This window comes from Mauremys mutica, chromosome 2 (genome assembly GCF_020497125.1).
Source record: "Mauremys mutica isolate MM-2020 ecotype Southern chromosome 2, ASM2049712v1, whole genome shotgun sequence".
Classification (NCBI taxonomy): domain Eukaryota; kingdom Metazoa; phylum Chordata; order Testudines; family Geoemydidae; genus Mauremys; species Mauremys mutica.
Window position 1 is genome coordinate 168,838,649 of NC_059073.1, and position 288,358 is coordinate 169,127,006.

At 43.5% G+C, this 288,358-nt stretch overlaps 1 protein-coding gene and 1 long non-coding RNA gene across 7 annotated transcripts; one reads left to right on the plus strand and one right to left on the minus strand.

The window, feature by feature from the left end:
• Window positions 1-15,622: 15,622 nt before the first annotated feature.
• On the plus strand, window positions 15,623-88,762 carry MED10 (mediator complex subunit 10). 6 transcript variants are annotated; one of them, XR_006576951.1, is made up of 7 exons: window positions 15,624-15,830; window positions 16,581-16,664; window positions 17,936-18,038; window positions 20,960-21,066; window positions 87,257-87,471; window positions 87,579-88,004; window positions 88,629-88,762. XR_006576951.1 is itself a non-coding variant. In XM_045005556.1 (5 exons), the coding sequence occupies exons 1-4, from the start codon at window positions 15,709-15,711 to the stop codon at window positions 21,053-21,055; spliced, it is 405 nt and encodes a 134-aa protein (XP_044861491.1). In that variant the 5' UTR covers window positions 15,623-15,708; the 3' UTR covers window positions 21,056-21,066; window positions 76,783-76,797. The 6 variants fall into 6 exon arrangements, 5 of the variants coding, with proteins under 5 accessions (XP_044861491.1, XP_044861489.1, XP_044861490.1 ...); XM_045005556.1 differs by lacking the exons at window positions 87,257-87,471; window positions 87,579-88,004; window positions 88,629-88,762 and adding an exon at window positions 76,783-76,797 and having other exon boundaries at window positions 15,623-15,830; XM_045005554.1 differs by lacking the exons at window positions 87,257-87,471; window positions 87,579-88,004; window positions 88,629-88,762 and adding an exon at window positions 28,406-28,425.
• An 18,283-nt stretch (window positions 88,763-107,045) lies between these two features.
• Window positions 107,046-164,962, minus strand: LOC123365358. The gene is made up of 4 exons (XR_006577538.1): window positions 164,924-164,962; window positions 163,044-163,212; window positions 108,326-108,475; window positions 107,046-107,954 (listed from the first exon to the last, which is right to left on the minus strand). It is a non-coding gene; the product is annotated as an uncharacterized LOC123365358 (long non-coding RNA).
• Between the last annotated feature and the right edge of the window lie 123,396 nt (window positions 164,963-288,358).

Genomic DNA, 288,358 nt, shown 5'->3' on the forward strand with positions numbered 1-288,358 from the left:
AATCCTACCCCAATGCCAGCTAATAGGACCTCAAGGAATGAAAAAAGTCACTCTTGTCCCACTCTCTTTGTCAGCATCCCATTTGAAAGGGTCAGGATGGACATTATTGGGCCCTTAGAAAAAAGTGCAGCTAGGTAAAAGCACGTATTTGTTATAGTTGATTTTTCACTAACTGCTATCCTGAGGCAATCCCATTGTGCAAACCCAATTAAAAGACTATTGTAGTGGAACTGCTAAAAGGCTTTCTCAAAGTAGGAGTACCTAAGAAGATCCTCATTGATCAAGGCACTGTTGACCTGAATTTATGGGCTAGTTTATTACCACTGATCTGATCAGAAGATATTTAAGGTTCTTGTCCCAATTCAGGCTACAGGGATAGAGAACACAGAGAGTACAATGTCATGAGAGGACTCTCGGGATGAATTGCAAGGACACTTGTTAAGGTCTTTATTAAAATGAATGAAAGAAGAATAAATGTTACAAAACACAGAATCACAAAGAAGTATTACAATTCTATGACCTCTGGTGGTAAATATCTATTCTAAAAGACTATTTAATCTAGCATACTCACACTCTTCCCTGAAGACCTGGTAGTAGGATACAGAGGACCAGCCTCATCTCTGGCATGCCTGAGGAACTGATGGTCCAGGCTTCCCAAATTGGTAGGGATTAGGTTCGAGTGTTGAGTAGCTAGGCTGTGTTGCGAAGCTGAGCTGATAGCTTGATAGAAGATAGGAAAAAGCGACCACCCTGCATAGTTGTTTGCCCTCTTATAGGGTCCCAGTGCTGCCCACTGCCAGAATCTAGGCCCAACCTACCATGCCCAAATCTTATTTCCTCACCCACATAAATCTTCGGGTACACTTACTCTATAGGTTAACATATTATGACATATACTCATACATATCAGTATCGATCATCTCATTCCCAAAACCATTACCCGTGGCCTAACTCATGACTTCCATGTCCTGTGGTGTGCCCAGACCTAAGGTAAACAGATTCAGTTCTTTGTTCAGTTCCCCATTCAGTTCCCCAAAGTAAAGGGGGGTGACCGGTAGACCATTTATCTATGCCAAAGGTTGCAAACACTTAGACCAGGGGTAGGCAAACTATGACATGGGTGCCGAAGGTGGCATGGGTCCTGGCCACCGGTCCGGGGGCTCTGCATTTTAATTTAATTTTAAATGAAGCTTCTTAAACATTTTGAAACCTTATTTACTTTACATACAACAATAGTTTAGTTATATATTATAGACTTACAGAAAGAGACCTTCTAAAAAGGTTAAAATGTATTACTAGCACGCAAAACCTTAAATTAGAGTGAATAAATGAAGACTTGGCACACCACTTCTGAAAGGTTGCCAATCCCTGACTTAGACTAACTTCCTCTAGCTAATCATACAGGATACAGGCCTGTAGGTTACTTGCATTACAGCCAACTATTATAGATAAATCTTATGAACAACATAAACTAGCATTCAACATAAATAAAACCCAAGAAAATACTATGATTCACTAATAATAAGATATGATAACAAAATAACATGAATCAAAGCAAAAGAAAACATTGTGCAATATAGCAAGCTAGTAAACTGGCCTTAAGGGCTACAGCGCCATCCTTACATCTTAGGGGCTGAAAGAAGTATACAATCTATTAACAATAAAGTCTTTATGTCCGTCTGTCTATCACCCACAAATGGATGGTCTGGCTGGACAATTCAACCAGACTCTGAAAAGAATGTTAAAAAAAAATTATTGCTCAGGATCCCTGACATTGGGATCAGCTGATCCTTCTTCTGTTATTTGAGAAATTCCCCAGTAATCTACTGGATTCTCCCCGTTTGAACTCTTACATGAGAGACAATGCCAGGAAATTCTTGACCTGGTCCAAGAGATATGGGAGGAACAATCTCCTAGGACGAAGAATGTGCTAAAGTATATTCTGAAACTTTGGGAGATGCTCGAAATCCTATGGTCCTTTGCCACAGAAAACCTCCTTAGTGCACAACCTAAGGTCTTAGGCGCGAACCTATAACAAAAGGGTGTTTAGGCAGTGGTGAGCTGGAGCTGGTTCCCACCGGTTCGCGGGAACCGGTTGTTAAATTTAGAAGCCCTTTTTGAACCGGTTGTCCTGTGAGGGACAACCGGTTCGAAAAGGGCTTTTAAATTTAACAAAAGCCCCAGCAGCTCCCTGCCCTTCCCCCGGCCCCAGCTCACCTCACTCCGCCTCTGCCTCCTCCCCTGAACGCTCCCGAGGCTTCTCCTCCCCCCTCCCCAGCTTCCCGCGAATCAGCTGTTCACGCGGGAAGCCTGGGAGAGCTGAGGCAAAGGGGCGGGGGTGTAAGGAGGGCTCCAGGCGCCGCACGGCTCCAGCCTAGCCCCCGACCCCATCCCCGGGCGGCACGGCTCCGGCCCGGTCCCGACCTCGGCTGGCAGTGCGGTGTGGCTCTGGCCCAGCCCCGGCCAGCTGGGCGCCCCAACTCTGGCCCCGGCTGAGTGTCCCGGCTCCGGTCCCAACCCCGGCCGAGTGGCCCAGCCCGGCCCCGGCCCGGCCCGGCCCCCATCTCCAGGCAGTGCGGTAAGGGGGCAGGGAGCATGGAGGGGATGTTGGATAGAGGGCAGGGGAGTTGGGGGGGTGGATTAGTGTCGGGGCGGTCAGAGGGCAGGGAACAGGGGGATTGAATGGGGGCAAGGGTCCCGGGGGGGCAGTCAGGAAGGAGCAGGGGTTGGATGGGGTGGCAGGGGGCAGTCAGGGGACAGGGAAGGGGGGTGGATGGGGCAGGAGTCTGGGGGGGCGCTGTCAAGGAACGTGGAGGTTTGTATGGGGCAGGATTCCCAGGAGCGGCATGACCCCCTCATGGGGTGAGGTGGAGGGAACCAGTTGTTAATATTTTGGCAGCTCATCACTGTGTATAGGTGCATGTTTAAGCTGGGCAATTGGTTCTTCTTCTATTTCTAAGTATATAGTCTAAGTTACTTGCCCTAAATGGCAAGCCCATACAAAGTAGTACCCCAAGTTGGGTCAGTAAACTACAAAATCAGGCAGCCCAATAAGAGGAAATTAACCTAAGTCTACCATGTTAACCTTCTGAAGCCATGGAAGGAGCATGAGAGGTTATTTATTGCTCCTTATCCCCCTGAGTCAGACCCAGTCCCCAAGTGTCCACTTCATTGGACCCAGACACTATACAGATGAGGAAACACCTCTACAGAACAGAAGGCCTAAGTGAGAAGCCTTGTAAAAGTCTTCTCAACAGTGTTTGTCTCCCAGGTCCATGTGATGTTGGAAACAGAGGCCATTGAAGAATCCCGCAACAAATGGTGAAGTCTGGTTGTAAGCCAGATGGCACTATCCAGTATTTGCATAGACTTTAGAAAAGTCAAGCCATCTCCAAATTCAATGTTCACCCATGCCCCTTCCATATTCGTGGAAGAACTACTAGACCGGCTAAGTGAGGCCTGATATATCACCATGTTAGACCTAACCAAGCAATATGGCAGATCCCATTCACATCAGAATCACAAAAGAAACCTGCCTTTGCCATGTTGTTTGGCCTCTATCATTTTAATACTATGCCCTTTGGCTTCATGGTGCCCCAGAGATATTACATGGCTCATAGATCAAGTTCTTCAACCACATAGCTTATATGCAGCAGCCTATTTAGATAATGTGGTCATCTACAGCTAACATTGGGAGGAACATCTAGTACAAGTTACTGCTGTACTTCAGTCACAGCCCTATCGACAAAGTCCAGGCCCAACCACAAAGAAACACGTTTGAGATTTTTGGGGGTTCATAGGTTACCCCTGCTGATTTCTGCCAGGGTTTTCAACCATAGGAGCCCCCTTCACAGATCTATTTAAGGATAGTAGCCCCAAGAAGGTTCACTGGTCCAAGGCCCATGAAAAGTCATTTCAAAAGTTGAAAGCCCATCTGTGTGAAGAGCCTATCCTGTTCAGTCCTGGCTTCTCAAAAGAGTTCATTTTGCAAAGCCTCAGAAGTGGGACTAGGTGCAGTATTGTCCCAAAAAACAAATAGAGAGGAACACCCTGTACTATATTTGAGCTGCAAACTGTTCCCTCAGGTGTGGGCATATATTCCGTGATAGAGAAGGAAGGATTCACCTGGGAAATCCATTCAAGCTTGCAACTGATCATGCCCCCTTAAGGTGGTTAAATGCCATGAAGGACATGAACCCCCAGGTTATGTGCTTGTAACTGTCCCTCCAGCTGTACACCCTTCAAATTCAGCACAGAGCAAGAAAAGCTCTCCAAAATGCTGATTTATTTCATGGAAAGCACGGGGGGAAGGGGTCAATCGGCTGGCCCCAGTTCCCAGATGGCCTCTCAAGGGGGAGAGTGTGCAATGGGTACACAAACCCCACACTGGAGAACAAGGGTTAAGGAGCTGCTCTGGGCTCAGCCAGCACTTCCCCCGCCATATCTGGAAGGCATATACAGGCCGGAGGAAAAGCTTAAAAGGGGAGAAGAACAGCTCACTTGTGAGCATACCTGGGAAGAGATCAGACCTTCAACCCTTCGCGCTTGAGGAAAGGGCTGCCCGAAGGTCTCTCCCTGAGAGAAGGGAGGGCCAGTTCCTGATACACCCTGAGATGGAGTCATTTCCCACTATCTCTTATTTATTCAGTTTATTTGCATTAATTCCTTCTGCTTTTTGTTCCTGGAGTACCCTGGAAGGGGAGAGACTTAGAAGTGACCTGACCAGAGGGCCAAGTCACAGGAAGAGGCAGGCCACAGCAGAGGTGGTGCAGCCACCAGCAGATCCCCCAGTAGAGAGAGCTACTATGCTATGCCCAGCAACAATGAGGCGCCTGCAGTAAGTTGACCCCTTCACAGTGTCCAATCCTTTTTGAATCTTGCTAAATTCTTGGCCTCAAAACATCCTGTGGCAATCAGTTCCACTGTTTAATGATGCATTGTGTAAAAAAAGTATTTATTTTTATCAGTTGAATTTGCCACCTTTTAATTTAATTGAATTTTCCTCTGTTTTTGTGCTATGAGTGGTGTTGCTAACTCTCGTGACTCAGTTGCAATTTTAGCCCCTGCTAGAGCCAATTTCATGATGCTGTGAGAAGCTCCAGTTTTAACGGGATTTTTCAGCCCTACCCATGCAAAAAACATCCACTGATTGGCTGCCTTCCTGGGAAAGTACAGCCGGTCAGAGCTGCTGGAGGAGACAGGTTTAGGTCTCCTTCCTCTCCTACCCCAAAACTGTGGGCTCCTGAGGAGAGAGGCAGAGAAAGGAAACATTTTCACAGAAAGACTCCAGCAGCTCCAGTGTCTCTTTGCCCTCCTCTCTCCAATCCTCCTGTGAAAAATGTGTTGGGTCCTTTCTGCTTCTCTCCAATTCAACCCTGCAACTCCAGGTCTTAGAAGGGGGTGAAGAACCCATGGAGCTGCCTGCCTCCCTTCAGGCCTGGGAAGGCAGAGAAGAGGAACCCTCTGCAGATGTACTGTCCCGACCTGGCTGAGGGTCAGGATGAAGAACCCCAGGAGCTGCAGGAGGAGCAGATGTGTGGGACAGAAGTGGTGTTGAGGCAGGCAGAATTGATGTGTGTTTGTGGGACAAAGTTGGTAGCTGATGTGGAGTCAGGGGTGAAGGTGCATAATTAAATGTTGGGTTGTGGGGTGGGCTGAGATGGGGCTGGGTGCACACATAATTAATTAATTAGAATGTTTGCTTTTGATGGAAGAATTTGGAGAAAACTGCAGAAGAATAACCCCCTTGAACTTTCACTCCCTCCAGAGCCCATTGTGCGGGTATTTCTGCAAGAGTGGTTGTTGGGGCCATAGCAATTAGCAGTGAGTTTTCACTTCTCATCATTTCAAATGGCAAAATTTTATTGTAGAGAAGCCACTAGCTATATTGTATGCTTCCTACTTTCATTAGTTTCTGTAGAATAGAGAAACAGAGATAAAAAAATATATGAATTACGATAACAAAGGAAAAATAAAAAGGTAAAGTAAAAGTACTGCAAAGAGCTACAGTGTTATCCATAACAAAAGGAAAAAACAGGAATATTGTCAAACTATAATCACCTGGCATTTGTAAATGATGCTAATTATTATATAATATTTATTTTTGTTCAGGAAAAATAAAAGTATTTCTCAATATTAAGTTATTTACTTGATAAATTTAGAATGCTCAAAGCCTGTGCTAATTTACAGAAGGTAAGAATTATACATCTTATTATTGTTCACAACTTTTTGCAGCAAAGGCTACATTCACAAAAGGCCATATGTATCTAACTGTTTCAATTAAAACATTTTTAAATTATTTATTGGAAGTGGAACATCTTCAACTGGAGAGACCGAGGAAGCCCTGCATCCGACTATCCCATTGTCCAGTGGTTAAAGCACTAATCTGTGATGCTATAGATCCTTGTTCAAATCCCTTCTTCCCCCTATGTGGAGGGGGGACTTAAACCAGGGGTCTCCCACATCTCAGGTAAACATACTAAACACTGGGCTAAAAGTTATGATGGAGGGCCCTCCCAGCTTCCTTCTGAAATGGCATAGGCACCAAGAGAAGGAGGTGGTTTCCCTGCAGTACAGACTTAAGGGGCTATCTCCAAGAGAGGGGTTGGACTTGGCACATACCCATCAGCTTGGCACATCCCATTGGCTAGTGTAGGCAAGGAGCCGCCTACAGCACACTGGCTTTTGTGAATCCTATTCTGAGGGGGCTACCTCTTCCAATTAATTGTATAGGGATCCTAGATACTAACTCAGGTTTTGTGAATCCCAGTGATTTTTCTAGGTCCCTAAAAGTTAGGCGTGGCAACTTTTTGGCACCTTAGTGACTGTGGTTGATAATTGTTGACTTGCTTGGAGTAAAGATGGGAGTGTATTACTGAGCGGGTGTGTAGGTCTGAGAAGTTCATATATATGTTAGGATTTACTCTATATTTTCTGGTTTTACTGGTTTACTGTAGGCTATTTCCTTTTTAGCAATCTGAACTAATTTTAACAACTTTGTTTGTATTGTTGAACTATGCTGACATGGTAAAAGTTTGGTAAAGATTATTAAGGTTTATAAAGTTTAAAGTTGTCCACAAGTGCCCCCTGTACTTTGCCCTTCATACCCTCACTGTTCCTGTCACAAGAGAGTCACAACACATTTCTTAACATTTGTGAGATTGAACTCAATTGATAAAAACTCAAATTGACAGTAACTCTAATGCAGTAACAGCTCCCTCTGCTCCCTCCATGGTCACTGTGCTGTTTTGAGGGGGAAGATAAGAAGGTGGAGCTGAGAGGAGCATAGTTCCCACTGTTTCTCTGGCAGCCGTCCCAGCTGAGGTACAATCTGGGGTCTCAGTCTCACAAATCTAGATGGTTCATCAATCTGACTTACAGAGAGGAGAGAGTGGACATGATGGGGAGGCCCATGCGACATTTCTGGAAGTTAGGGGCTATGAAAGGGGCTATGGATGAGGATAGGGGAGAGAGAAAGCAGAGACTGAGGCTGTGGTCTACACTAGAAACTGTGGTGGAAGTGAGTTACATCAGCGTACAGCTGCCAAAGTTTGTATGCCGCTTGAATGGTGTATACTTACCAGCTTGCATTGGAGCTGCACATATTCAACAAGAGTGCTTATGCAATGAGCCCAATGGAGGGGTGTTCTAAATCAGAGCAATAAGGAGAGACAGAGGCAATCTAGAGGCCAAATTATGTTTTAGAATCATAGAATCATAGAATCTCAGGGTTGGAAGGGACCTCAGGAGGTCATCTAGTCCAACTCCCTGCTCAAAGCAGGACCAAACCCAACTAAATCATCCCAGCCAGGGCTTTGTCAAGCCTGATCTTAAAAACCTCTAAGGAAGGAGATTCCACTACCTCCCTAGGTAACCCATTCCAGTTCTTCACCACCCTACTAGTGAAAACGTTTTTCCTAATGTCCAACATAAACCTCCCCCTCTGCAACTTGAGACCATTACTCCTTGTTCTGTCATCTTCTACCACTGAGAACAGTCTAGATCCATCCTCTTTGGAACCCCCTTTCAGGTAGTTGAAAGCAGCTATCAAATCCCGCCTCATTCTTCTCTTCTGCAGACTAAACAATCCCAGTTCCCTCAGCCTCTCCTCATAAGTCATGTGCTCCAGCCCCCTAATCATTTTTGTTGCCCTCCGCTGGACTCTCTCCAATTTATCCACATCCTTCTTGTAGTGTGGGGCCCAAAACTGGACACAGTACTCCAAATGAGGCCTCACCAGTGCTGAATAGAGGGGAATGATCACATCCCTCGATCTGCTGGAAATGCCCCTACTTATACAACCCAAAATGCCATTAGCCTTCTTGGCAACAAGGGCACACTGTTGACTCATATTCAGCTTTTCGTCCACCGTAACCCCTAGGTCCTTTTCTGCAGAATTGCTGCCCAGCCATTCGGTCCCTAGTCTGTAACAGTGCATGGGATTCTTCCGTCCTAAGTGCAGGACTCTGCACTTGTTCTTGTTGAATCTCATCATATTTCTTTTGGCCCAATCCTCTAATTTGTCTAGGTCCCTCTGTATCCTATCCCTACCCTCCAGCGTATCAGCCACTCCTCCCAGTTTAGTGTCATCTGCAAACTTGCTAAGGGTGCAGTCCACACCATCCTCCAGATCGTTAATGAAGATATTGAATAAAACCAGCCCCAGCACCGACCCTTGGGGTACTCCACTTGATACCGGCTGCCAACTAGACATGGAACCATTGATCACTACCCGTTGAGCCCGACCATCTAGCCAGTTTTCTATCCACCTTATCGTCCATTCATCCAGCCCAGACTTCTTTAACTTGCTGGCAAGAATACTGTGGGAGACTGTATCAAAAGCTTTGCTAAAGTCCAGAAATAGTACATCCACTGCTTTCCCCTCATCCACAGAGCCGGTTATCTCATCATAGAAGGCAATTAGGTTAGTCAGGCATGACTTGCCCTTGGTGAATCCATGGTGACTGTTCCTGATCACTTTCCCCTCCTTTAAGTGGTTCAGGATTGATTCCTTGAGGACCTGTTCCATGATTTTTCCAGGGACTGAGGTGAGACTGACTGGCCTGTAGTTCCCTGGATCTTCCTTCTTCCCTTTTTTAAAGATGGGCACTACATTAGCTTTTTTCCAGTCGTCCGGGATCTCCCCCGATCGCCATGATTTTTCAAAGATAATGGCCAATGGCTCTGCAATCTCATCGGCCAACTCCTTTAGCACCCTCGGATGCAGCGCATCCGGCCCCATGGACTTGTGCTCGTCCAGCTTTCCTAAATAGTCCCGAACTACTTCTTTCTCCACAGAGAGCTGGTCACCTCCTCCCCATACCGTGCTGCAGAGTGCAGCTGTCTGGGAGCTGACCTTGTCTGTGAAGACAGAGGCAAAAAAAGCATTGAGTACACTAGCTTTCTCCACATCCTCCGTCACTAGGTTCCCTCCCTCATTCAGCAAGGGGCCCACACTTTCCTTGACTTTCTTCCTGTTGCTAACATACCTAAAGAAACCCTTCTTGTTACTCCTAACATCTCCGGCTAGCTGCAACTCCAAGTGTGATTTGGCCTTCCTAATTTCACACCTGCATGCCTGAGCAATACTTTTATACTCCTCCCTGGTGGTTTGTCCAATCTTCCACTTCTTGTAAGCTGTTTTTTTGTGTTTAAGACAAGCAAGGATTTCACTGTTAAGACAAGCTGGTCGCCTGCCATATTTACTTTTCTTTCTACACATCTTCTTCTTATCTCAATCAGCTGGGGTAAAGTTGAAATCAGTTAAGTGGAGAATAATCAGAAGTAAATCAGAGTTAGTTGTTTTAGCAGGAATTCCCACTTAGACTTATACTGTAAACTATTAGAACTATTACTGTTATCTACTGTATATTAATTATCTTAATTAAACTCACTTTATAGGTAACAATTTACATGTATAAAAACAGAATTTTGAATTAGAAAATACAATGCACTAGAATATAAACCCTGCTGCTATATGTTCACTTTTCAGTTTTCAGCAGCTGTCACCCCAGAGTCCGGAGGAAAGGTTCTTAGGATGTTTTGTTATATCTTCAGCTATCCTTTTGTCCAATATTTGTTTACTCTTTTGAGTTCCAGCATCAATAAAGACATATTCCTTGTGTGTTGGTTTCTTGATTGAACAATTATTCCTTCACTCCTTTCTGGCTTACAGCCTCTTTGTTCTCTGACAATTTCTATATTCCTGTCACTTCTCATATACCTTAATATGCTGTCCAGAAATTTTGTTTTACAGTCCTAATTATTTTCTTACTTTCGCTACAGCTTACTTCTTTTTTCTTAAGTCTGTTTCTCTTTAATTACAGTTTATATTTTATTATGGTTTATTTCTTTCTTGCTTTACTTTTCTTACCATTTTCTGATTTTCTAATAATTTCTTAGCTTACTTAGAGACTCAAGTTGTTTTTCCTCTTGTTTAACTGTATTGTTCTTCCTTTAACTTTTTCCTCTTTTCCCTTTATACCACTGTCTTTCCTCTTTCAAGGATGAGGCTATCCCTACTTTTTCTACTAACTGTCTTTGCTGTCCCTCCTGAACTGGACTTTCTCTCTTTCAGCTCTGACAACGCAACTTGCCCCAGGGGCCCCTATCCATTGGCTCCTCACTTACTGCATCCTTTCTTCTCTGGTGCTGCTTGCTGCCTAGCTCTCTACTGCACCTTCTCTGTCTCCTCCAATGCTGCACAGCCTCTCTCCAGACTTCAGTTTCCTGTTTGGTATGTTCACAGCAGCACTCTGGAGGCTGAGGAGGAAGCTGCCAGCTGTTCTTCCTTGTTTCCCTCTCTCCCCCCCCCCCAATAAAAAACACCTGTCCTGGGTTCGAACTCACCCTATTTCAACTGCCCTGATATCCTTGGAGTTCTCTGGACCACTCCCCCACTCCAGAGCAGCTGTTCTGGGCTCCCCCCTTTAAAAAAAATCTTAACACCACGAGGCTGCTTTTGAGCAGCCAATCTGTGCTGTTCCATTTCTTTTATGATCCAACAGCCTCCAGTACAGGTCGGGCATTACACTTGTGTTGATGTAAGGTCCAAGGGTAGGGATCCCAGGGTGTCATGTTCTGCTGTTCAGTGCAATGCCTTTTGGGACACTTCTGCAATGCATTGTGGGATAGTAATGACTCACCCAGGGCTGTCTGGGAGGTAGGGTCAGGTTCCCAGCATGCAACCTTCTCCATCCCATAATGCCATCCTTATCTCATAATTTTCACTTTTTTTAAAAAAAATCCCACAATCCCACATGGCGCTTCTCAGTGTCTGCCATCTCTGACAGAAGCACTGAGTCTACAGAATTCCACACTATTTTTATGAATGTTGCAAATACAGAGCACACACTTCTCCTGGATTTACAGACTCATAGGTTTACTGCAACACCCATGGTCATGAGAAGGACTTTATTTTGCTAACGGACATAGCAAAAACCAATTCAAGGTTGTTGGTGGTGTTCATGGAGCAGCTGCAGACAGTTCAGTGCCACTTCCGGGCCTGAGAAACAAGCACGGACTGGTGGGATCACATTGTAATGCAGGTTTGGGATGACAAGCAGTGGCTGCAGAACTTTTGGATGCAAAAGTTCACATTTCTGGATCTGAGTGGCTGAGTTTTTGCCAGCACTCTAGAACATGGACACTGGAATGAGAGCTGTATTGACAGTAGAGAAAAAAGTGATGACTGCACTTCAGAAGCTTGTAATGCTAGTGTGTTACCAGTCAGTGGCAATCATTTTGGAGTTGGAAAATCCACAGCGAGGCCACTGCCATGCAAGAGTATAGGGCCATTCATTGTCTCCTGTTATGCAAGACTGTGATTCATGGAAATGTGCAGAAAATAGTGGATGGATTTGCAGCAATAGGGTTGCTGAACTGCAGTAGGTTGATAGATGGGCAAGCATATTCCTATTTTTGCACCAGCCCACTTTGCCAGAGAGTCAGGGCCGGCTCCAGGCACCAGCTTAGCAAGCAGCTGCTTGGGGTGGCCACTCCGGAGAGGGGTGGCACGTCCAGCTATTCGGCAGAGGGTCCCTCACTCCCGCGCGGAGCAAAGGACCTCCAACTGAATTGCTACAGATCGCGATCGCGTTTTTGTTTTTTTTTGGCTGCTTGGGGCAGCAAAACCCCTGGAGCCAGCCCCTGCACAGAGTACATAAATACTTTTACTTTTGCATGGTTATGCAAGCATTGATGGATCACCGAAATGCTTTGCTGATATCAATGTGGCCAGCTCAGTGAAAGTGCATAATGCTTGCATCTTTAGGAACACAACACTGTTCATAAAGCTACAAGGAGGGACATTCTTTCCCAAGTGGCAGATTGTCGTTGGCAATATTGAAATGCCAATAGTGATTCTGGGGCATCCAGTCCATTCCTTGCTCATGAAGCCACACATTGGCCACCTCAAAAACATCAAGAAAAGATTCAACTACTTGGTCAGCAGGTGCAGAATGACAGATGAATATGCTTTTGGTAGATTGAAGGGACACTAGCAGTATTTACTTACAGAATTGGATCTCAATGAGAAAAATAACCCAATGGTTTTAGCTGTCCATTGTGTTTTGCATAATATCTGTGAGGCAAAAGGGGAAAAGCTGCCGCCATGGTGGAGGTGAAGTGGCTATCTGCTGACTTTGAGCAGCCAGACACAAGGACTATTACAAGAGCTCAATATGGATCTATGTGGTTAAGGAAGGATTTGAAGTATTTTAATGGTCAGTCATAATAGTGTTCTATGCTGGAGTGCTATCCTGGCCTGGAGGTTTTGGTGCTGCTGACAGGGGTGGGCAAACTACTGCCCACAGGGCCGGATCCAGCCCATGAGCCGTTTTAATCTGGCCCGTAAACTCCCACTGGGGAGCGGGGTCGGAGGCTGCACCACATGGCTTGGTGCCGGCTCTGGCTGGGGTGCTGGGTCAGGGGCTGCACCACACGGCTCAACCTGCTCCGGCACTCCAGCCAGGGCGCTGGGTCCGAGTCCAGACCAAGTGGCTCAGCCCCACTCCAGCGCTCTGACTGGGGTGCAGGATCGGGGCAGCACCATGTGGCTTGGCCCCGCTTCGGCACTCCAGCCAGTACGCTGGGTCACGGGCTGCACCACGCAGCTTGGCCCCGCTCCGGCCAGGGCACTGGGTTGTGGGCCGCACCATACGGCTTCCAGAAGCTGCAGTATGATCTTGCTGTATATTTATAAATATAAGTGGGTATTTTCCTGAAGTTATGAATTCGTGGTGCTTGATGTGCATTTACAAGTACTGTTTGCTTTGACTACCACCATTCATTCTGAAATATTTGTTGAGAACTAATAAAGATAATTTGATTCTCCAAAAATAGTACTTTGAGTGAGAAAGCCAGTGCAGAAAATCGATGTGCAAAAAGCCCCACCTCAGGCAATCCATACAACTTTTTACTATAATTTATCAGGGTGAAAATTTTAAATTAGCAAGCAAGTAAACATTTATGCCCATTTAAGTAAAAAAAAAAAGCAAAAAAAAAGCTAGGGAACAGGAGTGGCGAACGGGAGTTCTCCAAGGGAGTTTTCCATGTGAAGGAGGAGCAATTACATGACCCTTGGGTTAGTTTGTTGTCTTTAGTGTGTGTTTGTTTTTGTGGTATTGCTTGCTGCTTGACTGAAATATACCATGTGGTCTGTTTGTTTGGGGGGCCATGTGCTGATTGTGTATGTGCTAAGCCTTGTTGCCTGCTAGGCAAGGCTGACAGCTTCTTAACAAGGCTTTGATCACTAAGCCTTTTAGCACCCATCAACCCTTAACCAGGGGGTGGAGCTACTCAGGAAGACCAGGGATTTAAAAAGCCCGCTCCTAAGCGACCAGAGGAGCTTAGGGAACAGGAGCGGCTAACTGGGGAGTTTTGCAAAAGAGTTTACAGGGGGACTGTGAGGGGGGCTAGATACACTTACCATTCTTTAAACTTAAAGCCAAAAACACCCTCTGATAAAAACAAAACAAGAACAAAGGAACAAGCTTCAGGAGTAAAAAGATAATGTAGGCAGAAGTCCAGCAAGAGTAAGGGCTATCCAGTTTATTGCACCCAATGCAGCATATATGATTACCTGCCCTACGGTAATAGCAGATGAATTTCAATGTTGATCAATGCAAAGTAATGCACATTGGAAAAGATAATCCCAACTATATATATAAAATGGTGGGGTCTAAATTAGCAGTTACCACTCAAGAAAGTGATCCTGGAGTCATTGTGGATAGTTCTCTGAAAACATGCATTCAAAGTGCAGCGGCAGTCAAAAAAGGGAACAGAATGTTGGGAATCATTAAGAAAGGGATAGATAAGAAGACAGAAAATACCATATTGCCTCTATATAAATCCATGGTATGCCCACATCTTGAATACTGCATGCCGATGTGGTTGCCCCATCTCAAAAAAGATATACTGGAATTGGAAAAAGTTCAGAAAAGGGCAACAAAAATGATTAGGGGTATGGAACAGCTGCCGTATGAGGCAAGATTAATAAGCATTTATACCCTCCTTGTTTTTCCCCCTTTTTCCCTCCCCCTTGCAACAGTTACTCTTAACACTATAATGTAGTTTGTTAGAACTGTTCTCATTCGCGTATTTATCTTTGGCCTTGTCGGCCCAGGCGCATGTGGACTTTTCTCCCCCGCCTCCCCGCCGCTTCTTGCTATTTGAGCGAAGCTACAGCTGTTAGCTGTTTGCTAGAAAAGCTGACGGTTACACATTTTGCTTGCTGTTTGTTAGCATCTTAGGCTGGTTAAAGTTCACAGCATGGAAGAACTTTGGTTCACTCAGGCCCAAAGTCACAACTTTGGTTTACTTAGGCCTACGGACACCAACAGGTCTATAAAATCATGACTGGTGTGGAGAAAGTAAATAAGGAAGTGTTATTTACTCCTTCTCATAACACAAGAACTAGGGGGTCACTAAATGAAATTAATAGGCAGCAGGTTTAAAACAAAGAAAAGGAAGTATTTTTCACCCAACGCACAGTAAACCTGTGGAACTCCTTGCTAGAGGATGTTATGAAGGGCAAGAGTATAACGGGGTATAAGATAAAAAAGAACTAGATAAACTCATGGCGGATCAATGGCTATTAGCCAGGATGGGTAATGATGGTGTCCTGCTGTTTGCCAGAAGCTGAGACTAGGCGACAGGGGATGGATCACTTGTTCTGTTCATCCCTCTGGGGCATCTGGCATTGGCCACTGTCTGAAGATGATACTGGGCTACATGGACCTTTGGTCTGACCTGCTATGGCTGCTTTTATGTTCTGCCTGTCTCTGTGACGCCTAAGAACTGGCAGCGGCACAGGATGCTACGGGACAGCTGCAGCAGGCCTAGTACTCGACAAAGACCATGCAGTGTCCACACTCCCACCGCATCATCCCCAGCACGGCAACCACGGCGCCACGCCCTCAGGCAGCTGGGTTCCCCGCGGCACATAAGGGGTTTGACGGGACCGCAGCTGCGCCCACACCCGGCAACTCCCGCTGAGCTCGTCCGTCTCCGGCTCCAGGGCCAAGCGGGACCCGCCAGCGGCCCCCGCCCCCGGGGCGCTTCCCCCTGAGGCCGGGGCGGCCGAGCCGAGCCCCGCGTGCCAGGGGGCGAGTCCCCGGGCGCGGGAACCCCGCCCTTGCCCCGCCCCCCCCCCGCTCTCGGGCGCGCGACCGGAAGTGGCGGCTGACCCGGAAGTGGCGGCGCAGGGCGATGGCGGAGAAGTTCGACTCGCTGGAGGAGCAGCTGGAGAAGTTCGTGGAGAACATCCGGCAGCTCGGCATCATCGTCAGCGACTTCCAGCCCAGCAGCCAGGCCGGGCTCAACCAGAAGCTGTGAGACCCCCTCCCCCCGCGCGCCGCGCGGCTGGGTCGGGGCAGCGCCAGCCCCGTGCAGGCGCCCCGGGGGCTTGTGGGGAAGCGGGTGCGGGGGCACTTCCCGGAGCAGCGCTGGCCTGTAACAGCCCGCGGTGCCCCCAGCCTGCGGGCGCTGGCTGGCCGAGGAGTAGTGAGGAGGGGGGGGGTCTGTCCGTGATGGACCAGCGCGCAAATGTCAAGGAACACCTGCCACGTGCCGAGAGCAGCTCTCTAACATGCCGTTGCATTGTTGCGTGAAGAGCAATACGTCTGAATAAACTGTAAACTAAACTTTGAAGAATGGTATATTAGTAGTGATTCAACAGGATGCAGTGGTGCCAAGTGTGCAGCCCCACAGGAAAATATACTGATTTCCAAATTTGTTTGTAGTATGTTCAAATCTGGGACATGTGATTGCAACAATAATCTGTTTTGTGACTGCCCTGGTGGGATTAATGATTCTAATTTACCTGTTTGGAAGGGACTCGTATACTCGGTATGATGTGTTATGTACCCAAGACCTTGATTTAGAAGTGCATTAGGAATCCAGAGTTACACATGGAGAAAGTGCCATGAGAACCTCTTCATTCCCTTGTTTATTCTGCAGCCTCTTGTAGGCAGCAACCCAATAACAGTGAGATCAGTTATACATTGTAGCTGTGAAAATACAGAAGGCTGTCTAACTAATTTGGGTCTGGTTTTATAGCCACATGATTTTTCTCTTCCCAGGAATTTTATGGTTACAGGCTTGCAAGATATTGACAAGTGCCGACAGCAACTTCACGATATAAGCGTACCTTTAGAGGTTTTTGAGTAAGTAACTTTACATCTAGAGATCAACCTCCACACATCATCAAATTGAACGGACAGTTAATTTCGTAGTGTTAGACATTTCCACTGCAGTTTTTATGTTTTGTAAATTTGACTTTAAAAATACTCTTTCCTTCAAATTTTTTTGGAATGATACAAATTATGAATTATCCATCTATTTTCACATCTGTTTATTTTGTCATCTATGTTTGCATATAATTGCATAACCCAAGGCTTATCTAATTCAGTGACTTGGTACTATACATAGCTTTCCATCTCACTCTCGTTCTTTATTCAGGATTCAAATCTTGCTTTAGCTTACAAGTGAAATTTAGTTTGGTTTTTATCAGAGCCCCTGTTTTTGTACACCATAATCACTGCATATATTTACATAATTGGCTGTCAGCTAATTGGCCCAAACTAGATCAGTGAGAGTATAACAGGTGACTGGCAGAGCTACGTGAGTCATCTTGTATTGTTCATTGAGTTAGCACATTAGTCATCCAATTTCATGAATTCTAAATTACCTCAAATATGACAAGCTGAGAGATGTGTATAGTATTGCTAATTGTAGATGGATAAACCAGGTGGTCTCAAAACTTTCTTATAGTTCAGTCCACATTTTAATAGTTTGAGACAATATCTTTCAATTTATTTTTCAATCACACAACATCCTTGTGGCAACTACAGTAATTGTTTCTATGGCATAGTAAAATTAGGGAAATACTTATGCCTTTTTAGCACTTTCTAATAAAGTAAGTGTGACCTTTTTAAAAGAAGTCAATATATATTCTTCTCCCCCCTCCCCATCTCCCTAGTTTGGTCTACTCAGTTCCTCTTGATCTTCTGCTTTATTCCTTTCTCCCTGTATACCACTTTGCTATGGTTGTCACATCATTTTGCTTTACTCTCACTGCTGGTCCATTTGCTGATGGTGAGTCCTGTTTCTTCTCCAACTTTCATGTACTTACTGGTGGTCTGGTCTAGAGTTAGCTAGTCACATTCTACAACCCTCTAGACTCTCCACAAGGAAAAGTCTGGACACTTAGAAGCAGCTGGTCATTGAAAACCAGGCAGGTGCTCCTTGGATCACAGTTTAGGAGCTGCTGGCCTAATCCACATATTAGAATGCATGCTTCAGATGGCGGAATACAAAGCATGCTTGTATATTACTTTTACTCAGTGTAATTGAGCTTCTCATTGCTGTATTTAGTGAAGATGAGGAATATCTTAGCCTACATGATACACTTACATGGCATCTTTCATATTTCCAGATACATAGATCAAGGCCGTAATCCCCAGCTTTACACTAAAGAGTGTTTGGAAAGGGCTTTGGCTAAAAATGAACAAGTAAAAGGCAAAATTGACACAATGAAGGTAAGATGAGTATAATGTATTAAAAGTATAATTGTGTTCTTTATAATAAGAATAGGAACCATATTTGTTAAGTATTTGTAAGCCTTGTCATCAATTTTTTTTTTCTTAAATTTGAGTGATTTTCAGATTTTCTTAAATGGGTTGCACTGAGTCTTATCTCCAATCTATTTGTTTTAACTGATAATGCTGCAGCCTGTCTTGTAGTTATGGTCTCTAATTCTACAGTAAGGTTAAATACAAAATCAAACTTTCATTTCTTTAGCCATAACACACATCTAATCTAATCTTCTTTGTACAGTCTGTTCATAGAGCTGCCACCTCTTGTAAAGTACTTTGATATATAATGATGGAAAGTGTGCTGTGTAAGAGCTAATTGGTTTTGTTACTACTGCTATTCCATAGACACTGAATACGTGTAATTTCCTAAGTATGGCTATGGTGTACACATTCACCATTAAACAGTTCTAGGAATAGAAAAACATGAAAGATACTCTCTAATTATCTCTTTCTAATAAAGTATGATGCTTTACCCTTGTATGACCCAAATAGTTCACAAAAATTCAGGGTTCTGTGGGTTGTATTGGTCAGGAGAAGAAACTGATGATGGAGCTTGGTATCTTCAATGCAGGCCTCTTTATTTACAAAGAATTTAGAGAGTCATGTTTCCCCGAACATAGCAGGAATCAAACAGGAGAGAGTTTCTTTGCTCACAGTTCCAAGCCTCTTTCAACCAGTACTCGCCCAAAAATCTCTCTAGGCTTTTATCATGCTCCCAGGCAAGCCTTTGTCCTTGACTTTCTGCTCTTTCGCTGATTTTGTTGTGTGTTCTTACTGCTTCCCTGTCTCATACACCGCTGCTAAAGCAATACTTAGCGAAGCCTCTCCACCCACATGTGCCTTACATGTGTCCGTGTTTTGGCTGTAGGCTGCTATTCCACCTTTCTGGTTTTGTAAAGGAGTTGTATATTTCTTCCACTTTTCCTGAGTGAAGGGCAGCTTTAACCACATCAGATTCAACAAGGTATATCCCAACCCATAACAGTATTTTCCCCTTGTGTGATTCTAAAGGGATTAAATCAAACTTAAAAAACCCCAAACCACTCTTAAACCCATGAGTGGAGGACAATTAAGTTTTAGCAGTAACAGCAGTCTGCACTTATTCCCCTTTAATAGAAGCATTGTTATGTTTTCAAAATCTTGTTTGACCTCATTGTATTTGGAACACTGGTGTGTAGATAAATTATAGATGTATAACGAAAAATTGTTTTACCTAACAACAAAATTAATAAAAGATGTATTTTACTATCCTCAGTGGGAGATGAGGCACAGAGTAGCAGATGATGTTTGTTTTAAAAAAAGTGTTTGACTTACAGTTCTTGAATTAGCAGTTTCTTTTCAGTAAGAGCATGGGCATCCTGTTACATAATGTTTAATCAGCCGTAGGAATTCATTACTGAAAGATATTGAGACAGTTTAGCAAGATTCAGGAAAAAATCGTCAGCTGAAGAATAGCTAGATTTAAAGAGGCACAGAGGACAGCAACATGCATGCTACAAGACACAAATTGATCTCCAGATTTCAGTGGTCTGTCTTCATCCTCATGATGTGTAGCCTTACGTACTTGTCTAAGTGAATTCTTTTATTCCTTCTGAAGTGCTGGGTGTAAGATGCTCCTTTTGGGTAGAATATCAGACTTGGTGAACCTATTGTGATCTAGCATAATATTTTTATGTTTAACTATACAAGTCGTATTTCTGATGGAGAGGGTGCGACTGGAGCAAGCTGTACGCTGGCTATACCCAGTTATTGGACACCACAGCACAAATTAGAGAAGCTCCTAGGCTGCTCTGTCTGGTTTCAGGGCTGGGGTAAGGATTCAGGAAGCCATAATTGGTTGGGTCTCAGCATCTTTCCCTCCCTTACTAAAGATTCCCTACCTTTGTCCTGGTGATTGTGTGAGGGAAGAAAACCAGCCATGCTTTGCCAGGTGCTTCCCTGGTCTCAAGCAGTATCAATCAAACTTCTATCCTTTTCTCCCTGCAGCTCCCACAGCCTGGTGGGGAAGTCAGACCTATTTTCTCCTTCCCTTGTGGTGTAGCAAGCAACTACTGGATGAGTTGCTGAGCTGCTGCATCAGGGAAGGGACAGCAGTTGGTCAGAGGAACTTGGCTCACATCAGACTTGCTCTTGGGGCTTGAAGAGAAGAGCTAGGTAGCATTAGGGGAAATAGTGGAAAGGGGGCTGATTCAGGCCTCTTAGGGTATGTCTACACTGGAAACTTCAAAACGCTGCTGCGGGAACGTTCCTGCGGTAGTGCTTTGAAGTGCAAGTGTGGTCGTGGAGGTGGATTAACTCCAAGCCCTTGGAGCCTGGCTCCCAGCGCTTGGAGCATGTCTACACTAGCGCTTTAAAGCGCTCAGACTTGCTGGCTCAGGCGGGTGATTTTTCACCCGCTTGAGCCAGCAAGTTAGAGTGCTATAAAATGTAAGTGTAGACAAGCACTTAGTTTACAAGCTTCAGGACATGGTTCATCACATTTTCAATTAATAAGTAAGTTCCAGTTTTCTTCTTTAAAATGATAGACTTGAGGGCCACAAATTGGACACCACTGCGCCAGAGCTTATCAAGAGTCCAGTTTCCTTACGTTTCTTGAATGAATTTGATTGCTAGTTTAGTTTATAGAAAATACAAAATACTTGAGTTTGCCTCAGCAAATAGATTTCAGGCAGTTACTATGAATAAGGGTCTTGTAGGACTTGACTTTCTGACTTGAATACCATTCAGTGGGGTCAAGGAATGGTAGACCTGGTTGACTATTTATTTGCAAATATTTCAGTTAATAACTTATTCTGTTTGACTGGCTCCAATAAATGGCCTTTTTATTTTTTTTTATGTTCTAAAATCATCTTTTTTCATTCTAGAAATTTAAAAGCCTATTGATTCAAGAGCTGACTAAAGTCTTCCCAGAGGACATGGCCAAGTACAAAGCTATTCGAGGAGAAGAACCTCCTCCTTAAGACTGCCTTTGGTATGTTCTAAGATGCCTAATATTTTCATGGAACTGATAATCTCCTGTTGTGAAAATGTTGAGCTCACTGGACCGAGGAAGAACTTAAGTCTTCCTACTTGGTGTGTTCATGTATGTCGTGGTTTTGGGCTGTGAGGGAGCCTGATTACAACTCACTGTTGTTGTTTCTTTTTAATGTATTTATTTTTTTATTTTGGAAGCCATAATGTTTTCCTACAGACTTTTGTGTGTCTAAAGATTGCATTTGCTAATGTGTTCTTTCCACAAAAGTTGTTTGGGGCATAAATGTGACTTGCAAGCTATTATGCATCATTTCCTACAAAGTACACTTCTAGTATGAAATAATATCTATATCTATAGAGAGATCTATATATAGATATAGATATCTCGAATGATCAAGTGCCAGACTGTGGATAAATACACTTTTTTTGGAAGCTACTTATACTTGATTATTAAAATAGGCTACAGTCTATCTCATGGGGGAAGTAAGAATTGACTGCTATTAACTAGCTGTTCCTGACAGTTTATAAAAGCATGACTGGACAGGACTCTTCTCTTTTTACTAAATTTCTGCTGAAATGGAAATCCATTGCCAGGTGCTGTACTTCCATGTAACTTTATCAACCACAACCAAAAAGCCCCCTTCAATCCTGTGAATGGAAGGACAGGCTGAGGATGGGAAAAATTGAATTTTCAAGGATGGCCTCCCAGCAGTGCTTTATATTTTGTACAGCATTTGATGCAGAACAAATCTTTTATTAAGTGTATTGCGTTTTCTTTGGGCAAAATATATAATAAACACTTTGAAGTGAATTTTGTAGCTAGTTCTTCTAGTATGTTTTTGTTCCATACCATCCCAATATATTTTTCAAGAAAATAATAGAGAAAGCTTGTACAAATTAGCACAAGGCTCAGAATAATAGAAATCATGTTAGCATATTTAAGTCTTTTGAGAAGTCATAGATTAATTAGACTGAATTACACCTGAAAATAACTTGTTACTTGGGATAATCTTTGTTTTTAATCAAAAATTTTAAAATGCTCTCATGGTAGGCAACTTTCTTGATTACAGTGGTATGCGTTTTAAGTGGTTCCAACTAGGTTTTGAAACTAATTTCATTTTGAGATTAATAGGTCATGTAGTTATATGTTCACAGCTACTGTTTGTTATAGGTGCTCCTTCTTGCAAGAAAGATTAGTTTAACAGGATCACCATGCAGTGCTGTACTGTACATATTGAAAGGCTAGCTTCACAGTGGAAAAGGCTGAAAATATCCCTACTTTTCCCGTGTTAGGGAGGCATTCCAATAGTAGCAGATATGCCTCTTGTTCTAATACTTAACATTTCACTGATGTTGGTCTGTATATTGAGATTTAATTTCAGTTTGTTTAAAATCTTGCTCAATTATTTGATCACGCCTGTTACTGTAAAGCAGCTCACTTACCAACAGCATAAATAGAGAATACAAATGTTATGTTTGCATTTGTTTCAAGTCACTTATATAACTCATGAATGCCACACTTGCACATGCAGTATCTGCAACTGTTCTAGCTCCTGTTTATATTTAATAAAACTAGAAACAGCAATGTTGGCGGTACAAGTTTTCTTAATTAACAGAAGAGATGGTAGGAATACAGGTGAGTTAAGGCAGTATAAATTCCAGATTGCAATAAGTATACATACTCTTAAATTACATTCATTTATTTTTAGCCAGATTATCTTTCTTGGTTTATCCTTCCTCAAATGGTTCTATTATTAATCTGAAATAAATAAGTTCCCTTCCCGAATTCTTTTCTAATCAACCACAATGATGAGTCTTTGCTTTCTCACTATAGTTAGACTATCTTATTTATAATTATAAATTTTAAACATATCTACTTTGTTTAATTTCAGTCAACGTACACGTTTACATAAAACTAATAATAGACATGTAGGGAATGTCGTTTTGAAATTACACCTGAATCCAGTTTTTAAATCAGAACTGAAATCTTTCAGTTTGAAACTGTTCTCAAAGATGCAATGAATCCAACTCTGTGTCATTACCTCTTGAATTTTGAATCTATTTTGGTTTATAAAACTCTGTGGTGAAGAATATAAACATAAAATAATATAGAATATAAACACAAAATCTTCCACTTACCTCCAAGGGACACTTTTTTGTTGTTGTTGTTCTTCATAGAGACAAGCAGTATATTCTCCCAGTCCTCTGGAAAAGACTTGTTTAATTGTTTTCTTATTCTTGCCTCACATGGTTTAAAAATGTCCTGTAAGAGAAAAATGTGATTATGGTGTATCTCTAGCTAACCATTGATCTGACTATTTTGTCACTTACTCATGATGTTCCCTATTGGGGCCAAAATCTAGTTCTATATATACAATAATAAAAGACTAGGGTTGGGAGGAGCCTCAGGAGGTCATCTAGTTCAACCCCCTGCTCAAAGCAGGAGCAACCTAAATCATCTCAGCCAGGGCTTTGTCAAGCTGGGCCTTAAAAACCTCTAAGGATGGAGATTCCACCACCTCCCTGGGTAACCCATTCCAGTGCTTCACTACTCTCCTAGTGAAATAGTTTTTCCTTATATCCAACCTAGACCTCCCCCATTGCAATTTGAGACCATTGCTCCTTGTTCTGTCATCTGCCGCCACTGAGAACAGCCTAACTCCATCCTCTTTGGAACCCCCCTTCAGGTAGTTGAAGGCTGCTATCAGATCCCCCCCCCCCCACTCTTCTCTTCTGCAGACTCAATAAGCCCAGTTACCTCAGCCTCTCCTAGTGAGTCATGTGCCCAGCCCCCTAATCATTTTCGTTGCCCTCTGCTGGACTCTCTCCAATTTGTCCACATCCCTTTAGTAGTGGGGGGACCAAAACTGAACACAATACTCCAGGTGTGGCCTCACCAGTGCTGAATAGAGGGGAATAATCACTTCCCTTGATCTGCTAGCAGTGCTCCTACTAATGCAGCCCAATATGCTGTTAGCCTTCTTGGCAACAAGCGCATACTGTTGACTCATATCCAACTTCTCATCCACTGTAATCCCCAGGTCCTTTTCTGCAGAACTGCTGCTTAGCCACTTGGTCCCCTGCCTGTAGCAGTGCATGGGATTCTTCTGTCCTAAGTGCAGGACTCTGCACTTTTCATTGTTAGAACATAAGAATGGCTGTACCAGATCAGACCAAAGGTCCATCTAGCCCAGTATCCTGTCTACCGACAGTGGCCAATGCCAGGTACCCCAGAGGGAGTGGACCTAACAGGCAATGATCAAGTGATCTCTCTCCTGCCATCCATCTCCATCCTCTGACAAACAGAGGCTAGGGACACCATTCCTTACCCATCCTGGCTAATAGCCATTAATGGACCTAACCACCATGAATTTATCCAGTTCTCTTTAAAACGCTGTTATAGTCCTAGCCTTCACAACCTCCTCAGGTAAGGAGTTCCACAAGTTGACTGTGTGCTGCGTGAAGAAGAACTTCCTTGTATTTGTTGTAAACCTGCTGCCTATTAATTTCATTTGGTGACCCCTAGTTGTATTATGGGAATAAGTAAATAACTTTTCCTTATCCACTTTCTCCACATCACTCATGATTTTATATTTGTTGAACCTATTCAGATTTCTTTTGGGACAATCCTCCAATTTGTCTAGGTCACTCTGGACCCTATCCCTACCCTCCAGCGTATCTACCTCTCCCACCCAACTTAGTGTCATCCATGAACCTGCTGAGGGTGCAGTCCATCCCATCATCCAGATCATTAATGAAGATGTTGAACAAAACCGGCCCAGGATTGACCCCTCAGCCATTCCACTTGATACCGACAGCCAACCAGACATTCGAGCCGTTGATCACTAGCTGTTGAGCCCGACAATCTAGCCAACTTTCTGTCCACCTTATATCCAATCCATATTTTTTTAACTTGCTGGCAAGAATACTGTGGGAGACAGTATCAAAAGCTTTGCTAAAGTCAAGGTATAGCTCTCATTTCTTATGATTTTTGTAAGCAATATTAACTATAAAAGTAAGAAAATGAGATGGCTTAAGTTTCATTTTTCTTGTAATTGTGTGAAGAATGTCAGCTCACTTTTTCGTATTAAGCATGTTCATACCCTTCTTTCAATTGATCATTTGTTAAAATTGAATGAGGTGGTCACTTTTTAAAAAATATCCCTCATAATTACTGATTTATTTCATATCTTTCTATAATTCCAGCACACTGGAAATCCGGTCATTTCCTATGAATATTTTTGATTTGTTAGATAATCAGTTATTGTTCAAGATTGCATAATGATGGCTGATTGCCATGGTCACCATTTTTCAGTTGATAACCATTTGATCCAATCCAGCAATCTAATTCTAGGTGGAGCTGGCAGTGCTGCCTATACTTAGTTATCTAACACTTTCCATTATAAGACCCTGTTTTCAGTTGCTTATAACTTTAACCAATTGTGCTGAAATTTTCCATGCTGGGTGTTTGCCACAGGCTATATTTTATTTTGAATGTTCAGTTATTTCTGATAAGGAGGACAGAGAAGATTATTTAAGATTGAGCTGTCTTTGCCAATGTTTTTTAAACAATTTTATGCTTGAGTAGGGATTTGGATAATATCTTTGGGGCAGAGACCATCTTTGGGATATATTTGTATATTGCCTAGTACAGTAGGGTCCTACTCCGTGACAGGGGCTCCTAGGTAGGTTATCTTGTGGTCAGAAATGCCTTTTCCTGTCCCTGTGAAAATCTATCCATATGCTGCCAAATTATAAACCTCTGAAAACTGCCATTTGCACACTTGAGTAGAACAGGAGCAGAAGGGACAAGAACAGAAGAAGAGCAGAAATAGTTTGTAACACTACCCTCTGTATTCTGGAGTCCAGTATTCTTGAGTCCCTACACTTTTCTGCTAACAACAAATAGCTGTGAAACTCATAATGTCTGCATTATGGTAGTCATGATTACATGTGATTTTTCTTTGGGATCAGGCCTCATTCAGTGCACAGTTTGGATGGTGGAAAGGAATGAATCAAGAATGTAGTAAATGAGTTGAAAGCTGTGTAATTAAAAGAGGCAGCTAGTGAAAAGATCTTGTAATTAAGCAGAGAGTCCTGTGGCACCTTATAGACTAACAGACGTATTGGAGCATGAGCTTTTGTGGGTGAATACCCACTTCATTGGATGCATGTCTTGTAATTAAGACAGTCAAGTGTGCCCTGGGAGAATAGGATTCAATCCCTGCCTTTGCCAAGAGTCCTCATGTAATACTGGGAAAGTCACAAAACTTCACAGGTAGCTTCTGTGCATTCCTCACTTTCTGAGTGTCCAATTTTGAGATATTTAAGACCTGATTTGCACTCTAACAGAACTCAGTGTAAGTTATTCTTTGAACAGCCCAAGGCATCCCAAACTGGGCACCCCAAAAAAGTGAACTTGATAATTTTGACCTAAATCTCTGTACATCACTTCCCCATTTTACAGCTGGGAATAATTATACCAACTCACAGGTGTGGTTAAGATAAATTAATGTTTGTGAAGCATTCAGATGTTGACAGTGAGCTCTAGAGAAAAGCTTATAAGCAAATACATAATTTATTTGGTGCAGGGTTTGGATGATTTGTGGTAAATAAGGCTGCATATTGAACAGTGAGGGTAAAACAAAATATTGAATAGTTATTAACTGGCCTACATCCATCCTGTACACTGAATGAGGAAGAGGTCCTGTAGAAATCCTGTAATTAAAAGCTGAATCATGATGCATAGGCAGAAGGGGAATGGCACAGGAAATCTTATTCTGGCATTTTCTAAGTTTTTGAGTGGTTGACTTTGCAACCTTAGTCGTCTTTTAATGTAATTTTTAAAAAATTACGATAGACTTAAAAGTAGTATAACCGTAACCTTAGCAAGACTGGGCCTTCATTTTCCTCTGAGCTGTAATGACTTGTGTCTCAGTTTCATGTAAATCTTAACATTGATTCAGTTGATTCTGCCTATTTCTTGGGGATTAATAATGGAAAGAACTGGTACCAAAATACAGGTTGACCCTCTCATTTGGCAGTCCCTGGTCTGGCAACATCCATGGTCCGGCATAGGCGCTGACTCTGTGGGTGTTCTGGGGCTGGAGCACTCACGGGGAAAAATTAGTGAGTGCGGAGCATCCATAGGCACCAAACACCCCCCTCGGCCCCACGCTTACCAACCGCTCCTCCCTCCCAGTGCTTTCAGAGCACTGCGAACAGCTGATTTGTGGTGTTCAAGCTCCAGGAGGGTGTGGGAGGACCTGGGGCCAGCATCGGAGCCCCCAGGTGAGGGGCCAGTGGCTGGGACCTAAGGCCGGCATTGGAGCCTCTGGGCGGGGAGCCACAGTGGGCGCCAAGCCTGTGGGTGCTGCAGCACCCCCCCTGCACTCCTATTTCCCTTGTTTATGGAGACCTGCTGGCACTCTGCCTTGACTTCCTGTGGTTCAGCAAATTCTCTGATTCTGCACCAGTCAGGTCCCATGGGTGCTGGACTAGAGAGGTTCAACCTGTAGTATCTTTTGAGAGTATTCACTTTGTTACTGCCTAGTAATGATAGGAGCCAAATAGCCCATTTATGATCTTTTTATTAAATTAGTTGCTGTGATTATCTTCAGATGAGAATCTTCAGTCTGGCATTTTGTCCTACTTTTACCCAAACTCCTTTTTAATCAATTTTTATTCATGCCAACATCTTGTTTACTGCTGCTTTGCCAAAAATTGAACCACATTCTTTTATGGCGTTGAATAATTCAGGGATTGATTATGAAGTGTTTGGAATACACATCTTTTGCATAAAGGCAAATTTTCTGATACTTCCTATTTTTTTCATTTGTTGGTTACTTATGAGTTTAGTGAAATAATTGACAGGGTGAGAAGTGCGGGTATTGTTGCTGCTGGTCTCAGGAGCTCCTGTGTATTGGCACCAGTAGGGAGTACAGCTTGCTGATTCAGCAGACCTCAATGTTCATAAAGAAAGACCACCAGCTTGGTTTGGTGGCGAAGGTGCTTGGCCAGGTTTATTGTTGACAAAGCACAGTCCTAGTACCCCAGCTCAATGGTTACAGGTATGCTGACACATGTATGCCTGTAACAAGGTACCAGCTCAATCAGCATAGCATGATGCTGTCCCCTAGGCCAGTACAAAGTGGTCCCTCCTATGACTTCTGTTATACATTGATACAAACAAGTCACCTATTACACTCTAGGGGTATGTCTTTGCTACCGGCCGGATCAGCGGGCAGCAATCAATCCAGCGGGGATCAATTATCGCGTCTAGTCTAGATGCGATAAATTGATCCCTGAGCGCTCTCCCGTTGACTCCTGTACTCCAGCTCGGCGAGAGGCGCAGGCAGAGTTGACGGGGGAGCGGCAGCATTCGACTCACCGTAGTGAAGACACCACGGTAAGTTGATCTAAGTACGTCGACTTCAGCTATAATATTCACGTAGCTGAAGTTGCGTAATTTAGATTGATTTCTCTCCCTTCCCCACCCCCCAGTGTAGACCAGGCCTAGATGTTGTTAGTTACCAGCCTTATACCCCCTATTTTGAACAAAACAGGGGTCTGTGTCTTTGTAACATCTCAAGTGTTTGTTTACCTATTTACTGGAGAGGTCTAGGTTTTCTAGTACCATCCTCACTGGTCAGAAATGTGCTTACTTGGTTAGCTAATACCTGGTGTGTTGCTATTCTGCCAAGGCCAAGCCTACTTTGGTTCATACCTCCAAGGCTTACAAGAGTAAATCTGAAAAATGATTTAAAAGTAAATAAAGTACATCTTGAATTCTAGCCATTGACTTGTCTTTCAGCCTTGGCAGAAGGGGAGGGTTGTTTGGCAGTGTTCATACTATGAATTCTACCAAGAAACCTGTTTTGCCTAAGGCAGAATACATTGGAAAAATAAAACAAGCTTTTTAATCAAAATATAAAATATTGCTGTTTGAGGGAGACAGGCTAGCCTACGTTTTTAGACACTTTTAATGTTAAAATCTTGTACAACTTTTATACTTTCAAACATTTAATGATATTGGTCTGTGAAAGGCATGATTCATTTTGTCCACTCCTTCCTTCAGGATCAAATAGTGGAAATCCTCCATGCATTGGGCAGGTTGTTTCTTCCAAAATAAACAAGGATACAGATTTTAGAAGAAATTACATTACACCCATCAGGATGTGGTGCTTTATTTTTCAAGTCATTGTTTGGTAATTCTTTCTGAAAATTTTATATTCTGTGTGTGCTGAGTTAACTTTTTTTTAATGCTTTTGAGCTTATTCAGATAAGAGTAAAAGTTTATTCTTTTCTGACTCTACCTGTCCTTTTCCATGTAAACTTTAGTTGAATGCAATAATGCTTCAGCAACATTCGTCTTTGTGCATTTCAAATGAAAATCACCCCCCCACCCCCAAACAAAAAAAAACCAAACCCCAAAACAAAACATCAATGCTGGAACAGGCATCTATAAGTGATAATAAGTAGGCTAAGTCTTCTGGCTTTGTTTCCATGTTCAAAGTACTCTTGCTTAGCATACAGTGTAGCCAGTTTTATTGGTTAGCATGGTGAGCAACTAGTCTCTAATTTCAAAAACAAAACACTTAATTTGAAAAACAGGCCTGCTTAAATTTTTGCATGTAAGGAAATGAACAATTAAGCTGCCCACACAAATGAGTTAAAGTACAGAAATGCATATATCATCACAACTTTGAAAGCAAGGAGTTTTTGTTTGAAGTTACAAGCTGGGAGGTCAATATGTTTTGAACTATAGAGAAGCGTGTTTTGTTTTGTTTGTTTTTTGTTGTCTGTGGTTTTTTTTTTTTTTTTTTTATAATCGCCTCCAACCAGGGTGGATGGATGGATTGGTTTAATTACCAGTTAAAATCAGCAAGTAGAAAATCTTGATATAAATCAGTTTTAATCATGTTTTCCTTTTGTATTTTGTAGTTATTTTCCTAAGCATTTTTCATTGCTGATTTAATTTAAAACTAAATGCAGTTTTTACACTAGATTTGACACCTCTTTTGTTAACCAGGAGGATACATTAACTATACATTTAACATACATTTGTTCAGATTCTTGATTTCTTCATTTTTATTGTTAAATTTACTAGATAATTAACTTTTTACTTGTGATTTGTATCAAGCTGCATTTGGATGGAAACTGGAATTCAATTAAATTGTACAGACAGCATTTTAAAAGTTTTATTAACTAAAAATATGTACTGGATACATACAACAGATGAAACTAAGTGTTTCTGTACATCAGAGCTGAAAGTACTGACATTTGAAACAGAATATTAGCATTAACTCCATTGTAAAGAGTGAAAATGATGTATGTATTTTGTGCAGTACATGACAAAATGTACCATATTAATAAAGCTTGACCTTAAGTTAGCTGTTTTTTCCCCGGATCTGTGTATAAAAATCCCGTTAACTCATTACTTAAAGTTTGTGAAGAGGTCTCATTGATTCAGTATGTCTTTGTATTTATTTAAATGAATAGATTATACTGTGTTTAGGGCTTAACACCAGCTTGCCATAAATTCAAATTTAACTGTAAAAGGATTACTTTTTAAATTAAAAGTTTTAATTCAAATTTTTGTTATAAATAAAGCAATTTATACAAAACACTGATTTTTATCTGATTTTCAGATACTCTGCGGTCTTTGTGAAAACTTTCTCCTTTTTGCCCAAAGAGTAAATCTGGTAATTTTCACACCAAACCAATTTTCCAAGCCAAAGTTATAGGAAGCTTGCTTTGACATAACTATAAAGGAGAAGCACCTCTCCTTTATAGTAAGTTTACATATTGCAAGACTTCCCCCCCCCCCTCTGTATTTGAATGCTTATGCAGATGTGTCCTGCCTGCTGGATAGGAGCTCCTCTATTAGGGCTTGTCAGTAATAATGTAAATTGCCCCTTCCTCCTCATCTCATAAGACCCTCTCCCTTGGGGTATTGCTTCTGGGGCAGAGATTGGCACATGGCTGGAAGGAAGGGGTGGTATATGACTCCACTAAGACTGCCAATCCCCCCCTTCCCCCACTTGCTACCCTCTACAAATTGGTGTCTGTTCCAGCCCTGTATGGTCACTCCTGGTTTTGAAGAGGTCTATCAGGGCAAGTTTCAGGGTGGGATGACCTGTCTGGAAGTGGTGTGCTCCCTCTAAGAACTCCTCCCACCGCTCTATACCAATCCAAGCAGATTCCAGCCCCATAGGACATTCTGGAAGGGAAATGTGAACCAATCAGAATAGGTATCGCACAAGTAGCTAGGCCAGATACTCCGCTCTCTGGAGTTTAATAATTGGCTGGTCAGCAGCATTACCCCTGGAAGCCTGTTCCACGCAGCAAGGAGCTATCTTGTTTCAAGGGTGTGTATTCAGAAATCATGGAAATGCTGAGAGGAAACATGGCAGCCTTTATCACCCCTGTGAAAACTAGGAGATTAGTTGTGAGCTATTTAGCACCCTTAGAGCTAAAAAGTGCTACATTAGCAACAGTTTTGAGGAGAAGGGAGTGGCCACTGTTGGCTGGGTACACTGGAACCTGACAGCGAGACCCATGCTATTGAGAGTCAGACTGAGTGTGATGCCCGCCCACCATCTGAACCTGTGGAGGAAGGCAACCAAGCCTCCTTGGAGTCACCATTGGACAAAATGAATGAAGATGATGTTGCTCTGGTAAATAACTATACAAGTGGAAGTTAGGGGGGGTTGTAACGGGGTAGGAAATGACCCAGGTTTTTGTAAATCTAAAATAGGACTTAAAGCTATTTCTTTTTTGAAAAAATCTGTGAACAGTTTGCCATCACCTTTCTAGAGGCCTTTGAGAAGCCCCTAGGACAGCCTGGAACAGATTTACTCTCAGTTGGCATATTATCTTGCATCGGCTGTGTGTGTGGTGGCATTTTTTGTTTTGTTTGTTTTATGCCTCCGACAGAGATCAAGAGGCAACCCTGGATAAGAACAAAATGGAAGAATGAGCCAGCTTGGACCCTTGGATGGGGTGGGTTCACAATGTCCATTTTCCACAGCGGTGACTGTAAAAATGTGTTAAATCATGTGATTAAAAGATTTTTGTTTAAATTTGATTGTGACCCCTCCATACTAGTGTTAGTAAAATACTTTGCAACCAACAGCCATGTGTACACAGGAGACTCTGTTAAAGAAAATATTACATCTCCAGGGAAGTTGGCAGCTTCAGAGGCATGAATCTTCTTTTTCAAGCAGCCAACAAACATAGTAATTCTTTGAATAGAAGACAGATAACAGGTTGGATTTCAGAGCAAGATGCTTACACATTACACAAACCAGTACAAGTATGTTTTTAAAGAAATAAGACTGTTACTTCAGATGTGATGCATAATTGCAGGCAGTGGTTTTAAGTGGATATGTAGCAGCTCTCCAAACACAACAGTGCTGTGAAGTACATCTTAACAGTGATATACATTCTATGTAAATATGCTTGGGCCTAAAAGACAGGATGGGTGGTGAAATATCCAAGGTCTTTATAACTATTTTCAGGGACAATTGTTTACCTTGAATTTTTAAACAAACCTTTAAGCAAATTGTTAAAGTAACATGTCCACCAGTTTGTTACTAATGAAGTCAAAGTAGGGGTTGTGGAGTGGTTTAACAAAACTTTAAAATCTAAGACTGGGAGATATATTACAACCAACAATACCTTTCACTACATTGATGATGTGTTACCAGAGTTTATAAAGAGTTATATATAGTTCTTTGAAAACTTTGATTGTATCAGACCTTTATCTGAAAGTATGGACAATGGTTTATGGAGAAGGTTTTAAAATAAATCAGTTTCCTTCCTCGTTTAGAGAAGGCCACTCTATTTAAAAACAAAAGGAGCTTTTGAAAAAGGCTATGAACAAACATTTATCACTGAAATATTCGTAGTGGATGAAGCCTTAACCAAGGGCCAGTGAACTGTATGCCAATTAAAAGATTATGGAGGTGAGACAGTTACTGGATTTTTTTTACGCTGAAGAAGTACAAAAAGTTAACCCCCAACAGGATAGGATTCACAGAATTGAAAAAGTCCTAGCAGAGGAAGAAAGGGTGAGGACAGAAGTGGCTACTGGTGAAATGGTTGGAGTGGCCTGATAAATTTGTTGGGTGGAACACATTTTCAACTCTGACATTTAGTTGTAAAAGAAAACAATTATTTCTGTAAAGAGAAGAAAAAAATGAATTGCTTTGTGTAGCAATTCCAGCTCAGATTTTTCTTCAAAACAGTAGCTTGAACTTTGCAGTACATCAAGTTAAGCCCTTGGATCACGCAGAAGCTTCAGAGGATAATGGAAATACAATACCCCCACAGCTGGAGCAGTGTCAATGAAGCTACCCCTTCTGAAATTGCCTTTGGAGAGAAAAAATGGAGTTTCAACCTGTGATGAGGCTATTACTTGTCTATACCCAAATTACTGGATTATATGAATAATACTGTGGCTAATCATCCAGGGGAACTACCAGAGGTGGTCATAAAGTATGACCCTGCGGGTACAAAAGTTACACTTAAATCCTCTGATGTTGCTTATGCTTTTCTATAGGCAGGGAGCTAGCTAATATATTGGATTTGGCCCCCAACTGCAGTGTCAAAAAAAAAAGCCCCTTCTCAAGAGAGATAGGGAGTTTCAACTTCTTGTATCTATACACAGACAGTGTAGATCACCAGTTTATGGGGGACTTTGTTACGCTGCGTCCTCATCTGAGGAAGGATCAGAGAGTTTGTCACCATCATGTATGATAAACAGCATTATATCACAGCCAGTAAACATCACATCAATACTATCACCATTGAAATAAAGACACACCTGAACAGACATCTCATTATGCTTTTGGCAAAGTGATCATCAAGCTGCACCTACTCCTGGAGAGAGAAGAGTTTTTAAAAAACAAAATGCTATGTGGACCTGAAAAATTACAGGGACCCAACCATCTACAGAAACGTCACAAAGCCTGGGCTGGATAGGCCCTTCCTGGATATCATGGAGGGAATGTTCTGTAACTCATTTAAGAAGGAGGCAGCAATTATTAAACCCGACATAAAAACACACACAAAACATAGCCAAAAATGTAGTAGGCCACGTCTCCTGAGCGTCTCTGGATAGGGCAGGTGGTTACCCACCTGGCCTTACAGGATGGGCAAGATCTAATGTATATTGAAAGGAGACTCAAGAGAAAGAGGTGTGATGCACAGGGTGCCCAAAACTCTTTAAAAAGAAGGGCTTTGACATGCAGGGCCAGCCATAAGTGAAAGACCAAGAGGAAACCTGGGAGAAAGTGAAAACACTATCCACCTGATAATTAACATGGCTTTTTAATCAACATGGCTTTTGTTCACTGTGGATCTGAAGAGTGCATCAAATTCAAACTAAACTTGTTTCAAATAGCCCCCACATAGACCAGCATTAAGAAAAGCATATAAATTGAGGTACCGCCTCTGTTGGCTGTTGTAAAGAATGCCCCACTTATCTGTTCTATAGCTGGGAATGTCTTAGATCAGTGGTTTTCAAACTTTTTTTCTCGTGACCCAGTTGGAGAAAATTGTTGATGCCCGTGATCCAACATAATTATATCTTTTGACTAGAGTTTTCATAAAATCATAATATTGCAATACATTCCAGCTTAACCAACTTTACAGAACTCTATCACCCCTCCTGCTACTCTCCTCTCTTGAGGATGGCACAGTATGTCCCTGAGCTTTCATCATGGCCACTTCTCGGGTCAAATCTCTCAGTGCTGCTGCCACTGATGGGGCATCTTCCATCTCTCCAAGCACTGTGGTGGTGTGACTCCCTGCCGTCTTCGGCTGCAACACTGCATCCGCTTGCAACAATCGCTCCTCCTCCTCACGTATCTCTCGAATGAGCTTGTGGAATGGGGGTGGGTCTTGGGTGCTCCTGGTCGTCTTCGGCGCCAGTGAACTCTCCCCAGCAAACCCCTCCGGTGCCCTCTTCTGCCGCTCTCTGCAAAGCCGCACAGAGCGACCACCTCCCCACTTAACTATCTAACAGCCTCCCTCCTTATTCCCAGTACAGAGTCACAAGCCCCAGTACTCACAGCCCCAGGCAGCTCCGGGCAGCCGTGATACTGGGTCCAGCTCCGGCCTGTCCTCCTCGGGTGATTCCCCCCGGCACAGGGCTCCTCCTGGCTCCTGTCCTGGGCTGTCCCCAATCGGGCCTGTCCTCCTCAGGCCTCAGGCAGGTTCTCTCTGCTTCCTTCTCCAGGGCCAGCCATGCTGCTTCTCCTCTCTCTCCCTCCAGCTCCAGCCCTGCCCCCTGGAGTTTCCCTCCTTTTTCTTACTCTCCCCCTCTCCCTTGGGAAAAAGATTTAAAGGGGCCATGCTCTCTAGACCCCAAAGGGGTTACAGAACTAACACTATACAAAGCCATTGTTTTTAAACAAAACACTATAAGAGTGATCAGGTTGAGTTTCACTTACTTAATGTGACTGGTGAGCCTGTTTGTTCCTCATGATCTCATTCCAGTCAGGATCACAGGATGAAAGGGCTACCTGCATATCAGGTCCATTGATCAGTTGGTTTCTTTCTTTTGTTTTTAATCATGTCATAGTTGAAAATCCCACGTCACACATGTAGGTTGTTGTGAATGGCAGTATCAAGAGCACACTTATTTTATGTAGCAGTGGATATTCTTTGGAAACACTGATCCAAAATGATGACAAGTTTATTGACTTGTGCCGTGTTTTCAGAGTGTTATCACAGGTGAGATGCAGCAGTTCATTCTTTTATTCAAGCATCAGATTTAGCTCCATTGTTGCCTCAGGGTTTTCAAAAGCAAAAAGATCTTTCACCCAGTGTTTTTCATTCAAATATTCAAACTTGTTTATTGAAATAGCAACTAAAAGTGTCAGAGCAGCGAGATGTAACTCTATGATAGTTTTCATTTCATTCACTTTTTTCTCACTGGTGTTTTTCTCCTCAATCTGTTGTAACAGTGTTGGGAATATGTAGTAGCTGGGTCAATTACTGTTCAGACCTGCTTGCCACAGTGCCAGTGACTTTTGAATTACTTGTATCTCTTCATAATGTTGAAACAAATCATTGGATCGTCCTCCTAACTTCATGTTTAGTTCATTTAAAATCGAGAAAATGTCAGCAAGATATGACAACTTTATTAACTGTCATCATCAAACAAAGTTGCCAAGCTAGACCGTTTCACCACCAAAAAACCACGAGTCTTGTTCCTGAGTTAATATACCCTGGTAAGCACTCAGACACCTTACTTCAGTGTGAAACAGTAAATGCATGCGTTCTGCTCCCATGTCTAAGCATAGTGCTTCAAAAAGCCTACTGTTAAGTGCCCTTTAATGAAGTTTACGATTTTGACTGCTTCCTTCAGTACTGTCATAAAATCAGGAGGAATATCCCTGGACGCCAAAGGTTTGCGGTGAATGGAACAGTGGTTCCAAACAATGTCATTGCCAGCTGCCCCTCAGATTTTTTTCACAACTGCACTGTTCTTTATGGTCAGATTTACTGCATCGTCACTTGTTATTCCATTCCAGTTTGTATTTTCCAACTACGCAGTCATTCAGTGCAGCAAATATCTGTACCCCTGCTGTATTCGTTGGGAGAGTCAAACAATACAGCAAATCCTCCTTAAAATCATCTTGGCATATGTACCATAAACTAGCAGCATTGCGCAATCTGAAATATCAGTACTTTCATCAAGTTCTATAGCAAAATCCCTGACTGACTGTAAGCACACTACAATTTGAGCTTCCAAATTCTCTGCAGTATTCGCCGAGCTACTTTGTTATCACTGAGAGGAATACTTTTCAATTTTTCAGAGGACTTTCTCATCAAAAACTGTCTACCCCATATCCACAGATGCTGGAAGAATAACTTTTTCAGCAACTGTATGGGTCATTTTTGCTTTTGCCACATGATTTTCAAATACGATGCCAGTTGTGCTTTATCATTCAAGGGGTTGACCAGCTGAGAACATGACCTCCCATTGCTTCCTTTGAAAATAGACCAACGGTTTATCCACAAGTTCTGTATGTTTTGTTTCTAAATGTCTCCTCAACTTTAATGGCTTTAAACTCTTGTTTGCAAGCAGTTCAGTGCAAATAACATATTGGGGCTTTGGTTCTTGGTTTGCTATAGCACAATTGAATAAGCCATATTTCAAGAAGTCAACACTGTACTGCCTCGACCATGATTTTTTTCTTTTTAGTTGGCTGTTCAGATGAGTCGGAAGCCGCCTGTTCGTTTTTACTGCTAGAATTTTCTGTTGTGCATAGAGTACTTACACTTTCCTTTACAGATGTTTATGGATTTGATGGCTGTGTTTCCGAACTTCTTTTTCTTATTACAAAATGATTCATGTTTTCCAGCTTTTGGGGGGGGTTATCAGAAATCATGCAAAAATCTTAGTCTCCACACAGCAGTGGGTGGATCGGAAAAGCAATTTAGGGGATTATATTCAAACTGCATTGTCCACATGTGTAGTGTGTAACACATAGTAACTGTAAGATGCAACTCTGTGCAAATACCAGAAACACACTGTTATGCATGTATAATTGTAATGTTATTCTAATGGTGTTGTAATCAGTGTTCCCTCTAATTTTCCCCACTCATGTGTGGAATTAATCTTATTTACACCAATATGGAGGTGATGTGTGACAAATTTAATGGGGTGGGGCTGAGGAGTTCGGAGTGTGGGAGATGGCCCAGGGTAGGGCAGAGGGTGGGGTGCAAGGGTGAGGGCTCTGGCTGGGGGTGAGGGCTCTAAGGTGGAACTGGGAATGAGGGGTTCAGGGTGCAGGAGGGAACTCAGGGCTGGGGCAGAGGGTTGGGATGCGGGGGGGGGCGAGGGCTCTGGCTGGGGATGTGGGCTCTGGGGTGGGGCCAGGGATGAGGAGTTTGGGGTGCAGGCGGGGTGCCCCAGGGCTGGCCCGAGCATTCTCCCAGCCCTCTCCCTGCTAGTTCCGGGGGAAGGTGCCCTCTCTCCCCCTGCCAACAGACAGCACAGAGTTCCAGGGGAAGGGCCTCTTTCTCCCTGCCGGCAGCAACAAGCTCTGGGGCCAGGGGAGAGGCCTGCAGCAGCTCTAGAAGCCCCAACTTGCTCCCCTCCCCAGTTCCCACCCACACCCTACCTCTCTCCTCTCCAGGTCCCTGCTGCGCGTGGCAACGATCATTGTAATTTGAATCAGCAAGGCGACCCAGTGCTTCATTCTGTAACCCAGTACTGGGTCACAACCTGTACTCGAGCAGTGTTTGGGTTGCAGGTGGTAGCTGTTGGTGGTGGTGTGGAGGAGGCGGGGGACTGGTGCAGAGCCCTTCCCCCCAGTCCATCTCTCCCTCTTTAGCTACCACTACTGTTGCTGCCCCCTCCCCCACCACAAACATTGCTAGAGGCCATTTTCCACTCTGTGGCCCAGCTGCTTGCCTCCTCCCTCTAATCACCTGGGGTTTTGCAGCAGCAAGCAAGGTTTGCTGTCTGAGCACTCGTGGGCGCACTTTTCTTCTTCCTACTCTTGGTTTTGTCCTCCCTCCCCGGCTGCATTTGGTTGGTGGGCTTCCTTCCTCGCCTCACCCACCGGCCCCCCCTTTGCAGCAGTTTGCCTCCTTTCCCCATGCTGCCTGCCCCGTCCACTCCCTTTTGGCTGCTCTGTTTGTTCCCTTTTGCCCGGCCTGGTTCCCTAGGGACTTCTTTCTTTGTAGTTCCTTTGTTAGTTTGTTTGCCCTGCCCTAATCTCAAGGCGCTAGTTTTGTTGCTAGCCCCACCCCTAGTTTCATAGATTGGTTTTCTTTGAGCCCTCCCTGTTATTGGTTCCCCAGCCTGTGCTTACCCCACCCCTCCCTTCTTTCCTATCCCTGCTGTTCGCCCCACCCTTTTGGCCCTGTTTGCTAGTCCACCTGTGCCCCTTTCTCTAGAGCTTGTGATTCCCTTCCCCTTTAGTTGTCTCCCTCACTGCTTTTCACCCCCTTATGTTAGTTTAGTTTCTTTCCTCCCCAGGGCAACCAGAGGAGCCAGTTCTACTATTTTGTGCTGGAGGTTGTGTCCCTTGGTTTCCTGTGTACTTCTCTGTCGCCCCAACCCCCTTCTGTTTCCAGCCTAGCGGGGAGGAGAAGTGGCCTCCTTTCCCTTTCCCCTCTCCCCTTTTGTTTCATAGAATCAGAATATTAGATGGAAGAGACCTCGGGAGGTCATCTAGTCCAACCCCTGCTCAAAGCAGGACCAACACCAACTAAATCATCCCAGCCAGGGCTTTCTCAAGCCAGGCCTTAAAAACCTCTAAGCAAGGAGATTCCACCACCTCCCTAGGTAACCCATTCCAGTGCTTCACCACCCTCCTAGTGAAATAGTTTTTCCTAATATCCAACCTAGACCTCCCCCACTGCAACTTGAGACCATTGCTCCTTGTTCTGTCATCTGCCACCTCTGAGAACAGCCTTGATCCATCCTCTTTGGAACCCCCCTTCAGGTAGTTGAAGGCTGCTACCAAATCCCCCCTCACTCTTCTCTTCTGCAGACTAAATAAGCCCAGTTACCTCAGCCTCTCCTAGTAAGTCATGTGCTCCAGCCCCCTAATCATTTTCATTGCTCTCTGCTGGCCTCTCTCCAATTTGTCCACATCCCTTCAGTAGTGGGGGGGGGGGGGGGACCAAAATTGAACACAGTACTCCAGGTGTGGCCTCACCAGTGCCGAATAGAGGGGAATAATCACTTCCCTCCATCTGCTGGCAATGCTCCTACTAATACAGCCCAATATGCTGTTAGCCTTTTTGGCATTAAGCACACACAGTTGACTCATATCCAGTTTCTCATCCACTGTAATCCCCAGGTCGTTTTCTGCAGAACTGCTGCTTAGCCAGTTGGTCCCCACCCTGTAGCAGTGCATGGGATTCTTCTGTCCTAAGTGCAGGACTCTGCACTTGTCCTTGTTGAACCTCATCAGATTTCATTTGGCCCAATTCACCAATTTGTCTAGGTCACTCTGGGCCCTATCCCTACCCTCCAGCGTATCTCTCTCTCCTCCAGCTTAGTGTCATCTGCGAACTTGCTGAGGGTGCAATTCATCCCATCATCCAGATCATTAATGAAGATGTTGAACAAAACTGGCACCAGGACCGACCCCTGGAGCACTCTGCTTGATACCAGCTGTCAACTAGACATCAAGCAGTTGATCACTACTGTGATAAACTCAGGACAGACAGTTGCAAGAGGGGGGTAGGAGTCAGTCCCAGAGGGTTAAAAGGCCCTCCTCCTTATCAACTGAGAGACAACTACAGGTCAATCAGGTTCAGCTGAGAAAGGGTTACCAAGGTAGCAAATTAGAATCAGCTGAGGGGGAGCTACCTGAAGGTAATTAGGACCAGGTGATTTCAACTTGGGGCTGCCTGAGACCTTTTTAAACCCCTTCCTGGGAGGAAGGAGGAGGCAGGGAGCAGAGAGAAGGAGCCTGGCTGCCAGGAGTGTTAGAGCAGCAAGCCTCCCCAGAAGGAGTGGCAGTACGCTCTCCCACAAGGCAGGAAAAAGACTTACTTTAAATAAGGCTGGTGGGAAAACAGGGAACAGACTTCCCCTGAGTCCTAAGGGGGACTGCAATTGCCCAAGCCTGTCTCCCCAGGGCTAAAAACAGCAGAGGCTGGGGAGACTGAGAAGGTACTTTGCCACACTACCCATTGAGCCTGACAATCTAGCCAGCTTTCTTTCCACCTTATAGTCCATTCATCCACTCCATACTTCTTTAACTTGCTGGCAAGAATACAGTAGGAGACCGTATCAAAAGCTTTGCTAAAGTCAGGATATATCACATCCACGGCTTTCCCCATACCACAGAGCCCATTATCTCATCATGGAAGGCAATCAGGTTGGTCAGGCATGACTTGCCCTTGGTGAATCCATGTTGACTATTCCTGATCAACTCCCTCTCCTCCAGGTGCTTCAAAATGGATTTCTTGAGGACCTGCTTCATGATTTTGCCGGGGACTGAAGTGAGGCTGAATGGTCTGTGGTTCCTCAGGTTCTCTTTCTTCCCTGTTTTAAATATGGGCACTATATTTGCTTTTTTGCAATTGTCTGGGACCACCCCCGATCGCCATGAATTTTCAAAGATAATGGCCAATGGCTCTGCAATCACATCAGCCAATTCCCTCAGCACCCTTGGATACATTAGATCTGGACTCATGGACTTGTGTATGTCCAGCTTTTCTAAATAGTCCTTAACCTGTTCTTTTACCACTGAGGGTTGCCCACCTCCTCCCCATAGTGTGTTGCCTAGTGCAGCAGTCTGGGAGCTGACCTCGTCTGTGAAGACAGAGGCAAAAAAATCATTTGAGTACTTCAGCTTTTTCCACATCATCTCCCCAGTGGTTGTTCCTGTCCCTCCTCCTGCATGGCAGGTGTTTTTGAGGGTGGGACCTCCCTCAGTCCTCCTATTGTCCTCCCCCAGCCTGTCCCCCATCCACCTCTATGATGGCTGTCTCGACCGCCACTGCCAGGTTACCCACCATCTCTGCCATTGAGGCCCCAGCTGTGACAGGCACAGGTAGGGACTCCAGGGACTCTGCTGCCACTATGACCTCTGCCTCCTCCATCTCTGGGGAAAGACTTTTGGCTGGTAGGAAGGATCGGGGAATGAAGAAGGGTAAGAGCCCCTCCAATGTTGTTTGGCAGCTGCCTGCTTTGTCCACTTCTTGCAGAAAGAGCAGCCCATTAGAGCTAGCTGATGGGGGCTTGGAACTATGGTGGACTGGCAGCCCCCCCCCCCCATCAGCTCCCCTAAGTTCCTTGGTGGGCAGTTCAGCTGTCCCTCCCCACACTGTTTTGTGCTGCTCCTGCCATCTGCCTTGAAGCTGCTCTCAGGAGCCTCCTGCTTGCTGTGCAGAGCAGGGAAGAACAGGGGTGCTAATGTCAGGGTGTCCCCCTTCTCCTGTACTCCATCTCCAAAGAGTGGGGGGCAGGGGGAACGGGACACGACAGGTCTCAGGCTGGAGGGAGCTTGCTGGCAGAAGCTGCTGTCTCAGCTTGCTGATCTATTTAAAAAGGCAGTGTACTTAGAGTGGAGTCAATGTACTTAAAGGGGCAATGCGCATTTCACACACATGGTGTATGTCTCTGTCTCTCCCTCTCTTTGTCTCTCTCTCGCTCACACACATGCACACGGTGTGTGTCTGTGTCTCTCTCTGCCATGCTGTGTCTCCTTTCTCCATTCATGCTGCCTTGTAGAGTGTGAGGCTACATTAACAGCAATATGTTAACCCTTGAGCAATGTGTCAGCTGAGTGCTAGTTCATCATTTAGCAGTAAGGCATTCCCTGGGAAATATCCCACCCTCCTCCACCACCTTAACCAAGCTCCACAATCATCATTGCAGCGAGGAGTTACTATAGTTCTATGTGCACCCCTATGCCTCTAATCAGAGATGTTTGGGAGCAGTGTTGGTTGAGCCCACAAGTGTACTCTCCCTTCCTCGTGGTCTGCCTCAGTGCTACTAGCACTGTGTTGGTGAACTCCTCCTCTCTCCTCCCCGCTCAGTTCCTTCTCTACCGCAGAGCCCTATGGAGAATTCCAAATTAGAGGGGAGAAGGGCAGGTTGTGGAGCACCCACGGGGGGACACATCTTGAAGAATCATCATTACTGCACAAAGTGAGTAACTTCTTCTTCTTTGAGTAGTGTCCCTACGGGTGCTCCACTGTAGGTGACTCCTGAGCAGTATCCACCACCGGAGGCTGGGACTTCAGAGTGGAGTCTGTTACTATAGAGAATACTGTGGAGCCAAAGATGGCGTCGGAGGGTGAATCTCCAGTGATTGCATAATATTCTGTAAAAGTGCGGGCAGAGGCCCAAGTTGCTCCTGAGCCTATTGTACTGCTTGCTGCTCAGCCCCTGCTCCAAAGGGCCTGAGCCTATTGTACTGCTTGCTGCTCAGCCCCTGCTCCAAAGGGCCTGAGCCTATTGTACTGTTTACTGCTCAGCCCCCTGCTCCAAAGGGCCTGAGCTCATTGTCCTGATTACTGCTCAGCCCCTGCTCCAAAGGGCCTGAGCTCATTATACTGTTTGCTGCTCAGCTCCTGCAACCAAGCGCCTGAGCTGTTGTACTGTTTGCTGCTCAGCCCCTGCTCCAAAGGGCCTGAGCCTATTGTACTGTTTACTGCTCAGCCCCTGCTCCAAAGGGCCTGAGCCTATTGTACTGTTTACTGCTCAGCCCCTGCACCTAAGGGCCTGAGCCTATTGTACTGTTTACTGCTTAGCCCTGCCACAAAAGGGCTTGAGCTCATTGAATAAACACTGTTTACTATTGTTCAGACGGTTCCACAGAAGACGGGGAGTGAGTCGGTGTGGCTCCCCTCCTGCCCTCAGGAGGGTCGAGCCCCGGCTCAACCGATTACACCCCTATACTAAGGAAACATGCTGCTGTTTTTGGAGATGATTTGGGAAGTATGAAGGGAATCACTGTGACATTGAACATTAAACCTGACAGTCCACCAAAATATCTGAAAGCCCGAACTGTGCCGTATGCCATCAGGCCAAAAGTTGAAGCAGACCTGGAGCGCCTGGTCACCAATGGAGTCCTAATACCAGTTACCCATAGCTCATGGGCCACTCCTATCGTTCCAATAGTGTAGAAAGATGGCTCTCTCTGGATTTGCGGTGATTTTAAAGTCACTGTCAACCCAGTGTTGTGTGCAGAGCAATACCCACTTCCCCGCATCGATGACCTCTTTGCAGGCCTGGCTGGGGGACAAAAGTTCAGTAAGATTGATCTGAGTCAAGCGTATTTACAGATGCACGTCAATGAAAAGTCCCAAGAGCTGTTGACTATTGTGACTCATAAGGGGCTTTATCGATACTGTCGCCTACTCTTCGGAATAATGTCTGCTCCCGCCCTGTTCCAGAGGGCTATGGACCAGATTTTGTATGGCTTCTCAGGAGTTCAGTGCTATCTGGATGATATCCTGGTCACTGGAAGAAATGAAGAGGATCACTTAAAGAATTTAGAGGCTACCCTACAAAGACTGGAAGAGTATGGCCTACGAGTTCGCAAAGACAAGTGTGAATTCTTCAAGCCCTCTGTTGAATATTTGGGACACATCATTGATTCTGCAGGTCTTCATAAGGCCCCTGCAAAAGTTAAAGCTATTGTGGAGGCTCCCCCACCTCGAAATGTAAGCCAGCTGCGCTCGTTTCTAGGACTACTGAACTATTATGGAAAGTTCATCTCACAGTTAGCCACACTGCTAAAACCACTTCATGAGCTCCTTGGGCAGAACAAGGCCTGGAAGTGGACTGAAGCCTGTGATGTTGTATTTAACAAAGCTAAGGATGCATTGCTAAATTCTGAAGTTCTAACACACTTTGATCCATCCTTACCCCTACAATTGGCCTGCGATGCCTCCCCTTATGGAGTGGGAGCAGTCGTGTCACACATTATGCCTTCGGGAGAAGAGAGACCTATTGCTTTTGCTTCACGCACTCTAAGCAAAGCAGAAACTAACTACACCCAAATCAAACGTGAGGCATTAGGAATTGTTTTTGGAATTCGGAAGTTTCATCAGTACCTGTTTGGGCGAAAGTTTACTCTTCTCACAGACCATCGACCTCTGATGTCAATTTTTGGACCCTACACAGGCATTCCCCCATTAACTGCTAGTCGTATGCAACGTTGGGCATTGTTACTTTCAGCACACACGTATGAAATCAAATAACGGAAATCCACTCTGCATGGCAATGCAGATGGCCTCTCAAGGTTGCCTTTGCCGGTCAAACATCAAGATAGTGCCCAAAAGGAAATCTTCTACTTTGAACAGGTAGAGAATACACCCATCACTGCTACTCAGATAAAGAAGGCAACTCACGTTGACCCAGTATTGTCCCAAGTTATGGACCTGGTGATGCATGGAAAATCTCGACAAACCTCTCCGGTCTCACCCGACCTTGTTACCTACATGTCCAAGAGGACAGAGTTATCGGTCCAATCTGATTGTTTGTTGTGGGGGAGACGTGTCATTATTCCACCACCACTGAGATCACAGATGTTAGAACAGCTACATTCCGGTCACTGTGGAATAGTGCGCATGAAGGAAATTGCACAAAGCTATTTTTGGTGGCCTGGATTGGACAGTGCTATTGAAGAGAAGGCAAAAGCTTGTATGTCATGTCAGGGTGTGAGGAATGCACCCCAGTGGGAACCCCTACATCCATGTGACTGGCCTGAAAACCTGTGGCAATGTATTCACATTGACTTCGCTGGCCCCCTTGAAGGAAGCATGTTCTTGGTGGCAGTAGATGCCCATTCTAAATGGCCAGAAGTCTCTATAATGCAGTCCACTACTGCAGAGAGTACTATCCAAAAACTACGAGGACTCTTTAGTCGTTTTGGTCTGCCAGAACAACTTGTGAGCGACAACGGACCGCAGTTCGTCTCTCAGGAGTTTTAAAATTTTATGAAGGCAAATGGGATACACCACATCACGTCAGCACCATATCATCCATCCACCAACGGATTAGCTGAAAGATTTGTGCAGACAATGAAACACGCTTTGAAATCAGCAAGGGGACAACACTCCATTCAAAAGCGTCTGGATACCTTCTTACTTACCTACAGAAACACACCTTATGCTACGACCCAGGCATCCCCGGCCTTTCTAATGATGAGACGACAGCTGCACACTTGCTTTGATCTGCTGAAACCTTCTGAACCCCAACAAATTGTGCAACATCAGCAGCAATATCAAGTCATCAGACGGGCACTCAGAGCAAAAGACCGAACCTTTAGCCCGGGACAGCCAGTTTTGGCTTGGAAATTATACTTCCAGAGCTAAATGGGTCCTTGCCACAATCATCACTCAAACAGGACCTGTTTCCTACACAGTCCGGACTGCAGAGAATCTTACCTGGCAGCGACATGTAGATCAGCTGTTGCCAGGTCATGCCAGTCCTCAGGACACATCTGCAGTTGAATGGTCTGACTTCACCTCTTCTGGTGAGACATCGAATCACGAATCACCTGTTCTTGACTGTTCTCCTCCATTACTGCCGGCGGCTGAGATACCCCTTTGCCCAGCACGAGCTGATACCACCTCCTCACCTGTTCATGCTGCGGACCCTGAGCCCATGGTACTTTCGGGTGCAACAACACCAGAAGTTCGCCGTAATCCACCTAGAGACAGAAGGCCTCCTCATCGGCTGGATCTTTAGCTAGGGCGAACCCACGGTTATGGGGCAAAATAATCCCCAGGGTTTAGCCGGGAATGGAGGCAGTCTACCCTCCTTCTCTAGTCTAGTGTGTGTTTTATTTAGGGGATGTTCTTATTGGGGGGGAGGAATATGTTGTGTATTTGGTTGTCATGGTTTTTGTTCCTATGACGACTGAGTTAGATTATTAGGGGATAGCCTAGCCAGCTTCGGCCGGTTGGGTGAGCTCTGTGTCTGTAAATAAAATGGTAGTTTTGTTAGCTGTCTGCTGCCTGGCCTCAAGTGATTTCTTCCTAAACCGGCTGCCCCCAAGGATATAACATCTTTCTTACTAAAATGCACACATGCCTATGTATTTGCTTAAAAACAAAATCTGTTAAATGACAAAACAAATAATTTAAATGTATTTACTGGAGTTCAACCTAGTAAGCTGTTGATGCTAGAGCATTTTCCTTTTCAGCTATCTCTTTCTTGTTTCTTTTGAGCTTGTTTACATGATAGTCTAAGGGTCTCTCCTGATAACATTATTACAAAACTATCACATTCTGGGTTGCAACCCAAACCAGTGAGGGGTTGTGTGGCCATCCACCCTGTTACCTTGGGTGCCTCACAATGATTTGCTGTTGTAGTGCTCAACCTGGGCTGCTTAGAACCAGTATGCAGGTCCACACCCTCAGTGTCTGTGTGTTAGCCAGTGCTGGGTCAGCAGCTCTGACCCCAGCAGCCTGTCGACAGCTGCACTCTGGCTTCCACGAGCCTTGGTTATGGCTTGCAGGGTGACTCCAACACACTCCCAGTCCTGAATTTTCCCAAAACTGTGTGCTCTGCAATGTCCAGCCCTCTCCTGGACAGTTCAGAGAAATAACGTGTTCACTTGCTTCTTTAAGGAGACAAAACACAGCAGTTTGACAGATTAACTGGAATTGACATTTGCTTTAGTATGACCACAGCACTGTTGGTTTAGATTAAAATAAAACAAGAAAATAGAATTTTAAATGAGCTCAAGTCTGAGAGAGAAAGTTAGAAATTGTTATAAGCAAATAAAAGTGAAAAAGCATCTAAAAGTATAATACTTAATCGCACAAATTTTGGTTCAACGCTTTGTTCCAGATGCTCTCTCTCAACCACAGTCTTCCACCAAGACAGTGACTGATCCGCTCCTCAGTCAGGATCTCTCCCAGAAGCCCAAAGGTGCAGGTGCCTTTGTCTTCTTAGGTGAAAAGGGTAACTTGGAGTTTTCTGCCACTTTCTTTTGTGGTCCAGTGAACCTTGGAAGTGGATTCTTCTGAAGTTTACCCCTCAAAGTAAAGTTTATTCAAGAAGTGAGGAAGTGAGGAAGGTGACATGGAGTCTGGTGGTGAAGGAGACTCAATGCTCTTTCTTTCCCCACTTGTGTTTGCTGAAATGCCAATTGTGCTGTTTTCCTGCCATCTCCTCCCTCTGCTATTTTGAGGATGCTCTTTACTACTTATGTACAAACTCATACCTTTGTTTAGGACAGGCCTGTTTAACAACTTTTGCCTAGGCAAGGCTGTCTGGTTTTGAACAAGTAATATCACACGGGGGGAATTCATAACTTTAGATATAATGTTGCTACATACTTTCACCATATTATTGACCAGTGAGTTAATAGTTTTCAAATGATACCGCACAAGGCATATTTTGAACAAAGATTATTACAATGGTTTGTAGGGTGTGAATACAAGGATGCTTTGGGTCACAAAACCCTATCACACCATCTTGTGAAATTCTAAAATATTAATTAGGGTGTTTTTTTTCTACAGTTTAAAACCAGATAAAAGACAATACTTTATGAATTCCATTTCAGGCTGTAATTCTTTCCTCTCCCAGCATTTTTGAGGTTTCTTTCTACTATCAGCGTTTCTCCTGACAGGGATTTTTAACATTAGCACATGTTTCACCATGCTCCCTTGTCATAATCATGCTAATAACACCCAAGGGTCGGTGCTGGGGCCGGTTTTATTCAATATCTTCATTAACGATCTGGAGGATGGTGTGGACTGCACCCTTAGCAAGTTTGCAGATGACACTAAACTGGGAGGAGTGGTTGATACGCTGGAGGGTAGGGATAGGATACAGAGGGACCTAAACAAATTAGAGGATTGGGCCAAAAGAAATATGATGAGGTTCAACAAGGACAAGTGCAGAGTCCTGCACTTAGGACGGAAGGATCCCATGCACTGCTACAGACTAGGGACCGAATGGCTAGGCAGCTGTTCTGCAGAAAAGGACCTAGGGGTTACGGTGGACGAAAAGCTGAATATGAGTCAACAGTGTGCCCTTGTTGCCAAGAAGGCTAATGGCATTTTGGGTTGTATAAGTAGGGGCATTTCCAGCAGATCGAGGGATGTGATCATTCCCCTCTACTCAGCACTGGTGAGGCCTCATTTGGAGTACTGTGTCCAGTTTTGGGCCCCACACTACAAGAAGGATGTGGACAAATTGGAGAGAGTCCAGCGGAGGGCAACAAAAATGATTAGGGGGCTGGAACACATGACTTATGAGGAGAGGCTGAGGGAACTGGGATTGTTTAGTCTGCAGAAGAGAAGAATGAGGGGGGATTTGATAGCTGCTTTCAACTACCTGAAAGGGGGTTCCAAAGAGGATGGATCTAGACTGTTCTCAGTGGTAGAAGATGACAGAACAAGGAGTAATGGTCTCAAGTTGCAGAGGGGGAGGTTTAGGTTGGACATTAGGAAAAACTTTTTCACTAGTAGGGTGGTGAAGAACTAGAATGGGTTACCTAGGGAGGTAGTGGAATCTCCTTCCTTAGAGGTTTTTAAGGTCAGGCTTGACAAAGCCCTGGCTGGGATGATTTAGTTGGGTTTGGTCTTGCTTTGAGCAGTGGGTTGGACTAGATGACCTCCTGAGGTCTCTTCCAACCCTGAGATTCTATGATTCTATGAACACCCCGCACACTCTCCACCTTCTGCCAGCATAGCGCTGTGCACACTACCAGATATGCTGGTTAAACAGTTGTCGCTAAGGGCTGGTTTTTTTCCACACCCTTGAGCAACATAAGTTTTGCCGACATAAGTGGTAGTGTAGACATGGGCTAAACTAATAGATGTGTGGAATTTATGCACTCATAAGAATGACCGTACTGGGTCAGACCAATGGTCCATTCACCCCGGAATCCTATCTTCCAACAGTGGCCAATGCCAGGTGTTTCAGAAGGAATGAACAGAACAGGTAATCATCAAATGATCCATCCCCTGTCACCCATTCCCAGCTTCTGGCAAACAGAGGCTAGGGACACTATCCCTGCCCATCCTGGCTAATAGCCATTGATGGACCTATCCTCCATGAACTTATCTAGTTCTTTTTAACCCTTTTATAGTCTTGGCTTTCACAACATCCTCTGGCAAAGAGTTCCACAGGTTGACTGTGCACTGTGTGAAGAAATACTTCCTTTTCTTTGTTTTAAACCTGTTGTCTATTAATTTCATTTGGTGACCCCTAGTTTGTGTTATGAGACAGAGTAAATAACACTTCCTTATTTACTTTCTCCACACCAGTCGTGATTTTATAGACCTCTATCATATCCCCCCTTTAGTCGTCTCTGTCCCAAGCTGAAAAATCTTATTAATCTCTCCTCATATAGAAGCTGTTCAATAACCCTAATAATTTGTTGCACTTTTCTGAACCTTTTCCAATTCCAATTTATCTTTTTTGAGTTGGGATGACCACATTTGCATGCAGTATTCAAGATGTGGGCGTACCATGGATTTATATAGGGGCAATATGATATTTTCTGTCTCGTTATCTATCCCTTTAATGATTCCCAACATTCTGTTAGCTTTGACTGACTGGTCTACACTGGAAGGGGGCGGGGGGGGGTTGATCTAAATTACACAACTTCAGCTACGTGAATAATGTAGCTGAAGTCAACGTACTTCGATCTACTTACCGTGGTGTCTTCACTGCGGTAAGCCGACGGCTGACGCTCTCCCATCGACTCCACCTGCGCTGCAGGTAATGTAGACAAGCCCTGAGTGGATGTTTTCAGAGAACTATCCACAATGACTTCAAGATCTCTTTCTTGAGTGGTAATAGTTAATTTAGACCCCATCATTGTATATGTGTAATTGGGATTATGTTTTCCAATGTGCATTACTTTGCACTTATCTACATTGAATTTCATCTGCCATTTTGTTGCCCAGTCACTCAGATCCATTTTTAACTCTTCAGTCTGCTGTGGACTTAACTATCTTGAGTAGTTTTGTATCATTTGCAAATTCTGCCACCTCACTGTTTACCCCTGTCAAGGCATTTCGCTGGCCACTCCAGGCTTGTATTAAACTCCCAAGATTACAGCTTCTCTCTGACCTTGGCTTGGAATGCTGCCACTACGCAAATGCAAAACCCCTTAGGACTCAGGAAGGCGCACTTGGGAATTCCTTCCTGTGGGGTACCCTCAAGCCCTCCGGGGAAGAGTTGAGAAAGAAAACAAAGGAAATTAGCTGTTGCTCCAGCTAATTAAACATATGCACAAACCTCTTAGGACACCAAAAATCCAATCCTGTTCTTTAAAAAGGTAAATTTTATTAAAAACAAAAAAGAAAATACATCTGGAACTTAGGCTTTTTGCTAGATCTTAAAAGAAACAGTTACAAAAATTAAGCATCGAGATAGCTCTCTTGAGGTTCAGCTTAAAGGTTACAAGCAAAATAAAAGTATCTGGGGTTAGCACAGAGGAGTCCACAAGCCACTAAGAAATAAACAGAAATAAACCTTATCACGTCTTCCTAGACATTCCCTAATTTACTTACATATCTGGGGTTTCAGATAAGCAATCTCTAGGTATGATCTGATGGGTTTTCATACCTGGCTTAAAGCTTCTCACAGCATAACTGCTGCCCTGTTCCCCTCTTCCCTGGATAACCACAAAACACAGACAAAGGGAAGTTATTTCCCAATTTTAAAAAGTTCTAGCACTCCCATTGGCTCTTTTGGTTAGGTGCCCACTCCTTTCTTTTTAGCTATGGGCTAGTTAACCATTTACAGGTAAAGCAAGTAGCAAACAGCTACTAAGAGGAACAGCTACTAACTGGCTGGCTGAATGTCCATAAAATGGAGTTACCCCCCCTTCACTTATCACACCCCTTTTTCCAGATTGTTTATGATTATATTGAACAGTGCTGGTCCCAGTACTGACCTCTGGGGGACATCATGATTTACCTCTCTCCATTCTGAAAACTGACCATTTATTCCTACCCTTTGTTTCTTATCTTTTAACCAGTTACCGATCTATGAGAGGATCTTGTCTCTTATCCCATGACAGCTTACTTTGCCTAAGAGCCTTTGGTGAGGGACCTTGTCAAAGGCTTTCTGAAAATCTAAGTACACTATATCCACTGGTTCTTCTTCGAGTGCTTTTTCACGTCCATTCCACATTAGGTGTGCACGTGCAGTGTGCAAGAGCGTTGGAAACTTTTTCCCTTTGCGGCTCCTGGCGTGGCCCCCGCCAGAGTGGCGCCACTGCGCCATGTATATATACCCCCACTGGCCCGACCCTCTCCAGTTCCTTCTTACTGTCCGTGGCGGCATTGGAACAACCTCTTGCTCTCGTAGGAGAAGCAATCCCTTAGCCTTAGAATTGCATAGCTGTTATCAGTTAGTTAGCATTTCATTGTTGTTGGACACTAATAGATTAGGTGCTTGGAGGATTCCAGCACCCGCCTCGGGGCATGCTGCAGGCCCAAGGATTTAAGGCTTACGCCATGTGCCGCAAGCCTATGCCGGTTAGTGACCCCTATGTCTCCTGTCTACGTTGCCTGGGGGAAGCTCACCAAACAGAGAAGTGTAAGATCTGCAAGGCCTTTAAGCCTAGAACAAAGAAAGAAAGAGCGACTTTCGCTTAAAGCAGTTGTTGATGGAGGCCGCGCTGCAGCCATTGGGCCCGGAACGCCCAACGCTGGCCCCAACCTCCTCGGTGCAGAGTGTCTCAGAGTCGTTAAGAGACCTGGTACTGGCCAAGCACCATAAGCCGTCGGCCTTGGGACACCATAGCAGGCCCAGCACCACTCATCTTCCCTGATGTGGCCCAAGGCAAAATCAAAGGAGGGGCGTGGACGCTCTCCGCAAAGGAGACCGGCGCCATATCAGGCCTCGGGTACCGGGAAGAGCGGGATGGATACTGCACCGACTTTGGCACTGGTGGCACCGGCACCACAAGTCTCACCGAGTCCAGCCAGAAGTGAACTCAGTGCAGACGAAGGGCTCGAGGACGTAATAGATCAGCCCTCCACGCCTGACACCTTTGAGGCAGCAAAAGACATTATCGGATTGTCGAAGGTGAGCCCCCTCCTGGCCAGGGAGAAGCCTCCGGCACCCAGACCCAGGGTGCTGTTGAAGGGAAAGCCGGCAATGGTGCGCCCCTCGAGGTCACCGTCCCGGCACCGCTCCCGGCGTTGGTCCCGATCGAGCTCAGAGTCGGTAGACTCCCAGTTACCCTTGACTCCGAGGGAAGTCTCAGTGCCGGAGGTGAGTCAACGCGCGGGGTTAGTGCGGGACACACGGCACTCCCCGGCGCCCCCCCAGGACTGGCACCAGGAGGAGATAAGCCGGGAGTCACCGAGGGCTCTCAGAAAGCACCAGTCCCAGTCTCGGGATCATCGGTCCTGGTCCAGAGAGCAGTGGTACCGGTCCCGCTCCCGATCATCAAGAAGCCGATCGTCAGCCTCCCACCGACACAGATCGACAGCACCGCCGTAGCCCTCGTGCTCAGTGTCGCTGGAGTCCAGCACCGACTCGGGCCGATACAGCTACCCGCACCGGGCTCTGGACAGCAAAGATCAACAAACTGGGTGGCGACCACAATGGGGACTGCCAGGGCACTGGCCCTTCTGGACCCTTTGGGCCTACCACCAGCATTAAGGTGCTCCCTCCAGGGCCAGCTACTCGGTACAGCGGTTCCAGTCCCTGCACTGACGTTCTTCCGTAAGGGAAGCTATGGTGTCCAAGCCACCTGCAGCCTCGCTGAGCGAGAGATCGGAGAGACCGGCACCGTGCCCGGTGCTGCCCCATGGCCACCGGCCCCAGCCCAAGCCAGAACCCCTTCCCTTGAGGGAGGGGGACAAGGGTGACCAGCCGGAGAAAGCTGAGCAACTGCTAACTTCCTCGTCATCCCCGGATGAAGCGGTAGCAGGCACAGTGGTAACAGGACCTCTGCCAAGAGCTGCTGCGTAAGGTGGCCCATAACTTGGGGTTGCAAGCTGAGGAGGCGGTTGAACAGGAGGACCCCATGGTGGACATTCTGAGCCCAGAAGGTCATCCAGAATAGCACTCCCACTCATTAAGACCATTCAGTCTAATTACACGACTATATGGCAGAACCCGGCATCCAGCACACCAACAGCCAAGGGTGTGGAGCGCAAGTACTTTGCCCCATCAAAAGGATATGACTTCTTGTTCTGCCACCCGAGCCCATGTTCCCCGGTAGTCTTGGCGGTAAATGAGAGAGCGCCATGGGCAACAGGCCCTGGCTCCCAAGGCCAAGGAGACAAAACACCTAGACCTGTTTGGCAGGAAAGTGTATTCGTCAGGGGGCCTTCAGTTGAGGATTGCTAACCAGCAGGCCGTCCTCAACAGGCATAACTTCAACTCCTGGGCGGCAGTGGGGAAGTGTAGGGACAACCTCCCACAGGGCTCCCAGCAGGAGTTCACAGCCCTGGTGGAGGAAGGCAAGGCCATAGCGAAAACCTCCTTACCACAGACAGGGCTGAGACAACAGGAGGCAGCGCAACAACAACAACTCCAATAGGCCAGGCCAGAGCCAAGGCCAACTTAAATCTCAGCCAGGCTCTAAGCCGGACTTTTGAAGGTGCGCTCGAGGACAGCATACCAGATCAGTTACCGGATCCATTCCCTTGTTTCCTCAGTCGCCTGTCCCACTTCTCCAGTGCGTGGTCCAGCATTACATCAGACCGTTGGGTGTTACGCACGGTGTGAAGCGGGTACACACTACAGTTTTCCTCTCTGCCTACCGCCCACCCCCTTCCCCATCCCTCTTCAGGGACCCTTCTCATGAGCATCTCCTAGAAAAGGAGGTTCACTCACTCCTAGAGGCAGGGGCGGTACAGCTAGTGCCCTTAGACCTAAGGGGGAAAGGGTTCTACTCCCACTATTTCCTCATCCCCAAGGCCAAAGGGGGCCTTCATCCCATTCTAGACCTGCGCGGGCTCAACAAGTTCCTAGTCAAGGCCCAGTTCCGCATGGTCTCTCTGGGCACCATCATCCCTTCTCTGGATCCAGGAGACTGGTATGCTGCCCTCGACATGAAGGACACATTTTCATATTGCCATCCACCCAGCACATCGCCGATTTCTGTGCTTCATGAACCAAGAACATTACAGTTCGTGGTTTTACCATTTGACCTAGCTGCGGCTCCACGGGTATTCACAAAATGCATGGCGGTAGTGGTGGCATTCTTGCGGAGGCAGAGGATTCGAGTTCATCTGTACCTCGACAACTGGCTCCTGGCGGGTTGGTCCGAAGAAGAGGTTCGGTCCCACGTGTAGACAGCCCTGAGTCTATTCCACAAGCTCGGGCTCCTGGTCAACGTTCCCAAGTCCACTCTCATGCTAATGCAGAGAGTGGAGTTCATAGGGGCGGTCCTGGATACAGGCGGTGTATCTCCCAGGGGAGCAAAACGGGCTGGCGGACCACCTCAGCAGGTCTTACTGCATGCACGAGTGGACGCTCAGAGCAGACGTTGTGCTTTCGCTCTTCCGAAAGTGGGGGTTTCCCCAGGAGGACCTGTTTGCTACTGAGGGCAACGCTCAGTGCCCACAATTCTGCTCGTTCCAGGGTCACAGCCTGGGCTCAATAGCCGACGCATTTGCGATCCCGTGGGGAAAGGAATTGAAATACGCCTTTCCCCCGATTCCCCTGGTGCACAAGGTACTGCTCAAGGTGCACAGGGACAGGGCGTCGATCATTCTCATCACTCTGGTCTGGGCCTGCCAGCTCTGGTTCACCATGCTCCTGGAGCTGTCGGTGGAGGCCCCGATAACCCTGCCCTTACAGGGCCATGAACTCCTGCTGTAACCTCATTATGCAGGACGGAGGGCGGTTTCTCCACCCCGATCTGCAATCGCTGCATCTGACGGCGTGGAAGCTATGTGGTTAAACACTTTGGAGAGCCAGTGCTCCCTTCCAGTGCCAAAAGTAGTGTGTAGTGTAGACATAGCCTAGCAGTACATGGCACTCTCTCACTTGAATGAAGCAAAGTAGTATGAAATGTACTTTCTGTGTAAACTTTCCTATTCATTATCTCATTCATAGTAACTGGATAGTATTTCTTTGTCATGCAAGGTCATGCAGCTCTTAAGGCCTGATCCAAAGCCCATTGAAGTCAGTGAGAATCTTTCTACTGATTTTAGTGGGCTTCAGATCAGACCTCAAACAGCATCAAACTTGGGAATATTTTTGCTGATCTGAAAAGTATAAAAACATTCTGTTAAAAATTAACTAAACAGGGTGTATATTACAATGACTCAAAAGCAACCTAATCCTATATTTCAGCATCTTAAGAGATCAAGCTCAGGGATGCATGGAAAACACAGTAAGTTATCTCTTGGATACTGAAACTTATGCACTATACATCTTGATGCAGCTCTTCAGACTTCAAATGTGTTAAAGAAAATAAAATTCTTCAGCACATAGACCTATTCCTGAACAGAATTTTTCTCTTATTTTATAATGAATTTAAAAAAAAATCCCAAGTTAATGTATATACTAATTTTCAGGGGAGAGGAAGGATAAGGAACAACTGGAATGTGTGATATGATGACTTTGTGCTATATTTCATGCTGCTTTCAGGCATATGCTGGTAGTTTACCTTTAAAAAGTGTGCCTGTATAATTACATTTAGGCTAAGAGAAATTTATAATCTGTAGGAATTTTTTTTTTTTTTAATCGCTTATTTATTAAAATGCTTCCTACTCTGCTGTCCCTCTAAAGAGCAGCACCTTTACACAATAGTCTTACACTAAAATTCTGCCTGGCAGCAAGGTGCCAGAAAAATATCAGTGTTTTTATTTCAACACAAATGCACTTTTATGAAAAGGGTAATTGCCTCCTGTCCATCGAACTCCCAAAATTGCAGAATACTTCAGTTTAACACAGTTTGAATAACATGTTTCAGCTGAAATGCAAATAATATAGATTTTTTTTCCTTTAAAACATTTCAAGTCAAACAGTACAGTGGGTTCTTTGTTAGAAATGAGAGCTTCCGAGAAGTGAATAGAGTCTGACAGATAGTAAACATGATACCCTTCTGAGTGTTCCTCTGAGGGAAGGTGTCTCCCCCCCCCCACACCTCCTCCCAAATCACGCACATATTTAAAGGAGAAATTAAATGCTTTTTCATAAAGTATCACAGCAGTTGGAAATCTCAAACTATTAATAGATCATAGGTAGATTTACAATTACAAGAAAACCTATAGTTTCAAAGTGAATTGAAAAGCTTTTTACCTGTTCAGTCCTGAGATTGGAGTTCTTTGTTTCTCATGTAGAAGTTGACACTATAGGAACCTAAACCTTGCAGAAAGCTGCATTTTTTACATGATGTTTGTTGTGATCAGCACCAATACTTGTCAATGAAATGCTGAACTCTGAATGAGTACCATGAAATGTCTTCCAGTTAACCTTTACAAGGGATTGATTTGTAAGCATATGTGTATTCTACTAAGGGCTTGGGAATTTAAAAATGTATTTAATATATATAAAAATGCAAGTTTACCTTTAAGAAGCAAATGATCCCTATGGGACAGCTGAACTTTTAAAAAATGAAATTAGAAGCAATTCTGTTTTTATACCATATCTTATATTTATTTTCCATTCCCTTATTACTACAGCCTTTACATTAAAAAAAGAATCTAGTTCATTTGTCCCTGATTTCTCATGCTGTCTATGATCTCACCATTGGTTGCCTTGGAGATGATAGTGATGTCACATATCATTATGACTTGGATTTTTAACTAGCAGAGAGCCTCAGCTGTCTGATGCTTTAACAATCAGTAAAACAGGGTTTGTTTCAAGTTTTGTAGTTACATTTAGGGTACTTCTACACTGGAATAAAAGTTCCTCAGTGGCTCATAGAGCTCAAGGCTGTGGGGCTAAAAATTGCTGTGTAGACGTTTGGGCTCAGGTTGGAGCCCAGGCTCTGGGACCCTCCTCTCTGATTGGGTCCCAGTGCTTGGGCTCCAGCCTGCTCCAAAGCAGGACAATTTTATGGTATAAAGGGAAAGATTATCCATAGCTTGGTTGTTTCCCTTCATACCTCCTTTTCTTTCTCCTCTTTGTAACAATAAATGTATGATATTGCATTAGACATGTATAATCATCTTTATACTATTAAAATGGGACAGTGAACAGACAACGAACCAGATTCTATTTGAAGCTGATCTGAAGCTAAGGCAGATAGGGAAGCTTTTACATAACTGGACTATGGTACATAGCCAGTAATAAAGTATAAGGGCCAGAGCTTCAGCTGGTGTCTTGACCCAATTTTATTACATCAGCAACAGAGCTGATAAATCAGATAAATGTAGCCCTCTCTTTAATTTTGGATTATTCATGAGCTGTTTCTGATTTTTGTAAGAGTGTTTGTTATTTACAAGTATTTGCCAATTAGTTTGTGTATTTCATTTATTTAGTTTAGTTTATTGTCAAAACTTTGACAATTTTCAATCAGCATTATCCACCATATTCAAGGTGAGTGATTTAAGCCACATGGTTTGTCAACATCCTAATTGGAAGACTGAAATTTTTTATTCAGGAGAATAATTAATAACAGCAAATATTCTTCACAAAAACATGCCTTTATTCACACGCACACATATAAGATTTGTATGAAAAATAGGGTTAGGGCAAATATAGAAGGGAGGAGAAAAAACTACTGAAGAATTACAGGTGCATTCTGATATTACACCCATAATTCAAGTAGCCTAAACATTTGCATTCCAAGAGGAATTGACAGTTGCTTATAACTTTTACAAAAATTAAAAGCAATTATTTTAGAAGCATCAAAAAGTAATTAACACTTTAAAAAATTTCTTTAATTGACCTGTGCCACAGTTCTTCATCTGTAAAATGCTACTTCCCTGCCTCATGAGGGAGGAGGAGTGTTAAGACAAAATCATTAATGTTTGCGCAGCACTCATTTACTTTGGATATGGATACAATATAAAAAGTGAGGAAGAATTTTTTTAAATTCCTTATTTGGTGCTGGTGTTGGATGGTGTGCAGTAAATAAGGCACACATTAAAGGATGAAGAAAAAAGAAATATTGAATTGGTGTCTCATTTACTGAGTACCAGGTTGCTGTGCACTGAACAAAGAAGGGTTCCTGTGGAAAAATATATGTTATCATGTAACTAAAGATTGTTTCATAATGCATATGCACAAGGGGGCCAAATTAATGATGTACAGACAAATTCAAATTTAATATTAGAGAGACAAGGTGGGTGACTCTTCTTCAGGTCTAGGAAAGTCCTCAGGCCTGGTCTATACTACAGGGTTATGTTGATGTAAAATGTCTTGCGTCGACCTAGCTGTTATAGTGTGTTCATTTAAATTTGGCTCCCACCAACATAAGTGCCTCTCTCCGCTGATTTAGTAACACCACCTCCCTGAATGGCATATAATCACGGTCGATGTTAATTAGGTCAATGCAGTGTCAGTGTAGACACTGCGTTGCTTACGTCAATGGTTACTGGCTTTCAGAAGCCATCCCGCAATGCCCCACACCAACAATACAATCAATACAAGTGCTGTTGGTGAGGAACCAAGTGTGTACACACACAAGCAATTTAATAGCTATGTGGCTGTATGTTGACATAAGTTAGGTCAATATTATTTTGTAGTGTAGACATGGCCTCAGTGTCACAGCTAAATACAAGGTGGAACAGATGTTTCGTATAAGGAATTAACATGTTACAAGAAGCCATTCAAGGTGAAGTGGGCAATTAACACTGCTGCAGTTGTAGGACAAAGGAAGGTTAGTGGGTTATAGATTGTGGTAATGAGCAATAAATCCAGTGTCTTTGTTGAACCATAGAATATACTCCAAGGAGAAAGTCTGGGATACACACTTTAACACACTTAAAACCACCTCCACCAAACAAGGACACTCCACCAGAAAAGTAGATTGCATCATGGAAAAAGCCACCCACATATCTTGAGAGACCCTGCTTCAATACGGGAAAAAAAAACGCACCAACCACACACACCTACCTGTCACCGACTATCCCACACAATCCCATAGAAGGTATTTGTGGCACCCTGTACCTCAAAGCAACACCCTGGATCCCCATGTTCACCACTGTCATATAATTATGATATGTTTTGTACAAAGTATGCCTTGTGAGGTATCATTTTGAAAGTCTTGATCTATTGAACGTTAATATCCTGTTGGATTGTATATGCTATCATTATTTGTGAGGTTATGAAGTATTGATATGTGTGATACTGAAATATATTATGATGTTGGGAACATCCACAACCAGCATTTCAGGTTCAACAATGGAGTAGCCAAGTGCTGATGGCCCATTAAAGAGACTTCACTGTCCCAGGAACTGTATACAATGGAGACTTCTCAGAGAGAGCACATAGACAATGTGCTTAACCCATGTCATAGCAAAAGATCTTTCCTGCACACTGGAAGAAACTATAAAGAGGGGAAGTGACATCATGACTTGGCCCTCACTCCCAGTTACAACTCAACACCTGGAAACATGTCTGGAGGACAAAGACTTTGAACTGGGGAGGGTTATCCCAGGCTGGAAGGCAGTTCCAACCTGTGTATTAAAGATCTGTGACCGGTTTGTACCATCCGTCAAGGTGAGATACTGCTTGATTCAAATCCTATTTAGTTTATAGAACTCAGATTGTGAATTTACTTTTATTTCTTAAGTAACCAGGTTTGATCTGTACGCTTACTACTTATAATCACTTAAAATCTATCTTTCTGTAGTTAATAAATCTGTTTTATATTTTACCTAAAACAGTATGTTTTGGCTGAAGTGTTTGGGAAATCTCAGCTCAATTTACAAAGGCTAGTGTGTGTCCTCTTCACGTTGAGGAAAGGGCAGGCTGGGTAATGAACTTACAGTGGTCAGGCTTCTGACCAGGGCAAGATGGTACAATTCTAGGGTGTAAGGCTGGGGAACTGCCAGCAATTGGCTGGAGCCTATCTATTGTTAGTTCATGAGCGGCTGGGAGAAGTATTCATGTAACTCGGGTGTTTCCCTGCCTGTGGATGACTGTATAAGTGCAGTACCTGACAGAGGTTTGTAGCTTACACACAGTGTGAGAGGGAGCCCAGATTGGTGGGACAGAGGGCTCAGTGATCCCACAGTCCAGATTGCACCCTGGGAGCCCATCACAGTATTATTAAACAATTTCAAACCATACTCGATGGGGCTCACATTCTGAAAGAAATCGTTCTTGACCCCCCTCTTCAAACAACCTCCCAACTTCTCCAAGCTCATCATCAGAAAGAAGCTTACCCGAGACCAGGACCCACCAAATCAAAGTGGCACCAGACCCTGCCAGAACAACAGATGATAAACCTCCAGACATACCTCCACTTCTATGATTATCAATACCCCCACAACATACCATTCAAGATCCATGGCTCCTACACATGCCTGTCAAAACATGGTGTACCTCATCCAGTATACTAATCACTACAATAACAACTTAATCACTACAATAACAACTAACTCAACCAATGAGCTTTTGACAAAATGATCACTTCAAATCTGACCTCTCAGTCCCCATCCTCAAAGGAAACCTGCACAACACCTTCAAAAGATGAGCCTGGGAGCTCAAATTCATAACTTTATTAAACATTAAAATTCATGGACTCAGTAAAAACATTGGATTTATGTCTCATTATGACAATCTATAACTAAGGCTATGTTTTAGTCATGGGTATTTTTAGTAAAAGTCATGGACAGGTCACGGGCCATAAACAAAAAATCATGGCCCCACTGGTTTGGTGGGGCTGGCAGGAGCTCCCTACCTGGCTCCGCATCCCTGCAGCTCCTAGGCAGTGAAGGCAGGGGCCAGGGCAGGGTGCGGGCAGCCACAGTTCGCATTGGCTGGGAACCGCAGCCAGTGGGAGCTGCGGGGGCGGGGCCCATGAGTGCGGGCAGCACGTGGCGAGGAGACCACCCCCCACCACCTAGAAGCTGCAGGCCCCCCACAAGTAAGCACCCACCCCCGCACTCTGCAAACCCGTAGCCCTGAGCCCCCTCCCATACACCCTGTAGTGGGGCGGCTCCCCCACTCCAGCAGAAAGGGGGTTAAAGTCAGCCCTGGGAGAAGGCTCTGGCTGAGAGCTGCTAAACTATGGGTTTCCCAGAGAGGGGAGACCCATAGAGACTGGTGCGGGTATTGTCAGGGGGCCGCCTCTGGGTAAAAGGGCACCGGGTCTGGAAGGGACACGGAGGGGCCAGCGGCAGCAGGACACCAGCCTGCAGAAGGTGCTCCGAGGGCTGGAGAGCTAATTCCCTGAGACAACCAGCAGGAGGCGCTGCAGGGGTGAGTCCTGCACCATCACACATCCAAACAGCTGCTGCTGGCCCAGGGGCTGCCTGAGCCGCAGCCACCTCCTCCCCACCCGGGGTGCACAGAGACATACCAGCAGCAGCCGGCTGCTTCTGAGAGTGGTGTGGGGCCACAGCAGGCAGGCAGCCTGCCTGAGCGCCCTGCTGCACCGTGGGACGTTTAGCAGCCCATCGATTGTGAGGGGGCAGCCAAAGAGCCTGGCAGGCAGCCTGCCTGAGCGCCCTGCTGCACCGTGGGACGTTTAGCAGCCCATCGATTGTGAGGGGGCAGCCAAAGAGCCTGGCAGGCTAGACAGAAATGTTAGATGGGCCAGATCCAGCCCACAGACCATATTTTGCCCACCCCTTCCTTGGGACCTCATGTTCCCTGGGGATTGCTGGAGTACAAAGCATTCTAGTCACAACTCCTCCTTCCAACATGCCCCCATTACCACGTATTGTAGGAAGGGTGGTATAAGAGCCTACTATGCTAGTTTTAAGTCTGCTGTGGACTCCCCCAGATGGAATGAATCCTCATCCAGGACTACGTGGTCACTGTCAGCTCTCCTCACTCCCTTTGCACCACTTAATTGATATAAAGTGAGACAGGATCTGCTGCATCATATTTTGTATATCCTTTTAATGAATATTCTTCTCACCTCCTCAAACATCAGTAGGAAATCATGAACATGCTAAGTGCTTGTAATAGAGGATTATATATTTCAAAGATATATGCTTTTGGTAATCTTCACAAGCTATTATAGTATTCTAAATGCTCCCAATTTGAGATGCCTTTTAAAAGTAACATGCTGTATGCTATCTCCTGACAAAACACTTAACTGACAAGATGTCTAAGCTTAAAACTTTCCCCTGCCAGGAGCTTCCTTGATTGATGTGACATTTATCAAAGACTGTGCTTTTAGTATGATATTTTCAGAATGGTGCTCTCACCTACTCTAGTAGGAGATGTCTGAATGCTCATTATATGAATTCTCCCTGGTGTTTACTAAACAGTGCTTTACATATTGGTCGTGTAGAACGAAGTTCAGTGCATGAGAATATGTTCTGTTAATTTCTTTTTCAAAGGGGGTCAGCTCACCCAATTTCTATGTTCTTAAACCAATTGATGGATTGTTCGGGGGGGGGTGTTGTCAGATTTGGTATTTTAAACATTTATCCCTTAGTGAACAACGTGATAGGATTATATGACATGGAGTTTGTTTGCTTTTTGCATTTTGAGAGGGGAGCTTAATGGGATGATGGGGAAGAGATGGTAGGGGAAGGGATTAAGGAAGAGGAAAATGGTGGAGCAATGGTTCAGGAAATCAGGTGGCATTGCGAGGCAGAGTAGTCTATTAAATCAGACTGACTGCATTGAGTCAGAAAGTTGACAAGCTGAAACTGGCAGGCAGTGTTGAGGTAATAACCCTGACAAAAAAGGCAACTGAATTACAGTTCAGGGAGCACAGTACCTGTCACTCTCTCCTGAGCACCCTTTCCAAGTAACATGCCTACACCTGCACTCCTGTCAGTGTAACCCAGCAGTTCACCCCACTTCTAGACATCAACCCCTGTTTACCAACCATATTTACCTCCAGCAGGCCTAACTGAGGAGCTGTGATCAACTGGTAAATACAGTGACAGAAAACAGCTTATGCTAAACAGTGATTTTTTTTTAATCCACAAGCAGGGAGAATAGGGTTAAATTTTTTTGATTCAAAACCTAGACTGATATAAATAACCTGGCATAAATTAACTGAGTTAAAAACTGGCTACCTGATAAGTCTTGAAATGTAACCTAAATGGCAATCAAGTGGGTGTTCTTCCAGTGGAGTCCCACAGTGACCAGTTCTTGGCTCTACACTAATTAACATTTTTATCCATGACCTGGAAGAAAATATGAAATCACTGATAAAGTTTGCAGATGACACAAACTGGGGGAGTGATAAATAATGAAGAGGATTGATTCAGAGTGATCTGGATCACTTGGTAAGCTGGGTGCAAGCAAACAATATGTTTTAATATGGCTAAATGTAAATATGTACATCTAGGAACAAAGAATATAGGCCATAGTTACAGAATGGGGGACTCTATTCTGGTAAGCAGTGACTCTGCATAAGATGTGGGCGGGCAGTGGCTAATCAGCTCAACATGAGCTCCCAGTGTGATGCTGTGGCCACAAAAACTAATGTGATTCTGGGATGAATAAGCAGGGGAATCTCAAGTAGCAATAGAAAAGTTATTTTACCTTTATATTTGGCAGTGGTGTAACCACTGCTGGATGGAATACTCTGTCCAGTTAAGATGCCCACAATTCAAGAAGGATATTGATAATTAGGAGATGGTGCAGAGAGGAAGCCTGAGAATGATTCAAGGAGTGGAAACATGCCTTGTACTGATAGACTCAGGAACCTAACTTATTTAGTTTAACAGAGTGAAGGTTTAGAGGTGACTTGATTACAGTCTATAAGTATATACATTGGGAACAAATACAAATATTTAGTATTTAATATTTAAATTATCTGCTTCAATCTAGTAGAGAAAGGTATATATGATCCAATGCTGGAATTTGAAACTAGACAAATTCAGACTGGAAATGAGATGTACATTTTTAACTGAGATAATAAGTAACCATTGGAACAATTTACCAAGAATCATGGTGGATTTGCTATCAATGACAACTTTTAAATCAGGATTGGATTTTTCTGAGAGATGCTCCAGTAATTATTTTGGAAAAGTTCGATGGCCTGTATTATACAGGAGATCAGAGTAAATCATCATAATGGTCTCTCCTGCTTTTAGAACCTATGAATCTATGAAAAATAACAACTCTACATGCATGTTATCAACATGATTATCCATTCCTTACCAATTTAGCTAGGCCAGACCTTATGAACCCCTCAGTGTCAATTATCAAAGGGCTCACTGCTGTGTAACAGCAATTCTTAACAGGCCTGACAAACTCACTACATTTAACACACTGCTTTCATGGTATTTATCCATAAATGATATGCTAGGTCTCTAATATAAACATGTCATACTGATCCTCATTATCATTCCAGGACGTAAGTACAGATGATGATTAAGGAGTTGTGTATATGTACTGAAAATATGTCTTAAAGTCTGTCACCAGCCAAAGAGAAAAACAGGTTTTTTCCAGACAGGAGGTAAGATGACAGGAGATAAGATGTGTATCTTAGAGCTGATCCTGAATTGAATTAAAAAAGCTGGTGAATATACTGTTCCTTTGCAGACAGCTGACTTGATAATTCTGTGAGTGTTCAGTGAATACTACACTGGGTGGCTAACAGGCAGGTGTGAAAGGAAACTAATACACATTAAAGCACAATTGGTTCTCTCTCTTGCTGGAAGCATGGGCATAACAAGGTGACTAACAGTCCTGGGCACCCCCAGAACCCTCACACCTCTCTGTGGGCTTCTTGGGCAGTTCGATTGAAGTCTGCTGTATGGGCTATCTGGCCAGACCCAGTGCAGCATGCAGAGATAACACACACACAGCTAACAACTGATAACCAGGGCCGGCTCCAGGCACCAGCTGAGCAAGCTCGTGCTTGGGGCGGCAGATTCTACGGAGCGGCATTCCACCCAATCCTAGGGCAGCACGGCCGCTTTATTTTTGGTTCGCCGATCCGGCCGCCCTGTAGTGGGCGGTGGTGTGGAGGAGGGGAGCGCCCTGCTGGGAGCAGGCTGTGCGCTCCATCTGCCCCAACCGGTGCCAGGTCTGCAGCAAGCCTGGCAGCCTGCATCCTTCCCTCCCCGCCAACCGGAGTGGCACAGAGTCCGTCCGGCAGGCGGTGCCATGGTCGGGACCGCATGGCAAGAGCCCCACTGAAGCCCTGGCCGTCCCCCTTCTCTCTCTCCTCCCCGCTCCCTCCCTCTCCCCTCCGGGGCACGTCTGCAGCACAGGGAATCCCCCTGCACCCTGGCTCCAGCCGCCCCGCAGGTATTATTTTTTTTCCTGCTTTGCTGCTCCGGCCGAGCCGCTGCTTTTTATTTATTTATTTTTGTTGCTTTGCCGTTCTGGCCGGCCCCCCCCTTTTTTTGCTTGAGGTGGCAAAAAAGCCAGAGCCGGCCCTGCTGATAACATCAGAGATTGGGGTTAACTATCTCCATTGTCTGATTTCCTGTAGTCCTACACAGCCCCACAGGATTGAGCTAAATCCTTAGGCTTCCCTTAGCTGTCACCCACCCCTAATCAAACAAATGAAGGGCAGACAATATTAGTATAATAACTTTCTTCACAGGTGCTAAAGGCCCATCCCTAGTCAGGAGCTGAGGGGAGCACTGAACAGTCAGTGGAAGCTTTTTTAGTCCATGCACATGTAAAGCAGCTGGGTCCATGGGGGCATTTGACCCCCATATACCACAGGTAACTAGTTCTTGACAGGGGCTTCAAGTGGCATTGGAGGGTGTCTGGGAGCCTTGGGATGGTAAATATCATATTTCCATGAATAAATAGAAAAAAACAGCGTATAAAAATAAATTCCTGATTCCACCATACTGATTCTTATCCAGTTCTACGGATTCACTCTGCTACAAATAGAACACTTCCATGGTATAACAGTAGAATTTGGCAATTAATTTTAAATTGTGTTGTTAAACACATAGAGCCAAGTTTTGCTCTCAGTTACACCAATAAATCATTAGTAACACCTGTGAATTCATTGAGTTACACTGGCAAAACTGGGCTAATTGCTCTAATCTTATAAAAGGAACAGTTGAAAATATGATCTAAGGTTTCCAAGTTGGTCTAGTTTCAGAGACAGTCTCTTAAACTGCCTAGAGAAAAACAATCTCTCTTATGTGGTCCTCGGTCATTGATGGAGTCCCTTGTTCAAGGCTAGTAAACAGCTTCTTTCAGTTTCAAGTTTTCTTCTAGTCTGATGCCCTTTGGACCAACAGAAACCTGTTTGAGTCAGCTTCAGCAACAATGTTTATTAGGCGTAGTGGGGACCAAAGCGTTCATTCAGTGATCATAATGAAGGAACAGTTTTGTTGGAAAAGGTTCTCTTCTAGGAAGAACAAGATAATTTGTAAATGAAATCAGAGTTTGTGTGACATGTTTGTTCTGTCAGGAACAGATTTTGATATTTTAGAATCCTCTGTGAAACAGAATTTTTGTTCTCAACCCAGCTCTAATCTAAGCTTGTGATGCTTGCTTACTGTATTACAAGTATAACACACACATTTTGCACCACAGTTCCTTACTTTGTCTAAACTCCAACTATATGCATGGGTGATTAATACAAAACAGTCACAAAGCACTTCATAGCTAGCATAGATCATATACAGAGACATCCTCCAGATATGAACATGTAATATAGAACCTTGTAACTGGCATTATTCTTTCATGGGTAGTAACCCCTCTTTCCTGCTTTTTAAATATTCTGTATGTTCCTCCCTGATTTTTAAACTGCAGCTATTACAAATCTGCAGTGGCAGCTCTTGTGTAATTTGTGGGTGTGTGTGTGTGTGTTGAGGAAGAAATAAAATAAAAATAAAAGGACTGTGTATGTATGTATATTCCTTTTACGTTATTTTCTTTTCTTCCCCAGTGTGTGTTAGCTGTTCTATATTGGCACAGACTGCCTTCAGATGTGCTTATACAGAGCCTAACAGAATGGATCCTTGATTCTGATTTGGGCCCATGGATATTGTTGTAATATAAATATCATATAATAACCAAAGATAGGATGAACACTCTCTCAGAGTGCATATGGTACACTATAATTTAATCTCACTTAGTTCAATATTATTAGCTGATCAGCTTTGTGAAAGAATTGTGGGCTTTATGGTAAAAACATGAAATTTGCCAGAGTCTCGGTGCATGACCTAAGAAAGATCTCAGATATGAGGCCATTGCCAACTCATGCCATCTTGGCTGTGGCAGCCATTTTAAATTCTGAATTAATTTTTTGTGCTGATGTTTTTCTGATACTGCTTGCTTATGATATTGGGGTTTTATTTTTGTGCATTTATATTCCTATTAGGTTAGGTGTCCTAAAAACTAAAACAATAAATTGTGATGGCTTGAGATTATACAAAAATATTAAGAATTAACATGGTCTGTGGCATGTCACCAGAGAGTATTTATTTAAATATTAATTACATAAAAAAATGACACAATAGGTTTACAAGTTTCTGTTCATGAACAGAGTTAAATTTCTCTTTCCTAATAATGATACTTCAGACTGATCTATGCTGTGTCTCAAAGTTTGGAAAGGCAATTTACATAAACATGCAGCCTAAAACAAATTAAAGAAAACAAAGTCTTTCACAATTGTGATACAGCATGGCCAGAGGGCAGCAGGAGAGGGTTAGAAGGGAGCCTTATTCCCTGTAAGGGGAAGAAAGTTTGCTATAGATTAACTAGAGCACCTGAAGCCAATTAGAGCACCTGCAGTCAGTCACATGATAAAAACCCCTGCTTCAATCAGACAGTGTGGGAGTTGGAATAGAAAGGATTGGTGTTGGAGCAGAGAACAGTTTGAAGGAGTTGGAGCAGAAAGGATTCGTGTTGGAGCAGAGAACAGTTTGGAGGAGTGGGAGCAGAAAGAATTGGTGTTGGAGCAGAGAACAGTTTGAAGGGAAGCAGAGGAAAGTTTGGAGAAGTGCTGCGGTGGGCTAAGAAGTCCTAGACCCTAGGTAAGGGGCACCTGGCTTGTGCAAAGGGAGGGCAGGAAGCCCCCCACAAGCTGAAGGGCAGGAGAGGGAAGTAGCCCAGGGGAAGGAACCGTCAGTTCAAGTGGTTCACCACTATCCTCAGGGCCCCTGGGCTGGAGTAGAGGGCGGGCCCAGGTCCCTCCCTCTCCACTCCACTCCTCTAGGACACTAGTGGGGCAAGTAATATTCCAATTCAGGGGCAAGAAATGGCGCCCTGAACTCCCCCCCTCAAAGAAGAGAAAGCGCGAGACCCATCATAATAGTGCTGGCAATTTGCCACACGTGGTGTCGGGGGGGGGGGGGATTTGTGCGCTGGGGACTTAAACCAGGGTTAGGCAAAACCCTCCCGTCCTTAAGATGGACGACGTGGTCAAGGCCCTAATACAAGCCACTGTGGCCCAGCAGGAGGCTACCCGGGTCCAAGCAACCGCCCAACAGGAGGCGACTCGGATGCAGCAGGAGACTAATCATCTGTTGATGAGTCAGGCTGCCCAGGACCGAGCCCTGCTGAAAGACCTGGTGAACCAGATGAAGGTCCTTATGGAACTGAACCGCAACTGGGAAGGGTCCCGGACCATACAGGCCAGCCATTGCCTACAGAAAATGACATGGGAGGATGATGTGGAGGCATACCTCCTGGCTTTTGAAAGAGCAGCCCTGCGGGAGGCCTGGCCCCAAGATCAGTGATCTGGTATCCTCGCCCCATTCCTGTGTGGGGAGGCCCAGAAGGTCTACTACGATATGGCTGCAGAGACTGCAGCAGATTACCCCCAGCTGAAGGCAGAGATCCTGGCCAGCTCCGGAGTAACGACGGCATTGCGAGCCCAGAGGTTCCATGAGTGGCAGTATACGGAGGACAAGACACCCCAATCACAATTGTTTGACCTGATCCACCTGACCCGGAAATGGCTGTGCCCTGAGGCCCTCAGCTCTGAGAAGATGATGGAGGTCCTGGTACTGGGCTACCACCAGGCCTCCGGGCTTGGGTTGGCCAGAATTACCCCTCCACCTATGATGAGTTGGTCTCCCTCATGGAAAGACAGCTGGCAGCCCGCAAACTGTTCCAGATGCCAGGCGAAGAGACACGGCAATCCAGGAAGCCAACCCCAAACCCAAGGCCCCGGACTGTCGAGAACTACAGGAGAACTGTAACAGGGAGGAAAGACACCGAGGAATGGCCCGAGGCCAAGAAGGGACCTGGGGGTTTGGGAAGAGAGGTGGGGGGCCAGCCAAATAGCCCCAGGCAGAGGGTGACAACCGGAATAAGGGGGCGGTGTTATGAATGTGGGGAATTGGGGCATATAGCAGCCCAATGCCCCAACAGGGAAGAACCTATGCAGTGTAATCTGGGGGATTACGGGGAGCAATGTGGCCTAATTGGCCTGGTAGGGGTCACAATGACCTCACATGGGTATACAAGATCAGTAAAAATGAATGGTATTAAGACCATAGCATTAATAGATTCTGGGAGTGCTGTCATGCTGGTCTCGGGGAAGTTGGTGGAGCAAGACCAAATAGCCCGGGTAAAAAACACAGGGGTAACGTGCGTTCATGGCACCGTGAATTTCTACCTCACAATCCCGGTACAGCTTGAGATCCAGGGGAATACTACCAGGGTGACTGCAGGGGTGGTCACCAAGCTCCCCTACCCTGTCTTAATTGGTAGGGACTTCCCTGGGTTTGAGAGCTTACTTACCCCAATAGAGCCAGGGGAGGGTAGCAACCCCCAGGCTGAGACGGAGGCACCTACAAATAGCCTCACCCCAATGTTTGCCGAATTTGCTCCAGAGTTATTCTCATCCTCTGAGAAACCCCGAAAGTCTAGGCAAGAAAGGAGGGCAGATAAAAGATTAGGGACCAGGATTCTAGCAGAGAACCAAAAAACTTCCCTTGTGGGTAGGTGAACCCACTCAGGAGGCCAGGAGATAATTCAGGCCAGGGAGGACTCAGAGGCGGTTCCTAGCCCAGGGAGGACTCAGAGGCGGAGCAACCCAGGGGGAAGAGTAGAAATAGGCCCCCTAGAATTAGGTCAGATCGGTACCGCATGTGAGAATTTTGGGCAGGACCAGGCCAATGATCCTCTATATGCAAATATGAGGGAGGAGGTAGTGGAAATAAATGGCGTACCTGTGGAAGGAAAGATCAAAGGCCCAAGGCCATATTATGTGCTCAAATGCAATCTCTTGTACAGGATAGAGCAAATACGAGGGGAAGTAGTAGAGCAACTCTTAGTCCCACAGAAACACACAAGGGCAGTACTAGAGTTAGCTCACAGTCATCTATTTGGGGGACATCTAGGAGTAGACAAGACACTGGATAGAGTCCTAAGAAGGTTTTATTGGCCAGGGATACGTGCAGAAGTCCAGCGCTATTGTGCCTCCTGCCCTGAATGCCAGTTGCATAGCCCCCGACCTTACTTGCGGGCCCCATTAGTACCTTTGCCTATTATTGAAGTCCCTTTCGAGAGGATAGCCATGGACATAGTGGGCCCACTGGAAAGATCGGCACAGGGCCACCAAAACATACTAGTCATCCTTGACTATGCCACGCAGTATCCAGAAGCCATTCCTTTAAGAAACCCCACATCCAAGGCAATAGCAAAAGAACTACTACAGGTTTTTGCCGAAGTGGGCATCCCTAAGGAGATCCTGACAGACCAAGGAACCCCGTTCATGTCAAAACTAGTGAAGGACTTATGTGCCCTACTCCGCATCCAGGCCATACGGACCTCAGTCTACCATCCACAAACAGATGGACTGGTCGGGCGGTTTAATTGTACTCTTAAAAGTATGATCCGGAAGGTGGTAGCACAGGATGGGAAAGACTGGGATACCCTTCTACCGTATCTAATGTTTGCTATACGGGAAGTCCCCCAGGCGTCCACTGGTTTCTCTCCCTTTGAACTACTATACGGACGCCACCCACACGGGATATTAGATATCGCCAAGGAAGACTGGGAAGAACAACCCAACCCAGGAAAGAATGTCATTGAGCACGTGATACAGATGAGAGAGCGAATAATTCGAGTAACCACTATAGCACGAGAACATTTGGAAAAAGCACAAGAGGCCCAGCGGACATATTACAACCGTAGGGCGAAAGTACAGAGATTTCAGCCGGGGGAACGGGTGATGGTGCTAGTGCCAACAGCAGAAAGCAAACTCCTAGCCAGCTGGCATGGACCATATGAGATAGTGGAAGCCATTGGGGAGGAGGACTATAAGGTCAGACAACCAGACCGCCGAAAGCCAGAGTAAATCTACCACGTCAACTTACTGAAGCCCTGGCGTGACCGAGAGATGTGTCTGGTCATTTGAGGAGCTCCACCCCAGACAGACGACCCACAGGGGTAGGTAAAGATATCTCCTGAATTAACCCCAGAACAACGAACAGAGGTCATTGAGATGATCCACCGGAACCAGGACATGTTCTGTACACAACCGGGCTGTACGACACGGGTCCAACATCATATTGTCACCAGCCCCAGAGTAAGGGTGACGATAAGACCGTACCAAATATTGGAAGCTAAAAGGGAAGAAATTAGGATGGAAGTGAAGAAGATGCTGGAACTCGGGGTTCTTGAAGAATCCCACAGTCAGTGGTCCAGCCCTATCGTCCTAGTCCCCAAGCCTGATGGCACCCTGAGGTTTTGCAACAACTTCCAGAAATTGAATGAAGTATCCCAATTCGATGCCTATCCAATACCACGCATTGACGAGCTAGTTGATCAGTTAGGCAAGGCCCGATACCTAACCACTCTGGATCTGACCAAAGGATATTGGCAAATTCCCCTGGCCAAGAATGCCAAGGAAAAGACTGCCTTCTCTACACCCGATGGCCTGTTTCAATACACTGTTCTCCCTTTCGGACTCCATGGGGCCCCTGCAACATTCCAACGACTTATGGATAAGTTACTGCAACCCCATGCCAAGTATGCTGCCGCCTATCTAGACGACATAGTCATCCATAGCCCTGACTGGGAAACGAACCTAGGAAAAGTAGAAGCAGTGCTAGACATCCTGCGGAAGGCCGGCCTCACTGCTAACCCTCTCAAGTGCGTGATAAGACTAGCTGAGGCCAGATACCTCGGGTATGTAGTAGGGAGAGGTTTGGTGAAACCTCAATGGAACAAAGTGGAGGCAATACAAGGTTGGCCTCGATCAGTCCGCAAAAAGTAGGTCAGAGCATTTCTAGGGATAGTAGGATACTATCGGAGAGTCATCCCTCATTTCGCCACAAAAGCAGGGCCATTGACGTATCTGATAAAAGCTCGGGGCCCTGAGATAGTAAAGTGGACTGATACGACAGAAGAAGCATTTGCAGATTTAAGGACAGCCCTATGCTGCCATCCAGTACTCATAGCCCCAGACTTGGAGAAGGAATTCATCCTACAAACAGATGCCTCGGAGGTAGGGCTAGGAGCCATCCTTTCACAGATGGTACGGGAGGAGGAACACCCAAACCTCAGCCGGAAACTCCTCCCCAGGGAACAAAAGTACGCTGTTGTTGAAAAGGAATGTCTGGCGGTAAAATGGGCTATGGAGACTCTCCGCTACTATCTACTGGGGCAGCGGTTTACCCTCGTGACAGACCACGCCCCGCTCCAGTGGATGCACAGAAACAAGGAGAAGAACACAAGAGTGACTAGGTGGTTCCTATCCCTGCAGCCCTTCCATTTCCGGGTACAGCAAAGGGCTGGAAGCCAACATGGCAACGCTGATGGCCTATCGCGACAACACTGCCTCTCATCCCAAGTAGCCCAACCCCATGGTGTTGAGCGGGGGGTGGGGGGGAGATATGTGACACTAGTGGGGCAAGTAATATTCCAATTCAGGGGCAAGAAATGGTACCCTGAACACCCCCCACAAAGAAGAGAGAGCGCGAGACCCATCATAATAGTGCCGACAATTTGCCACTCAATCTTCAATATATTGAAACATCATATTCCCCACCATTTTTCAAAGTCAAGAGCTGCTCTGTGGTCTTGGAGATTTCCTTTGCAGGAGGCTTGCTGAACAAAGGAAGTATATTTCACTAGATAAGCTCTGTTAGTGGTTTGCTTTTTTGTCTTTCAGTCTCTATTTTATAAATGTGGTGTACTGTTGCCGCCCGATCTTCTCAACTGCCTTCACAGAGGCAATCACACCAGAGTCTGCAATGTCTTTGGTGTCCAGTTTAAGTAAGTTTACATTCTCTTCTGAGAAGGGGTTGCCTATGTCTTCTACGAGCTCAACAAGAGCCTTGACATGTCATGCAAAAGAACCTGGACACCTTTTACCTCTTATGGTCCTTTAGACCCTTTTTGGGTGGTTCCTTTCTCTGCTGCAGCTTCAAATTCTCCTATCGACCTGGCCATCTCTTGTCCGCTATCATCCAGGGCTGAAGGGCCTCTAAACTTTGTGTTAGACCAATAGCTCCACCATTCCTTTTGAATATGGCATTATTTTGCTTATGATCTTGGTCAAGCACAATTGCAGAGAAAATATGGTGTGTCTTGCAAACTGTGTAGTTCCAGGGAGCCATCTCCTCTCCACCAGGGATGCACAGAGACATGCTACTGACTCCTAGAAAGTGTCTTATGTAACACATATTGGGTATGCCCACCTAGTAACTGCCAGCAGTCTGTACATCCTGCTTCAAAATGCATGCATACATACAGTATACCTAAGTTCTCAAGGAAGATGAGGTCCCCATGGTAGATGATAAATGGTCTGATAAGCAAAAATCAAAAAACCCAGTGTTCCACTTCTGAAATAAACACTTCACTTTATTGACCTATATGCTGTCAATCCTCCAGACAAACTTTGCTCTCCACATTGCCTTGGAAAGCTCCCTGGTTCTTTGCATTAGATTGTACCAATTATGCACTTTGGGTGCCTGTTCACCTCTGAAATACGGTAAGCCTTCAAACAGTGCATCCAGACTCATCAAGGAGGGTGTCGAGAGGTGTCCAGCAAGGGAACTATAATTCAATGACTCACCTTCATGAAGCCACACCAGGGGAATTGCTCAACCTTGCCTGGGGACTCAGCAATGCCCTCCAGATATGCCTGGACTTGTGTTCTCCAAGTACATGGGACTGAGGGTATAAAACAGAACACAGTGGCCACATGCTTGGCCTTTTCTCCTCCTCCCCCTATGCTGAAAGCAACAAGGACACTGAGAAGACTGAAGACTCCGACATAAGAGACTGACCCAGGTTTCAAGGGTGAAATCTGTGTACTATGAACTGCAATATCCAGTGGGGTGAGAAAAACTGCTTAATCTAGATGTCCACTTGAGAGTTGTTGAGAGTTTAGACTGCATGCTTTTATTTTATTTTGGTAACCACTCTGACTTTTTGCCTATCACTTAAAATCTTTTGTAGTCAATAAACTTGTTTTATTATTTATCTATCTTTACCAGTGTGTTTGCCTGAAATGTTTGGTAAATCTGCTCAGGTTTACAAAGGCTGGTGTTCATCCACTTTCTATTGATGAAGTAGTGAACCAATTAATACATTTGTACTGCTCATCTTGAGCAGTGCAAGATGGTGTGTTCCTGAGGTACCAGGCTGGGAGCTGGGAGGATTTGGCTGGTGCCTTCCTCTGTGTGATTCATGAGTGGCTCTGGGAGCATTCATGCAATCTAGCTGGGTGTAGGGCTTCACATGCAGTTGTGCTGAGTGAGAACAGCAACTGGAGGGGTTTTCTGCTGGTCACTCACAAGGCACTGTGAGAGACAGTCCAGGCTGGAGATTTAAGGGGGCACAGCAGTCCCACAGACCCAGGCTGCACTCTGGGGATCCTGTCACACTGACCACTGGGTTATGGGATATTCTGGTGTGGGTTGCTCTTAGTTTCTCTTTTAGAAGCCATTCCACTTTGTATAAATAGTTGAATAGTCATTTGGCTAGAAAGAAAACAGTGAAAATGACTCTATAGTCCAGAGGTTAGGGCACTCTCCTGGGATATGAGAGACTCAAGTAGTTCTACCAATGATTATTTATACAAAATGGAACAGCTTCAACATGCAAGATTGAGAGAGCTCCACCTAGATTATCCTATAAACTAGTGGTTAGGGAATTTTCCTAAAAGATTGTAGAGAAGGATTCAAATCATCATGTGCTGTGGGGGTTTGAACATGGGTCTCTCAAAGCCTGAGTGAGTGAATTAACCACTGAGCTAAAGATTATAAGGGGTATGTGTTTTGCTATCATCACTGCCTTTCTATCTGGCTGTGTTTTGTGCCAGGCCTGATCTGTTAGATGACCCCTGAGAACGTCTACCAGATCAGGTTCCACAGGCAAGCTAGGAGGGAGAATGTTGGATTTGAAGATTTCCTCCCCCGTCCCCAGAGCTTAGTTGCTGGGAATCAGGACTTAGTTGGCTTTAAGCATGCTCACTGGCAGATTGTTAGACTCACTGAAGACTTTATCAATGAAAACTTAATGACCTACAGAGTTTGGCAGCAGCTGAGCAGAGGTTTTGAAGATCTGCATTTTGGACTTAGGCACCTAAGCACTAATTAGATACCTACATCCCTTTATGGATCTACCTCTGTGAAGTCACTGGTTTTAATGAGGACCAGGTAATCTTCAAGCTATCACCTGATCCCTGGCTTCACAGCCTCATCTGGAAGGCAGCTGATTAGCTACAGGTGGAACTAGGCCCTAACTCTCCTTAAAGAGTCCACCGTCCTGCAAGAGAAAGGTTTGATACTAGATGTTTGCAATGTTTCTTCAGCTTTTTTTGCTACCCAGGAGGCACTTTTTCTAAACAAGAAATCTTTCCATGCTTAGTAAATCTGTTTTAGTTGATTTCCTTTGAATTTTGTCTCTCCATAAAACACTACTTCATTATTGGTTATGGTCTGATCACTTACCAAAGGTTTGGTTGTGGTGTATTTTTTGTAATTTTATTTCTAAATGAGTTTAGGTCTCATAAAAGAGAGTGATTAAAAAACAGACCTAGGCAGAGTGCAAGCAGCTACCCTGCAATTTCCTCGCCCAACTCTACTCTGATCTAGTGACACTACTTTTTCTAGTCCTGACAACAGACTAATTGTGCCAAAAACAGTAATGGTTTTGATGTAGCCATCTCAGCAAAATCGCCCTAAATAAACTTGTTTTAAAGGAACAGGATACAAATATTCTGACTGAGATATTGCTGATCTAAGCTTGAACAATCTGTTTTGTGTATCTCTGTATTATTTTTAAAAGAGTTCTCCAGCTTCTGTGCAGCTGTCAGCTTAATTCCAGTTGTTTTTGTTTTGTTTCCAGTCTAGATGCTTCCTTGGTACTCATGTTTTCTGCTTTCTGGTGCTGGCCACATCCCTCTGCAGTCAGTGATTTGACTGTGTTGCTTCAGTTCAGGTTCTGTTCTATTAATTTATTAAGTTTTTAATATATTTGCTTTAAAATTGAATGGGGTTCAGGGTTTTTTTGCTCTGATTTTGTTATAAAATGAAATTTGATTATAATCCATCTTTATTAGTTAAGAATATATGCTGCCAAGAATGGGACAGTTACCACTCATATGTTACATACAACACTCCTATTAATACATCCCAGAATGATGTTAGTCTTTTCTGCAATTGCATCACATTGTTATAACCCCAGATCCTTTTCAGCAGTATTGCCACATAACCACTTCTCCATTTTGTAGCTGTGCATTTGATAGTTCCTTCCTAAAAGAAGTACTTTGCACTTGACTTTATTGCATTTCATCTTGTTGATTTCAAACACATTCTCCAATTTCTCAAAGTAACTTTGAATTCTAATCCTGTTCTCCAAAGTGCTTGCAACTCTCCTTGCTTGGTCTCATCTGCAGATTTTATAAGTATACTCTCCACTCCATTATCCAAATCATAAATTAAAATATTGAATAACACCAAATCAAGAACACGCCTCTGTGGGATCCCACTCGATGCATCCTTCCAGTCTTACAGCAAACCATTGATAACTACTCTTTGAGTATAGTCTTTCAACCAGTTGTGAACTCACTTTATAGTAATTTAAACTAGACCACATTTCCCTAGTCTGATTGTAAGAATGTCATGGGTAGACTATGTTTAAAAGTCTTACTAAAATCAAGTTATATCACATTTATTGATTTATTCCTATCCATTAGGCCAATAACCCTGTCAAAGAAGGAAATTTAGGTTGATATAGCATGATTTGTTCTTGACAAATCCATGCTGGCTGCTATTTACAATCCTATTATCCTCTACATGCTTACAAACTGTTCCAGTATCTTTCCTGGTATCAAAGTTAGATGGACTTTTCTATAATTTTCCAGGTCCTCTTTGTTTTCCTTTTTAAAGATAGGTACTATATTTGCCCTTCTCCAATCCTATGGGTCCTCCCCTGTTCTCCATGAGTTCTTAAACATCATTGCAAATGGTTCTGAAATTGCTTCAGCTAGTTCTTTATGTACCCTAGGATGAATTTCATCATGTCTTTCCAACTTAGATATATCTAACTTATCTAAACATGTTTTAACTTGTTCTTCCCCTATTTTGGCTTGTTTCTTTCTCCTTGTTGTTAATATTAATTGTGTTGAATATCTGGTCACCATTAACATTTTTTGTGAAGTCTGATGTAAAATAGGCATTAAGCACCACAGCCTTCTTGATGTCATCAGTTATTAGCTCTCCTTCCCATGAAGTAGAGGATTTACACTTTTCTTCATTTCTCTTTCTCCTAATGTATTTAAAGAACTTCTTATTGTCTTTTTTATCCCTTGGTATGTGCAGCTCATTTTGTACCTTAGCCTTTCTGATTTTGTCCCTACATGCTTGTGCTATTCTTTTGTACTCTCCTTAGCAATTCGCCAATATTTCCACTTTTTATAGGATTCCTTTTTGATTTTCAAGTAATTAAAGAGCTCCTGATGGAGCCATATTGGCCTCTTACTGTTCTTCCTCTCTTTCCTTCATATTAGAATAGTTTGCAGTTGTGCCTAGTATTGTCTACTTGAGAACCTGCCAGCTCTCCTAAATTCCTTTTTTCCTTAGATTTTCTTCCCATGGGACCTTACCTACCAGCTCTCTGAGTTTGTTAAAGAAAGCATCTTTACTTCAGCTTTATGACTAGTCCAAACAAGCCAAGGTAGCAAGAATTCCTGAATCTTCCCAGAATCTTGTCTCCTTGTGCATACTACAACATAATTTCATACTGTGAAAGAGTGAGAATCTCAGTAGACCAATCTGCATATTTTCTTCAGTGGAACTCAGAAGTCATCCGACGAAGTGGGTATTCACCCATGAAAGCTCATGCTGCAAAACGTCTGTTAGTCTATAAGGTGCCACAGGATTCTTTGCTGCTTTTTCAGAAGTCAATGATATCCCAGAAATTAATTTATATTAGCTTTTACAATTTCTCTGTATTATAAAATGCTTCATATTTAGGGATAGATTGTGCTGAGAGGACTACCATGTAGACTGACTGGATGAAAGTCACAGTGCTGCCAGACTCAGACTATGGAGCAGAGGAACTCATACTCTTTCAAGAGATATGGGACTCAAATAGTTTACATTCATCCAAATCCTAACTATTCCTGGGATGGGGAGGAATCATCTAAGAATACCATGCCTTTGGATAGCCCTGAAATCAGGCATTTGAGATTCAATACCTGCACCCAAAACATTAGTAATCAGGGCAAGAGAAAACAGTAGCATCAGGCTCATACTGATGAACACAAAGTTGGCCATCTACAAAACCACTATCATCCACTTTTTGATTTTGGAGGAGAAATAACCAATCAGGAAGGACTCCAGAAGGAGTACAAGATGAAGTCTTACCCTGTTTTTACCACTCTTATTCCCCTCTAATGCTTTATTCGGGAGATGTCCCACCTCAGAAACAAACACATTTGAATGTGTCTACATGATCTGTGAAGCAAAGGACAAGAGAAACCTGGGACTCCTTGGAGTCCACATATCTACAGTTGATGAAGACAAATGTTGGGAAGGGAAACATCTTTATGTACAACACATTCAGCATTCAGCATAGATTCTTCTCATTCCCTGAAAGAAAAATACTGATCATTTTCTGACATGTTAGCACATAAGAGAATTCCCATTCCAAAAAGCTGACTTGAGTTTAATTTAGTAGATACAGGTTATTTAATGCTCATGTTTTTCTGCAGAGTATAAACTGATCAGAATCTTCCAAACAGCAAGGAGCAGCTATTTTAGGATCACATATTGTGGAATTATGCTACATATCTGACAGTTACCATATGTGATTCTGGAATACATATATGCCTCTTCTGTGTGAAAATGGCACATCCTATTATGTCAATAGTTGACATACAGGCATTTCTCTTTCTGAATGCTGATGAGGATTAGAAATTCCTAAGGTCATACAGAGAATCCAAGGACCTTGACACCTGCCATTATATAGCTAAATGTTTTTAAGGTGTCTATGGATGACACATTACCTAAGTAGGTTGTCATAAACAGATAGTTAAGGGTTAAGGTCTCTTTTACCTGTAAAGGTTAACAAGCTCAGGTTCACCTGACCAGAGGACCAATCATGGGACAAGATAATTTCAAATCTCTGTGGAGGGAAGTCTTTGTCTGTGTTCTTTGTTTGGGTGTTGTTCTCTCTTTGGATCTAAGAGGGGCCAGACGTATCTTCAGGCTCTCCAAGTTTCCTGAAGTATTTTCTTCTATTCAGTATAGTGAGTATTAGAAAGGCGGATTAGTCTTATAATTAATTTCTGTATTTGCAAATGTGTGTTGGCTGGAGAAATCTCTTTATTTCTGTTTGCTGTTACTTTTGATTATCCTGAGAAAAGGGGGGAGGGAAGTCTCTCCAGTTTTATAAGCTAGACCCTGTAATCTTTTCATCCTGGTGTTACAGAGATAGTGTACTTTCTTTCTTTCTTTTAATAAAATCTTTTCTTTTAATTCCAGTTGTTTTTGTTTTGTTTCCAGTCTAGATGCTTCCTTGGTACTCATGTTTTCTGCTTTCTGGTGCTGGCCACACCCCTCTGCAGTCAGTGATTTGACTGTGTTGCTTCAGCTCAGGTTGTTTGGTTTACAGTTTCCTAACCTTTCTATTCCCGACTGAATAAAAAGAAAACAAAACTTTTCACTTGCAAATGTGGGTAGCTGTGTTTGCTGGCTGAGAGAAGACCAGAAAAACTGGTTTGTCCTGTCTCTCTCAAACTGCTAATGCTCTCTCAGTGGGAATCTCTTTCTAACAAAGCTTGTTAGAAAACTGAATATCTCTGCCTCGCCCTCCCCAGGCTGCTTTCCTGCCCTAGAAGGATAGAACAGCTCTCACTGGCTTTTGGTTCCTAAAAAAAATTCCACCGCTGCCTACCATGTCATAGGTTTATTCCCCACTTTGAACTTTAGCGTCCACAAGATGGGGACCTGCATGGACTTCTCTAAATCCTAGTTCAGATCTGGTACGCTGCCACCAGCTAGAAATTCCAGTGTCTAGCACACACCCTGTTCCCCCAAAACTTTCCCTGGGGAACACAGATCCAAGCTCCTTGGGTCTTAACACAAAGGGAAATAGCCCATTCCCCCACCTCCCCCTCCCTTATCCGTCGGGAGAGATCACCTTGATTCAAACTCCTTGAATCAAACAAAGAGGGATTCTCTTTCCCCCCTCCTCCTCCTCTTCCCCTGAGATTCCAAACAAGGGAAGAAATCAATCAGGTTCCAAAAAGAAAAGATTTTATTAAAAGAAAGAAAGAAAGTACACTATCTCTGTAACACCAGGATGAAAAGATTACAGGGCCTAGCTTATAAAACTGGAGAGACTTCCCTCCCCGCTTTTCTCAGGATAATCAAAAGTAACAGCAAACAGAAATAAAGAGATTTCTCCAGCCAACACACATTTGCAAATACAGAAATTAATTATAAGACTAATCCGCCTTTCTAATACTCACTATACTGAATAGAAGAAAATACTTCAGGAAACTTGGAGAGCCTGAAGATACGTCTGGCCCCTCTTAGATCCAAAGAGAGAACAACACCCAAACAAAGAACACAGACAAAGACTTCCCTCCACAGAGATTTGAAATTATCTTGTCCCATGATTGGTCCTCTGGTCAGGTGTCCGTCAGATTACTGAGCTTGTTAACCCTTTACAGGTAAAAGAGACCTTAAACCTTAACTATCTGTTTATGACATAGGTGATGTATAATTTTGACATATAAAAAATCCATGTTTAATTATCTGTTTGACAAGGTTATTACACAGGACATTTGGCATATACTTTTCTCAGACCATTTCTTTTATGATTAAGTTCTTCTTTTGTAACTCATTAGCCCCAGACAAGAATTTTCAGCTAGCAAGAATGTTTTTGAATGGCTTATTTAACTCCAGCATCCACTATGTCTAAATCCATTTTATCTAATCTATTTATAGAGACAAGGTGAGTGAAGTAATATCTTTTATTGGACCAACTTCTGTGGATGAAAGAGACAAGTTTTCAAACTAGACAGAGCTCTCTTCAGGTCTGGGAAAGTATACAGGCCTGGAAATGTTGGTCAGGGGGTGTGAAAAATCCACCCCCCTGAACAGTGTAGTTAAGCCCACAGTGCTAGGTCAATGGAAGAGTTCTTCTGTCAACCTAGCTACCACCTCTTAGGGAGGTGGATTAACTACACTGATGGGAAAATCCCTCCCGTTGGCGTAATTACAGTGGTGTAGCTGCAGCAATGCAGTTGTGATGCATTAGCATTTTACATGGAGACAAGCCCTCAGAGTGTCACAGTAAATACAAGGTGGGACAGATAGTTAGCATAAGTTAACACATATTGCAAGAGACCATTAAAGGGGAAGTGGCCAGCTAATACCTCTGCAGTCATAGGCCAGAAAAAGAGAGTTCATGGGATACAGATTTTTGTAATAAGCCATAAATCAAGTGTCTTAAGATCATGATTTTTAGTGTCTAGAAAATTTATGAATTTCAACTCCCAGGCTCATCTTTTGAATGTGTTGTGCAGGTTTCCATGAACCACTGACATACTTGAGATATATTGGTGATATTTTTATCTTCTGGACAGACGGCCTAACCTCCCTCATAGATTTCCACCAGAATTTAACAACTACCACCCATCCATCAAACTCTCGAACGCTCCGATACCACCATCAACTTCCTGGATACCACAGTCAGCTTCAACAATGGACCCCTGCAGACACCGAGGAAAGATTAAAGAGGCTAGGACTCTTCAGCTTGGAAAAGAGAAGACTAAGGGGGGACATGATAGAGATATATAAAATCATGAGTGATGTTGAGAAAGTGGATAAGGAAAAGTTATTTACTTATTCCCATAATACAAGAACTAGGGGGTCACCAAATGAAATTAATAGGCAGCAGGTTTAAAACAAATAAAAGGAAGTTCTTCTTCACGCAGCGCACAGTCAACTTGTGGAACTCCTTACCTGAGGAGGTTGTGAAGGCTAGGACTATAACAATGTTTAAAAGGGGACTGGATAAATTCATGGTGGCTAAGTCCATAAATGGCTATTAGCCAGGATGGGTAAGAATGGTGTCCCTAGCCTCTGTTCATCAGAGGATGGAGATGGATGGCAGGAGAGAGATCACTTGATCATTGCCTGTTAGGTTCACTCCCTCTGGGGCACCTGGCATTGGCCACTGTCAGTAGACAGATACTGGGCTAGATGGACCTTTGTTCTGACCCGGTATGGCCTTTCTTATGTTCTTATGTTCTATGTACAAGAAATCTGTTATCTACAGCCTGGCACTCAGATGTCACAGCATATGCTCCAAGGATAAAGTCTGGGCTAAATATCATAACACAACATATGGCCCCACAGCTTTAGAACCCAGGCCTGTAGAGCCACTAGTCAGCTGACATCTCCAGGCTGCCACCCAAAATAACCAATTTTTGCTCCTCTTCCTATGACCCACTGTGTACACTGACCATGGGAAGTTCTGCCTCAAGGGTTTGACAAGCAGCAGCCCCCCTGTTGTTGTGGCAGGGTCTGGTGCCACTTGAGTTGGGGGGTCCTGGTCTGTGGGGAGCTTGCTTCTGATGATGAGCTTGGTAAGATTGGTGGGGGTTATTTGAAGGCCAGAAGAGGAGGATTGGGAAAAATTTCTTTCAGGATGTGATCCACATCGAGTGTGGTTGTAATTGTTTAATGATACTCTCAGTGGGATCTAGTGTGGCATAGCAGATGACAAGTAGGGATGTGCGGTCAGGGGGGGTTCTTTTTTCCATATTGATGCAAGTTCTTGCAGGGTATTGGGGTGGCCTATTGCTTGATGAAATCTACTTCTCCAATGATATATTCTTGTTCAGGGAAGATAGTTTTAAGTGTGTGCCAGGATCCCAACTAGGACAGTCAGGCCCACAGTCAAAGCAGGAACAAACTTGAGGCTAGGAGTAGCTGAGGAGTTCATAGTCAGTTCCAGGCCAGGGCTTGATAGCGAGAATCAGAATCCAAATCCTGGCAGCATTACCAGGTCTAAGATGAGAATTAAGCTTAGAAGGGTCCATGCAGGTCCCCACATTTGTACCCTAAAGTTCAGAGTGGGGGAGGGAACCTTGACAGGGATGAAATGAATCACATGGGGTGACTGGGAGCATGGACTCAACTTCCCAGTTTGCAGCTGTCTCCATCCTATAATATTATCTGTGTTCCATAATTTTCACACCTTTTTTTCAAAATCCACAAAACACATGTGGCCCTCCTTGCTGTCCACCATCCTTTAGGGAAGTATGGAGCCTGCACAGCTCTGAGCTATTATCAAGAGCACTGCAAGCACAGGACGGAGAATCCTTCAGTATTTGCAAAGCCACAAAAAGAACCAAATGAGTGGGGAACATGATGATTCCTTGGAGGACAGATTGCTGTGGGACATAGCAAGAACCAATTCAAGGTGGTTGGCTTTCACAGAGCAGCTGCAAATGGTGGAGAGATGCTTCTGGGTCCTAGAAACAAACACTGTCTTGTGGGATCACAACACTTAAAACAGGTTTGGGATGACAAGCAGTGGCTGCAGAACTTTCAACTGTGCAAGGCCACATTCCTGGATCTGTATGTTGTGCTTGCTCCAGCCCTCCAGCACAGGGACATGAAAATGAGAGCTGCAATGACAGTGGAGAAGTGAGTGGCAATTGCACTGTGGAAATTTGCATGCCAAATTGCTACCGGTCAGTTAGAAATTAATTTGGAGTTGGGAAATTCACTCAGGAGCAGCGCCAGGGTTTTTGGTGCCCTAGGCGGGGGTCCTTCCACGCTCCTGGTCGTTGGCGGCAATTCTGCGGCGGGGGGGTCCTTCTGCACTCCCGGTCTTTGGGGCACTTTGGCGGCGGGTCCCGGAGCGAGTGAAGGACCCGCCGCAGAATTGCTGCCCAAGACCCGGAGCGCGGAAGGACCCCCCGCCACCGAATTGCCACCAAGGGTGGCAAAATGCTGCCCCCCCAAATTCTGGTGCCCTAGGCGACCGCCTAGGTCGCCTAAATGGAAGCGCCGGCCCTGAATTCACTGCAGAGGCCATAGTGATTCAAATGAGCGGGGCCATTAATCACCTCCTGCTATGCAGGACTGTGAGTTTTGGCAATATGCAGGACATGGTGGATGGATTTGCAGCAATGAGGTTTCCAGACTGCATTGGAGTGATAGATGGCATGCATGTCCCAATTTTGGAAACAGATCACCTTACCACTGAGTACATCAACAAAAGGGCTACTTTTCTATGGTTATGCAAGCATTAGTGGATTGAGAGATTCACTGACATTAATGTGGGCTGGTCAGGGAAGGTGCATGATGCTCTCTTCTTAAGAACACATGACTTTTCAGAAAGCTGCAAGCAGAGACTTCCTTTTCCAAACAGTGGATTACTATTTGGCCTTGTGATGGAGTCAGGACTCACCGGCGCGGTGCCTCCTGCTGGTAGTCCTGGGAATTAGCTCTTCATCAGCCCCAGAGCACCCTCTGCAGGCCGGTGTCTTGCCTGCCACTGGCCCTGTGTCCCTTCTAGACCCCGGTGCCCCTCTAAGTCAGGGTTCTGCCCCAGCAGCAGTAACCCCTCTGTGTCTGGGTCTCCTCTCCCAGGGAAGCCCCCAACCCCCTATCCCCACCTTGCCTCAGTGGTTACTGCCAGTCAACATCTAGCCTCTGCTCACTGGGGCAGACTGCATTCTGTAAAGGCCATGCATCATTGTCTGCACCTTTGCACTCTAGTATCTGCTTGGGCCTTTACCAAGGCCTGCAGCCTGGGATTTCACTAGGCTGGAGCTCCCTAGCTCCCTCTGCCCTTCCCCAGTACAGCTCAGACTCAGGTACCCTGCTCAGCCCCCAGGCAGCCAGGTCCTTCTCTCTCCAGCTAAAAAGACTCCTCCCAGCTCCTGGCCCCTGTTATAAGGGCCAATTGAGCCCTGATTGAGCTAGCCACAGCTGCAGCTGCTTCCTTCCTTAATCAGCATAGCTTTTCCAGTTGCAGCCCTCTCCAGGGCTACTTTTAACCCCTGTTTACTGGGGTGGGGCAGCTGCCCCACCACAGGCATGTTGAAATGCTAATAGGGATTCTGGGAGACCCAACCTACCGCTTGCTCCCCGGCTCATGAAGCTGTGCACGGGCCACCTCAACAGCACCAAGGAACAATTCAACTACCAGCTCAGTAGGTGCAGAATGACTATTAAATGTGATTTTGATCTTTTGAAGATATGCTGGTGCTGTTTACTCACAAGATTGGACCTCAGTAAGAATAATATCCCAATGGTCATGCTGTGTCCTGCATAATATCTTCGAAGAAAAGAGGGAATGTTTCAGCCAGGGTGAAGGAGGGGTAGCTCTCTGCTGAATTTGAACAGCCAGATACAAAGGCTGTTAGAAGAGCTCAACAGGGAGCTATACAGCTCCAGGAGACTTTGAAAAACCATTTTATCAGTGAGACAAAGTAGTGTGAGTTACTGTAGTATGCTCCACCTGGCCCTTCTCTTTTGTGACCTTGAAGGAATCACGTGGTGATCGCTGTACCTGATGTAACATTGTCAATAAACCTGTTAATTTTGTTTGTGAATGATTGGGGATTGGTCCTGCTTTGACTGTGGTTTGGTCCTGTTTTGAGCAGGGGATTGAACTAGATGACCTCCTGAGGTCCCTTCCAACCCTAATATTTTATGAGTTGTGTGACATTGTGCAGTAACACATAATTGATTGCTTTCAGAACTGCTGAGCACTTGGCAGCATATATTCTTAACTAATAAAGATGGATTATAATCGAATTTCATTTTATAACAAAATCAGAGCAAAAAAACCCTGAACCCCATTCAATTTTAAAGCAAATATATTAAAAACTTAATAAATTAATAGAACAGAACTTATGAGGGAGAAAAGAAGATTCATGTCCATTTCAACTATACAGGTCAATGTATGTGAAGTTGTGATTGTCTCTATTGTCCCCTGGGGTGGAGTGGTAGCGGTAGTGCAGCAAACCCTAGTGCCATGTGGAATGTTGATGGGGACATCCTGATATCGAAATCTCAATGGGCTACAGAGGGAGGCAAGCTCAGGACTGTTGAACTTTCAGGTCCCCCAGAGTCTGCAACATCTGTGTTTGCTGTCTGAGAACCTCCATTATGTCCAAGTGCATCTTCTGTGCCTTTTGCCTCTCCACTCTTTCCTTCTCCAGGCTGTCCCTAATGTTTATCCTCCAGGAACTGTGTTCATGGTCTGATGCAGTACTGGCTGGCAGGATCTTATTGAACATGTCATGCCGAGTTCTTTTCTTTTTTCTCCTTATCTGATTCAGGTGTTCTGTGGGTGTGGAGGGGAAGACCCTGAAGGCCACAATGGCAGGAGCTGCAGATAAAACACACAGAGGTATCATTGACAGTGTATTCACAACAGAAAGAGAAATGTAAGATGCTCAACTCACACGCCTTGCTCTTCTAAAGTATTAAGCACTCCATTCTAACTTCTGCTTGGAGTTGCTTGTGCAGGGCGTCAGTCACAGCACCCGCTATGGTGAGTATGGCCCACCAGGGGTTGGGGAAATAAGGAGGGAATTGCTCAGTTGTATGATTCTAGTAGCATAGGGCATTGGCACTAAATACTGGCACCACTTTCCACAGGCAGTGATGATTTTATCTGATATCTCAATCCTGAGGGCCACAAAAGCCAAGAGAGCACAGCTGCTGTTGGTGTCCCAAAGCTGCCCAGGACCGTATGCTGCCAGCCTGTAGATTGCAATGGTGCCTGCTGAAGTTATTGCTGAGTGGCGTGGGAAAGTGTCCTACCACAGAGGAAGAAATAAGGCAGCCCTGGCTAGAAACTTTTAGCAGAGGATTGCAGAGAACGTCCATGAAGGTTTCATCCAGATCTCTCCGAAGGATTCAAGGGACATCCCCGTGTACATAAACTGCTCAACCTGGCCCCCACCTAACTCTAGAGAGGAATGAAAAGCAGATAGCAGCTCTGCCTTTCCTGGTTGTACCATTACCTCTTCTAACACGAGTAAATCAATGAAAAATCAAAAGATGTGTCCTGCTGCTTTGGAGGTACCATCCCTGTAACTGAAAATTTATCTACACACTTGTCTGAAGTTTGTTTCCCTTGACTAGGCTCACCCGTGCTTGACTAGCAGGACTGGCTGGACTGTGGTGGAGTCAAAAACAGGTCCTGGCTCACTGTGCAGGTGGCTTCTCCAGTCTCCTGTCCCCCGTACTCTTCCTCCTCCTCCTCTTCCTCATCCACCACCTACTCCTCCTGGCTGTTCACACAGGAACCCATTATGTGGGCTCCTTGGAGATATCCGTGGTGTTTTTGGGGATCTTGAGGTTTCTGCCAAGTATGACATTGTTAACCCAGAAGAGGGAAGTAAGAGAGTCAGGACCATGCTAAACCTCAAACCCCCACACTGCAGGCCATCCTCCATCCACCTCTGTCATCGATTTATGATTTATCACTCAAAGACAACCCTTGAGACAGGAATAGGTAACAAAACAACAAGAGTTTATTAACAAACACCCACCACAAAGCTATAATAGATAATAAAACTACTCGGCTGTTAACTGCCCAACAAGCTTAAAGCCAAGGACCCCAAAAAACAATACAACACTATGGGTTGGGAAAGCAAATTAAATGATTAACACATCACCATCTTTCTCTCTCTCTCTCGGCAGGACTAGGACCACATGGATGCTGGGGACATGTCTGGGACCACAAGCCTAGGCACTGACTCTGTGGGTGCTCCAGGGCTGGAGCACCCATGGGAAAAATCTGCACCCACCGGCAGCCAAGGTCCCCTCAGACTCCCTTTCTCACCCTCAGTGTGCTGCATCCCTGCTCCTCCACCTACCTTGTAGGTGACAAATCTGAGGAACTGTCACAGATTGAAGTGTCACTAGAGGAGGTTTTGGAATTAATTGATAAACTCAACATTAACAAGTCACCGGGACCAGATGGCATTCACCCAAGAGTTCTGAAAGAACTCAAATGTGAAGTTGCGGAACTATTAACTAAGGTTTGTAACCTGTCCTTTAAATCGGCTTCGGTACCCAATGACTGGAAGTTAGCTAATGTAACGCCAATATTTAAAAAGGGCTCTAGGGGTGATCCCGGCAATTACAGACCGGTAAGTCTAACGTCGGTACCGGGCAAATTAGTTGAAACAATAGTAAAGAATAAAATTGTCAGACACATAGAAAAACATAAACTCTTGAGCAATAGTCAACATGGTTTCTGTAAAGGGAAATCGTGTCTTACTAATCTATTAGAGTTCTTTGAAGGGGTCAACAAACATGTGGACAAGGGGGATCCGGTGGACATATTGTACTTAGATTTCCAGAAAGCCTTTGACAAGGTCCCTCACCAAAGGCTCTTACGTAAATTAAGCTGTCATGGGATAAAAGGAAAGGTCCTTTCATGGATTGAGAACTGGTTAAAGGACAGGGAACAAAGGGTAGGAATTAATGGTTAATTCTCAGAATGGAGAGGGGTAACTAGTGGTGTTCCCCAAGGGTCAGTCCTAGGACCAATCCTATTCAATTTATTCATAAATGATCTGGAGAAAGGGGTAAACAGTGAGGTGGCAAAGTTTGCAGATGATACTAAACTACTCAAGATAGTTAAGACCAAAGCAGATTGTGAAGAACTTCAAAAAGATCTCACAAAACTAAGTGATTGGGCAACAAAATGGCAAATGAAATTTAATGTGGATAAATGTAAAGTAATGCACACTGGAAAAAATAACCCCAACTATACATACAACATGATGGGGGCTAATTTAGCTACAACGAGTCAGGAGAAAGATCTTGGAGTTATCGTGGATAGTTCTCTGAAGATGTCCACGCAGTGTGCAGAGGCGGTCAAAAAAGCAAACAGGATGTTAGGAATCATTAAAAAGGGGATAGAGAATAAGACTGAGAATATATTATTGCCCTTATATAAATCCATGGTACGCCCACATCTCGAATACTGTGTACAGATGTGGTCTCCTCACCTCAAAAAAGATATTCTAGCACTAGAAAAGGTTCAGAAAAGAGCAACTAAAATGATTAGGGGTTTAGAGAGGGTCCCATATGAGGAAAGATTAAAGAGGCTAGGACTCTTCAGTTTGGAAAAGAGAAGACTAAGGGGGGACATGATAGAGGTATATAAAATCATGAGTGATGTTGAGAAAGTGGATAAGGAAAAGTTATTTACTTATTCCCATAATACAAGAACTAGGGGTCACCAAATGAAATTAATAGGCAGCAGGTTTAAAACAAATAAAAGGAAGTTCTTCTTCACGCAGCGCACAGTCAACTTGTGGAACTCCTTACCTGAGGAGGTTGTGAAGGCTAGGACTATAACAATGTTTAAAAGGGGACTGGATAAATTCATGGTGGCTAAGTCCATAAATGGCTATTAGCCAGGATGGGTAAGAATGGTGTCCCTAGCCTCTGTTCGTCAGAGGATGGAGATGGATGGCAGGAGAGAGATCACTTGATCATTGCCTGTTAGGTTCACTCCCTCAGGGGCACCTGGCATTGGCCACTATCGGTAGACAGATACTGGGCTAGATGAACCTTTGGTCTGACCCGGTACGGCCTTTCTTATGTTCTTATGTTCTCCCAGCGCTTCCTGCTGCCAAACAGCTGTTTGGCGGCGCTTAGGACTTTCCAGGAGGGAGAAGCGGGAACGCGGTGCACTCAGGGGAGGAGGCGGAGAAGAGGCAGGGCAGGGGTGTGGACTTGGGGGAAGCGGGTGGAATGGGGGCAGGAAGGGGGTGGGGACTTTGGGGAAGGGGTGGAATGGGGGTGGGGTGAGGGCGGTGCAGGGGTGGGGTACAAGACCACAAGACAACAACAGGAACACAGGATACAATGAAGGGCACAGGAACAGATCAGGGCTGCCCGGGGAGGGGGGGGCAAGTGGGACAATTTGTCCCAGGCCCCACAGGGGCCCCCATAAGAATATAGTGTTCTATAGTATTGCAACTTTTTTTTATGGAAGGGGCCCCCAAAATTGCTTTGCCCAGGCCCACTGAATCCTCTGGGCGGCCCTGGAACAGATAAGTTGGTGGTCTTGTTTTCTTTTACTTGCCACATCGTCTTAGCTAGGAACAAGCACTGGGCTGCCACTGTGACAGACTGCAGCTGCTATAGGATGAAGTGCCTTATATGTTTGGATTGCTAGGCAGAATACTTAAAGTCACATGACCATTTCCTGCCAAACCTTATTCAAAGGTGCCAAAGTTTCCCATCAATTTGACTGTTGTTGGGCAGATTTACAATAGTAAGAGGGAACAAGAAGGGATCAATCATAGAGGACAAATGACAACTTAGGGGGAACAACAGAAAACAAAACAACTCTACAATCCCCTCCTTGATGACTTAATCTTAAATTATTAAATGTCACCATACTTTAAACTTGAGGTGTTATAATATTGTACTTTAACCTTCTATTTACCTTTACCAGTTTTATCTTTACCCAACGTATGCTTGCACCTCTGGATACAATGAAAGTTATCTGGGTTACCATAACGAGTATGAAAGGATGGAGCAACAAGTGCCATGTCTCCGCAACCTTAGTGGGGCTGGCTAACGAGTTTTCCCACCAATAAGTGAATTGGGAATCCTTTTGCACCCTTTTTAGAATTTTCTCAATTTGCTGAGAAGAGTGGTGCACAGTTAACATAGTGCTATTACCCTCTTTGACTAGATCTTGAAGATGTCTCTCAAGACTATGGTGTTTGACAAGGTGTCTCAAAACTTGCAAATCTGCCCCTAAATGGACTGGTGTTAGATGTTCATACAAAGCATATGAGAGGTAAATGTCTTGTGTTGTGACTTGGGTTGATACAAAATTAATGTCACACCCATTGACTGCCAGCACATACAAACAAATAGGTTAACATTAGGGTCATTATACACTTCATAAAAGAAATTAATAGTAAACTTAGCACACTGACTTCTAATACAAACACAATTTACTACTACAATTGTTTAATATAAATAAGTTGTAAATTACGACACTTTCCCTGTTTTGTTTCTAGACACAAGTGAGGACCCTCATACACCTCATTAGTACAAATATGTCCTAATGTAGGTTTCCAGACACAAGTTTCCAATTTTACACTACTGTAAGCTTCACTTGTTTTGCGAACTCATTTAGGGATATCCATGGGTATCATGGAGTTGTCTAAATTCATTCCCAATGAAATTAAGGCATATACCCAATCTTGGTTATATGGTTAGAACCTGAGCACTGATTTTACTAGCCTCCAGGTCAAAAGAAAAATCCAGTAATTCCCACCAATTATGATGCTTTCTCTCAAATTGGTTTACATTTGGCATAAGCATGTCTTCAATTTCTATAGGAAGATTGCCTTGAAAATCATCTCTAAGAATGTCTCCAGCTACAGATGTCTCATCTGCCTGTTTATACTAGAAGAAATACAAGTACTTTTTATAGGATGTACCAATTTTCTGTTGTGGTACTTAGTACAATTTTCTATACCTTTGTGTTCAGTTATCCACTCGCAACTCTCCTTAATCTTTGTGAGTGAAACCAAATTTGGATTTTTATTAAATCCAGATGACATGGCATCTTGTGTATCTGCCATAGCCAATATGGTTATTTCTCCCTTCTCCTCCTTCCAAACCAGCTTACCACTGGTCAGTTCCTCATATGCAAAAATTGTGATGGGACTTATAACCCCTAATCTTGGTGGCTCCATATTTATATTAAGCATACAGACCTTTTTAATATTCTTACTGTCACTATTAAAATTCGCCTTGACATTACAAAAATAATGTTCTCCCTTATGGACATTTTCCAACTTGTATATACATTAATAACCATAAAAGATTCCTACAACATGAACAAAACCAGTAAATGGTTACCTTTAGTACATTTATATTTTTAAGTCACAAACCCCGTCCAATCTTTGAGCTCTGATGAGTGGAACCATTTTAAACATCTGGACTTTTTTCCCTTTAACTCTGCCTCATATACAGTAGGACTCTCCTTGTTCATGATTGTAAACGGTTCTACCCACTTGGGACTTAATATGTGCCCCTTATTGGAATAGAACCAATTCATTGAATGATCTCCAATATTCCATTCAATGGGCTTCAGGCTATCTCCTAGCCTTTTATCCATGAACGTTGTTAGATTTTAACTCCAATGCGACCTGTCTTTGACTTATGCTTATGTTATTCAGCACCTTTTCCATTAACTTGTTCATAAGGATTCTAGGTTGATAGTTATCTGCGGGAATTCCTCCCAACCACCAAAGTTCAGGTGTACGTATAATGTGTCTGGTGAATAATTTGTGAGGTGTGAATCCATGCACTATCACCCTGGATCTTATTGCCATTAGCACCAGTGGCAGCTTTTGATCCCAGTCTTTACTGATACTGCTTATAACTTTCCTTAAAGTGGTTTTAATGGTCCAATTGGTCTGTTCCACCAAACCCTAACTCTGAGGGTGCCCTGCAATGTGAAATTTTTGCTGGATATTCAGGTCCTGGCATAAGCTTTTTATGACCTCCCCCACAAAGTGTGGACTTTGATCGGAGTTTCAGGCAAACCAAACCATGTGAAAGTTTGTTCTAATAGCATTTTTGCTGTAGTCGATGCTGTGTTGTTGCGGGTGGAGTATGCCTCCACGCATTTTGAAAATGCATCTACTACTATTAAGCAGTATTTATTACCTCTTCCAGTGCATGGCAGTGGCTCGATATAATCCACTAGAAGTCTGGACCACGGTCCTACAATTTTTTTGATGCAAGATGGGTTTTTAATCACTTTATCTGAATTGCTCTCAGCGCATGCTAAACAATTCTGGATATATATACATATATTTACATTTCTGGTTTCTTCCCGCCACCAACCCACTGATAATCTATTCACAGTCTTTTCTGTACAAAAATGTCCTTGATTGTGTGCTAAGCCAACTAATTCTCATCTGAGACAGATAGGAATAATCAAGACAGATGTTACATTTGCCACATCTTTCTTTAATACCATTATCAACCCATTCTTATCCTTAAAGATATCATAATTTCTTTATTCCTTTTCTGTAACAGACTTTGTATTTCCTTATTCACCTTTTGCAGTTCAATAACATCCAGTTGACTAGTCAATTCGGTCTCTTTTGGCTGCACCTTAAATACCTCTTCATTAGACTTGGTCCAAAGGTGTTCTTTGCCTGGTAGAGCCACCTGCTTCACTAACCCACCCACTTGATTATTTAGGCGAGAAATTTCTGCATAATCCTTGCAGTGGGCCTTTACCTTACATAGAATCATAGAAGATTAGGGTTGGAAAAGACCTCAGGAGGTCATCTAGTCCAACCCCCTGTTCAAAGCAGGACCAACACCAACTAAATTATCCCAGCCAGGGCTTTGTCAAGCCTGACCTTAAAAACCTCTAAGGAAGGAGATTCCACCACCTCCCTAGGTAACCCATTCCACTGCTTCACCACTCTCCTAGTGAAATAGTAATTCCTAATATCCAACCTAGACCTCCCCCACTACAACTTGAGACCATTGCTCCTTGCTCTGTCTTCTGCCACCACTGAGAACAGCCTTGCTCCATCCTCTTTGGAACCTCCCTTCAGGTAGTTGAAGGCTGCTATCAAATCCCCCCTCACTCTTCTCTTCTCCAGACTAAATAAGCCCAGTTCCCTCAGCCTCTCCTCATAAGTCATGTGCCCCAGCCCCCTAATCACTGAACTCTCTCCAATTTTTCCACATCCCTTCAGTAGTGGGGGGGACCAAAACTGGACACAATACTCCAGGTGTGGCCTCACCAGTGCTGAATAGAGGGAAATAATCACTTCCCTCGACCTGCTGGCAATGCTCCTACTAATCCAGCCCAATATTCTGTTAGCCTTCTTGGCAACAAGGGCACACTGCTGACTCATCCACTATAATCCCCAGGTCTTTTTCTACAGAACTTCTGCTTAGCCAGTCGGTCCCCAGCCTGTAGCGGTGCATGGGATTAGCCCATCCTAAGTGCAGGACTCTGCACTTGTCCTTGTTGAATCTCATCAGATTTCTTTTGGCCCAATCCTCCAATTTGTCTAGGTCACCCTGGACCCTATTTCTACCCTCCAGTGTATCTACCTCTCCTCCCCCCAGCTTAGTGTCATCTGTGAACTTGCTGAGGATGCAGTCCATCCCATCATCCAGATCATTAATAAAGATGTTGAACAAAACCGCAGGACCGGCTCCTGGGGCACTCCACTTGATGCCAGCTGCCAACTAGACATCAAGCCGTTGATCACTACCCATTGAGCCCAACAATCTACCCAGCTTTTTATCCACCTTATAGTCCATTTATCCAATCCAGACCTTTTTATCTTGCTGGCAAGAATACTGTGGGAGACCGTATCAGAAGCTTTGCTAAAGTCAAGATATATCACGTCCACTGCTTTCCCCATATTCACAGACCCAGTTATCTCATCATAGAAGTTAAGCAGGTTGGTCAGGCATGATGTGCCCTTGGTGAACCCATGTTGACTGTTCCTGATCACCTTTCTTTCCTCCAAGTGCATCAGAATGGATTCCTTCAGAACCTGCTCCATGATTTTTCCAGGAACTGAGGTGAGGCTGACCGGTCTGTAGTTCCCTGGGTCCTCCTTCTTCCCTTTTTTAAAGATGGACACTATATTTGCCTTTTTCCAATCATCTGGGACCTGCTCCGATTGCCACAAGTTTTCAAAGACAATGGCCAATGGCTCTGCAATCACATCAGCCAATTCCCTCCGCACCCTTGGATGCATTAGATCTGGACCCATGGACCTATAAATGTCCAGCTTTTCTAAATAGTCCTTAACCTGTTCTTCACCACTGAGGGCTGATCACCTCCTCCCCATACTGCGTTGCCCAGGACAGCAGTCTGGGAGCTGTCTGTGAAGACCAAGCCAAAAAAAGCATTGAGTACTTCAGCTTTTTCCACATCATCTGTCACTAGGTTGCCTCCCCCATTCATTAAGGGTCCCACTTAGATAAGTACTCCCTTGATGCAAAGAAGCGAGTCTCCATGCGTGTATCGAATATTTAGAATGTACCACCAGTTTTCCATCAGCTGAGTTAATTGATCTTTGGATCCATATAGGCATCCACTCAGTCAGAGATCTTATCACCTAGTCCGAGTCTGATCATATACATGTTACTTTTGGGGTCTGCCTTGTCTAAGACAGCCAACACAGCCATGACCTCCCCCGCTTTGGCTGAATATGGTGTAACAGTCCCTTGCGAAACAACCTGGATGTCAATCTGGAATGCTGCATATCCAGTACATGGTTTCCTGTTTTTATAAAAACAACTCCCACCCACCACCCACACATCAAGGTTTTCAGCCTTCGCTTCTTGATAGATGGTTTTTATCTGGAATAGTGAACAAATTTGTTCTGGCTTCTTGATGGGTAGCAGGCATTCATGATCCTTGTCTTCCATGAGAAGGGTATATGGCACAGCAGATAGCTGGGGAGTTTTCATCACCTCAACATTCCTATTTATAAGGCTAAGGGTCCAGCCTGCAAGCCTTTGATTCAAAACCCTGCCTTTATTGATATGCCCAGATAACACATTTTCTTGGTGTGCACAGTCTTTAAAACCACTAGAGATATACATATTAGAAATGTTGGCCCTTATCTGGTCCCCTAATCATTGGGAATACCTTTCTCACAAACAGAATACTGTCTATCAACTTCACTCAGCACCTTTGACCCATATGTAATTGGTCTTGGACCATTGCCACTGTCTTGTAAGCGGATCGCACTAATGCCCTTATTTGTGGTGGCAAGTTGTAATTGATATGGCTCATCTGGCTTGGGGTACACTAGTGCTGGTGCATTGGTGAGCACCTGCTTCAATTCTGTGAAAGCCTGTTGCTGCTCATTTCCCCACTTCCACTCTTGATTCTTTCTGAGTAATGGATATGGCTGTCTTGCAATCTCAGCATATCCTTCATAAATTCCAGGGAGAATCTGGTCAAACCTAAGAAAGATCTCAAGGCCAAGATGTCTTGAGGAACGGGGAGTTTGCAGATGTGCTCAGTCCTTTCCACATCTGGTCATCTACAGTCTTTACCTAGTTGAATCCCCAGGTAAGTTACCTCCTGAAGCACCATTTGTGCTTTGCTGGGGTTAATGATGAACCCAGGTTCTTTTACTCTTTTTAAAACAATGTCCAGCATTTTTTAATTTTCTTCTCTTGTTGTAGTGGCCAAGAGAATATCATCCACATAGCTCAGTAACTTACTCTTCTCTTGTACAGAGTCCCACATCCTAGTTACATACTGATGACATATTGAGGGGGCATTATGGAACCCCCATGGGGCTCGACTAAATGTATACTGGTGATTTCTGAATGTGAATGCAAATTTATACCAATCAGACTCATGTAATGGTATCAAAAAGAAGGCTCTGGATAAATCAAGAGAAAACCACTTTCCTCGTGTTGCTATTGTGGCTATAAATTCATTAAATTTGGCGACTACAGGTGGTAGATGTGGAGTAACTTTATTAAGCTCCCTGTAATCCACCATTAAACACCATCTTTTGGTCTGATTTTAAAAGTGGCTAGACTGGTGAATTAAACACACTTTGTTTCCAGAAGCATTCCCTGGCTCACTAAGGACTCAATGATGGCCTTCAATCCTTCTTCAGCCCCACTGGGATACCAATACTGGTATTGCAGTCTAGGATCAGGTCCATTCACAACAACCTCTGCTCCAATTTTCCCCACACTGGAGTCTGTTAGTTGCAAATGCCTTCCAATATTTCCTTGCAATTGCTATTACCTCAGGATATCAGTTTGGGACTGCTAGTGGTTCTGATGCCTTCAGAGCCACCACACGGTGTGAAGCTGGTATAATTAGATGCTGGTGTGTTCCAAATCCTGGAATAATCTCCAGTTTGATAAATATACAGTTAATTTCAATGGAGACAAAATGTCCAGTCCTAGTATTCTGTTACCACCTAGAGATTGAATACCAAATGTTGCTTTGGTGGATATTGTACTTATAGTGCACTTAACAGACTTTAGAAAGGAGACTACGATCTCCTTTCCATTTAAGCCTTCTAACACTTAGAATCATAGAAGATTAGGGTTGGAAGAGACCTCAGCAGGTCATCTAGTCCAACCCCCTGTTCAAAGAAGGACCAATCCCCAATTAAATCATCCCAACCAGGGCTTTGTCAAGCCTGACCTTAAAAACCTCTAAGGAAGGAGATTCCACTACCTCCCTAGGTAACACATTCCAGTGCTTCACCACCCTCATGTCTTCAATAGGTGATGTCTTGACTCTTGGTTCTGCAGTAGTACAAATGATGGAGACTGTGGCATCAGTATCGACAAGCGTGTTCTGCTTAAAACTACCAAACTTGCCCTCAAATACCACAGGTTTTACTGGTCTTCCCCATTTATCATTAATGCTAGGTGCCACAGGTGGGGAAGGAGTGGGAGGTTGACCCAGTCACATCAGATCAGGCTTATTTTCCATCTGACGTTTGTTTAGTACATCTTGGGGTCTTTCATGATGAGCCAATTGTAACAGTTCCTCTCTGGGCAAACCGTGTATGGCTTCTTTCGGTTCAAATTTAAAGTTTCTTCCACAGTAGGTTCCTGAAGGACCTCAGCTCATCGTTCTTTGTGTTATTCTGATAGTCTTTCTTTTTTGATATTGTCCTCCTTCTGATTTCTTCACTTATTGCTGATAGTTGCCACTGCTAGAGCCCTTGGAGAACTCTTTTCCTTTGTTAAACCACTGCTTGCCACCAATTTCTGTCACCTCCACCACTTTTTTCTGAAACCATTGCGTAGGGAAAGCTTCCCTCTGTATCTCATATGCTTCTCTGGTTTCCAGGTCTTTTAAGGAAATATTGTTGTAGGCTATTATTCCTAAGGCTACCTTTAAGGTAGGTGGCAAGCATTGTAGGATAGTCTCTTTAAATTCGGGCATATCACAAGACTGTACTCCCACGAGCCAGTAGAGTAATTTCTTTCTATTCATATACTTTTCAGGCCTCTCGTATGCTCACTGTCTTTCTGAATAGAATTTCCCAATTAAATTATAATGTAGGAAATAGAACTTAAACACTTCCTCATATATCTGCATGGCATTACTGGTGTCTGCCACCTGCACGTGAACAAGGAGAGCACCATATTCACTGCATGCACTCTTATTAATGCTGCCGCATCTTCCTTGCTTATGCTTGAGAGCGCATTCACCTTTGCCAACCAGTCTAAAGCAGTCTCTGAGGGGAGCCAGAGCTTTCCCCATTGCTCTGTATGGCTTGGGGGTATACAGCTTGATATCATGCCTAATTTCTGGTGGGTGAGAAGATCCAGGTCTATAGCTGACAATGGAGGTATTGACTGATGCCATAGGAATACCTGGTGTTGCAGGGAAGATTCTCCCCTCCTGGGTTTCTTCTGTTTCTGTTGTGCCTTCTACTTTCTTTAGCATGGACTCCACCCCATATACCATTTCTTCCTCTGAGAAGGTCTCCAACTCACTGTCAGTGCATCCTTCTTCTTTACATCCTCTTCTCAGAGGATTTGAATGGACTGTTAAAAGTCCTTTTGTTTGCTTCAGCTTCTCCTGAAGCTTACTGATTTTACTGTAGCAGCCAGTATGGTCAGTTTGCTGCCTTTGCCAACTTCTTAATTCTTTTAGTAAATCTCTTATCACTGCTTGCGATTCTTCTTCTTCTATAGTAAGTACATGAATTTCTTTTTCTTTCTTAGACAAGATGGTGCTGATTTCTTGTTCCTTCAACTCTAATATTTTGAGATTTTAGCCTTTCTGTTCTACTATTCAATTTCTACCTGCTTACTTTTTACTTGGCCTTCTAACTTTAAAATCTCCTGTTCCTGCCTTTTACAGTGCTCATTCAATTCTTTACTAGCCGTGGCCAATCCATATATTAGAACCCTTTCCCTCCCCCCCCCCCTTTTTTTTTACTGGGTCTGGGCTTGACCACTACAAACTCCTCCCAACCTTTTGCAGAGGGCTGTGAATGCATCTTTATCACTAAACAACGCCTCTGCCCATGGGTTTTCCCCTTTCCCCAAATAATACACACAAAAGTCAAGGGAATTTTTATTCAGCTCTTGAGTCCACCCAGTTGTTCCATACATTCCACAGCTCATTTTTTAGCCTGTCTTGTCTACTACAGACCTTTCAAAAATCTTAGTGACAAGCCACTTACTGTTGTCACTTAGGACAACAGACCACAACAGCGCCTAGCTATTCATGGTGTGTGCTAGAGAGCAGGTCACCACTCTCATCAGGGCCATGGAGTCTATTTAGCATCAGTGCCTGCTCACAATCAACTCTTAATACACCAGCCACAATATCACACTGATGATTAATCAGCACACAGCACCTGCTCAGTGGATCAGCTTGCTGTAGCGAGTCCTTTATGTCTCCCGTGGGGCCACTAGGCTAGGCAGAGTCAGTGCTCGCTTACACTTAGAACACCCTGTCCCACTGGCTTACAAGGCTGAGCTCTCCCTCGAGCCTGTTATCTGGACTCTCTGGCCTCATTTCTGGATTCACTGGGCTGAACACACCCTTCTGACTCACAAGGTCAGAACCCACATCACACAAGACCACCCCAAGCAAGCACTCAAGGCTGCTCTCAAGGCTGCTCTCAAGCACACTCCTGACACACAGGGTCAGGTCCCCTCCTGGACTTCCAGTAGCAGGGGTGGGTAAACTTTTGGCCCAAGGGCCACATCTGGGAATAGAAATTGTATGGCAGGCTGTGAATGCTCACAAAATTGGGGTTGGGGGGCGGGAGGGGGTGAGGGCTCTGGTTGTTGGCTCTGGGGTGGGGCCAGAAATAAGGAGTTCAGGGTGTGGGGGGCTCTGGACTGGGGAAGTGGGGTGCGGGGGTGGTGGTGTGATAGCTCTGGCTGGGGGATGCGGGCTCTGGGGTGGGACTGAGGAGTTTGGGATGTAGGCAGGGCAGAAAAGGTGGCTAGGCAGGGCAGAAAAGGTGGGGGAGTTGCCTTGTATGTAAGAGAGCAGTATGACTGCTCAGAGCTCCAGTATGAAACTGCAGAAAAACCTGAGAGTCTCTGGATTAAATTTAGAAGTCTGAACAACAAGGATGATGTCGTGGTGGGAGTCTGCTACAGACCACCAGATCAGGGGGATGAGGTGGACGAGGCTTTCTTCCAGCAACTAACAGAAGTTGCTAGATCACAGGCCCTGGTTCTCATGGGTGACTTTAATCACCCTGATATCTGCTGGGAGAGCAATACAGCAGTGCACAGACAATCCAGGAAGTTTCTGGAAAGTGTAGGGGACAATTTCCTGGTGCAAGTGCTGGAAGAACCAACTAGGGGAAAAGCTCTTCTTGACCTGCTGCTCACAAACAGGGAAGAAATAGTAGACGAAGCAATAGTGGATGGGAACCTGGGAGGTAGTGACCATGAGATGGTTGAGTTCAGGATCCTGATACAAGGAAGAAAAGACAGCAGTAGAACAGAGACCCTGGACTTCAGAAAAGCAGACTTCGACTCCCTCAGGGAACTGATGGGCAAGGTCCCCTGGGAGAATAACATGACAGGGAAAGGAGTCGAGGAAAGCTGGCTGTATTTTAAAGAATCCTTATTGAGGTTGCAGGAACAAACCATCCTGATGTGTAGGAAGAAAAGTAATTATGGCAGGCGACCAGCTTGTCTTAACAGTGAAATCCTTGCTCGTCTTAAACACAAAAAAACTGCTTACAAGAAGTGGAAGATTGGACAAATAACCAGGGAGGAGTATAAAAGTATTGCTCAGGCATGCAGGAGTGAAATTAGGAAGGCCAAATCACACTTGGAGTTGCAGCTAGCCGGAGATGTTAGGAGTAACAAGAAGAGTTTCTTCAGGTATCTTAGCAACAAGAAGAAAGTCAAGGAAAGTGTGGGTCCCTTGCTGAATGAGGGAGGGAACCTAGTGACAGAGGATGTGGAGAAAGCTAGTGTACTCAATGCTTTTTTTGCCTCTGTCTTCACAGACAAGGTCAGCTCCCAGACAGCTGCACTCTGCAGCACGGTATGGGGAGGAGGTGACCAGCTCTCTGTGGAGAAAGAAGTAGTTCAGGACTATTTAGAAAAGCTGGACGAGCACAAGTCCATGGGGCCGGATGCGCTGCATCCGAGGGTGCTAAAGGAGTTGGCTGATGAAATTGCAGAGCCATTGGCCATTATCTTTGAAAAATCATGGCGATCGGGGGAGGTCCCGGATGACTGGAAAAAAGCTAATGTAGTGCCCATCTTTAAAAAAGGGAAGAAGGAAGATCCAGGGAACTACAGGCCAGTCAGTCTCACCTCAGTCCCTGGAAAAATCATGGAACAAGTACTCAAGGAATCAATTCTGAACCACTTAAAGGAGGGGAAAGTGATCAGGAACAGTCAGCATGGATTCACCAAGGGCAAGTCATGCCTGACTAACCTAATTGCCTTCTATGATGAGATAACCGGTTCTGTGGATGAGGGGAAAGCAGTGGATGTACTATTTCTGGACTTTAGCAAAGCTTTTGATACAGTCTCCCACAGTATTCTTGCCAGCAAGTTAAAGAAGTCTGGGCTGGATGAATGGACGGTAAGGTGGATAGAAAACTGGCTAGATGGTCGGGCTCAACGGGTAGTGATCAATGGTTCCATGTCTAGTTGGCAGCCGGTATCAAGTGGAGTGCCCCAAGGGTCGGTGCTGGGGCCGGTTTTGTTCAATATCTTCATTAACGATATGGAGGATGGTGTGGACTGCACCCTTAGCAAGTTTGCAAGTGACACTAAACTGGGAGGAGTGGTTGATACACTGGAGGGTAGGGATAGGATACAGAGGGACCTAGACAAATTAGAGGATTAGGCCAAAAGAAATATGATGAGGTTCAACAAGGACAAGTGCAGAGTCCTGCACTTAGGACGGAAGAATCCCATGCACTGTTACAGACTAGGGACCGAATGGCTGGGCAGCAGTTCTGCAGAAAAGGACCTAGGGGTTACGGTGGACGAAAAGCTGAATATGAGTCAACAGTGTGCCCTTGTTGCCAAGAAGGCTAATGGCATTTTGGGTTGTATAAGTAGGGGCATTTCCAGCAGATCGAGGGATGTGATCATTCCCCTCTATTCAGCACTGGTGAGGCCTCATTTGGAGTACTGTGTCCAGTTTTGGGCCCCACACTACAAGAAGGATGTGGATAAATTGGAGAGAGTCCAGCGGAGGGCAACAAAAATGATTAGGGGGCTGGAGCACATGACTTATGAGGAGAGGCTGAGGGAACTGGGATTGTTTAGGCTGTTACAGCTCCATTTTGTTCTTACAGCTGTCCCCTTACTCCATTTTGTTCTTGTTTTCCTCCTGTGGCCGCCCCTCCCTGGCTGTCAAGTTGTTTACCAGGGCCTCTGCCCTTCTCAAAGGGAGGGCCCCTTAAGTTGTTTAACCAGAGCCATTGCCCTTCTCAAAGGGATGGCCACTTATGCTAAGTGGGACCACTGCCCTGTTCAAAGGGTTAGTCCTGTTATCACCTTGTTAAAACCTGGGCTTGGTGTAGGGTGGCCACTGTCCAGAGCTGCAAGACCTATTGTGTTTTTAGGATCCTGGGCATGAGTCATACCTCTGGGCTCAGGGCTAGTCCAAACATGCCTCTGTGGCTGCCTGCAGTTTTTCTCTGCCTCCCTCCTCCCTGTAAGAGGGGGAGCCAATCAGAGTTACTGGCGGGAAGCTGCCCAGGTTTGCCTTTATAAACAGACATTTTCTGAACAGACTTCGGAAAGGTTCTTGCATTGCTGCCTGGTCTGATCAACCAGGGGTTCTGGGGGTCCTTTCTCCGCTCTAGTTTTATTTTTGAGCATACCCCCTTTTTTGAACCCCTCCCCCCACAAAGAACGAATTGCTGCCTGAGAGATCTCCTGATTATCAAGACTGTACCGAGCCTTCTGATGTGCTTGCTGTTTCTGCCTCTGCTACTGCCTTGGGGGATGGTAAGAATCCCTCTGTGAAACTTTCTATACTTTTATTTTATTATTTTAGCTGCTGGCTCTGTCTCCCCAGCACACAGACTCAAGCTAAACCTTGGTCTGTGTCCTAAAACCTCTCTTACCACCACCCCTCCTATCCGGGCTGCTGGCTCTGTCTCCCCAGCACACAGACTCAAGCTAAACCTTGGTCTGTGTTTTAAAACCTCTCTCTTAAACCCCGTGGCACTCTGCCACTGAAAATAAGTTTGTGCTGCTGCTAAGTTCTGCTCCTGTGGGCTTTGCCTTGGACTGTTTTCAGCTGTATCCACTGCTGCAGTCACACCCCCCCTCTTTGGAGCTGTGTCCTGGACACACACCACTCAGCCCTCTGGAACTATCCTTAGCATAAGGTGCACCCATTAAGTTAAGTTTAGCATTATACTTTGTAAGTTAGGCTTAGAGAATTGTTGCATTGTGTTTTAATTTGTGTAGTCTTGGTTAAGTTAGTTCATAGATAAGATTTTGCTGTGTTCTGTATAATTGTAATTGTCTGTCTTCCTACTGCAAACACACCCCCCCCAGCTTCTCTGTGTCTTTCTACCTTGTTACACTCTCTCTGCTGCTTAAGCTTGCAGCCTGTTTGTTCTGTCTCACTAAGTTTAAATCTCTAGCATAAAACCCCATTGGTTACTTTCTTCCTCTCTGATACCCCTCACATTCTACATTTATACCACTGTGACACATTTTTACCTAAAATTGTTTGTTATTTAACACATTTTATCCATAACTGTTAGTTGGTTATATGCTGCTGTGACACACCTTTTTACATAGAAATCGCTAGCTACCTGTTACATTTATACCTCAGTGTTAACTGATTACCCACTGTATTGTATCCTACTGTGTTTTACCCCACTATTGAAACCCCCTTACTGTTCACCAAAAAATAAACCCCTCCCCAATTGTCTACCTTAACAACCCCATACCCCTCACTATTGAATTGTCCCTGTTTTTGTATTTGCTTAATAAAGTTTATTTTGCACCCCACCCGTGTGGTAATTGCTCCCCAAGATCCCATATACCTGCTGACAGGGACAAAGAGAAGAATGAGGGGGGATTTGATAGCTGCTTTCAACTACCTGAAAGGGGGTTCCAAAGAGGATGGATCTAGACTGTTCTCAGTGGTAGAAGATGACAGAACAAGGAGTAATGGTCTCAAGTTGCAGAGGGGGAGGTTTAGGTTGGACATTAGGAAAAACTTTTTCACTAGTAGGGTGGTGAAGAACTGGAATGGGTTACCTAGGAAGGTGGTGGAATCTCCTTCCTTAGAGGTTTTTAAGGTCAGGCTTGACAAAGCCCCGGCTGGGATGATTTAGTTGGGTTTGGTCCTGCTTTGAGCAGATGACCTCCTGAGGTCCCTTCCAACCCTGAGATTCTATGATTCTATTCTATGATTCTCTGGGATGGGACTGAGGGGTTTGGAGGGTGAGAGGGGGATCAGGGCTGGGGCAGGGGGTTGGGGTGCAGGAAGGGGTGCAGGCTCTGGGGATGAGGGGTTTGGGATGCAAGAGGATGCTCCAGGCTGGAATTGAGGGGTTTGGAGGGTGGGAGGGGGATCAGGGCTGGGGCATGGTGAGTGGCTCAGGGGTGCAGGCTCTGAGTGGCACTTACCTCAAGCGACTCCTGGAAGGGAACGGTCTGTCCCTTCTCTGGCTCCTACGCGGAGGCATGGCAAGGAGACTCTGCACACTGCACCGTCCACAGGCACTGCCCCTTCAGCTCCCATTGGAGTGCTGGAGGGGGCCATTGGAGTGCATAGGAGCAGCTTCTGGGATCTGTGTGGAGTGGTCCCTGACCCTGTTCCCCAGCTGGAGCACCAGAGGGGGGGGCATGCTACAGCTTCTGGGAGCCATGTGGTGCAGCGCCTAACACTGCACTCTGGCTGGGGAGCCAGAGCAGGGCCATGCCATGGCTTCTGGGACCCGCGTGGTGCAGCCTCCAGCCCTGCTTCTCAGCTGGAGCGGGGCAAGTCCCAGACCTCGGTTCTCAGTGGGAGCTCATGGGCTGGCTTAAAATGGCCCACGGGCCATAGTTTGCCCACCCCTGGGTTAGAGGCACACAAGGCTACCCGAGACTAGAGGCACACTAGGCCCCTTCTTGCTCATGGTACACAAGAACACAGGCTGGCAGCACACAAGGTCACCTTAAACCATAGGTTCACAGAACCTTGGTCACAATCCTGACTCAGCCTCTCGCCAACCAGGAACCCATCCTTGTGTCAATGGACCACCATTAACCACTCCAACATATCAAATCAATAATCAGTTAAATAAATCATAAGAAGGGGGTCCTGCTGCAGTCACCAGAAATGTTAACCCAGAAGAGAGAAGTAAGGGAGTCAGGACCGTGTTAAACCCCAAACCCCCACACTGCAGGCCAACCCCCTCCCACCTCTGTCATCGGTTTATGATTTGTCACGCAAAGACAACCCGTGGAATAGGTAACAAAACAAGAAGAGTTTATTAACAAGGACCCCGCACAAAGTTATAAACAGATAATAAAACTACTCAGCTGTTAACTGCACAACTGGCTTAAAGCCAAGGACCCCAAAAACCAATACAACACTATGAGTGGGGAAAGCAAATTCAATGATTAACACATCACCATCTTTCTCTCTCTCTCTACACAACGAGGACCACACGGATGCTGGGGACATGACCAGGATCACAAGATGCCAACAGGAACTCAGGATACAATCAAGAGCTTCAGGACACAGGAACCGGTAAGTTGATCTTCTTGTCTTCTTTTACTTGCCACATTGTCTTGGCTAGGAACAAGCACTGGGCTGCCACTATGACAGACTGCAGCTGCTACAGGGCGCAGTGCCTTCTTATATGTTTGGGTTACTAGGCAGAATACTTAAAGTCACATGACCATTTCCTGCCAAACCTTATTCAAAGGCTCCAAAGTTTCCCACCAGTTTGACTGTCGCTGGGCAGATTTACAATAGTAAGAGGGAAACAAGAAGAGATCAATCATGGAGGACAAACAACAACTTAGAGGGAACAACATAGCAGAAAACAAAACAACTCAACAACATTCAGCTCTTTATTAAAGTGGTAGGTCTGCAGCTGAGCACTGGATTGATTGCTGGCCTCCCTGGCCTTCTGGTATGCCTGCCACAGGTACTTGGCTTTCACGCAGAACTGTTGTTGGTCCCTCTTGTACCACCTCTCCTGCATCCCCTGTGCAAACTGCTTGTAGATGTTGATGGCGAGTTTGGAGCTGTGTCTGCACAGCCTCTTTGCTCCACAGGCCCAGGAGCTCCAATATCTTCTGTCTATTCCAGGCAGGTGTGTGGGGCTGACATGGTCAGCTGGCCAGTTGCACTCAACAATGGAGAGATGCTAGGTGTGCTAGCTAAGTCGGGCATACAGGAAAAGGAATTTAAAAAATTCATAGGGCTGTAAGTGTGGGAGACCTCCGATCTCTCTGACCCATGTCAGTGGAATTCCCAATGGTGATCACAGTGGTCAGTGCAGGGCATTGTGGGACAGCTGCTGGGGGACAGTTAGGGTTGACATAAGTAATGCAGTGTCTACACTCGCACTGCTCCAACCTAAGTACATCAACCATGACTTTCTGCAGTTTGAAAAGGTGGTGTTACAATGTTGGCATAACAGGGTGCTTACATAGGTGGGAGACACATTTAAATGTAGACATATGCACGACTAAGTCAACATGAGCTTCCTTGTGTCAACATAACACTGTAGTGTAGAGCAGGCCTGAGTGCCCTTCACTGGCCATGAAGAAGAACTCTGTGAATCTCCAAAGCTTGACTCTTTCACCAACAGAAGTTGGTCCAATAAAAGATATTTCCTCACCCACCTTGTCTTTCTAATATCCTGGGACCAACACAGCTACACCAACACTGCAAACAAGCAATCTATTTATATGTAGCTGCACACCGTCGTCATGTAGTCTAGGCATCAGCATTCAGTAATGGTGTTGGGTATTCAGTATTTCAATCATTCAGTGCTTAAGTACCTGCAACTGGAATAAACCAGGATGAAAAATACAGTTCAGATCTGTTAAATGAATGCACTTTCTATTTATCAAAACAAAATATATTTGATAATACAATTAAGCCTTCTTTAAGAAGCACATTTAAAGGTACAGAGCTGTTAAACACAATATTTTGTTTAATTATTTTAAGAGCTTTGTATCACACTGTATTCTAAGAAAAGAAATGTGTAACACAACGTAGCAATAATATACTCCCCCCACACCCACTTTTTTTTGTTGGGTGCGCAAAGGATCTTTTACAGCCTGTTACTCAGCCTGGGAATCTCTTCACTCAGATAACACAAATGGCAAATAATATAGCCATCATGGAAGATGCATAGGTCTTTGGGAGCTCTTACCCTGGAAAGCAAACCAGCCCTGAGTCAAATGAGCTTCCTCTGGGTTTCACAGACTATATGCAGGCTCTGTCATCACCAGAGGTTGAAAGGCATAGATTTCATTACTGCAGAGCATTCAGGTCCAAGAGAAAAATTTAATTTGCAGCTTCACTATAATCAAATGGAGAAGTAAGAATCATTATTTGATCCTAGAACTGATTAAAATGACAGTTTAAAGAAAAAAATGGAATGACAGTAACGACCCTTATTTCTTCTTTCATCTAGTTAGGTTCCAGTTATTACAGTCCTGTCAACTAGAAGGTTCACAATGATACAATATTATTATTACTAATGTTAATATTAATTACTATTTTTATAACACTGACAATCTGACAACTACTTTACAAACAGGTCTGATGACAAAGTCCTGTTATACATAACATTTTACAATCTAAATACAGCAGACAATTTACAGATGGGATTGTGTATTTGGGAACTGTTTGAACCTTTGTTCCCTTGATCATCTTTGATCATCCTCAATCAGCCTTGTGATCACTTCCCCCTATACGAGTAAAGAACAGGTAGGGCTGACCTAGGAAACCAGGTCTTAAAAGCCAGAGTCTAAATTACCCAGGGGAACTAGAGAACAGGGGACAACAAACTGAAGTTTGAGAGGGAGTGAGACTAATCACTATAGTTAGGAAAGGCCACATTGCTAGTGCCAATGCGGCTCCTGTCTCCTCCACCTGCACCTGTATCCGGACAGAAAATCTGACCATGGATGTCTCTACCCAGATTATACTAGTGAATAAACACAACTATGACATACTTGGCATCACTGAGTTGGCGGATGTGATTGCAGAGCCATTGGCCATTATCTTTGAAAACTCATGGCGATTGGGGAAGGTCCCGGATGACTGGAAAAAGGCTAATGTAGTGCCTATCTTTAAAAAAGGGAAGAAGGAGGATCCAGGGAACTACAGGCCAGCCAGCCTCACCTCAGTACCTGGAAAACTCATGGAGCAGGTCCTCAAGGAATCAATTCTGAAGCACTTAGAAGAGAGGAAAGTGATCAGGAACAGTCAGCATGGATTCACCAAAGGCAAGTCATGCCTGACTAACCTAATTGCCTTCTATGAGGAGATAACTGGGTCTGTGGATGAGGGGAAAGCAGTGAATGTGTTATTCCTTGACTTTAGCAAAGCTTTTGATACAGTCTTCCACAGTATTCTTGCTGGCAAGTTAAAGTATGGGCTGGATGAATGGACTATAAGGTGGATAGAAAGCTGGCTAGATCATCAGGCTCAACGGGTAGTGATCAACGGCTCCATGTCTAGTTGGCAGCTGGTTTCAAGCGGAGTGCCCCAAGGGTCGGTCCTGGGGCCAGTTTTGTTCAATATCTTCATTAATGATCTGGAGGATGGCGTGGACTGCACTCTCCGCAAGTTTGCAGATGACACTAAACTGGGAGGAGTGGTAGATATGCTGGAGTGTAGGGATAGGAAACAGAGGGACCTAGACAAATTAGAGGATTGGGCCAAAAGAAACCTGATGAGGTTCAACAAGGACAAGTGCAGAGTCCTGCACTTAGGACGGAAGAATCCCATTCACTGTTACAGACTAGGGACCGAATGGCTAGGAAGCAGTTCTGCAGAAAATGACCTACGGGTTACAGTGGATGAGAAACTGGATATGAGTCAACAGTGTGCCCTTGTTGCCAAGAAGGCTAATGTCATTTTGGGTTGTATAAGTAGGGGCATTGCCAGCAGATCGAGGGACGTGATCATTCCCCTCTATTCAGCATTGGTGAGGCCTCATCTGGAGTACTGTGTCCAGTTTTGGGCCCCACACTACAAGAAGGATGTGGATAAATTGGAAAGAGTCCAGCGGAGGGCAACAAAAATGATTAGGGGGCTGGAGCACATGACTTCTGAGGAGATGCTGAGGGAAGTGGGATTGTTTAGTCTGCAGAAGAGAAGAATGAGGGGGGATTTGATAGCTGCTTTCAACTACCTGAAAGGGGGTTCCAAAGAGGATGGATCTAGACTGTACCTGAAAGGGGGTTCCAAAGAGGATGGATCTAGACTGTTCTCAGTGGTAGCAGATGACAGAACAAGAAGTAATGGTCTCAAGTTGTAGTGGGGGAGTTTTAGGTTGGATATTAGGAAAAACTTTTTCACTAGGAGGGTGGTGAAGCACTGAAATGGGTTACCTAGGGAGGTGGTGGAATCTCTTTCCTTAGAGGTTTTTAAGATCAGGCTAGTCAAAGCCCTGGCTGGGATTATTTAGTTGGGAATTGGTCTTGCTTTGAGCAGAAACAAAGATGTGGACAAAGGGTTGGACTAGATGACCTCATGAGGTCCCTTCCAACCCTGATATTCTATGACTTGGTGGGATAATACACATGACTGGATTATTGGTTCAGAAGGGTGCAGGTTGCTCAGGAAGGACACATATGGAAAAAAGGGAGGAGGTGTTGCCTTATATACTAGGAGCTGTGAGTGCCTGTACCTGTGGAAGCTCAGGTAAACAAAGCGTCTCACGACCCGCCAGGGGCTTACTCTGAACAATCCATGAATCAAGTTTGGGAACCCCTGGCCTAGATGGAACTACTTTTAAGTGGGTGTATACCTGGTTGGAAAACTGTTCCCAGAGAGTAGTTATCAGTGTTCACAGTCAAGCTGGAAGGGCATATCAAGTGGGGTCCCTCAGGGATTAGTCCTGGGTCCGGTTCTGCTCAATATCTTCATCTATGATTTAGATAATGGCATAGAGAGTACACTTATACAGTTTTCACACAATGCCAGACTCAGAGGGGTTGCAAGTTGTCATAAACTGATAGTTAAGGGTTAATGCCTCTTTTACCTATAATGGGTTAAGAAGTTCACCTAGCCTAGCTGACACCTGACCAGAGGAACCAATGGGGGAACAAGATGTTTCAAAAGGAATGAGGGAAGTTTCCTTTGTTTAGTCAGTTTTCAGTTTCACTTTGACCGGAGTGGGAAAGCTCCAGAATTCAGCCTCTTATTAAGTAGTGAGTATTAGTAAAGGAAATAAATAGGTTTATGTTTATTTCTTTGTAACTTGTCTTGTGCAATTAGAGGAATAGTCAAATTGGGTATTTGGGTATTCATTGGTGTAATTAAGTTTTTGCCCAGGGGAACATCCTCTGTGTTTGGAATCTGTTGTCTGTGAGAGTAGCTGGTATGCTAATCTCTCCCAGAGGTTTTTATTTTACCTTTCTTTTCTTTAATAAAAAGGCTTTTTAAAATAACCTGACTGATTTTTCCTTGTTTTTAGATCCAAGGGGGTTGGATCTGGATCCACCAGGAGTTGGTGGGAGAAAGGAGGGGGGATGGTTAATTTCTCCTTGTTTTAGGATCCAAGGAGTTTGGATCTGTGTTCACCAGGAAATTGGTGAAGTCTCTCAAGACTACCCAGGGAAGGGAAGTAGTGCTTGTGAGTGGTGGCAGCCAGACCAGATCTAAGCTGTTAATTGAGCTTAGAGCTTCTCATGCATGTCCCCCACATCTGTACCCTAAAGTTCAGAGTGGGGAAGGAACCTTGACACAAGTGCTTTAGAGGCTAGGATTAAAATTCAAAATGATCTGGACAAACTGGAGAAATGGACTGTAGTAAATAGGATTAAATGTAAGGACAAATGCAAAGTACTCCACTTAAGAAGGAACAATCAATTGCACACATACAAAATGGGAAATGGATGCCTAGGAAAGGGAGTTATAGTGGATCACAAGCTAAATGAGTCAGTGTAACACTGTTACAAAAAAAGCAAACATCATTCTGGGATGTATTAGCAGGAGTATTGTAAGCAAGACATGACAAGTAAATCTTCCGCTCTACTCCACGCTGATTAGGCCTCAACTGGAGTATTGTGTCCAGTTCTGGACACCACATTTCAGGAAAGATGTGGACAAATTGGAGAAAGTCCAGAGAAGAGCAACAAAAATGATTCAAGGTCTAGAAAACATGACCTATGGAAAAAATGGGTTTATTTAGTCAGGAGAAGACTAGACTGAGAGGGGACATAACAGTTTTCAAGTACATAAAAGGCTTTTACAAGAAGGAGGGTGAAAAACTGTTCTTGTTAGCCTCTCGGGATTGGATGAAAAACAATGGGCTTAAATTGCAGCAAGGGAGGTTTAAGTTGGACATTAAGAAAAAGTTCTTAACTGTTCAGGTAGTTAAGCACTGGAACAAATTGCCTAAGAAGATTGTGGACTCTCTGTCATTGGAGGTTTTTAAGAACAGGCTAGACAATCACTTGTTAAGAGTGGTCTAATTATTGCTTAGTCCTGCCATGAGTGCAGGGGACTTGTAAGGTCTGAGGCCTTTATCTTTAGTAAAAGCTGCAGCCAGACTGAAAAACAGCAGACACGAGCTAAGATGCAGAGAGTCACATCCTCATATTCCATCTAAATTACATCAAAACAATATAATATTGGGCTGTTAAGAAGTACCCACCATCACCAGATAAAGAAACGGATATTAAGATGTTGAAAGAAAACTTTGTTTGATAGCATTCTGTCTGGCAAGAAACCACCTATGAACAGTTGTGATTGTGAAATTTATACTTCTATTGTTTTGCCTTTATGGTGCCTACTTCTCTGTTGTTTATCTGTATAGTCTCTATCTGATTCTTTAATTGTTTCTGTCTGTTGCATAACTAATTTTGCAAGATTTAAATCAGGGGAGGGCAAACTACAGCCGGCAGGCTGGATCCGGCCCATCAGGGCTTTCAATCTGGCCCACGGGATTGCCAGCCCAGTGGCACAGCAGCAATATTAAGCACTTTCACCTTCTACTGAAACCAACTGGATGACCTCCTGAAGTCTCTTCCAACCCTATTATTTTATGATTCTATGATTCAATAGCGGTTGGACCTGCTCAGAATCATGCCCCTTTGACAAAAATGCAAAGTGTGAAATCCTTAAAAATGCAAGTTTTGCCATTGGCTTCAGTGAGGCCAGGATTTCACCCAAAGTTGAAGACTGTTTTTTCCCTACAAATTAAAGCATAGGAATGAAAACATTTCTAGAGTATTCTGATATTAGAATATTGGATGTCCCTGAAGTCTTGGAAGAGGGGGAACTTTCCATTAGAAGTTCTCTAATGAGGACTTTGATCCACTTCTTCATTTTCTGAAGAACTTTTATATCCCAGCAAAATATTCTTTAATTGTGCCCTTCTCTGACTCACTTATCTACAAGAACAACTAATGTATATTCAGTGTTGTGAGATAAGAATCAAATTATGACATCTCCCTTAAAAACAAAGGGAAATATTTTGCATTTTCAGCATAAGAGAATGCTATTTCCAGATAGTAAATTACTGAAGCACAGAGAGGAGGAGTTTTATTTTTTCATTGTTATCTAGTTACAATATTTACCCCTGCATAATGTATGTTATCCTTTTTCAATTATTATTAAATTGACTATGATTATACTAACGCTTTTTTGTTAGCACAACCTGGTAAAAAGAAGAGCTTGCCTGCTGCTGAGGAAGGAGATGATGTTGATGGAAACATATACCCTGATTCCACCCGTGCTTATGTACGTGCTTAACTTTACACACTACTAATTTTGTTGACTTCAATGGGAATATTTATATGCTTAGTGTTAGGCATGTGCTTAAATGTTTGCAGGATCAAGTCCTTATTGGCTGCCTCTTTACTGAATAATTCTATGAATATATTACTATTATTATATGGCTATCTCCACATATATAAAATATAGAATTGTATATGGGATGATAGATAATTGTTCGCTTCTGAAAGTGAAACTTTATATGACATAATGCAATAATGGATACTTGAATGTGAAATGTTTACAAATACTAGGATTTCTTTTATTCCATCTTCATCCCGAGTGTTACTATGAACCCTCCACTCCCAATTACAGTTGCATGAATTTTTTTGGCAGATAGAAATTCACTTAAAAATGCATTTTAGAGGCACTGAAACAATTTGTGAATTTGCCGTGAATTTGCCATATAGTTTCAGCAGAGTTTTTTTCAGGAGTGAGGTGCCATTCACAAAACAGCCAGAGAAGGCAGTGACTCCCGTATGAGCTTTATCCCAGTGGTTAGGGCACTCAACTGGAATATCAGTAACTTGCATCTAGTTCCCTTTCTGCAGCAAAGGGATCTGAACTTGGGGTCTCTCCTATTACAGGTGAAACCCCCTAGCCACTGGGCTACAGTATAGGTAGGATTGAAAAGATTGAGTCTTTATCAGTAAAGATCTATTCCTCCCCCCACACACAAATTGATGTAAAAATATTCCCAGAGATAATAATTGAACTTTACTGATAGGCAAAGTAAGAAAAATGCTGCATGAGAACTTGGGAGAGTTTGATTTAAGGCTATTTATTTTGTATATTTTGCCATGTGATGTTGACAATTTGTGTTTTAACAGTAAAAAACTTTCACTTTTTAAATCTCAGCATTTACTGTCATTAAGTAGTTGTCTGACCCACTTCCCCAGCCCATAACTTCCTGCAACTGTGAACAATAAATAAAAAAATTAAAAATACTTAACAATAAACATTGATATTATCTATCAAAATGTTAAAAAAATGAATTCTGCCAAGCCAAGTCTACTGTGGGTCTTTCTCAATCTCTCCATTTGAAGCTGTTCCATTGGGTATAAATAGTCACTGGAGCAGGGACATGAAATTGCATCAGCTATGTCCTAGGTGAGTGCTCTAACTACGGGGATATGGAGTCATTCTTACTTACACTCTCAGGCCCTCTGATTATTTATTTACTCATAAAAAGTATAACTGTGTCAATAAGAGAGACTGAGAATGATCCACTCCAGACTACCCTATAACCCATGCATTAGGGCACTCTTCTGCCATATGCGAGACCCATATCGCAAATCCCTGCTCCTAGTGACTAGTTCACCCAGTTCCATTCACAAGGGTGACCAGTTTACCTTCATGAGTACTTCCACTGAAGTCAAGAGGACTGCTCACATGAGCAACTGCTCATCAATGTGAGATAGAGGTTCCCTCTATTGGCTACGGTTGCTAGTGGACTTAGCTATGACTAGATTTGATTGTTCCTGGTGTAGGGAGAAATTATTCTGATAGAAAGAAATTACAAAATTAGTATAATTTCTATCTGATCAAAATTTTCAGTTTTGTAATTTTAATTAAATGATAAAAAAAGATTGAAAGTGTAGTTACACAAGCTAAAGCCCCAAACTTACAAAGATCTATGCATATGCTTTATTGTGTGTGAGCAATTGAATTCAATGGGAGTATACACAATATGTAAAGGTAAACAATTGTGTACATGTTTGCAGGTTTGGGGCCTAAATTAGTAGCCATCACATCTTAGTTTTCAGAGTATAAAATATCACTTGTGGGAATGAGGATTGAATTTTTAAAGTCTCCCATTTTCAGTATATATATATCTTCTATCTAGGAAGAAGTATTGGTTAGTGGTAGACTAGATGGACCAATCATTTGAGAAGTAGAGAAACTTCCTGGGTTTTTTAGAGTAAGTAATATTGGCTTGAGTTATATAAACACACCTCACATAGCTTAGAGATCCCCCAACTCAAGATAAAATGGTTTGATTTAAGGCTTGTTACCACTAGCATAAAATTAAAGTAGCTTTGGAAATAGTTTAACTAAACAGTTCAGATGTGCTTTGCAACAGATAGAGTAATGGGATAAGGTAAGATCTTATCCCATGATTCCTGACACTTCCTACACTGATCTGCATTGCACTGTGAGATCAAATAAACACAGATGCATTTGGTTGACTGTTTAAAACTTCAAACACAAACACCTGCAGTTATTTGAATGATTGCCTATTCATATAAGTGCAGGTGCATGTCAGCAATTATCCAGCAGTATGCATATTCAAGTATACAGAAGTTCAATCATTCAAGTGCATGCACCTGGAGGATATGTATCTTTAGAGGAGTTCATATTCAGATGTTTTAACTTGTACACTGTACTGTTTATTATACAGAAATTGAATTTTCTCAGATAAAGCACAGGGGCATTGTTCTGTTTCTGAAGTATAATTGTGCAGTTTTTTTCTCACTTATGTAAATCCCTGAACTGTGTTTGGCAGAATTTCATGCTCACTGTACTTCTCAAGAACCATACAGTGTGCAAATCACTGAATTCTGATTGAATGAAGCCTATTATTCAGATAAAAGGATTTACATTATGGCTGTTAGCTTATTTTTCTTCCCTGAAGGTTCTCAAATGCATGATGTCATAAGATTCCATCTTGTCAACCCTCCTGTTTAGTGTAAGCATCACATGGCCACTAGTGGAGATAGTGGGAGATGCTGTGGACTGCAGTATTCCCAACATTCAGATGAGACTCAAATTTACCTTATTTTTGTCAAATCTGGATGCTACATTCTAAATCTGTCAACACTGGTGATACTTCAGGTGTCAGCTGTGACACGCAGAACTTTTTCCATCTATGTCTGGCCAGAGAATGTGTTTCTGTGCCCCAACTAGCAATTTAAGATTTCTGAATCTCCTAGTCTGTAATAGCTTCATTGTGGTGTTTCATTTTGGGGATAAAATATAAATTATTTCACTTTTACCTTTCCCTCTCTTTCCCCACTAGTAGCCCTTACAGAAATTTGAGAGTATATACCAGTAATAAAATCCTGGGATTGTCACCCGCCTATGTAAACAACGAGGAGTCCAGTGGCACCTTAAAAACTAAGATTTATTTGGGCATAAACTTTTGTGGGTAAAAAACCCACTTCTTCAGATGCATGTGCCACTTCTTCAGTGCCTATGTGTCACTCTGAAGCCTAGAATGTCTGTAGAGTCAGTATGAAGTGATGGAAACAACTAAAAGCATGATAAAGATCTCTTTTTGTTCAGAATATCACCTGGTTCAGTCATCACTGGGATTCACAGTCTGTTGCCATCCAGTTTTTAATTTCTCAGCCACTTGTACTTTACAAATTACAACTGTGCAGTGTGCAGCTACAATAAGGAATACCATGCCAAGAGTCCTAGACCACTTTGATCGAGATCAGTCAACCAGTGATCACCCTTACTTTGCAGCTCATTTGTGTTAGGAGGGAGACTGTACAGATGGTGGATTACTTGGCCCAACTGCCACACCCAGGTGACAGCATGTGCGTTCAGCTACTAGTGAGAAAACAATTAATGGAGGCTGCTAGGAGTTCAGCACTTTCCGATCACTGTTTTAGGTATCTTAGCCAAAATTTTTAGGTACCCATTTTTGAAATTTGTAGTCAATATTTCTGAAATACAAAGCTATCAATTATTATTTATATTATAATGACACCTGGAGGTCCCAGCGTGTTAGGTGCTATACAAATGCATAGTAAAAGATCATTCCCATCCCAATGAGTTTTCAATCTCACTAGACAAGACAGATAAAGATTGGGAGGGAAAATACAGACAGACCAGTGAAGTGACTTTTTCAGATCTAGAAAGTCTATGGTGGAGTACCCAGGAATACAACATAGTTTTCTTGGCTCCCAGACGAGAGCCCAATACAAAACAAGTATAAGTAGTACTTTTTGTTATTTTGTAAAGAAATATATTCTGAATTTTTTCTTGCAAGTTCATTATTTTGTATATTCATATACATATTTTGTGACAATATGGTTTGTATACCAATTACTTTGAGTAATTCTGTACAAGGCAGTATATATATACACACACACACAAATTTCAGCTACATTGTGATAATATAACTCTTCAGTTTTGTAAAGTTCTTTACAATTACATTTTCAAACAGGAAATACTCATTGAGTGGATGTGTTTCTAGTGGGGTCCCTCAGGGATTGGTTCTTTGCTCTATGCTATTTAACATTTTTATCAATGACCTTGGAGAAAACAAAAAAACTTCACTGATAAACTTTGCTGATGACACAAAAATTGGAGGAGTGGTAAATAATGAAGAGGACAGGTCACTCATAGAGAGCAATCTGGATCTATTGGTAAACTAGGAGCAAGCAAACTATATACATTTTAATACAGTTATATGTAAACATGTCTCACAGTTCAGGGCAACTGCACTTATATTTCCCTGTAAAGTTACGGGACTCACTCCTGCGGCACCTCCCTGGTGGTTATCCAGGGAATTAGCTCACCAGCTGTTGGAGTGCCCTCTGCTGGTCACCATCCTACTTGCCGCTGGCCCCATGTCCCTCCCAGACCCCAATGCCCTTTTATCTGCAGTGCTGCCCCCTGGCAATACCCCCCCACACTCTTCCTCTGGGTCCTCTCTGGGGAACCCCAATGCTCTAATCCCCACCTTGCCTCAGTCTGGGCTACTGCCAGTCATCATCAAGCCCCCCGCTCCCTGGGGCAGACTGCAGTGTAAAAGCCACTCATCATACACAAGGGGGTTTGGACCTGCCGCCTTCCTCTGCCTCCCAGTACTTCTGTGGGCCTTGGACCAGGCCCTGCAGCCTGGGGAGTTGCCAGCCTGGAGCTCCCCTAGCTCTCCCCAGCCCTGCTTCACTTCCAGTACCCTTTCTGCAGGCAGCCAGGCCCTGCTCTCTCCCAGCCTGGAGAGAAACTCCTCTTGGGCCTCTGGCTCACAGCCTTTTTATACAGGCCAGCTGTGACCTGATTGGGGTGTGGCCCAGCTGTGGCCACTTCCTCAATTAGCCCAGCTTTTGCCCTGCCACAGCTCTCTCTTGGGGCTGTTTTAAACCCTTCAGGGCAGGAGTGCGGTAACCACCCTGCTACATTCCCCTTAGTGGTTCAGCAAGGGCACCCACTCTCAGGCTTCTGGCTCCTTATCTATTGCCTTTTTTGGGTGGATACCTTCATCTCACTCTCTTCTGACCATGGTATGTTCAGCCTGCACAGTTCCCTGCCCTTACTGTATTATTCCCAGCGTGTTGCCAAGTCTGACAAGATAACAAAGCTGCACTACCTTTCACAGCAAGCCCAAAACAAGCCAAATCCATTTCAGAAGCACCGCCCCCTACCAACAACCAAGCCCAAAACACAAGCCAAACCCATTTCAGATGCACCGTCCCCTGCCACCGTCCCTCTCTCCCCCACAGCCCAATCATCATAGGCATAGTTTTTCACTTCTATATTTGTGGGGGTGGCTCCAGTCAAACCAAGGCGGGGGGGGGGGCAAATTCTGTGCTGGCGCACAGGGGCACCATTTCAGATTTTTTTGGGTGGGTGGGGGCTTTAACCATGATTCCAAGGGATACTTAGGCAACTGAAAACTCTTAATTTTTTTTGCAGATAATAACTTAGAAATTATCTCACAAGAGCACTGTATCTAATTCCTATATCAAGAAAGAAAATTAAATAAATATTAGACTCACTCAGTTCTAATATAACATGTTCTGACATCTTGTGGCAAGGCACTTAAGGGACACTGGTTAGGATTAAAATTGTAATGTATATTCTTACTCAGATACTCTTACTAAAGTCAGAACACATAGGTGCTGACTTTTGTTTTTGCCGGTGTGTGTTTTGGGGGGCACTCTGCCAATTTTGAGGGGAGGCTATTTTCAGCATATTTATATACTTATTTCATATTCTAGTTATTGAATGTATCTATCATTGGTATTGTTACTATTTTAATAATGATTAAATTGTTATGAACTACATAATTACATTTACATGAATTACAGTATATTAAAATCATTGCAGTCACAAGCTGTCTTTATTAACATCCCAGTTTAAAGACATTATGTCTCACTGTAGCTTTCTGGATGAAACTGTCAGCAATCTTATTTACCTCTAGGTTCCCTGGTATTGTTTTGATGCACGTTAAGGACAGTTAAGTTATTCAGTTGCATCTGTCCCACTGATGACTGGAGATAATTTTTAGTCTTCAGAAACTGGAGAATGAGTTCAGGATGATACAGACATATTGAAAAGGATTCTTATGAATTTGCAGAGTACTGCAAATGACTCCAATATCTCTTTCTTGATGGGTAACAGCTAATTTAGGCACCATCATTTTGTATGTATAGTTGGGATTATATTTTGCCATGTGCATTACTTCGCATGTAACATTGAATTTCATCTGCCATTTTGTTGCCAATTCACCCATTTTATGAGATCCATTTGTAACACTTTGCAGTCTCAGAGTAGCAGCCGTGTTAGTCTGTATTCAGAAAAAGAACAGGAGTACTTGTGGCACCTTAGAGACTAACAAATTTATTTGAGCATAAGCTTTTGTGGGCTACAGCCCACTACATCGGATGCATAGAATGGAACATATAATAAAGAGATATATATACACATACAGAGAACATGAAAAGGTGGGAGTTACCCTACCAACTCTAAGACGCTAATTGCTATCAAGCATTCTTAAAACTACAGTACCCACCTGCTGAAGTGAAAAAACAGATTGACAGAGCCAGAAGAGTATCCAGAAGTCACCTACTACAGGACAGGCCCAACAAAGAAAATAACAGAACGCCACTAGCCATCACCTTCAGCCCCCAACTAAAACCTCTCCAGCGCATCATCAAAGATCTACAACCTATTCTGAAAGATGATCCCTCACTCTCACAGATCTTGGGAGACAGACTTGTCCTCACTTACAGACAGCCCCCCAAACCTGAAGAAAATACTCACCAGCAACCACACAGCACAGAACAAAAACACTAACCCAGGAACCTATCCTTGCAACAAAGCCCAATGTCAACTCTGTCCACATATCTAGTCAAGTGACATCATCATAGGACCTAATCACATCAGCCATGCCATCGGGGCTCATTCACCTGCACATCTACCAATGTGATATATGCCATCATGTGCCAGCAATGCCCCTCTGCCATGTACATTGGCCAAACCACAAAATAATAAATGGACACAAATCTGACATCAGGAATCATAACATTCAAAAACCAGTAGGAGAAAACTTCAACCTCTCTGGTCACTCAGTAACAGACTTAAAGGTGGCAATTTTGCAACAGAAAAGCTTCAAAAACAGACTCCAAGAAGAAACTGCTGAACTTGAATTAATATGCAAACTAGATACCATCAGTTTAGGCTTGAATAGAGACTGGGAATGGCTCAGCGATTATATACATTGAATCTATTTCCTCATGTTAAGAATCCTCACACCTTCTTGTCATTATCACTACAAACATTTTTTTCTACTGCTGATAATTGCTCATCTTAATTAATTAGCCTCTTAGAGCTGGTAGGGCAACTCCTACTTTTTCATGTTCTCTGTATGTATATATATAGCTTCTTACTATATGTTCCATTCTATGCATCTGATGAAGTGGGCTGTAGCCCATGAAAGCTTATGCTCAAATAGATTTGTTAGTCTCTAAGGTGCCACAAGTACTCCTGTTCACTTTGCAGTCTGTTTTAGACTTAACTATCTTGAGTAATTTTGTATCATCTGCAAACTTTGCCACCTCACTGTTTAGCCTTTTTGGAGAACATTTATGAATAAGTTGAACAGCACTGGTCCCAGTATGAGGGACACCACTATTTACTTCTCTCCATTCTGAAAATTGACATTTATTCCTACTCTTTGTGTCCTATCTTTTATTTGGAGTGCCTGGCAGTGCTTTCAGGATTATCTTGTGATCCTTCATTTAATTTAATGACAAGCATTTTGTTATCTGAATCACCCTGTCTCTGTTTATAAACAAACTCCCTGCCCCAAAGACAGAAGTTGTTAGCAGCACAGAACTCATCACATTCCACACTCAAGCTTTGACTCCTGGGTGTTGAGCAGCCACTATTTTTTCCATGGGTGCTTGAGCCCTGGAGCACCCACACATGGAGTCAGCACCTATGCATGGGAGACCAGAATTGCACACAGTACGCCAGGTGAGTTCTCATCAACGTCTTGTATAATGGCACTAACACTCCCTGTCTCTACTGGAAATACCTTGCCTGATGTAACCCAGGACCATGCTAGCCTTTCTCATGGACGCATCACATTGATGGCTCATAATCATCCACCAGTGATCAACCAATGCACCAGGTCTTTCTCCTCCTCTGTCACTTCCAACTGATAAGTCCCCTGGTTATAGCAAAAATTCTTGTTGTTAGTCCCTAAATGCATTACCTTACACTTTGCATATTAAATATCATCCCATTTGTATTACTCCAGTTTACGAGGTCATCCAGATCTTCTTGTATGATATTCTCGTTCTCCTCCATATTGGCAATACCTCCCAACTTTGCGTCATCCACAAATTTTATTAGCACTCCCACTTTTTGTTCCAAGGTCAATAATAAAAATGTTAAATAAGAATGGTTCCAAGACTGATCCCTGAGGAACTCCACTAGTAACCTCCCTTTAGCCTGACAGTTCACCTTTCAGTTTGACCCGATGTAGTCTCCCCTTCAACTAGTTCCTTATCCACCTTTCAGTTCTCATATTAAACCGCACATAATCTAACAATTTCTCGTGTGGAACTGTATCAAATGCCTTACTGATATCCTGGTAGATTAGATCTACTGCATTTCCTTTGTCTAAAAATCAGTTATCTTCTCAAAGAAAGATATTAGTAACTTTGTTATCACCTCTTGAATCCAGCATTTGAAAAATTGTAGAAAAATCTTCAATTATTTTCTTTCATTTAGGCTACTCGCTTTTTGCAGTTCACAAGCTGGGAACAGATGATTTAACTTTAGAAAACCACCGAACAGCCCTTTCTTATCTTAATCACCCATTAATAACTCTGTTTATAAACACAATTCTGACTCGGAGCCAGTTAACTGTGTGACTGTCCATAGTTATAAGTTACCAGCCAGTTATTTCTAAGCAAGCCTATTTCATTCTTAAGACAACATACATTGCAGAAGAACATATTAAAAACAAAAGAACCTACATGATTGCTAATAAATAAGGCTATAATTATGTCACTGAGGTCACAGAATCTGTGATTTCCATTGGCCTCCATGACATTTTCTGCCCTGGGGCTGGAGCTCCAAGCCAGCCCTGCTCTCACAGCTCCCAGCCCCCTACCTGGTGGGGGGACTCTGCAGCTGCCCAGCTGCAGTCGGCGGGCAGGGGACCCTGTAGCTGCCCAGCCGCAGCAGGCGGCCGGTGGGACCCCGTGCAGTTGCTTTGTCATGGCAGGCGGGGAAACCCTGCCCAGCTGCCCAGCTGCCCAGCTGCAGCAGGCAGCGGAAACTCCCCAGAACTGCCCAGCCACAGCTGCAGCCACGGCCAGCAGCTGGGGGACCCTGAAGCTACCAGCTGCCCAGGCGAGGGGACCCCGCAGCATCCCAGCCCCAGGGGCATGGGGACCCCGGAGCTCCCATGCACCGCATCAGTGGGGGGACCCAGGAACCTTAGCTTCAGTGGGTGCTGAACCCACCTACCCCTTTTGTCAGGGATATTTTTAGTGAAAGTCAGGGACAAGTCATGGGCTGCCGTGAATTTTTGTTTATTTCCTGTGACCTGTCCATGACTTTTACTAAAAATATCTGTGACAAAACTTAGCCTTACTAATAAACTTACCAGAGATCTCCCCAACCCTAATATGGGCTCTGGCTGGAGCAATCCTTCCAAACCCAACCAAGGGGTTTCCTTGTGATTTCAAGTTCATTACAGCTTCATCTCAGAACAAGCATCCAGTCTTTGGCCCAGTAGTCCCAGTCCTTCCATTGCTTCCCTAAGGGTTGGGGCCTTGCCTATCCATTGGCTGGCTCAGGAAGAACGCCCCATTTAAAACCAGGCTATTATCAAAAAACCCTTCTTTGTCTGCTGGTTCCTGGAGAATCCAGTTGAACTAGTATATGTGAACCTCTCCAGTGGAGGCTTTGAAAGGGCTGATAAACGAAGTAATTATATTTGCATGCCCCTCTTCCTAGAGGAGTTACATAACATTCCACAATAACACATACACAATTGCATTTTTAATAAATAGATCGCAAAGATATTAAACCTAATTCAGTAAGGTTTAATTTAAATTCAATAAAGTTTATCTTAATTCCATAAGTTTTATCTAGGATGTTGCAGGATATTGCTAGTCTGTCATAGTATAAATCTAGGGAAAAAAAAGAATGTAGTCCATATTTACACAATGGGGGGCTCTATTCTGGGAACCAGTGACTTTGAAAAAGATTTGAAGTTCATGGTGGATAACCCCATGAATCTCTGGACTGGCCCTGGGTGCGGTGCCAAGTAAAACCAGGGCTGGAGAGTTTTAAAGAGCAGTGTGTTTTTGTCCATCCTAGCAAAATGGCCAAAGAGTGTGCAATGCCATTTTTTAATATAATGAATGATGGCCAGATCTTTGTGAAAAATGTCACTATTTCACAAAGTCAAAGGTCTATGGTTCACCATGCTTTCATAATGTGTCTTCCATCTGTCCAAGACCTCATCTGTTGATGTATAGGGGGTGCCATCTGGTTTCATAACATGATAGAAAGCTGTTTATGGTTGCCAGCCAGATGTGTGAAGATTCTACACACACGATGAAGCTTGTTGTTATTTACGCTATCCTCTGCTTTGTCAGCCAGGGAGTTCACTTAGATCTCACAGTCATATTTTGCTTGGAGAATACCTTTCAGCCATTTAAATTTTTGGACGTCTCCCTGCCAATGTTCCCTCTAATTTTTTCCATCCATGTGTGGAATTAATTTTATTTTGTGCACCAATATCGAGGTAATGTGTGGACATGTGCCACCAGTAGAAACAAAAAATCTCTATATAATATTGATTTTTAGAAAGTTACCATAGGGATAATTACTCTAGCCAGGACAGGTTAGGCATTTTAGAACTCACTACTCAAAGAATTACATTTAAGCATAAGAGAGAAATAAAATTATGACATTCATAGACCAGTCAAACTAAAATAACTGCACTTTGAAAGAATAAAATTACAGAGAACATATGTGCATTGCAGGAAGTATCAAATAATGACAACAACACAAGTATGTGTTGGGAGGTAAGTGTGAAAGAGACAGTGTGTGTATGTGTATGTTTATCTAAGAGAGACACAGAGACTCTGTGTGTGTGTGTGTGTGTGTGTGTGTGTATGAGACATAGAGTGTGCATGTGTGTGAAACAGTGTGTATGTGTGTGAGAGAGAGAGAGAGACACACACACACACACACACACACACGTGTGTGTGTGCTGGCTGCTGGGGAAGTCTATGAGAAACCATGCACTGTCTCTTTAAGGCATTTGTATCAGAAGGCTCAGACTGCAGTAGCTGAGGTCTCCTGCTCCCGAGTCCTGTCCCCTCTCCCCTGCTCTGCGGAGATGGGGTACATGGGCAGGGGGGAAGGCGGGAGAGGGGGACACCCTGACATCAGTGCCCTCCCTCCTCTCCTTGCTCTTCACAGCAAGCAGGAGAGCCCTGGTAGCAGCTGGCCCGGGGCACCAAGGCAGAGGGCAGGAGCAACGTGGTTGCAGAGCAGAGCGGGAGGGGCACCTGAACACACACCACCAAACACACACCACACACCACTTGATTCTCTCCTGGGCAGCCATGCGACCGCACAGCTTAGAGGGATCACAGCTCCCTGCTTGTGTGATTCCAGCTTTTTTGCTCATATATCAAAGGCCTCTTCAGAAAGCCAAGGTTTCTTGTGCAGTCACCTGAAGCCAATTGCTCCAGTGTTGGCATGTGATATAGTGTTATATATACCACTCCAGGTGATCTCCATGTCATCCAAGAGGGTACTGAGGTCACATAAGTGATCCTTGATGGCTTGTGTGTATTTCACAGCTTCAACTGGATCCTCAGAAAGATGCTGGATATTGTACTTTTAACAGACATCTAACCTGCAAGGAGAAGGATGGTGCAGTGACAGCTGATCAACAACAAGTCTATGGTCCCTGTTTGCTGGTGTTTCTGCACCAGTGGAGACCAGGTGAGATTTCACTATGGAGTAATTTCTGATGAGGGTGTGTTCAATTTCATTCACAGCACATCCATTGTTTGAAATCCAGGTCGAACAATGAATGTTAAGGGGCCTGAACCAGAAGCCCATAACAGAAAAGCCCTCAGCTCTATAACAGCAGGGTATGAATAGAGTTCTGTAAGATAATGGTGTAAAATGGTGTAGCATGGGACATGAACCATTTTAAACACTGCGATATCATATAATGCTCTTTGAAACCTGTTTTTTCAAACTTGGAATGAACACCTGGCAATACTTTGACTATAAACGGTTACTGACATTACTGATCTATAGCAAATTTCTCTGAAGGTAAAGGTAAACAACACCTTATCCCTTTCAATTTGATCTATTGTGAATGAACTTAGCCTGTTGTTCTAGCAATCTTTCCAGGCATCTCATATTTTAATAGCCCAGATGGAGGAAAACATTTAATAACGTAACCTCAGAGTAATATGCTCTTCACACATTTCAATTATTACTTCCAAAGCTTCTGTCTATTCTTGAACATTTTATAATTTGCTACTTTGGGCAGTTTTACAGCATGCTCATTAAGTGTTCTAGCTGTGACTTAATAGTTCTTTTAACAGTGATTTATTTTCTTTTACTCAGTTCTTCAACAATATTACACAATTTAGAACTTTGTGCCCAGAACACCTATAATTTCCACAGTTCTGTTTAATGATCAATTGTGTTGGTGAATATATTAAGAATATAAGTGAAAAAAGTGTCAAATGAGATAAGAGATTTTTTCAATCCATTTAATCTTTTATAAAAGAACATACAGATTATATGTTCTTTCTCTTCTTGGAATCCAAAGATAATACTTAGTATACTGAGAGGACTCAGAGCATGACATAAGAACATAAGAACATAAGAACATAAGAAAGGCCGTACCGGGTCAGACCAAAGGTCCATCTAGCCCAGTATCTGTCTACCGACAGTGGCCAATGCCAGGTGCCCCTGAGGGAGTGAACCTAAAAGGCAACGATCAAGTGATCTCTCTCCTGCCATCCATCTCCATCCTCTGACGAACAGAGGCTAGGGACACCATTCTTACCCATCCTGGCTAATAGCCATTTATGGACTTAGCCACCATGAATTTATCCAGTCCCCTTTTAAACATTGTTATAGTCCTAGCCTTCACAACCTCCTCAGGTAAGGAGTTCCACAAGTTGACTGTGCGCTGCGTGAAGAAGAACTTCCTTTTATTTGTTTTAAACCTGCTGCCTATTAATTTCATTTGGTGACCCCTAGTTCTTGTATTATGGGAATAAGTAAATAACTTTTCCTTATCCACTTTCTCAACATCACTCATGATTTTATATACCTCTATCATGTCCCCCCTTAGTCTTCTCTTTTCCAAACTGAAGAGTCCTAGCCTCTTTAATCTTTCCTCATATGGGACCCTCTCTAAACCCCTAATCATTTTAGTTGCTCTTTTCTGAACCTTTTCTAGTGCTAGAATATCTTTTTTGAGGTGAGGAGACCACATCTGTACACAGTATTCGAGATGTGGGCGTACCATGGATTTATATAAGGGCAATAATATATTCTCAGTCTTATTCTCTATCCCCTTTTTAATGATTCCTAACATCCTGTTTGCTTTTTTGACCGCCTCTGCACACTGCGTGGACATCTTCAGAGAACTATCCACGATAACTCCAAGATCTTTTTCCTGACTCGTTGTAGCTAAATTAGCCCCCATCATGTTGTATGTATAGTTGGGGTTATTTTTTCCAATGTGCATTACTTTACATTTATCCACATTAAATTTCATTTGCCATTTTGTTGCCCAATCACTTAGCTTTGTGAGATCTTTTTGAAGTTCTTCACAATCTGCTTTGGTCTTAACTATCTTGAGTAGTTTAGTATCATCTGCAAACTTTGCCACCTCACTGTTTACCCCTTTCTCCAGATCATTTATGAATAAATTGAATAGGATTGGTCCTAGGACTGACCCTTGGGGAACACCACTAGTTACCCCTCTCCATTCTGAGAATTTACCATTAATTCCTACCCTTTGTTCCCTGTCCATTAACCAGTTCTCAATCCATGAAAGGACCTTTCCTTTTATCCCATGACAGCTTAATTTACGTAAGAGCCTTTGGTGAGGGACCTTGTCAAAGGCTTTCTGGAAATCTAAGTACACTATGTCCACCGAATCCCCCTTGTCCACATGTTTGTTGACCCCTTCAAAGAACTCTAATAGATTAGTAAGACACGATTTCCCTTTACAGAAACCATGTTGACTATTGCTCAAGAGTTTATGTTTTTCTATGTGTCTGACAATTTTATTCTTTACTATTGTTTCAACTAATTTGCCCGGTACCGACGTTAGACTTACCGGTCTGTAATTGCCGGGATCACCCCTAGAGCCCTTTTTAAATATTGGCGTTACATTAGCTAACTTCCAGTCATTGGGTACCGAAGCCGATTTAAAGGACAGGTTACAAACCTTAGTTAATAGTTCCGCAACTTCACATTTGAGTTCTTTCAGAACTCAAATATCTTGAAGTTACTGTGAATTAATTCTGATCTCCAGAAGATTAAACACACATTTATATAAAAGTATGTAGAGAACTTTATATTATTTATATATTCACACACACAATTTACTATTTTTTTCCATTGATGTGTAATCACTTTTTATACAAAACCTGCTTGATAATTTTTGTTGTTAAAATGAAGTGGAAAAAATAACCCCCTTCTCCAAATATAATACAGTACATGTTCTATCATTTAGTGCAGATAATATATTATGATCACTCACCAGCCTAAAAGAATTAGCATATCCCATTCAGTTGACAGCAAAGCATGTATTTTGTCAGACATTAAAATTGTTAAAATAATAAACAAGGCACCTTTAAAATATGCTATATGACTTGGAAAGTGAGTCCTTTGCATTATATGTTTTCTTTTGCATATTAGAAATACATACAGATGGAGTTTTGGTGTCTATGGAGGTTTCCTGGGGAATACTAAAATATGGTTATAGGGATTGCCTTTCATGTATTAAAAATAACATTTCACACTTCTATAGTGCCTTAGGGTATGTCTACACTACGGGATTATTCCGATTTTACATAAACCGGTTTTGTAAAACAGATTGTATAAAGTCGAGTGCATGCGGCCACACGAAGCACATTAATTCGGCGGTGTGCGTCCATGTACCGAGGCTAGTGTCGATTTCCGGAGCGTTGCACTGTGGGTAGCTATCCCGTAGCTATCCCATAGTTCCTGCAGTCTCCCCGGCCCACTGGAATTCTGGGTTGAGATCCCAATGCAAAAACAGTGTCGCGGGTGATTCTGGGTAAATGTCGTCACTCAGTCCTTCCTCCGGGAAAGCAATGGCAGACAAACATTTCACGCCCTTTTTCCCTGGATTGCCCTGGCAGATGCCATAGCATGGCAATCATGGAGCCCGTTTTGCCTTTTGTCACTGTCACCATATGAGTACTGGATGCTGCTGACAGACGCAGTGCTTTAGACATGACGGGGGGGGGCTGATGGAGCTCAGCCCCCAGTTGCTATGATGAGGACGGTTACCAGCCATTCTGTACCATCTGCTGGGAATGACCAGGAGTCATTCCTATTTCTACCCAGGCGCCCCCAGCCGACCTCACCGAGGCCAGCCAGGAGCACTCACGGGCTGAGGACGAGAACGGATACCAGTCCTTCTGTACTGTACCGTCTGCCACCGGGGAGGGGAGAGGATGCTGCTGTTTAGCGCTCCAGCACCTCGTCTACCAGCAGCATGCAGTAGACATAGAGTGACATTAAAAATAGGCAAGAAACGATTTTTTCCCTTTTCTTTTTTTGGGGGGAAGGGTGTAAATTGACGACATACACCCTGAAACACCCGGGAAAATGTTTTTGACCCTTCAGGCACTTGGAGCCCAGCCAAGAATGCAAATGCTTTTCGGAGACTGCGGAGACTGTGGGATAGCTGAAGTCCTCAATCCCCCCTCCCTCCCTCCATGAGCGTCCATTTGATTCTTTGGCTTTCTGTTACACTTCTCACACAGCACTGTGCTGAGTCCCTGCTGTGACCTCTGTCTATCATAGCCTGGAGATTTTTTCAAATGCTTTGTCATTTCGTCTTCTGTGACAGAGCTCTGATAGAACAGATTTGTCTCCCCATACAGCGATCAGATCTAGTATCTCCTGTACGGTCCATGCTGGAGCTCTTTTTGGATTTGGGACTGCATCGCCACCCATGCTGATCAGAGCTCCACGCTGGGCAAACAGGAAATGAAATTCAAAAGTTCGTGGGGCTTTTCCTGTCTACCTAGCCAGTGCATCCGAGGTCAGATGGCTCTCCAGAGTGGTCACAATGGTGCACTGTGGGATAGCTCCCGGAGGCCAATACCATTAATTTGTGGCCACACTAACCCTAATCCGACATGGCAATACCGATTTCAGCGCTACTCCTCTCATCGGGGAGGAGTACAGAAACCAGTTTAAAGAGCCCTTTATATCGATATAAAGGGTCTCATTGTGTGGATGGGTGCAGGGTTAAATCGGTATAACGCTGCTAAATTTGGTTTAAACGCATAGTGTAGACCAGGCCTAAGATACCACGATTATAATGCTATAACTGCTATAGGTAAGGATATGTGTTTAAGTGTGTTGTAAAACGCTGTTCTGCACTGCAGTTGCCACATTAGTTCTCAGACGAGACATTTTTGTCCCATATACATTTTGTAGAAAATTGATTTTTAGCCATTTTAAAACACAGGTGTTTCAATAGTTTTTTGTGCTCCTCTATCTTAACTATATCTGTGGGTACCAGTCAAATTCCCACTCAAGTAAATGCATTCTGTCTACCTAAAATCCCCTTCCAGTTTCAGCTGGATATGATATATTTTTTCAGCCCTTGTCCTAAAGAGTTGTATGGTATTGCTGTGCACTATTGAGCACTATCTATGCTAGGCTTGGAACCACCTTGGAGAGTGGAGTTTGACCTTGCTTAAACTTGATTCCAGATAAACCAGTTTCAAACGTAGTTTGTGTTACCAGAGTAGACAAGACCATAATGTTTGCTTTTTTAAAGTAGTTCAAATGTAGTTTTTGAAAACTGTTTTAAAGCAGTTTTGCACTGGCCAAATACATTCTCCATGCATTAGTATGCTACAGAACAGAATACAGCTAAAATGACTAGCCAACATCCTAAGCTGTCAAAGTAACACATTTACAGATAGGTTAAGAGGTCTCCACAATGAGCAGAGATAGTAAAAATTGTGATCAATCCATATTGATTATTAGCATCTGTGTTGATCTCAACCCTTTGTTTGCCATTTAGAGTGTGAGCATGAGCCAATATTCTGAAGAGCTAGAACACTGGCTAAGTACCTTCTATCTTATTGTCTGGCTATGCCAGACGAAGGACAGGAGACATTTGACATGGATTTAATCAGGCCTCAGCTTTATTATTAGTTGTCTGGGACTACCCGGCAGATAACAGTGTACAGTATAGGTAACCCCATGTTTATTTCATAATTACCTGGGGGGAGAAGGGGCTTTTACCAGCTCCCCCTCTTTTTCCATCCATATGGCAAAATGCATATTACGCTCTGGAAAGCACTCTCAATGCAGATGCACTGGCCAGGTAGACAGGAAAAGCCTCGCAAACTTTTGAATTTCATTTTCTGTTTGGCCAGTGTGGCAAGCTGATCAGCACAGGTGACCGTAGAGTCCCAGAATCACAAAAGAGCTCCAGCATAGACTGAATGGGAGGTACTGGATCTGGTCGCTGTATGGGGAGATGAATCCGTGCTATCTGAACTCCGTTTCAAAAGACGAAATGCTGGAATATTTGAAAAAATCTCCAAGGGCATGAAGGACAGTGGTTATAACAGGGACCCGCAGCAGTGCCACGTGAAACTTAAGGAGCTTGGGCAAGCCTACTAAAGAACCACAGAGGCAAACGGCCGCTTTGGGTCAGAGCCCCAGACATGCCTCTTCTATGATGAGCTGCATGCCATTCTAGGGGGTGCCCCATACAACAACCCCACCCCTGTGCTTCCCTCCTCCCCCACCCCACCCGGGCTACCTTGGCAGTTATCCTCCCATTTGTGAGGAATTAATAAAGAATGCATGAATTTGAAACATCAATGATTTTATTTCCTCCGCAAGCAGAGATCAAAGGGGGGAGGGGAGGGCAGTTGGCTTACAGGGAAGTAGAGTGAACCAAAGGGGCGGGTTTTCATCAAGGAGAAACAAACAGAACTTTCACACCGTAGCCTGGCCAGTCATGAAACTGGTTTTCAAAGTTTCTCTGATGTGCAGCATGTCCTGCTGTGCTCTTCTAACCACCCTGGTGTCTGGCTGCACATAATCAGCGGCCAGGCGATTTGTCTCAACCTCCCACCCCGGCATAAACATCTCCCCCTTACTCTCACAGATATTGTGGAGCACACAGCAAACAGTAATAATGATGGGAATACTGGTTTTGCTGAGGTCTAACCGAGTCAGTAAACTGCACCAGTGAGCTTTTAAACGGCCAAAGGCACATTCTACCACCATTCTGCACTTGCTCAGCCTGTAGTTGAACTGCTCCTTACTACTGTCCAGGCTTCAAGAGCCATGGGAGCAAGGGGTAGGCTGGGGTAGGTGCGACCGCGTGGTGCTGCTGACTGGGAGAGCAGCCTGAGGCAGAAGCCTCCAGTTGGCATGATATTCCAGGCAGGACTGAATCTCCATTAGATTAAACTTAAAGAAGAGCATGACCTGGAGTTATTCCCATTTTTGTCCAGGCTCCCCCCGACCAACCTCACCGAGGCTGGCCAGGAGCACCCACAGGACAATGACGATGGTTAGCAGTCGTATTGCACCATCTGCCGGCCGCAAGGCAAGGCAAGGGGATGCTACTATGTAGCACTGAAGTACCGCGTCTAGGGTGACCAGATGAGAGGAAGAAAATATCGGGGCATCTGGTCACCCTAACCGCATCTGCCAGCAGCACCCAGGAGATATACGGTGACAGTGAGCTGAGCAGGCTCCATGCTTGCCGTGGTATGTCATCTGCACAGGTAACCCAGGAAAAAAGGCGAGAAACTATTTTTTGCCGTTGCTTTCACGGAGGGAGGGAGACCTGACAACATGTACCCAGAACCACCCATGACATCAGGCATTGGGAGCTCAACCCAGAATTCCAATGGGCGGGGGAGACTGCGGGAACTGTGGGATAGCTACCACAGTGCAACTCTCCGAAAGTCGACAGTAGCCTCGGTACTGTGGACGCACTCCGCTGACTTAATGCGCTTAGTGGGGACACACACAATCAACTGTAGCAAATCGATTTCTAAAAAATCGACTTCTGTTAAATAAACTTAATTTCATAGTGTAGACGTACCCCAAGTGAGGACCATTACAGAAATGTTAAATTCCAATGCCAAAGTTTTATGCTGTCATATTTCATGTATGTTCGCTCCAGTCCAAAATCTGGAACATTGCCCTATTCTCTAGATTTTGGAGGCAGGTAATAACTCCCTTCCTGGAATTCTCATCCTCCACTCCTGTGCAGGGGGCAGATTCAGGGTCTCCATTTGTAACTTGGCCTTTGCAATTTTTAAGCCTTATCAAAACAAAAATAAAATTTGATTTTCTTGGTTGAAAAGCTGAGATTGCTGGGCTCCTTGAAAGATAGAAACACTAATACTACAACTGTTAATGGAGGTTTTCCTTGACCACAAGTGGTGGTTTCAGGAGGCAGAGGTTCTGTGCTCTGTACCCACTGGTAACTATGATTGCTGATGTTCATGAGGCTAGGGGATCACTACCCCAGGGAATGAAGGAATGAACCCTACTCTTGTATTTGAATCTCAGCCACTGGAAAAAAAATAATGATAACTTTTGCTAAGGTGAAAAAGTTTGCAGGAAAAACTGCATTTTAGCAAAGGTTCCACAAACTCAAGAAGGGGAAACTTTGAATAGAATTTTAAGTCAAATATTTTGCACAGCTGTATCACTAAATAAGGGCAAGGGAACAGAAGCTCCTCCACAGCTGCAGGAGAGATAATCCTGAGAAACAGCATGTTGAAGCAGCAGGCTATCAAAGAGCTGTAATACAGGGAGCATTTACAGAGCGGTTTAGGAATTAGCCAACAGCAGTTCAGGAGGGCTGGCATCCAGAGGCCATAATATAGACAGATTGTTACAAGGGGGTCACTTATTCACAATAAAGCCATGTCAAATATATTTGAATATCTTAATGTTGGCAATGGATGGGTTATATCTTTGACTTAAAACACCTGCCTTTATTCTGTGACTGGATCAAACTACTGATAGCAGTTCAAACCTCTTTGATCTGATATCCTCCATGCAGTGAAAATTTTGCAATGACTAATGATTTTTGCCTGAGTCAGGGGTAAGAGTAAACATCAAAGGGAAGTTGGCTTGTACCTATTTGAATTAGAATAGCACACCAAATGAGAGCTGTGATATGAAACACGAGAGGAAAATATAATGATTAAAACTGAATTACTGTAAGTAGATAATATCTGCTACAAACTCAGAATATAATTTAATGCTTTGGAAAATTGGAGTTATTAGCAATTACACTGCATCAGCACTCATTTTATTACGAAAGTTAGTGTGATGCCATAACTGAGTGACAAAGGTGCTAGGTTTAGTAATTCTGATAATGTAGTCAAAGCTGTTTCTCTTTATATTTCTGTCCAAGTTCAATGTCTAGTTTTTAGTTATGTTACATTATGTGTTCTGGAAAGAAAAACAGTGAATTAGATTCATACATACATCTGATGCAAAAACATTTTCCTGCTCACTGAGGCTATAGCTCTTACTTGTCTAATAATATGTTTTCATAACCTCTTCCTTGGAAGAGATCAGTTTGAAAATTGAGGCATCAATTCCACTAAAAATAATAGCCATGATTTTCTCTTATTTCCATTGGAATAAATCAGGAATAACTCCACTGAGTTAATAAAAAAACAACTGGATTCAGGTTCAATTTCTAGATTTGCCACAAATTTCTCTGTGATCTTGGGTAAGCTGCAAATCACTTAATCTCACTGGGTATGTCTGCACTGCAAAAATACCTGAGGTACTGAGTCTTGGGACATGGGTTTGTAGGGCTCAGGCTACAGGGCTAAAAATAGTAGTGTAGACATTCCCACCCAGTCTGGAGCCCAGGCTCCAAGAATCTCCCCCTTGCCAGGTTTCAGAACCGGAACATATGCACTGTTATTTTTAGCCCCAAAGTGTGAAACCCTTAGTCAGCTGGCCTGGGCTCCAAGACTCCATGCCACGGGTTTTTCTTTGCAATGCAGACATACCCTTTGTAAGGTGAGGATGATGATTGGGACTTCCGTAGTATTTATGTTTTGTCTATTTAGAAATTCAGAAATTGTCTTTTATGTGTTTGTATAGCACCTGGACGCTGGGGCTCTGATCATGGCTGGGGCACTTAGGCCCACTATAATACAAATAAATATTAGTAGTAATATTTCATGAGTTACCTGTATGTAAAAGGGATATAAGTTAGAGGATGATCAGACCCTTTGTCTTTACAATTTCTCTGTTTTAAAACTGCGATATAGAATCCTGCTATTTATTTCAGTTATCAGTGTCTGCCCTGATCCTTAGAATTGACACATGAATAGCCAACTGAGAACACTATTTGCCCAAAAGATTTTTTTAGAACTATGAAACCTTAAATTAACATTTATAAAAATAAATAAATCTTATAATCTTGAAACAACCTCTGTGTACAGAAAATGTCAAAAAAGTCAATTGTCTGACAAAGGCATAATGCTATATATTGATTGCATAATGATTAATTGCTTGTCTTTACTGGTTTTCTAGTCTCAATACAGCAATTTCCATTTAAATGTTAGGAGATATAAAATGAAGATTAATATTGATTATACAATATTTGATGGACAAAAAACAACCACACTTTTACTTCTAGCCGTAGCAGGATGGTGTAGGAAAAGCACTTTGAGCCATGGAAAGATTTGCAGCATAAAAATGAGATCCTCACAGATGATAAAAAGATGTGGATATTGGAGGGGAACATTGAATGGAATACCATTCCCTTGTACTCACAGGCAATACATAAAGGTAGAGTAAGGAAGAAGAGCATTTCTGAGCTAATAAGAGAGCTATTCTGTCATATTTATATCACATTGTTATCTTTTTAAATTAAATGTGGCATGGACATTTCAATACTATAAGATGATGACACTGGACTAGTTTTCGAGAGATCTGATTTCATTACCTGTCTTGGCCACAGACTGTCTGTGCTAACGAATTGGGTGTCAGAATTGTTTATATAGCCTTAGTTTCTTATTTCCATAATCTTAAATATTTGGGATTATTTATTTTTTTATGGAACCTCTGCTCTTGCATTTAGCAAACTTTGCTGCAATTTAACAAACTATTTCTTTTTAGTGCTCAGTGAGTGAGTCCCTCTGAGTTACATTCCTTTTCCAGCTCCTGTTCACCCCAACCCAATCACAGCCCTCATGCTCTTCAGAAATAATTGTCACTCCTGCTTGTTGGCGGAGAAAAAAGTGGCCTAAATTAATCAGCTATATTGTTCATTCGGCCTCAACTTCTATATCAGCTGTACATTTAAAGTAATGTTAATATATTTTCATATACCCTTTGTTGTTACAAAGGCACTATTGCTCTCACACCTTTCAGCCCTAAGGAATGGTCTTGGTCTGCTACCATATTATTCTTGTGCTGTCTAAAACAGTCTCAGCTCAGTTTATGGAGTTGACCTTTGAAGAGTTAAAGAACCGTGGCAGCAAAGATCTTAAATTGGATATTTTCAAATACTGAATAACACTCAGAGAAAACCTCCTTTTCCTAAACTACCTCCTTTTTTCCCATTCTGTCTCTTCTCCCTGAAGAAGTACAGTAAGTCTCCCCCCCACCTTTCATCAATCATTACATCTTTCAGCTGTATCAGCATTCAGAAATGAAGCACATCAGCAGGTTGCAGCAGTATAATGTTCAGATAGGGTGTTTAATGATGTTGCTGCTGCTAAGTACCTTGAGTCATCAACAAATGTAACCAGGGCCAGAGCTCAACACCTATGAAAAGATTTTTTAAAAGCCAAGAGAAGACAAGAGTAGTAAATAAAAGCATTGTTAAATCAGCAGGTTTGACACGACTAAGCTTTGGGCAGTTAAAATAGACTGTTGAATTTGGTGATACTGTCATTAGAGTTGGAAGAGATCTCAGGAGGTCATTTAGTCCAACCCCCTTCTCACAGCAGGACCAACCCCAGCTAAATAATCCCAGCCAGGGCTTTGTCAAACTGGGACTTAAAAACCTCTAAGGCTCCTAGTGAAATAGTTTTTCCTAATATCCTAATATCCAACCTAGACCTCTCCCACTGCAACTTGAGACCATTGCTTCCTGTTTTGTCATCTGCCACTACTGAGAACAGCCTAACTCCATCCTCTTTGGAACCCCCCTTCAGGTAGTTGAAGGCTGCTATCAACTCTCCCCTCACTCTTCTCTTTTGCAGACTAAATAAGCCCAGTTCCCTCAGCCTCTCCTCATAAGTCATGTGCCCCAGCCCCCTAACCATTTTCCTTTCCTTCTGCTGGACTCTCTCCAATTTGTCCACATCCTTTCTGTAGCAGGGGGTCCCAAACTGGACTCAGTACTCCAGATGTGGCCTCGCCAGTGTCAAATAGAGGGGAATAATCACTTCCCTCAATCCGCTGGCAATGCTCAATATGCTGTTAGCCTTCTTGGCAACAAGGGCACACAGTTGACTAATATCCAACTTCTTGTCCACTGTAATCCCCAGGTCCTTTTCTGCTGAACTGCCGCTTAGCCAGTTGGTCCCCAGCCTGTAGCAGTGCATGGGATTCTTCTGTCCTAAGTGCAGGACTCTGCACTTGTCCTGTTGAACCTCATCAGATTTCTTTTGGCCTCATCTTCCAATTTGTATAGCTAACTCTGAACCCTATCCCTACCCTCCAGTGTATCTACCTCTCCCCCCAGCTTAGTGACCCATGGGGCACTCCGCTTGATACTGGCTGCCAACGAAACATCGAGCCGTTGATCACTACCCGTTGAGACGGACCATCTAGCTAGCTTTCTATCCACCTTATAGTCCATTCATCCAATTCATACTTCTTTAACTTGCTGGCAAGAATACTGTGGGAAACCATATCAAAAGCTTTGCTAAAGTCAAGGTATATCACGTCCACCACTTTCCCCATATCCACAGAGCCAATTATCTCATCAGAAGGCAATCAGATTGGTCAAGCATAACTTGCCCTTGGTGAATCCATGTTGACTGTTCCTGATCACCTTCCTCTCCTCCAAGTGCTGCACAATGGATTCCTTGAGGACCTGCTCCATGATTTTTCTGGGGACTAAGATGAGACTGACCGGATTCTCCTTCTTCCCTTTTTTAAAGATGGGCACTATATTTGCCTTTTCCATATCACCCAGAACCTCCCCCAATCACCATGAATTTTCAAATATAATGGCCAATGGCTCTGCAATCACATCAGCCAAATCGTTCAGCACCCTTGGTTGCATTGCATCTGGCCCCGTGGACTTGTGCATGTCCAGCTTTTCTAAATAGTCCTTAACCTGTTCTTTTACAAAAAAAAAGCATTGAGTACATTAGCTTTTTCCACATCATCTGTCACTAAGTTGCCTCCTCATTCGGTAAGGGTCCCACACTTTCCCTGGCCTTCTTGTTGCTAACATACCTGTAAAAACTCTTCTTGTTACCCTTCACATCCCTTGCTAGCTGGAACTCCAGTTGTGCTTTGGTCTTCCTGATTACACCCCTGCATGCTCAAGCAATATTTTTATGCTCCTCCCTAGTCATCTGACCAAGTTTCCACTTCTTGTAAGCTTCCTTTTTGTGTTTAAGCTCACTGAAGATTTCTCTGTTAAGCCAAGCTGGTCGCCTGCCATATTTGCTATTCTTTCTGCTCATCAGGATGATTTGTTCCTGTGCTCTCAATAAGGATTCTTTAAAATACAGCCAGCTCTCCTGGACTCCTTTCCCCCTCATATTAGCCTCCCAGGGGATCCTGCCCATCAGTTCCCTGTCTCCTTTTCTGAAGTCCAGACCTGTAGTTCTTCCCTTCAGGAGTTTGTGACCAGTGATGAATAGAATGACCAGCCACCCTTAAACCAAAAAATGTTTATTTAAGAAGTAGGAACCAAAGCATTTAGAGGGGAAAAGATTTTAAAAACAATGAATAATCTGTACACAGGTATATCTTACCTAAAGGCATACCATCTCTGATAGTGACCTAGGCAGATTTACTTTCTTCACACATCCCAGTGGGTGTCTGTGTCTAAAGCCTGGTATACAGTTAAAAATTAGGTTGACCTAGCTACATCACAAAAGGCTGTAAAAAATTTCACACCCTGAGTGCCACAGTTAGGTTGACCTTACCCCTTGCGTAGGCACAGCTCAGTAGATGGAAAAATTCTCTTGGACAGGTAGATTAAGTACCTTGTTGGAAAAACCCTTTCCATTGATGTAGAAGTGCCTACACCATGGTGCTCCAGTGGCACAGCACCAGCACCATAGCTGTGCCACTGTGGGGGCTGCAGGGTAGACATACCCTTAGTCTGCTTCCCCTGACAACTCCCCCTCTTTAAAGAGGGGAAAACAGAGACCCTTTTTTAAATCGCTATAGGCCTTTTGATCTTGTGTATTCCCAGACTTTGGCCCTTTGTGCCAAAACCAGTTTTGTAATTTTGGCTGGAGCCAGGAGGTAGAATCTTTCAAGCTACTAGTTGTCTTAACAACCCTGCCATGTTAACTGATGGGTGGCTTATCTTGAGGCCTTCTTTGTGCTGCCTGCTGTTTTTCTTTGCAGTCCTCTACTGAACTAACCCAATATATTTATAAAGTAAACATGCCGGTAACCAGGTCAACATACAATATTCAAAAGTTATTGCATACCAGCTGCAATTCCATCACATTGCCAAATCCAGTTCTCCTATATTAGAGATGCAAGATTGCCATGAATATTATTATTTATTTATATTATAGTAACATTTAGGACCGCAATCATGGATCTCGGACCCGTTGTGCTAGGTGCTTTACAAACATGTCCACAAACAACCAAAACCAAAAGAGTCCCTGACCTTCACACAGCTTCCAACCCAGCTTCATACATAACCTGTTGGGTCATAAAGATAGGAGAAAAATCACGATTTCTAAGAATTACGATGGTGGCTTGGAGGTATCCTACCTCCCCAGCAAGAAAAGAAAAAAAGACTTGGATTTTTTTTACTTTGTTGACTCTGAAGTCAGCACTCTATTTCCTTCAGCTCAGATGAGAGTGGCAGCTTGTCAAGGAAGCAGAAAAAGGGCATAATACTACAGTAAGTTTGATCTGGCTGGAGAGGAGCTCACATATTTTTCCTAAAGATATCATAGAGTTGTGCAGCATCAAGATGACATTTATGCCTTCATAAGTTCATAGATTCCAAGGCCAGAAGGGGCCATTGTGATCATGTAGTGTGAACTTCCCCAAAATAATTCCTTTGTTAAATGGAACATATCTTTTTTGAAAAAACAAAACAAAAAAACAAAACAACAACAAAAAAACCCAACCATCCAATCCAGCAATTTGTAAATCAAGGGATAGAGAATCCACCGTGACCCTTGGTAAATTGTTCCAGTGGTTAATTGTCTTCACTGTTAAAAATTGTGCACCTTATTTCCAGTTTGAATTTGTTTTGCTTCAACTTCCAACCATTGGATTGTGTTATACCTCTCTCTGTTACATTGAAGAATCCATTATCAAATGCTTGTTCCCTATGTAGTTACTTAGAGACTGAACAAGTCAACCCTTAATCTTCTCTTTCTTAACCCAAATAGCCTGAGCTCCTTGAATTTAGCACTCTAAGGCATGGTTTCTGATCCTTTCATCATTCTAGTGGCTCTTCTCTGAACCCTCTCTAATTTATCAGCATCCTTCTGGTATGCATTTAATTTTTAGTCTGAAGAGAGACTTACAGAATTTTCCTGTTTCTGAACTCACAGCTTAGGCCTCACTCCAGCAAGGAGAATCATGCAGGCCACCTTCTGTCTCCATTGACTAGAATAGGTGCAGGGCTGTACAAACACAGTCCTCTTTGCAAGATCAAGGCTAAAATGAACTAGTGATGTCATAGTATCGTATATGTCAAAGGTGTGCTGAAAAGATATAGTGGGTGCGGGAAAGAGTGAAATCTGTTTGTAAGATATCAAAGAAGGAAAAATGATATTTCTGTTGAAACATAAGTAGCACTCGTCAGGCTCTGAAGATTGTCAGCTGCAGATGTCCTGGTTGCTCTATAAGCATGAGTGGCATCACAAAACATGGATTTGAAAAAAGCATTTCCAATCCCACCTCCAATTTTCACTCCCTCAGAACTATTTGAAGAATTTGTATAAACTTCTAAAATCTGATTCAGAGACTTAGAATAGAAAGATGTCATGTGACATGTGTCCAATCAAAAATAACCAGCACACAATTTCAGATATGGACTACTCACACCAAACTGTCTGATAACAATCTACAGGCCAGAATTTTTTACAGACATATATGCTGAATGATTTTAAATTACTAATGCACTAGCAATAATTGCAATATGCCTGTAGCTAACAACAAATAGATTAAATTCATTTACCATAACTTATTCATTAGTAATTGTTTACCCAGCTCTGTTAAACAGACTCTGTAGCACAAGACATAATGGACACACACAACTCAAGTAGGGTATTTGTCCCTTAGGGATATATAGTCATGCAAGTTACAGGAAACCATTGCTGCAATGTCTGACTCCTAACAAGAAAAGACAATATGTAATTACTTCCTGCTAAGCAGGTTTCAAATAATTTGCATAGTTTAGGATATTTACACATCCTAGTGCCATACTATTAGTTGATTTTCTTTTCTCTATAATGTCATATGAACATAAACATAAGAACATACGAACATAAGAAAGGCCGTACCGGGTCAGACCAGAGGTCCATCTAGCCCAGTATCTGTCTACCGACAGTGGCCAATGCCAGGTGCCCCTGAGGGAGTGAACCTAACAAGTGATCTCTCTCCTGCCATCCATCTCCATCCTCTGACGAACAGAGGCTAGGGACACCATTCTTACCCATCCTGGCTAATAGCCATTTATGGACTTAGCCACCATGAATTTATCCAGTCCCCTTTTAAACATTGTTATAGTCCTAGCCTTCACAACCTCCTCAGGTAAGGAGTTCCACAAGATGACTGTGCGCTGCGTGAAGAAGAACTTCCTTTTATTTGTTTTAAACCTGCTGCCTATTAATTTCATTTGGTGACCCCTAGTTCTTGTATTATGGGAATAAGTAAATAACTTTTCCTTATCCACTTTCTCAACATCACTCATGATTTTATATACCTCTATCATGTCCCCCCTTAGTCTTCTCTTTTCCAAACTGAAGAGTCCTAGCCTCTTTAATCTTTCCTCATATGGGACCCTCTCTAAACCCCTAATCATTTTAGTTGCTCTTTTCTGAACCTTTTCTAGTGCTAGAATATCTTTTTTGAGGTGAGGAGACCACATCTGTACACAGTATTCGAGATGTGGGCGTACCATGGATTTATATAAGGGCAATAATATATTCTCAATCTTATTCTCTATCCCCTTTTTAATGATTCCTAACATCCTGTTTGCTTTTTTGACCGCCTCTGCACACTGCGTGGACATCTTCAGAGAACTATCCACGATAACTCCAAGATCTTTCTCCTGACTCGTTGTAGCTAAATTAGCCCCCATCATGTTGTATGTATAGTTGGGGTTATTTTTTCCAATGTGCATTACTTTACATTTATCCACATTAAATTTCATTTGCCATTTTGTTGCCCAATCACTTAGTTTTGTGAGATCTTTTTGAAGTTCTTCACAATCTGCTTTGGACTTAACTATCTTGAGCAGTTTAGTATCATCTGCAAACTTTGCCACCTCACTGTTTACCCCTTTCTCCAGATCATTTATGAATAAATTGAATAGGATTGGTCCTAGGTCCTAGGACTGACCCTTGGGGAACACCACTAGTTACCCCTCTCCATTCTGAGAATTTACCATTAATTCCTACCCTTTGTTCCCTGTCCTTTAACCAGTTCTCAATCCATGAAAGGACCTTTCCTTTTATCCCATGACAGCTTAATTTACGTAAGAGCCTTTGGTGAGGGACCTTGTCAAAGGCTTTCTGGAAATCTAAGTACACTATGTCCACCGGATCCCCCTTGTCCACATGTTTGTTGACCCCTTCAAAGAACTCTAATAGATTAGTAAGACACGATTTCCCTTTACAGAAACCATGTTGACTATTGCTCAAGAGTTTATGTTTTTCTATGTGTCTGACAATTTTATTCTTTACTATTGTTTCAACTAATTTGCCCGGTACCGACGTTAGACTTACCGGTCTGTAATTGCCGGGATCACCCCTAGAGCCCTTTTTAAATATTGGCGTTACATTAGCTATGCATTCTTGGCGTTACATTACATATGCATTCTTAATACTCAGTATATAATAGCCCTTCCACTGACAGGCATCAGAATTATTATATTAATAATAATACTGTGCAGTTATATTACAAGTGCAACTTTGAGGCTCTAAAAATGTTTTACCAAAATGATAAATAATATTAGTTCAGTTTTACCAGGAGACAAATGGAGGTATTTAGGCACTGAAACACAAACTGCAAATCCCCTTTCTGAATCCCACCAAACTGTTAGGAACCTCGCTGCCTAGTGGAATGCCCAACCCTGCATTAGGCACTTCAGCTCCTGTACAATGCATGAGGGAGATTGGCACTGAAAAAGGGGATTCATGGAAGTCAGCTGCATCAATTAGCCAATAAGAAAAGCCACACCCTCAAAGGGAGTTAGGTGCCAGACTCCAGACTGGCAGAGGGAGTCTTCCTCCATTCACATCTGTGAATCCTCTCCTGGAGTTATAGTATGTCTACACTATGAAATTAGGTCGGTTTTACAGAAGTTGATTTTTTTGAAATCGATTTTATACAGTCGATTATGTGTGTCCCCACTAAGCGCATTTAGTCGGCAGAGTGCATCCACAGTACCGAGGCTAGCGTTGACTTTCGGAGCATAGCACTGTGGGTAGCTTTCCCACAATTCCCGCAGTCTCTGCCGCCCATTGGAATTCTAGGTTGAGCTCCCAATACCTGATGGAGCAAAAACATCGTTGTGGGTGGTTTGGGGTACATGTCGTCAGGCCCCCTCCTTCCCTCTCTCTGTGAAAGCAATGACAAACAATTGTTTCGCACCTTTTTTCCTGGGTTACCCATGCAGACGCCATAGCATGGCAAGCATGGAGCCCACTCAGCTCACCATCACCATATGTCTCCTGGGTGCTGCTGGCAGACGTGGTATTGCAGTGCTACACAGCAGCAGCTCCTTGCCTTCGCGGCAGCAGATGATGCAGTACGACTGCTAGCCCTCGTCATCTCCTGGGTGCTCCTGGCTGACCTTGGTGAGGTCAGTTGGGGCGCCTGGGCAGACATGGGTGCTCCTGGTAGACCTCGATGAATGGGAGTGACTCCAGGTCATTCTCGTCTTTAAGTTTCATCTTATGGAGATTCAGTCCTGCCTGGAATATCATGCCAGCTGGAGGCTTCTGCCTCAGGCTGCTCTCCCTGCCAGTAGCACCACACAGTTGCACCCACCCCAGCCTACCCCTTGCTCCCATGGCTCATGAAGCCTTCACAGTAGTAAGAAGCAGTTCAACTATAGGCTGAGCAAGTGCAGAATGGTGGTAGAATGTGCATTTGGACGTTTAAAAGCTCACTGGCACAGTTTACTGACTCGTTAGACCTCAGCGAAACCAATATTCCCTTTGTTATTACTGCTTGCTGTGTTCTCCACAATATCTGTGAGAGTAATGGGGAGATGTTTATGCCGGGGTGGGAGGTTGAGGCAAATCGCCTGGCCACTGATTATGTGCAGCCAGACACCAGGGCTGTTAGAAGAGCACATCAGGAAGCTCTGCACATCAGAGAAGCTTTGAAAACCAGTTTCATGACTGGCCAGGCTATGGTGTGACAGTTCTCTTTGTTTCTCCTTGATGAAAACCCACCCCCTTGGTTCACTCTACTTCCCTGTAAGCCAACCACCCACCCCTCCCCCCTTTGATCACTGCATGCAGAGGCAATAAAGTAATTGTTGTTTCAAATTCATGCATTCTTTATTAATTCCTCACACAAATGGGAGGATAACTGCCAAGGTAGCCCGGGTGGGGTGGGAGAGGAGGGAAGCACTGGGTGGAGTGGTGGAGGAGGGGAGGAGGGAAGGACGAGGCCACACTGCACTTCAAAACTTATTAAATGCCAGCTTTCTGTTGCTTGGGCAGTGCTCTGGGGTGCAGTGGAGTTCTGATAGCACGGATTCCTCTCCCCATACAGTGATCAGATCCAGTACCTCCTGTTCGGTCCATGCTGGAGCTCTTTTGCGATTCTGGGACTCCATGGTCACCTCTGCTGATGAGATCTGCACGGCCATGTCTGAGCTTGTCACGCTGGCCAAACAGCAAATGAAATTCGAAAGTTCATGGGACTTTTCCTGTCTACCTGGCCAGTGCATCTGAGTTGAGAGTGCTGTCCAGAGCAGTCACAATGGAGCACTCTGGGATAGCGCCCGGAGGCCAGTACTGTCAATTGCATCCACACTACCACAAATTTGACCCAGCAAAGTTGATTTCAGCGCTAATCTTCTCGTCGAGGAGGAATATAGAAATCGATTTTAAAACCCCTTTAAGTCGACAAAATTGACTTCATCATGTGGATGGCTACAGGATTAAATCGATCTAATGCTGCTAAATTTGACCTAGATTCATAGATTCATAGGCTTAAGGTCAGAAGGGACCATTATGGTCATCTAGTCTGACCTCCTGCACAATGCAGGCCACAGAATCTCACCCACCCACTCCTATAACAAACCCCTAACCTATGTCTGAGTTATTGAAGTCCTCAAATCGTGGTTTAAAGACCTCAAGATGCAGAGAATCCTCCAGCAAGTGACCCATGCCCCATGCTGCAGAGGAAGGTGAAAAACCTTTAGGGCCTCTGCCAATCTTCCCTGGAGGAAAATTCCTTTCCGATCCCAAATATGACAATCAGTTAAACCCTGAGCATGGTGGCAAGACTCACCAGCCAGCACCCAGGAAAGAATTCTCTGTAGTAACTCAGATCCCACCCCATCTAACATCCAATCACAGGCCATTGGCCATATTTACTGCTTATAGTCAAAGATCAATTAATTGCCAAAATTAGGTTATGCCATCATACCATCCCCTCCATAAACTTATCAAGCTTAGTCTTGAAGTCAGATATGTCTTTTGCCCCCACTACTCCCCTTGGAAGGATGTTCCAGAACTTCACTCCTCTAATGGTTAGAAACCTTCGTCTAATTTCAAGTCTAAACTTCCTAGTGTCCAGTTTATATCCATTTCTTCTTGTGTCCACATTGGTACTAAGCTTAAATAATTCCTCTCCCTCCCTGATATTTATCCCTCTGATATATTTATAAAGAGCAATCATATCTCCCCTCATTCTTCTTTTGGTTAGGCTAAACAAGCCAAGCTCTTTCAGTCTGCTTTCATAAGACAGGTTTTCCATTCCTCGGATAATCCTAGTAGCCCCTCTCTGTACCTGTTCCAGTTTGAATTCATCCTTCTTAAACATGGGAGACCAGAACTGCACACAGTATTCCAGATGAGGTCTCACCAGTGCCTTGTATAACGGTACTAACACCTCCTTATCTTTACTGGAAATACCTCGCCTGATGCATCCTAAAACCACATTAGCTTTTTTAATGGCCATATCACATTGGCAGCTCATAGTCATCCTGTGATCAACCAATACTCCAAGGTCCTTCTCCTCCTCTGTTACTTCCAACTAACCAACATTCTTGTTATTACTCCCTAAATGCATGACCTTGCACTTTTCACTATTAAATTTCATCCTATTACTATTACTCCAGTTTACAAGATCATTCAGATCTTCCTATATGGTATCCCGGTTCTTCTCAGTGTTAGCAATACCTCCCAGCTTTGTGTCATCCGCAAACTTTATTAGCACATTCCCACTTTTTGCGCTAAGGTCAGTAATAAAAAGATTAAATAAGATTGGTCCCAAAACCGATCCCTGAGGAACTCCACTAGTAACCTCCTTCCAGCCTGACAGTTCACCTTTCAGTATGACCCGTTGTAGTCTCCCCTTTAACCAGTTCCTTATCCACTTTTCAATTTTCATATTGATCCTCATCTTTTCCAATTTAACTAATAATTCCCCATGTGGAACCGTATCAAATGCCTTACTGAAATCAAGGTAAATTAGATACACTGCATTTCCTTTGTCTAAAAAATCTGTTACCTTCTCAGAGAAGGAGATCAGGTTGGTTTGGCACGATCTACCTTTTGTAAAACCATGTTTTATTTTGTCACAATTACCATTGACCTCAATGTCCTTAACTACTTTCTCCTTCAAAAATTTTTCCAAGACCTTGCATACTACAGATGTCAAATGAACAAGCCTGTAGTTATCCAGATCACTTCCCGCCCCCCGTTTCTTAAAAAATAGGAACTATGTTAGCAATTCTCCAGTCATACTGTACAACCCCTGAGTTTACTGATTCATTAAAAATTCTTGCTAATGGGCTTGCAATTTCATGTGCCAGTTCCTTTAATATTCTTGGATGAAGATTATCTGGGTCCTCCAATTTCATCCCATTAAGCTGTTCAAGTTGGCTTCTACCTCGGATGTGGTAATATCTACTTCCATATCCTCATTCCCATTTGTCATCCTACCATTATCCCTAAGCTCCTCATAAGCCTCATTAAAGACTGAGGCAAAGTATTTGTTTAGATATTGGGCCATGCCTAGATTATCCTTAACCTCCACTCCATCCTCAGTGTTTAGCGGTCCCACTTCTTCTTTCTTTGTTTTCTTCTTACTTATATGGCTATAGAACCTTTTACTATTGATTTTAATTCCCTTTGCAAGGTCCAACTCTACATGGCTTTTGGCCTTTCTCACTTTATCCCTACATGTTCTGACCTCAATAAGGTAGCTTTCCTTGCTGATCCCTCCCATCTTCCACTCCTTGTAGGCTTTCTGCTTTTTCTTAATCACCTCTCTGAGATGCTTGCTCATCCAGCTTGGTCTACAACTCCTGCCTATGAATTTTTTCCCCTTTCTTGGGATGCAGGCTTCTGATAGTTTCTGCAACTTTGACTTGAAGTAATTCCAGTCCTCCTCCACCTTTAGATCTACAAGTTCTTCAGTCCAATCCACTTCCCTAACTAATTTCCTTAATTCTTTAAAGTTAGCCCTTTTGAAATAAAAAACCTTAGTCCCAGATCCATTTTTGTTTATCCTTCCATCTAGTTTGAACTGACTTAGCTCATGATCACTCGAACCAAGGTTGTCTCCTACAACCATTTCTTCTATGAGGTCCTCACTACTCATCAAAACCAAATCTAAGATAGCATCCCCTCTTGTTGGTTCTTCAACTACTTGGTGAAGGAATCCATCAGATATCGCATCCAGAAAAATCTGAGCCCTATTATTATTACTAGCACTTGTTCTCCAGTCTATATCTGGGAAGTTAAAGTCTCCCATGATCACACAATTCCCATCAGTGTTTACTTCATTAAAAACATTAAAGAGGTCTCTATCCATATCCAAATCATATCCCAGCAGTCTGTAGCACACCTCAAGCACTATCTCAGGGGAGGCTCTAGTAGCTTTCTTTCCCAATGCGATTTTTGCCCAGACAGACTCTGTCTTATCCATTCCATCACTTCATATTTCTTTACAGTTTACCTCATCATTGATGTACAATACTACTCCATCACCTTTGCCTTTATTTCTGTCTTTCCTAAACAGCACATACCCTTCAATACCTGTACTTCAGTCATGACTACTATTCCACCATATTTCTGTTATCCCTATAATATCTGGTTTCACTTCCTGCACCAGTAACTCTAGTTCCTCCATTTTGTTACCTAGGCTCCTCGCATTAGTGTACAAACATCTTAATTTTTGCTGTTTAGCTTCACTGACATTCTTTACCCGATTAGGCCCAGACATTCTACCACCAGTATCACCAATTAGACTGGTATCTACACTACCCTTCCTCCTTATGTCCATTCTCATACCCACGGCTGTATCCTTTCTTACTTTGTTTTCTTCCCTCTCAAAGGCCTTGTCTACACTACAAGACTATTTCGAATCTACTTAAGTCGAATTTGTGGATTCGACCTTATGAAGTTGAATTTGTGTATCCACAGTAAATACACTAATTCGAATTTCTGAGTCCACAGTAACGGGGCTGGCGTCAACTTTGGAAGCGGTGCACTGTGGGAAGCTATCCCACAGTTCCCGCAGTCCCCGCTGCCCATTGGAATGCTGGGTAGAGCTCCCAATGCCTCCTGGGGGAAAAATGTGTCGAGGGTGCTTTTGGGTAACTGTTGTCATTGAACCGTCAATAACGCCCTCCCTCCCTGAAAGCTCCGGCGGGAAATCTGTTCGCGCCCTTCTCTTGTCAGTTACAGCGCGTACGCCACAGCACTGCAAGCATGGAGCCCGCTGCGATCATCGCTGCACTTATGGCCGTTGTCAACTCCTGGCACCTTATCGTCCACCTCTTCCACAGTCAGCTGCTGAGAAATCGGGCGAGGAGGCTCCGGCAGTGCGGTGAGGAGAGTGGCGCAGACCTCTCACAAAGCAGGGTACGCCGCGCCGTGGAGATCATGGTGGCAATGGGTCAAGTTCATGGTGTGGAACGGCGATTCTGGGCCCGGGAAACAAGCACGGACTGGTGGGACCGCATAGTGCTGCAGGTCTGGGATGAATCACAGTGGCTGCAAAACTTCAGGATGTGTAAGGGCACTTTCCTTGAACTCTGTGACTTGCTGTCCCCTGCCCTGAAGCGCCAGGACACCCGGATGCGAGCAGCCCTGAGTGTGCAGAAGCGAGTGGCCATAGCCCTCTGGAAACTTGCAACGCCAGACAGCTACCGGTCAGTAGCGAACCACTTTGGCGTGGGCAAATCTACCGTGGGGGTTGCTGTGATTGAAGTAGCCCACGCAATCATTGAGCAACTGCTCTCAAAGGTAGTGACTCTCGGAAACGTCCAGGACATCATACATGGCTTCGCCGCGATGGGATTCCCAAACTGCGGTGGGTCTATAGATGGGACTCACATCCCTATCCTGGCACCAGCCCACCAGGCCAGCGAGTACATTAACCGAAAGGGCTACTTTTCAATGGTGCTGCAAGCACTGGTAGACCATAGGGGACGGTTTACCAACATCTTCGTTGGGTGGGCGGGCAAGGTTCATGACGCACGTGTGTTCAGGAACTCTGGTCTGTTTAAACGCCTCCAGGCAGGTACTTTCTTCCCGGAACACAAACTAACGGTTGGGGATGTGCAGATGCCTACAGTGATCCTCGGGGACCCAGCCTACCCGCTAATGCCCTGGCTCATGAAGCCCTATACAGGCGCCTTGGACAGAGAGAAGGAACTCTTCAACTACCGGCTGAGCAAGTGCAGAATGGTGGTGGAGTGTGCTTTCGGACGTCTCAAGGGGAGATGGCGGAGCTTACTGACTCGCTCGGACATCAGCGAAAAGAATATCCCCATAGTTATTGCTGCTTGCTGTGTGCTACACAATCTCTGTGAGAGCAAGGGCGAGACCTTTTTGTCCGGATGGGAGGTTGAGGCAAATTGCCTGGCTGCAGTTTACGCTCAGCCAGACACCCGTGCCGAGAGAATATCCCAGCGGGAAGCGCTGTGTATCCGGGAGGCTTTGAAAGCAAGTTTCCTCGGAGAGCAGGGTAACCTATGACTCTCCACTTGCTTTCAAGAGAAACTGACCCTGGGCCTGTGTCTCTATGTGTTGAGTGAGATCTGCGGTTACATACCCCGTTCTCCAAGTTTCCCCCACTTCCAAAGCACGTTTTAAAGCAAATTAATTGTTACACTCATTATTAATAAATCTTTGTTTTACTTTGCATTTCTGTTCAGGTGTTGAAACATGGACGCATACTGTGCTGGGCACGGTGTGCACTGATGTACAGACTGCTTGTTCCATAGAGGAATGACATCCTCCTGCTCCTACATAGGTCTCTGGGGTGGGGGACGGTTGCAAGTGGTTGTGCATGGAGGGGAGGGATTGCAGGAAGGGGTGGGTTTGCAGGAAGGGGTGAGTGGTGCCTTCTTTGGATAGGGGTTTGGATGACGGCAGTGGGCTGCGGGTTTGGGCGTAGGAAGGGGTGAGGGGTGTGGGGGAAGGGTGAGTATCTGTCCGTGGATGAGGGCTCTTGTTGGGGCTCAGGGCAGCGGAGAGGCTCGTTGCTACGGTGGAAGTGCATGGTAAGGGCAGCATTAAGGAGGTGGCAGGCGCTAGGACCCTGGACAAGCATACACATCACAGAATGACCCGGGGCAGCATACACCACACAGAGTGACCCTGGTGCCTACTGACTGCAGTGTGTGTGTGCCCTGCAGTTGATCATGCCCCCAAGTCTGTACCCTGGTAATGTAGGCTATACCATGCAATTATAAATCCCCTCCCCCCCCCATACACAAAAAAAATCCTCTGACACGAAAGACGTGACCGAAACAGTGAATAACAGCAAACAGCTTTTAATAATCTAATACACAGTGGGGGGATGAAACTTGGATTTGGGACTGGTTGAGCCTGTAAGGGAAGCACTTCTACAAATGTATAGCGTGAGAGGTGTGTGGTACATTAGCGCTATGCAGTGGTGCAGTGACAGTTCTCACGGCCCCTACCGCCCCTCCGTCTTGTACTTTTGGGTGGGGGGGGGGCAGGACTTCTTGGCGGGGGAGGGCGGTTGCAGATACACTGCAGGGGGGCTCTGTCCTCCTGCCTGCGGTCCTGCAGAACATCAACAAGGCGCCGGAGCATGTCCGTTTGCTCCCTCATTAGCCCAAGCAGCGTTTGAGTCGCCTGCTGGTCTTCCTGCCGCCACCTGTCCTCCCGTTCGCTGTGTGTGCGATGCTGTTGACATAGGGTCTCCCTCCACTGTCTCTGCTCTGCCGCCTCGGCTCTGGAGCAGGCCATCAGTTCCGCGAACATCTCATCCCTAGTCTTTTTCTTTCGCCGCCTAATCTGCGCCAGCCTCTGCGAGGGGGATGCCGGGGCAGTCCGGGAAAGAGCCGAAGCTGTGTGATGGGAAAAGTAACTGATTTCCTTGAACAGATACATGTTTGCGAACAGTGAACACAGTCTAGTCAGTTTCTCTGAACAAGACCATACAGGGCAACAAGTCTCACGAGATCTCAGGCCAAGTTCGAGATTTCGGAATACGCTCTCATTGGCTGTGGCATTGCACAGGAGAGCGGACAAGTGGGGAGAGACAGCTGAATCCGTCTAGCAGACAGTCCTGGTAAGCCTTACAGTACATTCTGCTTATCAGTTAATGGATAGCTGTGCCCTCCCGCTAAAGGCAATCTGGAAATCATATACTCTGACCCTTTTCCAGCCACTCCCGCCAGTGCATGGGAAAGATCAATGTATGCTTTTCCTATGTGGCCTACAACACGTCGCTGTTAAGCGAGGGTCATTGTTATGCAAAGTAAAAGTCAACCATTCACAACAGTAACAATACACTAATTGCCCTAATTAGATGCAGCATTTCATGAACGAGATCACCCTGATGCGGGTCCCTCGGAGTCACAAAGAGCGGATGCTAAGGGAAGCCCTGCAGAGACCAGGACCATATGCGGCCATGCTTGTGGAGGCGATGATTCCCATCTACATAAGGATGTCCTGGCGCAGAAGAGTGTGCTTCCACGGAGCACCCAACAAGGCACCTCTCCCCAGGAACCTCCTGCGGAGGCTTTTCGAGGACCTAAATGAGACCTTTCTTGAATTGTCCCTGGAGGATTATTGTTCAATCCCTATATGTGTGGACCTACTTTTCATATAGTTTTTCATTGAAAATTTTATATATAGTATTTCTATTTTTTTATACCTGTTTAATAAAAAATAAATGTTTACATGTTTAGAGCACTCACCGCCTGATCCTTCCCCTGATTCAGAGTCCGGGTTAATGGCCGGGGAGGGTTGGTAGGGGATCTCTGTGAGGGTGATGAAGAGATCCTGGCTGTCAGGGAAAGCGGTTTTGTGTTCGCTGTTGCCTGCGCCGTCCTCCACAGACCCTTCCTCATCTTCCCCATCGGCGAACATCGAGGAGGAACTGTCCAGGTTCACTATGCCATCCACTGAGTCCACGGTCACTGGTGGGGCAGTGGTGGCAGACCCACCTAGAATGGCATGCAGTGCCTCGTAGAAGCGGCATGTCTGGGGCTGGGCTCCGGAGCGTCCGTTTGCCGCTCTGACTTTTTGGTAGCCTTGTCTCAGGTCCTTGATTTTCACGCGGCACTGCATTGCATCCCGGCTGTATCCTTTCTCTATCATTGCTTTGGAGACCTTCTCGAAGGTCTTTGCATTCCGCTTGTTGGAGCGCAGCTCCGAGAGCACAGACTCCTCGTCCCACACACCGATCAGATCCAGGACTTCCCGGTCTGTCCATGCTGGGGACCTCTTTCTATTCTTGGATTGGCCGGACTCCTCTGCTGGAGAGCTCTGCATCGTTGCAGGTGCTGCGGAGCTCGCCCCGATGTCCAGCCAGGACGTCAGATTCAAAGTGCCCAGACAGGAAAAGGAATTCAAATTTTCCCGGGTCATTTCCTGTGTGGCTGGTCAGAGAATCCAAGCTCGGACTGCTGTCCAGAGCGTCAACAGAGTGGTGCACTGTGGGATAGCTCCCGGAGCTACTAAGTTCGATTTGCTTCCACACCTAGCCTAATTCGAGCTAGCCATGTCGAATTTAGCATTACTCCACCTGTCGGGGTGGAGTACCAAATTCGAACTAAAGAGCCCTCTAGTTCGAATTAAATGGCTTCCTGGTGTGGACGGTTGAGCGGTTAGTTCAAATTAACGCTGCTAAATTCGAATTAAAGTCCTAGTGTAGACCAGGCCAAAGTTAAATTCCGGCATGGAGATTACCTGGACATCTCCCAACCATCTCCCCCAAATTCCTAGTTTAAAGCTCTCTTAATCAGTTGTGCCAGCCTCCATCCTAGAAGTCTATTTCCCTCCTGACTCAGGTGAAGTCCATCCCGAGAGAACAGTCCTCTGTCCATGAATGCTTCCCAGTGGCCATACATCCCAAAGCCCTCCTTATAGCACCACTGTCTGAGCCATCTGTTGATTGCCATAATCTTGTCACACCTTTGTTGCCCTTTTCTAGGAACAGGTAGAATCCCACTGAAGATCACCTGAGCCTCAATTTCTTTAAGCGTCTTCCCCAGTCTGGCATAGTCTCCCTTGATACGTTCCAGCAAGAATCTAGCTGTATCATTTGTTCCCACATGAAGGACAATCAGCGGATTCTTTCAGCCTCAGGTAGTGTAGACCAGGGCTTAGATGCCTAAACCAGTTCAGATCTTTTTTGAGAAAAATGGAGCAGTCCCCCCCTGCTACACCCTTTTTACCCAATAGCTCAGTGGTTAGTGCACTCACACAACATGTGTGAGACTTGGGTTCAAATCCTCACTCTGCCTAATGTGGAGCAGGGATTTGATCAAAGGTTTCCCACATCTTGTGTGAGTGCTCTAATAATTAGGATTTGGAGTATTCTGGGGCATCTTTCAGTTATTTCTGTTGAAGCTATTTCACTGTGTGCTAGAGTGACTCTATAATCCAGTGATTAGAACATTCGTGGAGGAGACATGGAATCAAATCGCTGCTCCACATGAGGTCTGCTAAACCACTCCTGTTTCAAAGCAGGGTAGCTCAAAGCACCCTAACGAACCGTTAGTGCAGACTGGCAGGGTCCACGTGCAAGCCAGCACCCAGAGAAGTCAATTGAAATATTGTACTCCCATTGTTAATGGGCATTGGAGCTGCTCATTGGAGTTAAATAACCTGCTTAAAGACTTCAGTCAGGTCTGGGCAGAATCAGGAATATAACCTTAGATCTTCATGCTTCCCAATCTGATGCTCTAACCACTAGATTACTCTCTCTCCTTTTTAATTACACACCCAAACACAATTCCAGGTAAAACCTTGCCAATTTCTCTATTGAAATAATTTATGTAGAGGATCAATATCTTTAGTGTGTCACTTATGATTTACAGATCATTGTATTCATTATACCACTAGAACATCTTTAGGGAAATTACTCTTTATCTGAGCAAAGTTATTTATAAAATACTCCAGATAGAATGTGAACAGGTAAAATTAGCATGGCATGAATGACAGCAGTGGAATGAATGGCACTTTGGAATGTATAAGAAACAGAATTTGTGAATACATGAGTTGTGGTATAAGCAAGTTAGAATAATAATTGATTATGTTACTTAGCACAGCTATACCCATTTACACCTTCAAAGCACTATGCTAACATTAACAAATTAATCCTCATAACATCCTTGTAAAATAGATACCAGTATGAAAATCATCTTAACAGCTAGGTAAAAGGATGCAGATAGGTTGATTGGGAAGATGTAAAATATTATTGTGGTTGTATATAACACCATAAAATGTGATGGCAGATTCTAGGACTGCATAGAGATGCAAGATCTCAGATTATATCATCATTATATCAAGTGCTGAGTCACTCAGAGATTAGATCAGTGTCTAATTAACTCCAATCTAGGAGAATAAAATTTAGTCTACATGAGAAACTTGCACTGGTTTAATTAAATAATTTAAAAAACCAATTTAATTGAAATGGTGCAAAATCCTGTCACTTCAGATTAGCTAAACCTGCTCCCGATTGCCTTAAACTAAACCAAAAAGCTGCCCTGAAGCTGAAATAAGAGTATTCATGTAGGGGTTTGCACCAGTTTAACTAAATTGGTTTAATTCACTCCATAAATTAAACTGGTGCTACTTTCTCATGTAGACAAGTCCTAAAAGAGATTGAAATATTGTACTCCCATTGTTAATGGGCATTGGAGCTGCCCATAGGAGTTAAATAACCTGCCTAAAGACTTCAGTCAGGTCTGGGCAGAATCAGGACTATAACCTTAGATCTTCATGCTTCCCAATCCGATGCTCTAACCACTAGATTACTCTCTCTCCTTTTTTCCCTCTATGGATGAGGGAACTATGGGCAAAGACAGGGAAATCATTCAGGGAAAATCCTAGGAACAGCTAAAATTTGGAAAAAAGCTTGGGTAGGGGTTTATATTCTGTTGTTGTTATTTAAGTTAACAATAAAAAAAAGGTCCAGGAAGAGGGTAAATTCTATATCCATTGTGCGCTTCCTTTACTCAGAGTAGGGTGGGAACATCCCGATTTTCATATGATTTATACATTCAGAAATATTCTGTTGTTGGGCTTAAATTTTCCAAAATTGGGCACTGGGTGAGGGTGAACATGTAAGTAAATTTTTAGCAAGATCTCATTTTTCAATTATGGGATAGTGAAAAAAAAATACATTAGTTTTAAAAGACACATGCTACAGCTAAAATAGCTGAAGTTTAAAACCTGACATGTACATAATTTTTAAAGATGCCTAGTAACATTCTTGGTATTGATTAAAGAAATAAAAAATAAAAAAGTATGTTTTATTGAAAAGCCATTCCATGGATTTAAGGTACTTTGTACCTTTCTTCCACTACATTGCTCCCCTGCTCTTTGAAAACTCATGTCCCAGATGACTGGAAAAAGGCTAATGTAGTGCCCATCTTTAAAAAAAGGGAAGAAGGAAGATCCAAGGAACTACAGGCCAGTCAGCCTCACCTCAGTCCCTGGAAAAATCATGGAGCAGGTCCTCAAGGAATCAATTCTGAAGCACTTAGAGGAGGGAAAGTGATCAGGAACAGTCAGCATGGATTCACTAAGGGCAAATCATGCCTGACTTACCTAATTGCCTTCTATGACTAGATAACTGGCTCTGTGGATGAAGGGAAAGCAGTGGACGTGTTATTCCTTGACTTTAGCAAAGCTTTTGATACGGTCTCCCACAGTATTCTTGCTGGCAAGTTAAAGAAGTATGGACTGGATGAATGGACGATAAGGTGGATAGAAAGCTGGATAGATCGTCGGGTTCAATGGGCAGTGATCAATGGCTCCATGTCTAGTTAGCAGCTGGTATCAAGGGGAGTGCCCCAAGGGTTGGTCCTGGGGACAGTTTTGTTCAATATCTTCATTAATGATCTGGAGGATGGCGTGGATTGCACCCTCATCAAGTTTGGAGATGACATTAAACTTGGAGGAGTGGTAGATACGCTGGAGGTAGGGATAGGAAACAGAGGGACCTAGACAATTAGAGGATTGGGCCAAAAGAAATATGATGAGGTTCAACAAGGACAAGTGCAGAGTTCTGCATTTAGGATGGAAGAATCCCATGCACTGCTAGGGACCGAATGGCTGGGAAGCAGTTCTGCAGAAAAGGACCTAGGTGTTACAGGGGACAAGAAGCTGGATATGAGTCGATAGTGTGCCCTTGTTGCCAAGAAGGCTAATGGCATTTTGGGCTGTATAAGTAGGGGCATTGCCAGCGGATCGAGGGACGTGATCATTCCCTTCTATTCGACATTGGTGAGGCCTCATCTGGAGTATTGTGTCCAGTTTTGGGCCCCACACACTACAAGAAGGATGTGGAAAAATTGAAAAGAGTCCAGCGGAGGGCAACAAAAATGATTAGGGGGCTGGAGCACATGACTTATGAGGAGAGGCTGAGGGAAGTGGGATTGTTTCGTCTGCAGAAGAGAAGAATGAGGGGGGATTTGATAGCTGCTTTCAACTACCTGAAAGGGGGTTCCAAAGAGGATGGATCTAGACTGTTCTCAGTGGTACCAGATGGCAGAACAAGGAGTAATGGTCTCAAGTTGCAGTGGGGGAGGTTGGATATTAGGAAACACTTTTTCACTAGGAGGAGGGTGAAGAACTGGAATGAATTACCTAGGGAGGTGGTGGAATCTCCTTCCTTAGAGGTTTTTAAGGTCAGGCTTGACAGAGTCCTGGCTGGGATGATTGGTCCTGCTTTGAGCAGGGGGTTGTACTAGATAACTTCCCGAGGTCCCTTCCAACCCTGATATTCTATGATTCTATGTAGACTAAAGTGTATCTATGGAAATACTTATGAGGAAGAGGAGGAACTGGGCATTATTTCATACACTCTCAGGATTTCACCCTCTTTTAGAATAAAATTCACTTCTCACAAACACATTAGAACTCAAGTAGAACTTACATATCAAGGTCATCTTATGTAGATATGCAGTATTAAGGCACTCAGACACCCCCATGCTAAGAGTGCTGTGCTATGTTTAAAGTGAAGGATAAGTCTGAGGAGATCTTTTGCCCTTAAACTGTAACCATCAGCTGTATTTTCACATCAGGAATATTCTTGCTGAACAAAATGAAAACTGGTTTATTCTTGATGGATTGCAGCACAATGATTCAATATTTTAATGAAAAAAATATGTCAAGTGCATTTATTTCATTTAATGACAAATTCGACATTTACAATATTTGGATATTTGTTGCTTAGGAACCCTGTGCCTACAGAATGCAGAAATATGTACTGTGACTTGAAGTTCATTTGAAAAATACTTGATTTATTCAATCATGCTTTTTTAAAAAAAAAACTTCATTAAATTCCCCCGAAGCATCTTAGAGCTATTTAACGGAAGTCTTTAAATAAAAATTTGCAATAGTTTGCTCCTGTGATTGGCTTTATTGTACAGTACTTCTTTATTCTAATTCAGTAAAGCATTTGTGGATAGACATTTTATGGAAAACATTATAAAGCCAAATCTGAATTATATTTTATTCATTTGTTTTCTGAATTAATTTAATTGTATGAGTAATTGGTTATGTGTTAGTACCTACTGAGCTTATTGAAATCAATGGCAAAACTCCCATTGACTTGGGTTCAGAATTTTACGCTCATCTCTTCACTATCATTTTCTTTCACTTTCATGACAAACATTGTACAGACCGATAAATGCATAGACTTTAAGGTCAGAAGGGACCATCATGATAATCTAGTCTGACCTCCTGCACATTGCAGGCCACAGAACCTTACCCACCCATTCCTGTAATAGACCCTTAAACTCTGGCTGAGTTACTGAAGTCCTCAATCATGGTTTCAAGACTGAATTCACCATTTACACTCTGAGTCAGTTCATGAGTCTGTTAAGAGATGGTAGTACTCAAGTCAATAGCCCATTCAAGTCTTTTTTTTTTTTGGATGGTCTCACTGGTGGCTAAGACTCTCCTGACAGATTTTATCCCCATCCTTCCACCAAACATACTAACCAGATTAATAGATTCCAGGGCTAGAAGGGACCATTGTAATAATCTAGTCTGACCTCTTGTGCAAGGCAGGCTATTGAACTTCCCCAAAATAATCCCTAGAGAATATCTTTGAGAAAAAAACATCCAACCTTGATTTAAAGATTGTCAGTGATGGAGAATCCACCATGAACTTCGGTAAATTGTTCCAGTGGTTAAATACTCTCATTTAAAAAAAATACATCTTATTTCCAGTCTGAATATGTCTAGCTTCAGCTTCCAGCCATTGGATCATGTTTTACCTTTCTCTGCTAGATTGAAGAGCCTATTATTAAACATTTATTCCCAAAGAAGGTACTTATAGACTGTAATCAGGGCACTTCTTGTCTTTCTCTTTGTTAACATAATTAGATGGAGTTCCTTGAGTCCCTCGTTATAAGGTATGTTTTCTAATCCTTTCATCATTCTCATGGCTTGTCTCTTAAACCTCTCCAGTTTATTGAAATCCTTCCTGAATTTTTGACACCAGAACTGAACACAGTATTCCAGCAACACTTACAACAGTGCCAATACAGAAGTAAAATAACCTCTCTACTCTTACTTGAGATTTTCCTGATTATGCATCCAAACACCAGATTAGCATTTTGACCGTAGCGTCAAACTGAGAGCTCATGTTCAGATGATTATCCACTGCTTCCTAGGATAACATCCCCCATCCTGTAAGTATGGACTGCATTCTTTGTTCCTAGATTTATACATTTAGCTATATTAATATGTACATTGTTTGCTTGTGCTCAGTTTACCAACTGATCCAGATCACTCTAAATTAGTGACCTTTCCTCTTTGTTACTTATAATTCCCCCAATCTGTGTCATCTGCAAACTTCATCAGTGATGATTTTATGTTCTTTTTCATTTAATTGATTAAAATACTAAATAGCATAGGGTAAGAACCGATCCCTTTGGGATCTCACTAAAAACACACCCATTTGCTGATGATTCTCCATCTACAATCATACTGTGAGATCTATCGATTAGCCAGATTTTAATCTAGCTATTTATTTTGTTGAACCCATACATTGTCTTTAAGGTTTCAGAGTAGCAGCCATGTTAGTCTGTATCCGCAAAAAGAACAGGAGTACTTGTGACACCTTACAGACTAACAAATTTATTTGAGCATAAGCTTTCGTGGGCTACAGCCCAGTTCTTCGGATGCCTGGAATGGAACATATATTGAGGAGATATATATACACATACAGAGAGCATGAAAAGGTGGGAATTGTCTTACCAACTCTGAGAGGCCAATTAAGTAAGGAAAAAAAACTTTTGAAGTGATAATCAAGATAGCCCAGTACAGACAGTTTGATAAGAAGTGTGAGAATACTTACAAGGGGAGATAGATTCAATGTTTGTAATGGCTTAGCCATTCCCAGTCCCTATTTAAACCTAAGTTGATTGTATCTAGTTTGCATATCAATTCCAGCTCAGCAGTTTCTCCTTGGAGTCTGTTTTTGAAGCTTTTCTGTTGCAAAATTGACACCCGCAGGTCTGTCATTGAATGACCAGACAGGTTAAAGTGTTCTCCTACTGTTTTTTGAGTGTTATGATTCCTGATGTCAGACTTGTGTCCATTAATTCTTTTGCGTAGAGACTGTCCGATTTGGCCAATGTACATGGCAGAGGGGCATTGCTGGCACATGATGGCATATATCACATTGGTAGATGTGCAGGTGAATGAGCCCCTGATGGTATGGCTGATGTGATTAGTTCCTATGATGATGTTACTTGAATAGATATGTGGACAGAGTTGGCATCGGGCTTTGTTGCAAGGTTCCTGGGTTAGTGTTTTTGTTCAGTGATGTGTGATTGCTCGTGAGTATTTGCTTCAGGTTGGGGGGTAAGCAAGGATAAGTCTGTCCCCCAAGATCTGTGAGAGTGAGGGATCATCTTTCAGGATAGGTTGTAGATCTTTGATGATGCGCTGGAGAGGTTGTCTTTAAGGTTTACTACTAATGATATGAATATAAAAATCTTCAGCTGTATATTATTATTGCTGCATACTGTGTCGTTCATTTTGTTATTTATGTGTGAGTGTCAGGTGCTACATGACAAACATAATTAATCATTGATTAAATTGGATTGCAAAGAAATGATAATTTGGCAGTATTTTCAACTGAGAAATATGTTACTAGGTGATTGCTTTCTTCCTGTCTGCTAGTTACTTTTCATTCGAATATTCAGTAACATTGATCAGTACAGATTTCAGAGTAGTAGCCGTGTTAGTCTGTATATGTAAAAAGAACAGGAGTACTTGTGGCACCTTAGAGACTAACAGTACATTTCAGATGTCCTTATGGAAAGTGGCCATCTCTGAAAAACATATATTTGAAAAGGCATGTAGTGACAAAGTGTCATCCATGCATCAGTTCTACTTTTGTCAAGCTATTGGTATGTCAATTGGTCTTCAAATCTATCCACCTTATTGGCAAGTTCTCGCCATACATTTGCTTGATGCCAGTCTGTCTCTCCTGATATCCCTAAATACAACTACATAAAAATTCAACTCACATAATTGCAAATTTAAAAACAATTTAGATTTATTTTTAATGAGTGTAAATGTATGTAAATATATGCTTTTATCCCACCAATTTCCTGGCATGTGCTTACATAAAACGGAAACTCTCTTGAAAAATCATGTCTAGAATCTGCACCTTGAGTATGGAAAAACTGATAAAAAAAACCACATTGTTAGCAGTGATTTTGCTGATAAAGCCCTAAAATTACAATGGCCTAAAGCTCTGTTTTCATTATAACCCACAAGCTCAACAGGGTTGTCTCTAATCTGTACTTGGATGCACAGGAGAACCCAAGTTGCTGCACTAGATAGTATATATGCTTCAGCAGTATTGGTGTTTCCTTCTAAAACAGTTTCCTAGTGTGGCATTAGAGGCTGCTAGAAGTGATATCATTGAGACATACACTTAGATGCTGACCCTTTTTAGTCATTAAAGATCACCCCCATACTAAAAATAAAAATAAGGTCAGAAGGCCACATGTCTTGATTAAATTCCAGCTAGAGTGATTACATCCTTGTGTCAGTGTAGCGTTTCCCCTGAAATTTCATTTGGTTATAATTGAATATAATCTTCACATACTATCCTACTTTATTGTGGTGGTCTGTGCTGTTAAATGGTTGCCACATTCCACCCTAGCACTGTATGCATTGCAGGATCAGTGACATCATTTTTATGTTTGTGCTGGGCTATATTGTGCTCTTAGATAAACTAGGGAAATGTGGTCTAGATGAAATTATTATAAGATGAGTTAACAAATGTGTGAAAAACCACACTCAGAGAGTAGTTATTAGTGGTTCACTGTCAAACTGGGAGGATGTATTTAATGGGGTCCATCAGGAGTCTGTCCTGGTTCTGGTACTAGTCAGTATTTTCATTAGGCTATGAACAGTATATTGCCAGCAGTTACTAGTGACCACACAGCTCCTGCTAAGCAAGCATATTTATTCTTAAGGTAAATGTAATGCATAGAAAAAGATATAAAAACAATAAAAGTTCCACTATACCTGTTAAAAGCTCACCAGAGGTCACCTATCAATCTTATTCAGCCCTGTTTGGCCAAAATTTTTCCAACCCTTCCACAATGGTTGGGGCCCTTGGATAGAAGGCCATGTCTATTTGCTTGATCAGAAAGAAGTTCCTCAGTCAGCTTGAACTCAACCTCTTTGTTGACCTCTGGAAAAAAACAAATTGAACCAGTATATGCAAGTCTCCCCAGATGGTGGTACTCTTTGGAGGTGTTTACAACCCGAGTGATTCACTTTAATCACCTCTCACGGTTTTTAGTTTCTGGTGGAGCTATAGTAACCCTCCCTCACAGAGAAGAACACAATCATATACAGTAGAACCTCAGAGTTACAAATGCCTCAGGAGTGGAGGTTGTTCATAACTCTGAAATGTTCATAATTCTGAACAAAACATTATTGTTATTCTTTCAAAAGTTTACAACTGAACATCTACTTAATACAGCTTTGAAAGTTTATTATACAGAAGAAAAATGCTGCTTTTAACCATCTTAATTTACATGAAACAAACACCAAAACAGTTTCCTTATCATGTCAAATCTTTTTTTAAACTTTCCCTTTATTTTTTAGTAGTTTACATTTAACACAGTACTGTATTGCGCTTTTTTTTGTCTCCAGTGCCTGATTGTGTACTTCCAATTCTAAATGAGATGTGTGGTTGACTGGTCAGTTTGCAACTCTGGTGTTCGTAACTCTGAGATTCTACTGTATAAAGAATTCATAAGTTTAATACAATGGTCCCCAGAGATGCTGCATGAGATTGCAATGTCTGCAACACCCATCACTAGAGGTTTTTCAGATAAGGTTGGACAAACAACTGTCTGGTATTGTCTAGGTTTACTTGGTACTGCCGCAGCATGGGAAAATGGACTAGATGACTTCTTAAGGTCCCATCCAGCCTACGTTTGTGTGATGCTATCATTTACTGCTCCCAAAATCTGTTTTCAGATATGCACATGTAACTCCCAAGAAGCTGGGTGTAGGTATCTCAGAAAGCTTGAAGCTTTCAGGATGAAAGATCCTGCAAAAGTGTAGGATTATTATTATTTTGTTCTATTTCTGTGTAAATAAAAATATAGTCAGGAACTTAATGACATGAAAAATCAATTTGGCACTTTTGAACTGAATTCTTATGTTAATATGCAATGTGTTTATTATAATGATTAGCCCTACCTAATCTAGACAATAAAAAGAGAGTAAACACTGAACATCTCCAAAGATCTTTGCAAATATTGACAACATCCCTGTGGGGGAAGTGAATAACTCCACTTTACAGATGGGCAAACTGCATCAGAATCACAAAGGGAATCAGTGACAGAGCTGGGATTCTTCCTTTAAATTATATTGTTTCCTCTTTTTCGCTAATACATATAGATCAGACTAGACATTTTCTTTGCACATCATGTATGACTTGTAAATATGCCAGTCATTGAAAAGCCTTGAATCAAAAGAGCTCTGAGCTGCTTGAGGCATAGGGTTGTTGTACAGAGGAGTATTTCTGTCCCTCTCTCTTGTTCAGATTGTTTACAGTCACTTGTTTTGCATTTTGCCAACTGAACTAGAAGTGATTTTGAGAAAGGGAGTGTGCTTTTATAAATCATTCAGCAAACCCAAAGTGTCCTGCTGATAAAACACAGATTTTGGCTGTTTAATAAGATGAACCAACAACCATTTATTGTTTGCCTCACAATTGCTTACCATGGAAAATTACAGGCTGTACTTTGGAGGAGGAGAACACCCAAATATGGGTTTGTGTATTTGTTCTCTTCTTTGAGTAGTTTTTGACCATGGCTTCTTGACTGACATCTCATTTACAAGGTGACCCAAAGCACAAAACCTTTTAATTAGTCTGAAAATCCAACCTGCTTTGTGTACATGATTGTCAGCCTTTTGCCTTCTGCTGCCCTTTGTTGCTATGGCAACGGTTTCATAACAATGGATTTTATATTACAGAAATGAGGAAAGCATAGCCAAGATGTGCTTGTGCTTAAAGCCACATAATAAATATTTATATTGGGACCAGGAGGTTAAAAACTTCTCTGTCAATGAGTTTTATTTTTCATGTTCAACATCAAATGCTGCCAAGAAAAAAATGGTTTAAAAAAATCTAGAAATATTTTCCAAAGGTAAAATCAGTGCTATGCAATGAGAATGCTAAATAAAAACAAAAACAAACAAACAAAAAATAGGCCAGATGCTCGGTTGATGTGAATCAGCATATGACCTAAGTGAAACTATACCAATTTATTCCAGCTGAGGGTCATCATCTGGACCATTACATTTCATGGAAGTCAAAGGCACAATCATTTTAATGAATGTGAAAAGAATGCATGATGTACTTTTAATATTTAATTTATGCTTAGTACAGGTTTATTTTTAAAACACTAGTCACAAGGGGACATAAATCAATATCCATATCCGAAAACAAACTATCAATCTGCTTTCAAATACTTTGCACTCTTATGTGAGTGTCTCTACAGTACATATCTTCATAAATTAAAAAAACTTTGGATCATCTATTGGTAAACATTAAAAATGCATGAATTAATAAAGTACAAAATAAGGTATTAGTTGCCTGCAAGAGACCATCAAATCACACTAAGGAACAGGATGACCAGCTCCTTATGCACCTATCTGTAATGTGTAGGGGGAAAAACCTATGTGATCATAGAGGACTTCAATTTGAGAGAAATATGTGGAAGGTCTCATGCTGCCTATACAAAAATATCCTTGGAATTTCTAAATATTATACATGACAATTTCCTAACTCAAAAAGTATTGCATCCAACATGGGGGAATTCTATATTAGACCTCATCTTGACAGATAAAGAGAACCAGCTGATCACAGAATTAAAAATTAATGGTAGCTTAGGTACAAGTGATCATGACTTGATCACATTTATAATATGCAAACAGAATGAAGTCTCTCTCTATATGTTTGGTGATTTTAAAAGGGCCAGTTTCACATAGTTGAAACAATTGAGCCAAATCAGCCGGGGGAAGAATTTTTTCAGAAAAATGTGAATGATACGGGAAATTGTTTAAGAACACTTTATTAGATGTCTAAAAAGCCCCAACCCCACAGTTGCGGAAGAAGTCCTTGTCATAGGTCTTCTCCCCCACTTGGAGCTTTTGGGTTCCAAGATGGGGACCTGCATGGACTCCTCTAAACTAATCTTAGTCTAGATCCGGTTCTGCTGCCACCAGTTAAGTTTAAAGTGGGTAACACACTGCCTGTTCCCCCAAAACTTTCCCTGGGGAACACAGATTCAATCTCCCTGAATCTCTACACAAAGGGAAGCAGCCCAATTCCCCCTCCCTCTCTCCTAGCCTACTCCGGAGAGATACACACTGATTCAACTCCCTGAATCAAACCCAGGAGGAACTCACTCTTCCCTCCTCCCCTTCCCCTGAATTCCCACAAGAGAAGGAATTAACCAAGTCCAAAAAAAAGAAAAGAATTTATTAAAAAGAACAAAAAGAAAGTACACTATCTCTATAATACCAGGATGGAACAATACACAGAGTCCAACCTATAAACCTGGAGAGAATTCCCCCTCCCCCTTTCTTTCTCAGTAAAAGCAAAGTAACAGCAATAGAAATAAAGAGATTCCTTCAGCAAAACACACAATTGCAAATGTAGAAATAAACTTATAATACTAGTACGCCTTTCTAATACTCACTAGACTGAATAGGTGAAAAATACTGCAGAAACCTGGGAGGACTTGATTAAGATGTCTGGACTCCCTTAGCTCCCAAGAGAGACTCTCCTCAAAACAAAGAACACAGAAAAAAAAACTTCCCTCCTCAGAGATTTGAAATTATCTTGTCCCTGATTGGTCCTCTGGTCAGGTGTTCATCAGGTACTGCTTGTTAACCCTTTACAGGTGTCATAAACAGTTAGTTAAGGGTTACGGTCTCTTTTACCTGTAAAGGGTTAACAAGCAGTACCTGATGAACAGAGGAACCGCTGTCCCCAAACGTATGGGCGTAGGTTTTCCAGGGCATACACAATGGTGTAACATTCTTTTTCACTGATGGACCAGTGGCTTTCCCTCTCAGACAGCTTCTTGCTGAGAAACACGACAGGATGGAAGTTGTGATCCGGTCCTTTTTGCATTAGAACTGCTCCTACCCCACGTTCAGATGCATCTGTGGTCACTAGGAAGGGTTTGTCAAAGTCCGGGGCCCGTAACACAGGGTCAGACATGAGCGTCGCCTTAAGCTGGGTAAAGGCTTTCTGACACTCATCAGTCCACTTAACCACATTTGGCTGCATTTTTTTGGTTAGATCAGTTAGTGGGGCAGCGATTTGGCTGTAGTGTGGTACAAATCGCCTGTAATATCCGGCCAAACCTAAGAAGGATTGGACCTGTTTCTTTGACCTGGGGATAGGCCACTTTTGGATAGCCTCCACCTTGGCCTGTAGGGGGTTTATGGTTCCTCGACCCACCTGGTGCCCTAGGTAAGTCACTCTGTTTTGGCCTATTTGACACTTTTTGGCCTTAACAGTTAGTCCTGCCTGCCTGATGTGCTCAAAGACCGTTTCCAGATGTTCTAGGTGTTCGGGCCATGAATCAGAAAAAATGGCCACATCATCGAGGTAGGCAACTGCACATTCTCCCAATCCCGCTAGTAGACCATCTACCAGCCTTTGGAAGGTGGCGGGTGCATTCCGCAGTCCGAACGGAAGCACATTAAATTCATACTCCCCTGCGTGGGTGATGAATGCTGACTTTTCTTTGGCGGGTTCATCTAGTGGTACTTGCCAGTACCCCTTGGTTAAATCTAATGTAGAGATGTACTGGGCACGTCCCAGTTTCTCCAATAGCTCATTGGTGAGTGGCATTGGGTAGTTGTCGGGGCAAGTTACAGCATTTAGCTTTCGGTAGTCCACGCAAAAGCGTATTTCCCCATCTGGTTTGGGAACTAGAACCACTGGAGATGCCCATGCACTGGTAGAGGGGCGGATGATACCCATCTCCAGCATGTTTTCAATCTCCCGTTTAATAGCAATTTGGGCATGAGGTGACACCCGGTAGGGTGGGGTTCTAATCGGGTGAGCATTACCTGTGTCAATGGTGTGGTACGTTTGCTCAGTCCGTCCTGGGTTGGCTGAGAACAAAGGTCAGACATTTTAAAGTCAGCAGGTGCAGATAATTTACATCCAGGAGCTTTTAAAAAAAAAGCTGAGAACAAAAGTCAGACATTTTAAAGTCAGCAGGTGCAGATAATTTACATCCAGGAGCTTTAAAAAAAAGCTGAGAACAAAAGTCAGACATTTTAAAGTCAGCAGGTGCAGATAATTTACATCCAGGAGCTTTTAAAAAAAAAGCTGGTTGAGGCACTTGCTGGGCCATTAATACTGGTTTTCAATAAGTCTTGGCACAGTGGGGAACTTCCAGAAGGCTGGAAGAAAGCTCATATTGTGGCAATTTTTAAAAGGGGTAATTGGAGTGATCCAGGTAATTATAGGTCTGTCAGTCTGACATCAATCTCAGGTAAGATAATGGAGCAGCAGATATGGGAGTCAATTAATAAAGAAGTAAAGGAGGGTATATAATTAATGTAAATCAACACAGGCTTATGGAAAATAGATCCTCTCAAATTAACTTCATTTTTTTTTGGATGAGATTACAAGTTTTGTTGATAAAGTTAATGGTGTTGATGTAATATACTTTGACTTGGTAGCAAAAGACATTTTGATTAAAAAAACTAGAACAAAAAATTAACATGGCACACATTAAATGGATTAAAACTGGATAACTGATAGGTCTCAAAATGTAATTGTAAATGGGGAATCTTCATTGAGCGGGTGTGTTCCTAGTGGGGCCCTCAGCAATTAATTCTTGGCCCCATGCTAGTTAACATTTTTATTAATGCCAGCAAAGAATATAAAATCATCAATGAAAGTTCACAGATGATCCGAAAATTGGGGGAGTGGAAAATGAAGAGGACCGGTCACTGATACAAAGCGATCTATGACCTTGCTTTCCTTCCTTATTTGATTTCCATTCACTTCAATAGGAGTCCCCATATGTATAATTATTTCAGGATCAGGTCTGTAGAAATTATGTAATAATGCCAACAAGATAAGGTTTCAATGCTACAGAGGACAAATAAAAGTACTTTGCCTTTTTATTTGCACTTATGCAAGTATCTAAGGTGCTGAGAAGCCTCTACTTCCACTGAAACCAACTTTTTTCAGCTTGTTAAGACACATGCGAGGACATATCAGCACTTTTAAATGCAAAAGCAGAACCCAGCTCTACATGCTAGCAATAAAAAGTATTCCTAAACAAAGCTTAAGAGCTAACAAAAAGTAACACCTCCTAGAAAAAAGAAAGAAGCAGGGAGGAAAGAACTGCAACAGCAAATGATGTGCTTATTCTCTTCTATATTGATTAGATATCATGGTGATGAGCATAGTATAAATACCAAGATAGAGTGTGTCATGCCCATTCATGCCTTTATGTTGGGCAGCATTGAAGCTTCATAACTAGTACATTAAAGGGTAGACTGCCCTCAGAAATTCTGACCCCCAGCCTGTTTTAATCACTGAACAGTGCTGCCTTTCAAGTTTTAATTCAGACATGAAACAGGCTAAATAAATAAATAAAGCACAAAGCTTCAGAGCAGAAGCCATCTCTCCATATCTCCTCTCTAAAATAAAGTTTGGAGAACAGAAATATTGTTCAGATGTTGTTTATTTTATTGAAGTCATATCTAGGGTCACCAAACAATGAAGAGGGAGGCAGAAGGACAAGTTAACAAAAGAGTCCAGATATTATAAATTTGATTTTTCATCATACTACCTTCCATATTTAACTCCAATTCTATAGGGATTTCATTCCAAGTCCATTTCTACAGGGAGAAAAATGAACTGTTGGCTGATGTAAGATTTCATTTTGAGTAAAAATAATGCACTAATTCTGAGTGATAATCCCCAGAACTGAGTCAGTGCTTGTAAATTCTGTAGGTTTTGATACAATTTTGCTGATGTCTTGATTTTTCCAGTAATTATCCCATACCTTGTAAAAATAAGATCATATTAGATCTCCCATCTTCTGTATCCCCTCTACACCTTGGTAGTGAGGAGTTTGGGATTGATTGGGTTTAATTTGTCAAAGCTTCAAAACCATATGGAACTTTATACTATACCACCAGGAGGTTAAAAAAATGTAAACACTTCTCTACTATTGTTGCCCATGTAGCTGTCAGTATTTTTATTTCACTATTTCCCAGTTTCTTACACAGTTATGTGAATTATACTTAGAGATGCCTAAAAGTTTTGGAAATTCAAAGTTTTTTTTGACAAAAAAGAAACAGTGTTAATGATTTTTTGCCAGAAAATTTCCCCATATTTTGACCAGTGCTAGTTAGTCTCTTGGTGCTGCTCAAGGCCCTGACAGTATAGTCTACCTGCTAGCTCTTTCTGAGAGGATTGCTTTCAGTTCAGTGAATTCTTTATTAACTATAAGTTTTGATTTTATTTGAGGAGACAAGTGCATAGTCTCAGGAAGGATGAAAAGTCACTGTTCATTGTTCAGACATACAAATACAGGTTTTAAATAATAATTTTCATACATTTTACTTATGATATGCTGTACAACCAGAGGGCATATTACAGCCTCACAACAGAGGTTCACAGTCATGCTGGAAGGGCATAACAAGTGGGGTCCAGTTCTGTTCAATATTTTCATCAATGATTTAGATAATGGCATAGAAAGTACACTTATAAAATTTGCAGATGATACCAAGCTGGGAGGGGATGCGAGTGCTTTAGAGGATAGGATTAAAATTCAAAATGATCTGGACAAACTGTAGAAATGGTCTGAAGTAAACAGGATGAAATTCAATAAGGACAAATGCAAAATACTCCACTTAGGAAGGAACAATCAGTTCCATACATACAAAATGGTAAATGACTGCCTAGGAAGGAGTACTGTGGAAAGGTATCTGGGGGTCATAGTGGATCACAGGTTAAATATGAGTTAACGGTGTAACGCTGTTTCAAAAAAAAGCAAACATAATTCTTGGATGTATTAGCAGGAGTATTGTAAGCAAGACATGACAAGTAAATCTTCCACTCTACTACATGCTGATTAGGCCTCAACTAGAGTATTGTGTCCAGTTCTAGACGCCACATTTCAGGAAAGATGTGGACAAATTGGAAAAAGTCCAGAGAAGAGTAACAAAAATGATTAAAGGTCTAGAAAACATGATCTATGAGGGAAGATTGAAAAAATGGGTTTGTTTAATCTGGAGAAGAGAAGACTGAGAGGGGACATGATAACAGTTTTCAAGTACATAAAAGGTTGTTACAAGGAGGGAGAAAAATTGTTCATCTTAACCTCTAAGGATAGGACAAGAAGCAATGGGCTTAAATTACAGGAAGAGCAGTTTAGGTTAGACATTAGGAAAAACTTCCTGTCAGAGTGGTTAAGCACTGAAATAAATTCCCTGGGGAGGTTGTGGAATCTCCATCATTGAGAGCGGGTTGGACAAACACCTGTCATGGATGGTGTAGATAATATTAGTCCTATTTTAAGTGCAGGGGATTGGACTAGATGACCTCTCGAGGTCCCTTCCAGTTCTATGATTCTATGATTCCTCAAAGGCTGAATAAATCCCATAGCAAACAGCTCTGTGTTTGCAGTATGCAACCAATCTCCAGATCAGGGCAGAGCTGAATAATATTCTGTGGACATCTACAGTGATTTTTTAATGTAGAATTTAGGGGAATTTAGACAAATGACTAATTGTTTAGAGCCTTTTATCTAACTTTCCCATTAAAAAGTTCACAAAACTTTGTGTAGACCACATGCGCCATGCAAGTATATTGAAAACCTAAATGTTTTTATATTTAAGAAATAAAATGTTTCTTTCTCTCTTGGCATTATAGTAAGAACATGAAATACCTGCTATCAATATCCCTTGAGAAAGTCACTTGTGCTTATACAGTTTAAAATTTCTGTTTTCAATGCTCCCATCTGAAAGGTACTGTAATACAGGAAAATTGCATAGATTGAAGGCTCCTTTGTCAATTTAAAATGATTGCTGCTTACTGCTTCACTTGAGAATGTCTTTGTCATTTGTGAAATATTCTTAAATGTTCCCCAGAGTTTTTTTGCATGCTTACGGAGCATCAAGAAGAGACTGACTTGTATCATGGGTGGATGAAGAGACAAAAATTTCACATGGACTTGTAAAATCACTGAAGCTGTCCTTCATTTTATATTGAATCAGAGAATTGCCTTTTTACAATCACCCTACAACTAAATCCTCTGTTGTTGTTGGTGGTGGTCACTAGAAAAAAACCCAGCTTCTGATTTAGGAGTTGAGCCTCTATAGCAATAAACTATAGAGGTGGATTTTTTGTTTCATTGGCTTCAAGCCTAGAACAGCCAACAAGCATTAAGCCATTACAAATGACCAGAAATATAAATAGCAAAACCTTTGGCAGACCTTAATATGTGCAGGAAAATGCTAGATAGTAGTTCTTGAAAGCACTTACACAGATCAATTAAGGATTAATATCATACATATATTTGGGCAAGATTCTCAGATAGTTTAAATTGGCATAGCTTCATTGACTTCAATAGAGCTATGCCCACTGAGGATCTCACCTAGTTGTGCTTAATTTACCATTTCAGAAAGATAATAGTACTTACAATAAATGATAAGAAAATGCAAGTTTATATTGGTTTGCAAAGCTGGTAGGATCCAAGTTCAAGTTTATATGGCAAATTTAACACCTGCAATAGTTGCATTTAAATACCCAGGAATTTAAATTCTAGATTTCCTGTTCCAAAAGTTGATTTGATATTATCTTTACAAGAATTCATCCACTTACTAAATGCTACCAATTTTCATAATATATGACTGACCTTTGTAAAATGTTTATTTGTAGAAAAGATCTGTTACATTATTAGAAGTGCATGTTACAATGTTACTATGTTACTATGTTATTATTTCAAAGTAAAAACTGAAATATAGATTGAAGTCATAAACATTTTAATACAACTTCCTAAATTATTTGTAAATAAATTAGTAAACCGGTCCAAGAAAACAATCTGTCCTGGGAGACCATCAACTACAAAAACAAAAAAAAGTGTTAATATTTTACACCACAGATAAATAATTGCACTGAAAATTGTGAGTGTCCTGAAACCTAAGACTCTCAGTGGAGGCTTTTATCCATGCATGTGTAACACAGACATAAATATGGCCTCTGTCTATATTAGCATGGAAAAGTGGTTTTATTCCCATGCTTGGCTCATACCTCAGTTTGTACTAATGCAGACTTTGGAGTCATAAAGTCTGGGGTGTGGCCAACCTCCTCCTCCAAGAGCAAGGTCAGGACAAAGCAGACCCCAAAAGCAGGATTTATTGTTGTGAACTCAACCAGCAGGCAATTTCTGTTAATTTGTCAAGAAACATATAAGTAAATGGGCAAATATGATTAAGTTTGGCTGAAAATAATGTAACAATGTAGCCAGGGGTGTGCACAAGGAGGGCAAGCAGGGACACACGACCCCAATAATCACTGGAGGCACAGAATTCCTCCAGCCCTGGGACTGCAGTGGCAGGGGGGAGAGCACAAAATCAAACACCTGCCCCCTGCCCCGCCCCTTCTCTGAGGCCCCGCCACCCGCTCACTCCATCCCCCCTCCCTCTGTCACTTACTCTCCCCACCCTCACTCACTTGCTCATATTCACCAGTTTGGCTCAGGGGGCTGAGGTACAGGAGCGGGTGAGAGCTCTGGCTGGGGGTGCAGGCTCTGGGGTCGGGTAGGGGATGAGGGGTTTGGAGTCCAGGAGAGTGCTCTGGGCTGGGGGGGGGAGCCAAGGGATTTGGAGTATGGGAGGGGGCTCCAGGCTGAGGCAAGGGGTTGTGGTGTGGGAGGGGGTATGGGCTCTAGGCTGGGGGTGTGGGTTCTGGGGTGGGGCCAGAAATGAGGGATTTGGGGTGCAAGAGGGGGCTCTAGGTTGGGGCCGAGGCATTCGGAGGGGAGGAGAGGGATCAGGGATGGGGCAGAGGATTGGGCACAGGAGAGGGTCATGGGTGCAGCCTCTGGGTGGTGTTTACCACAAGCAACTCCCAGAAACTGTGGCATGTACCCCCCTCTGGCTCCTATGCAGAGGCATGGCCAGGCGTCTCTGCACACTGCCCTGTCCACAGGAGCCACCCCTGCAGTTCCCATTGGCTGCAGTTCCCAGCCAATGGGAGCTGCAGAGCCAGTGCTTGGGGCAGGGGCAGCATGTGGAGCCCCCTGGCTGCCCCTAGGCGTAGGAGCTGAAGGGGGGACATGCCGCTGCTTCCGGGAGCCACACAGAGCCACAGCAGGTGGGAAGCCTGCCTTAGCCCTGCTGTGCCACTGACCGGACTTTTAACAGCCCAGTCAGCAGTGCTCACCGGAGCCGCCAGGGTCCCTTTTCAACCAGAGGTTCCGGTCAAAAACCATATGCCTGGCAACACTAAGTGACCACAGTGGTTGTTTGGCAGGCTTCCTGCTTCTGATGTACTTTAAAAAAATTCTGTTAGTTTTTAAGTCTTTTGGTATTTGCTCATCAAATTCTTTTTTGGCTACCTTTATTATACTGTTACATGTGTGCAGTGATGAGCTGCTAAAATCTTAACAACCGGTTCCCTATAAAAAGTTCTGATTTAAGGGATGTGCCACAGCATGTATTTTTTGTACCAATAGGGTTACCATACGTCCGTATTTTCCTGGGAGGAATTTTTAAGAACTGAAAAGCGATTTAAGAACTGAAAAGCCTGACATGTCCAGGAAAATACAGATGTATGTTAACCCTACCTAAAGTTCTTTTTTAAAAAGATGGGGCTGAACTAGAAATGAGCTCCTTTTCACATGTGTGGGTCCCCGCCACTCCCTTGGGGTGTGCTAAGGTGACCAAATGTCCCAATTTTATAGGGACAGTCTCAATTTTTGGGTCTTTTTCTTATATAGGCTCCTATTACCCCTCACCCCCGTCCCGATTTTTCACACTTGCTGTCTGGTCACCCTAGGATGTGCACGTGTGGGTCCCAGCTGCTCCCTGCCCCCCCTCATTGAAGTAGGTGTGCAGGGTTACTGCCCTGAGAACTGCAGGGCACCAGTGGACATGGGGCTGGCTGCAGACAAGGGCCTGGGGCAGGGCTAGCTGGAGGCAGGGAGTGTGACACGAGCTGGCTGCAACAGGGGCTGGCTGTGGGCAGGTGATGCAGACGGGCTGGCTGCGGGTGACTGTGGGCAGGGGGTGGCTGCGGGTGGCTGTGGGCAGGGGGTGGCTCCTGTGGGCAGAGGCTGGCTGCGGGCGGCTGTGGGCAGGGGGTGGCTGTGGCAGGGGGTGGCTGCGGGCAAGGGGTGGCTGCAGGCAGGGGCTGTGGGCAGGGGGTGGCTGCGGGTGGCTGCAGGCAGGGAAGGCCGGGGGGGCAGACACTCATACAGGGAGAGCGGCTGGGAGTAGCCCGAGCAGCAGGAGGCAGCCAGGGACTCACCAGGCAGCAGCAGGAGCCCCAGGGCCAGAGGTCCAAGGAGCAGCAGCAACAGGGCCAGGAGGCAGCCCACATGGCTTCCGCAGCGCAGCGCCCCCCGGCAGCCCGGAGGAGGAATTACAGGCTTCCCGGCCAGAGCCCATCAAAGCTTCCCTCGCAGGGAAGCCAGTTAACAAGCGGTTCTAAAACCGCTTCTAAATTTAACAACCGGTTCGTGCGAACCAGTGCGAACAGGCTCCAGCTCAGCCCTGCATGTGTGTGAAGGGTTGTGGACAGCACCAGCAATGCACAGCAAGGTGGCTCCAGGGCTGCCCAGAGGATTCAGGGTGCCTGGGGCAAAGCAATTTCAGGGGCCCCTTCTATAAAAAAAGTTGCAATACTATAGAATACTATATTATTGTGGGGGCCCCTGTGGGGCCCGAAGCAAATTGTCCCCCTCCCCCCTCCCTTCCTCCTCCCCACCCGCCTGCCGGGGCAGCCCTGGGGAGAAAAAAGCATTTAAAAACCTTCCACATCTCGGCACAAACCCAGTTTTGAGAAAACTTCTTTTCAAGTCACCTTTACAAGGTATCACTGGTTCTCAGCATCAGCTAGTGCTAAAGGGCACTAACGCTCATTAAAAGGGTTGGACAAATATTTTCCGCCAAAACCTTTTTTGGATTGAAAACTAGGGGTTTTTAAAAAGCAGAAAAAAAATCACAGACAATGTCTGTTTTCCTTCAAAATTTGTTGTGGTTTTTTAAATTGAAAAGCTGAAATTAGTTTGCCAAAACCTGAACATGGTTTGGGGTTTCAGAAGTGTGTGGCCAAATATTTGCTGCTTGCTGTGTTTGATTGTTTAAAGAAAGAATAAAAAAATTCTGCTTAAAAAAATTCAAAACTTTTGAATCACCTCAGCTTGTGACCAAACGCCTGAGCCCATCCAGTCAGAGATTTTTCCAGGTTTCTGATACTCTGCTGGCTTCCTTGACTCATATCTGTCTCCATAACTTTGGGTTCATTTAGGTTAAAACATAAGAACAACCATACTGGGTCAGACCAAAGGTCCATCCAGCCCAGTAGCAGGCCAATGCCAAGTGCCCCAGAAGGAGTGAACCTAACAGGTAATGATCAAGTGATCTCTCTCCTGCCATCCATCTCCACCCTTTGACAAACAGAGGCTAGGGACATCATTCCTTACCCATCCTCGCTAATAGCCGTTAAAGGACTTAACCTCCATGAATGTATGTTTCCTAGAGACTGGCTCCACAGGGTCCCTCACAAACTGGAGACGGTTTCTGTGGGTTTGTCTTTAGTATAGCTTATGTACATACTCCACGAACTGAACATTTGAGCTTGTTCCAGAATCTGAGATGAGCCTATGTTGTGAAAACTGAAATGCTCAAAATAGCACATGCATGTGAATGGACACAGGGTGCTAAAATTAAATTAATCCAAGGGTTCTCAAACTGGGGGTCAGGACCCCTCACAGGGTCATGAAGTTATTAATGGGGGTCACAAGCTGTCAGCCTCTACCTCAAACCCCACTTTGCCTCCATTTATAATAGTGTTAAATATATTTAAAAAGTGTTTTTAATTTATAAGGGGGGGCACACTCAGAGGTTTGCTATATGAAAATGGTCACCAGTACAAAAGTTTGAGAAACACTGAATTAACCCCTCTGGAGCCTCAGGGAATGCAGGAGAGGGGAGTCTCCCTTGGTAGGGTTGGGAAGGAGGTAGGTGGTATAGGATATTGCTCTTCTTATGTGATCCCTCCCCCATGGAAAAGATAACAGCTTGGCTCTTTTGTTAAATAGCTGTTTGCAAGCCTCAAACTGCTGAATGAGCTTTAGGGTAGGGAAGGTTGTGCCTCCCCAAACAGCCTGGCCCTGCCCCAATCTGACCCCCATCCACTTCCTGTCCCCAGACTGCCCCCCTCAGAATCCTCGACCCATCCTGCTACTTATCCCCTCACTGCCCCCTGAGCCTCCCCCCACCAACCACCACCCCGGGACACCCCCAACAAACACCCCTGTTCCCTGTCCCCTGACTGCCCCGACCCCTATCCGCCAAGTCCTGACAGCTGGAATGCCCATGATCTAACCCCCCCCCCCTTCCCCATCCCCTGACCAACCCCCCAGAACCTCTGCCCCCTCCCTGTCCCCTGACTGGTCCCAGGACTCCCTGCCCCTTATCCAACCCCCCCTGGCCCCGGCCCCCTGCCATGCCACTTACCCCCGCCTCCCCCCTCTCCCAGAGCCTCAGCGCACCACATCCAGGAGTGGCCTGGCTCCAGCGGGGCCTAAGTTCTCGCCAGTCGGCCTGGAGCTCGCAGCCCCACCCCCTTACCATGCGGCTCGGAGCAGGGTGGAGCTGAGGCCCCACCTGAGCCAGGCCGCTTTAGCTTTGTCCAGGGCTGATCCTGGATGCGGTGCACTGAGGTGCCAGGGTATGGGGGAAGGCAGAGGCAGGGCCGGGGCTGGAGATTCTTGTGGGGTCCCCTGTGGGGCCCAAGGCCAATTGCCCCACTTCCTCTCCTCCCCCTGGGTAGCCCTGGGTGGTTCCTTGATCGTCTCCTTGTGGTGCATAGCCTCTTGGAATACTTCCTAACATTGCATAACAGCAGCAGCAGCAGTATGGATGCAGGTATATGCATGTATCCAACATGTGCTTTTTGCATGGGTATGAGAAGAACGCAGGAACATTTACATGATCCAGTATTCAGGTATGTGCACAAAGGCAGACATAGCCTATACAGATAGTTAAGTACTGGAACAGTGTATTAAAGGAGGTTGTGGAATCCCCGTGTTTGAAGATTTTAAAGAATAGGTTAGATAAACACCTGTCAGGGATAGTCTAGGTATCCTTAATCCTGTCTCAGAGCAGGGGGATGGAGTAGATGACCTTTCAAGTTCCCTTCCAACCCTACATTTCTATGATTCTATATGGCACTAAGCAGCTCCAGAAGAAAATGATCTGGAATGCTGTGGATAAATGTCCTAACAAATAAATCACTGGATAGGGTATTAGTTGTGTCTGCCGCAGACCACTCAGTCCACTAAAGACAGTGGTCTCCAAACTTTTTTGATCGCACACCCCTATCAGTAAACATTTTTTTAAGCATGCACCCCCAATATATCTATATTTATTTATGTATAAATTATATAAATGTACTATTATACTAATATATTATGTACATTATAAAACATACAAAAAATAAATTAGAAAGGATGAGATAAAGATGAAATAATATTTTTAAAATAATTTTTATTGTATTTTATTTATTAATGGTACATAAAACCTTTTTGGTCTCACAAAAAATGATTCTTAATAATATTTTTAGTTAGAGCAATGTGATTGAATATGCTTCATTATTTCTGAAAATCTTGGTTTAACACTTTGTGATACAGCGATTCGAAGGTTTGGATTAGGGTTAGGGTGTGGGAGGGGGCTCAGGGTGAAGTGCAGGGTCTGGGAGGGAGTTAGGGTGCGGGAAGGTGCTCAGAGTGGAGGTGTGGGAGGAGGCTCAGGGCTGGGGTGGGCAGGAGGTGCAGAGCACTTACCTGGGGCAGCTCCTGTTTGGTGCAGGGGATGGCAGGTGGCTCTGTGCAACGTGGCACCGCCCCCATGGCCATGATTCTGGGAGATGCCCCCCCCGGGGCAGGCAGGGCCACCCGGAACGCAAGGGCTTTAGGGGCTGCAGGGCCCTGAGCACGGGCCGGAGGACTCAGGAGGAGCAGGGTCAGCCGCACAGCCAGTGGCCGGAGAGAAGCGCTGCTTTCCCCTTCAAAGTGCCGCTTCCCTCTGGCTGGCTTTGAAGGGGAAAGCGCCGCTTCTTTCTGGCTGCTGGCTGTGTGGCTGCCCCTGCTCCTCCACGGGCCGGAGGACTCACGGCTGCATTACAAAAGGGGTTTTAGAGCTGCAGGCCAGGGCCTCGGGGCTCCCTTAGCCCAGGGCTCTGCAGCCGCTAAAGCCCCTGCGTTCCGGGTGGCCCTCCTGCGGGGGAGGGGAAGGGGGAGGGCAGCTTCACCGCTCCCTCATTCCCTCCCTCCTCTGGCCACCCTTTTTTCCCTCTCCCCCCTCCAGCGGTGCTCCTCCTGCTGCGCCCCCCAATGGATCGTCTTGCGCACCCCCTGGGGTGCGCACACCCCACTTTGGAGACCACTGAACTAGGGAATGGGATGACCACCTCCTGATGAAGCTATCTATAATGTGCAGGGGAAAAAACTGCATGATCATGGGGGACTTCAATTTGTGTTACATATGCTGGTGGTCTCATACTGCCAGTACACTAGAAATCCTTGGGATTTCTAAACACTATAGTTGACAATTTTCTCATTCAACAAGCGTTGCAGCTAACCTTCCTTAGCCCTCATCCTAAGAGATAAAGAGGAACTGATCACAAAACTAAAAATTATTGGTACCTTAGGTACAAGTGATCATGACTTAATTACATTTAGAGTGTGAATGCAGAATAAAGTCCAGACCAGTGATTACACACAAACACACACACACACACAGTGCTTTAAAAGGGGCCTGTTTCACAAAGCTGAAAACGATTGTGAGACAAATCAGCTGGGAAGAAGAATTTAATCAGAAAAATCTGCATGATCATTTAAGAACAGCTTATTAGATTCCTTAAAAGCCACAATCCCACAACTGAGGAAGAAAGCTGTGCTGGTTAAAAAATATTTGGTTTAGAGAGGAAGTGAAGGCAGCAACAAAAATAAAATAAATTAATTAATTAAATAACATAACAAAAGGAAGAACACGGAAGTTGATAGTAATGAACATACATCGGACATTAGGAATTCTAGAAAATTGATAAGAGAAGCCAAGGGATACAAGGAGAAACATATGGCCAGCAGAGAATAAAGACAATCAGAAGGAGGGTTTTAAAAAATATATTAGGAACAAAAAAAATCTTGACAATGGTATTGGTTCTTTACTAAATGGAAATGGTAGAATTATCAATAATAATGCAAAAGAGGCAGAAGTGTTCTATAAATATTTCTGTTTTGTGGTTGGGGAAAAACATATGACATAGTCTAATCATATAATAATATTCTTTCCATTCTACTAGTATCTCTAGAGGATGTTAAACAGAAGCTACTAAAGTCAGACATTTTTAAATCAGCAGATCCAGATGACTTGCTTTCAAGAGTTTTAAAAGAACTGGCTGCAGAGCCCAGTAGACCATTAATGTTGATTTGCAATAAGTCTTGGAGCACTGGGGAAGTTCCAGAAGAATGCAAGAAAGCTAATGTTATGCCAATTTTTAAAAAAGGGTAAACAGGATGACCTAGGTAATTATATGCCTGTCAGACTGACATCAATCCCAGCCAAGATAATGGAATGGCTAATGTGTGACTCAATTAATAAAGAATAAAAGGAGTATAATGTAATTAATTCAAATCAACATGAGTTTATGGACATATAGATCCTGCAATACTAATTATATATATATTTTTTGTGAGATTACAAGTTTGGTTGATAAAGATAATTATATTAATGTAATATACTTAGACTTTTGTAAGTTGTTTGACTTGTTATTGCATGACATTTTGATTAAAAAACTGTAATGATATAACATTAACATGGCACACATTAAATGGATTAAAAATGTGCTAACTGATAAGTCTCAAAATGTAAGTGTAAATGGGGAATTTCATCATGCAGATTTGTTTCCTATTGGGTCCCACAGAGATGGGTTCCTGGTCCTATGCTATTTAACATTTTTACAAATGATCAGGAAGAAAACATAAAATCATGACTGATAAAGTTTGCAAAAATTGGGAGATTGGTATATAAGGAAGAGGACAGGTCACTCATTCAGAGTGATCTGGACCACTTGGTAAACAGTACTGCGGCAAATTGACGGCACTATTAGGATGGGTCTCACGCTGTCTCTTCTTTGGGTGGGGGGTTCATGGCACCATTTCTTGCCCCTAAATTGCAATATTAATTGCCCCACTAGTGTCCTAGAGGAGGGGAGTGGAGAGAGAGGGACCTGGGCCCACCCTCTACTCCAGGTCCCAGCCCAGGGGCCCTGAGGATAGTGGTGAACCACTTGAACTGACGGTTCCTTCCCCTGGGCTACTTCCCTCTCCTGCCCTTCAGCTTGTGGGGGGCTTCCTGCCTTCCCTCTGCACAAGCCAGGTGCCCCTTTACCTAGGGTCTAGGACTTCTTAGCCCACCACAGCACTTCTCCAAACTGTCCTCTGCTTCCCTTCAAACTGTTCTCTGCTCCAACACCAGTTCTTTCTGCTCCAACTCCTTCAAACTGTTCTCTGCTCCAACACCAATCCTTTCTGCTCCTACTCCCACACTGTCTGATTGAAGCACAGGTTTTTATCATGTGACTGACTGCAGATGCTCTAATTGGCGTCAGGTGCTCTAATTGGCATCAGGTGCTCTAGTTAATCTATAGCAAACTTTCTTCCCCTTACAGGGAATAAGGCTCCCTTCTAACCCTCTCCTGCTGCCATCTGGCCATGCTGTATCACAGTCTAAACAAACAATTTGCATTTTAATATGGCTTAATATCCACTATTTTCTCCCTGAGAGGCATACGCTGAAGTCACCTCTCAATCTTTTTTTTAGATAAACTAAACAGATTGAGCTGTTTAAGTGTAGTACTGAAAGGCATTTTCTCCAGCCCTCAAATCATTTTTGTGCCTCTTCTCTGAACCCTTTTCAATTTTTCAACATCTCTTTTAAATGTGGACACCAGAACTGGACAGTGTTCCTGTACTGGTTTCATCAACTCTGTATACAAAGGTAAAAATCATCTTCTTACTCACCACCCTGCTTTTATACATCTAATTAGACGTTTTTGCCATACCATTGTACTGGTTTGCATCAGGCCTTAAGCTGTTTTGTACATGACTACTATCAGAAATGCAGTCATCTCAGGGACTTCACTGGCATAAACGTAGGTGGCTACAGTGTTAGTGGGGTGAAGGAGGTTGGTATCTTAGTGATGTCTAAATGTTGGATTTAGGCACCTAAAGTGGCAATTAGCTGCCTAAGTCCTTATGTGGATCTAGCCCCAAATAACTTCAAAATATTTTCGCTTTTGACAAATATACTAGAAAACTTACTTTTTTCTGGTTCAAATAAGGTCAAATAACTTTTATACATAGTTATTCTTTTGCTTCTGCAATTTCTAGTTCCAGCTAGAACTAGGTATTATATCTGGCACATTCAGAAACAGGAAATACTGGAAATCTCATGGGAAAGTCTGTTCATAACGATGCTTTGCTTTCATATGGCACTTTTCATCTGTAGCTCTCAAAATGCTTTACGAAGGAAGAAAATTATCATTATCCTCATTTTACAGATTAGGAAATGCTGACACAGAGTGACTTGCCCAAAATCACAGTAGTTTAGCTGTAGAGCCAGGAATGTACTCTAGCTCTCTAGACACTCAGTCCTGTGCCTATTCACTGGACAACAACTACCTCCCTCTGCTACTGTGATATTTGGAAGTTCATTTTGTAACTCCCAGAAGTCCAGCTAGTTTTCCTGAAGTTTGACTAAGCAGCTGAACCTTCAGATGTTTATAGAATCATAGAATTCAAGATCAGAAGGGACCATTATGATCATCTAGTCTGACCTCCTGCAAGATGCAGGCCACATAAGCCGATCCACCCACTCCTGAACTAATTCTCTTCCTTGACTCTGCTGTTGAATGCTCCAAATCATGATTTAAAGACTTCAAGTAGCAGATAATCCACCAGCAAGCGACCCCTGCCCCATGCTTCGGAGGAAGGCGAAAAACCTCCAGGGCCACTGCCAATCTACCCTGGAGGAAAATTCCTTCCCGACCCCAAATATGGCGATCAGCTGAACCCCGAGCATGTGGGCAAGACTCTCCAGCCAGACCCTCTGGAAAAGGCTAACAATATCCCAACATTGACCCTTTGTACTAATTACCAGTGTGGCACGTTATTGACCTATTGACTAAACCCGTTATCCTATCATACCATCCCCTCCATAAACTTATCCAGCTTAATCTTAAAGTCATGGAGGTCATTTCGCCCCCACTGTTTCCCTTGGTAGGCTGTTCCAGAATTGCACTCCTCTGATGGTTAGAAACCTTCGTCTAATTTCAAGCCTAAATTTCCTGACTGACAATTTATATCTGTTTGTCCACATTAGCACTGAGCTGTAATAATTCCTCTCCTTCCCTGGTATTTATCCCTCTGATATATTTAAAGAGTGCAATCATATCTCCTCTTATCCTTCTTTTGGTTAAGGAAAACAAACCGAGCTCCTCAAGTCTCCTTTCATACGACAGGCTTTCCATTCCATTTATCCAAAGTAGGTCTCCAGATCTTTGTGGTTTTCCCCTCATTACCCTGGATACACTGTAGAAGCTGAAAAAAGGGAGACAATGAAAGTATTTCAGAAAACAAGCCAGGATGGGGAGACATAAATTCCTTTCCCCGGAAGTGCAGCTTCTTTTTCAGATGGAGAAACAGTGAATTTTATCTTGCTACTAATTGGAAGAGCAACAACTTGAAATGTTTAGCAAGTACTGGAGCTACTGAATGAAGGGGGTGCAGGAGCTCACTGAAAACTGAGTTATTTCCCAGTCTGTGAACTTTGCTGCCTTTGAACAAGACTTAAATCTGATGCCATGTTGTCAGCTACAAAACCACCTACCTACAAATATCATTCCAAAAATATAGAAAGCAGCAACGTAATTCTGTCATCTGACATGTTCATTTTAGACTTAGATGATTTTTGCTGAGCACATAAGATAAGAACAAGAGAGGCAGTGATGCATCATGATTTCTAATGCCAGAAAATAGCAAGCAAGACAAAGAAGGGAGGTGTAGGGAAACAAGAGGTTTTGATTTTCTCTCTTCATACAGAAATAGATTATTAGTGGGATATAAAAATAAGGGAGATGATGAATAATATGCCCTTTAAAGACAACTACAATTCTTACCTCCCTGCCCCACACCAGCTATATGTATATTAATCCCAATAATACATTCCCTGCCACTGTAAGGATGGATCCATGGTTGCACTGTGTTTAAACAGAACTGGGGATTTATGTTTGAAAAGATGAGTCAACAAAATGGTCAGTTTTGGCTAAATCTACAAAAGGGACTTAGGCATGTTTTGTAGGCCCTAAATCCAACATTTATGGACCACTGAAATCCTCAAAACCCTCATTCAGAAGCCATCGAACCCAGTAGGTACTTAAATTCCCTAGACACTTGGGTTTCCACAGGTGAAGTCCCACAACACCTATGTTTCTGTTGATGGGCATGCACAAAACTGCCTAACTCCTGACAACGCTGAGCTGCTCATTACCCTAGCTCACATCGAAGCCCCAGTGGGATTCTGAAATTAGGCATTCCATGCCTATCTGATCTGATCTAGCATTTGTGTCATGAAATAAACCAGGAAGTAACAACAGGAATTTGTCTGAGCAACTAGAGGAATCCCAGGCTGGCTGCTACTATGGATCCTTCCTGCTTACCTGACTCCTGAGCCCTGCATTCCTGCCTAGTCCTGGTACCTCTCCTCCTATCCCAGACTCCAGTCTACTCCCAATTCTTGCTTTCCTACCCTACTCCAGATCCCTGGTCCTCTGCCTTTCTTCTGATGCTGTCTCCATCTCTGACCCCGGGATTGGCATCTGACTGTGCCCCTGGCTCTGACCTTTGGCTTGGCACCTGATGCTGTGTTTGGTTTTGAGCCTTGACTCTAACCACTGGACATGACTCTGACCACTAAGCCTGATCTCTGCTCTGACCACTAGACCTAACTGCCCACACCCCGGTCATTGCAGCTTGTTCAGACTACTATTAACTTCTCTGAGTAGGCCTAGCCAAGGATGGACATAGTGGAGCTCCCTGCACAAGCAAGTGATCTATCGCCATGCAGATAATGGAGCCCTATAGGTACAGAAGGTGCAGCTGTTCACTAAGAATCAAGCATTATGGGATCAAGTCCATCAACTCCACACAGAAAACTCTGCGCTTGGAGTGCAGCCAGATGTACTGTTCCCCGAGCAGGGACCCACTATCCCTCTACCGGAGCACTTTGATGGGAGCCTCTCCAAATTCTGAGGCTTTGTGAATCAGTGCCGCTGCTAGTTCTTACTTTGATCGCAAATGTGCTCTTCCGACCATACCAGGGTAGGCCTGGCAGTCAGCCTGCTGACAGGAGGTATTGAACTGGGCCTCTCCCTTGCTGGAAGCCAGCAATCCAGTTCTGTCTAAGTGAGATGCTTTGCAGTGGGCAATATTGACCAACTTCAATAACCCTAACTGCACCTTCTCTGCTGAGGCCACCCTGTGGAAACTCCGACAGCAGTCAGGCCAAGCTACTGCCTACATAGCTCACGTCCATTGTCTCGTATCAGACACAGAATGGAATATGGCGGCCCAGTTATTTCAGTTTGGATGGGGCTTGCAGGTTAAGGATAAACTGGCCTGAGATGAGACCTCTTTGAGACTGGATGCCTTCATAGAGCTCATCATCCAAATCAACAATCATTTACACAAGTGACAGGGAAAGAAGAAGAGGAGCACCATGACCGTGTCCCCTGCTATTGGATTCCACCTGGCCAGTTGAGCTGATGCAAGTAGATTTAAAACTCTGGCAACTTGCCCCTGAAGAGAGAGAGTGCCGGTGATCTCTTAACTTATGCTACTACTGTGGTGAGCTGGGCCATGCTATCTCTGCTTGCCCCTTGAGGAAACCAGTTTAGAGGAATCTGAGAAACAAGCCTACCCAGGCTCAGTGAAGGGGGTTAGCCTGGACATCCTGACAGAGTATCCCTAACTGAGATCCTGACAAGGGACATGTATTGGGTTCTGTTGACTAGCACTGCGCCTACAAGTCCCAGTTGAATTGAAAATTCTGGGACATTCCCACCCACTCCCTCTACAGCAGGCCCTTATTGACTCAGGCACAGCAGACAATTTTATCACTGCAGAAGGGGCCAAGGCACTACAGATATCTCTGCAGCCTAAGCCTGTTCCAGACCAGATTGGCGGGTCCTCTTGTTATCTGGGATTTGAAGTTATAATCCAAGGGCATTGATAGACCCTCAGTTCAGTGCCATTTGTTTCCCTGGACTTTCCTCTGATCCTAGTATTTTGCCACTGATAATCCCCTAATCCCCTTATCCAATCCCCTTATCCACTGGCACAAGCTAAAAGTTGAATTCCTTTCAGAATTCTGTCACACCACTGCTTGACCCCAGGAATTGGGAAACGTGCAGTAGGGACACAAAGGCTGCATGCCAAATTACCAGTCCCAGCAAAGCCACCCACTGATTCCAGTCCTCAACTTCTATCCAAATACAGTTACTACAGAGATGTATTTGAAAAATAGAACGCCAACATCCTGCCTGCACATAGGGACTGCGACTGCCTAATCAAGCTACAACGAGGGGCAAACATTCCATTGTGGCATACATACACCATGTCAGAGCCTGAACTAGGTGTGCTGCACACCTATCTTCAAGAAAACCTAGACAAGAGCGCTATTCATAAATCCACACTGCATGCCTCTTTGTTAAAAGGGAGAGAAGCCTCCAAATATGTTGACTGTCAGGCCCTAAGTCAAGTCACCATTAGAAACTGGTACTCATTGCCAAAAATCTCTGACCTAATGGACAACATGAGTACTGCCCAGGTGTACAAAAAGTTAGACCTCCAGGGGGCCTATGATCTAGTGTGTATTACAGCTGGGGACGAATGGAAAACTGCATTTTGAATACATTATGGCCATATCAAGTACCTTGTGATGACTTGTGATGCCCTTTGAATTTACAGATGCACCTGCAATTTTCCAGCATTTTATTAATGATATACTCTGGGACATTCTGGACCAATACTTGGAAGAATAACTGGACAAAATAATTATTTTTTCGGACAATGCCTAACAAAATACCATGCTCATCTCTACTGTCCCGAAGAGTCTATGCCAACATGGACTCTATGTTAAACTAGAAAAATGTGCTTTTGATCAGTCCTCAATAGAATTCCTAGGGCTTATCCTATCTCCTGCTGGTATCAAAATGGATCTGTGCACTGTAAAGGCAGACCTCAAGTGGGCAGAGTCACGTAATGATCATGCATTACAATGCTTCTTGGAGTTCACAAACTTCTATTGGTGGTTCATCCTGGGGTGGATTGCCCCTCTCACTTTTTGCCCTGCTTTGCAAAAACACCAGGTTCCTCTGGTCTCATGAGGCCCCTCGGGCCTTTGAACAATTAAAACTTGCATTTACCACTGCTCCCATATTGATCCACCCAAACATCACGCAAGCCTTCATCCTTGAGGCAAAAGTTTCCAACTTAGTGATCGGACAGTGCTATCCCAAAGGCATAGTCCTCAACAACTGCTACATCCTTGTGCCTTCTATTCCAGCAAACTCAGACCTGTGAAGCAGAACTACGACATCTTAGACAAATAACTCTTCGCAATTAAGGCTGCTTTTGAAGAATGGCACCACTATCTAGAAGGGGCCATATACCATCTAGGTGTACACGGATCACAGGAACTTTGAAATATCTGCATAGTGCCAAGGTCCTCAAACCACAATATCTTTGGTGGGCCTTATTCTTTTCACACTTAAATTTCACAATCTCTTATTGCCCAGGGACCAAAAAGAGCAAGACTGATGCTTTGTCATGAAAGGATGAGTATTACACTGGCCTGAAGGATCCAAACCTGAAAAACTCCTGCATCCTCAAACCTCATCATTTTCTGTGTGCAACTCCTTGCTCATCCTCATAAGATCAGCCTTTGCCCATGAGATCCCTCCAGTTGAGCAGGAAGTAACAAGTAACCCCAAGAGGTCCAAGATGGGATAACCTACATAAAAGAGCAATATATGTTCCCACTGGGCCACCAAAGACCACCACCTACAGGTATGCCATGAGTCCCCCTGGTGGGACATTTTGGTCACTTTAAAACTCAGCACCTTGTCTTTTGTGTTTTCTGGTGGCCTCGCATATGAGTCAACAGTGCAGGCCTATGCAGTCTTTTGCAATGTATATGCCTGCTCCACATGCTGCACAATAAACCCCCGAGACTCCTGCAACCCCTCAAGATTCCACCTGGCCCCTGGACAGTCATTGCCTTACACTTTATTGTAGATCTACCCAAGTCCAACGGGATCACAACCATCCTGATAGTCATAGACCGCCTCACAAAGATGGCTTGCTTCATTCCCTTCAGTGGCCTACCTTCCTCCTAGGAAACTTCCAGGTCCAGGTGGACCAAGTTGTCTGCCTCCATGGCTTCCCAGAGTGCATCATCTCTGACTGCAGCACATAATTTGTCTCCCACTTCTGTCATGAAGCCCTCTGGGAGGGATTTGGGCATCTGCTTCTGTCTGCCCTCTACCTGTCACTCTCAGACTAACGGTCAAGCAGAAAGAACAAACTAGATCCTGGAGCATTATCTTCAGTGTTATATCAACTTCCACCAGAACAACTGGTCCTTGTTTCTGCCCCAGACAGAGTTTGTGTACAATAATGCAGAACATTTTTTTAAATTATGGATTCCACACCCAGTTCTACCCAGAAATTCCCACAACCCAGCAGCCCTGTAATGGATACAACAGATATGCCAAACCCAAGATGACCTAAAAGTTTACCTAGAGGTGAAGTACAAAAAGAGCTACAAAAATTTGCAGACCACCAACAACAGGAAGAGACACCCTGTTGGTAGGACAGAAGGTATGGCTCTCCACAGAAAACTTACACATGAACAAACTATCTTATAAATTAGACAACCAGTTCCTTGTCTCCTTCTAAATTAATCAGCAAATTAATCCCACTGCCTTTGAACTTCACTTGTTCTGTTCTCTTGGAATACATATCACTCCTGAAGCCCCATCTTCCAGACCCGTTCCCTCACCACTCCAACCACCCCTGCTGATATGTGGTAAAGCCCATAATGAGTACATCTTCCATGAGATCCCTGATGACAAAATTAGATAGGGTAAACTCTGGTATTCTGTGGATTGGGAAGGATATGGTCCTGAAGAGTGCTTCTGGGAACCAGCAGAGAATGTCTACTCTCCTGACTTGGTAAATGCCTTCCACCATACCCACCCTGGCCTATGAACACCTAGGGAGCACACTAGAGGAAGAGGTGATGTGAGGGAATCACAGTCCTCGAATGCAGTACTACAGGTAGTGTTCAGGCCAGAAAAGGAGGCGTGACAGCAGCAGAATAAGGACAATGGACTTCAAAAAACAAGACTTTAACAAATTCAGAGAACTGGTAAGCAAGGTCCTTTGGGAAGAAAATCTAAGTGAAAAAGGAGCTCAGGAGAACTGGCAGTTTCTTAATGAGACAAAATTAAAGGTGCAACAGGAAACTAACTCAAAGTGAAGGAAAGAGAGGAAGAACAGTAAGATGCTTCCATGGGTCCATCAGGAGCTCTTTTATGACCTGAAAAATCAAAAAGGAATCCTACAGAAAGTGGAAACACGAACAAATTACTAGGGATGAATACAAAAGAATAGCACAAGCATGTAGGGTCAAAATCAGAAAGTCCAAGGCACAAAACAAGCTACCCCAGCAAGAGAGATAAAAGGCAATGAGAAGAGGATCTTTTAAATACATAAAGAGAAAGATGAAGGAAAGTGTAGCTCCTCTACTTAGCGGGGAAGGAGAGCTAATAATAGACAACATCAAGAATGCTGAGGTGCTTAATGCTATTTTGCTTCATTCTTCACCAAAAAGGTAAATTGTGACCAGATACTGAACACAATTAATATTAACTACAAGAGGAGAGGAGTGCAAGACAAAATGGGGAAAGAACATGCTAAAAATGTTTATATAAGTTGCATGCAGTCATTCAACAAGACATGATTGAAATGCACCCTAAGGTATTTCAGGAACTAGCTAAAACAATCTTGGGAACTGTTAGTGATTATCTTTCAGAACTCATGGAGGATGGGTGAGGTACCAGAGGACTGGAAAAGGGAAAACATAGTACCCATCTTTAAAAAGGGGAGCAAAGAGGACCAATTAATGACCAATCAGCCTAAGTTTGATACCTGGAAAGATACTAGAACAAATTAGTAAGCAGTCAGTTTCTAAGCACGTAGAGAATAATAGGCTGCATGAATTTATCAAGAACATATCATGCCAAATCAACCTAATTTCCTTGTTTGACTGGGTTACTGACCTAGTGGTTGGCTGGATGGTGGGGAGATGTAGAGAAGATAGATCTTGATTTTTGTAAGGCTTTTGACAAAGTTCCACATGAGCATTCTCATAAGCGAACTAGGGAAATGTGGTCTAGATGAAATTACTGCAAGGTAGTTGCCTAGCTGGTTGGAAGACCATACTTAAAGAGTAGTAATCAGAACAAAATGAAAATGGTGAGAAGAAAATTAATCAAGGAACCAAAGGACATGAAGAGAAAAAAAATCATTAATTGCTTATGCACCAAAACTAGGATCCTGGTACCAAACAAAAGGAATTGGAATTGCTCAATGATGAGCCTAAATTTGGTCTAATTGACATTACTGAAACCTGGTGGGATGATTTGCACAACTGGAATGTTAAAAACTATGGTTATTACTCATTTAGGAAGGACTGAGGAAAAAAGGGGAGAGGGAGCAGCACGCTACATCAAAAATGGTATTACATGTTTCTGAGTCACTGATGACATGGAAGAAAATGATCTTGAATGCTTACAGATCAATGTCCCAACAGATAAATCACATGATGGGGTATTAGTTGGTGTCTGCCACAGACCACTCAGACAAACTACAGAATAGAATGACCACCTCCTGATGCATCTATCTATAATGTGTATCGGGGAAAAAACTGCATGATAATGGGGGATTTAAATTAGAGTGACATATGCAGTATCATACTGCCAACATCCTTTGAATTTCTAAATACTATAGATGATAATTTCCTAACTGAAACAATGTTTTATCGAACACAGGGGACTTCTATATTTGCCCTTATCCTATCAGATAAAAAGGAACTGATGACAAAACTAAAAATTGTTGGTAGCTTAAGTACAAGTGGTCATGATTTAATCACATTTGAAATGTGCAAACTGAATAAAGTCCAGAGTAGTGACACACACACAGATATTCTTTGTGCTTTCAAAAGGTCAATTTCACAAAGCAGAAAAAAATGAGCCAAATCAGCTGGTAGAAAGAATTTAATGGGAAAAATGTGAATGCTAATTGGGAATCCTTTAAGAACACATTACTAAATGCCCAAAAAAACACAATCCCGTAACTGACGAAGAAGGTTGTGCTGGTTAAAAAACTGATCTAGTTTACAGGGGAAATAAATGTAACTATGAACAATAGAAATAAAAAAATAATATATAACAAAAGGAAGAAAGGGGAAGTTGATAGTAATCAATATAAATCAGAAGCTAGGAATTGTAGAAAATTGATGAGGGAAGTCAAGGGACACAAGGAGAAATCTATGGCAAGGAGAGTTAGGGACAAACAATAATAAGAAGGTTTTATAAAAAAAAATTGGGAGGGGGAATCTTGACAATGTTATTGGTCCATTACTACATAGAAATGGTGGAATTATCAATAATAATGCAGAAAAAGGCAGAACTTTTCAATAAATATTTGTTTTGTATTTGGGGAAAAAATATATGATCTAGTCTCATTATATGGTGATAACACTCTTTCCACTCCACTAGTATCTCTGGAGGATGTTAAACAGAAGCTACTAAAGTTAGTCATTTTAAAATCAGCAGGTGCTGATAACTTGCATTGAGAGTTTTAAAAAAGCTGGTTGAGGAGCTCGCTAGACCATTAATGTTGATTTGCCATAAGTCTTCTATAATGTTGATTTGCCATAAGGCCTCCCAATGTAGGCCTAGTCTACACTGGGAGGGGTGAGGGGAGAATTGATCTAAGTTATGCAACTTCAGCTATGCGAATAATGTGGCTGAAGTCAACGTACTTAGATCTACTTGCCATGGTGTCTTCACTGCGGTAAGTCAAATGCTGATGCTCTCCCGTCGACTCCGCCTGTGTCTCTCGCTCCAGTGGAGTACTGGAGTTGATGGGAGAATGCTCAGTGGTTGATTTATCACATCTTCACTAAACACAATAAATCGACTCCTTCTGGATTGATCGCTCTGGAGGTAAGTGTAGACATGCCCTTAGAGCCCTGGGGAAGTTCCAGAAGAATGGAAGAAAACTAATGTGCCAATTTTTAAATAGGGTAAACGGGGTTCCTCAGGTAATCGTAAACATGTCAGCCTGACATCACTCCAGGGTAAGATAATGAAGTAGCTCGTACAGAACTCAATTATTAAAGAATTAAAGGAAGATAATGTAATTAATTCAAATCAACATGAGTTTATAGAAAAATAAGTCCTGTAATACTAATTTTATATCTTTTTTAGATGAGATTACAAATATGGTTGTTAAAGGACATAGTTTTGATGTAATATACTTCTGTAAAGCATTTGACTTGGTGTCATATGGCATTTTGATTAAAAAATTGGAAAGATGAGAAATTAACATGGAACACATTAAATGGATTAAAAGTGCTAATTGATAGATCCCAAAATGTAATAGTAAGTAGGGAATAATTGAAAAGGTGTATTTGTAGAGGGATCCCATAGAGATCTGTTCTTGGCACAATGTAATTTAACATTTTTATTAAAAACCTTGGAAAAAAACATAAAATTAGGGCTGTCAAGTGATTTTAAAAAAGTAATAATGATTAATTGCCTGATTAAAAAAATTAATCGTGATTAATCACATGATTAATCGCACTGTTAAACAATAATAGAATATCATTTATTTAAATATTTTTGGATGCTTTCTACATTTTCAAATATATTGATTTCAATTACAACACAGAATACAAAGTGTACAATGCTCACTTTATATTTATTTTTTATTAATAATTATTTGCACTGTAAAAAACAAAAGAAATAGTATATTTAAATTAACCTAATATAAGTACAGTAGTGCAATCTCTTTATCATGAACATTGAACTTATAAATGTAGAATTATGTACAAAAAATAACTTCATTAAAAAATAAAACAATGTAAAACTTTAGAGCCTCTGAGTCCATTCGGTCCTACTTCAGCCAATCGCTCAGACAAACAAGTTTGGTTAAAATTTGCAGGAGATAATGCTGCCCACTTCTTGTTTACAACATCACCTGAAAGTGAGAACAGGTGTTCACATGGCACTGTTGTAACCAGCGTCGCAAGGTATTTATGTGTCAGATGCGCTAAAGATTCATATGTCCCTTCATGCTTTAACCACCATTCCAGAGGACATGCATCCATGCTGATGACGGGTTCTGATCGATAACGATCCAAAGCAGAGCGGAGTGACACATATTTATTTTCATCATCTGAGTCAGATGCCACCAGCAGAAGGTTGATTTTCTTTTTTGGTGGTTTGGGTTCTGTAGTTTCCGCATCAAAATGTTGCTCTTTTAAGACTTCTGAAAGCATGCGCAACACCTTGTCCCTCTCAGATTTTGGAAAGCACTTCAGATTCTTAAACCTTGGGTTGAGTGCTGTAGCTATTTTTAGACATCTCACATTGGTACCTTCTTTGCATTTTGGCAAATCTGCAGTGACAGTATTTGTAAACCAAACATGTGCTGGGTCATCATCTGAGATAGCTATAACATGAAATATATGGCAGAATGTGAGTAAAACAAAATAGGAGACAAATAATTCTCCCCCAAGTTCAGTCACAAATTAAATGAACGCACTATTTTTTTAACAAACATCATCAGCATGGAAAAGCATGTCCTCTGGAATGGTGGGTAGAGCATGAAGAGGCATATGAATGTTTAGAGTATTTGGCATGTAAATACCTTGCAATACCGGCTACAAAGGTGCCATGCGAATGCCTGTTCTCACTTTCAGGTGATGTAAATAAGAAGCAGGAGGCAGTTTCTCCCATAAATGTAAACAAACTTGTTTGTCTTAACGATTGGCTGAACAAGAAGTGGAACTGACTGGACTTGAAGGCTCTAAAGTTTTACATTGTTTTGTTTTTGAGTGCAGTTATGTAACAAAAAACCCTACATTTGTAAGTTATGCTTTCATGACAAAGAGATTGCATTACGGAACTTGTATGAGGTGAATTGAAAAATACTATTTCTTTTGTTTATCATTTTTAGAATGCAAAAATTTGTAATAAAAATAATTTAAAGTGAGCACTGTACACTTTGTCTTCTGTGTTGTAATTGAAATCGATATATTTGAAAATGTAGAAAAGCAACAAAAATATTTAATAAATTTCAATTGGTATTCTATTGTTTAACAGTGTGATTAATCACAATTAATTTTTTTAATCACAGTTAATTTTTTTGAGTTAATTGCATAAGTTAACTGTGATCAATCGACAGCCCTACTGATATAGTTCACACATGACACATAAATTGGAGAATTGTAAATTATGAAGAGGACAAGTCACTGATTCAGAGTGACCTGGACCACTGGCAAACTGGACATGAGCAAACAATGTGAGTTTTAATATGGCTAAGTTTATACATCTAGGAACAAAGAATGTAGAACATTCATACACAATAGGGGGCTCTATCCTAAGAAGCAGTGACTAGGAAAGATTTTTTGGGGGCGGGAGGGGAGAGCAGATAATCACCTGAAGAACATGAACTCCCAGTGTGATGCTGTGGCCAAAGGAGCTAATGCCATCCTAGGATGCATAAACAGGGTTATCTTGAGTAAAAGTAGGGAGGTTGTTTGACCTCAGTATTTAGCACTTGTACGACTAATGCTGGAATGTGGTGTCTAGTTCTGGTGTCCACAATTCAAGAAGGAATTTGATAAATTAGACAGAGAGGATTCAGAAAAGTCTCAGATTAGAAAATATTCCTTATAATCATAGACCCAAGGAGCTCAATTTATATAGTTTAACAAATAAAAGGTTAAGATGTGATGTGATTACAGCCTATAAGTGTCTACAGGGGGAACAAATATTTATTAATGGGATCTTCAGTCTACCAGAAAAAAAGTATAATGAGATCCAATGGCTAGAACATGAAGCAAGACAAATTCAGACTGCAAATAGGGTGTATATTTTTAACAGTAAGAGTAATTAACCATTGCAATAATTTACCAAGGGCTGTTCTGGATTCTTCATTACCGATGATTTTTAAAATCAAGATTGGAATTTTTTTTCTAAAAAATATGCTCTATGATTTATTTTTGGGAAGTTCAATGGCCTTTTTTATACAGGAGGCCAGACTAGATTATCACAATATTCTCTTGTGTCCTGGGAATATATGAATCTATGAATTATCACACTCTTCTCTGCACTGGTGAGGCCTCAGCGGGAGTACTGTCTCCAGTTCTGGGTACCACAGTTTAAGAAAGATATGGACAAACTGCACAGAGTCCAGAGGATAGCAACAAAAATGATAAGCGGTCTAGAAAACATGACCTGTGAAGAAAGGCTAAAAACTTGGCATGTTAATCTTGAGAAAAAAAGACCGAGGGGAACCTGATAACAGTCTACAAATATGTTAAAGGCTGGTATAAAGAGGATGATGATCAATTGTTCTCTGTGTCCACTAAAGGGCTGACAAGAAGTAATGGCCTAATCTGCAGCAAGAGAGATTTAGATTTGATATTAGGGGAAACTTTCTGATTGTACAGATAGTTAAGCACTTGAATAGGCTTTCAAGAGAGATTGTGGAATCCCCATCATTTGAGGTTTTTAAGAACAGGTTAGTCAAACTACTGTTAGGGTAGTCTAGCTCAGGGCTGAACTAGATGACCTCTTGAGGTCCCTTCCAGCTCTACATTTCTATGATTTTATGACTATCAATCGGTTTTATAGTGAAATAATTAGAGAAGACAAAAAAAACGGAATGACCAGACCAACACAGGGGACAGGCACAGCACTGCATTCGGCATTGTCACTGCAGGAACAGGGAGACCTGCTTCTCAATAACTTTGCCGAATTTGTCTGCATCTTTTCACTCAGATCTGATGATCCACACTAAGTATGCTCTGCCAAAGTAGCCCTGCAGCCTATCAAACAAGGCCCATATCCCATTGCCTGGTCATGACAGGGCCTGAAACAAAGCAGAGCGATTTACCATTTCTATCTAGACTTGAATCACGAGATGAACTGGCTGGGTCGATCCCCTCATGGCATTGTCCCTTCCTTTGAGTTGTGTATCCAAATTGACAACCAACTGTTCGAGCAATGCCAGGAAAGAAGGAAAGTACACACTCAGCCCCTGCCTAATCCGGGCCTATTCCTGCCACCTTGCCCCAAGCAATCACTGGACCCAAATCCATACAGGTAGACATGGCACAATGGTGCCTCTCAGATCGAAAGAATATTGTTGTATGAATGGCCTCTGCCTGTACTGTGGGGAACGAGGCCACTTTGCCATAAGGTGTCCCCTCAAGTCTTGTTCTATGACTAGTCTAGGAAAACAGGCAGATTCAGCCTCTTTAGAGGAAACGCAACTGGATGGAACTACAGGATCAAGTTTCCCAAGCAGACCCTCTCTGCTAGCTATGTGTATCCTAATTTATGTGGACAATGGCCACAATCCCACCTTCACATGAAGCTCTGACTTTGGGTTCTGCCTGCACCTGAAGTGAGCTGCACACAGCTTGGACTGATAGATTATCTAGATGCTGGCAATTTAATGGACACTGGATTTGCTAAAATAAACCACCTGCTGGTGCAAAGGAAGCTTCCCCCCAGGTTGGTGGAAGCAACTGATAATAGCTTGCTGTCCTCAGCCACAATTATCTATGAGACTGCACCCCTCCCAAGTTGCAGTTCAAAATCACCACCTGATTGACTTACCTCTCTTCCCAATCATGCTTGGCATCCCCTGGCTCTCCATGCACAATCTAAGCATTTCCTGGAGAGAATGAGAAGTTTGGTTTGAATCTGATTAGTGTCTACATGAGTGCCTAGTCTAACCTGGTGTCAAGAACCCTAGATGTAATTTGGGCAAGGCTTCCATTTTCGCACATGGCAGGCTCTGAGTGAGGATAACTCACCAATTCCTGAGAAATACAAGGACTTTGCAGATGTATTCAGTAAAAGAAATGCTGATGCTCTGCCCTCATATAGGCCCTATAACCACCCTATAGACCTCCAGCCAGGGTCCAAAATCCATTTGGGTGAACTTAGCCTATCAGAACCTGAACTCATGGCTGTACAGAAGTTCCTCAGCCTACCACCCCCAGATGGACATACAAACAGAATGGGTAAACCAAATTCTAGAACAGTGGTCACCAACCCATAGATCGTGATCAACTGGTCGATCCTGGAGCCTCAGCCAGTCGATTGCGATCTCTGGCCACTAAAAGTCTGGTGGCACAGCAAGGCTAAGGCAGGCTCCCTGCCTACTCAGGCACATGCTGCTCCCGGAAGTGGCCAACATGCCCCCTGCAGCTCTGAGTGGGCAGGGGTCTCTGTGCACTGCTCTTGGTGTTCAGGAGCTGGGAACGGGGAACTGCAGCCAATGGGAGCTGCGGGGGTGGTGCTTGCAGGCAAGAGCAGCATGTGGAGCCACAGGGGCATGCTGACCACTTCCAGGAGCGTCGTGGGACTGGGGCAGGCCGGGATCCTGCCTTAGCCCCACTGTGCTGCCGCCTGGGAGCCACCAGAGGTAAGTGCTGCCTGGCAGAAGCCTTCACCCCAACCCCCAGCCCTGAGCTCCCTCCCAGAGCCAGCACCCCATACCCCCTCCTGCACCCCAACTCCCTGCCCCAGTCCTGAGCCTCCTCCCAGAGCTAGCACCTCATACCCCCTCCTCTACCCAAATCCCTTCCTGCACCCCAACCCTCTGCCCCAGCTCTGACCCCCCTCCCATGGCCAGCACTCTGCACCCTCTCCTGCACCTCAACACTCTGCCCCAGACCAGAGCTCATGGTCACTGATCTTTAACCAACCAAACTCTCAATCCCAAATTTCAAATTTGGATAGCGTGGGGTTCTGACCCAAAGCTTAATTGACCTGGTTCTGTGGATCCAAGCACGACTATGCCACTGTGACGATGCAGTTCTGGCGGGACCCAACTGACAGTGCCAATTCAGGACCAATTGCTCAAACAGGGCAGTCACAGCCCAAGGCTGGGGTTTTTCAACCTCTAAGGCAAACCAAACCAGCCAGACAAGAAGGACTTTGGTTTCACCCCACTGGCTAACCACAAGTCACACAAGCAATTTCCTTAGACACTCCAGTCTCCCAGTATCACCACCAGTGCCACCCGTCCTGGGGATGAATGGTTATGAAAACCAACACCCCAATAAAAGAAAAAAGGTTCTCTCGATTCCAAAGAATCAAGCCCCAGACCCAGGTCAATATACACATCAGATCTTACCCACAAATCACGCTGTTGCCAATCCTTTAGAATCTAAAATCTAAAGGTTTATTCATAAAGGGGAAAAGGTAGAGATGAGAGCTAGAATTGGTTAAATGGAATCAATTACATACAGTAATGGCAAAGTTCTTAGTTCCGGCTTGCAGCAGTGATGGCATAAACTGCAGGTTCAAATCAAGTCTCTGGAACATCCCCCGCTGGGATGGGTCATCAGTCCCTTGTGTAGAGCTTCAGCTTGTAGCAAAGTCCCTCCAGAGGTAAGAAGCAGGATTGAAGACAAGATGGAGATGAGGCATTAGCCTTATATAGGCTTTTCCAGGTGTAAGAACCTCTTTGTCCCTACTGTGGAAAATTACAGCCAAATGGAGTCTGGAGTCACATGGGCAAGTCCCTGCATACTTTGCTAAGTCACAAGGCGTGTCTGCCTTCTCTCCATGGGTCAATTGTGTAGCTTATGGTCCTTAATGGGCCATCAAGCAGGTTAGGCAGAGCTAACACCAACTTGTCTGCGGTGTCTCCCAGAAGCAGAGCACAAATACAAAATATAGACAGTATAGAGCCAATACTTATAACTTCAACTACAAAATGATACAGACATACAGACAGCATAATCATAACCAGCAACCCATAACCTGGTCTTAGACACCTTATATGACCCCCTTTACATAAGATTTGGTGCCACTACAGGACCTTGGTTGCAAACCATGTTCTATATGGTCCCAGTTTATATCAATAACGTCACACCCCCAACACAAAATTGATGCAGGAAGGGATGACACAAACATCACTGACTGCATCCCAAGAGCTCCCCCTCCTTGGGTCTGTCTCACTACAGCTAGTGTTGGGCTATAGGCAGTACCAGTGTATAACAGAAATGGTTTATCAAAGTCATGTTCAATAACATGACTGAATCTCTTTACAAAGTCAAGGTAAAACTTGGTTTGAACAACAGTGGATTGGATTTGCTTTTGCCTAACAGAAGTCACTGGCTGATGGGGTGGGCTCTTTGCGCTAACAGCTATTAGCAAGTCTTTCTTCTCCCAGACAGGCAGGTAATTTGTATTAACACAAACACTAGTTTTTAACTTCTTAGCTGCTATGGATTCCAAGGCTGGACTCTGTCTTACAGAGATACCACACAAATCCAAAGGGTCTGAGGGTGATAGCTGGCTTGCTCTCCCCTGCATCCTCAAGCATTCAGCCATAAAACTGTTCTGCTCTGAAACACCAGTAACCCAATCTGTCCTCAGACCCTGAAGCACAGACTGCTCACTCACAGAATCAGCATGGAGACATTCCTGTTCCAACACCATTGTCTTCCCAACAAGCGGCCACACACAGCCACGTGGTTATAGGGCTGCTCAACTTTGTTAACAGCTTCTACTCCATCTGAGACCTTTTCAAAGCTGCCCACACTGGATCTCTCAAAAGGAAAGTCAGTGGATCCATTTACAACAGAAAAATTCTGGCTGTTAGGAACTGAAACTTCCTTGATTAAATCACTTTCACACCCTTCAGTTGTAGTAAACTGCTTGCACAAATTGCCATGAGGATTCCTTTCCGTATGAGCTTTTCTAAGCAGCAATTCACCCCTCTCAGAAATTCTGCTCTCACCTTCTTCACTTAGGGCTTGCTCTAAATGAACACTTTCCTGAGCAACAACAGACTCTTTCTGGGTCTCACTTACATTTAGAATCACCTCAGGCCCAACAGGTGGATTCCTACACAATCCCTCTTCAGGCAAACTTATAGACTTTCTCGATAACAGGTTGGAAGCATTCTCCTTCCCTTGGCCATGAACAAGTTTAGGAATCTTTTCCTTCTTGCTACAAGTTGTCAAACTGTCAGTAGGTAACACAATTAAATCACCTTCATGCTCTCCTTGTGCCCTGGCTAGGGTATTACCCTGATCAGACAGAGTTGCTACACCCTTTTCCAACCACACATTAGCAACTGGCAAACTACAAGCACCAGAATTGTCTGGTCTCTGGGATTTTGCTAAGACACTAACTGGATGCAACCTAGTTACAGTGCCATTCTCCCGAGCAGACACAGACTTAGGACCATTCCCTTCCTGGGCTTTAGCTGTATTTACAACCAACTCCGAGACAACTGAATCACCCTCAACCATTACAGGCTGAAAGGCACCTTCTGTCTGCTCCACAGACAAAGAAGAGCCGGAGACACCTTCTCCTTCACCAGACACACAGCTTGGGATCTCATTTCCCTTGTCCCAGTACACAGGGCTATTCACAGACAACTGCTTGGAGACTGAGGTAGCTTTTTCCATAGGCAAGTCAATACCCCTGACAGACACAGGCACATTTCCTTCACTGTCACATTTCTCCACACAGGAAACAGGTAGGGAATAGGGACACTCATCTTCCACTATCCTTGTCTTCCCACACTGCTGATTAGACAAAGCCATCAGCTCACAAGGCTGCCTAGGCTCCTCCAAACTTTCCCTACCAGGCACATTGCCACTCCCAACAGGTAAGCTGCTGCTTTTTTCCCTACACTGAGCTACTTCCAGCAAATCACAGTTACCCATTTCAGGTTCACTTTTACAAGCTGTACCAGCCAACAATCCATTACCCATTACAGATCTACCTTTTCCTTCCTCAGTTAGGACTTTAACCTGACCATCTACTTTAATCTGCTCCTGAGAAACATTTTCCTCACCAATGAGATCTTTCTGCACTTGATCTAACTCCAGATTTCCTTCTGAGACATCAGACAGACATTCAGAAACTCCATTCACAGACACACTGCTATTACCCACCAGGTTAGAATCCCCCTCTACATGGCCATAGCAAAACTGGTTAAACACAGACAACTGCCCAGAGTAATACCACATATCAACAGAGTTATAAACTGGATTTTCAAGAGGATACAGTTTCTGCTGTTCTTCCATTGCTTTTTTGACTTGGAGCTGGAGTCTAGCCGTCTCCTGTTGCATCTGTCGAGTTTTCTCCTCAGCAGCCAGCAGCTCCAGACGCCCCTTACGAGCTTTTTCTTCTCTCTCAGCAGCCTCTTTTTCTCTCTCAGCAGCCTCTTTCTCTCTTTCAGTAGCCTCTTTCTCCAGCTGGGCCAAGGCTTGCTTCTCTTCCATTCGAATTTCTGCCAGTTTTTGCTTATGTTCAAACTGCAGGCTGTCCATCAGGGCTTGCAGTTTCATTGCTTTTGCTGATGCTTTCTGTCTCATGATCACTGATCTTTAACCAACCAAACTCTCAATCCCAAATTTCAAATTTGGATAGCGTGGGGTTCTGACCCAAAGCTTAATTGACCTGGTTCTGTGGATCCAAGCACAACTATGCCACTGTGACGAGGCAGTTCTGGCGGGACCCAACTGAGAGTGCCAAATCAGGACCAATTGCTCAAACAGGGCAGTCACAGCCCAAGGCTGGGGTTTTTCCACCTCTAAGGCAAACCAAACCAGCCAGACAAAAAGGACTTTGGTTTCACCCCACTGGCTAACCACAAGTCACACAAGCAATTTCCTTAGACACTCCAGTCTCCCAGTATCACCACCAGTGCCACCCGTCCTGGGGATGAATGGTTATGAAAACCAACACCCCAATAAAAGAAAAAAGGTTCTCTCGATTCCAAAGAATCAAGCCCCAGACCCAGGTCAATATACACATCAGATCTTACCCACAAATCACGCTGTTGCCAATCCTTTAGAATCTAAAATCTAAAGGTTTATTCATAAAGGGGAAAAGGTAGAGATGAGAGCTAGAATTGGTTAAATGGAATCAATTACATACAGTAATGGCAAAGTTCTTAGTTCCGGCTTGCAGCAGTGATGGCATAAACTGCAGGTTCAAATCAAGTCTCTGGAACATCCCCCGCTGGGATGGGTCATCAGTCCCTTGTGTAGAGCTTCAGCTTGTAGCAAAGTCCCTCCAGAGGTAAGAAGCAGGATTGAAGACAAGATGGAGATGAGGCATTAGCCTTATATAGGCTTTTCCAGGTGTAAGAACCTCTTTGTCCCTACTGTGGAAAATTACAGCCAAATGGAGTCTGGAGTCACATGGGCAAGTCCCTGCATACTTTGCTAAGTCACAAGGCGTGTCTGCCTTCTCTCCATGGGTCAATTGTGTAGCTTATGGTCCTTAATGGGCCATCAAGCAGGTTAGGCAGAGCTAACACCAACTTGTCTGCGGTGTCTCCCAGAAGCAGAGCACAAATACAAAATATAGACAGTATAGAGCCAATACTTATAACTTCAACTACAAAATGATACAGACATACAGACAGCATAATCATAACCAGCAACCCATAACCTGGTCTTAGACACCTTATATGACCCCCTTTACATAAGATTTGGTGCCACTACAGGACCTTGGTTGCAAACCATGTTCTATATGGTCCCAGTTTATATCAATAACGTCACACCAGCCCAGTGAAAGTGAGTGAGGGTGGGGGAGAGTGAGTGACGGAGGGAAGGTTGGGCAGGGCGGGGCTTCAGGGAAGAGTTGCACTTAAATTTAAAAAGTGATCTTGTGTGTAAAAAGATTGGAGACCTCTGTTCTAGAACAATATCTTTGCTGCTTCATCAATTACCATCAAGGTAACTGGGTCTGGTTCTTGCCTTTAACTAAGTTTGCTTACAATAACTCTGATCACAAATCAACCTGCCAAAGCACCTACTATTGCCAGTTATGGCTGTCACCCCTGATTTCATCAATCTTTATTGACAGCCTTCAATTTGATTCAACACCTCCACCACATTCAAAAGGAAATAAAATCACTTAAACTGAGCCAAAGAGGACTACAAATAATATGCTGACCTTATTCAACAGGATCATCCTCCCATGGCAGTTGGAAACAGGATATGGTGCTCAACTCAGCACTTGGAAACTTCCCAACCCTCAAGGAAACTAGACTACCGTTACCTGGGCTCATTCCAGATCATTCAACAGATTAAACCAGTGGCCTTCAAGCTCCAACTACCCCCTACCATGAAGATACAGCCAATATTCCATGTTTCCTTGTTAAAAAAATATGCGGACCACTCTTTTCCTGGATGCACACAACCACCTCCAACCCGCATCTTGATTCAGGGCAGGAAAAATACATGATGAGACAGATCCTGGGCTCTAAGCTACTCCAAGGATGACTAAAGTACCTTGTGGAAGGGTATGGCTCAGTTGACTGTTTGTGGGACCTCGCCAGTAACATACATGCACCCAATCTCCTTTGTGAATTCCACCAATCATGCTTCAACAAGCCGGGTCCAAAGACACTGGAGAAACACCCTCTTGGAGGGGGTATTATGAGATGATGAGTCATGCCTGTGCTGGGCTCCAGCCACAGGTGCCAACTTTTGTTGGTGCTGGTGGGTGCTTGCACCCCCCCAGCCCTGTCCCCGCCCCGACTCCACCCCCTCCCTGCCCCTATTGGATCCCTCCCCAAATCCCCACCCTGGCCCTGCCTCTTCCCCAAGCACACTGCGTTCCTCCGCTTCGCCCTCCCTCCTAGGCTTGCCGCGCAAAACAACTGTTTTGCGGCACAAGCACTGGGAGGGAGTGGGGAGAAGCAGGACATGGCGGCCCACTCAGGGGAGGAGGCGGAGCAGAGGCAGATGTGAACTGGGTTGAGGGGCAGGTCGGGGATTTGCTCTGCACCCACTAATTTTTTCCCATGGGTGCTGCAGCCCCAGAGCACCCACAGAGTTGGCACCTATGGCTTCAGCCAATCCTCAAGCTGGGAATTGATCTGGGGACTCTCAGGGCAAGTATATAAGCCTCACAGCCAACAGCAGCTCAATCTGCTCAGCATCACTCCAGGGCTTGAAATTATGTCCTGCCTGACAATGACAACAGACTCCCCAAGTCTTAGCCTGCTCCAGCCTTGCTCTTGTTTCAGTCCTGTTCCTAATCCTGTGCTAGCCTTGATCTCATTCTACCCTCGCTTCAACCCCTATCTGGACTACTGACTCTACTCTGAACCCTGGTTTTAAACACTAGGTCTGACTTCCACGATGCCAACCACTAGGCCTAACCATTCCCATAATGGTTTCTGACAGCTATTGTTATTTGAGAACAGCTAGTTTGTGTATGTTTACACATGCAGCGGTTACACCTCCTGATTGCAGTGTTGGCATACCCTGAGGCCTGAAATGAAAGTGAGCCATAACAAATAGGCAAAAATCACACATAGGCTTGACTGCATCAGCCTTCCAGCTCCCATTACTTCTGACATGAAACGGAATCTTTTTCTTATGCAATGATTCTTGTGGAATTCTCCATCTACTACTTTCTGTATCTCTGTGGTATTACAGGGTCTGTTTTCATAGCATCCAGTTACAGAAGTGTATAATTACATCATTGTCTTATATACAAGTTTTTTTTTCTGACTATCCCACATGACTTGTGTGATGCTGGCAGACCAGATGTCAGCTCAGGTCAAGGTCCCCATGCCTCAATTAAATACTGACAAATACATAACTGGCTCACCTCTGTGTTAGTATTGTTAAAATAGGTATTAGAATGTGTTCAGGGTTTAGACTTTACTGAATGCTTGAGTTGCTGCATGTATGAATCTCACTTATATCTTCTGTATCCCAGATTGTAAGACAATATTTAAGCATTTGTATTTTGAGCCTCTGTGACACTGTAAATCACCAGACAGTGAGAGAGACATTAACTAGTGTGAAACGCTGGTCTCTCACAGAAGGTGTTATCTCCTGTCCAACAAGGAAGGTTCATCAACACGAAACAGACAAGTGTGGAACATTGTAGAGGACAAAAGAGTTTGTTGTTTACGCCACACGCCCCCAGTGAAGATGAGTCTTGCAGGTGAATTCCTCCCATCCACTGAATTTGTAGCTCAAAGCAGAAGCAGGGGAAGAGAATAAAAATCCCTAACAAGGAGGAACTGTATCTGTATGCTGCTTGGACTCTGGGGAGACAAGCATGACTAGGCATAAACAAAAGATCCCCAGTGTTTATACTGGGTTAGCCCTAAAGGGCATACAGAGCTTGCTTATTATAGAAGCTTCTATTACTTTTTGTAATTTAAGGTTGGAACTCATTTGTGCATATATATGTTTACCTACATTAACCTTGTAAATAACTGTCATTTCCTTTTCCTATATAATAAATCTTTTAATTAGTTATTAAAGGATTGGCTACAAGCATTGTCTTTGGTGTGAGATCTAAGGTACAACTGAGCTAAGTGACCTGTCTTTTTGGACTGGGAGTAACCTGAATATTGCTATGATCTTTGGTGTAAGAAACCATCTATCACAAAGGTAGCTTACCTGGGTGGCAAGACAGATGAGCGTATCCAATAGGGTTGCCAATTTTGTGTGGACTTATTCCTGGAGGTTTCATCACATGACATAATCTTTAATTAAAGATTACTCTTCGATTCCTGGAGACTCCAGGACAATCATGGAGGGTTGGCAACTCTAGCATCCAAAGGGCCTGTCTGTGACACCATGTTAAGTCTGTTATAAGGCCTGAGGAGTTGATAATTGTTGGTGAAATCTCAGTGTAGAACTCACCACCAATCTGGGGTTTGTGCCCTCGTTCTTAAGAGCCTGGCCTGAGTTTGGTACTCATGCTCTTGAGTCACTGCAGGACAGTTTGACAACTTGAATTTTTGTTCTGAATCTCAGGCTAGTAGGGGTGGTTGACTTTTTAAGTGACACAGCTTTATCTCTTCAGAGAGCTACTATTAAGTGAGGCAAAGGAATTCAACACTAACCAAAATGAGCATCCTTCAGCAGCAGTCCTGTGTCTTTTATCTGATCATTAAGAAAAGCAACAAGCTGACTTATGCTCATTGAAATTACATGACTCAGACTAAAAGAAATTAGAGTATTAATTCTAGTTTTCAGAGTTTGACTAATCTGATACTGAGATACCAGTAAGAGATGACCCATGTGATACAGCCACCAAAAGCAGCACATGCCAAAAGCATACCATTTCCTACCAAAAAATAGGGTATTTTGTTTAATGTACAAAATACAGTCATGATTTTATCTTTGTAGCTTTTTATTAAGAACAGATTACATTTTTATTAAAGCTAATATTAAAATTATATAATATACGGGTTGAGAAAAGAGTGTTTGTATAATCTGGGTATAGTGCTTAGATTATCCACAAATACAAAGTTTGTTTTTAAAGTCATAAGATACATATAGTGCATAATCAGCAATAACCCAAATTTAGGTGAATGAATTTAAGAATACAGTTTAGATATTTAACATCCAAGTATTCGGGAACATTACTCATGAAAAAAGTTATACAGAGAGTTGGTGACAGAAAGCAAAATATATCAGTGCGTGAAGATTGTCCCTCAGTAATTGAGATGATAGGATACATTATCCATTTAGAAAAGACAGTCCATCAGGAAAGTATTTGAGTTACTTTCCCAACTGCGCTTCTCATCAGTACTCCAGCTCATTCCTCCTGGTATTGCCGATGTCCCGTGATGTGTTCTATGTAGATGTCCCTCGACCACCTGATGGCATCGACACCATAGGTTGCCGCATCAGCCAAGCATAATGTTGACCGACTCCACATTCTCTCAACACTTGCTTGTTACTGGGGTCCCATGCGCCCAGGGCTCCGACGATCAGTGCGTGAGTTTGAACCTCATAGTCCCTAGCTCTCAGGGTGTTGGCCAAAGGGGTGTATTTCTCCAGCTTTTGAGATTGGTCATCATGGAAAGCTGGGGTCTTTTTTCAAAGGGCACTGTGATGTTCACCATGATGGTCTTCTTCCGGTCCTCATTGGTGATGATGTTCAGTCACAGTTGGCTGACTGTTCCAGGGATGGCAGAGTTCACAGCAACTTTCCCCACAAGTGGCAGGATGGCTCTGACCAGGCAATCTTGGATGGCATTGTGTCGCAGCTGCCAGGTTCTGGATTGCAGCTACACAGACGTGGGGTAGTGTCTCGTTGGCACAGTCACACTTCCTGTATTGCTTGTCCCAATTCCCGTGGTGGATGGCTCCGTTCAATGGGACACAGTTGAGCCAGGCCCAGCGGATGAACCGCCAGTTGGCAAATTGGGTGAAGTTGCCCCTGGGGAGGAAGTGGTTGCTGGTGTCCCACTTGCACGTCACCTTGAAGGCCTTGCCCTGGTCCGGCTTCCATTTCAGATTTTCCATGTATTGGCAGCAGATGGCACCCTTCAGGGTCCTCTCCAGCATGGTTCTAGCTCTCAGAGTGATGATGGTGCACTCGGTGATCTTCACCTGTGGCACCAGGACTCCCATCTCCTGGCGTTCCTCGCACCACATCCAGTGGCAGCCGATACACTTCTCCAGTCACTGCATAGCATTTCGGGCACAAGTCTAGAGTGAAGCAAAGTTTTCCCCATCTCTTCCAAATTCACCTTTCAGCAAGCTGCCCAGGTGTGTGGCGACACCTTGGTTGGAGGGGGTCCTGGCAATTTGCTTCTTGACGGCAACCTGTAGGGCACTCTTCGCGATGTTCCTCACCATGTCATGTCAGAAAGCGGAAGGTGTGCGTGATCACAGCAACGTCGCACAGATCACCCATTCATGGGATGTTGGTGCTGCTCTGCCTGTGTGAGGTGTACACCAGTTCATTGCTGGCCCTATGGGGAAAAAACATCCACTTCTTCACTAGCTGTCTGATAGTGTTGTCTGCCTTGTTAAGGGTTACCTTCTCCATGGCAGATCCCCTCAGGATGAATGAGATACGGGGGATCAGGAAGGTGTTCAAGGTGTTGATCTTCTGCCATGGTGCCAGTAGGGAGGAGTCAATCCTGGCCACATCTCGTAGGATCCCCTTGAATGATTAAATAAGCACAATATAGACAGTCGATATATGTATTTGCACACACAGCTATGCCTGTAACCATATATATGTTGCAAACAGATTTCACTTGCCAAGGTTATTCTGTCATTTTTTATTAGTGCTTTAACTCAGTTATTAGTGACATGCTCCTGAAAAGGTAAATACTGTCTTTTTGTTGTGTTTTGCAGTGTGTGCTCAGTTATCAGTTTGTCTACATTCTAATAAATCCTAGTAATAGAATGTATTTATACTGATTGATTACATGAAGCCTGTTAATAAGGAGACCAATGTCTACCTGTCGGTATGCAAAGCACAAACATTTGCAATACTTTATATTTTGATTTTTTTATTTAAAAAATAATATGATGACTGTGATTATAAGAGATGCTGGACTGGAACCCCTTCATTTATCCAGTGAGCACCTCCTGCAGAGATAGCAGCATTGCAAGAGTCTCAAAAATATTCCCTGGAAATAAGCATTGTTCCTGACCTGGAGGGACTACAGTTAGAGCTGAGATGGTAGTTTAGTTCAGTTTCCATGCCAATTCTGTCCTTAGCCTCTCCACTAAAACTGACAAGGAGGGTGCCAGTTTTGGTGGTATTTTTTTAATGTGGACATTGGTCCACCGGGAACTGCATGGAGACCGCCAAATGGTTTCACATAAGGAACTGAACAGCACTCAGAAGTTAACAACTTTCAGTCACTATTACTATTCTTCTTCTTTGTATTACCATAGCACCTAGGAGCTCCAGTCATGGAGCAGGGTGCTGTTGTGCTAGGTGCTGTCCAAACACAACACAAAAAGATGGTTCCTACTGACGTGGGCTATATTTAAACAACTGATGTAGAGGTAAAAAGCTCTAAATCCTGCTGCTAGTTCCCTGATTTGTCCAATCCTCCCAAGTTCTGAATATTACTGAAACAAAATGCAGATTCACCCACAGTCCATGTGTAACAGCTAATGGAATCCAAACAAACATAATCTTCTCTGACTGGTCCTACAATGGCTATGTGCAGATGCAGTGGTTCATAAATTACAATAGTATTCTCCCAAGAGGACTCAGATAACAAAGAGGCACTTAAGTCTGGGAAAGGGGTTAAGCAGTCAGAACACTTCAAAATCTATAACTATGTTCTCAGTGGGGTCTGAGATTAATCTAAAATGCTCTAATGCTGACGAGGGATACAGAGTTTAAATATCACAGATATTGCCTAACTATTATAAAGTCCCATTATTATAAAGTCAATCAACAGAAAGACTTTAAACTAACATACATCATCTGTAGGTTTTAGGGAACAGAATAGCTGAGCAGCTGCCTCCTCTGTGGCAATTTGATGCTAATGGCTTCCGTTTCTGGAAACTGGTCAGAAAATCTACAGATTGAGGTGGAGAATGGAGGGATATATTGCCTTATACATAAGCACTTCCTATTTATGGCACATGTCTTAACTAGCATGAAAACACAATGATAAACCCAAACACTGTTTCAAAAAACAGTTCAGGTTACTAGAGTGACAACAGTGAAGTTGCCTAGCACATCCTCTACAAAATCCCAGAACTAAAAATCAAGGAAAGGAATAGTTAATGACAAGGCACTTTACAAAGATAAGTGAAGATTATGAGCTCCATATTAGGATTGGTCTAAGTAGGTCTAGAGCAGGGGTGGGCAAACTTTTTGGCCCCAGGGCCACATCGGGGTATGGAAATTGTATGGCATAAGTTTTTTATGTGACTTTGGGCAAAGTACATAGGGCAAAAAACTCCCATTGACACTAATGGGAGCAGGATTGGGCCACAAATATAATGAATATTTCTTAATGACAACCTGCTTTCTTTAAATATGGCTGGTATACAAGTTTTCAAGGAGATGTAACTGTCTGAAAGGTCTGAAGGGTTTGTAGCCAGCCCTTATATTCCAGAGGCAGCTGTTTGTGATGTCTCTGTGTCCTATGTGTTTTCCTTTCATCTTTCCCATTTTTCCTTATTTTTTAAACTTACTGCAGTTTAATAACATGTGCCAGGCCTCTGTCTCAGGCCTTGTCTGGGCTGCAGGGATGCTGGGTATTGCACACTTGCTCTGACAATGGCCAAATGCCCTCAGGCTCTAGGTCGCAGGACCCTTCTTCCCAGTGTCAGATCCCCGTCGGGGTTATGATCTCCCTCCAAGTCTGGCCCGCAAGGCGTCTTGGCTGGGGGCATCTCCCTGCATTGGGCCCTCTGCCCAGCTGCTCACCGCACCTGGCTCCGGACTGCTCCAGCCCTAGCTCCATTCTGCCTCAGCACTGCTGCTCTACCTCGACCTCGCTAGGCTGCTTTTCTGGCCCCTCTGTCTGTGGTTGCTGCAGCTCTCCTCCCAGCACAGGTCTGCTCTCTAGGCTACCTTTATGGATTTTGTTGCTGCCGCTCTGTTCCCAGCACTGACCTGCTCCCTGACTGCTTCTCTGGCTCTGGTTGGTGCAGCTCTGCTCCCCAGCTCAGCTTGGGCTCCTTTTCTCTCTTTAGCTAGGCCACACTCTGGCCCAGGCAGTTCCTTCTAGCTCACATGGAGGACGGGACCAGTGGCGTAGCCAGGTTCTAAGAGCAGGGGAAGAAAACATAAAAAAGGCGCCCCCTTGGTTCCTCCTCCTCTGGCCACGCCCCCCTTGGCTCCTCCTCCGGCCGCTCCATGCCCCCTCCCATTTGGCTGGCTCCTCTGGCTGTGCCGCACCCCCCTCCGATGGGGTCCACTCCGCGCTGGCCTCCCCTCTGTGCTGCTATGGTGCCCCCTGCACGCACCCTAACACCCCCACGTGCCCCGGGCCGGGTTGGGCCGAGCCGCGGTGGGGTCCGTGTCCCTTTAAGAGCGGGGCTGAGCTGAGCCAAGCCAGCAGGGGGTGGCTCCGCACCCCACTGCAGGCTGATGCTGGAGCCTGGGCTGAGAGCCAGGCTCGTCTCCTACACCAGCTCTGGGTGGGGCTTTGCTGTGGCTCCCCCAGTCCTCCCGGGCCAGGCCGCCCCATGGTAGGGGCGGGTTGCATGAGGGCAGGACCCAGTGGGGCCGAGGGCTGAACAGGCCTGGCAGGATGGTGCGGGGGCTGCTGGAGAGGGAAGCTGGGGAAGGGGTGGCACGGCCTCAACCCCCTGGGGCTGCCTGCACCACAGAGGAGGCAGAGGGGCGCAAGCCGCAGCAGGACCCCAGCCCACCAGGGGAGGGGATCTGGGGCCAGCCTGGGGAGGCAGGAGCAGCCCCGGGGGTGCTGGGTGCGTGCAGGGCAGAGCCCTAGGAGAGGCCCAACCCCGTGGCAGGCAAGGGGAGCCCCTACAAGCCCAATGAGTTTGCCCAATGCTTGCTTGTTCTGCCTTGCACTGCACCAGGGGAGCCGGTCCCCAAGGAGTAGATCAAGACAGAGTAGGCACGTGACTTCCCCAAGAAACACGCTGCGCTGCTAACCGCTCCCAGCCCAGCAGGGCTGGGGCTTGGGGCAAACAGCCCCATTGCAAACAGAGCGGAAACGCCGAGTGGGTAGCGGTGGGAGGGCTCAGCCGGGAGAGAGGTGCTGTCCCTGCTGCAGTGGACAGCAGCAGCCAGGAAGGAGAGGCGCGATGGCTTTGCAAACGCAGCACCAGAGCGGGCCGGCCCACTGCCCACGTTACCTCCACCCACTCAGCCTCAGAGCCCGGCTCGGGGGGCTTCACCTGCAGCCGGGAGACCAAACACTGCTGCAGAAGAGCTCATGCGTGGGGCGACGCACTGGAGGCAGCCATGCCCAGCAGCGCCGGCAGGTGGGCAGACTGGGGAGCCCAGGCTAGGCCACGCAAAGGCAGGCACCGCCCCCCAGCAGCAGGCAGAGCCAGAGCTGACCCGGGAATTGCTAGCGCCATCGCTTTCCGCTTCCTGTGCCCGGCGCAGCCCCGCCCCACCGCAGGGACCAGCTCCTGCCTCCCCTTGCCTGCAGGAGTTCAGCGCAGGCCCGGCAGGCCAAGCTCAGAGAGGAACGTGGGCCCCGCCTGCTGGTGCCATGGTAACTCCTAACTAAGGCGCTGCTTTTGGAAAATGTGCTGAGGGGAAGCGGCTGCTTCCCCTGCACCCCATTAGCTATGCTCCTGGACGGGACCCCCTGACCTCCTGACTCCTTTATTAGCCAGCTTGCCCTGTCAATCAGGCTGACCTGAGCACTAGCCTCTCCCCATGGCCCCTGGGGACTGTCAGTCTCCGCATCCTGCTTTGACCCTTCCCCTTTCTTTTGGTACTGGGAGCTAGCCAACCAAAATAAATAAATAAATAAGAATAAAAAAACCCACCAAGTTTTAGTAAGGGGCCAACAGTCCCCTTACATATAGATTAAAAAAACACCTATTACAAGAAAATACAAAACTGAGAATAGCAACATATAAATGAACCTTTCCCCATTATCACATTTAAATAAGAGAAAAATTGGTAAATTATTCTAGTTGAGACAATGTAACTAAAACAGTTTGACTAAAATCAAACAACATTCGAAGTACAGATTTAAAATAAAAGAAATTATTCCCCCTCCCCAATTTTCCCTTTCTATAATTAACACTGCCAGGGCTTCCCTGTTGGAGGGTTAACAATATCACTAACCTGCTGCAAAGTGTTTCAGAATTAAGGGAAACAACCTGCTTTCTGCTCCTGGGGCTCAGCTTCTCCCAACCCATACAGGGCACATGGCCTTTGTAAAAAGCACCTGCCCTGACTACTTGCCATCATGGAGTCTGAGTCCAGCTACAGGGAATCTATTGAGCATACCCAAAACCACCACGCCCAATTCCAGAAACTTCTAGATGTGGAGTGCTAATTGTGCGTCTGCCTAGCAACAATGAGCCAGAATACAACTCATTCCTACCCACCCTGAATAGATCTCTTAAAGAGATATCTTCCTATTAGGCACGTCAGTTACATTTGTTCTTGGAAATGCACAAAACAAGAAACAGAATGAGGATATAGGATGAGAAAATTAAAATAATTGTTGTCCTAGGAAAGAGAGATGAACAACATTTTGATTATAACATGGGAAACCTGGAACAGTGACAGAGATTATAGGGACTGTCCCTATTTTTTTTCTAGATCCACAATTTTGGCAGAACCTATTATTTACATATATAATGGGGAGGCATTTTATGTGGCCATCCTGGACTCAGATGCCATTAGTTTCCTTAAATATATTTATAAGAGCTTGGCTTAATTCCTTGGTTTAATATCCTTGGTTTAATTATTTTAAAAGTCAGTCTCGGTTACAGCAATTTTTGCATCTGAGGCAGCCTGCATCTGAGGCAGCTACACTCCATAGCTCAAGGCCATGCATCATATTGAAAGCAAATCAGGGATTATACCTAAACAGGCATCTCTGTTTGATTACAGTTGGTTCGGGGGTGGGGGAAAGAAAGCAACAATAAAAACTCTGGGAAATGGTTATAGGGAAATAATCAGGAAGGCTGGGCAACTATATTAAAAGCATTGTGAACAGGTCACGGGGGGTGGCGTCTGTAGGCTCATTCATTTCAGAAGACTGAAATACTGTCCTTGGAATTTGATATTAGAGCAACAACCTCCTTTCTGTCTCTTCTCTGAAAATAAACATTGCTGGTAGTTACATATTTGTGCTGATTTTGTTTTATTTCCTATAGTTCAAAACCTACAATGTAATTAATGATCACAACCACCTATTCACAACCACCTCTTTTCTGTCTCTTCTCTTAAAACCATTGCTGGTAGTTACATATTTGTGCTGATCTTATTTTATTTCCTATAGTTCAAAACCTACAATGTAACTAATTATCTCTGACTTATTTGCAAATTATACTATTATCAGGATAAAAAACATAAATCTGCCTTTTAGGTTATAAAACAGAGTAAGATTTGTCAGTGTACCCTGCTTATGCCTGACACCTATGTGTCTGTGTTTATATATGTGTGCTCTTTACCTATGCACCTTTTTATGCTTCATGATGGAAAAAAAAACATTTTATTTTAAAAAGTATAAAATACATAGTTCAGTGGCACATGGCTGAGACCACAGACACATCTAAAGCTGAGGATAAATGATCCAAGAAGAATTTGGACCTGCAATGAATCTAATATTGAAGGTTAAATTAGGGTCACAGAGGAATGCAGAGAAGCATTAGAATCCAGAGAAAATAAGGGGCAAAAGTGAATAGTTAGATGAAATAAAATGTGACACCTCTCACCCCCACCCCAGGCTCCAGAAAAACAAACAGAAGCAGAGTCACAGTGGGGAAAGGAGATAATGTACAGGACAATTCAAAGCATTGGATCAGAAACAGGTTTAATGGAAAGTATTGCTATTAAACTCTATGGCCCCAATCCAACAAAGCACTTAGCACATACATAAATGTAAGCATGTAAATAATTCCATTGATAGTAATTTGACTACTCACATGCTTAAGTTCTTTGCTTGCCTGGGGATTATGCGCACACACAAAAAATTTCACAGCTGTGTAAAGTTGCAAAGAAATCTACAAGAAGAATAAAATTATTTCCTGGGGGAAAACATCAAAAAGACAATCGGAAGAGCAGTAGAAGAGAGGAAACCCAAAATTACTGCATAAAACTGGTATTCAAGTTGTAGTAAAAAAAATTTCCTCAAAATTGCTCATAACAAAAAAAAAAGTAGCTACAAGAGCAATTTCCTTTTAAATAAGGAGGATAAACTGATTCCAGGAGAGTTCATTGAAGGTTACTTCTGCTGAGGAGTCTAGAGCAGGGGTAGGCAACCTTTCAGAAGTGGTGTGTCGAGTCTTCATTTATTCACTCTAATTTAAGGTTTCACGAGCCAGTAATACATTTTAACGTTTTTAGGTCTCTTTCTATAAGTCTACGATACATAACTAAACTATTGTTGCATATAAAGTTAATACATTTTTTTTAAATGTTTAAGAAGCTACATTTAAAATTAAATTAAAATGCAGAGCCCCCGGACCAGTGGCCAGGACCCGGGCAGTATAAGTGCCACTGAAAATTAGCTCATGTGCCGCCTTCGGCACATGTGCCATAGGTTGCCTACCCCTGGTCTAGAGTATAGTTGCAGTGTACTACAAAGCAAGAGAAATAAAACAAGAATAAGAGGCTGGTTGGGAATTTTCTGTCAGAGTGAACTGGAATGAATAATTTTCCAAAATGTTGGAATTTCCTTCAAATAAAGTGTCTACACAGGAACCAGAGGCAGGGGCAATTAGAATCCTCTCTGCCAAACTAGAGACAGGACATGAAGTAGCTGCACAACATACATAAGTGGGATCTTTCTTTCCTGTCTATATTTAGTTCAGCGAAGGAAGGCAAGAGTAGGAGACAGGATAGTAGAAGATAGGAGTCCATTGTATAGGAGTATTTTCCTATGCTTGCTTATATGTATCCAGAAGTCATATTCTGTCTTTTCCATGTCGTAAGTCATTGGCCAACTTATTCATCTATGTTGTTTTGTCTCTTCATCTCTTTAAGACCTTGAATGCCTTGGTTTGAGGAATGTAAACCTAGCTAAAGCAAGATAAAGAGGAATGGCCAGAATACAATTAGACTTTGCAGAATTCAATTTTTACTTTTTTGTAATTTCAACAGATAATATAATTGTTTATTTTTAAGTATATTTTATGGATTAAAATTTTCACAATTGTAGGAAATTATAGGAGTGGCCAGACAATGGAGAGGGAGTCAGACAGTAATTATTTAATGACAGTAGACACTGAGATTCAAAAAGTTAAAGATTTATATTCATTAAAACACAAACTGTCAACATCACATGTCAAAATATAGAAAATAAATATCCTTAAATCAAACTCTAATAAGGTCTCAAGCAGCATTTTCCTTACTTTGCCTGTAAATTTCAGTTGATAGCTATGGAAATATTTTTTCGATGGTTTGTGTGTGTATGGTGACATGGATCTTTACCAATATTTACTGATAAAAAAATCTCATCCTTCCAAATCTTATACAGCCAGGAAAGTGGCAGACCCTCAGTATGGGACGGAAAATAGCATGCAGAAAGGCTTCTTTTTGTATGGATCTAGACATACGAGACCTTGTGTGAGTTTACACAGTTTCAAGGAATGGTATGTTTCTTGATATAACCTAACACAGTGACATACATATAAATACATGCCTGCTGTGTGATTCCCCTTCCACAATAGTGCTCATCGAGAGTAACTTTGCTGAAATCAATGGAGTTGGATAAGGATTAAACAATTATAAGAAGAGAAGCCGGACATATTTTTGTAAAAAACAGAGTAATCTGAATAGCTTCTAGTTACATAGTTACCACATTATAACCACATGGATTGGAAAACTGATTGGGGTCATATTTAGTAGATCTATAAATAAAAAACATGTACACTTAAAACACCTTATTCTTCACAGATATTTGATTCTCTGAATCATCTTGCTATTGTAGCCCCATTTCCAGTGTGGGAGCTTGAGAAGAGCAGCCCAGAGGCAGAGACTGGAACTGCAACTAAGACTGCCTACCTCACTTGTGCTTGAGGGACACATGCACATTATGTTGAGCTGACCAGGTGCTGGATTGACAACTAGGTAAGTCAACTGCAGGCCCTGGAGAGAATGCTCATAGCTGGGATGTCCCTGACATACAGGAGTGGGTCCCTTGCTGTTTTGCCAGCTAGGGCCAAAAATGTTTTTGGCATCTCCCCATTCCTAGCAAAGAAAAACAAAATGAAAACACAACTTGCCAATCCATGAGGGTGGAGGAAGGTGGGAGAGAGGAGGAAGGGAAGCCAGCGAATCCTAGCATAGCACAAAAAACAAAAACAAAACCCAGGCAACACAGTGGTCTGACACCCCTTTGCCCCCAGTCCTAGAACTGGTCCTGCTGGTACTGAATTGTGCCCCAGCAGACCCCATGTTGGAGAGGAGATATCAGGCTAGAGCCTGACTGACATGCTCAGGCATCAACTGCAGGCCCAATGGCTGGGAACCCCATGATGTGTGCACTGAGCCTGAAGGGAGGGACAATTTGGTGGGGAAAAGCTGGCTGTAAGGACTCAGGTTACAGTAGCAGCAAAGAGTCCTGTGGCACCTTATAGACACAGACGTATTGGAGCATGAGCTTTCGTGGGTGAATACCCACTTCGTCAGATGCATGTAGTGGAAATTTCCAGAGGCAGGTATATATATGCAAGCAAGAATCAGGCTAGAGATAACAAGGTTAGTTCAATCAGGGAGGATGAGGCCCTCTTCTAGAAGTTGAGGTGTGAAAACCAAGGGAGGAGAAACTGCTTTTGTAGTTGGCTAGCCATTCACTGTCTTTGTTTAATCCTGAGCTGATGGTGTCAAATTTGCAGATGAACTGAAGCTCAGCAGTTTCTCTTTGAAGTCTGGTCCTGAAGTTTTTTTGCTGTAGGATGGCTACCTTTAAATCTGCTATTGTGTGTCCAGGGAGATTGAAGTGTTCTCCTACAGGTTTTTGTATATTGCCATTCCTAATATCTGATTTGTGTCCATTTATCTTTTTATGTAGGGACTGTCCAGTTTGGCCGATGTACATAGCAGAGGGGCATTGCTGGCATGTGATGGCGTATATTACATTGGTGGACATGCAGGTGAATGAACTGGTGATGGTGTGGCTGATCTGGTTAGGTCCTGTGATGGTGTCGCTGGTGTAGATATGTGGGCAGAGTTGGCATCGAGGTTTGTTGCATGGATTGGTTTCTGAGTTAGAGTTACTATGGTGCGGTGTGCAGTTACTGGTGAGAATATGCTTCAGGTTAACAGGTTGTCTGTGGGCGAGGACTGGCCTGCCACCCAAGGCCTGTGAAAGTGAGGGATCATTGTCCAAGATGGGTTGTAGATCCCTGATGATGCATTGGAGGGGTTTTAGCTGGGGACTGTATGTGATGGCCAGTGGAGTCCTGTTGGTTTCTTTCTTGGGCTTGTCTTGGAGTAGGAGGCTTCTGGGTACTCGTCTGGCTCTGTTGATCTTTTTCCTTATTTCCTCATGCGGGTATTGTAGTTTTGAGAATGCTTGGTGAAGATTTTGTAGGTGTTGGTCTCTGTCTGAGGGGTTGGAGCAGATGCGGTTGTACCTCAGTGCTTGGCTGTAGACAATGGATCTTGTCTACAGTTTCGCCTCCCTTGGTTTTCACACCTCAGCTTTTAGAAGAGGGCCTCATCCTCCCTGATTGAACTAACCTTGTTATCTCTAGCCTGATTCTTGCTTGCTTATATATACCTGCCTCTGGAAATTTCCACTACATGCATCCAACAAAGTGGGTATTCACCCACGAAAGCTCATGCTCCAATACGTCTGTTAGTCTATAAGGTGCCACAGGACTCTTTGCTGCTTTTACAGATCCAGACTAACACGGCTACCCATCTGATAGGTTACAATAGCAAGAGGGGAAACACCCCCAGTGTTGCTCCCAGCAGCAGAAAGGGAGATGATATTTTTATCTTTCTCAGACAGAGGGCTTGAGACTGGCCCAGAACCCTGAGCTCCATAAAGAAGAAAATGAGCCTCACTATAGCTATGGCTGTGTGAATTGACAGCCAGCTGGACCCAATAGCTCCCCTGCACCAGAAGACAGGCAATGACCAGGGCACGAGGCTGCCAGGGTGCCACTACAGCTGAAAGGAATAGTGGCTTCAGATTGAGCTCCAACTCCACCAACCAGCTAAGGCCTCTGCAAAGAATTTGGGGCATTTTTGTCACTTTTACTTAGTTTGTGTGTATTTAGAGTTTATTGCTGTGAGATGGTCTGGTTTCTCATTCATTTGAGATCCTTGATTCCCTTTATTTGTTCTCTTTCCATTCTTTTAATTTAGCCCTTTCTGGAAATAAAACATTGTTGGTCCTTATCTGTTGGTTCTCGATTCCCTGCTATTATAAATTGTAATGTCTTAGAGGTCATAGAGGCTGTCTATTAGTTGATGCACTTTGCCACTAGGCAAAAAATCCAGGCCCATTAGTCCTCAGCAGGTCCTATGCACCTGAGTAGGGGAAGCAAGGAGCTCTACCACTATATTTCACAGTCAGTTTACTTTCAATGACAATATATGCACTAGACACCATCAGAACTATTACCATTGTAATGGTAATGAATATACCATACATTCTATTTTCTTTGTGTTGGCGTGAGATCTCATGTTTCAATTCACTTGCTTAACTTTCTTGTAGAGTACATTATAATGTTCAGTCTTGGTCTTAAACAGAATTAAAAAGATAAAAATCATAAAATTGAAAATTGACTTCCTTATATTCTGTACAAGTCCTTGTGCTGTAACATCTAATACTGAGCTACAGCAGCATGTTACAAAATGTACAGCTGACAAAAATGCTTTTAACTCCTCCAGAAAAACATAGGATGTGTCTGCACTCATGTTAGCTAACTTGGGTTAAAACAGCATTGAAGATATGGCAAATTGGCTTTTTTAAAACTCAGGATAGCATCGCAAGAAGCTTATAAGGGTGCCTGAGGTTGAACTTGAGTTGCTAACCCAAGCTAAACACCACATTGCTGTGTCTTCACTGCTGTTTTAACTTGAGTTAGCAAACATGGGTTAGCTTTTCTCCCAGTGTAGGGATGCCCATAGTGTCACTGCTAGCTGCAATCCTGAGAAATCTACAGCTACTACTCAGTAATATTGTTCAAGCTTGCCTGTGGTTGAAGGATATTTAGATTTCTGGAATGGGCTGATTTATCATTGGGCTAGAGATGACTGGGCACAAAGTAGCAATATTTTTGTGAGCTACTTTATTCACCATAGGCACACTGTTCCTTGAACTAAGATAGATTAGACAGAAAAAATCAACAAGAGCTACACAGATATAATTTCACTTCCAAAGTCCTGTCTGTTACAGCTCCATTTTGTTCTTACAGCTGTCCCCTTACTCCATTTTGTTCTTGTTTTCCTCCTGTGGCCGCCCCTCCCTGGCTGTTAAGATGTTTACCAGGGCCTCTGCCCTTCTCAAAGGGAGGGCCCCTTAAGTTGTCTAACCAGAGCCATTGCCTTCTCAAAGGAATGGCCACTTATGCTAAGTGGGACCACTGCCCTGTTCAAAGGGTTAGTCCTGTTATCACCTTGTTAAAACCTGGGCTTGGTGTAGGGTGGCCACTGTCCAGAGCTGCAAGACCTATTGTGTTTTTAAGATCCTGGGCATGAGTCATACCTCTGGGCTCAGGGCTAGTCCAAACATGCCTCTGTGGCTACCTGCAGTTTTTCCCTGCCTGCTCTCCTCCCTGTGAGAAGGGGAACCAATCAGAGTTACTGGCGGGAAGCTGCCAAGGTTTGCCTTTAAAAACAGACATTTTTTGAACAGACTTCAGAAAGGTTCTTGCATTGCTGCCTGGTCTGATCAACCAGGGGTTCTGGGGGTCCTTTCTCCGCTCTCATTTTATTTTTGAGCGTACCCCCGTTTTTTAACCCCCCCACGAACAACTAATTTTGCCTGGAGATCTCCTGATTATTGTGAATGAATTGAGCCCTCTCTGCATCCTCTGATGCTGCTGCTGCTGCGCCTGTTTCTGCCCCTGCTGCTGCTGCCTTGTGGGATGGTAAGAATCCCTCTGTGAAACTTTCTAAACTTTTATTTTATTATTTTAGCTGCTGGCTCTGTCTCCCCAGCACACAGATTCAAGCTAAACCTTGGTCTGCGTCTTAAAACCTCTCTTACACCCCCCCCAGCCCGTCCTGGCTGCTGGTTCTGTTTCCCCAACAGACAGACCCTATCTAACTCCTTGGTCTGTATCTGTAATCTGTTTCTAGTTCTGCAGTGCCTTTGCTGCTAGAAATAAGCCTGCTTGCAACCACCCCACTGCTGCTGTCACCCCCGTCTCTTTGGAGCTGTGTCCTGGACACACACCACTCAGCCCTCTAGAACTATCCTTAGCATAAGGTACACCCATTAAGTTAAGTTTAGCATTATACTTTGTAAGTTAGGCTTAGAGAATTGTTGCATTGTGTTTTAATTTGTGTAGTCTTGGTTAAGTTAGCTCATAGAAAAGATTTTGCTGTGTTCTGTATAATTGTAATTGTCTGTCTTCCCACTGCAAACACCCCCCACCCCAGCTTCTCTGTGTCTTTCTACCTTGTTACACTCTCTCTGCTGCTTAAGCTTGCAGCCTGTTTGTTCTGTCTCACTAAATTAAATCTCTAGCATAAAACCCCATTGGTTACTTTCTTCCTCTCTGATACCCCTCACATTCTACATCTACACCACTGAGACACATTTTTACCTAAAATTGTTTGTTATTTAACACATTTTATCCATAACTGTTAGTTGGTTATATGCTGCTGTGACACACCTTTTTACATAGAAATCGCTAGCTACCTGTTACATTTATACCTCAGTGTTAACTGATTACCCACTGTATTGTATCCTACTGTGTTGTACCCCACTATTGAAACCCCCTTACTGTTCACCAAAAAATAAACCCCTCCCCAATTGTCTACCTTAACAACCCCATACCCCTCACTATTGAATTGTCCCTGTTTTTGTATTTGCTTAATAAAGTTTATTTTGCACCCCACCCGTGTGGTAATTGCTCCCCAAGATCCCATATACCTGCTGGCAGGGACAAGTCCCAGCTAAATAGCTGGTTTCAGAGTAGCAACTGTGTGAGTCTGTATCTGCAAAAAGAACGAGGAGTACTTGTGGCACCTTAGAGACTAACAAATTTATTTGAGCATAAGCTTTCGTGGGCTACAGCCCACTTCATCGGATGCATAGACTGGAACATACAGCAAGAAGATATTTCTACATACTGTGACAAAGTTCCTCTTCTACCTTGGTGGGTCCTGCGCTTCTTGGTGGATTTGTTTACCTCAGTGATCTTCCCCTCTGGTGGAACCCCCAGTCTGGGTCAACTCCTCCTGTGTCTGATCAGGAGTTGGGAGGTTTGAGGGGGAACCCGGGCCCGCCCTCTACTCCGGGTTCCAGCCCAGGGCCCTGTGGATTGCAGCTGTCTAAAGTGCCTCTTGTAACAGCTGCATGACAGCTACAACTCCCTGGGCTACTTCCCCATGGCCTCCTCCAAACACCTTTTTATCCTCACCACTGGACCTTCCTACTGGTGTCTGATAATGCTTGATTGTATGATAATTCCTCAATCCTCCAGCAGCACACCCTCTCAGTCTCAGCTCCTTGTGCCTCTTGCTCCCAGCTCCTCACATTCACTTCTCTCCTCTGGCTCTTCCTTCCCTGACTGGAGTGAGCTCCCTTTTTAAACCAGGTGCCCTGATTAGCCTGCCTTGATTGGCTGCAGGTGTTCTAATCAGTGTAGCTATCTCCACTGCCTTCTAGAAAGATCTTAATTGACCCCAGGTGCCCTGATTAGCCTGCCTTGATTGGCTGCAGGTGTTCTAATCAGTGTAGCTATCTCCACTGCCTTCTAGAAAGATCTTAATTGGCCCCAGGTACCTTGATTAACCTGGAGCAACTGCCATTTGGTTACCACGGTGCTAGGGATTTGTTTAGCCTGGGGCTAACATACCTGTTCTTCAGTACTTTACTGTAGCCATCCGGCCTTGCCCCATCACAATACAGAGAACATGAAAAGGTGGAAGTAGCCATAACAACTGTAAGAAGCCAATCAGTTGAGATGAGCTATCATCAGCAGAAGAAAAAAAAACTTTTGAACTGATAATCGAGATGACCCATAGAAGGTGTGAGGATAGTTAACATGGGGAAATAGATGCAATTAGTGTAATGGCCCAACCATTCCCAGTCTCTGTTCAAACCTAAGTTAATTGTATCTAATCTGCATATTAATTCAAGTTCAGCAGTCTCTCTTTGGAGTCTGTTTTTGAAGTTTTTGTTGTTGTAAAATTGCCACCTTCAAGTCTGTCACTGAGTGGTTAGAGAGGTTGAAGTATTCTTCCACTGGTTTTTGAATGTTATGATTCCTGATGTCAGATTTGTGTCCATTTATTCTTTTGCATAGAGACTGTCTGGTTTGGCCAATGTATATAGCAGAGGGGCATTGCTGGCACATGATGGCATATATCACGTTGGTAGATGTGCAGGTGAACGAGCCCCTGATGGCGTGGCTGATGTGATTAGGTCCTATGATGGTGTCACTTGACTAGATATGTGGACAGAGTTGACATCGGGCTTTGTTGCAAGGATAGGTTCCTGGGTTAATGTTTATGTTGTATGATTGCGGCTCAAAATTCCCTGGATGAAGTTTAAGCAGATTTGAGATGACAGAATCAGGAACCAAAGATCTTTTATACAATTTCATGTCTTTTGACAAGTTGGAATTCCTTAGGGAACAAAAGGTCATTAGGATGACTTTGAAGGAGGTCCATCACTGGTACTTAGCTATACAAATTAGCAAAAGGCCATTTGCTTGTTCCTCCACCATTCACAGTACATTTCAAAGAGAGATGAATACTGAGATATCCCATGTTTACAATTCATTTACATGATAGGATGTTCTTTTGACTTCTGAATGATCAGAATACAGCATAGACAGGGACAGTTGATCACATTGCCCACCATACTCATACATATGTAAATACACAAAAACACAAACATTATCTCCCCATGTGTCTTCTGTGGGATATTTATTTTGCAGGATGTTTAACCCTTTCTAGCCATGCGTCACAGGGGGAAAATCCCTTCCAGACCCCTGCTGTTGTCTGGCTGAAACCCTGAAGGAAAAGATTTAGGAACTTAAGACATAATTCAGAAGTGAGCCCCAAGACTGTTGAGCCTGTACCATTGCAAGCAACCCCATCAAACAATTGCACTCACAGATTTGTCCAGCTCTCTCTTAAAACTATTTAAATTGTTTTCTCCCTGTTTTCTCTTATGAAAAGGCTGTTCTGGTACCTTGTAATTTCCAGCCTGAATTTGTTCATGGCCAATTTATATCCATTTGTTCTTGTGCCAACAAAGTCTTTTAGCTTGAATAGCACTTCTTCCTCCCTCCCCATAGAGGCAGTGGGAGACAGGTGAAGGAAGACCCTTCAAAAGAGACAATGAATGGATGACTGGAAAAGTAGGACTAGAAAGAGGAGAGGAAAGTATCACAATAACTCAGAGTGCATAAAATATAAAGACATGTATGATTAATAGTATCAAAAGCATATATAAAGCATATATGTTATGGAGCTAAAGAGAATACTATGGGGCATGAGAAAGGGTTATAATGCCACAGAGGTTGGGTCTATAATAAGAATGAGCTCAGATTTTCTTCCCTCAGCCCATACAGATGGTTCAGAGGACAATCTGGCCCATGGAATTATTGTGTCATTTGAATCTATAATTTTGGTGAGTTCCCTTATTTACTTTACTTAAGAGTCTTTAATGTATATTTTAACCAACTACTCCTGAATCTCACTTTTCTTTGTCTTTCAGTTATTCACACTCTCTAGATTACTCACTTCATAATCCTGAGCGGTTAAAAAGTTTTCTTTTTCATGAAACAGTAATGTAGAAGTATGAGAAATGTTAGCCTGCATTTAAAAGGTATTAAGGTGTTTGACAGTAGCTAGAATTGACAAAGCAAGATCCATCGATTATAAAGAAAGCTGTGCGTGCAAATGAGTTACAACCTTCCAAATGTTATTTTAAAAAATGCCAAACAAATATTAAGTGCAGATTGGCAAAGAACAGGTGTTCCTGCTCTTATAGACCTCATCTCCTACTTTTCTGATTTCCATGTTATTTGCTTTATGGCTGTTATTATAGCTGCCACCAGACACTCCCACTTCAGTGTGCTAACAGTGACCTAAATAAGTGCCTAACGAATTGCATCAATGCAAAAACAGTTGAGCACATGAAGAGGAGGTGCAAAACTCATTAATCATGCAATCTCCCTTTCTGGGACCTGAATTGCCTGACACAAAAGCATTGTGAGTGGCTCGTGCATCTGTCAAGGCCACCAGATGCCAGTCTTACCCTCTCCGTTTTTGTGAAAGCCATTAATCAATATCCATTATTTGCCATTGTAGCACAGGATCCTAATTAGGCAGCCAACTAAAGATGAATGAAAAGGTAACCCTTCTTTATAGATGGCATTTTAAATGATTGTGTGCTCCTTCAGACAAAGAGAATTGCATATTTTTACTAGATGAAGTGATAATTAAGAAGTGATTATATTTCTTTGTCATGTATGAACTTGCATTATGATGTCATGGGGCAGGGAGGACAGGACCATGAGCAATAAAGTGAAATGAAGAACCCCTATTATCTATATAGTGACTTTGATTGGCTATGAAAAATTTGCATGCAATAGGGTGTTTTACTGCAGTAGATCAAAGTCTAAATGGGGCAGATATTGTACAGCTCTCCATACTGCTCAGGCTGCCAGCATAAACCATAGTATTTTAGGGATTTATATCAGCTCTGTAATAATTCACTCCAGGCAAAAATAACACAGATGGTCTCAGCAGCCTGCAGGAGTTCTTTCTTTTTCTTTTACAAAGGTCAGTCTGGTCCATTTTAGCTGAAAGCAGCACAACTGAAATAAAAAGAGAGCCCAGTTCTCCCCTTGGATGCATATAGACAGCTCCCATCGATGTCAATAGGAGTGGTGAATGTATCTGAGGGGAGAATTTGGGCCAGAGCTCTATAATGTACATCAGAGCAGCCATTATTATAGTCTATCATTACAATTCTCAAGAGCTACTCTCAGAGATTTTCCCCTTATTCTGTCTCTACATTAAAAATGCTAAAGTATCAAGAACACTTGTTACTTTAATATATTTATTTTAGGGCTGTCAAGCGATTAAAAAAAATAATAGTGATAAATCGTGCTGTTAAACAATAATAGAATGCCATTTATTTTAATATTTTTGGATGTTTTCTACATTTTCAAATATATTGATTTCAATTACAACACAAGAGTACAAAGTGTAAAGTTATAAGTTTATATTTATTTCTATTACAAATATTTGCACTATAAAAAAAAGAAATAGCATTTTTCAATTCATCTAATACAAGTACTGTAATGCAATCTCTTAATTCTACATTTGTAAGTACAACTTTAATGATAATGTACAAAAAACCCCATGCATTCAAAAATAAAACAGTGTAAAACTTTAGAGCCTACAAGTCCAATCAGTCCTACTTCTTGTTCAGCCAATAGTTTAGACAAACAAGTTTGTTTACATTTGCAGAAGATAATGCTGCCTGCTTCTTCTTACAATGACACCTGAAAGTGAGAACAGGCATTTGCCTGGCACTGTGATAGCTGGTGTTGCAAGATGTTTACATGCCAGATACTCTAAAGATTCATATGTCCCTTCATGCTTCAACCACCATTCCAGAGCACATGCATCCATGCTGATAATGGGTTCTGCTCAATAACAATCCAAAGCAGTGCAGGCTGACACATGTTCATTTTCATCATCTTTGTCAGATGCCACCAGCAGAAGGTTGATTTTCTTTTTTGGAGGTTTGGGTTCTGCAGAAAAGGACCTCGGGGTTACAGTGGACGAGAAGCTGGATATGAGTCAACAGTGTGCCCTTGTTGCCAAGAAGGCTAACGGCATTTTGGGCTGTATAAGTAGGGGCATTGCCAGCAGATCAAGGGACATGATCATTCCCCTCTATTTGACGTTGGTGAGGCCTCATCTAGAGTACTGTGTCCAGTTTTGGGCCCCACACTACAAGAAGGATGTGGAAAAATTGGAAAGAGTCCAGCGGAGGGCAACAAAAATGATTAGGGGGCTGGAACACATGACTTCTGAGGAAAGGGTGAGGGAACTGGGATTTTTTAGTCTGCAGAAGAGAAGAATGAGGCAGGATTTGATAGCTGCTTTCAACTACCTGAAAGGAGGTTCCAAAGAGGATGGATCTAGACCATTCTCAGTGGTACCTGATGACTGGAATGAATTACCTATGGAAGTGGTGGAATCTCCTTCCTTAGAGGTTTTTATGGTCAGGCTTGACGACGCCCTGCCTGGGATGATTTAGTTGGGAATCGGTCCTGCTTTGAGCAGGGGGTTGGACTAGATGACCTCCTGAGGTCCCTTCCAACCATGATATTCTATGATTCTATGGTTCTGTAGTTTCCGTATCAGAGTGTTGCTCTTTTCAGACTTCTAAAAGCATGCTCCACACCTGATCCCTCTCAGATTTTGGAGGGCATTTCAGATTCTTTAATCTTGGGTCAAGTGTTGTAGCTATCTTTAGAAATTTCACATTGGTATCTTCTTTGCATTTCGTCAAATTTGCAGTGAAAGTGTTCTTAAAATGAACAACATGTGCTGGGTCATCATCTGAGACTGCTATAACATGAAATATATGGCAGAATGCGAGTAAAACAGATCAGAAGAGATGCAAATCTCCCCCAAGGAGTTCAGTCACAAATTTAATTAATGCATGAGTAGGCAGATGAATCTTTAGCGTATCTGGCACATAAATATCTTGTGATGCCAGCTACAGCAGTGTCTTCTGAACACCTATTCTGACTTTCAGGTGACATTGTAATTAAGAAGTTGGCATCATTATCTCCTTGTAGACGGGCCGGACTCACCCCTGCGGCGCCTCCTGCTGGTGACTCCGGGAATTAGCTCTCTGCAGCGCTGGAGCGCCCTCTGCAGGCCGGTGATCCACCTGTCTTCAGGCCCCCCCATGTCCTCACCCTCTATCCCCACCTTGCCTCAGTATTGGCTACTGCCAGTCATTGTCTAGCCCCACACTCTGGGGCAGACTGCAGTATCAGCCTACTCATCACAGGCAAAGGGGTTTGGACCTGCTGCCTTGGCCTACCCCTGGGCTGCCTCTGCAACCCCTAGTATCTGTTGGCCCACTGCTAGGCCGCAGCCTGGGGTTTTCCAGGCTGGAGCTCCCCAGCTCCTCAGGCTTTCCCCAGCTCTGCTTCACTCAGATATCCAGTCTCACGCTCCCTGCAGCTAGGCCCTTCTCTCTCTGAAGGTAGAGAGAGACTGTCTGGGCTTCTGGCCTCCCTGGCCTTTTATAGAGGTCAGCTGTGGCTCAGTTTGGGGCGTGGCCTCACCTGCAGCCACTCCCTCAATTAGCCCAGCCTTTAGAGCAGCAGCTCTCAAGCCCTGCCAGGCCACTTTTAAACCCCTCAGCAGCAGGAGCAGGGTCCACCCTGCTACACTCCTGTAAATGTAAACAAACTTGTTTTAGCGATTGCCTGAACAAGAAGTCAGACTGAGTGTACTTGTAGGCTCTAAAGTTTTATATTATTTTGTTTTTGAATGCAGTTATGTAACAAAAAAACATACATTTGCATGTTACACTTTCATGATAAAGAGATTGCATTATGGTACTTGTATGAGGTGAATTGAAAAATACTATTTATTTTGTTTATAATTTTTACAGTGCAAACATTTGTAATAAAAATAATTTAAAGTGAGCACTGTACACTTTGTATTCTGTGTTGTAATTGAAATCGATATATTTGAAAATGTAAATAAGCATAAAAAATATTTAATAAATTTCAATTGGTATTCTATTGTTTAATAGTGCGAATAATCATGATTAATATTTTTATCACAATTAATTTTTTTGAATTAATCACGTGAGTTAACTGCGATTAATCGACAGTCCAAATTAATTTTTTTATTATTTTTTGTCTCTGATTTAAATCCTCATTTCAGGAAAAAGAAAATTGTTGTGGAAGAAAATTAAGCTACTATGCAACACATCCGAGTACCTGATCATGCATACTAAAGAGAAATGAAACAAAAATTAAATATTATTCCCAATTTAACACGTATTGCACAAATAAAACTGAACAACACAATAAAAAAACTTCTGGTAAAGAATAGAGTTTCTTACTAATAATAAGTGTGGTATATGCATATTCTGCAGATTTTATGAGATTGCATTTGGCAAATTACATGTTGATTTCCTTGTGCTCAACAGTAGCTGACAATATAAAAGAAAATTATAACTAGCTTCTTTGAGTACTATCAAGAAGAAGTAAATATAAATGCTGGGCTTGAGGTTTTAGTGGTGAGAGGTTGGTATGAAAATGTGTGCACATTACTCCTGGGGAAATTCTGCGCCAAAAATTAAAAAATTGGTGCCAAAAAAATTGAAAATTCTGCACAAAAAAATTAAAAATCCTGCTCACAATATTTTAAAATTCTGCAAAATTCAGCATATTTTATATGTCAAAATAACACAATATAATCATGCCAGTTTCAATTATTTTGGTAATTTATTTCTGTAACAACACAGACCGAAAAAAAAAAAGATTCAGTTGGATTTTTTTTGACAAATAGATTCCTGAGTAGGCATATTAATACAGAATGTTGAGTAATTCATTTAAATTATAATTCAGAACTGTATTTCCTGAACCTGTCAGAATCAGTGCAAAGGCTCGGGGGAGCAATGGAGAAGCTGAGGGAGAGGGAAGGATCCTGGAGTGAACATGGAGGGTTGTTGGGTGTGGGGGGTGGGGGAGAAGTATGGAACAGGTTTGTTTGGAGGGAGAGGTTGGATTGCTAGGGAGTTGGGGAGCCTCCCCCATGCAGACCCTGGCTGACCCTAAGCCTCTCTCATTCAGTCAGGCACTTCTGACCCTGTCCCCACATCTCCCCATCCCCATGTGTCCCTGCAGCCCCCTCTGCATGTGGCCTTGCACTCCCACTCCCATTCAGCCCCTGGCTCAATGCTGTCACCCCACTAGCTCCTGAGCCTGCATCTAAGTCTATCCCCCCCACTAACCCTTCTGAACCCCAGGTGTTACACACCCCAGCAACCCCTTTGTGCCCAGTTCTGTCCTAACCTGGCTCCACAGACATGATGCTGTGAGGAACTTCTATTCCTGGGGGAATTCTGTCCCACTGCGCGCACACAATTTTTTCCTCCCCAGAAAATACATTCTGCCCCAGAGGTGCTGCAGTTCTGCCTTTTGCCCACCAGAGGCTGCTGTGGCATTAGAACAGCCAGCTGCATTTAGGCGAAAGGTGAAACTGCAGCACTTCTCGGGCATGATGTATTTTCTGTGTGGAAAAAATTGTGTGGGATATATGAATTCTGTGCGTCTGCAGTGGTGCAGAATTCTCGCAGGAGCCGTGCACATCAGTGTTGTTCAGAGATGTAATATAAAATTTTCTCTTCCTCATGAGTTCTTGAAGCCTTTTTTAAATAACTTCATCAGAGTATGAAAAAACAACAACCAAACATTAACTATGACCATAGATGGATTGATCTCTGCCATGAGCTTATTAAAAAAAAAAAGCTTGATGCCTCTAGAGTCAGCAAATCTGACAAATAATGTTTTAATATGTTGAGTTCTCCTGAAAATTCTACAACATTGTCTGTGATTGAACTGGAGGAACTACTTCTTCATAAGAAATTGCTGTCAGTCACTGACATTTTAAAGATGTACTACACTGAGTGAGAAATCACCTTCTGGTGGTAGTTAGCCAAATAGTTTCAGATCATTGAAATTCTTTTTCTTCTTGTTTTCTTTAAATATCCCAAGATAATTCCATACAAAAATGACATTAAGAAAATGTTAAGGTTATCAAAAGTCAAGAAATGGAGAAGTTAAGCTTGCACATACAACATTATGTGTATGTATTTCAGTATAGTGTTTTATACCATTGTCACACACTATTCCCAAAAAATGTCATATAGTTTGTTCTATTCCTTAGGTTTTGCACGTTATGACATTTCATGGATAGCTAGCTGACATAGAACCCAAAATCTCCAGCACCAAAAGCAAAATTTCTTGTCTCATGAGCCAAATGTCCACCGAGCTAACAGATTTTTATCCTTTATGAGCTTCACACAAAGCCTATTGAAGTTAATGGAAAAATTTACATGAATTTCACTGTGCTTTGGATCAGGCCACAACTGGCAAATATTGAACAGCTTCAAATCCAAATGCTATTTTCAAAAGCACATAAGTGACTTAAAAGCAGCAAAGAGTCCTGTGGCACCTTATAGACTAACAGACGTATTGGAGCATGAGCTTTCGTGGGTGAATACCCACTTCGTCGGATGCGTGTGACTTAGAAGCACAAGTCCCATTGATTTTGAATTGAACTCATGTTTCTAATTCATTTAGGTATTTTTGAAAATCCCACTGACAATTTTTACAAAATATCAACTATCTTTAATAATAACTGTATAACTACATATACAATGTTATTCTCAGGAAACAGAAATTTAATTATATTACAAAAAAATCTACTTTCAGTTGATTTATACATAGAATCATAGAACTGGAAGGGACCTCAATAGGTCATCTAGTCCAGTCCCCTGCACTCATTCCAGGACTAAGTATTATCTAGAATATCCCTGACAGCTGTTTATCTAACATGCTCTAAAAATCTCCAATGATGGAGATTCCACAACCTCCCCAGGGAATTTATTTCAGTGCTTAACTACCCTGACAGTTAGGAAGTTTTTCCTAATGTCCAACCTAAACCACCCTTGATGCAATTTAAATCCATTGCTTTTTGTCCTATCCTCAGAGGTGAAGGAGAACAATGTTTCTCCCTCCTCCTTGTAACAATCTTTTATGTACTTGAAAACTGTTATCGTGCCCCCCCTCCCCTCGGTCTTCTCTTCTCCAGACCAAACAAACCCATTTTTTTCAATCTTCCCTCATAGGTCATGTTTTATAGACATTTAATTATTTTTGTTGCTCTTCTCTGGACTTTCTCCAATTTGTCCACATCTTTCCTGAAATATGGCGCACAAAACTGGACACAATACTCCAGCTGAGGCCTAATCATCTTGGAGTAGAGTCAATGAATTACTTTTTGTGTCTTGCTTACAACACTCCTGCTAATACGTCCCAGAATGATGTTTGCTTTTTTTGCAAAAGAGTTACACTATTGACTCATATTTAACTTGTAATCCATTATGACTCCCAGATCCCTTTCCGCAGTACTTCTTACTAGGCAGTCATTTCACATTTTTTATGTGTGCAACTGATTATTTCTTCCTAAGTGGAGTACTTTGCGTTTGTCCTTACTGAATTTCATCCTATTTACTTCAGACCATTTATCCAGTTTTTCCAGATCATTTTGAATTATAATCCTATCCTCCAAAGCACTTGCAACCCCTCCCAGCATGATATCATCTGCAAACTTTATAAGTGTATTCTATATGCCATTATTGAAATCACTGATGAAGATATTGAACAAAACCAGACCCAGAATTGATCCTTACAGGACTCCACTTGATATGCCCTTCCATCTTGACTGTAAACCACTGATAACTGTTCTCCGGGAACAATTTTCTAACCAGTTATGCACCCACCTTATAGTAGTTCCATCTAGGCTGTATTTCCCTAGTTTGTTTATGAGAAGTTCATGCGAGACAGTATCAAAAGTCTAAAGTCAACACATGCCACATCTACCACTTCCCCCTATCCCAAGGCTTGTTACCCCGTCAAAGAAAGCTATTAGGTTGGTTTTACAATATTTATTTCAGTCACATATTGACTGATAATATTTAACAGTATCTTTTAAAGAAACTTTTCACATGCCAAAATCTAGCAAACAAAAGGCAATCATTCTGAGAGACATGATTCTCTGGGTTAGAATTAATGATGCTGTTTTATGATGAAATATGCATTTCTTGATTCTTGATAAGAGTAATTGACTAGATCCTCAGCGAGTATAAGTCAATGTAATTTGAAATCAAAGATCTACATCAATTTACCCCAGATGGAGATTCAGCCTATCGTATTTATGATAATTACATGAGAAGTGTAACATGTATGATTATTAACTATTCATTTCCTGGTTTTTAAATTCTTGGATTTTGTAAATGATGATAATATGTAAATGCATTGCTGTCACTTAGCACCCTTAATATTTTAAAAATATTTTAAACAAAACTTTTGCAATGAATATGAGGGGAAATATGGAAGAATATGTCATTATCTCCTTTCAATCCACAAACCAGATTTGTCACAAATAATCTAATTTATGTTTTTTTGTGCTAATATGTATGAGTTCTGGAAGGATGACTTTCTCTGTATTGTTTCCAACTTTCCTCTTAGTTTCATGAGGTATTGATTCCTCAGGTCAGGATCTGTAGTTATTTTGGGGTCATGTATTTTGATGCTTTCGCTATATTAAAAACCAACCAACCAACCAATTTTAGAAATCACTATGGTATAGGAATAGCCATTTCAAGCTTCTCAACTGTTCCTCATTTCAAGGGATGTCATTCATTTTAGTATCAAAGATCTATACACGTCACACAAATTTTATTGCTGAAAATTATTTATATGAGAAACCAAGAATCATGAAACTAAGGTGTCAAACTATCTGGAGTGGCTCAGCAGTGCTAGTGTCAACCTCAGAGCAGACTGTTAAGAAGCAGGGCACATACCCCAAATTGGTTGTGAGTTCTATACTTAGATTTCACCAAGCAAGTTTCAAGTTTGAACTCCTTAGGCAAAACAACAGGCTTAACATAGAGTCCAAGACAGTCCTCTTGGGTACTCTAATCCATCTTGCCAAGCAGGTAAACTTATCTTTGTGATTGATAGTCCATTACACTGAAAAATCACAGCAATATTCTGGTTACTCCCAGTCCCAAAGGACCGGTCACTTACCCCAGGTCAATTACACCTCAGATGCATGCTAAAGACAACATTTGTAGCCAGTTCTATAATAAATGATCTAAAGATTTATTAACTAAGTAAAAGAAATGAGAGTTATTTGCAAAGTTAACGCAAGTAAACATACACACAGAAATGAGTTACAGTTTTAGTTTCCAAAAGGTGGTAGAAGCTTCTATAACAAGCAAGATCTATATGTCTTTTAGAGCTAACCCAGGCTAAGCAGCTGAGGATCCCTTGCTTATGGTTAGAAATCTTGCCAACATCCAAGCAGCACAGAGATGCAGTTTTGTCCTATCAGAGATTTTTATTCCCTTCTCCCAGAGTTCAAGCAGATGGGATGAGTCCTCATGAATGGCTACTCTTCATGGGTGGGTTTGTCCTCTGATATTCCACAATGGTTTCTCTGGTGTCTACTTTTCTTTTACTTGACAGGAGATAACACCTTCTGTGTCAAACTAGTGTTTTGCCTTTGGTAATGCTTCTCTCCTGGCTATAGGGGTTCACAGATTAAAAGCAAACACTTAAATATTACCTTCTAATATGGGATATAGATATTATAAGTGAGATTAATCTGTGCAGCAATTTACAAGCATTTTGTAAAATTTAAACACTAAACACATTTTTATAAATCTAATAGCTGTTTTGATAATACTAACACAGAGATAAGCCAGATTGATATCCAGTGTTCATTTGAGGCTAGAAGCTTTGGCATGAGCTGGCACCTGATCTGCCAGCATCACATATGGGCATGTGGCCTGCTTTTGATTTATCAACACTAAAGGAACTGTGTTCCCTCTAAGGTGTGCACTTGTGCGGCTGCACCCAAGGCTATCGAGGGCTTTGCACCAGCCATGCGGGCATGCCCACAAATGAGGTTGGGGTTTGAGGAAGCTTGGGGCATGCAGGGCTGCTGCGGGAGAGACGCCTCTCTCCCCCGACCCCAACCCCGGGGCTGTGGTGAGGACGGGAGACATGCGTTCTCCCCCAGCCCTAGCTTCAGCTGGGGCTGCAGTAGGGATGGGAGAGCCACCACTCTCCTCCAGCCCCAGCTCTAGCTGGGGCCATGGCAGGGACGGGAGAAGCACCTCTCTCCCCTGGCCCCAGCTCCGGCCAAGGCTGCGGCGGTGATGGGAGAGACACCTCTCTCCCGGCCTCGGGGCCACAGAGGGGAGAGATGCATGTTTCTCTCTCTCTCTCTCTCTCTCTCTCTCTCTCTCATACACACACACTGTTTAACACACACACTGTTTCTGTGTCTCACACAAAGTATTTTACATTCACCCCCCAACACATATGTGTATTATTGTTGTTGATACTCCTTGATACTTTTCTGTCATTTTATTCTTTCAAAGTGTTACTTTATTTTTTTTGACTGGTCTATATATTTCATAATTTTTATTTCTCTCTTATGCTTAAATTTAATTCTTTGAGTAGTGAGTTCTAAAATGTCTAACCTGTCCTGGCTGGAATAATTATCCCTATGGTAACTTTTTTTAAAATATATATTATTTCAAGGTATTTTGTTTCTACTGGTGGCTCACATCAGCACATTACCTCGATATTGGTGCACATAACAAAATTCATTCCACACATGGGTGGAAAAAACAAGAGTGAACATAGTAAAGGAACCAAGTCCCACAGCATTTAAAATTTTCTGTGTGAATAGTTTTTTGTGTCCATTATTTTTGTTTGTTGCCACATATGGCTCACATTTGAGCCTTGTCAGATTGAGAGGTATGAGCTACTGTCATGCAGTGATGGCACTGAAGAAACTTCCAGAGTCAGGACCTGAGATTGCTTGGTTAAGCAAGAAGGTACTATCTAACCCAGGAGTCTCAAACACGTGGCCCTCAAGGTTATTTTCTGCGGCCCACGAGGTCCTCGCAGCCCCCTCCCCCTGCGTTTACCTAGAGTGGTTCCGGCCCAACACGCACCGAGGGCAGGGCAGGCTCCCTGCCTGCCAGCCCTGCCCCCGTGCCACTCCGGGAAGCAGACAGAACCTGCAGGAGGAGGGACACAGGGGTGTGTGTTGATGTTGCTTCAGACACCACTTCCAGCAGCTCCCATTCGCCGCGGTTCCCCGTTCACAGCCAATGGGAGATGTGGGGGGTGATTCCGGAAGCAACATCAACACACACCCCTGCGCCCCTGCTCCCCCATGTTCCAGCCGCTTCTTAGAGTGGCGCGGGGGCAGGGCAGGCAGGCAAGGAGCCTGCCCTGCCCCCGGTGCGCGCTGGGCCAGAGCCTGCCCCCTGAACCCCTCCTGCAGTCAAACCCCCTTCCCCAACCCTCTGCCACACCTCTCCTGCACCCAAACCCACTGCCTTGAGCCCCCTGCCGCACCCCAACCCCCTTCCCTGAGCCACCTGATGCACCTCTCCTGCACCCCGATCCCCTGCCCTGACCCCCTGCCATACCCCTTATCCCTCCTGCACCCCACACCCCAACTCCCTGCCCTGAGCCCCTGCCACACCCACACCCCTCCTGCGCCCCCTGGGGGCAGGGAGGGGACAGAGTTGGGGTGGGGATTTCGGGGAAGGGGTTGGAATGGGGGCAGGGAAGGGGTGGGAAGAGGTGGGGCAGGGGCGAGGCTTCATGGAAGGGGTGGAGTGGGGGCGGGAACAAGGGCGGCGGGGGGGAGGTGTCAGTAATGCGGCCCTTGGGCCAATGTACAAGTCCTCATGTGGCCCTCGTGGTCATTTGAGTTTGAGACCCCTGATCTAACCCATGGAAAACCTCCCATTTTAGAGCCAGATTGTGACTTTAGGCACAGTCCTGAGCAATATTCGCTGCACTACCCCAGGAGGCAGGCACCCTGTGATGCACAGTTACCTCCTTGCTTCTTCCTTGCTCCAGGGGACAGGGAGATAACTAGGGTAATAATTTGATGATGGCATCCACCAGTAACAAATTCAGTAGCCCTTGTGCTGATTTAAATGAGCTGCCCACTGCATTGGGAGAGCAAAACCAAGCCTCCACCTTCTCTGGGGTCAGGAAGAGTATTGGGCACAAATTTTCTATTTGCTCCTTTGAACACAGACCCAACATCTGGGTAGCATGTGCAAGGCCATTAGGGAGATCTTTACTCCCTTTCTCCTCCTCTGCAGATATACAGTTTCAGTCACAATTTAGTTCTAATTCAACAAGAGTTTTGTCAGAGAAAAGAGTACAGGATTGGGCCCTTTGTTCCATTTTAAAAACCACTTTCAGAATGAACAAAATGGGAAAGAAAATGAAAAAATAAAAAGTTTAAAGAAGGGGGAGATTTTACCATCAACAAAAATTTGAATATGTAAAAAACTCTCTTTATTGTCAAGCAAAAAGAATTCTGCTCTCCTTTTGATATGCAAATCACAGTCCCATAAAGGTCAGTGAGAATTAAGGCCATTGACAGTAGGCACCAGCACCAGCTTTCAGACTTTTGGCTGCTCTGAGTCAACAAGAAATTGTGCATTCCTCAGAGCAGCTGCACTAACAGACACAATGAAGTGTTATTAAATCTTTTGCTGTCTTTTCTTTGTATGAGACGAGGTGCTGACCACTTCTTGTCCTTAACGTGACAGTAGCAGTTTGACATAGCTCCAAATGTAAATTTTTATTAGTAGTATTTTTTTCACTCTCTCATAACTTAATGACTGCTGAATGGATTTAACCCCCGTAACTTCCCTGCTACCAAAACAAACAAACAAAAACTCCCCCCACTTTAGACAAAAGGCTAGCATGGAAAAATTCAGTCCAAGAGGTGAAAACATAGGATAACAGTGTGAAGCAATGTGGATAATTGCAGTGGAAACAATCTTACAACCTTATATCAGGGTTGACTTATAGTACTGCTTTAAGAATAGCAGAGGGAGACAGAGATAGCTTGGCATAAACAAAATAATATACACGTTTTCATTTGAGAATCAATGAATCATAAAGATCCAGGGAAGTAATTTCAGATTAAAAGTGCTGAAGAGGCTATTGTAACAAAAGTGATGAGATTGTGCAGAGGCTGCAGAAAGAGGCAAGTGATAGATGACACTGGCATAAAACAAGTGTAACACTGGAATACAGATTCAGGCCCAAGAACTGTCATGTTGGTTAGAGTGAATCCTTGCGTGTTTTAAAACCAAGAGGATAATTTGAACTGGATTATCAAATGAACAAAGAGCCAGGGAAGGGGCTTGAGAATAAGAGCAAGGTGGCTGCACTCTCATTTGCAGTAAGGGCACGGTTACACTAGAGAGTTTACAGTGGGACAGCTGCACCGATGTATGTAGCCACTCTAAGCCAACGGGAAAGAGCTCTCCTGTTAGATTAACTACTCCAGCTCTCCTGCCAACAAAACAATGTTGATATCAATGCTTATGATGGTGTAACTTATGTCTCCCAGGGGGGTGGTTTACTCACATTCCTAAGCAACATAAATTCTGCCGACTTAAGCTGTAGTGTAGACAAAGGACTGCTATGTGAATAACGTAGCTGAAGTCGATGGACAGATGCTCCCAGAGTTACGTAAACCTGATGTATGCACATCTGAGCTTACAGAAAAAGTTCCGTAAACTAGATATAGGAGGGGTTCTCCCCCCACCGCAATGGTTGGAGATACGTTTCTGATTTATGCAAAATTAGAGTTATGTAAGGCGTTCCGGAACAGAACACTTGCATAAGTCGGGAAGCATTTGTACTTAGATCTACTTACTGCGGTGTCTTCATTGTGGTGTGTCGACGGAAGAAGCTCTTCTGTCGATTCCCCTTGCACTTCTCATTGAGATGGAGTACTGGAGTTGATGCTAGAGCGATAGGTGGTCGATTTATCATGTCTATATTAGACATGATAAATTGACCCTCACTGTATCGATCGCTGCACGTTGACCCGGCCGGCTCCAGGGTTTTTGCCGCCCCAAGTGGCAGGGAAAAAAAAAAGCCGTGATCATGATTGGCAGCAGCTCCACCGTGCCACTTTCTTCTTCGGCGGCAATTCGGTGGCAGGTCCTTCCCTCTGAGAGGGACCGAGGGACCCACAGCCGAAAAGCCCGATGTGCCACCCCTTCCCCTTGGCTGCCCCAAGCACCTGCTTGCTGAGCTGGTGCCTGGAGCTGGCCCTGCCCATCGATCTGGCCGGTAGTGTAGACAAGCCCATAGACTGAAGTGATGTCTACACTACAAAGTTACATCAACTTAAGTTATGTTGATGATCATCCACTGCTGTAATTAAACCACTTTTGCACACCCACACAATACTCCTGGTGATGGCAGAGCGCATCCACAGTTGGTGCTTTTGTATCAACAGAGAGAGCAGTGTACCATGGGTAGCTATCCCACTGTGCAGCTCTGGGAAGGGATTGCAGTGCCTCTTCGGGGTGGGCTCACCATCCCATTATGCAGTTTTCTCCATCCCATCATTCTATAGGCTTCTGACTACGTTTAGGACCACTTTTCAACAGCTCCTGTAAACTGTATGCCTGTTATCTCTGTCTGAAAGCATGGATCCTGCACTGCTCTCCAGTCTTGTGATGAGCCTTATGAACACACCGTGGCTGATCCTGCAGTATTTCATGAGCTGCGAGTATGATAATGGCACCATGCAAAGAAACAACTCAAGATAGCTGTTGCCATTCATAGACTAGCTGCACATGGTGGACCGCTGGTACTGGGCTCTGGAAACAAGCACTGAATGGTGATGTAGGTCTGGGATGATGAGCAGAGGCTGCAGAACTTTTAGATTGCAAAGTCACCTTCCTGGAACTATGTGTGGAGCTTGCCCGTGCCCCCTGGTGCAAGCACAGCAAAATGAGAACGGCTTTCACAGTGGAGAAGCAAGTGGCAATCACTATGTGGAAGCTGGCAACTCCAGACTGCTACCAATTAGTCACAAATCAGTTTGGAGGTGGGAAGTCCACCATGGGGTTTTGCAGTGAAGCATGTGTGAAGGACCATTAATTGACTCCTGCTGAAAAGGACTGTGACTCTGTGCAATGTGTGGGAAATAGTGGATGGCTTTGCAGCAATGGGATTCCCTAACTACAGTGGGGTGATAGATGGCACACATATCCCCATTTTGGCCCAAGACCACCTTGCAACATAGTACATCAACAGAAAGAGCTACATTTCTATGGTATTGCAAGTGCTGGTGGATCACCTGGGTCATTTCACCAACATAAGAACATAAGAACATAAGAACGGCCGTACCGGGTCAGACCAAAGGTCCATCTAGCCCAGTATCTGTCTACCGACAGTGGCCAATGCCAGGTGCCCCAGAGGGAGTGAACCTAACAGGCAATGATCAAGTGATCTCTCTCCTGCCATCCATCTCCATCCTCTGACGAACAGAGGCTAGGGACACCATTCTTACCCATCCTAGCTAATAGCCATTTATGGACTTAGCCACCATGAATTTATCCAGTCCCCTTTTAAACATTGTTATAGTCCTAGCCTTCACAACCTCCTCAGGTAAGGAGTTCCACAAGTTGACTGTGCGCTGCGTGAAGAAGAACTTCCTTTTATTTGTTTTAAACCTGCTGCCTATTAATTTCATTTGGTGACCCCTAGTTCTTGTATTATGGGAATAAGTAAATAACTTTTCCTTATCCACTTTCTCAACATCACTCATGATTTTATATACCTCTATCATATCCCCCCTTAGTCTTCTCTTTTCCAAGCTGAAGAGTCCTAGCCTCTTTAATCTTTCCTCATATGGGACCCTCTCCAAACCCCTAATCATTTTAGTTGCCCTTTTCTGAACCTTTTCTAGTGCTAGAATATCTTTTTTGAGGTGAGGAGACCACATCTGTACACAATATTCGAGATGTGGGCGTACCATGGATTTATATAAGGGCAATAATATATTCTCAGTCTTATTCTCTATCCCCTTTTTAATGATTCCTAACATCCTGTTTGCTTTTTTGACCGCCTCTGCACACTGCGTGGACATCTTCAGAGAACTATCCACAATGACTCCAAGATCTTTTTCCTTACTCGTTGTAGCTAAATTAGCCCCCATCATGTTGTATGTATAGTTGGGGTTATTTTTTCCAATGTGCATTACTTTACATTTATCCACATTAAATTTCATTTGCCATTTTGTTGCCCAATCACTTAGTTTTGTGAGATCTTTTTGAAGTTCTTCACAATCTGCTTTGGTCTTAACTATCTTGAGTAGTTTAGTATCATCTGCAAACTTTGCCACCTCATTGTTTACCCCTTTCTCCAGATCATTTATGAATAAATTGAATAGGATTGGTCCTAGGACTGACCCTTGGGGAACACTACTAGTTACCCCTCTCCATTCTGAGAATTTACCATTAATTCCTACCCTTTGTTCCCTGTCCTTTAACCAGTTCTCAATCCATGAAAGGACCTTTCCTTTTATCCCATGACAGCTTAATTTACGTAAGAGCCTTTGGTGAGGGACCTTGTCAAAGGCTTTCTGGAAATCTAAGTACACTATGTCCACCGGATCCCCCTTGTCCACATGTTTGTTGACCCCTTCAAAGAACTCTACTAGATTAGTAAGACACGATTTCCCTTTACAGAAACCATGTTGACTATTGCTCAACAGTTTATGTTTTTCTATGTGTCTGACAATTTTATTCTTTACTATTGTTTCGACTAATTTGCCCAGTACTGACGTTAGACTTACCGCTCTGTAATTGCCGGGATCACCTCTAGATCCCTTTTTAAATATTGGCGTTACATTAGCTAACTTCCAGTCATTGGGTACCGATGCCAATTTAAAGGACAGGTTACAAACCTTAGTTAATAGTTCCGCAACTTCAGGTTTGAGTTCTTTCAGAACTCTTGGGTGAATGCCATCTGGTCCCGGTGACTTGTTAATGTTGAGTTTATCAATTAATTCCAAAACCTCCTCTAGTGACACTTCAATCTGTGACAGTTCCTCAGATTTGTCACCTACAAAAGCCAGCTCAGGTTTGGGAATCTCCCTAACATCCTCAGCCGTGAAGACTGAAGCAAAGAATCCATTTAGTTTCTCCGCAATGACTTTATCGTCTTTAAGTGCTCCTTTTGTATTTCGATCATCAAGGGGCCCCACTGGTTGTTTAGCAGGCTTCCTGCTTCTGATGTACTTAAAAAACATTTTGTTATTACCTTTGGAGTTTTTGGCTAGCCGTTCTTCAAACTCCTCTTTGGCTTTTCTTATTACACTCTTGCACTTAAGTTGGCAGTGTTTATGCTCCTTTCTATTTGCCTCACTAGGATTTGACTTCCACTTTTTAAAGGAAGTCTTTTTATCTCTCACTGCTTCTTTTACATGGTTGTTAAGCCACGGTGGCTCTTTTTTAGTTCTTTTACTGTTTTTCTTAATTTGGGGTATACATTGAAATTGAGCCTCTATTATGGTGTCTTTAAAAAGGGCCCATGCAACTTGCAGGGATTTCATTTTAGTCACTGTACCTTTTAACTTTTGTCTAACTAACCCCCTCATTTTTTTATAGTTCCCCCTTTTGAAATTAAATGCCACAGTGTTGGGCAATTGAGGTGTTCTTCCCACAACAGGGATGTTGAATGCTATTGTATTATGGTCACTATTTCCAAGCAGTCCTGCTATAGTTACCTCTTGGACCAGCTCCTGTGCTCCACTCAGGATTAAATCTAGAGTTGCCTCTCCCCTTGTGGGTTCCCGTACCAGCTGCTCCATGAAGCAGTCATTTAAAGTATCAAGAAATTTTATCTCTGCATTTCATCCTGAAGTGAAATGTTCCCAGTCAATATGAGGATAATTGAAATCCCCCACTATTACTGGGTTCTTAATTTTGATAGCCTCTCTAATTTCCCTTAGCATTTCATCATCACTATTACTGTCCTGGTCAGGTGGTCGATAATAGATCCCTAATGTTATATTTTTACTAGAGCATGAAACTTCTATCCATAGAGATTCTTTGGAACATGTGGATTCGCTTAAGATTTTTACTTCATTTGAATCTACACTTTCTTTCACATATAGTGTCACTCCTCCCCCTGCACGACCTGTTCCGTCCTTCCGATATATTTTGTACCCCGGAATGATTGTGTCCGATTGATTGCTCTCAGTCCACCAGGTTTCTGTGATGCCTATTATATCAATATCCTCCTTTAAAACAAGGCACTCTAGTTCACCCATCTTATTATTTAGACTTCTGGCATTTGTGTACAAGCACTTTAAAAACTTGTCCCTGTTTATTAGCCTGCCTTTTTCTGATGTGCCAGATTCTTTTTTATGTGACTGTTTATCATCTGATCCTGCCCTTACATTATACTCTTCAGTCCTCTGCTCCTGACTATAACCTGGAGATTCTCTATCATCAGACTCTTCCCTAAGAGAAGTCTGTGTCCGATCCACACGCTCCTCTGCAGCAGTCGGCTTTCCCCAATCTCCTAGTTTAAAAACTGCTCTACAACCTTTTTAATGTTTAGTGCCAGCAGTCTGGTTCCACTTTGGTTTAGGTGGAGCCCATCTCTCCTGTATAGGCTCCTCCCATCCCAGAAGTTTCCCCAGTTCCTAATGAACGTGAACCCCTCCTATCTACACCATCGTCTCATCCACGCGTTGAGACTCTGAAGCTCTGCCTGCCTACCTGGCCCTGCACGTGGAACTGGGAGCATTTCTGAGAATGCCACCATAGAGGTCCTGGATTTCAGTCTCTTCCCTAGCAGCCTAAATTTGGCCTCCAGGACATTTCGCCTACCCTTCCCTATGTCATTGGTACCTACATGTACCACGACGACCGGCTTCTCCCCAGCACTACACATAAGTCTGTCTAGATGCCTCGAGAGATCCGCAACCTTTGCACCAGGCAGACAAGTCACCATACGGTTCTCCCGGTCATCACAAACCCAGCTATCTACGTTTCTAATAATCGAATCTCCCATTACTAACACCTGCCTTTTCCTAGAAACTGGAGTTCCCTCCCCCGGAGAGGCAACCTCAGTGTGAGAGGCAACCCCAGCACCATCTGGAAGGAGGGTCCCAACTACAGGAAGGTTTCCCTCTGCTCCCATTGACTGCTCTGCTTCCCTGGGCCATTCTTCCTCCTCAATAGCACAGGGGCTGTCTGAGCAGAGGTGGGACAATTCTACAGTGTCCCGGAAAGCCTCATCAACATACCTCTCTGCCTCTCTTAGCTCCTCCAGTTCTGCCACCCTGGCTTCCAAAGTCTGTACATCAACACGGGGTTGTCAGGGAAGGTGCATTTTCAGGAAGGCGCATTTTCTTTCCAGACCAGAAGATTCCAACTGGGGATGTCAAAATGCCAATTGCCATCCTGGGAGACCCAACCTACTCCTTGCTCCCATGTCTCATGAAACCTTACACTGGAAACCTTGACTACAGCAAGGAACACTTCAACAACAGGCTCAGCAGGTGCAGAATGACTATTGAATGTGCCTTTGGCAGATTAAAGGGTCACTGGTGCTGCTTTTTTGGCAGGTTAGATCTCAATGAGGAAAATATTCCCATGGTGATAGCAGCCTGCTGGGCTCTGCATAACATTTGTGAAGCTAAGGGGGAAAAGTTTCCACAAGGATGAGCTTTGATGTGGATTGGCTGATGGCTGATTTTGAGCAAGCAGATACTAGTTTGAGGACAGGGGCAGCTCTAGGAATTTTGCCGCCTCAAGCATGGCAGGCAGGCTGCCTTCTGTGGCTTGCCTGCAGATGGTCCGCTGGTCCCGCGGCTTCGGCGGACCGCCCGCAGGTGTGCCTGTGGGAGGTCCGCCAAAGCCGCGGGACCAGAGGACCCTCCGCAGGCAAGCCGCTGAGGGCAGCCTGCCTGCCACGCTCACGGCACCCGCAGAGCGCCCCCTGCAGCTTGCCGCCCCAAGCACGCGCTTGGCGTGCTGGGGCCTGGAGCAGCCCCTGTGTGAGGAGGTAAGAGGAAGTATTTTACAAATGTGGAGTGCAGTTCATGGAGGTCATGAAGAGAGAATTTCTACTATCAAGGAAAGAAGATATGATATAAAGCAGGGGTCCCCAACCTTTTCAGGACCAGGGACCGGTCATGCCTGCGGAGGAAGCGCTCGTCCTGCGGCTCGGGGTCCACCGGCTCCGGTTGAACCGCCGCAGGCATGACTGCGGACAGTTCGCTGGTCGCGCGGCTCAGCTGGACCGCCCGCAGGCATGCCTGCGGCAGCTCAACCGGAGCCGGTGGACCTCCCGCAGGCGTGCCTGCGGGCGGTCCAGCTGAGCCGCGCGACCAGCGAACCGTCCGCAGTCATGCCTGCGGGAGGTCCACCGGAGCCCCGGGAGCAGCGGACCTCCCGCAGGCATGACTGCGGAGGGAGCGCTCGTCCCGCGGCTCGGGTAGACCTCCCGCAGGCACGCCTGCGGGAGGTCCACTGGGTCGGTTCGCGGCCCGGTTTGTAAGAGGCCGCGGACCGGTACCGGGCCGCGGACCGGGGGTTGGGGACCCCTGATATAAAGGAATTAACAGGGATTTTAGCAGAGGTAGAGTTGAAGCACCTTCATACACAAGGAAATGTAACAGATATGGTAATAATCAGATTTACAAACATGGGAGATATGGAAAGACAAGGAAAAGTCAGAGCTGATGACGTACTTATGGGCTCTTGAAACAAACAAAAGGAAGTTGAAAAGGGAGATGGAGTTCCCTCCCAAAATTCCCAAAATTTACCTCCGTACCCAAAGATGCATTTCTGTTTTTAGAAATTAAACTGAAAGAAGTTAAGGTGAAAACACAGGTTTATTGGAAAACACAAGCATAGAGGCTGAATGGGGATTTTTTAAGGGTGGGATTTTTGAAAGGTATTCAGCATTGCCTTAAATCTGCCCTTCTTGAACTCAACTGGAGTGCTGCCACTGACATCAATCAATCAGAGCTGGGTTAAGCCAGCACTGAATGTTCTGAAAAACTCACTGTTAATGTTCTTCACTATACCTGTCAATGACTTCTATAACAGTCCTAATCTATATCTCTATACAGCTCTCTATATAGATATACACATCTCTATAGCTCCATATTGCAAAGTTTGTATTGCACATTGGGATAACTTGGGATGAAAAGCTCCATATGGATATATATATATATATATATACCAATACAGATGTATATATAGCAAAGCTAGAAGCAGAGAGCATATACCCCACTGTAATTAATCACTTTCTAAAAAAAACCCCAAAAAAACAAAGAAACAAACCTGCAGATGTTCTTGCAATAGGGTGACATTTGTCTAAAGAGAAACAGCAGAAGACCCATTAAGTATAATCAGACCCTTTAGATTCTAAACCTGAAAAAATTCTCAAAATTGCTAAGATGCATCATACAAAAGTCAATCAAAAAGGAATCTCAATATTTACTGAAAATTATACCATAAATATAATTTCCTTACTTGCTTCAGACTGATGTTTCATCTTTAAACTATTTGAAATCTAAACTGCATAATATTCACTCAGCCTCCTCTGAACACCCTAATGTTTGCAGACTCCTATTTTGTCTGGCCAGTACCAGAAATGGAAGAAAAACAATAGTCTCAATCTGCTTTCAGTGCTTTCAGCATCCAGAAATGTGGTTATTTATCTGAACTATTCAAACATTTATAATCTACAAAACTGACCTTAAAATCTCTCAAAAAGGTGTTTCTGATAAGATTTTGTACCCTTCAGCTTCCGGCCAGAAATACATTGAGAATGTATTTCTTGTAATATGTGTGACCTCTAATTATTACTGAAATTTGGACATTTAAATGGTGTGCAAAAATGAAAAACAAACTACATCTCAAATCTCTTCCCACTCTACCTGAACAATTTCTAACTTTAAGCCAGACAGCTTCGAGTTTAGTTCTTAAAATGGATTTTGACTGGCGATGGGGAGAAGTAATTTATCAGAATGGATTCATTCATTCTTAACCTCTAATCTGTACCTTCTCACTGGTGTTCTTGTCTATAATCCAGAAATTAAAAAGACGTAAGTACCTTATCAAAGTAAAATGGGGATCACACTATTGTTTCTATCCTTCTCTTTGCCGTTAAAAACAAAACACTGGTGTCTTTGAGCTATGTAATTAATGGAAATTTCTGTGGAAAGCCCTTTAAAGATCATTTGTGACAGAAACTGTATTTGACTATAACTTTCCTTTTCCCTGTCCCACAGATGCTCATTAGGTATTCTGTATAGACCATACATCCATCATTAGCTTTATTAGAAAAGGCACAATATCCAGATCCTGAAACTAGTTTACTGCAATACTTATATAGGAATTTAAGTAGCATCTTGCATCTTCAGATACACAGGGGCAGACTCTAATCTCACTTACACCTGTGTAAATAGGGAATGACAATATGAGTATCAGCTAAATTACTCTGAATTTACATCAATATAAATTATATACTAATCTTGCTATTAAATATTCTTCATGGTGCAATCTTTCTAACAGGTAGAGTCAGTAGCAACAAGGGCTGGGTTCAATATGTAGGGGTTCTTCCTAACAATACAACACAGAACTGGCTTGAGAACAATCTGAGAAAATTAAACCCTGCCCCGTGGCTTCTCTAAAAGGCAGTGCTTCCCTTCTCTCAAGCCCTGAGTCAGTGTATAGCAAGGAAAACTTTTAATAAAAAAGGGAAAGGAACCCAGCATTAATTTGGGGAAATGCCACAAGGGTGATTTGCAAGCATATGACCATGAGCAAAGCACCACCCCAGAGTACATTGGGCTGTTGCCTCAGGTTCTCACCTTGTCTTAGGTGCAGGCTTGCGATTAATTTATGTTAATTGACTATGTTAATTGAAGGGTGATTTTACTTACTCAAGAAGTCTGTGATTCATTCAGTCATCAGTTTGGTGTCTGGGCGGGACACGAGGGTGGGGTAATGAAGCGTGTGCAGCACGAGCACGTACAGATGGTCCCTTGGCGCGGTTTGGAAATGAACCGGCTTCATGACATGCTAAAGGTATGTGGGGGGGGGGGCGGTGGGAAGGCTCACGGGGCAGGGGGCCGATGGAAAGGTCCAGAGGGCCCAGAGTGAGGGGCGGGCGGGGCTCACCCTCTTGCAGGACCCACTCGGGGAAGAACCGAGCCATGGGAGGTAGGGCTGCCTCCACCTCCTGGAGGACCAACCTCCAGCACACCGAGGAGGACTCCGTCACCTGCACACGAAGATGGAGATTGTGTAAGAGGGGGGATTTGATAGCTGCTTTCAACTACCTGAAAGGGGGTTCCAAAGAGGATGGATCTAGATTGTTCTCAGTGGTAGAAGATTACAGAACAAGGAGTAATGGTCTCAAGTTGCAGAGGGGGAGGTTTAGGTTGGATATTAGGAAAAACTTTTTCACTAGTAGGGTGGTGAAGAACTGGAATGGGTTACCTAGGGAGGTGGTGGAATCTCCTTCCTTAGAGGTTTTTAAGGTCAGGCTTGACAAAGCCCTGGCTGGGATGATTTAGTTGGGTTTGGTCCTGCTTTGAGCAGGGGGTTGGACTAGATGACCTCCTGAGGTCCCTTCCAACCCTGAGATTCTATGATTCTATGATAACAGGGGCTCCGTGAGGAGATCTACCCCCTCGGTGGCCACAAAGGACCTGGTTGCTGAAACCAGCCTCCAGGTCCAGCAGACCGTGGATGATTGTACCACTGCAGAGCTGGTTTGTGGGTGCAGCAGGGACAGTAGTGAGGAGGGCCCAGTGACATCTTGTTACATGTGGAGGCTTGTCTGGGATCCAGAGCCAACAGATGTGGTTGGGGGCCTGGAGATGGAGGAGACCCTGTGATGGCTCATAAAGCAGCAGAAACAGATGCAGAAGGCCCTGCAAGGTTTCCAGCAGTCCCACCAGTCCAAGAGACAGGCTTTGCTAACCTGGCAGGCAGAACAGCAAAAAAGCCTATAGGACTTTATAAGAGAACAGGCCAGTGTGCAGCAGCACCTCGTGCAATGAATGGTGAGTCCTGTGATGGGGGATGGCACCCGGCTGCTGGGCATGGAACTCTGTAAAATGAGCCCGGCAGATGACTTGGATGTATTCCTTGGCATGTTTGAGTGGGTAGCCATGGGCTAGGGCCACATAGGCCCTATGGATGGCTCCTTTCCTAGTGAGTAAAGCTCAAATGGCCCACATGGCATTTAGTAATAAACAAGCCTGGAACTATGAGACCATGAGGATGGCTGTCCTAGATCAGGTGGGCCTGTTGGCAGAGAAATACCACCAAAACTTCCGGGCAGCTAGGTGGATGGGGGCCATGTGGCCCTGGGCATTTGCCCACAGACTGATGGAGTGGGCCACCCGCTGGCTGAGGCTTGAGACACAACTGGTGGGGGAAATGATGGATGCCATAATCCTAGAACAACTGCTACAGGGCCTCCCTGAGAAAATCCAACTCTGTGTAAGGCGACATCAGCTAAGTACGGTTGCTACAGTGATCAAGCTGACTGATGTATACATGGAGGCAGATGTCCCCCGAAGAGAGGGCCGACCTTATAAAACCCTAGAGTTGGGGAAGAAGCTGAGAGAACCCCTCCCCAGGAAAGGCCTGAAGAGGAAGATGGAGGAACCCTGAGGAGCTCCCAGTAGAGCTGGTGTGACCGTTTGCTGGCAGTACGAGCGGCCAGGACATAGAAAGGGGGATTACCTGGATATGGAACGCGGTTGGGCCTAATTTTATGGCTGGACTAATGCTGGCGGGTGGGAAAGGGGGCAGAAGCTGTCCACCATCCTGGGGAAGGTGGGGAGGAAACCCCAGAGGGGCCTGGTTTATATGGCTTCAGACTGCTTGCTCATCTAGAAGGGGCTGATAAAACCACACTGGATAATTCCTGGTGCATGGATGACACTGGATTGTATCCATGGGGACAGGATTACTGCCCAATTGTCCAGGTGCCCCTAGAAGTGCGGGGCACAGATTTAAATGAGATCCCTTTAAACTGAAAGGAGATCCCTTGCTGAGCTCCTCTTCTTGCTTTGTCTGAGCCAGGATAATTTTTTTTCCTGTTTTGTACTTTGCTATGTGTTCCTTTGTTGTTAATACACACTCCTCCTCCCACTCTCCACTCCTCCCTTCCTTCTCTTGTCCCTTCTAATCACAGCATTCATTTCACCATTGAAACTGCTGCTGTGTGAATCCTCTTTCTACATTTCTATTGTACCCATCAAGTTGCAGTTTTCTTCATATAGCATTACCTCATATTCATCTTCTTTTTATTACCTGTGCATCCCAGCCTTTGTAAGTAGACACCTAGGAGTGTAATTACTCTTTTCTTTCCTTCTCTTTTTATCCTTTGCGCTCCTCTCTGTATTTAGTGTATTTGTATATGGGGGCAAAAATGCCTTTGCTATCCCTTTCTGTTCATCTTCACTTTACAGTCTGAAAGAACAAACTTTCCACTGTTTTATCTGACTTCCATTTTGTGATCATTAAAAAGGAAAAAAAATCCCTCCCATCTGAGATTAAAGTGATAACAAACTTTATCAGATTTGAGCCCTGGAGAATGGTACCTTACTGTTCAAGGAGAAAGCGCCCCCCCCACAAAAAAAAGGGGAGGGGGAAAGGGCAGTAGTGGACATTCTTCATTGTGCCCCAGAGACTGGTATCTGGAATACAGCCTCCAAACACCTCCCTAACACTTATTTTTATTGTTTATAATTGCTTACATGGCATCACATTTACAAAGGACATTGGAAGACTTGTTTCCTGCCCATAGGAGTTTTAAATCTCAGCTAGAGAAGACAAAAACAATGAAACAATAGTTCAGAAAAGGGAGAGTATCGGGATATTTTTGCAAAGAGAAGGTATGAAGGATTCCAGGCAGAGAAAACCAGAGGCTGTCTGATGCATAGGCTGCAACATGACAGAAGGCACAAAGCTGAGCATGGGAGAAAGATAAAAGGAGTAAGAAGGTGAGAAGACTGGGTGGGAATAGAGTGGAGAACATGAAATTAGACTTTTAGCCAATGAAGACACTCAAGGAAAAGGCTTATGGGCACTGAGAGATGGACAAGGATTTTGGCAGTGCATATAGGGAAAAAAAGGTGGATTTAGGTTTCATTAAATAGGAAGAAGCAATAAGATTCGGTGAGGGACAAATATGAGAGGAAAACAAAAGATCAAAATGGACACAGAAGGTTGTGAGAACAACTGTATTTATCTGAGAGTTCTGGCTGTCTTTGGAGGCATGTGGCAATTTCAGCCTAGTACTCCCCTTTCTGAGCACTAGCACTACATTGAATGTATCACAGCCCTCTAAAACAGTAATATCAGCAGTAAAACATAATCTAGAGGAGAAAAAATTAAGATTGTTGTGGAAAAGTAAAACTATTAATATAGCAATTAATATAATAGCAGATTCTGATATTGAATTAGAAAGAAGGTGTGATCAGAATTTGGCAATGTTAATAAGCCTTTATAATTTTATAGCTGCTCTCATCTCAGGATCTCAAAATGCTGTACAAATAATCTCACAACATGTTTCTATTTATTTATGGATGATGTGCCTAGCATAATGACCAGTGCTCTGTACACAGTACAAACATTTAAATACACACAAATAATCAGTCCAATTAACATGCTATCAGAAAAAAAAACCAATGTAAGCCATGCCCACTCCATGTGGTGTTCTATCCTCCTCTTGTGGTGGTTAGGCTACTTAGTTACTTCTATAGCAGGTTAATCAATCTCTAAGAGTATGTCTATACTACCCGCCGGATCGACAGGCAGTGATTGATCCAGTGGGGGTCGATTTATCGCATCTAGTCTAGACACGATAAATTGACCCCCGAGTGCTCTCCCGTTGACTCCTGTACTCTACCGCCATGAGAGGTGCAGGCAGAGTTGACGGGAGCGGCAGCAGATGACTCACTGCAGTGAAGACACCGCGGTCAGTAGATCTAAGTACGTTGACTTCAGCTACATTAGTCACATAGCTGAAGTTGTGTAACTTAGATCGGTTCCCACCCAGTATAGACCAGGCATAAGTGAGTTGGCTTGTTTGGCTGAGGCATTTGAGGTTCATGTCTTATGATTCAGAAGTCCCATGTTTGATCCCTACTGCCAACAACCCACCCTGGGGTATCAATATTACAATAACATTATAAAAAACTCACCCATCTAGACACAGCAAAAAGCTAGACTCCTCAAGGTCCTTGGAGAAAGCCTAAGGGCCTTGCAAGGTACCTGGAAGGTCAAGAGACTTATGATCTGTCCGACTCAGTTTCCAGAATCAAAAGCCTTCACTGAGAATGCTTTTCCCCCCAGTTGCTTGATATTAAAATCCAGGGACTGTCAGTTCAAGTATCACAGTTGATAAACTGTCAAAAGTGAGCACTAAGTAACAGTCTCTAAGAGAACAGAATTCTCAAACTTCTGTCTTAGAGACTAATGTTCACTAAAACAATAGGCTATGAATGGTGAAGTCAATGAGCTGAGGTCCATGGAGTTACATACAGGTTGGATTTGCTATGTGTCTGTACTGGTCTGCATGTGATAAGTGAGCAAATACCTGCCAATGGGCAAATAAGAACTCTGGTACAATATCTTTCTAGGAGAGGTTGTAGTACCACTCTCCCCATCACAACAAATAAGGTTAGAACTGATAGGGATTTTAAGGGGTCCCGCGTGCCCCAGACTGTGTCCCGCTTGCCACAAGCTGAGTTAGCTGCCAGACCCCCACCCATAGGATCAGAAGCAGACTGCATCCTAACCCCTGCCTTTCAGGCCCAGGCCTGTTAGCAAAACCCAATTGCTATATAGAACAAAGGTTACCTTCTGCAAAACTTGTTTGTCTGTATAAAGGGCACGGGGGGGGGGTGATGAAGAAACCAGAGAAAGGGGAACTGAGGGAAGCTCAGCTAGAATGCGACAAGAGCCTTATCCAATGCAACTGCAAAGGAGGGGTCTTACAGGCAGACTACCAACGAAAACCACATTTGGGACAATAACAGGAAAAACCCTAGATGGTAACAGGCTCGCTAAAAGTAAGAAAGTATGTCAAATAAGGAGTTAATAACGTATAATGTGTGTGATGTGTAATTATGCTTTGTGGTTTTAGCCTTTATAAGCTTGGTGAAAATCTGTTAAAGACAAGGCGGCTGACCCCCCCTTGCTTGGGGATACGCCGACCTTCCCTTTATGCATAATTGTATTGTGTACCCTAATAAAGGTGCCTTGCGTGTCTGACCCAAAATCAAAGGTGTGGTCAATTTTTCCACGACAATTTGGGGGCTCGTCCGGGATCCACAGATGACATCCCTGGACCGGAGGACCGCGGGCAGTTCCCTTTCAAACCCCGGGCCCATCTGAGAGGTAAGAGACCTTTTGAAATCTCTGCAGGGGTTTGGAAGAGGACTGGTCCGTAGGCTCCGGCTGGGGTAAGTCACAAGCTGGATCCAACCTTGGGATAAAGTCAGACGCGCTTGACGCCTTTATTCAGGCCTCGGTACCTTGTAAGCTCGGCAGAGGCCTTTAACCCTCAGAGCTTACTAGGTTTGTTTGTCTGTCTTGGTTTTGGGTTAGGCTGAGTTTCGGTCTCAGTCTCAGGTTGAGTTTCGGTCTCAGCCTTGGTTTTGGTTTGGAAAGTGCCGGCAGCCCCAGGCCTCGGACTGCACTTTCTTTTTCTGAGGAGACTGATCGCCTATTAGAGCTGGGCGTTCGGGGTCCCGGAGCCACTAGGTTGGGAGGGACCAGGGGCAGTTTTCGCCCTGGCAGCTGTGCCAGGAAATGTGCCTGTGTGTGTGAGGCCGTGCGGCCTGTGTGTGTGTATAAGGCCGAGCGGCCGGAGTGTGTTGGTTGTGGAAAGATGCCCCAGACCCCCTGCGAAGCAATAGCTCATGACCGGGGGTGTTCTGAAAGCAAGCTCCACAACCCCGCTTGAAGAAAGATTGAAAAGCTTCCCTGACTGGCAGGCCTTGGTAAGTGGCTAACCAGCCAGGGTGCTTGTGTGTTCCCCATCCTGTTGTCCCTTACCCCTCCACTTCCCCATGGCCCAGTGACCGCTCTTTGAGCACTGCCTTGCAAAAGGCTGCGGGGTCCCTTTTTGTTCCCCCCGGAGCCATAAGCTCCCTTCCCTTCCTCGGAGAGGAGGGAAGCCCCAGGAAACTGCACCGTCAGCTCTGAGGCTTCTGCAGCACCGTTGGCTCAAAGGCTGGTGCCCAGAGCTGCAGAGGGACGTGCGGGGACCACGGGCTTTTTCGTTAGCCCGCCCCCCTTACCCACTCACCTTGTAGGCTCAGCAGAGGCCCTTAACCCTCGGAGCTTACTCCCTTTTGTTCCTGCCATGAAACAAGGGCAGGCCGGATTGGGCCATTAGTGTTAGAACTGTGGTAACCCCTTTAAAGAGAAAATAGCATCCCAAGTGTGACTGACTTGAGTAAAAGTGAGCTGTGGAGAGAATGGGGGCCAAAGGATCGAAGATCCTGCCGGTCCCACCCAAAGGCACACCTGCTGCTTATATGTACGTACATTATGGGTCGTCGACGTGTAAATATTTAGAAAAATGGAATTGGTATACCAGAAATGATCCAAAACTGCAATTTCCCCTGAAGGGAAGTTTTGACCTTGACAGGATTGTACACCTCAGGGGTGCACTCCTTGTCAACGTCATGCCTGTATTGTGAAGGTTGTTTTGTGTCGGTTATAGGTTTGGGGTTAGAACCCCCGAGGTAGAAGCCACTATGAACCCTGGGGAAGTGAGTAACCCCGGAGTGGCCCTAGAGATAAGGTTGGCCAAGGCTCCCGTCAGCAATAGGCAGACAGTGGAGGGGCCATACAACTAGCTGCCAGTAATTGAAGCTAACAGCCCATAGATGTGCCAGTGAATGCTGAAATAATTAAGAGTTACACCCTGACTGATGGTGACAGGGACGAAGGGTAGACGGTAAATGTGGTGTGTTTTGTTGTATGTTTTGTCCACTGTGCTAGCCTGTCTGTTAAGTGTTTTATATTTAGCCTTTTAGGGATGCCTGTCAGCTGGGTTGTAATTGTCTGCCCGGTATCCATAATGGGGGCGAAGGGGGAATCTAAGCAGATTCCCATGCCAGAGAAGGGCACTCCAGTCACGTATATATACCCAAATTATGGTCCTAGAAAGTAAATAGGGAGCTGCTGCCCAGCCTCCACTGGCCCTGAGGGAAAGAAATATCAAAAGATTTGCTTTGTGAATTAAATTGTGCAATCTGTTGTACCCCAATTGGGGTACATCTGGATGTGTCTGATCCCGCTCACAATGAGGTCCTAGCAGGTTTTCAGGACACTCTAAAGGAGCAGACCGACCCCAGTCCTTCCTCGTTGCAACAGGAATGGCTGGTTAAGGTCTCTCCCTCCCTGTGGGCATTGTGAGCTGATCATGCCAACCAGGTTGGGCACATTGGGGCTGTCCAACTGGCTGAAATTTGTCTAAACCCAGCAAGACCATTTCCTAAAGTGTAGTAAACCCTCTCTCAAACTAGACCGAGAGAGGAATTTTACTGTGCTGTTCATGCTGTTGTTTTCTCTATCTTCCCTGTTGTCTGTAGCCCTGCTATTATTCTTTCTTACAATGTACCGGTGCTGAGGGGTTGTTACCGCCTCAGAGGGGAATTGTATTAAGTCCGGACATAGAAAAATGTTATTATTAAATAAAATGCATCAAAATGTGATGTGTGTATGTAAATAGATAAATGGAGGGTTAAGCCCGCCCTCCTTGCTAAATTGGTAGTGAAACAATGCCTGTGCCCATGAAAAGAAAAAATGTAGCAAGAAAAAAGGATTGGGCCCATACAAGCAGGCAACCGCAGTTTGAGGAAGTTAAAAGAAGGAAAGTTAAAAGTTAACTCTGTAGTTATTGGAGGAAATTAAGCAGTAAAACTATGTATAAATATTAAAAGAAGGTGTTATGAAAAGAAAAATCTTGGTTTCTTTGCAGTCATTCCTTTGGGAGTGTCTGTGAATAATCCAGGCAAGAGGTTATATAAGTAAAATCATTTGACTGTAAAAGATAGTCCATTTTGTTAAAAACACGTATGGTGGGTACAATCTTTGTTTTATAATAAATTGGTGTTGTTTTGGGGTTGTAAAAACAAACAAGAAGAAACTAGTGTTAATTTTGGAATTTAGTATTTAATCCTTAAGGTAATGTAACGTGTTATAAAATTTTGGTAAAAGATTTTAAATCTGTTTTGGTAACAAATAGCAAATAGAAGCTGTAGTAAGTACCCCACACTAAGCCTTAAGGTGGCTCTATGCAATCAACGGTTACGTTGTCAAAGGAAAGCCAAAATGGATTGTGTTTTCCATTTAAAAATCAACATGTATTTAAGAACAGAAGTTAAAAGATAAAAACCATTAAAACCTGACCTGTCTATAAAAAAAATACAGGAAATATGGGGAGCAATTTAAATAATTCCTCAGTTTTGCCTGCAATCAGTAAGGGTATTTATAAAGGAAAATTGTTTAGATTAATTTTATGTTTGAATGTTGTACTTGTAAGTGTGTGTTAATTTTAGTGAAGTATTTTCTTGTAAAAAGGCAAATGCCAAAACTGCTGTATAACTTTGGCATACCTGTGAGTAGCAACAGTGATTGTGAACTTAATATACTGGACAAATTGTAATAAGTTATGTGCAGCTTCACAGATCTAGTATGGTCACATGCCTTTTGAAGGCCACTCCCAGTTGAAAGGCCTAATTAAGCTTTTATAAAATTTGTACCAGGGCACCTAATGCAACTATTGATAGTGCCCTGCTGGCTTTGGCTCAGATGGACATTCATTTGATAAATAATACAATGCTTAATTATTGCAAGAGACTAATGAAATGTGTTAGGTCTTTTTATATACAGTAGCTCTGCTGCTTGCTGAAACCAGAAGACTGAATCTACATGGCGGTCCACCAGTGAGAAACTACTCTGGCCTCATTCTGAAAGACCCTTATCAAATCCTGTTAGTTGCCAACACTGCTGTGAAGTGTCAGGAACTGACTACCTGCCCATGTTTCTCACTGTAATGGCTCTCCGACTGATGATCGGTCTATCCTTCCTTCTGGCGTTGTTGCTCCTTCTAGACAGCAGGAGTGAAGGACAAGGTAAAGATGTGGCAACCTTTCCTTTGTTGGCTGACAGACCCACTGAGCCTTTGAATCTTACTAAGAAAACAACCTCTCCACCTGAGGACATAATAAAGCCTCCAAGCAAGCAAGGTGATTGTGCTAGCAACCTCTCCCTTGCTGCCTCACTGCCAGACAGCTAAGTGAATTAAGACTACGAAATCTCGAAGAATAGCTTGCGGAAGCTAGCCAAAACTACCTGAAAATGAAACTTGTAGTGTTCCTCAAACTCTCCTCCTTAATGAACTTAGGGTGGGATGGGGCTGATGGAGCAGCTGGATGGTCGCTCGGTAGCGCCCAAGACTTCGTTGCCTTGCTTTGCTCATGTGACCCATGGTTTGGCCCACGTGAGCAAAGGAGGGATGATTGCACTGGTGTCACGACACTAGTAGTATACAATAGTGGTAAGCCGGTCCGGACTAAACTGGCAGCTTACCCCACTCTGTGGGGCCCGTCTGTAAATATCCGGATTGACTTTATCAACATGCCAAAAGGTTGCTCATATGAATATATGAATATGTGTCTGTATAGTCTCTGGATGGATTGGAGCCTTACCTTGTGCAGAGGCTACCTCCATCACAGTAGCAAAGAAATTGTTTAGGGATTTTTATTCATGATTCGGTCTCCCTGTTTCTATAAACAGTGACCGAGGTATCCACTTTATGGGTCAGGACATGCAGCAAGTCTGCAAGGCTCTCCACATTAAGCAGCATTTGCATTGTGCTCACCACCCTCAGAGTGTAGGGGCAGTGGAATGGTAAAAAGGGGAACTTACAGACAAACTAGCCAAACTGTGACAAGGTAGATAAAATGCTACTTTCTGGAATCTGCCACGATACTCATGGAAAGGTCTGTTTTCCTGCCTAGAGGCCATCCCTGTAGCTGATAACATCACCTGTACCTTATTACAGTATTCTCCCTCTCATACTACAAACCCAGAGGCATCGCAGGAAGTTGTCCACGTATATAACCAATAGTTGTGGTATAGCCCCTATAGAAAAGAGACCCAGAGGAATTCAAATGAACTATACTTAATGCCACGTTAGGGACTATCAGGTTTACTTTACCGTTAACTCACTCTCAAATTGCCGCTATCTATCCAAATTGTTCCTAAAAGGGCCATTTAACTAATGTTGCAACACCTTTGGAGTCACAGGTCCAGGAAAAGAAGGAATATCACTGACACATTGTGGAAAAGGACCCACAGTGCTGTCTCCGCTTGGAATATTTGTAAAACCTAACAACATGAAGATAGATTGGACCAACTGGAAAAGTATACCCAGTCTTATTACTGGGGCGTAGTTAACTCAGGTGTAGGTGGAAATGGGTGAATTGCACGTTATTTCAGCCCTTAGTTCTATGACCCAGAAGGTATTAAGAGAGGTGGTATTAAATATCACTGATGCTGGAAAGGCATTGCTGTGGGATCTGGCATGTTTGGGATTTCCTGAGTGACCAGCTAATGGCCATTCAGGGTGATCTTGAGCACCAGGCTTGGCCCACGGCCCTTACAGACATCTCAGGAGTACCATCTGACCTGTGGTCATGGAGGCATAATTGGAAATTCTCTGGGCAAAAGTGTGCGCATTCACAGTGCTCCTTCCAAGCATATGGACCAGTTAAAGAAAGTGTGAGCTTCCACATACCGAATCCTGCCAGGCCCGTGGGAAGGATGCATATGAGATTGGGTAATTCCCAAGACATTTGGAAAATCAAGCCACCTGATATGCCTAGCCAATTCATAGTCAGTGCTCCTAAAATAACAATATTTGGATTGGGATAGGAAACCGATGGATGCTCTCGCCATTAGAACCCCCATAGCTTCAGTGTGTATGTAAACTGAAGCCAGGAGAAACTGTCACAGTTTTGTTAGAAGGATATAGAAAACTATCCTGTTAGGACACCCACTTCTCTAAGCTAGTGACAGTTGTGTGCTTGTAGAGACCACTATTTACAAGACATACTTTTAATCTCACCACTGCTGCGGACAGTCATATATTGTATTTGGCCTGAAAGAGAAATTTTGAAACCAGCCCTTTAGGCTTAGATACCCTTTAATTGGACTACCCTAGTACCTGACTGGTTCCACGACAGAACCTTGGTTTTGTTATCATATTTTACCAGTTAAGAATTAAGTGCATTGGCAAAGTTGTGTGTGTAAATTGTCTTTGTGCGTTATTTCTATATCAAAGTTAGTGCAACAAATGTTGAATGTTACATGTCACAAAATTTACTTTAAAATCTGAAAACACACAAAAATGTTTAACATCAAGTTCAACACCAAACTCACCCACAAGTTATTGCATGCTTTTCTTTTATATGCTCTTCCATAATTTGTAACCAATGCACTTGAACTAAGATTGACTTGACACAAGTGATAAGGTGACCAGATGTCCTGACTCTTTTAATATCTTGTTCCATGTCCTGATGGTATCTTTTATTATTTTGAAATGGTCTCTTGCTGCATCCTTCCTTTCCTTTAATTAGTAGTCAATTTAGACAGCCAGCAGTAACTGACATGTAAATCAAATACAGCTGGGAGAAGGTAATAATGCAGAACTACCCATTAAAGAAAATAAAAGAAACTGTATACATAGGAATGGAGTATTTTATATTTGGTGTATGAAGCTGTCTTCTCAAACTCTTTCTGGGGCTTTTTACTACAACATTAAAAACATGCTTCATGATTGTAAAAATGAAAAAATAAAAACCCTCTTATTACATTACCTAGAGACTTCTCCCAGTTATTGTTCTGTAGCTTAAAGATTTGAATCTTGCATACAGATTAATGAAAATCAAAGCCTGCTTTGAGGTGACATTTACTCATGAGGGTAGCCTAGGAGCTTTTGCAAATTCTACTTCAAGTTGTTGTTGTTTGGTTAGGCTTTTTTTTTTTTTTTTGCCACCTGAAAGGATTTTGCATGTAGCCTGTGCACACAGATAATTTTATATATAGCTGGTCCAAAAAACATGTTTTTCTAGGAAAATTTTGTCTTTTTTTGTTTAAAAAAAGTTTTCAGTTTTCAGCTTTATTTATTTATTTATTTTGTTAAAAATTTGGTTTTCAGTCAAAAAGCTTTTGGTTTTTAGATGAAAAGTCAATTTTTTTTAACCAAAAGACCCTTTTTGTGTATTTTTTTGTCTAAAACAGTTGGTTGAAAATTTTCTGTTAAAATCTTACTTTTATATTTTTAATAATTGAATGATGTTAGCTAAAGACTACAATAGTGTAATTAAACCAACAGATGGCACCTAAGTGCGAGAAGTGAAGTCCTGGAGGTTCAATGGCCTAGAACGGTAAGAAGCTGGAGGATTTCAGGACATTTGGGAGGAGTTGGAAGGTGGGCTCCAAGAGTTTGTGCATGATGGGTCTTGGTGGAAGGAAGGACTGTGTTGCCATGGGTACAGGTGTCTGTAAGCCTGGGAAAAGGACAGGACACTACTAGACTGGGACTTGTGAACACTTTGTACTCAGACTCACATGTGCTGCAAGGGCAGGTGAAGACCAAGGAGCAATGTACCATGCTGAAGGTCCAGAGGTAGCAGTCAGCAGAGAAGCATCTCAGCTCTGTATTTGCCACTAGTGAGATTAGAGGCCTTGAGTAGGGGAGCTAAAGGTGTTGAGCACCTCTAGAGGAGGGGGAAGGGATTGTGCTATTGCTTCTATGTTTCACTGTTATAGTCAAACTGGCTTAAGTTTCCTAGCCCCATTCTGGTCCATTGGTCTGTCCCCCATCCCCTTGCCTATTAGTCATCAATATAAATGGCTACAAAACACCTGTATGTTTAATTCAGTTTTGTGTAAGACGTTTCCAGATCCACATAAGAAAAGGAGACAAATGCCTGTCCTGGAGAGGACTGGTTGCAGGCATGCTACTTTAGCACTTCTGTGTCCAGCCCTGGCCAGGGGAGGGAGGGTTTGGCACAAATTGGTGGTAATCATGGGATTGCGGGGGTTATTCTCAAGGGAGACAAATAAAAATCTGTGGTCCAGGCCATAGGGCAAAAGATAAATTGCTTTGTTAATTGTATCATTTTTTTTCTAGTTGTTGGATGTTTGAAGAGAGGAAAATGAGTGATGGGGAGGAGAGATACCACTGGTGGGAGAATCAGATATGTCACCACCAAGAAAGGTACCACAGCCCATATTCCATATGGCACCTTATAGTGGAAAGCACCAGGAGTGGAGTGATTGATACAAGCAATTTGGAGGTGGGGGAAGGGATTGTGCTGTTGTTTCACTGTTCCACTGTTGTTGAATCCTTTAAGTTTACCAGCCCCATTCTGGCCCATTGGTCTGGCCCATCCCGTTGCCTAACAAAAGCCCCATTGTGTGTAAGTGGGCTTTGTATCAGGAGTTTCTGGACCCATGTAAGCAAAGGGAATAGAGAATAGTTCAAGTTCACTATCTTAGCACAGAAGGGGATGAGGGTTGGCACAAAAATATCAGTCTAAAGCAAGGACAACCCTTATTCTTTTAAGTGTTTTTAGGAGATTAGATGAGAAAAAAACATGACCTTAATTTCTGTATTAATGTGTCGTGAGCAAAGCCGTCCCTTGGGTATGGTGAATTGGGGCCACCGCGCTTTATTGTGAGGAGGCGGGTGGGTGAACTGGAGGGTGGGCAGGGGAGGGGTGTGAAGAGGACCCCCCCCATCCAGAACCTCCCCTTTCCCCCAGTGCCTCCTGTCTGCCAGCAGGCCCCACCGATCAGTGCCTCCAACTCCCTCTCTGCACCTACTGCCTGCTGTGGATCAGATATTTTGCAGCGTCAGGAGGCAGTTGGGGGGAGAATCGAGGGTACAGCGCACTAGCGGGAGGTGGGTAGGGAAGAGGTGGTGTGGGGGCAGGAAGAGGTGGAGTGGGGGTCAGAAGAAGCAGGGTGGGACCTTGGGGGAAGGGGTGGAGTGGAGCACCCCCCAGCAGATCAGAAACTTGGCACCTATGTCCCGGGCCCTGTACCCCACTCCCAGGGACAGCCCTGGTCATGAGGCACACTTCCACCTTGTACACACTAGAGGATTGCACATTAGCAACTTGCCTGGGTGTAACTGAACTGTTGTGATTAATTGTGTCCATAGTGGGCTTTTCATTGTAGTTGCACACAGCACATTGTATTCAGAAAAAAAAATCCCTATACCCATCCCATAGCTCCTAATAAAGCTACCTGGAGCATAATGTCTCAGGTAGACAGATTTTAGATTTGTTCCAATGAATGCTTTGAATCCTTCTGTTCTGCACAAGGAGACAAGGAGCCATGCATGGATTGTGAGGGACCATGGCTATCAGGCCTCCCTTGAGATTCTGCCAGACTGAAGACCCATAAGGTTTATTGAAGTGAACAGTCAACTTTAATTGCAGTCCTCATGGAGTTACCTTGATTTAATTATTTTCAATCATTATCCAGTAAATGTTATGTTTAGTTTTTGTTTACTGTTGTGTTTTGTAGTTGCCCTATGGTCTCCTTTCTTGTGTTTCCTTCTAGGACATAGAGATAGGAGTTGTCTGGCTTAGAGGGATAGTATTTCCCAGACCCCTCCATGTGGCCCAGTGAGTTTCCCCATCTCCCTTTTCCTGCCTATTGCAGTTGAACTCTGGGAGGTGGCGAGGATGTCCTGCTCTGGCAAGGTGAAAATGGCTGCTGGAATATTGATTTACCTGCGGGTAATGAAGAGAAGTGGAAGCCATACTATGTATCTTTTAATTAATGACTTTTTTCTGTTTTATGTTACTCATTACAGTTTATAATTACCTACAAGAGGAACAAATATTTAATAATGGAAACTTCAAGCTAACAGAAAAAGATTAACCTGATCCAATGTCTGAAAGTTGAAGCTAGACAAATTCAGATGGGAAATAAATTATAAAATTTTAACAGTGAGAATAATTAACCAATTTACCAAGGAATGTAGTGGATTCTCCATCACTATCAAGATTGGATGTTTAAAAAACACATGCTCTAGGAATTATTTTGGTGAAGTTCTATGACCTGTATTATATAGGAGGTCAGACTAGATGAACATAGTGGTCCCTTTTGGTCTTAGAATCTATGAGTCTGAACTCTGAAGTGTTGGAGATGCTTCTAAGGCTACAAATAGTCTCCTGTGGCCTGCCTCCCTCATCCTGTTACCCCTCTGGTGTTTAGGTTAGTGATGAAGCTTCTCCACTCCTGTCTGTTTCTGGCAAATCTTTCAGTGGTTCCCCAGCTGTGCCCCAGGTTTTTCAGCTCGGCTTCCACAGCTCTTCACCATGTTGTTTTCAGGCGGCCTCATTTTCACTTGCCTTCAGGTGTCCATCTGTTATCCATCATCCTGTCCAGAAAACAGCAAAGTTTCTCCCAAGGCTGTTGTTAATCTTCCTGATCCCGTCCATCTGCTCTTGCTGACATCCAAGATGTGTAAGCTGTAGTGTGTCATTTCTGCTGTGACCTGAACTAGCTTCCCTGCTTCGTACATTGTCTATATGTTCCAAAAACAAGTTTGGTTTTTGTCTTGGTGTTGAGCACTTCAGTCTTCATGCCAGTGGCTTCCTTTTGGCTTTCACTACTGGCAGTCATATGGGTCATTGACTCCTGAAGGCCATCACACACAATAATGGTCAATTTCTCTGTCACTGTTTCCATAACATATTTTATTTTTTTTATGGGACAGGGTTGTCAGCCCCATGCCTAACCCCTAACCTGGAAGACCAGGGTTTATGTTTTGTCTGGCCCCTCCTGCACAGACCAATCCAGCATGGTTGAACTTACCAGGAGCAAAAAGCCCCCGCCGACACAGACTCTGGGGATCGTTAGAGAATGCAAGCTGTCCCATCATGACAAGGCACTGACTACAGGGACAGGCCTCCTGTGGCATCCCACAGTAAAGTACATACCTTGTTTATGTATCCATGCATGTTGGTTGATGAGTAATGAATTAGTTTTGTCCCTTGTGATTTTCAAGTGAGCACTAATGGAACAATTCTTTATTATTTTTTTTCATATTTTCATTTTTGAAAAGTTGTATATCAAATGATCTTGTTGTCCATTATTGTTCAAGGGTTTGGGGAGTCCAGGACTAGAGACCAGAGGATAAATGAGGGAAAAATTTATCTCCTCTTGGGCATTTGCTCTGAGGCAAATGGCATGATAGGTGAAAGTTCCAGTGCTCTGAGCTTTCCGAGCCATTGCTGAATGGTGAGCAGGAGCATTATGGGTTTGCACTGGGAGGACCAATTGCACAACTGCTGTGGCAACACTTGCATTTCTTCTCTGCACTACTATTGAAATGGTGCAGAGTGACACAGTGCAGGATACTATGTGGGTGAGAATTAGAACTAATACAGTGGCAATGGTGGTGTAGGATGTAATATGTTGAATGCATATTTTAGGTGTAGGGACATGTGAAAAGATGTTTGCTTGTCTGGCAAGAAAAGAGAACAGCAGGTAAAAAGCTGAGCCAGCAACTGATCAGGTAAACAACTGGGTCAGCAGTTCAAACAGGTGAACAACTGAGTTAGCAAACTAATCTTAGTGCTAGACAGAAAAAAAGTGTTTATACAATATATAATTAATAACTTTGTAACAGTGTATTTAAGACAAGCACCTGAATATGGAGGTCTGCTTGCATTTAACCTTAAGTTGTGCCCTGTTTTGGTGGACTGATCACTCACTGAAGCAGCAAATAAATGACACACTTCTTCAGCTCAAAAGTCTGTCTGTGAACCTGTATGTGTTCTGAATGGCAGGGAAAGAACCAGTCAGCAGGTGGTAAGACTGCCTGTATCCTGCTGCAGGAAGTGTCTATGTGACAGTTGCAAAGGTGTTTGCAATATGCTCAAAATGCTTTGGTAGACAAGCATCTGTAAGGGGAAGTTCAAACTGGTGTTATTATTAGGGCCCTACCAAATTCATGGTTCATTTTTGTCAATTTCATGGTCATAGGATTTAAAAAAAATAAATGTCATGTTTTCAGCTATTTAAATCTGAAATTTTGCAGTGTTGTAATTCTAGGGGTCCTGACCCAAAAAGGAGTTGTGGGGGGGAGAAGGGGGGTGTAGCAAGGTTATGATTAGGGGCAGTTGTGGTACTGCTGCCCATACTTCTGCACTGCTGCTGATGGAAGTGCTACCTTCAGAGCTGGGCAGCTGGAGTGCAATGGCTGCTGGCCAGGAACCCAGCTCTGAAGGCAGAGCCGCCACCAGCAGCAGCACAGAAGCAAGGATGGCATGGTATGGTATTGCCACCCTTACTTCTGTGCTGCTGCTGCTGGGGTGCTGCCTTCAGAGCTGGGTGCCTGGCCAGCAGCCCCTGGTCTGTGGCCACTCAGCTCTGAAGGCAGTGCAGAAATAAGGGTGGCAATACCACAACCCCCCTAAAATAACCTTTCGATCCCCCTTCAATTTTCTTTTGGGTTAAGACCCCCAATTTGAGAAACATTGGTCTCCCCCATGACATCTGTATAATATAGGGTAAATCACATAAAAGACCAGATTTAAGGGGGGAGACAAGATTTCAGGGCCGATGATGTGTTTTTCATGGTTGTGAATATTATCTAGAATGTGAATCTAGCAAAATTGCACATAAGTAGTATAAGGGGTCTACCATCAATCAAACATTGGTTCCTGCCCCCATATCTGTCAGGCTCTTCCTGAATCCTCCCATCACCCTCTACTAATCAGGGTGGGTTTCACCCCTATAGGACTGCCCCAAGAGGAGATTTGACCAATTGGAAGAAGTTCTGGGGCAGGCTGATCTGTCCGGATGTAGGTCATCTGACCCCTCTAAGAACTCCTCCCATTGCCCTCTACCAATCTGGATTGGTTTCAGCTGCAGGGACCTCCCCAAGAGCAGATTTGACCAAATAAGGCAGGTTCTGGAGCAGGATGACCAGCCCAGAAGAGGGTCATGTGACCCCTGTAAGAACTGCTCCACTGTCCTCTACCAATCAGAGTGCAGCACCCCCATAAGTCCTAGCACTGCATGGAAGAGACCATCTCATTCCAAGAACGCATGTTTTAGAAATCGTTGAAATGCTGAGAGGAAACACGGACTACTTTACCACCCCCTTCTGAATTTGTTTTAGGTCCACATGGCTTCAACCGCCTGTGGAGAAAGCATTACATCAGCAACAGTTCTAAGGAGGAAAAGAGAGCGGCCGAGGGGAGCCCTTTGGCCTAGTTGTTGATGGATATGCCAGAACCTGACCCCAAAACCCAACCGCTTGTGAGGAAGACCAATGAGCATGGAGGCCTCTTGTCGTCCACCCCCTTGGAGGAGGAAGGTATCTGCAGCTTGTGGGAATCACTGGCAGACAAGGTGAACAGAAAAGATGTTGCTCAGGTAAATGAATGATTAAGAAGTGATGGTTGAAGGTGGGATGTAATAGGATAGGAACTGAGCCGGGGTTGCGTAAATCTAAAAATGCAGGCATGGGCTTACAGTTGTTTCTTTTCTGAAAATCTCTCAACAGCTAAACTATGCCTTTCTAGAGGACCCGGAGGCCCTGGATGGCATTGCATCAGACAGTGAAGACGAATCAGGCCCATCTTGTTTTTGCTCAATGCCAGTACAAATTATTGACGAGGACGCCGAGGATGATAGCTATATAGATTTAAGAAGGGACCCTGGGCATAGAACTAACAGAGTCAGTGCCACATCGTGAGCATAAAAAAGTCATGCGGACTATATGCGTTGTTGTTTATACTGTCCTTAATCACTGCCTTAGGGAGAAGCTTTTCGAAAATTGTGAGGGCTGTTTCATAGGCACACCAGGCCAACGGCACTGTTACTTGGACTTCGGAAGATATAAACTGTAAGCTCTGGGACCTGTGTGTTGACTGTGTTTCGAAAGTTTATTAAATGCTGTTATTGACATAGGTTATGCTTTGCAATGTCTGTGCCTAACCTCAGAAAATTTAGCACAAGGGGTGACCGTGGTAAATGTTGTACAAAGCACTCAAGACCCTGACAGTTTTTTAAAGAAAATGACCAAACCGGAGGATATCTACTTAGTGTTCTGTTGACCATCTGGTCCACACAAAAAGTTACAGAACCCTACTTAAGAAAGACTATTTGTAAAAATCTAAAAGGATTAAGTTAGAGAATGGTGAGGGGACAATTATGTGATATAAAACTTGGTAGCTGTAAATACAAATAGTCACCGTGTTTTTCAACAGATATTTGTATTTCTGTTAGAAAGTCTGTGTGGCCCTTAAATAAAATAAAAGTTTTGATGGAGCATCTTGGTTTGTTTTCAAGGGGTTATATGTCCTTTAAATAAAAAAAAATAGTTTGCGAGAACCCAGCTCTTGTGTCTTTGTGTAAAGAGACCTAATTACAGCAAAAACCTGAAATGTGTGTAGTAGAATTCTGAGGAAAAATAAAAATGTGTTTAAAATAAAGCAAAAAAGCTCCTATATTGTGTATAAAACAAGGATGCTTGAGACATGTGTTTGATTACAATAGAGATGACTCACCCTGTTGAACTGATGGTTTAACCACAGCCCGACTGACTCTATTGTTTTCAACAAGTCTGTAGGTCTGGTCGAGATGTAATTATCCACCCATGGTTTCCATCAGAGCTAAATGTATTAGTGATCAGTAATTAAGTTTGATGGGTGTACCCCCACAGTAAGGGAGCTGAGTCGGTGAAGATGGTGAGCTCTGTTTAATATTAAATTAAATAAAACCTCAGGAGTTTGTAGAATGCTATGGGTCAGTCTTTCTAACAATTCAAAGTCATTAAAAATTTAAAATAATATAGTTATAAAAATAAATAATGGTCTAATCCAAAGCTGAAATGTTTCAAGGGTTCACAAATCTCCACCATACTTTTGTAAAATAGGCATTTGCTGTAAGAACAATCAAACATTTAAAAGCTATTGGTAGTTGTACGGTATTTACTATGGTTGTGCTACATCCATTTTATTCCAAAACAAACCAAAACTTTAAGCATGAAAGAAACATGTTTAAAATAAAAATGAAATAAAAACCAACCCTAAGACATAAAAATAGTTTGTGAGAACCCAGCTCTTCTATGAAGGCCCAAGAGTGCTCTGTTTTTTCATTGATACAGGAAAATATATTTTAACTATAAAAAATAGCAAAAAGCAGCCCAGTTGTGCAGACAACTTAATTTTCTCATGCAAACACCGATCACAAAAGGGAACATTTGGGGAAGGGTGCCTTAATTCCGTAAGTATCTATTAATTAAGAGTTGTAGTGATAAAATCATCTGCTAACTACACACTTTGAAGTTTGTTTGAAACAAAGAGTTAGGCTGGTATAAAAAAACCTCAGGTTTTTGGAGACAGTTTCTGTCGTAAGAGGACAATCTTGAACAGAATAGCTGCTGGACTGCAAGATGAGGTATGTTGCTTGTTTTTAACTCTGAAAATATATATTATATAATTTTACTCTTTGTCCATGCTGTCCTTACTAATAATGATACATATCTTTATTGCAGTGTGATCTGTTTAGCATGGAAACAGCAACTTCAAGCTGCATTTCATCAGGGCAAGGTACAACCCCATTTGTAACTATAGTTGTGCTTAATACTGTTACATTATTTTTTTTTAAAAAACACCAGGTATAAAACCAGTTGTATAGGGCTTGATGCATTTGGGGAATAATACTAACTAAAATTTTTGCTTGATCTTTAACCCAAAAGCCCAAATACACATGGGGGAAAACAGAATAACCATGTGCCAGCATCATAGAATAGCAGGGTTGGAAGGAACCTCAGGAGGTCATCTAGTCCAACCCCCTGCTCAAAGCAGAACTAATCCTCAGACAGATTTTTATACCCCAGTTCCCTAAATGCCCTTCTCAAGAATTGAACTTACAACCCTGAGTTGAACAGGCCAATGCTCAAACCACTGAACTATCCCTCCCATCCTTTTATGCTGTGGTGGAAGGTAAATTTCTGCAATTGGCTTTTAAATGTGTGCGTGTGTTTTAACATTTTTAAAGAGGAGTTTTTAATGTTTAAATTGTGAGTTAGGGGGCTTGTGCAAGACATAGGTGTGAGTTTTTTAAATTACTGCGTTTTTAGTCTGCAAAATCTGATGTGTTTTTAAAAATGGGTTGCTTGTCTTTTTTAAATGAGTTTTAATGTTTAAATTGTTTGGTGATTCAGGGGCCTCTGCTAGATATAAGAGTGGGTTATTTAGAGTATTTTGTTTCAAAACCGTTTGGTTTTGAGTGTTTTAGACTAAGAGAGTTTTTTACTCTGCAAAATGTGATATTTTTTCTAAAATTAGTGTGACACTGCACCCCATATTCTTCACAGTGATATTAGTATGATATGGTTTATGACATAATTATATCTTATTCAAGATAAATCATGTGAGGTATCATTAGAAAAATTACAATTTACTGAATATGATTATCCTATTTGTATACATGTACCATTTTTGTACCTGAAGTTAGGAATATTGACTATATAGCTGTATTACAAATGTGTTTACACCTGGGGAACACCCACTGGGCAAAAGACTCTCAGTCTAGATGGCTGGCTGGGAAGGGCCCATTCAAGTTAAAGAGCCATTAGGAGAGAACAACAGGCTTTAAAATAAGCTTATTTCTCACCTGGGGCCCTTTCTGAGGATGCTACAACCAGCCTCCGACTCATGGCTGCTGTAACACTACAGGGACATGTGATCAAGTCAGGTGGTGCTGACTCCATCTTGGGAAACCAGTGTTTTTCCACTGACTTGCATGGGAACCAAGCTTTGAAACAAAGAGTTCCTGCCATATTCAAAAGCTATATAAGGAAGGGGAGTGACATCATCATGGTTCTTCACTGATTCCCCACTCAGATTTTTAGCCTGTGAATGGAACACCTGGGGATTGCAAGCTGTAAATTAGTGCAGCTTGCCCCTTAAGAATCTGCAGCCTGCTGGTATCATCACTTAGGGTGAGGATCTGCTAGTCATATCCAATATTTGTAGTATAATTAAGTATAATTAAGCAATTATTGTAGTATAATTAAGCAATAATTGTAGTATAATTAAGCTTAGTTTATGTGTTTTATTTATTTGCTAGGTAATCTGCTTTGTTCTGTTTGCTGTCCCTTATAATAACTTAAAATCTATCTTTTGTAGTTAATAAACTTTTTTTTTTGCTTTGTCTAAAACCAGTGTGTGTGGAAATCATAACTCGGGACATAAAGCTGTTGTATATTTCCTCTCCACATTGAGGGAGGAGGTAAATTTCATGAGCTTATGCTGTACACTTCCCTGTGCAGTGCAAGATGGTATAATTTTGGGTTTACACTTCGGAGAGGGGTGCGTGCCTAAGTAGGCTTCATCGTGTGAGTTTATAAACAATAAAACAGCATACATGTCTTGGAAGTATGCATAGACCTCTAAACAGCCTCTGGCAATACCAGCGTCTTCATAGTCTGTTTCACCACCGCTTATGCCTGCTTAGAACTATACAACTTGCTAGACAGGCTGCAAGGGCAGTGCCTGTTCCATGACATGGACTGTGATATTTTTGAAAAGGGAAGGTGACTGGAACCCTCTTCTGGCATATCCATCAATGGCTGGGCCAGTGGGCCCTCTTCAGCCGCTCCCTCCTCCCTGGAACTGTCACTGATATAGCGCTTTCTCTGCAGGCAGTTGAAGGCACTCAGATCTAAAACAAATTCCAAAGTTCTCACAGGGGTGATGAAGGAGTCCATGTTTCCTCTCAGTGTTCCACAATTTCTAAAACACACATTCTTGGAATGAGATGGCTTCTTCCACATGGTACTGGGATTTATGGGTGTTGGTGGTGCTGCACTCTGATTGGTAGTGGGCAGTGGGAGGTATTCTTACATGGACCACGTGACCCTCTTCTAGGTGGGTCATCCCGCCCCAGAACTTGCCTTATTTGGTCAAATCTTCTCCCAGGGCAGTCTTATAGGATGAAACCCACCCTGATTGGTAGAGGGCATTGGGAGGAGTTCTTAGAGGGGTCACATGACACCTCTTGATTCTGGTCATGTGTCTGTCTTGACCCCGGAAGCAATAGTTCCAGGGGGTAGTCTTAGGGTGACAGGTGGGTGGGGCCTGACAGGTCAGGGGGCGGGACCAACATTTCATTGATGGTAGGACCCTTATACTACTCACATATTAGGAATGATTAGTGCAAATTTTCTTATGAGTACATTAAATATCTTTGGAATGGCTTTGTAAATCAATACAAATGTTCTAAAAATCTTCATTTTATAGACTCTGATTGGTTAGATATTAACAAATATTTAATAGTGCTATATTAAGAAGTACAGCCCATCAAGCTCTGTGTGTATATCTGACAGAAGGTTAGAAGCACTAATTAGAATGGTTCTATTGAAATGCTAAGCAAGTTGACAAGAGTTGGAAGGCAAGGGATGGCTGTATTGAATCAGGAAGAATACGATTTTTTGCCCATCCTGTAAACCAAACCTAAAGTCTGATTGGTCTGGATGTGAATTTTTTTTGGGGGGGTGGGTTGCCTAGCAAGGAATCATACACTTTTTTTTTTATTTTGATCCATATTGATTTGCAGCCTTCAGTTTTGAGTTCAGATAACTTCCAAACTGAGACAAATGTGAATATGCTGCAGTGGCAGCCCCTGGGAGTGGGCTTTTGTCATTAACCTGTAAACTAAGCATTGTTGGGGAACCTTTTGACTTATGCTAACAGCTGGTTTCACAGGTGAGGTCAGTCACACAACAGTTGTGGATGTCTACATCCATATGGCAGCTAGATTGGCAGAAGCTGATGTGCTTACTCTGAAATGTCCTGATCAGGCAGCTGGAATGTGACAGTGTTTCTGAGCCGTGCTTATTGTATATACCATTTATTACATCATTGCAAATATTATCCACTGTGGAATCCTGATGGCTTGGCAAATCACTATCGCATTAGCTCTGTCCTTGTGCATGCCGTCTCACTTTGCTTTTCTTTCTTTTAATAAGGTTCACAGATCTGTTACAGATGGTACCTCAATGTGCTTACAGTAGGGGCAGAACCATATCTCTCAGTTACTGGCAGCAGGGGATTGCCCCATCCCCAGAAGTTCCTTCCAGTTTTTTGTTATGCCCCACAGCAGCCAGTGGCTCAGCCAGACCTCCCTGCTGCAGGGCTTTTCTAAATTTTATTTCAACTCTTTAGGCTAACAACTGGCTCAGCAGTGTGCCTAAGTCCCAGCCATGTCCAAGCTGTTGGCCTTCTGAGGAGATTGTTCCCTCAGTTCCCCCTTCTGAGACATTTGCAGCAGCTGATGTCACTGCAGGCTTCGGAGAGTAAGCTAAGCTGAGAGAAGTCTGAGGCAAATGGAAGGGTCACTGTCCTCTCTTCTCCCCTTATTGAGTGTCTCACTGGGGAGCTTGTTCTGTGGGCAGAGTGCAGTTTCCCTCATAGCTCAGGCCAGGAAGGTTCACCTTGGTCCTTCTCTCCTGGGCAGGAAAGGAGGCAGGCAGAATAGGAAAGGAACTGACCCTCAGGGCAAGCAGCCCCTTTCCATCTATCTCCAGTAGGGAAGGGAAGCCAGAAGGGCATTGCAACAGAATGAAGATCATGCCTGCGTCCCTATAGCCTATATCAGCAGCCATCAAGTTGAGTGTAAGTGCCTCAAGTTGCTCAGCCAACAATAAAAATAGTAGTAATAAATAATATGTGCCTGTATAGTGTGTAACCGCATCTACAGGTCCTCCAGCATTCATACAACCATGAGGCATCTTACCACCAGGAAAAGAACATATCAAGCTAGAAACTGACATCTCCTTCCAGGTGTTATAGGGATTCCTCTCCCCTTATCTTTTGTCTTTTAGAGGGAAGAAGGTTAGGAAGGGGGTTGCTACTGACTTTCATGTTCCTCCCTGAGTCTTCAGAAGCACTAAGGTGCTCATTATCAGAGATGCCAATCCTCTTCAGCTCCAGTTGACTACACTAATGTGCTAGGCATTCAATATTTGTGAAAAATCAGGTCTTTTGTGGTTAAGGCTACCTGTCTTCAGAGTTCATAAGGGGTCTTCTGGAAATACTGGAAGTACTTGATAACTTTCAGTACAACAGCAGGAACAGGAAAACAGTTCTCTTCCACTTCCAGCAGCTCACTGAATCAGATAAAGAGTAGAGTCTTTCCATAATCCTTACTGTTGTACATATGGACCCTCTGATGATTCCCTAGTAACCCAACATCAGGCGATAATAGGGCATTTGCCTTTTCTCAGGCTTAGTGTACCATTAGTAGTGGAACACCTCCCTATGCAATATATGGGTCAAGTGCTTCATATCCATCTCTTCAAAGAATTTTCATATATGAGAGAGACAAAGGCATGTACCAGGCACGGCTCTGTTATATGCCAGCATCACCTGAAGACTCAGGGAAGGGGACAGAGAAGGCCACCTGGCTCCAAGAAGATGGAGAGGGTGCAAAACACCAGGAAAAGGAAAAGAGTTAAGGGAAGAAGTTCCCAGGGCCTGGAAAAGAAGGAACATCTGTGAGAGTAAGCAGTAGTAAGTTTGTTCAGATAGTATGAATCCAGGTTAATGAACCCATTCTGAACATGGGCTGATGTTCACAAACCAAATATAGCCTGAATCCACCCTAATGTTGGTAGAGCTCCAAAATCTATGGAAACTTTTTATCCTATTCACAATAAATGTATGAGCTAGGAAAATATTATCATTCTTATTTAAGAGGTGGGTAAGGCAGAGAAAGTTTAAGTAATTCATAGAGGTGTTGCGTGAATGAATTAGTTAATGTTTCTGGAGTGCTTTGGACATATGAAGTGCTATATAAATGGTAAGTATCATTATATGTATTAGAACTGTAGCAAGCTGTTCACTACAGATTCTAACAAACAAGCCTTTATAGTCTTAGTATACAAGTCTATAATTTCCTTTTCATCCTGCCAACTGTCAACCTTGTGATTAGTTGGGAGCCAAGAAAAAAAAGTCTCCCAGCATATTGTATGGAGTGGGGGAAGTTCCCATCAGTTACATGGGTAGCCTGTAATAGTCTCAGTGAGTAGCAATATTAAAGTGCTGCAGACTCACGAGAGTGAGTGATTTCCAGGCCAAACAGCTAGACTCAATAAAACAGTAGAAAATGTTCTGTTAAGGACAATCCTGAGCTACAAGGGGTTGGCTAGATGAGCCAATAGGCCTCCTCCATTTCTAACTAATTGATGGTTGAAGCTACATAGTGTGTTAGTAAAGGGGAAAAGTGCAGCTGGTGGAGTGAAAGTGCCTTGGCTAAAAGAAAAAAAACTATTTGGAATTCTAGGATGACAGTGGTTAAACAGAGCTAGTGAGGGCAGTCAGAGTAAGTGGGTTTGGGGAAGAATCAAGCCCAATGAGCAGCACAGTGAAGTAACCAAAATTTTTAAATTAGTTTGAAAAGATTTAGTGTGTGACTCCAGTGCTGGTAAAAGGTATCAGCTTGACAGCCTTGGAGACTGAAATCCTTTGTTTATTCACAGAACAGGAAGCAGCAGTATAAACTTCTATACACTGCTTTGACACCTTGAGGAGTATGAAGCCAGTTCAAACTCCATGAGTGGAGAGTTAGTTGAAAATTTTCTAACAAAAGTTTTTCAGTGAAACTTGAAAAAAAAATTGTTTTTGTTTTGTGATTTTTTTTTACTTTTCTTTCCCCATCCCCAGTTTTTTCAGTAGAAAAATGGAAAAAGAAAAAATTCAAGTTTTTGATCTAGTCTGTAGTATTTTTATTTAGGAAATAAGCAGACAGTATTATACAAGATTCTCTACTGGCAGAGTTGGTCAAATTATTCATTGCAAATCATTTTTGTTGTGCCTTTATCGTTTCTTTGTGAATCATTCATGTGCCAATATAATTTCTGCTACTATATTAATTGTAAGTATTTGACAAGTGGATTGTATTAAAAATGTTCAAACTATGGGCTGTTGCAAATGGTTCATGTGGACTACTCATGATGTATCACATAGTAGTTTTTGCACCCATTTCAGGTGAAAGAGTAAGCTAGAGACTAGGAAATGACAAAAATACACTTCTGGTATTAATTTTATTATGAATCTCTCTTTGTGCTAAAATGCTTGAATCTGTGAGAATTCAGATAGTTCACAAATATGTGGTGGTTGTCTACATACTTGTAAATGACCCCACAAAGAAAAAGTCTTTATTTTTTACTTTTATTCACAAAATTATTCATGAGCCACTTTTAATGGGTTTTCTAAAGATCTGCTACTTTATACTTGCTCCTGATTTAAAAAGTAAAATAAAATTTGTGTGGCTTCGTTTCATATGCATTGGCTTTGCAGTTATGCCATATGAAAGTACCAGAATCCATAGTCTTCTATTAGAAGTTGTTACCAGCTTTGCCCATTACTTTGGGGTATGCTCTTTTATTAGGGTTACTCTTTGGGGGGATTCTGTACTTCTATCAATGTACTGCTTGTGTCACTTGTGTTATCTACTTCTCCCTGATGCAAGTTCCCTCCCAATGGAGCTATCCTGCAGGAACTAGGTTCCCCAGGGCTGGGTTCTTCTAGCTCCAGAATCAGAGGAACACACGCACACATTAACAGAGCACATCTGAGAGGACTGAGTTAATGGACACTTCCAAGCTGACCCCTTATATGTCCCTGAACTCAGTAGGCTGGGTTGAGCAGCATTGAGCAGCATTGCCAAGCTGTCACCCTCATGCCACGTGCAGCACACCGGAATAGAGTACGCCTGAGCAGGGTGGGTCAAGCAGCACTTTCAAGTTACCACCCTCATATACCCCTGGACTCAGCATACTAGGTCCAACAGCACTTCCAAGCTGCCACCTTCATATGTCCCAGGTTCAGCATGTCTCTATCTCCATTTTCATGTTACAACTGTTCGGGTAGTAACCAACTTGATGAGCAAACCCCACAGGATTTTTGGGCGCTGCAGGGATCTTTTAGCTTAGGTACGAGGAGCATTGCTGCAGAGCAAATGAGGAAACCAAAAAGCACCCAGGAGGTTCGGGGGGGAGAGAGCAAGAGAAGCAACCAGCTTAATCAGGAAAGTTATTTATTGCCAGGTAATAATTATAGGGGAGCCAAACAAACAAAACAGTTATAATATTAAATCTAATTTAAACTTGATTATAAAAGTCAGGTTTACAAAACTATAACTGATCACACAAGTCAGGGTCAGAAGGCTATATCGAGAGAAAGAGAAAGAGAGAGAGAGAGTGTCTCTATTTCACACACACACAATGTGTGTATCTGTCTCACAGACACATGCACCCCCAACACCCGGAACTTTGGAAAGTGGAGGGGGTGGTGCGCTCCAGTGGGATAGAATAGGTTCATCGTCATGTTCAGTTTCCACAGGGAATGTTTGTAGCCACTGCCATGCTGTGCCTCCTCCCTTCATTCATGTTGCCTTGTAGAGTGTGAGGCTACATTAACAACAATGTGTTAACCCATGAGGGCTCAGCTGAGTGCTAGTTCATCATTTAGCAGTAAGGCATTCCCTGGGAAATATCCCATCCTTTGATTCTACCACCTCAACCAAGCTTCACAATCATCATTGCTGTGTACAGTATTAAATTCTTTGTTTAAAACTTATACTGTGTATGTATGTAAATTATGACAAGGCAAGGTCAGATGGCTATAGAAAAGTAGTGGGAGACAGAGATATTAACCCAGGCTAAACAAATCCCTGTTACAAGGGTAAGCAAATGGTAGTTGCTGCACGTCAATTAAGATACCTGGGGCCAATTAAGATCCTTCCATAAAGCAGTGAAGACAGCTAGGTTGACTGGGACACCTGAAGCCAATCAGGGGCTGGCTGAAACTAGTTAAAAGCCTCCCAGTTAGGCAGGTGGGGGAGCATGTCAGAGCTGTAGGAGGAAGCCAGGCTGTTGGAGAAACTGAGCAGTACAAACCCCATCAGGCACAGGAAGGAGGCCCTGAGGTAAGGGTAAAGTAGATATTGAGGAAGTGGAGGGTGCTGTAGGGAAGCAGCCCAGGGAATTGTATTCATCCTGTTTCTAAAAATTCAGTTACTAAGAGCTGCTACTATTAGGATTCCTGGGCTGGAGCCCGGAGTAGGGGGCAGGCCCAGGCTCCCCCGCCCCTTGATTAATTCACTAAGACTGTTTTTCACCACTGAGGGCTGCTCACCTCTTCCCCATACTGTGCTGCCCAGTGCAGCAGTCTGGGCGCTGATGTTGTCTGCGAAGACAGAGGCAAAAAAAGCATTGAGTACTTCAGCTTTTTCCACATCATCTGTCATTAGGTTGTCGCCTCCATTCACTAAGGGTCCCACACTTTCCCTGACCTTGATCTTGTTGCTACCATATCTGTAGAAACCCTTCTTGTTTCCCTTCACATCCCTTGCTAGCTGCAACTCCTGTTGTGCTCTGGCCTTCCTGATTTCACCCCTGCAAGCTCGAGCAATATTTTTATACTCCTCCCTAGTCATCTGTCCAAGTTTCCACTTCTTGTAAGCTTCCTTTTTGTGTTTAAGTTCACTGAAGATTTCTCTGTTAAGCCAAGCTGGTCATCTGCTATATTTGCTATTCTTTCTGCTCATTGGGATGGTTTGTTCCTGTGCCCTCAATAAGGCTTCTTTAAAATATAGCCAGCTCTCCTGGACCCCTTTCCTCCTCATATTAGCCTCCCAGGGGATCCTGCCCCATCAGTTCCCTGAGGGAGTCAAAGTCTGCTTTTCTGAAGTCCAGGGTCCATATTCTGCTGTTCCTTTCTTCCTTTTGTCAGGATCCTGAATTCGACCATCTCATGGTCACTGCTGCCCAGGTTGCCACCCACTTCTACTTCCCCTACCAATTCTTTCCTCTTTGTGAGCAGCAGGTCAAGAGGAACATGGCCCCTACTTGGTTCCTCCAACACTTGCACCAAGAAGTTGTCCCCAACACTCTCCAAAAACGTCCTGGATTGTCTGTGCATTGCTGTATTGCTGTCCCAGTAGATGTCAAGGTGATTGAAGTCCCCCATGAGAACCAGGGCCTGTGATAATAAGAGGTAGTGTGTTGTTGTGTTGCCCCCTGTTGGAGGGTGATGATAACTTGGGGAGTCAAATCTCTTTCCTGGCCTCCCTGATTCTCCAGGGAGGAAGTACACTGACAAGTCTGTACCTGGGATTTGGTGGGGCCAACCTTCCAGAATTTCCTTCCATCTGCTTCTGGACACACCACCCTTCCATGTCTGCTGTGCCATACTTTACTAAGGAGTGGAGGGAAAATGACATGTGGGAGATCCAAGTCTGACAAAAAATCCTGCCACCCTCCTTGAATTCTGGCCTTGGGTAAAGGCTCTGAATATGTCTTCATCAGGTACTCTGTAAAAATCATTGTTTGCTCTCTCTGCATATCATGCCTCTCATGCTTTCCTAGTTGCCTGAGTGAAGTGACACTCAACTCAATGTAATTTGTTTGTCTGTCTGTAATGCGATAAGTTCTGAAAACTATATCAGGCCAATTCCAACATTTCAGGGAATGCTCTAGGTATCAAAGGGAGAAATCTTATTAATTTTGGTGAAAGTAAAAACAAACAAGAAATCTGGAAAAAACCATTTCTTTGTGTAAGCAAGGTCTGAATGAACTTGTCCCTGACATCTAATGATGAACTGGGGAGGAAAGACTTCAGGGCCAAACTGTATTTACATGAACACACCTACTCTGCCGAACAGGGTTGCCCAAGTGATCAATTTTGGGTTACAAATCACTTTACTACTGAATTCAGGGTAATGAAATGTTACCTATATTGTATGAGTAAAGGGCAGCAGGACTGTACTTGGCATGTTCTGAATGAGGGGGTCACCCTCAGCTGCACTGAACTCACTGTGCAGGGGGTTTGGATGCCCCATCCCAATAGAGGGGAAAGAGAGTGGTATAGGTGTTCTTCTTGGTGGTGTGGGCTTGGCTTTAGAGTCGTAGGCTTTGGCTACACTTACACTTCAAAGCGCTGCCGCGGCAGCGCTTTGAAGCGCTAAGTGTAGTCAAAGCGCCAGCGCTGGGAGAAAGCTCTCCCAGCGCTGTCCGTACTCCACCTCCCTGTGGGGAATAACGGACAGCGCTGGGAGCCGCGCTCCCAGCGCTGGGGCTTTGACTACACTGGCGCATTGCAGCGCTGCAATTTGCAGCGCTGGAGAGGGTGTGTTTTCACACCCTGCTGCAGCGCTGCAAATTTGTAAGTGTAGCCAAGCCCCCAGACACCTTTTGATCTCCCCTCTCCACTGTTTAAAGATAGAGCTGATTAGGCTCAATTAAGAGTCTTTTGTTTTGTTAAGTGATCACCAGAGCTGAAATCACTGATAATCAGGCCTAAGCAGTGAAGCTATAGCCCCACTGCCAGACAGCATTTCTGTGCAAGAGACTGCCCAGCCTGCACTAGCAGTAAGATTCCCCCACTAGCTACTGAAATCACTGAGAGCTGATTATTCTCCTGAACACTTCAAAGCTCTTGTTAAGTCTCTTTGGTGATTTTCAAAATTTTATGCATGACTGTTCCTTTTCTTCTCACCTCTATCTTTACAGTGTCAACTGATGGCCCGGTGATGTTTTCTTAGACTTGCTCTACACTTAAAACATATACTGGCATAGCTATGTTGGTCAGGCATGTGAAAAAACACACCCTGGCTGATATAGCTATGCTGAAAAAATCCCCAGTGTAGACACAGCTATGCTAACATCATTCAGGGAGACGGTGTTCCTACACTGGCAGAAAGACTCCTGCTGTTGGTGTGTGCTGCTTCTACACTAGAGGGCTATGCTGGCATAATCGCTGTAGAGTAGACATTGCCTTACTCTCAATGGTCCAGCTGCTGTTCAAAATAAAGATTAGTGATTCAGTGGCTAGTTCAGGCAACTGAGATTTGATATCATTAGGAATGTTGGGGAAAGTTTTAAACTGAAGAATCCCAGCCTCTGGGGTCATTATGGTATTCTTTCGCTTCTTCTAGCAGCACACTATGGCCCAGTAGGCAGTCTCACAAGGAATTGCTCATCGTCCTAAGGTAAATTCACAGTGAATCTGTAGTTGCTAAAATGGTGTCACACAGGGAGATAAAGTGTAATTAATAAAGGATTGGTTAAAAACCTTATTAATCTCTGCTTGGAACGAGACAACATTTTGAGGCAGGTTGGTGAAACAAAGGATCCTTGTCTAGTGTGAGTGGGTAGAGGCTGAATGCACATTCGCATGCCTGAGGGGCCTTACTACATATTGTTATTGCAATAAAATAGTCACAGCTTAGTATACTGAGCTGTTGAAAACATTTAAACAGCCCTGCAGCTTCAAAGTGAATTATAAAGTTCTGAATTTTCATCCCAAACTTCAGTTCCCTTTACTTTTAAGCCACCAATCATGATGTATGCATGCTGTGTAGCACAAGGAAGGAAATATAATAAGGCATGTGTAATAAAGTTACTGAATCTCAAAAGGGATAAGCCCCAGGAGCAGATGGGCAGCCTAAGAAACTAAAGGAAATGAGACAAGAACTAGCAATTGGTAGTGGGGCTGATTACTTATTGTTCTTCAGAAGGCAAGGGAAATGCTTGTCTGGGAAATAACAAATAAGAAAAGAAACATCAGAAGGCAGGTGGTACAGAGAATGAAAGGAGGCCTTTCACTTCTGCAAGGTGTAAGCACAAATCCTGATTTAAAAGAGCACAAGAGCAGTTTGGCACAATTTGACATGATCTTCAGTTTCTGCTAAAAAGAGAGCCTTGGTCAGAAAGCAGGGAAGCTTTGTGTGTGGTAGCTTGCAGAGTACTCATATTTTGACTGACTGTAGTTAGTGGTACTAAGCTCCCACATTCCAAAAGACTGTGTTTCCTTTTGTTTTTTAAGAAATAAAGACACAGGGTGAAATCTTGACCTCACCAAAGTCAATAGTAACACTGCCATTGACATTAGTGGATATATCTACACCATGATAAAAGAAAAATGGCCTGGATGCAGCTAGCCTGGATCAGCTGAATAGGGCTCAGGTTGTGAGGTTATAAAATTGCAGTGTAGATGTTTGGGCTCAGGCTGGAGCCTGGCCTCTGAAACTGTCTCCTCTTGTGGGGTCTCAGAGCTTGGGCTCCACCCCAAGCTCAAATACCTACACTGGAATTTTATAGCCCCACAACCCAAGCTTCTCGAGCCCGAGTCAGCTGACCCAATCTCTGAGACTCAGTGCCGTGGGATTTTTATCACTATGTAGACAGTAGACCTACTCATTGGGGCCAGAATATCATGCACAGAGTCCAAAGAGAAAGTGGAGTTACTTCAGCACTTGAGGTTCAGAGTAAATTATTGTAAATTTTTGTCAAGTATTGCACACTACTTACAGAGAAGGGCTTTCATCCAGAAAAATAAACCTATACTACTAAAAAGCTAATTAAGACTACTGAGGGCTATTTGTGGGGTAGTGTGAGGGGTTACACAGGTAAAGGAATCCAGTGCTGTTCAGATGGGCACTTCTTTGCCGTATTATAATTTGAAAGTTTTAAGACTGTCTTAAAAATACTTGACTGGTCAAAACATATGACAGAGATAAAAGAACTATGGTAACATGTAGAGGTAAATTTCTGTCTTTGATAGCCTGTCATAAAGCGTCCAGCACCAGCTGCTGTGAGTTTGATTTTAAAGCTGTCTTTGACAGCACGTTCCAATTATATCCATATTGAAAGCCTTAGATTTTTGGTAGTGTGGCAAGTTGTTTTGCTCATTTAAAAAAAAATCGGTGCCAGTATATTGATTTAGTTTATTTATGTTTCAATTTATAAAATGTGCGCTGTCCACTTCATGTCCAGGTGCACGTATCAAGGACATTAAAACAGTACACAAGTTTTCCTCTTGAAAAGCAAAGAGGGAAAGGACAATTCCTCTATACAAACAATTCCTCTTGTACTCATTCCACTCCCCATTACCCCTTATGAAAGCACTTTAGAAAAGACATACTCTATGCCCGAAGGGCACAGAAAATGTACATTAAGAAATCTTATTTTGTTAGAACATGTTAATTAGTGTGTTAAACACAACTTAGCACTTTATGTAGCGAAGAACAGGTTGTGTTGACCATCATGTCATCTGGACATGTCCGTGTCTACACTGTTTACATCAGGGTACATGTTCTAACATGATGTAATTTTCCAGAGAAGAAAAGGTGAATACACTCAGGCTTTGTCTTCAGTGCCATAAAAGGTGTTTTACACTAAAATAACTAATACGTGTTAGCTATTCTCCTGTAAAATGCTAGTGGAGACAAGGCACTGTAGATTTAAGCAAGATCAATGCTATATTCCCCCCAACCACCCTATCCCTCACCCCAAATACCCTTTCTTCCTTACCTTGCAGTAAAACTTCAGTGCATTGTCTTCACTAGGATTTTATAGCAGGACAGTTAATGTATATTGATGTTTTAAAAAACCCACCTTTTCTGGCATGAAGGCATAGCCTCAGGCTGTCAGAATAGCAAATTCCAGAGTAACAGAATTTCCCACTGACAATATCCTGCCATGCTATTCCACAAACATTTGGAACTGTTAGCTCAAGTGCCTCAGTTACAGCAAGTGGTGTGGTGGCACATGGGAGGAAGATGTGATCCAGCGCATAAATCCAAAGGCTTGCTGTGAGAAGGTTCAGATCAAAAAGAAATATAATAAAACTGTAAATGTCTAGCCAGACACAATTGGAAGAAGACACTTAACATTGGTGGATAACTAGGATTTCAGAAAAAAATGGGAATTCAAGTGCAAATGTCTTGTGCCAAGGCTGGATAAACTCCCTCAAGCCCAAGGGCAGAAAACTCCACATTATGCTATCCAGATCCTACCCCACTTAAGACTGTATAGCTCTGGATGAGGAAACTAAAACTGCAGAGAAATTTTCAAAATAAAAGTTCATGAGGGAGAAACAAAAATCAAAAAGTGCCAGATTGTGATTAATGGTTATAATCAGTAGAATACAGCTGATCCTGATAATTCAGCAATGGGTTCCTTTAGGAATCAGTATTAATGTCATTATTTTTCATTTAGATTTGCTTTTTTTGTTAATTTTATAGTTATGTAGGATATTAATAACATTAGATAGCTATACCAATATTTTAACTGGCTGAATTAGATTACAGATATGTGAACGTTGAGCAGTATATTCCCTCATCAAATGGAAACATTCTGCTGTGTCTGAATTTCCATAGTTTGAAACTTCAAGGAGCTAAGAGCTACACGTAACTTTCTGTCATAACACTCAAGAACTGAGTTAGTTAAATTTAGGTGATAAGCAGAGCACATTAGGTGTAACATTATGATAATCTTGCTCTTGAAATAGTCCATCAATATGTTAGAATGAACCACCACACATCTACTGCAATGTTGCTATTACAATCCCATTGATAAAAAGTCAATATTGTATAAAAGAATCACCTTGTAAATGAGCACAAAGATATGCCGAATAAAGCAATCATGTTGTGAAAGCTGCATGGAACCTGGGGAAATTAGGAATTCTAAACTATTACAAATTATTTCAAGTCAACAAATTAACTTTAAGTTCATATTTAAATTTTTTTAAAAAAGAGAAAATCACAGATGTCTTAAACACTCACAATTTAGCATAGCGTAATTTCATAATAAGGAAGGATGCACATAAAACAAAAGATGTTTTATTCCCAGAGGACAACATTGAGTCAAGATAAACTATAGAATGCAACTAGCACTGTGTAAGATATACCAGAATTATAGATAATGCAGTCAAGCATGTGATGTCTTTCATCTGCTAATGGAACAAAACTGAGACAATCAGGAAAGGATAAGAATTATACTGTATGGCCTCATCCTGCAAGATGCTGAACATATTCATCTCCAATTAAAGATCCAGGGAATTCAGTGCAGTTGTTGCTCAGCCAACCAGAACTTCCAAAGGGATAACTACATTCTATTTGAAACAAGGGAACATGTGTAGTCTAAGTTACCCATACTCTGCAAGTCATGAATGTTTGCTAAAATATACAAACTAATGTGTGGAGAAAAGTCTCCAATTCACTAATTCATCCTGCAAAGGGCAGGATCCCCTGGGGGGCTAATATGAGGGGGAAAGGATTCCAGGAGAGCTGGTTGTACTTTAAAGAAGCCTTAGTGAGGGTACAGGAACAAACCATCCCGATGTTCAGAAAGAATAACAAATATGGCAGAGCCCCACACATGCTGCTTCTATGATGAGCTGCATGTCATTCTAGGGGGTGCCCCTACAACTACTCCAGCCCTGTGCTTCCCTCCTCCCCAACCCCTCCTGGGCTACCTTGGTAGTTATACCCCCATTTGTGTGACAAATTAATAAAGAATGTATGAATTTGAAACAACAATGACTTTATTGCTTCTGCAAGTGGATATCAAAAGGAGGAGGGGAGGGCGGTTGGCTTACAGGGAAGTAGAGTGAACCAAGGGGTTTTCATCAAGGAGAAACAAACAGAATTTTCACACCATAGCCTGTGTGGCTTAAGGCTTGGGGCATTCATATTTTTCCTGAGTGAGGTGGGAGCATTCCCAACACTCTCCATTGTTTTATTATTTTTAATGAAGCTTTAAAATTTGGTTATATAGTGTGTTTTCTTCCCTCAACCTCCTGCAGTGTCAGTCTGATCACCTGACATGAGGGATAAATTGGTAACAGGAATTTGTCACAGTTTGGTGACCAATTAAGAATGGGGGAGCCCTGCAGAATTTACACCATCTATCTGTTTTACCCTTATTATTTTATGTTTGCTTTGTTTGGTATTCTTGGTGTTATATGATAGGGCTCACCTTTAATCATACAATCCTTAATAGAATAAGGAAACACTATCTGGTTTTGGTGCACTATCTAGTTTTGGTTCTGTTCTGTTTAACCGGTTACTGTTGTTTTTCTGTTCTGTTCATTTGGGCGTTGGGTGTGTGAGCGGAACTGAACTTCTCGTTCGTAATTCCTCAGAGTGGAAGCCATGTGTGCGATGAAGCTCTGAGGTTGTATTGAGATCTTTCTGTCCCACCCCCTGTAACGGACAATGTAATAGAAGTAGAAAAATCTGGCTTAGACTGTAATTTTCTCTGCTTTCTGTGTAATTTTCTTTCCTGTTTAACTGTCAGCAGACAAATGGGTGGGTCTCTGGGTAGACCCCCTAAAGGGGTTTGGATTGTGTGTTAAGTAAATGGCCTTTACCCAATGGCCATGTATTTTTGCCCAGGTGGCAAGCCTTACAAGGGAGGACTCGGGTAGTCTTGTGAGTAGAAATGTTTTGGGGGAAAAGACCAGAAAGGTGGGGCTAGTTGAGAAGCTCACCATCCTAGCTAAATTGGTAGTGGAGCAAATTGGTGCCAATGGAAGGGACGGCTCAGCGAGGGGAAAAAAAGGATCGGGCCCAGGCGGGCAGGCAACAGACAGGGAGATTGGAGAACAGGTTGGAAACTTTTGAGGGTGTAGTGGAAAGAAGGAGTAAGTGAATATAAGCATGAGGATTTCAAATACTCAGGAGGATATTTGGAATGGTGATTTGAGTTGATAAAAGTGACTGTTGGGAGACAAGCAAGTGATTTTTAAGAAAAGTGAAAAGTTGACTCTGTAGTTGCTGGAGGGAACAGCAGTTGAACTTTGTAAAAATGCTAAAGAAAAGTTTTTGGTGTCTTTGAAATGTTTGTAGATAAATTCAGGCAAAGAAATTATTAGATTGCAATCGTTTGGCTATGAACAATTTTGTTAAATCAGTTGAAGAATGTATACAGTGCTATGTAATGAAAATTTTATTAGGCTCTAAAGGCACTATAAGTGGTGATGTTTTCTTTCAGTGTTTAAAAGCAGGAGTTAAAAGTAAAAAAAGCAAGCCAGAAAGCATCTGTGTTAATGCAAATTAACTAACTGATAAGGTAGAGGCCGCTGAACCAGGGCTGTCTAAGAAACACATACGAGAAAATATGGGGTAATTCCTCTGTTTTGCCTAGAATCAACAAGAGTATTTGTATATTTTAAGTATTTAACTGCCCAGAAGGGGTGGACCTCTGTTTTTGTCTTTCAGATAATCACAGAAAACTAATGCCAGCTGCACAGCATTCAACGTACCATGATTTACTGGCACAGTCAAAATTATGTTGTGTTCTATGTTCTGTCTTGTGGTGGTTGTCTCGTGGCCAGAATTGTTTAATATTTTCATGAGATGGTCTGATTTGAAATCAAGCGGAAGTGTTGGATTGAAATGCAGATACTTGTTTTGTTCAACATAGAATACAAAGTGTTTGGTTACATCAGAAAAATGTGATATACTAAAGTCTAATACATTTTCTTAAGTAAGAGAAAGAAACTACATTGGCCAAATCTTTTAATTAGAATTGTTGTTAAAATTTGCATACCAACAGTCTTTGGAAGCAAGGACATGAAAAGTTAACCCACTCCCCATATTGTACAAGGGATCCTTCTGGCTACCTCAGACTTTTAGCCAGAGGGCTGGGGATGGTGGAAAGCTATTGGACTAGAGGTTATATTAAGTGAACTTCTCAAAGTGGGTGTGCTTGTCCTGGCTTGTTGTTCCAAAGTTCTGTAATAAGGTTATTTTAGTGAAAGGGTATATGTGGCATACATTGGATAATAAGACTAATGTACTGTATAACAGTATTGTTTATGTGTTCATGGTATAAAAGTAGGTGTATAAGCAAAGAGTAAAAGTTTCCTTTGTAGGTTAAAAAAAAAAAGCCATGAAGGGAGAAAAAGAGAATAGCTAACATGCTCATGCGCTGGCCCCAGTCAAGGACACCGCTCTCGGCTAAGACTTGGCTGACTACCAAGGAAGGGGGGGGATGTTTGCTGCAGTTAAACGAGATTGGTGTGCAGCGGGCAGCCCACCCTCCTCCTTGGGGACCTTTTGTAAATATTCAGATTGATTTTATTTCAATGTCTAAATGTGGTTATGGATATGTATTAGTTTTAGTTGATGTATTTACCAATTGGGTTGATGCTTTTCCCTGCAGGAAAGCAGATGTCAGGACTGTTGTGAAATTTTGCTTAAAGATTTTGTACCATGTTTTGGCATCCCTGTGAGTATCAACAGTGATCGTGGAACTCATTTTACTGGACAGATTGTAAAGGAGTTATGTGCAGCTCACTGCCCTCACCACCCACAGTCTGCTGGGACAGTGGAACGCCAGAACGGGATTTTAAACAAATAAACTGGCCAAGATTTGTGCTGAAACAAACTTAAGGTGGCCAGATGCCCTTCCTTTGGCACTGATGAGTATGAGAGCCATTCCCAATCGAAAGACTGGACTCAGCCCTCATGAAATTTTGACAGGACGCCCAATGCGACTACCAACTGCACCCCCACTAACCTGAGCTCAGATGGACATTCATTTGATGGATGACATAATGCTTAAGTATTGTCAGGCACTAATGAAATATGTTAAGTCTTTTTATACACAGGTGAAGGAAGCACTACCGAAGGATCCTGTGCAACCTTGCCACTCGTTGAAACCAGGAGACTGGGTCTACATAAAGATCCATCAACGAAAGACTGCCTTGGCTCCACGCTGGAAAGGCCCTTTCCAAGTCCTGTTGCCTACCAACACCGCTGTGAAGTGCCACAGACTGATTGCTTGGACCCATGATTCTTACTGCAAAAAGACCCCTCCACCTCAGAAGAATTCTCCTACTGATGATTAGCCTATTCCTTTTTCTAGTTTTACTGTGCCTTCTGGACAGCAGGGAAAAAGGACAAGGTGACGTGCTCGCAACCTCTCCCTTGTCCACTGACAAACTACTGTGCCTTTAAACTTTTCTAGAAGAAGCAAAATCATTACAGGATGATGTCCTGGTACTCTCCCCTGTAGGATGCTGAACCACAACTGCTTCGGGAAAGGAGAAGAAGAAACACTCACTCCGCTGACATTGCCAAAGTCCAGGAATTCCTGACTAAAAAGGACATTGAGAACTGACCCTGGTGAAGAAACAAAGAATTACACACTGGCAGGAAGGAATTTGTGGGACCCATGCTTGGGAATGTGGTATTGATTGGATTTTGGGGTTTATTCTACAGGCTGCGCCCTGTGTTTTGGATAAATCCTTCAGTATGTATTGCCCTTCCTAATTGGATTTTAAATGACATTGCCCTTATCCAGTTTTCAAATCACTTTTACATACCCAGATTGCTCACAAGGGGCTGCCATTAGATTAGCACAACGGAGAACCTGGAAAAAGAGGAATTTGGGCAGATCCCTGTGGGCTGGGGCCAATAGTGTTGTAGCCATTTGGA

Coding starts and splice junctions, on each gene's coding strand:
- MED10 (XM_045005556.1), top strand. CDS start 15,709: ATGGCGGAGAAGTTCGACTCGCTGGAGGAGCAGCTGGAGAAGTTCGTG. Junction 16,665..17,935: donor GTACCTTTAGAGGTTTTTGA/GTAAGTAACTTT, acceptor TCATATTTCCAG/ATACATAGATCAAGGCCGTA. Junction 18,039..20,959: donor GCAAAATTGACACAATGAAG/GTAAGATGAGTA, acceptor TTTTCATTCTAG/AAATTTAAAAGCCTATTGAT.